Source organism: Tribolium castaneum, chromosome 8 (genome assembly GCF_031307605.1).
Source record: "Tribolium castaneum strain GA2 chromosome 8, icTriCast1.1, whole genome shotgun sequence".
In the NCBI taxonomy this organism is placed as follows: domain Eukaryota; kingdom Metazoa; phylum Arthropoda; class Insecta; order Coleoptera; family Tenebrionidae; genus Tribolium; species Tribolium castaneum.
The window spans coordinates 15,139,259-15,379,156 of NC_087401.1; the positions used below are offsets into that span (position 1 = coordinate 15,139,259).

Consider the following 239,898-nt stretch of genomic DNA (forward strand, 5'->3'; position numbering starts at 1 on the left):
ATGCGTCTAATCGATGATTAATTGGCGTCTTTGCATGCGAATTATCGAAAATCAGGGCACCACACGAGTGCATAATGGGGATGAGGAGCGGCGAAGGAAGGGCAGGCCGTCGAGAGGCGATGTTAATTAATATAGACACAATAAAACTAAGTGCGCTTTGTGTTGGAATGCTGCAGATTTCGTTTTTACCCGGTTATAATATCCAATATAATATACATCAACCGCAGAAGCCTGAAGATTAATATCGTACTAAGGCGCTCGCGAGGGCTGTGTGCCAAATCGCTGCAAAGCTGCACCAAAGAAAAAGCACATTTTTTACAAATTTGAGCGAAATTTCTTAAATTCAAGAGGCCAATAACACAAATTCTTCAAGTTTTAAACCTAATAATTCTAGATTCTGAAAACCTAGATCTCAAAACAATAAATTTGTCTTTTTTTATTTTTTGCAAAAATGCAATTCTCTGTTATGGGCGAATTAGCTCGGGAAAACATTTTTCTTTCACTATTTTTTTCAATTTATTTATTTATTTTCAATTTAATTCTCTAATTTTTCACCATATTCCGTCAAAAGATACCGGGCGTATAAGTTGAATTTACAATTTTAAAATTGTTTTTACCTTTTTTGTGACTTTCAGTACGTTTTTGGCCGAACATGGACATAATTTCTCCAAAAATCACCAAATTTTTGTATTTTCTAGTCAAAAATAGTGGACGTGCGCAAATCCTACCGGATTCGCAGTGGCCATGATTTTTATTAACAATGTTTTTCGAGACTTTACTAAACAAACTCAGTTAACTAAAAATTTTTAGACATAAATTATTTTTTTTTTATAATTTAAGAAGTAAGTCATCTAATGATTCAACGCTAAAGTTTAAAGTTATGTTTCACCTTTACGTTCATCTTTTTTTCTCTCAAAACAAAAGATATTTTCTACTTTTATTACAATGTGCTCGTACGTTTACAATTTGGCGCCTTTACGTACTTTTACTTTTGTCGCTTTATTTTCTTATTTCTGTCAGTTTTATGCTCCGCTTTACGTTTATACGTCTATGTGTTCTCTCAATCTCTGATTTTGCTTACGTTTTGTTTCACTTACCTTTTCTACACTTTTTTTCATAGAAAAATTGTTGCTCTGATCCGGGTTCGAACACCCGACCCCCCTGGTCGTAAGTGGCGCTTATACCACTGAGCCACCAGGTCCCAGGTACTGTCCGTCTTTTGCAGATATTTTAACACAAACTTTTTAAATAAATCAACATTACAAACTATATAATTGCAATAATTCACCTAAAACGTAAATACTTTCAGTTCAAAAGTCTGCGAATTAGCTAGAGAAAACATTTTCTTCCACTTTTTTTCAATTTAATTCTCTAATTTTTCACCAGATTCCATTAAAAGATACGGGCCGTATAAGTTAATTCTACAATTTTAAAATTGTTTTTACCTTTTTTGTGACGTTCAGCACGTTTCTGGCCGAACATGGACATAATTTCTCCAAAAATCACCAAATTTTTGTATTTTCTAGTCAAAAATAGTGGACGTGCGCAAATCCTACCGGATTTGCAGTGGCCATGATTTTTATTAACAATGTTTTTCGAGACTTTACTAAACAAACTCAGTTAACTAAAAATTTTTAGACATAAATTACATTTTTTTTATAATTTAAGAAGTAAGTCATCTAATGATTCAACGCTAAGGTTTGAAGTTATGTTTCACCTTTACGTTCATCTCTTTTTCTCTCAAAACAAAAGATATTTTCTACTTTTATTACAATGTGCTCGTACGTTTACAATTTGGCGCCTTTACGTACTTTTACTTTTGCCGCATTATTTTCTTATTTCTGTCAGTTTTATGCTCCGCTTTACGTTTATACGTCTATGTGTTCTCTCAATCTCTTATTTTGCTTACGTTTTGTTTCACTTACCTTTTCTACACTTTTTTTCATAGAAAAATTGTTGCTCTGATCCGGGTTCGAACACCCGACCCCCCTGGTTGTAAGTGGCGCTTATACCACTGGGCCACCAGGTCCCAGGTACTGACCGTCTTTTGCAGATATTTTAACACAAACTTTTTAAATAAATCAACATTACAAACTATATAATTGCAATAATTCACTTAAGACGCAAATACTTTCACTTCAAAAGTCGGCGAATTAGCTGGGGAAAACATTTTTTTTCACTTTTTCTAAATTTAATTCTCTAATTTTTCACCAGATTCCATCAAAAGATACCGGGCGTATAAGTTGATTCTACAATTTTAAAATTGTTTTTACATTTTTCTGTAACTTGCAGCATGTTTTTGACCGAAAATAGACATAATTTCTCCAAAAATCACCAAATTTGTGTATTTTCTAGTCAAAAATAATGAACATGCGTAAATCCTAACGGATTCGCAGTGGCCATGATTTTTATTAACAATATTTTTCGAGACTTTACTAAACAAAGTCAGTTAACTAAAAATTTTTAGAGATAAATTAAATATTTTTGTTCAATTTTTTTATAATGTAAGAAGTAACTCATCTAAGGATTCAACGCTAAAGTTTGAAGTTATGTTTCACCTTTTCGTTCATCTCTTTTTCTCTCAAAACAAAAGATATTTTCTACTTTTATTACAATGTGCTCTTACGCTTACAATTTGGCGCCTTTACGTACTTTTACCTTTTGCCGCATTATTTTCTTATTTCTGTCAGTTTTATGCTCCGCTTTACGTTTATACGTCTATGTGTTCTTTCAATCTCTTATTTTTGCTTACGTGTTGTTTCACTTACCTTTTCTACACTTTTTTTTATAGAAAAATTGTTACCCTGATCCGGGTTCGAACCCGCGACCTCCCCCGTTGTAAGTGGCGCTTATACCAGTGGGCCACCGGGCCCCAGGTACTGACCATGTTTTGCAGATATTTTAACACAAACTTTTTAAATAAATCAACATTACAAACTATATAATTGCAATAATTTACCTAAAACGCAAATACATTCAGTTCAAAAGTCGGCGAATTAGCTGGGGAAAACATTTTTTTTACTTTTTTTAAATTTAATTCTCTAATTTTTCACCAGATTCCATCAAAAGATACCAACCGTATAAGTTGATTCTACAATTTTAAAATTGTTTTTACATTTTTCTGTAACTTGCAGCACGTTTTTGACCGAAAATAAAAATTTTGAAATCATTCTTGTCGAGATTTTGTAATTAGATTAAAATGAAATGTAGCCAAGACATTGAAAAAGTTGTAGAGGCCAAAATACTCCCACGCAAAATCTCGTCATGATTGCACAGAATCCACCTCCACTCAAATCTGACATTCCGCTTTGTCAACTTATCCACATTATACCCTCCTCGCAAATTCATATATTCATGCGTTCATACAATAGAACCGTTCGCTTCAGCGGATTTTCCAATTATTTTTGTTTCCGTTTCGATTCAACTCCACCACGATTTCATTTAATTTTTTACCTATTGACAAAACAAGGCTAATCGCTCTCTTAACCGGCCCTCTTCAACCCCAACCCTAAGCCGGGACCACCCTAGTAGCATACCTATATCGGTTAAAAAAATAATAAATCGTCCCGCTTTGTGAGAAAACTATCAATAGGAAAAAGGCGAAATCGGGAACCACCGATGTTTGGTCTCGTGTATGCAAATCGGATGTAAATGTGTGTGACGGTTACCCTCACTTAAAATAATATTTACCCTTTGATGTTGTTTAACTTTTAATATTTGATTTGATTTGAATAAATTGGCCGGAATTGAATAAATAATAATTTGCATCGTTTGGTGGTTTTTTCCCGCTGAAATGAATCCAATTATATTTCCAGAGTTCCATCCAGTCGAATGGAACCATTATGACCTATGGCGTCCGTTTTTGTCTGCGCCATGTGCTCTCATAATCTTATATTAATAATTCAATGTTCCCTCTATTATAGTAATAAAGTAATATGTCATAAAGAAGCCGGAACTGCAACCAGATGGCGGAGATTTAATATCATGCCCGGAGTCGGGCCCGGAGTCGCGCATCTTCGACCATCATCGACTGATCAAATCTTATTATTAAAATTGTCCGTTTTTTGTTATTTTTATTGATTTGAAGCCGGGCCTGTGTTTTTCGCCTGTACTATGGCAAAAATCAATCAAGTCGCTACACGGCATTTACAAAAACGTGTTAATCGCATTACTAATGGACGCCGGGGGCGGCGGAGACGGGGAAAGGCCGGAATCTGGAAGTGACAGCTTTTATAAGGGTGTCGGCCGCCTGTGGAGCTCAGCGGCGTGCGTTACAGAGGGGCGAGAAACCGAGAGAAATGCAGAACAATGCCCGGAGCGAATTGTTATAGGTTTAAGTTAGACTTAAAGGCGACTTATTTAATATTTTTAGACCCATATTTCATATTATTTTAAGATCTAATGTTTCAGAAATTCTAGAACTCAATGATGGAAAGAAACATCTAGAAATCCACATTTCTATTACTAAAATAAAAACGAATTTAATATTTATTTACTCTACAAGATGATAAAGTTATTAAAACTTAAATTATTATCTGATCTAACCAACAAAAGGCAAATCATAGACCAAATGGTTGTTTGTTTATCTCCAAAAATCGAGGTATCGAGATTTCGAGATAAATTTTTTTCCTCCTATATTGTTTTATTTGGCAATTATTATGAAATAAACATAGATACCAATAAAAATAGATTAAATTCACAAAATACATAAATAAACATAAATTCGTAGTATATGTTTAAGTAGTTACAATAATTGTTCTGGTCAGATCGCCTATATGTGGCAATTGTCACAAAAAACGTATGTCTCGGTTAACATTACAAAACAATGACAGATGACAGCTGTCAGTGTCAGACCAAAAATGCGGCCAAAAATTCACACGTTCAGCTGAGCTTGCAGAGTAAATTCTTGAACGTCTGCATACAATTATTGTGATTTTTGACAGCAAACCACATGAACTTATCACGCAACCTACGTTCATGCTAGAAAAAAACCACAGCACACCACGACTAGAACAATTATTGAAGACTTGTTATTTTCTTGAAGACTTCGTAGAATATCTTGTGTAATTTTTACAAGTGATTGAATTTAAAGATTTCAAATAACTGGTGCGACCGTTTGAAGCAAGCAAAATGATTTTATGACTCCCGAGTGCCATAGATTTTTTTATTTTTGTCTTTGTGTGTCGTATAAAATGTCCAAAAGTGGGCGTTAAGAATCATAACGGCCACATGTCGTCGTTTCCGAAGGGTGAAAAAATAAATAATATTCCATTTTTCGCGCCATAAAAACACTGTATACAATCATTGCGTTTTTTCCCCTTTGTGCAAAATTTATTAGAATTCGTGGCTAAAAACCCGTCCGATTCCCCCTTTTTCCTCAATTTTCGTTCTCTCAAAGCGAGTGAAGATATAATCTGTCAGCATCTGGTGTTATTTGACAACGATAGCATCATCCAGCATCTCCATCGATCCGCTAACGGCCTGCACACACACATCTCGAAGAGTTCACGTGGTGGTGGTGGTGCAAAACATCCCCGGCTTTGGTAGGGATTTAAAAGCGACTCTCTCATAAAAAACGAAATAAAAGTATAAGAGAGCATTTGATAAAGGCGGGCCTTGCTTATAATCTATTTTCATTGGTTCTGGATTCACCCCCACTTAAGTTTACACACTAAATCAATGATTTTTTATATATCGGAATAATCCACTTGTTTTCCGGTACGATTCTTTTTCCTAATTTCATTTATTTATAATAACAAAAGAGGATAATTTTACCGTTTCGGGCGATTCCTTATTGCTCCAGATGTGATGGCGTAAGAAATCGAATAAAAAAATCACCGATAATTGATATTAGTTTAACAAGCGTATCATTATGGGCCCGATGATCGATCGCCTTTGTAAAATTTTATTGTCGCGAATTGTGCCCACAATGGTCTCGATGACAAATCATTTTCTATTGGGGTGATTGATGGAATATTTTGAATGGATGGAGCGAAATGCGCAATCTAACACAATCGTAATGGGGGTAGGTAAAAGGTAGGACCGTTTCTCTCTCGATGGGAAACAATATTTGCCAACATATGTTTCGCAAAGTCTCTAAGTATCTGCAAATATTTAGCACGAGCTTCACCAGATCCGGTTTCAATAATGGATCAACGGCGATACTCGCTGAGAGGAAATGGACGGATATCCGGTTACAGATAAAAATACCAAAAATAATTCTCAGGACTCAGCATAAAAACATAATTTTCTTCTAAAAAATTTAACGAAAGACTGAATTAAATAAGAAACTTTCTGTCGTTGTCAACGAACCGTATTTTTCAAAAATTCGAATTTAGATATTGAGGAAAAAGCAGCTTATTCTTCCCATTTTTCAAACTGTATGCAAAAAAACTTGTACAAAGTGAGCCTGCAAATATGTTATTTGAATTCTTAATTTTTGTTATTCTTTGCTTAATTTTTTTTAATTATTTAATTATTTTAATTTTAATTGCTTTGAAAGTTTGTCGAAATATTAAAATAAAATGAAAATTTAATTCGAAGATTTTGTCACTTTTATCTTATTGCTAATAAGCAACAGTTGGGTAAATAAATTTTGCCTTTCTACAGCAATTTATAACAGAGATTAACTGATCTACAAAAAAATATAGAATGAAAATAATTGAGTACACTAAGATTTAGAAAATTTGTCTTTAAAAAAGTCAAATTCTTTTGGAAACAGTAATTTTTCAACACTATTTTAGACAAAAGATTTTGTATTTTTGACAATGTAATTTCAAAATTCTGGTTTTCTAAATAAGTTTCAAATTGAGATGAAAACAATAAAGATCACACAAGAATATTAAGAATGTAATTGATTTCATTAAAAAAAGACGATAAAAAATTGTTAATTTTGACATAATGTCTTTAAAAAAGTTAAATTCTTTTGAAAACAATAAATTTACAACGTTGTTTTAGACAAAAGATTTTGTATTTTTGACAGTCATTTCAAAATTCTGGGTTTCTAATTAATTTAAAAAATTTGAAAGCACTACAGATCACACAGAAAAATTAAGAAAAAAACATTAAAAAAGAAGATAAAAAATTGATAATTCGGACAAAAAGTGTTAGAAAACAAACATTAAACATTGTGATAATATTTTCGTTTTTGATACTGTAATTTTAAAACTGGTTTTCTTAAGTTAATTTCAAATTGATGTGAAATTGATGTGAAAGCAATAAAGATCACACAAAAATATTTAAAAAAAAAACATTAAAAAAGAGGATAATAAATTAAAAATTCAAACAAAAAGGCTTTGAAAACAATGATTGTACAATGTTATTTTAGACATTATGATAATATTTTCACTTTTGACACTGTAATTTCAAAATGTTGTTTTTTTAGAGTAAGTTTCAAATTGATAAGAAAGCAATAACGGTCACACAAAAATTTGAGTTTCCAGCAGTTGCCAAGTAATAGTAACTAAATAATTACGAAAATAATAAATTATTGGAAAAAATAATTTGAGAATTTCATTTATTAAATAATAATTTTTTTCATTTAAAAATGTCAAAATGAATTTCAAAAATCGCAACTCAAAAATAATGATAATAATACTCAGATTATATTATTCTATGTTTAGTTTTTACAATTTTTTAAACTTAAAATCGAGCTAAATTCAAATTTAAAATTGCTGTAAAAATAAGGTTATTATCATCAGCAAGTAACCTTTGTCAAATTAATAAATTCACTTATTTGTTGTTACCTATCAACTAACATTATATAACTTTTAAGAGCAATTTGAAAAAGAGAATAAATAAAGAAAAAATTGAAAATAAAAATAAAAAATTATAAAATTACTTTATTATTTCGAAATATCATTATTTTTTAACGATAACAATAATTTTATTTTATGTTTCTGTAAGTTTCAAATTGCTGTAAAAGCATTCTCAAATAACATTTTTGTTCCCAGTAAATGGCAAACAATTTGTTGATTTATTAAATTTTAAAAAATTGAAATTTGCAAAAAAGTGACTCTTGTGTACCGAGTCGTGTTGGGGGTGTCGCCCCCCACCCGTGTACAAAAAATCGCTTGTCGGCAACTTTTAAATCAACAATTTTCCGTAATATTTTTTCCCCGAATGCTCGCATTGTTCTGGCGTTGACGGCTGTCGTTCATAATGATATGAGCAAAATTTCCCTCGGCTTTATTATATTATATTCAATGTCGTGTTGCGGAAATCGTCGAAAATAATATTTAGTTTCCGGTTCGCATTTGATTGCTCCGTCAATCATCACATTCCATTAATAAACCGAATTGTAAAAATCGCATTAAAAGCCCGCAATAAATAACGTTAATAGAGCTTATAAAACATGAATTTAAGGCTGGAAGTACAATAAAATAAAGATAAAGAAAGGCCCACCCCTCATCGCGTTAAGCACCTCCCCTTTTCGAACTTCAAGGGTGGTTTTCGTCAAATATATCAGTTATATTTAGCCCTCTGCGCAAAGAGAAACGTTTCCAGGCCTCTTTATACATTCATACATCGCGCGATTTTTTCCGGGACCATGGCCGCAGTGTAATGATGTTCAAGAAAATGCTCAAGAGTGTCAACAGCCCGTTCTCGATGGAAAACCTCCTTTCCACGCCGGAGCCCTTGGAAGAGGACCGAAAGTCGGAAAGTGAGCGCCTAACTCCGGAGAAAAGCGACGTTTTCTTGCGGCTGAAAAACCGGATTTGCTCGAATTGTGGCCGCCTCGAGTGCAATTTTTTCCAGTGCAGAATCACTAGTGATATTAAAGACACTAAACCCGTTTTGAAATTTAGTGTTAGTGCCATTCTGGGCGACGAGCACCAGCAACAAAGGAATAATCAGCAAAATGGTGAGTGCGTACCGCCAGCGGTACCAACCAACCCAATAAAACATTCCGGGATAATCCGGGGGGTAAATGTAGCAAGAGCTCAATACGGATTAGCTTTTGTGCGGATACAATGGGCCGGTTTGTTGGACATTATAAATAGATAGCTCTATAATGGGATGTTTTTACAAGGTGTTAGAAAAATCGGGGATGTTTTTCTTTGCCGTTTGCTTGACTTAATCGCTTAGAATAATATACGTGTGGTCGGTGATACAATAGGGGATGAGGGGTAAAAAACAGCGGGCAATTTGGAACAATATTTCGTGTTTGGGGAGGCCCAAGGGGCGGATTGAGATTTATTGTTCGAAAAAAAAAACATTTTGCTCAAAACAGTTTTAAAGGAATAACAAACAACTAAAAAATTAGAAAAAAATAACACAAATTATTTAAAAAAAATGTAAAGATCACAATTTCAATAAAAGTTAAAAAAATAATGAAATGATATTTTTAAATTTAAGTAATAAATTTAATAATTATAAATAAATATTTTGTGTTCAGTTCTCGAAATATTTTGTTTTGATTACAAGTCTCTTTGCAGAGAAATTTTATTAGAAAAACAAACGTAATAAATTAAGAATTACCAAAATATACTAAACTTAATATAAAAGAGAACAATTCGAAATAAAATAAGAATAAAATGTTAGAAAATAGACATCAGGTGTTGCTTTTTTCTAAACAAAAACAATGAATTATTGACAAATTTAATATAAGCAAATAGAGGGTGTTTCACATAATTTTACGAGGCCTGCGGTTGTAAAATGCCACCAACAATACATATTCCGATACAAACTCGATTACAAATTTTCTCTAATTTGTTCACCCCTTCAAAAAATTACAACATTTTTAGTTAATTAGTAATTAAGATAAATAGATTAGAATTATTAGAACACATAATAATTGTTTGTGGAAAACATAAATTTATGACTATTAATAAAACAGTCACTGTTATGGGTTTCCAAAAATTAAATAATTAAATGTGTATTAAATGTGAAACACGCTGTATATTATAAGACGATGAAAATGTAAAAAATAGTGTTTTAAAAACAAAAATTTTGAGTAGCTTTTGCATGTCTACTAAAATTCCAAGTCAAATTTCGAAAAACCATTTTGCTCAAAGTAGTTTTTAAGGTAAGGAATAACAAATAATAAAAAAATTAGAAGCAAGAAACTATGATTTAATTTAAGTTAATTTCAATTTCTATTTAATGTATTAACATAACTCTTAAATTGAAAAAATAATACTTAATAAAAATCTGTTTCTTTTTGATACTATTTTTAAATTTATTTATTTTTATAAACTTTTAGTAAAGATCTCTCATTTGTAATAAATCTTTTGGTATTCTCATTTTTTTTTTTTTGAAAATACGTACTTCGGATCCAATTTCTCAAGGAGTAATAGAATGGTCTTTATTGAATTTTATGAAAATTGTCGTATGTCTAGAGATCAGAATTTCAAAGCACAAAAGAGAATATAAGTTAAAAAAATGATAGGAGATAAGAACTCTCTTCAATATTTTTTAAATTGAATTTAAAGTTATTCGAATTAAAAGGAAAATAAAAAGTTACAAAAAAGACATCAGGTGTTGCTTTTTCTAAAAAAAACAGAGTATTATTGACAAATTTAATATAAGGAAATAACTATAATATAATAAGAATATTAAAAATGTGGAAAAACAAAAAATTATAAAATAGTAATTTGAAAACAAAAATTTTTGAATAACACTACTAAAATTTCAAGTCAAAATTTTGTGCTAAATTCGGAATTTATTTCGAAATTTTGAGTTCAAAATTGATTAAATAATTAAATAACTATTAAGTGGCTGCAAGAAATTATTTCTTACTGTCATTCTAAAACAAAAGATGCATAAATTGCATAAACGTTGTTTTAATTTTATTAATTTAAATTAGAAGACATTGTATAAAATTTCTGAAAAAATTCACATACATAGAAAAAAATATAAAGCATTTAACAGCAAAAGCAGACCTCTGTGCAATTATTAGCTTTTAAAAGACAGTAAAAAATACTTTTAACAGACTCATTTTGAATAAAATAATAAACGCTAAGCTTTGATCTCAGATCATTGTGGCATGTAATTTTGAAATCAAGTTGGCAAAGTTATCAATTTTCATAACTTCCTGTCTTTGCATTATTTTTTAGTCACAGACAATCATATTTAAAAACATTTAAATTTCTCACTGAAAAAAATTGATTTGTATTCCCTATGCGGCTAAAACCAGTCTCTTCATTCATTCCTTCAGAAAAAATTATTTTTAATTTTTCTCACAACTCATTAACGAACTTAAAAGTACCTACAGGAAACAGGGAAAAAGGATTATTGTAAATTTTTTTAAGTTCATTTTTATTTAATTAGGTACATGTTTATATAATTTTTTGTAAATTGTCCTGCGAAACAAAGCAAACCGAATTAAAAGGAGGAAACACCGAAGTGATACAAAACATACAGAGTGTCGTAATTTATCAGAAAGTTGAATGTTTACTCGTGAAATTCCAACATTTTCGTGCCCCGATTCGGTTAGAAACATTGTGTCCGCTCTCGCAAGACGCCGGTCCGCACTACAAGGGGTTGATTTGAGCAGCGTCATCTGGCACGGCACTTAGCTACCCTCTCTCCAACCGCCCTTATACCGAATATTCTTAAAGCCGAAAATCCACCACTCCGAAACTAAATCTTTTCCCTAGTCCTGTCGAAAAAACATGCCGCGCATTTACACGTATTAATTCAAACGGCGCGTTTCGAATGCTAAATCCGGGAATAAATTGACTCCGGAGGAATATTCCCGATTTTATTTCGTTCGCACTATTCAGATAGCATCACATAAATCTGGAGGAATGTTTAAGGGAATAATAACCGATCGCTGGAGGAATGCGGTCGCGACAATTTAAAAGTTATTCCAGAAAAAAAGGGTGCGAATATAAACGTCACCAAGGGGAAAATGGGATTTTCCGGACAAGGGAAATGAAAAGTGACAACGACATGGGGCACAATTAACACCTTTTGTGCTCCGACTGCCGCGTAATTGCAAACGCAACACGCATTTAAAATAACACAACAATGCATAACTTTTATTAGTCACAACTAAAAATTTATTCTTTTTATCAGTTAACTGAATTCAACAAAAAAAAATAACCAACTTGAACACAGACATTGGAGGTTTCTCTTACAGAAATAAATACATCAGAAACGATAAAATGATATTGTGTCTACTGTTTTCTACGTTAAAATGAAATTTTATCGTCAAAAGAAAAATTCTCCACAATCATAGTTCTTTTTCTGTTTTTGATATTCTCTTCATTGATATTTTTTTAATATTAACAATAATTATAAATAGTAATAATAATAATAACTAAAAAGTAAATACTCAGAAAAATAAATAAATGAGCAAATAAAATTTACAAAAATTGTGAAAATACAAATCGACAAACTTTTGCTCGTACTTAAATTCAAGCCAATACTTTTAGAAAATAAAAAAATTTCATTTAAATCTTGTATCATCTGCAAAGGCATAGATATTGACATAATTTTTTGACGTAATTATTAGAAAATAGTAACTATTTCTTTTAATTTTTTGTTCTTTCCTTGTTAAACTTCGTTGGCTTTAGTAAATTTTTAATCTAGTAGGTATTATATAACCAAATTATAAAATTATAAAATAACCCTGTATAATGCTTAAGCACATTTTTACGTTAAAGTCTCACTTCTCTCGCAAAATTTTACTCAAATAGGACCAAAATATAACCAATGAAGCTCAAAATTTTTGCTTTTTTGAAACGTAATTATTATAAAATAGCAACTATTTTTTAATTTTTTTGTTCTTTCTGTTTTAAATAGGCCCCGGATTTTCCACAAACTTCGTTGGTTTTAGAAATTTTTACTCAGTAGGTATTATATAGCAATTATAGACATTATCCACTCGTCATCGGCTCGTCCCGCAAACTTGATCACGTTACTGTACCGTTTTATTTCGCGAAATACCGAATGTTGATTTTTTGTGCACTTGGAATAATTTCAATAAATTGGTGGAGGCGCCGGGTCTAAGTTGCCACTTGAAGGCATCCCCCGTTGCTAGGGCAACTCCCGAAGGGCACACTTGCAAGGTGGTGAAGTGTATGACGTGGTTTCCTCTTCGGGTAGCGCCTCTAGTGACTTTTCACACCATCGGATTTTCACCGTTCTCTCGATGTAATAATTTTCTTCTTTGTTTGTAGAAAATCTACTACACGTGGCGCCTCCCAGTCTACTCGGACTCTCCTACCTCAGCAACCATTCGACGTCGATAGCCAAACCGGTGGCCAGTAGGCCGCATTTCAACCCCCATTTGCTTCTGGCGCACTGCAGGCCCCAACCCTATCTCACAGGTAAAAAGGGGATAAAAAATCCTGACTCGAATGGTCGAGAATTTATGATTTGTAGTTTTTTATTTCTTTCGAGAACTAAAAGTCGCAACTATTTATGTTTATGTTGTTTGAAAGCGCTTTAATTCCCCATTTAATGAAGGAAAAATTTTGTTTATGTGATGTTTAATCGCCGAGTAAATAATAATAAAATTACGAGAAAATCTGCTGATAATTTTGTAATGGCTAACGTTTTTATTTCTGTTTTTACTTTTATAATTTTAACGATTTTAAAACTAGTACGTGTAGTTTTGTTAACACTTATCAAAATAATAAGTTTATTGTTATAATTCAAAACATTGTAAGTGTTACCAGTAAAACTATTTGTCCTCAAAAAATGTAAAAAAAAACTCAGTTTGTTCAAAACTCGAAATCAAGAAGGCGTACAACATTTTGTATCAAATTTAAATATAAATCTTTACGAGAATTGTTACATAATTTTGTTAAAAACTCATTTTGGTATAAAATTCTTTTATTTCTAATAAACAAAAATTTTTTGCAAAATTTCTCTTAAAAGGTAAAAAACCACGCTGGCATTAGTACAAAATCATTTACATAAGTTATATTAAATTTTTAAGTAAAAATTGCACTTCTCCCGCTGAATTTTTCTCAAATATTCACTGAAAAATTATCAAGGAAAATCGAAAATTACTTTTTTCGAACATGTTATTACGTTTTTAAGCCAAAAATCCACTTATTTTCATTATAAGAGAAAATAAAGTCAAAAAAAGCCTTTTTGAGTAGAAAATTACACATATTTTGGGTAATTATCTTAAAAATCACAAGATACAAGCAAGTATACAAGTCATGGTCTGTTTAAAAGAATTCTTAGAAACTATATGAACAAGAAACTCACATTTTTCGTAAAATGTCATTTAAAAATTCCTTAATTTATCGCGAATCTATGTTATTTGTAGGAAAAAACTCGTTGATTTAACAGAACTGTGTAGACTTATTTTAATTTATTAATAAGAAATTTTATTATTTCGTAAAATTTCGTCAAAAATGCCCAAATTTGAGTAAAATTATCCGTTTTTTGAGCTGTTCGGAGTAGATTAGTTTGTTTTTTTCGAAATATTTTTGTAAAAAACGGTGAAAAATCATCTAATTAGTCCGAAAATTGTGTTATTTTTGAGTTAAGAACTTACTTATTTTCCAAAATTTCTTCTCTGTGGTCAAAAATTTTATTATTTTGACGTATTTTATTAGATTTAACAGAAAGTAAATATACAAAAAAATATTTTTTACTATATTTCGAAAACTAGAATAGTCGCACATATGAGATTTTTTTCAACATTTTCCTAATTAATTTAAAATTCTCTGACGTTTCAAAAACATTCTATGTTTGTATTAAAAATAAAAACAAGAATACACTTAGCTTTATAAAATGTATTGTGTAATAAAGTTTTTACCTAGTCAGGCGCGGCCCCACGTCTCATATGAGAATAACCCTATATAATACTGAAACACAATTTTAAGTTAAAACCTCACTTCTTTCGGAGAATTTTACTCGAATGGACCAAAATATTACCAATAAAGCTTGAAAATTACGTAATTTTTGCCTTTTTTTTTAATTTAAGATAGTTTTTTTAGCATTTATCGTTTACTACACTCGCTTATTTAAATTGTGAATGCCGTCAGATTGGTCAAAATAATGAAAAAACAAAAGAATACGCAACAACAAAAATATAAAATCAACATAAATCAAGACAAACCCTATACTTGAAAAAAGTGAGTAAAAAGTAATTCAAAGATTTGACAAAAAAACTACAATAGTCATATGAATATTAAATTTGAATTCCATAGTCGACTTGATGAACAACCATTTTTGACCACATTGTATAAATTCACATATATATATATCGTAAGCCAAAAAATGAGATAATCTATTTTTTTTTGTTAATTTTGTCTTGTTTTTAAACAAAAAACTCACTTATTTTGTAAAACTTTGGCAAAAATTACCAAAAATGTATAGATATTGACGCACTTTTGGCTTTTTAGTGTGTTTGTAATGTTTTTTGAGCGCGATTCACGCCAAAAAACCATACACTCACGTCAAAAATTACGATATTTTTAATAAGACGAGACTTTCCAATGATAGAATTAAAAATAAAGTTAAAATAATTAAATTAAATATTACAACAGTTTACTTCTATTAGATTCAAGCATATTATTCAATTTTATTAAGTTGGTACATTCCCAGTGTTGCAACCTAATTTTAAAGTAGATAACTAAGTAATTTAACGCAAAATTTAAATTTTAACCGATTTTTTGTCAACTTATTAGTGACGACACCGGTATCGGGCTCACAATCGGCTGTGTTTCCCCTCCCTGGCACTTTCCCATGGGCACACAGCGGCCGGGGGAAGCCCCGCCGCGGGATGATGCGTCGTGCCGTCTTCAGCGACCTCCAACGCAAAGGCCTGGAGCGCCGCTTCCAAATCCAGAAATACATCAGTAAACCGGACCGCAAGAAACTCGCCGAAAAGCTCGGCCTCAAAGACAGCCAAGTAAGTAATCCATTTTGTTGAGACAAAAAAAATAGAGAGAGCGTAAAAAGTGCGAGTCCGGCTCTGGGCACTTTTTAGGGCCGGTATTCGGCGGCGCGAGGAGGGGATGGGGCGATCGCCATTGGAGGGATTTCTTACGGAGTCTCGGGGACCGCCTTTCAAGTGCCACGCATTTTCGACCCTAAGGACTCGCGCACGGCGCTTCCCGATCAGAGATAAAGGACGCTTAAATGGGGTTTAATTGCGATAAGGGATGATTGTTTTATTATTGCAAAGGCGGGCGCCCAGGAGGGGGTTTACGGATTCTTATGTGACGGAATTATTGGGGTTTATGCGGGCGGGGTGGATTTAATTTGCCGTAAAGTGGACGTTAAGGGAGGTTTTAGGGAAAAGTGGCGGTTTATGGGCGGTTGTAAAAACAATTTTTATTAAGTCCACATGAGGGATGATTTTACAACAGGGGAATTACCTAAGCTTTTACCAATTTTTTAATTAAACGTGATTAAAAGTTAAAAAGTTATATTTTTTTATCTGACCGATAACAACTTTATCCTAGCATAACTTCAAAATGGGTTTCAGAAATCTATCGATCAATAAATTATTCGTCGTTTGAGTTGATTGTAGTTATTTATTTTTTAAATTATAAAGATTTACATTTGGGTCATTATAAGTCAGGTCAGGTCAGGTCAGGTCTGCCATTTCTAAATACTTTTACTTTTAAGTCGCTTTGTAGCTTGGAGTCAAAAAGCTCTGAAGGTTTCAAAATTTCCTATGAGTTAATTAATCGAATTGGTACAAATTAGCTAAAAATTTGGTAACAGTTTTTTGTTTTTCTCGTGATTTCAAAATGTTTTTTACAAATCATAGGACAGCCAAATGAACTTCTATTCTTTTCTAATCTTTTGTCATCAGCTTCTTTGTACACTGAGGTACAAACACTTTTTGTTAAAATATTTACGATATTGTTCTATTTTTAGTTCTATTTTTAGAAAACAGTCTTTTTCCATACTGATGAATCTAAAACCATTGACAAAAAACTAAAAATGAGCCGCTTTAAAGTGTAAAATGTGAAAAACAATGACAGAACCTATCAAAAAAATGTGGAAATAGCTAAATATTTTTAGAACGGTATAACAAAGTATCATGAAAATTGCGAAAACTTTGTCAATTTTCTATCGTCATTTGTTTTAGAAATACAAGGCAAAGTCGATTTTTTTAAATAGTACGTTTTAAATAGTGGGGTCAGGTCAAGTCAGGTCAGGTCAGGTCAAGCTAAGTTGATTTTCTTAAATAGTACGTGAAATCAAATTTCAGAATTTAAAAAAAGCATTTTTTTCTATGTTCAGTGATGTAATATAAACTTTATTTTTATTTAAGGGTGAAAAAAATTAAAACTCAAAAATTTAATTCCGGATTTCTGGCAAAGTAAAATTAAGTTAGCTTTGAAAATACCGTTATTAGCGAAATGTATATTTGCCAAAAATTAACCTTGTGTGCAATAATTAGTACACCAATGTTATATTTAGTGAAAATAATTTTGAATATTTTTTGTAGAATAAAAATAATGTATTACATGTTTAAACTTTTTTTATAAAACAAGATGTTCTTTTTCAGTTAAAAGTATTATTTTAACAATTTTTATTAACTTTAACTTATTTTTTGATCAATGTTCAAAAAGAGCTAACGATATTAGATACAAATTTCCAAGGCGATTAAAATTTTATATTTTTCAAAATTGTATTATTTCGAAACTGTTTTTTAAAGATTTGATTAAAATAAGGAATGGCATGTGTTACGCCAAAAACTCGAAAAAATGCAGTTTCTAAAAATACAAAGTGTTTTCGTCGCATTTTTCAAAAGGCTTAAGTCTAGTAATTTTTGCCTTTTAATATTTGCCCCGATTTCAATAACTTCTGGTAAAATATTCACAGAAAAACACTTTTTGTACTTTATTGGTAGTTTATCGAATCAATAACGTTATCGGACAGATCTCTATCGCTGGAATCAAAATTGTGTAGAGAGCGCCCTAATTAGGGCAAGCCCCCAGTTGAGGGTAACAAAGCCGAACAAAGCCCCCATTGAAGAGGTCCTGCATCAAATTAAATAAAATCTGCAGTGGATCGATTTTTGTTGCAGGTGAAAATCTGGTTCCAAAACCGCCGAATGAAGTGGAGAAACTCCAAGGAGAGGGAATTGTTGGCGGCCGGCGGGTCGCGCGAGCAAACGCTCCCCAACAAGAACAACCCCCATCCGGACCTGAGCGACGCCGACGGCGACAAGCCCAAACTGGATCTGACAGACGTGCAGGATATCTCTCCTGTAAACTCGCCGGAAAGGGAGGCGGGACTTCCCGTACAGACCTACCACTACGACGGGGTGGATTACGACAGTTCGAACGATAGCGACGAAGAGATTAACGTTACATGATCTGGTTTTTAGATTCATAAAACATAAGGGGGGGTTTGTATATAAATGGTGCACTTTCACGAGTGAGATGATTTATTATTGCACAATCATATTTTAACGACTCGATGTGTGTACATGGAGAGGGCGCGCCGAGAAGCACTTAAAGTATTGTAAATATTTACAAATATGTATGTAAAGAACATAAAGAAAGTAAAAAAACATATTATTTGTTTTATTTACTTATACATACGTCCAGAAAAGTAGAAGACGACAACAGAGACATTTGTCGAAAAGTAACCAAAGTTCAGGTTTTCTTAGAACAGTTAAATTCATTTTCAAATGTCGATTACGACGAATCTAAAAAAACTAGGCGAAAATGTTATATTCCATGGTTTACCATTTAGTCACAAATTCTTCGATTCTTATTCTTTTATTTACGGTAAAGCTAATTGAAAAAATGGCACTATTTTGGTAAAAAGGATATGTAAAATGAGCCGGGGAATCGATTGGCACCGAGAAAATTGCCAAATTCCCAATAGTTTTTTAGTTATGAATTTTTTAAAATTTTACCAATTTTTGCATTTGTCTCCAATTTGCTCGAAAACTATTAGTCGGGGAACAATTTTTTTTTTGAAAAAGATAGATAATTTAAAGAGCTTTCCAACGATAATACACTTCATGGGGTTATCTCTGGTAGTTCCGGAGCTATTGCTCGACAAAAGTTCCGGGTACCCAAAATCGACAAACACTGCGACGAAAATTGAAAAAATCAAACATCAAAAAATCGAACATATGAACTTTTTGTGGACTTTTAACAACTTTTGTGGGTTGTTAAGATATGAAGAAATCCATAATAATTTGCTGAAGTGAGTTTAAAAAAAATTTTTTTTTCATTACTTGGAAGGTAAGTGTATTTATTACTCAGGAAATTTGGGCAAAAAAATTGAAAATTTTAAATCTCGTGAAAAGATGGTGTAATACAGAAAAAAAGCCGCTGAATCCAATGGAACAAACCGCGTTGCTCTACGACTTTTAGTTTTCGAGTTATGAATTTTTTTATTGAATAAAATTTTCCACAATGACAAATGGCTACCCTAAATTTAGGCAAAAAATTTTAAATTTTTAATTCCTGTGAAAAATTGATATAATATGTAAAATGAGCCGTAGAATTCAATGGAACAAACCGCAGTGCTCTACGACTTTTAGTTTTTTTTATGAATTTTTTTAGTGAAAAACTTTGATCGCCTCTGTAGCCGGAACCGTTGCCCGGAGCGGCTCCGGGTTTGGTCGAAAAAATAGATAAAATTAAGCGCTATCAGATGGCTTTTTGTTCGTTGCTCTAAGTCTTACAGTTTCAGAGAAAAACGCAGAAAAAGGTTCCATTTTCACTTTTTTTCAATTTTCAACCGCCAATTACGGCGAAACTATTAGAGTTATCGAGAAACGGAAAAATGGAGGACAACCGGAATAAAAAACTCTACAAAATGGCATAGGACTCAAGGCGATATCTCGCAAAAAAAATTTCAATTTTCAAACCCCGATTACAGCCAAACTAAAAGAGTTAGGAGAAAACGCTTTTTTAGATCGGAAAGAGCACATCAAAATCTATAAGATAGAATAGGTTTCATTTGATTTAGAGACACTTTAAAAATTGACCGATTTTAAGGGGGGGGTGTTAACTTTTTTTAAATTTTTTTTATTTTCTCATTTATGGCTAAATTATTCGAAAAAGTGGAACTATTTTGATCCATACCTATGCAAAATGATCCGGGGAATCGATTGGCACCGAGAAAATTGCCAAATTACCAATAGTTTTTTAGTTATAAATTTTTTAAAATTTTACCAATTTTTGCATTTGTCAGCAATTTGCTCGAAAACTATTAGTCGGAGAACAATATCTTTTTCTGAAAAGGATAGATAATTTAAAGAGCTTTCCAACGATAATACACTTCATAGGGTTATCTCTAATAGTTCCGGAGCTATTGCTTGACAAAAGTTCCGGGTACCCAAAATCGACAAAATTTGCGACGAAAAATGAAAAAATCAAACATCATAAAATCGAACATATGGCCTTTTTTTGAACCTTTAACAACTCTAGAGGATTGTAAAAAAATATATAGGTCCGAAAAACTATGATAAAGCAAGTTTTAAAAAAAAAATTTTTTTCACTTTCTTGAAGGAAATTTCAGCAAAAAAAATCAAAATTTTATATCTCGTGAAAAGTTAGTAAAATACGGAAAATGAGCCGCTGAATTTACTGGAAGAAACCGTTTTGCTGTACGACTTGTAGTTTTTAAGTTATGAATTTTTTAAAAAATACCTCGGCGCATCCACCATTTTTTCAAATTAAAGTAATATAAATTACGGCAATACTATTCGGAAAAGTGGAACTATTTTCATCCACACCTATGCAAAATGATCCGGGAAATCGATTGGCATCGAGAAAATTGCCAAATTCCCAATAGTTTTTCAGTTATAATTTTTTTAAAATTTTACCTATTATTGCTTTTATTTGCAGTTTGCTCAAAAACTGTTAGTCGGAGAACAAAAGCCTTTTTTGAAAACAATTGATAATGAAAAGAGATATCCAACGATAATACACTTCATGGGGTTATCTCTAATAGTTCCGGAGCTATTGCTCGAGAAATGTTCCGGGCACCAAAAATTGACCAAAATCGCGACAAAAATGGGAAAAATCAAACACCAAAAAATTGATCAAATGGACTTTTTGTGGACTTTTAACAACTTTAGTGGGTTGTTAAGACATATAGAAGCCCATAAAAATTTGCTGGAGTGAGTTTAAAAAAATTTTTTTTTCATTACTTTGAAGGTAAAAGTGTATTTTACTCAGTAAATTTGAGCAAAAAAATTGAAAATATTAGATCTCGTAGAATAATGGTGCAATTCAGAAAATGAGCCGCTGAATTCACTGGAACAAACCGCATTGTTCTACGACTTTTAATTTTTGAGTTACGAATTTTTTTGTTGAATAAAATGGATACCCTAATTTTACGCAAAAAATGTTGAATCGTTAATTTTTTTAAATAATTTTATTACGCCCTTTCACATCTTTGGCACCAATAGTTATCATACATATTTAATGGCAAGACAATCACTCGGACTTGGTCGTACTTTCACTTTCCGTCGTTGCTTCCACTCGTTTTTCTTTATGCAATTCTAGCAATTTCAAAGTGGCGTCATCCGGAATTACCGATTTGGCATCAATTTCCCCGACTGCAATCCCGGGCTTCGCCCCCGGTGGCACATCCTGAACCTCATCTCCGACCGGTTTTTCGCGCACACTTTTACTCCAACTCTCTAACCATTTACCACCTTCGGTATCGGAGATTTCTTTCTGTTTTTCCTGTTTTTGTTGCTTTTCTTTCTGTCTCTGGGCGTACAAAGTGTCCGAAAGTGTGTTCAAAGTGTTCCGCTTATTGCTATTATTATCGCCCTGGTTGCCCAAAGGCTGCGTGTACGTCTGGGGCCCCAATTCAACAAGAACTTGAAAATCGGCCCTGTCACCCAACCGAAAACCCCATCCTAATCTCGAATCCGTCCCTGTAATTTTTTTTTCGAAAATTCCTCAAGTAACACCCAAATAATACTATTGTACCTTTCTTCAAAACTGGGATATTCGAGTAAATCACCGATAAAATAGTGGGGATTTCATCAGGAACAATCAACAGGTGGACACCTAAAAGGCAAAATCACCCCAAAATCACCAAAAACACAAAACTCACCAAAAACTTGTAAAACGAAAGTGAAAACAACCAAACACAACCTCATATTAGAAACACTTTCATTTATTCAAACTGAATTTTTTTTCACTTGACTCCTTTCTCACATGCTGGTTGTTCGTGGAATGAGAAGTCTATTATTTGGGTCACATTATATTTAAACTTTCACTTATATTTAAGAAAGTTTTGATACCAGCACTTCGTTTAAGGCAAGAAAATGCCACTTGAAGCATCAAAATTGACTTCTTTTGCATTATTGATAGCAAAATCATTAAGGTGGGTAGTTTCTTCATTTGATTGAAGAGAAGGGCAATAACAGAAATATTCCAAGGTTTCGCATTTTTTACAAGCATTATGCAAACTGACGATAATTACTTGTTTGTTGGTGAGAATTAAGAATTTATTAATCACGGATTAGTGAAAAAAAATAAAAAATAATTACTTTATTATTACAAAAACTGATGTAACACGCAATTTGAGTTACGTGGCTAAACATAAGTAACATACTTAGCCATAATAACAGCGCTAATAACGTATAATTTATTAAAAAAAACAATAAACATGTTTTGGGGCAGGCAACCAGTTATACGAGCACAACAATATTTGATAAAACTTACTTATTCCGATCAACAATTATGTGCAATCAATTTACAAACGTTTATTTGTGACCTTTGCCCCTTGTGGTTATGCAACCAACAATACGCCGTTTTAATTTTATAAAATAATAGCAAACGTTTGTATAAATTGGTGCAATTACCTGCGAAATGCGACTAAAACTTGCAAAAAAAACGTAATTATTTATGTTAATTATTTTGCGTCAAAATTGCAGTTGTAATAAAAAATAATGTCCGTCTTCGTCTAATGCACACATTTTTGTATTTACTGTTTCACTCGTGTGACACTCGCACCTCATTCCACATCTCTTGATAAAATTACGTTCTTATCAATTTATTTCTAGTACAGTTATCAGGACTTATCACTCGTACTGATAAGCGTAACAATGCCAGAAACGCGATAATGACGTCGCAGACAATAAAACGATTAAAATTCAAACAATAACTTGTGTATAGTTCGTAGCAAGAAACGTGTCATGAATTATAAGACAGTTTCCCAATATGGCGTCGTCTCTAATGTTCAGTAAAAAGTGTTTCTAATTTTAAAGTGTTTAATTCAAATTGAAGTTAGTAAGTGTTAAATTAAATTAGAAGTAGAATTACAAAGCTTGAAAAAATGCCCCCTTATCAGCTCATGTCATAATAGATAAGTCCGTTGACGTTGTTTTGTTTTTGCTAGGTTAGTTTTTTTTGACATTTATGTCATGTCCAACAAATATTGCCCTCTGGCATTTAGCAAGTTATTACTTTTAGGAGAAATTTGGACCCACCCCCGATTTTGCGTATTTTATCGTAATTAGGCCCTACCTAGTTCTTGCATGTTTTTGCACCCCTGAGGGTGTGTTTGTGTTGGGGTAAAAAAGTAAACACAATACCGTTCGTTTTGCGTTTTTTTGGTTGTCTTCCGGCGTTCAAAGTGTTCGGTCAAGCTAGACTTCTAAGAGTCTTGATGGTGGAATGGCCCGTTACGAAACGGGTTGACCGGTTTTTAGTCCTTGAGTAATTATGTTACAATGTATTTTTTTGATCAATATCAAGCTTGATTGTTATCTTGCCTAAACTTTGATAATTGTGTCAAAGTTTTAGTTAAGTGACACGGCAAATATTTTGACTTTCTCTCATTTATCAGCCTTTTGAGAGAAATTAATGCGCAATCGGAGACGTAAGGAGTGTTTACGAGTTGGAAAATTGTTGCTAACTAGGAAAATGTGCCAGGTCTAGGACAATAGGTGTTTTTTGTTGTTGTGGAAAATTTATTGGAGCAATATTTCTCTTTACAATAAAATACAAAATCAAAGCATTTCCCAGCATTGTCTGAATGAAGGTTATCGAGGCAACTTGAACTAGAATAGATTTTATAATTATTTTTGATTAAAATTAAAACAGCTTTCGTTTCAAGTGCATTTTTGTTAGCGGTTTAACGAACTGTTTGTTTAAATAATATGTAATACGGAAGTTGTGTGGTTACCTTCAGTTTAATAACAAAGAAATCTTTAAAGTTTATTTTTGTATCACTTTTAGAGCTATACAAAAATGTTCATATCTTGGGAACAAAAACTTAATAAATTTTTTCATAGATTTGTCCGGAATCAATTTGTAAAAGTGCTTACGAAACAATATTTTCTTATCGCGAAGAACAATGGGAAAGAAAACGAGAGAATTAAGTTTTGTTTTTCAATCAACCGTTAAGTTAAAAACAAGCAATAAATCATAAAATTGTCAATTGTCAGTTCGTGCAAATAATTCCTAAAAATTAAGTATAAATAAAAAACAGCTTTGTTGGTACGAATGTTATTACCGAAATTCTACAGATAAACCGTAAAAATGTAGTTTTTTGTGATTTTTTTAAAATAATTTTAAAAATTGTGAATGTAAGTTTATGAGGCATAAGCCGAGTGCTTAATTATATTTAATAAAAAATGGCTTTTTTGCTAAACTTGCTATTAGTTAGAAAAACTCTTTAAATAATGTCTTGTAAATTGTAATCATTGTAAGTTCAACAAGGCAGTTTTTATTACTCTTGTTATACTGTAACTATTGGCACGCTTTCATCTAAGAAAGAATGTCTTTTGGGAACAAAAAACTGATTAAATTTGTTCAGAATCGATTTGTAAAAGTGCTTACGCCTCGGTGTTTTTATGCGGAGGAACAATGGAAAAGAAAACGAGAGAATTAAATTTTTTCTGATTTTTAATCAAATGGAAAAATAACTTCTGCAAATTCAAAACTATCTGTCTAACATTTTTTCCAACTCTGTAAACATCAAAGTTGGCGCCACAATAAAAAATCAGGTTAATGTCAAACGAAACTTGAGATAAAAAGTAAAAGTTGGCTCTGATCGTCCAATTTTTTCACTAATTGTTTACATGTGATTTTTTTGGCTCAGAAATCTATTGACAAAAATCGACCTTAATTATTCAACTCGTGCAAACATTTGTTCAGTTCCTACGACAAACGCGCGCCAAAAAATCAGTCTTTGACCTCAATCCGCACAATAAAATTGCATTTCCGCTTCCGTTTATTACCAACTTTAGCTGTTTCTCAAGTAATCATGACCTCATGCTGATTGTTTTTTTGTTGACAGCTTCCCCTCGTGGAGGAGCGTGAATATGTGAAGAAAAAATTGTGTATGTGGTTGTGTGAAAGCTAACAAATGGAAGATTACGGGGTCAAAGGTACAGGACGAGTGATAAGGGCGCCGTCCCTCAAAAGGGGTAAAACGGAAGAGAGGATAACGAATAGGGTGAGTTTGGTATTACTGGTTGCCTATTTTTGTGTTAGTTATTTAAGCGTAAAAGTCAATACACTATAAACAAGATAAAGGTTTTATCAGTTTAACGGTTAGGTTTTGAATAGTGCCGTTAATTAACGCGGTTATTATCGCACGAAACGCTCTAATTGCGTGGAGTATACAGTGTGGACAACCCGAGTCACATACATTTTTTTTCTCCAGTCACGACATTGTATACATAAATGCTAATTATGTGAACATAATAGAACGCACCCACAGGATAATAACAAAAAAACTGCTTGTCGTTTCATTTACAAATTTATAATTGTATGATAATGAGAAAAAGTCTAGCAGAAAAAATGATCATTTTTAAAAGCGACGACGACGTCGTTTCATGCCACTTGTTACAAGTCGAATTATAAAATGCAACTGGTATTTATAATCATCGAGATTTATAACATCGCGTGTGCGTAGAAAATGCGAGAGGCGAGGTCGTAAATCATAATAATTAACAATAATAACGAAAATTTTTTCTTACTTTTATCTCGAGACACAAACGCATTTTTTACGTTTCCGCGAACCAATCACTTCATATTAATATTCCACAGGCCGCAAATGTATCACTGTCTCAAGTTCCGCCCATTCAGTTGCGCAAATACACAGTACAATGTAAAAATCGAGTTATTTTTTCGTACACACTTCATAAGTATGTGTAAAAATTCAGGAAAAAAGTATATATACGTCTTTAGAAACGTTGAAATTCTAAAAATGTGTCTATTTTGTATAAATATTTGGTACAGTCACGATCATAAAGAATGTGGGAAGGGGTGTTCCTCGTTATGATCGTGACTGTACATAAGTATCACTTTATTTGAATTTTTTGGAAAATTTTTTTCGAAATAAATTTACCTACTGTTCTAATTAAATCACTTTTGCCAAGCCAAATACTAGTTGAAAATAATTTGACGAGGCACAAGCCGAGTAATTCAGTACATGGCTTATTTTAAACCAAATGTCGAATAGAAAAAAGATTTTGACAAGTGGAGAAAAGAATGTGATGGGTTGGAAAAATAGCGAGACGAGGCTTTAGCCGAGTCGAGCAGTCAGGCAATTCTATATCAACTTTTTTGAAACACTGTATACTGTCGTGCTTTCGAATGTAATTTATTGCCACACCCTGTATGCGGCCTAATCGGCTTAAAACCCCTCATCGGAATCTCGTTAAGCCTTCGAATCGATCTTTAAAATTACGTATGCGTCGACGAAGACGTCCATCGATGACCAATTTGGTGTTTGGCGGCCGTCACAGGATGTACAATCCAAGTCCACCGCTATAACCATACTCGAATCGAATAGGAAAAACCTCTCTCATAGACTGACCGTATATGAAAGAGCGAGAGAGAGCAGAGAGAGGGATCCGCACTTGCACCTAGTGCTACACTCCTCAGTCCGCACCTCGACACCCGAAGAGACGTTTCTAACAGACGACGTCGGTTTCGTGTGTGAGTGTGTGCGTGCGAGTGTGTCAATGTGACCCAGAGATGAATCTGCAACAGGTACGGTGACGGCCTTGCCCCAGGTGTCTAAATGCGCCCATTATGTAAAAAACGCGGGGGTACCACAAGGGTCTGCTAAGGGACCAATGTTGTGTTTTCAGGTCGGTTTGTAAAAATCGGTTACGAAATGATGCCCAGGAATTCATCGCCGATTATAGAAAAGGAAATTATCTGTACTTATAAGGTAAAAAGAAAAATGGCCGCGCTAGTAGCAATAACACAAAACTAAAAATCGGCCAACTGTAGGTGTTTTAATAACGTAAATTATTTAATTAATTTTTTTTGCCCCTCTTCACAGATCGATATCTTGGGGAATTAACCTTCACTAATTTGATTTTTGGTGGGTTATAACACCGCGCCCATTAATGATAATTTTGAGCTTTTTGCAATTGAAATTTTAGGAGCCACTAAATCACCCCGATTTGGCTCCCGTTGAAATGTTTTGGAATCGATTTCGTATGTAAATGAATACATGAGACGTCGGTTATTATGCAGGAATGAGAATTGCACAATTATTTACAATTACAATCTCTAAAATAAGTGAAACAAGTCGAAAAAGAACATTCAAAGCGCTGTTACCTTGCACTTAACATTGATTACTTTTGCTTTTACTTGTTCTTATCGTAGTTTCACTTTTGGGACAATGGCTATTTTTTCCGTTTCCGCCAAATGGACTTTGTGCACTTTACGCGAGTCTTAATATACAGGGTGTTTCCTACAATAGGTCAAAATCATTTGTTTTAAAAGCTGCGTCCACAAATGAAAAATATAGGTGTTCCATTAAAAAAAACATAACTTTGTAGTGTAGCTAATTTCGGAAACACTCTGTATACTTAAAAATAATATTTGGAGAAACGGAGGATTTGGAAAAAAAAATAATTATTTTTTTAATATTTAGAGGTGAGTAATTGACTTTACATATTCGCTGGGACACCCTGTATACATATACCTGATTGATTGAAAGTGGTACACCTCCGGTATAATATTGACCGCCATTATTAATGTGTGATTAATGGCGTCGATCGTGATTTAATTTTGATTGATTGAGGAAAGATTGATTATACAGGGTGTTGCTCGTGACCTCTCCTAAATCTATATTATGAAATCACATTGATTAAATCATTTTTTGCGTAGTTGTAGGTCATTTTCGTCCCACAAAAAATGCAAATCCGTGTGTCTGACAAACACCTATACTTTCCCGAAAATTTTCAATTAATTTTGCGTCAATTAGAAAATTGCTATCAATTTGTGTTAATGTGTGGGTCTTTAATATCATAATATCGTTCTACGGTCACTTGATGGAACCACCCACATATTGCATTTCGGTGCGCGAGCGATAAATAACTATGGCGTCATAAATGCAGGTGTTTATGTAAATACGTGGCCAGGTGGTATTGTAAACACACTGTATATTAAAATTTTATAATTATTTAAATTATCAGTCCGTTGCATATTGGATCAAGAAGTGTAACATACGATTTGCATTAATTGATTTACTTTTAATAGAGAAAAATGAGTGCTTTAATGGCCATTACTTTATCGTTCGTTCGAATTTTTTGCCTAATTAACCAAAATTTCACTCGAGAAATTCAAAATTTCGATAATCGGTCGTATCAAAGATCGAAATCTTATCGCTAATTGATGCAAAAGTCATTTACATGCATTTTATTAGTGCGTAACGGCATTTAATGGCGTTGAGAGAATTTAAACGCGGTTAAGACGATATAAAAGTGTAACAATACCATAAATATAAAAAATAAGCACGTGTGATTTTTTTATTCGCCGATTGTTTCGTAAAGTTTTCACCCAAACGCCTGGATTACGTCAGATTATTAAATTTGTCTAGCCTTATGCATATTTCTGTGACAGATTTGACACGATATCACTTTCGAAAAAATTCAAAAGTGTTAAAAGTAAACAACGTGGGCACGTTATGGTGTAATTTACATTATCTGTGACCTTGACACGTCGCACAAGGTTCCAACCGAGATGTACCTTTACATACCGGTTATAAATTAATTAGACTTTCAAAACTGAACTGTTATTTAATTTTTCCAAATTCCGGTAAAATAACAACAGCTGTTACACAATTCGGATAAATTCAAATTCCCATCGTCTCACTAAAATAGGAGCAATTGCGAAACCGATTATTTTCACGTGTGCTCCTTTCATTTCGTTTTTATGTCGACTTGCACTTTAAACTTCCACGTTTTTACGCATTTGTTCCCAATTTGGTTGGAATCGGAAAAAAATGAGCGAGTTCTTGCCCAAACATATGGTCCTCCGAGCCGGATTCGGAGGTAGTTTTTCGCGCCAACTTGATATTTTTTTATTTCGGTTCGTGTTTTTCCGCCTCGCTTTGCAACCGTAAATCATTCGTTCGCAGCGTTGGCGCTATTTTTGCGAATTTTGATTTTTTAAATCATTGGTAAAACAAATAAACAAGGTCACGTCGAGAAATAAAATACTCTGAGATACGCAAGGCTGCCTTGTAAACCATACTCGCTGTGAATATACTTGTTAGCGGAATATAGGCAGTTCCTATGGCAATACCCAGGCGTACCCGACGCAGGCGCCTGCGAAGGCGTCGAATAGTACGAATACGCAGTAGTCGCATAGTACGCAGTTCAAATCTGTATCAAATAAAGTGGTGTTTTCCGAATAGTGTCTTTCTGGCGGTAAAAACCCCATTCACTCTTGTTTACCCCATTGGGACGCTAACATCAGAAGTGGGATTCGAAAATCCTACCGCGAAGTTCCCACTAGTGTCTGTTGTGAAATAGTTTAAGACAAAGGACAATGGCGGAGGAAAACAATCTTCCTGAAGACATCTCGAATCTTGAAGACGAGAATGTGACAGAAGAAGAACAACAAGACAATCATCCCCCCGCCCCAAAACGAGCCAAGGTTGTGTGGCAGGAAACGCTAATTGCGCTTGTAGCTGCTCAACAAAAACAGTTATCTGAGATGACCGAAATAACACGTCATTCCAAGATTGCAACTGGGCCAACGCCTAGCACGTCAGCAACCGGAGAAGGTTCTGCGCAAGCTTTAGCAAACACATCTTTCCGCTTGTCGGAATTTAATCCCGAAAATAGCGATTACGCAATCGAGGAATGGTTGGACATCGCAACTAAACTTAAGGCAGAATTACATATTGGGGATGTCCTCATGATTGCCAAAGCGGGCGAAGCTCTTAAGGGGAGTGCCCATCGATACTATTGTGACTGGAGACCAGTACATCGCACCTGGGATGAATTTTGCAAAGACCTTATAGTTGCGTTCCCAGATCGCGAAACACCAGGTGCCCGAGCATTTACTGCTGCTACTCTCCGCAGTCGCGATTGTGAGTCACTTAGCGACTACGGAATCCGAAAGCTTCGATCCATCAATCGATTCCATCGCGACTTGCCTTGGAACACCATCCTTAGTATGGTAGAGTATGGCTTGGACCACGGAGAAGCTCAGGCTACCATCCGCATGCATCAACCCACTGGTGATCGGGAGCTCCTGAAGATCTTGAGCGAGTTTGATGCTCGCCGCAGGAAACAGCGAGTCATGCAAAACCAGAGTTCTCGGTCGACTGATGTGTCTAGTATGCCGCGACGTCGTGAAAAATTTGTGAAAGGATCTTGCTTTAGATGTGGTCAAAGTGGACACCATAAAAACAATTGTAATGTGGACATTGACAAAGATACTGGTACTAAGGTGGCAGTAGAGACAAAAGATAGCCCACCAACGTGTACCCACTGTAAGAAGATGGGACACACGGAGCCAAATTGTTGGTTGAAACACGGCAGGCCGAAGAAAGCGTTTGTGGTGAAAAAGTGACGCCACTTAAATACAACGCCAATGGCTTCGTTGTTAACGAAAAACAATAAGTTTAGGTTCGTTTACTTAATTGATAGTGGTGCTGACGTTTCCATCATAAAACATTCTGTAGTTAAAGCGTTGGACGCTCGAATTCGTAACACTAGCGAATCGTGTGCTTTCGCTGGTGTTGGAACTCAAACCGTATACGCTGTGGGTGTTTCCGAACTAATTATCTTTTTGCCAAAAGTGACTCTCGAAGTAGCCTTTTTGGTTGTGCCCGATTCCGCAATTCCTGGTAATATTGACGTGATTATTGGCTGGGATGTGATAAGTCGACCTTGCTTACGCATCGAGAAAACAAGCGAGGGTCTCGAGTTACACCATGACCATCGCAATCTTCCGAAAGTATTAACAACGCATTGCCTAAAAATAAACCGAAGTGGTCTCACCGATGACATCAACCAACGATTAGAAACAATGTTGGAAACTTATCGAAATAATACACCGGATCATATTACTACCGGGAAAATGCAGATTCGTTTGAAAGACACTGCTCCAGTAGCGTACCATCCAAGGCGTTTAGCTTACGAGGAGAGGCGTCAAGTGAAACAAATAGTTAGTAAGCTTTTGCAAGACGGTATTATTCGTGAAAGTCACTCGGACTATGCTAGCCCGATCGTACTTGTGAAAAAGAAAAATGGTGAATTAAGAATGTGTGTGGATTACCGGGATGTTAATAAACGCGTCTTTAAGGAACGATACCCTTTGCCACACATTCAAGATCAAATTAACTCTTTGTGCTATGCCAAATTTTTCACAACACTAGATATGAAATCTGGTTTCTACCAAATGGAAATTGAGGAAGAGTCAAAACATATCACAGCGTTCATCACGCCTGATGGCCATTATGAATTTAATCGAATGCCTTTCGGCTACGTGAATGCTCCTTCGATTTATCAACGAGCCATAGACAAGGCTCTAGGAGATTTAAAAGGCAGCAAAGCTTTTGTTTACCTCGATGATGTTTTAGTTCCATCCACGACAATAGAAGAAGGACTAGACACTCTACAAGAAGTGCTTTGTGCGTTGACTGCTGGTGGTTTCTCCCTGAACTATGAAAAATGTGTGTTTTTCGCTACTGAGACTGAATATTTAGGTGTTGTTTTGAGTGAAGGTACCATTAAACCCAGTCCGCGAAAAGTTAAAGCTTTGACTGAAACACCCGTTCCATCAAACATTAAAAGTGTACGTCAGTTTATGGGACTTGCCGGATATTTTCGCCGCTTTATCCAAGGATTTTCGAAGATAACTGCTCCCATAACAGCATTGTTGCGTAAAGACCAAGTGTTCAACTGGACGCCAGAGTGTGAAAGTGCTAGACAACTAATCATCAGCAAATTAACTGAACCTCCAATTTTGCGAATTTATAATCCTGAGTTACCGTGTCAGTTACATACCGACGCTAGTTCTGTTGGAATTGGAGCAGCGCTTCTTCAAGTTGAAAATGGTGCGGCTTATCCAGTGGCGTACTATAGTCGTCGTACAACTGATTATGAGTCCAGATACCCCGCATATGATTTGGAAACACTGGCTATCGTCGAAGCGGTAGAACATTTCCGAGTTTATTTGTACGGTGTGCATTTCACAGTGTTTACAGACTGTAATTCGGTGCGAGCAACCGCTTTGAAAAAGAATCTTCATCGTCGTGTAGCCCACTGGTGGATGAAGTTACAAGATTTTGATTTTTCAATCGAGTATCGACCCGGTAAACAAATGGCCCACGTAGACTATTTAAGCCGAAATCCCGTCGACGAAGAAAGTGACTTAAAAGTGTGTGTGTTGAAAACGATAAGCGCAAATAAAATATCAGATGTCCAAACATTACGGGAATTCCAAAACAATGATTCGTTTTGCCGCGAAATACTGAATGACCCGGATTGTAGTCAAGACTTCACTGTAATAAACAATGTAGTTGTGACAAAAACAAAACCTCAGAAGTGCTTTGTACCTATTGCTGCTCGTTTATTGGCGATGAAATTGTATCACGATTATTCGTCACACATTGGCTGGGACAAATGCATACAGAAGATGAGAGAAGATTTATTCTGGCCAAAGATGGGACAATGTCTAAAAAAATACATCAAAAACTGCAGATCATGTGTCCTTGGTAAATCACATACTGGTCCTCGTTCAGGGTTATGGCAACATGGAGAGCAACCCAGTGACATCTTGGAGACCTGGCATATCGATCACGCTGGACCTATTATGAAATCCAACGGCTGTACACAAATTCTTGTAATAATTGATGCCTTTTCGAAATATTGCCGGCTGCAACCGATACCCAAGAAAACTTCCGAAGACTCTATATGTGCATTATTAGCAGTGTTTGAAGAATTGGGAAGGCCAAAACGCATCATTGCGGATCGAGGAACTGCTTTCACATCAACGATGTTCCAAAATTTTTTGAGTGAACAAGGTGTAAAACTGCATCACATTGCTACTGGTATTCCAAGAGGAAACGGGAAAGTTGAACGTCTTATGCGAACTGTTTTCAACCTTCTGCGAGCAACATTAACTGCCAAAAAAGAAAATACCTGGACCGTTGCAATAGCGGCAATTGAAGACAATTTAAATTCTACTGTTCATTCTGCAACTGGTTACGTACCCGCAGTACTACAATTGGGAATAAATCCGAGATTGGTCGCAACTCAACAATTTTTGGGAGACGCGCCGACAAGCGATCATTTCGTCGACCCTGACAAGGCCGTCGCCGATGCACGTGTCCGTATGCAGGAAAACACGAAAAAGCACGCTCAGCGATTCGATGCGACTCGATTTCGTTCAAGTTTATTTTTGGAAGGAGATAAGGTAGCCGTTGAAGATTCTCAACTAGCTGGTGGTGGAAAGTTAAAAGCGAAGTACAAAGGCCCTTATACTGTGTCAAAACGACTTCCGAACGAGAGATATCTGTTAACGAAAAAGGGACAGAGGACCACTGTAGCTGCACACGAACAGTTGAGATCTTGGCCCTCAACGGAGACTTCTGATTAAGTTACTAAGTAAGTAAAGTAAACAAAACGGATCGAATGCAAATAAAGTTGATTACAAACAATAAAAAGTGAATGGCTATATCACTCAAAGTGCAATTAATCGGCTAGTGGCAGTCCTACTAGGCCTGGAAGGTGGCAGTACCACCTGATGTGTGTAAATGTGAAGAGTGGCAGTACCACTGGCAAATTAGGGTGGCAGCACCACCTGGTATGTCTGGTATGTACTGGTATGTACAGAGTAGTGGCAGAACCACTAGGTAAAAAGGGAAGGATGGCAGTACCACCTGATGACAACAGTCCAAGTGAGTTGGTTAGTGGCAGTCCCACTTACCGTACAAAAAAAAAAAAAACAAACACATTAGTGGCGATCCCACAAATTGTAACAGAAATAAAGTTGTGACATTCCTTTCGTGAAATCAGAGACAAAACAGAGTAAGTCTGATAGTCCTGAACAAGGATATCAAAGACAAATCAAAGTAGTGAAGACAGGAGTACTGTCTTGTGATTTCTGTTTTCAGAATTTCCCTTGAGTTGCGTTGCGAGGACGCAACAGGAACAGGATGGCCGTGTTAGCGGAATATAGGCAGTTCCTATGGCAATACCCAGGCGTACCCGACGCAGGCGCCTGCGAAGGCGTCGAATAGTACGAATACGCAGTAGTCGCATAGTACGCAGTTCAAATCTGTATCAAATAAAGTGGTGTTTTCCGAATAGTGTCTTTCTGGCGGTAAAAACCCCATTCACTCTTGTTTACCCCATTGGGACGCTAACATACTTATATAGCGGAGCCGGAAATAATTTATTTGCAAAAATTGTTAGTTCTTTTAGGAAAATAGGTCCGTAGCCTTGTCGTGACAGTGAGAGTACAAGTCATGCAAAAAATCTCGAATGCGTCTCTTCTTTCTTTCACTAGAAAGTCGGGTCAATTTTCGTACATTATCATCGATTTCCGCTTTGTTTTCGTCCACCTGTAATCAGTGATTATCATCTCGTCCTTGATTAATTAAAACGCTTTCTATTGATATTAATCTCGGAGTGACTTGGTCACGGCCAATCTAACGCTTCGTGGGTGATATTTTAAAATGGGGGCAGTTTTTATTTTTGTGAAGGTGTGTTTCCACATGGAGTTATTTTGTTGCAGATTAAATTGGAGAAGGTGTTAGGAGTGACCGTTTCGAGCAATGCGGCTTTGGCCTCGGATAACGACGGAACTATTGCATATCCTGCAGGGTAAGTGGACTTTTCCTCCCGATAACCGGTTTCTAGTCGTCTGTGATGCTCGCTCTCTGTCTAACCAAGGAAGATTCGCATTTACATGTCTCTCTCTAACACTGAACTGTTGACGAAATAAGTAAATATTTTTCCGAGTTATCTTCATATTTAGTAGGCGAGTCAATATTTACGGAATTGTGACAAATTTTGGTGTATTTGTTTGTACTTGAAAGAATTTTTTTTAATAAAAATTGTCAATTAACATACAAAATAAACAATAAATCATAAACATCTATAAATAGTCGTTGTGTAATAAGTTATTGTTTTGCGAATAAAAACCGAAATGCTTCATCCTTGAAGGATTAAGAGGAGTCGTAAATGCTTTCGATTTTCACCGCAATTAGAAAGAAGGCCCATCCGTGGTAATTACGCACCGAGAATAATAAATCCCATTAGCGAAGTGAAATTAGATAAGGTCGCATCAATCTAGGCAACCACTATTTTTCTAAATACCTGCTGGGAGCTAACGAAGGCTTATTAAAGTCGGAAAGGTTTTCTGTGTCAATTATCAAGGGAATGAGGCGAGTTTCCTTGTTAGGAAATGGAAGGTTCTATCAATTTTGAATGAGTGAAACGTCATGTTTCGAGAGAAAAATTTCTAGCGAGCTAGCGGAACGTTTGAGACGTTTTCATAGAGTTTAAGTGAATTATTGAGACGAGTGGGAAAAAATACGAAATAAATGATATTCCAGAGTTGTTGCTCGTTACTCGAACATTTAAAATATTTAGTGAAAGTTTGACTCAACAATTTGCAAAATTGCACAAAACGCTCACTTTTCGATCAATTTGAATTCATTTACAAGAAGTGTGTTTAAAATTCGATTATTTTCACATCAATTGTTGCCTCAAGTCGTCGGGGAAACTTTCTTAAATTAAAGAGAAAAACAAAGAAAACTTTAGATTAAGAGGCACTTGAATGTTTTACGACACAATAAAATAACGAGTTTTCTCGTTATTTGTAACAATATCTCGGAGATAACAAAACTCAAGCCAAATATTGATTTTCCATCTGAAATATTACAATTCAACGCTCGCTGATTGAAAAATAAAGAAAAAATCGGGGAGCAAACAATGACATAAAATTGCAGTTACTTGCAAAAAATTCTGTGGTTTATTGTTCGTACGTGATTTGGGTCTTTTCGCGCAATTTTAAAGGCGGCCTTGACAATGTAGCAGGATGCGACGTCACAAAATATACAGTATGGTTTATACAGTATGTTTCAAAATTTAGTTGTACGGTGGTCCTCTTCAACACCAAAACCGAGGAGCAGCACCACATCATCAACACAAGTCGTAAAACTATCACATCATTGGCGTTTTCGTCATGTGGCCGTTACGTCGTGACAGGTGACAGATTAAATGTCATTTTTCCAACATCACGTGACAAATTTTAGGCGAATGTGGTCATCAACCAGCCGTCCGTGTCTGGGATCTTTATTCCGATCCGATTCCCAGTCATCCTGGTCTTTCGCCACAGCCTCAACAAGTGGCCGAATTTGTCGGCCATAAATATGGCGTTAATTGTGTTGCTTTTTCACCGTCGGGGAAGTACGTAGTTAGTGTCGGTACACAACATGATATGATTGTCAATGTATGGGATTGGAAAAATAACGTGAAAGTGGCCAGCAATAAAGTTAGTACGAAGGTAAAAGCGGTGGCGTTTGCCGAAAATGGCAGCTATTTCGTCACGGTGGGGAATAGACATGTCAAATTTTGGTTCCTGGAGTATGGCAAGTCCAAGGTGGGTGCCAAAAGGCAGTGGTAATTTTTTCCTACTAACCCTGTAGATTTTTTCAACAATTACGAGCGCCCGCTTTTGCTAAATTTTGTACATTGGTGGGTGCGAAATAATTGATTTTATGATTTTCGGCCCCAAAATCGACTAATATGGCGGTTATATTTTTTTTGACTAACCCTGTAGATTTTTTTTATAATGAAAAACGCCCGGTTTTGTCAAAATTTGTTACCCAAAACGTTGGTTTTTTAGAAATTTTGCCAAAAAAATTCTTTCTCGATCATTTTACCACCATACAGGGTGGGTCACATTTTAAAACCGGGGCTTTTCCAGAGAAACAATTTGCTTTTTACCAAAAATTTTGGTACAGATATTGTTTATTATGACTTAATAGACATGCAAAGTGGTTGATTTTATCATTTTCGGCGCAAAAATCGACTCATATGGCGGTGTTAATTTTTTCTGACTAACCCTGTAGATTTTTTAAAAATTAAGAGTACCCGGTTTTGCTAAATTTTGTAACGCAAAACGTTGGTTTTTCAGAAATTTTGCCAGAAAAATTCTGTTTTAATCATTTTAGCTTCGAAGTTACCATACAGGGTGATTCACTTTTTAAACCGGGACTCTCCCAACGAAATATTTTGCTTTTTACCAGTTTTTTTTGTTTTAATGACAGTCTTTTCACTGCACCCTAATTCATATATATTTTTTTGACTTAAATTTTGTCATACCGGGTGGAGCAAACTTTAAAACCGGGGCTTTTCCAGCCGAACGCTTCATTATTTCGCAAAACGGACTTCAAATAATTGAAACACTCGGAAAAACAATTTTTTTATTTTTAGTACAAGGAGGCGGTGCCTCTGATGGGTCGTTCGGCCATTTTGGGCGAACAACGAAACAATTATTTCTGTGATGTCGCTTGCGGCAAAGCCCAATCGGGCGATAGCACCTATGCTATCACCAGATCGGGCCTTTTGTGTGAATTCAACAATCGAAGACTTTTAGATAAATGGGTAGAATTAAGGGTATAACAATTATTCAAATTTAGGGCCAAATCTTTAAACTAAAAATTCCAGACAACACGTGCCAATTGTATAACTGTAGGTGAAAATTACATATTTGTCGGCTGTGCCGAAGGTATAATTCGATGTTTCGACCCTGCCACCCTCAGGTTTATCACGACGCTTCCGCGAACGCACTATTTAGGCGTCGACGTCAGTCAGGGTACGAGCATAAGGTGAGTGCCAAATGCTCTTCAATGATTGGTTCAAGTTTTGTTTTGTAGTCACATGGCGTCCCCGCCCCCCGACGCAAAATACCCCGATGCCGTAGCATTGACTTACAACGAAACTAACCACAAACTAACCAGTATTTATAACGATCACTCTATATACGTATGGGATGTGTTTAATATAAAAAGGGTGGGGAAATCGTATTCGTTCCTCTACCATTCGGCCTGTATCTGGGGCGTGGAGATGGCCCCGCCCAACAGTCCCCTCCCACCCGGCTCGTTCCTCACCTGCAGCTCCGACGACACAATCCGCGTGTGGTCATTGGACAAAATCACCGAACGGAACGCCCATGGGATGTACCGACCGAATGTCTATAGCAACGAACTCTTGAAAATCGTATATGTCGATAAAGACTTGTCGTACATCAAAGACCTAGATTTATCGGTTGGTAACAATGACAAACAACAAGAAACGAGTTATGACGGCCGGAACGGTGTCAGATGCATTCGGGTAAGTCCGGATGGGAAACACCTAGCTTCGGGCGACCGTTCGGGAAATATCCGAATTCACGAAACGACAAAAATGCGCGAAATGTTTAAAATTGAAGCACACGATGCCGAAGTCCTATGTCTGGAGTATTGTGGAGTCGAATCAGACTTAAATCTAATGGCTAGTGCTAGTCGGGACCGACTTTTGCACGTTTTTGACGTCAGACATGGTTACGAGTTTTTGCAAACACTAGACGATCATTCGTCCTCTATCACAGCCGTTCGGTTTTTAACCAATCAGAGGAACACACAAATGGTGTCATGTGGTGCGGACAAGTCGCTCATTTTTCGGTCCTTGGGCGAGTCCGGGGGAAAACCCCAATTCACACGTGACCATAACGCCACCGGTAAAACCACACTCTACGATATGGAGGTGGACGCCGGTCAGAAACACGTCCTGACGGCTTGCCAAGACCGAAATGTGCGAATCTATAGCGTAAACACGGGGAAACACACGAAAAGTTTCAAGGGAAGTACCGGAGATGATGGTACGCTGATCAAAGTGGTCTTGGACCGCTCTGGTATATATTTGGCCACGTCATGTACCGATAAGTCACTTTCGGTCTATGACTACTATTCGGGCGAATGCATGGCTACAATGTGTGGGCATTCGGAACTTGCGACCGGTTTACGATTCACGAACGACTGTCGTCGGCTTATTTCGGCCAGTGGTGACGGTTGTATTTTCGTATGGAAAGTCCCACATGACATGGTCGTGACCATGCACGCCCGTCTCAGCCAGCAGGCCATGAGACAAGGCAAAACCCTAGATAGCGATATTTTGAACGAGAGTGGGGATTTGTACGACAACGAATCGGATGCGAGGTACCGGTAAGTGGGTGTGGTTTAGTAGGAGGAGCCGAAATCACTCAATTGTCATAGGTTTAGCATAGGACAGTTGCCACAGTGGGCTAAGAAACAATTGAACGAGGAGGCAAGTCATGCACCGAGTGTACGTAACGTCGCCGTCCCCAAAGGCCGGTGGGCCCAAAGGGCGGAGCATCCGCTCGAAGCTACGAATTTCTATTCGTTGGAGAAGAAATTCGATTCGGACGTGTCATTGGAAGAGACACGAATCACGAAAAAGGTAACGCCCACTGGCCCCCGCCCACAATCACAATTGACCAATTACAGACCATGGAAAACATCACACTCACGCGAGGCGATACGGACACAGGGTTCGAATCGGCCGCCCATGATGGCGATATCGATTCGGACCATGAGTACCGACGGCCGTTGTATTACCCGAATCAAGTGGATTCGGCCAGCGGAAGCGAATTTACAGTCACAAATATCGATGCGGACGAACTCCGAAAATCACAACGTAAGAAAAAAGGTCCGAACCCCCAAATTGTGATTCAGGCGACTTCGTCGACCTATGGAAGTCAAGATTCGGACGATGATGACGATGAAGCGTCGACACCGAGTGGCGAAAATACGGACCGAAACCCCATGTCACTATTTTCAGTTAGTTCCGAATCGTTAGATCAGTTAGGGACGCGTGAAAAATACCTCCAAAGTACGTTTGAGAGTATGTCAGGGGCCGAGACCGAACTCACGCCTGGCAAAACTACGATTTCTAGCAAGTTTTTACGAAGTTCCGAAATCAATATGGCGGCCATTAATGCGGTTAAGTTGACGAAAAGTGATCCCGAAACGGCGCTGAAACGCCAACTACTCAATAAAAGAATCGCCGAGACGAAGAAAAAGTTAGAGAGTGTGAGTCGGACTTTTCGGTACTTTTGCCATTTGTTTATATATTTTTTCAGGTTGGTCATACTAGTCCCCTGAAGTACAGCCAATCGATTCACGACTTGAGTCACATTCCCGAACGTGATAAAAGTACGAAAAAGCAAGGTAATGACGTTTGTACGTGTCTAGAGCGCCATCTACTAACATCACGCGATAATAATACTAACCCAGATTTACAACTATGCGGTTGTTTTATGCAAGACGTGGCCAAAAACACGTCACAGCTTTCACACATCTTCAACACTGCCACTTTTCACGCTGCCAACTTAGAATTAGATAATGATAAGTTGATAAGACCGAGAAAGCTTCAATTAGATAAGACTTTGGTCAAGTACAAGTTGCATAAAAGTCTACCAGTGTCGCCGGTAAGTGAGGAACGAAGTTTTTCCGACTTTGTCCAACAACAACAAGTCGATGGTCCGACCCGAAAATCGTTCAGTTATTTCGTCGATTTTGAGAAAATCGACACTCGCGAAGGTTTTAAACAAGTCTGCAGCGAAATCGAGAAGTTTTCGCAAGATTTTAACCGACGGTACGACCAAATCGACGAGGACGGCAATTTTAGTTCCGACTCACTTGAGGAATATAGTTTTCGGTCCGTAGGACCGAAAAAAATCAAACCCGACGTACCGCCACGTCGGTGCGTCTCCTCGAACGAATTATCGAACTATCAGGACGAAGTCCCGAAAAGCGAAAGTTTCTACCTTAACCCGAACATTAAAACCAGTCAAGATAGTATATTAAGTGACGACCTTTCGGACTACCCGAAAAGCTACTGCAACAGCATGGAGAGTATCTTGAGTAATGATTCGGACTGTAAATCGGCTCCTTTGGAAGCCTTGTTCGCACCTCAGAAAAAACTCATGCAAACGTCACATTCGGTACCGAAAAATCTCGGGTCCGAACCACCCTCACCCCGAAAAATGCGAACATCGCAAACACAAACCGATTTTCCGACGCCACAAGACATAGTTTCGAAAAAAACAAACGCCAGTGCTGAGTTTCAAGAGAAGTTGTTACGGTTCGAAAACATTGCGAAAAAACCGGTCGCGTTTTTCGTCGATTCGGAACAAAAAGTCCGAACTAGTGATATGTACATCCCGACTCTTGCGACGAAAAATCAACAGTACAAGAGTAAATTTTGTAATGTTTTGAACAACAAGCCTGAATTTAACGTCGAGATTTATGAGAGTGGGGGTAATAAATTTGTGGCGGGAAGTTTGAAATTTGAGAAGAACACGAATCGGAATCAGGAAACGTCCAGTTTGGATCGGCATTTGTTTACGAAGAGTCTGATCACGGAGAAGATTTGCCACAAGCCGCCGAAGGCGGTCCGAAGACATAGCTCAAAAGTCCGAAAAACGAAGACGTACGAATACGTCCGAAAGGAGGACTATTATAGTAATAATAAGTTGAATAATCGTCACGTGACCGATGAGAATACCATCGAAGTGAGCTACAAGGAGAAGAATTTGGAGAAGGATTTAGAAACAAGTCCGAATATTTTGACCGAATTGTACGACAGTTTGGACAAGTCGGCCAAAGTTTCGGCCGAAGTCAATCTCAACGTGGCAGAGGCCGAATCAAGTTTGTACGATTCGGTCAATCTTTGTTCCGAAGATAAGTTCGATAAAACCAAAAGGTACGAAACTATACAATTCGCCCTCGAGAACATAAAAATACTGAACGAAATCCAGCGCAAAATTCACAAAATCAACAATTTGGTCGATATTTTCAAAAAGAACATGTGTTCGGGCAAAGTCCGAGCCTTGTCGAGCATGTACGAATCAATGACCAACTACTACAACGACTTAACCAAACTGCAAGCCACTCCGATTAAGTTCCGACGTCGGAACTTAAGTCTTCCGAGTTTCGTCGAACGACGTCTCGAAGGTGACTAACACGGCATGTTGGATGTGGAAAGCTTTAACCGTGACATGGGTGCTTCCCCTGCATGCTCCCCCATTTTTTTTTTTTTTTTGGGTGATTATTTTGCATGTTTTTACAGTCTATGTACACGAGAGCAGTCCCGATAGCAGTTTGCGTAGATCGTGCAGCTTGAGCGACTTAAGCATGCAAAAACCAGTGGTCAAAAAAATCGAAGGTAAGACGGTTGGTTTTGCATGCGCATGCGCCCGTAATTAGGCTCCGCCCCGTGTGTTAACCCCGCCCCAGTTTCAGGTAAGAAAGCCCCGCCCACACGATCCAATTCGCGATATTCGAAAAACAACGGCCCGCCCATGACGCGAAGTCGCTCGAGCGGTGTTCTCAACCAATCCGATTCCGAGAACGAAGACAAGAAAATGTCACGGCTGATGCGACCCACGATCAGTTCGCATAATAAAATTAATAATAAGTCGCTACAAAGTCGCAAAAAACAATCGTATTCCACGAGTAATTTGAATACGGTGGGCGTGGATAATGTATCGACTTCTGATGATGAGGAAGTGGTTCAAAAGCCGGCTGTGCCACCGAGGAATCGGATGAGTTATAACGGACCGCCGGCGGTTACACCGCGAAGGCATTTGAACAATAAAGAAAAAAGTAAAGGTATAGTACAAAGTTGTAGAAAAAATAATGTATGTTATGTATGAGTTGTGGTTGCAGGGGGGCGCCACACCTCACATTTTGAGAAGATTAACGTCGATTTGGATACTACTCTTATCAACGATGATGACAATTCGGATCTTTCAGTTGATACAGTTGAAAGTGAGTATATATATTTTTTTATATTTGCGAAATTTGAAGAAACAGTGTTTGATTCAGTTGAATTAAGACGAATTTAGAACATAATAAATAATTTAGGGCACGAGGCGAAACCGAGTGCCTTAATGTTTTCGAATATATAGCTATTTGACAATTTTTCTAGTTTCCCACCAACTGTGCAACGACGTGATCCAGCAGCTGACCAAAGCGGCCGATAACGTCGTCGGTCTGTATAACCGACTCAGCGATACCGAAACGGACACACAAAATAGTTCCGTCGCCAAAATGGACATGGTCAAGGACCTGGAAATGTCAATTTTGAACACACATAAAGTCCTCCATGAATGCATTTTTAAAAAACTGAAGCAAAGTAACGGCAATGTTGACGTTAACCAAACCGATACGGTTAAAAAACTGAACGATTTAGTATCGAAAGGTTCGTCAGGTGGTCCGAATTCGGCCGTTAGTATTATGGAACAATACTCGGACATTTTACTAGATATGGTACAACAAAAAATCCACAATTCAAATATTTGATAGTTGGTCGAGTTGAAAAATATACTGTGATTGTATTAGTCGGAGCGAAATCTCATGCGGAAGTTAGTTGATTGTTGAAACATTCCATTAGGTATTTTTTTTTCTTGAAATGAGGAATTGTCGGTGTGCTTCCCTTATGTAACTCCGGTTGTGTTTTTTTACACGAATGTTTATATTTTATGATTGGGTTTTAATAACACCATATTTTTATTTATGTAATGTACAATTTTTTAACTGTTAGCTAGCTGTCATGTCAATTCTGTATAGGCTCACCCAGATGTAACCTCAGACTGTAATTTTATAATAATTAAGTCTAAGTCCAATAAAATTATTAAATAACTACGATTTTTGTCTCATTCATTACCCCATATACTCAAAACTTAAAAATCAAGGTTGCGCTGGAATAGGGGCGGGGCGACTTTAGCTTTGAAGGTAAGTGTACATTTAAAAAAATTCAAATAATTTGATTATTCTACTAAAAAATTTTTGAGTCAGTAAGTACAGTAGACTTCAAAAGTATTGTCGGGTCAAGTCAGGTCAGGTGATTGGGGAATAATCAATGTTTTTCTTTTGGAAAAATTTATTTTTAACAGTCTTACACAATATTTGGCACTTTTTCACCCCCTGATTGCTTTTTACGGCAACCATTCGGCATTCGGGTTAATCGTGACTAATTTACTCTTCTCGTCCTTATCATCTCCGATATTTTCGGCAACTTTATTGTAGACTTTCTTCGCCCCTCCGGCCACATACTCAACGCCATCTCCGATTTTCTCGCCCGCTTTCTTTATAACCCCAGCCACCGAGTGCGCCGAAAAAGTTTCATCGTCGATGTTAATATTCGTCCCATTTTCGCCCTTTGGACAGTTTTTCTGACTAATAATTGACAAATCAAACGGGTCTATATTGGCCGCAGCCAACTTGGACCTGATCTTATCGATGTAAATTTGTTCCAAAGTCTTCTCCCGCGATAAAATCGTGGCTGATTGTCTGTGTGCAAAACCTAACTTTTGGCACGTGAAAATGCCAGCATATGTATCGTAGTCTGTCATGAAAACCGTATAACTGGCACTTCCGGCAACACTAAGCGGAAATCTGACTTTCATTCGGCCAGGAACGGCGTCGTCAGGGATGGACAAACGGCCAGTGTAGTGATATTCGTGTTTTAAGGGTGTCAGCCCTAGCACGAAGTGTTGGCTAGTCTGTTCAAGTAGGTACTCCCCCGGTTCTTCCGTTTCGGTGAAATTATAAGTTATGCAAGTGCTGGCGGTGCTGGTTTTTTGCACGACATACCAGATCCCCAACATCTATTAATAAAATATTCATTATTCTGCAGTAACCTTGCTACAATTTAATTATTTATCGAGGCATGACTTGAACACATTCTAGAAAACTAACTTCGTTTCAATAACAGTCGGCCATGAAAAAATACTTTCAGATTGGTGTGAAGAATTTTTGAGGTACAGTGAAGTTCAAAAGTAAGGTCGGCCCAGTGCGACATTTGCTTTGTAGGCCACTGTACACATCAGAACTTGAGAACCATCAGAATATATCTTTGATTTTCATTTTTATAAACCTTTCAATTTTGTTAATTTATCATCTACTATCAGTTACTAAAGAATAAAAAAAATGTGTGACAATGACTAGGTAGATATTATACAATAAACAATTACACTAAAATTAAAATATGAACAGTTCTGTCAACTTTTGATTATCTTTTTGTCCAACACAGACAATAAAAAATGTGTGGTAATCGCTGGTAAATAAAAACTAAAACAATTATTTTTAATTAATGTTTGAAGATTTTTTTTACAATGTAACTGACGCGCTCACTTGATCCCGCCGTCTAAACTAAAAAAATATTTGATTTTGAGATTCACAACAATAATAAATAGTCTGAGCCTTGATTAGACAATTGTTTGTACTGTAAATATTTATCTTGTGATGTGATAATAAAACTGACCTTTTTCATGCTGAAGGCGGGCATGGGTTCGATGTTTGGGCACCCGCCCAGATGGTACGTGTGCCCATCACAGCCCCAAAACCCAGCCAAAAGAGCCAAACCGGCCAGAAACACTCTCAACTCAAACATTTCTCTTCACTTGTTACTTCTTAACTGACTGGGAACCTTCACAGCTTTGCTTTTTAAATAATAAATGAGTGGACTACCGGTCAGTTGACCAATCTGTTAGAAAGCTAGATTTATGGTCATTTTGATTACAACGAATTGGTTTGGATGACGCGAGTATTTACAACTTGTACGATTTCACAGTCGATTAGTTGAGTTGTTTGAGTGTTGAGACAGTTGAAATGAGGAGGATTTGATTGGTTGATTACGTAGGTCTTGGAAGTGGTGAGTCATGGAGTTGTTTGAACCGATTCTTCTTAATCAGTTTATGGAATTATGCTAATGGTGAATAAGTTGTGATAGTTTTTGAGTCATGATTTGCGAAAAATTCCAGACGTTTTGGTGCAAAAGCAACTGTACTTTTAATAAATAGATCAGTTGGAATTTGGTCAGATTTTTATTTTCCCTCCCTTTCCAAAATAAAAATTATGAAACCAATTCTTAAGGAAACAATCTTAATTTAATCGTATTTTCAAGATTTTTTTTATGTCTGTACGATTTTTTTTTTCTGAAAATTGTGGTCCTTGTGTATTATCTTTAAATACTGATAAGCACAAGATCTTGGAGATGATTTTCACCGACTAATTACTCTATAATACTTTTTTATTTTCAAATAATCTTTAAACAGTATCTTAAAATTTGATTTTCCAAATTATTTTATTCTTCATTCTAATATCTTCATCTAATCTTCTAAATTAAAAAATTCGATTTTTATCGTTTTGTTTCATTCTTTATTTCAAAGTTTCTGCCTTGAATAATCTTTATAATAATTTATCTTAAAGACTCCAAAATATTTGGTAAAGATCGTAATTTTGAAGCCAATTACCTTTCATCGTTCTATATCTTAAAAAAATAACATTACCAGATTTTTAAATATTTGCATCAAAGTTTCTTTTAACATTTTGTTTAAAGTTTAAGTTTAAAAGTTACTCCTAAATATTTTAAAATGCAATGTGTTTTTAAATGATTCTCATCTAGTCATCTTTGAATTTCTTCAACCAATTTCAAAGTTAACTAGATGAGAATCATTTAAAAACACATTGTATGTACTACCTTTTTTAGTTAAAACTGCAATGTTTCTGTGAATTCTTTGTAAACAAATACATGGTTTATGTTTTTATCAATTCATGTAACTTCTGAAATAATCTTAATAAAATACATATTAATAAATCCAAAAAACAGTTTTTGTATAATTTCAAGACCGACACCTGAAAACCTTACGATTTTTAGAGCTCGTCTGACTACCACTTAATTGGCCCATAAATAACTCAAGAAAAATTTCCCCGATAAAAAATAACAATTACTTTAGAATTTTGTATTTATTCAGCTACACCTTTAGTCCAAACTCGTAAAGAAATGATAAGCTTTGACGTTTAGATAACTATTTAAAAAAATTATAAAAAAATATCGCTTAGTCGCCTCACCGTCTTTAGCACAGTTAACATGAAAATACTTCTCCTTATTTTCCTAACTTCCTTAATACAAAACTCGAGTCAAGTATGCCGCGTACGCCGACCCCGACCCCACATTATCGTGATAATGGGCGACGATATGGTAACACACCAATTAAATTAACCGTTCAATTAATGATTATTTCAGGGACATAACGATATTGGTCTTCGGACGAACCAAATCCCGACCCCTAACATCGACGCTTTGGGGTATAATGGGGTAGTTTTGGACCGGTACTACGTCCAGAATGCTTGTACCCCATCACGTGCCGCCTTCCTCACCGGAAACTACCCCATCCGGTCTGCAATGCAAGGTTTGCCCATAGTTGCAGGCGAAAACCGCTCACTACCCCTTAATATGCCCCTAATGCCCCAACATTTGAAAAATTTGGGGTACCGCACCCATATTGTCGGAAAATGGCATTTGGGGTCGGCGTACCGGAGTAGTACCCCAACTGAGAAGGGGTTTGATTCGCATTTTGGGTACTGGAACGGGTTTACGGGGTACTATGACTATTTTACGGATTTTAACAGCACGGTACCCCAATTATGCCTGATTTTAACGCGTTTTATGCCTTGTTTTTCAGGCGATTGAAGGGTTTGATTTACACGACCGGTTTGAGACTGAAAGGGGGTACCAAGGGCAATATGCCACTAGGGTTTTTACCGAAAGGGCATTAGATATTATAGAAGGGCATAATACCACCAGACCCCTTTTCCTACTTATGACCCATTTGGCGGCCCATGCTGGGCGTGATGGTACTGAGTTAGGGGTCCCCAATGAGGTTGAGGCCCAAAGGACGTACTCCTACATCCAGGACCCCCGACGAAGGCTTTACGCCGGTATTTCATTATTAATTATTTAAATAATTAATCAATAATTATTTTTTTAAAGAAATTGTAGCAGAGTTGGACCGATCGATCGGACAAGTTGTTAGAAAATTATCAGAACGTCAGATGCTTGAAAATTCAATTATTTTATTTTTCTCGGATAATGGGGCCCCCACTGTGGGGCCCTACACGAATTCAGGGTCGAATTGGCCCCTGAGAGGGGTAAAAAAAAATTAGTAAAATCACTCCTCAATTATTTAATTTTAGATCAAATTGACCAATTTTGAAGGGGGTATTAGGGGCACAGCCACTATTTTTAGCCCCTTGTTGAAAAAAAGGGGTTATGTTAATAAGGAATTGATACATGTTTCTGACTGGTTGCCCACTTTTTACGCAGCGGCAGGTAAATAAGGTTTTTATCGGTTAAAGGTTTTAATTATTTTTACTTTTAATTAGTACTTTTTAAATGTTTTTATCGCTTTTGCCATTGAACACAACGAAATTGACAGAAACAAAGGGTTTTTTATTATTTTTAAACAATTAAACTTTTACAAAAATTTAATTTTTTTCTTTTTGCTTTTTTTATAAGCCGATAATCCAAAAAAAAAGAGAGAAAATTTCTAATTTAATCAAAACAATCGGCAAAATTTATGGATTTTTAAAACAAAATGGTCGATTTTTTGCCAAAAAATGTCGTTATTTCTGCTTTTAACTAAGTTTTTTGAAAAATTGTTACCAAAATTAGCTAAAACTCACCGAATTAGATCGAAATTCACGTTATTTTTGCTTATTCCACTCGATTACATCTGAAAACCCTCAAAAAAGCACGTTTGTGTTTTTTTGAAATTGAATAGAAATGGCGGGAAATTTGAAAATAAAAATAAAAAAAAAATTTAGGTGGAAACTTGGCGGACTTGGGCCCCATTGACGGGGTCAACCAATGGCCCACCCTCTCCCTGGACACCCCCTCCCCCCGTTCGGAGATCCTCGTCAACATCAACGAACAAGACAACACCACGTCCATCATCACCGACAACGGCCGATTTAAACTCGTCACAGGTACATCAACTCACTAAACACAAAACTCCACTAACTTTTTTCAAAATAGGGGCTTTCGAAGGTGGCACATACGATGGATATTTCGGGGACAGTGGGCGCAGCCCTGATACACCCCCTTATGACCCTTTTGCCGTTCTCCAAAGTGAGACAAACATTGCCATTCAGGAACTAACACAAACACCAATCACGCGACAACAAATTCGGGTCACAAGGGCTCAGATCGACCTGTCTTGGTGTCGAAATGACTCTTTCAGACCCCCATTGAATTGCTCACAACCGTGTCTTTTTGATTTGGAAAATGACCCGTGCGAGACTACTAATATAATTGAGGAAAATCCCGAAATAGCAGAGAGGCTTTTGAGGCGAATTGCCGACTTTTTTGAGGTTTTGGTGCCTCAAGGAGACTCCACGATTGATCCGAATGCCAATCCGCAACGTTATAATAACACGTGGTGCACGTGGCTCGACGATGATTGGTGTGTCAAAACGCCAAACAACACCAGGTTGTTTTGAGGAAAATAAATTTTTGTGAACAAAATCGGTGTTTTTATTTTAATTTAAAAAACTACCACAGTCACCAAATTATTAAAAGAAGAGCATTCGAATTTCCCGCTATCAGACGTAGTGACGTCACTGGCGGGAAATTCAAATTCAAAAGTCGAAAAAAGTTAATTGTTTTGAACCTAAAATGCACTAATAGGAATAAAAATTATTTTTTTTTAAACGTCGACCTCCGATAACCCGGAGCAGCTTCGAATTAAATGAGCAAACAAATTAATTTCTCTTCCCTCCTCACCCACTTTCTCCCACATATTCCCCTTCCAAGTCATCACAAATCTAAAAAAATAATTTTTTTGCTAAACACACGTGACTTCCTCCTCTCTATGCCCTCCAATATAAGGCATAAATTCCAAGTTTGAGGCGAATTAAGTGTGAATGACCCTCAACTCTGACGATAATATTAACTTGGACAAGAATAAACCAAACGCAAATACTGTTTAAAACGCATTTATTTGAGTCTCAGCCAGACATATAAACCCTTATCTTATCTTGACGGAAACAAAATTCAAATTTGCAAAAATGAAACGGTTAAAAAAATCTCAAAATATCGTTATTGCCACAGTCATGGTTTGTGTCCTAGGACTACTCCTCTAGTAAGTATAATTTTTCCCTAACTTGTATATTTTTTCCGAAATTTTAGTTTCATTTTAACGTCTTCTAAACCAAGCACTGCTAAAAAACCCAACATTATTATAATAATAGCCGACGATTTGGTAATTTTGTTACTTATTAGCCCTTAAACCTAAACCTAAACCCTTTTTAGGGGTACAACGATGTCAGTTTTCACGGTTCGTCTCAAATCCCGACCCCTAATTTAGCAAAAATGGCCACAAGGGGCATAATCCTTGACCGGTTTTACACCCAATCAACTTGTACCCCTTCTCGGACTGCCCTCCTCACTGGCCAATACCCCATCAGGTCAGGCATGCAAGGCTACCCCCTTAAAGCGGGCGAAAACCGGTCGCTACCCCTAAACATGCCCACAATGCCCCTCCATTTCCAAAATTTGGGGTATAAGACACACCTTGTGGGTAAATGGCATTTAGGGGCAGCGTACAAAGAGGATACCCCTTTAGGGAAAGGTTTCGATAGTCATTTCGGGTACTGGAATGGGTTTGTGGGGTATTTTGACTATGTATCGTTCAGTAAAATGGATAATGGAACGGTGGGTGGTTTTGGTTCAAATTGTGGTTGTTTGAAGGGTTTTTAGCTAGTTAAAGGGTTGGATTTGCATGACCAGTTTGAGCCGGTTTGGGGTAGTCAAGGGAGGTACGCTACTGAGTTATTTACGGAGAGAAGTTTGGATGTTATTGAGGGGCATGATGTGAGGGTACCCCTTTTTTTGGTGGTGTCGCATTTGGCGGCACATACGGGACAAAACGGGTCGGAATTAGGGGTACCCGACGTTGACCAAACTAATCACGAATTCTCGTATATTCAAGACCCCAGACGCCGACTTTATGCCGGTAAAACGGAAACCGAGATTTGGTAAAATTCAAATTTGATTTTTTTTTAGGGGTTGTGAGTCATTTGGACGCGTCCATTGGCCGAATTATGGCCAAACTTGACGAAAAACAAATGCTTGATAATTCAATTGTTTTGTTTTTTTCCGATAATGGGGCACAAACTGTCGGAATGTATGAAAATTCCGGCTCGAATTGGCCTCTGAGAGGGGTACTCTACTTCCTATTTTTTTAATTGGAGTTACGTAAGTTATTTTAGGTCAAATTTTCCGATTTTGAAGGTGGGGTACGAGTGGCAGCGACCATCTATAGCCCACTTTTCCATAAAAAGGGCTACGTGAGTGAACATTTGATACACATAAGTGACTGGTTGCCCACTTTGTACTCAGCAGCCGGTGGAGATGTAGCCCATTTGGGCCAAATCGATGGAATTGACCAATGGGACGCTTTAACCAACAACAATCCATCAAATCGGACCGAAATTTTAATAAATATTGACGAAGTCGATGAAAATTTCGCCATAATTCGAGATAAATTCAAACTAATCCAAGGTACCCCTAATTATTATTACCAACAAACTTTGCTATTTAATTGTAAATCAGGAAGTTATCATGAGGGAACTTTCGATCAATATTATGGAGATAGTGGACGAGGTCCGGAAAATCCGACCCCAAATCCAAATCACACAACCACAGACTTATCCTGGTGTAGAGCTCCAGACCAGACCCCAATTTTAAACTGCACAAAAGGCTGTCTTTTCGATTTGGACAAAGATCCGTGCGAAACAACCAATATTATCGAATCAGAACCAGAAATAGCCAACCAATTGTACGAAAAAATTGCCCAATTTTGGAAGGAGTTGGTACCCCAAAGAAACAAAGACACCGACCCAAAATCGGACCCCATTTTTTACAACAACACGTGGTGCACGTGGCTTGAGGACGCCTCGTGCCACAAAACCACAAACATCGAGCGAATTAGTCGATAATTGTGCAAAACTTTTAGTACCAATAAAGTATAAGTAAATTCCGGATACGGTGTATTATTGGTTGCCTAACCCATTCAATTCCAATTAATTTAATAAAGTAGAAGTAAAACATAGATAATGACTGAAAGAAATGATAATGATATAAAAACTGTCAATTCCATGGGTAGATTTTTTATTTTTTCTGTCATTTTTTCAATTGGTGTTGGCGCCCTCTTGCGGGCCCAGTCTGGCGCCTGATTTAAAATCAACCTCAATTAAACAAAAATTTTTGGGTTTTTTCGCCGAAAAGTCACTGCTGGGTTCTTCCCTGCCTGACTTACCCCCCACAGAGTGCCCCCAACTCCCCCGTGGGTCATCCCCGACCCCTCCATCAAACAAAATCTAATTGGAGTAAAACCCAAGCCCCGATTTGTGCAAAGAAGACGCAAGATAAACGAAACAGTGCGTGCAAGCGAGACACTGCGATGTTGTGTATCCTAACCCCGGTCATCTGTTCTTTCATTTTTAGTAGCGCTTTCGCAGGCGCTTGGTGTGGTTGTGTTTGCGTTAAATTTGCAAAATAATTTACGAATCGTACGTAAAATCGCGAGTGAATTTCGTTGAAATGTCGCAGAATTCGTCTGCCGGCAAACGACACTCCTCCATACAGCTGGTGAGTGGCTTTTCTATGGATTTTATCGCTGTTTCAGTCGCCATAGTGTAACTTAGAAAACTCACGTAACTTGAAAAGTCGCCATGCCGTCACGTTACGATTTTCTACCGTTTTCCGGTCATTTTTCACGAGATTTTACCGGATTTTTGCATTTACAAGTGTCAGAATCGCAGGCGGCTGGATGAAATTGTAATAACAAAAGAACGTCGCCGAGTCGACACGGCCACTGGATGTATGTATGCTAGTGTAATATTAATCGACACGTTACAGTTTTGACGATTTTTTCAGTTCGGGGAATAGGCTATTTTGCGCTTGTTTTGGGGGCAACAATCTATGTTTGTACACCTGTTACAAAAGATTTGACAGTTTATTACTTATTCCCCTTATTTTGCAAACTTCCAAAAAATAAAATATATGGATATGACACAGTTATGACAGAATTTTGACAGTTTTGGTGTTTTAATAGTCACCTGACACTAAATCTGACAGTGTGTCAAATTAGAGGCTTTCAAGGTCGCCATGACCAACATTTGTCACTCAAAGAACGATGACTAGAGGATGAAAAGTTGTGAATAATTGACAACTGACAATTTCAAAAGACTTATTGAGCACTTATTTGATTATTTTTAAGTACAGTCAATATAAAATCCAAAAGCAATTTTAGTACAGTCACAAGTTTTTGAAAAAAATGACACTGACAGTGCATATGCCAATTGAATACATATTACGTCAATTATGTGGCCATGAACTGAAGTATCCCTCAGTTATGTAGTTGAAATTTTCGGCTAAAAAATTAGAAATTTTCGATTTTCTTTTGACAGTTCAGTTGGGGTTGTTTTTATAGTCACATGATACGAAATACTCCTAAGATAATTTTTAATTTTTTTTTTGATTTTGACGTTTAAAAATTTAATTCTTGCTTTACGGGCTTCTAAGTCCTAAAAACTTACAGTCACGATTAAAAAAGTGACACCCGTACCAACCGACTAAAACCTATTAAGTAATAAATTTCAACAAACAAGTTAGTTTACACAATATCTAGCTAGCCAAATGTACAGTTTGTCGGCATCTACAGCCTGGGTTATTAAGGCGTCATTTTCATTTTGTTCAACTGTACACATTGACCATATCATAAAAAAAATTGTGGCTGCAGTTTTAGGGGTGTCATTCTTTTCGATCGTGACTGTACCTCTTTCAAGTCAGCAAGTTAGTGTATATAAATTGCACTCCATTACTCAATTTTCATCGTTTTTCTTGAATTTAATTCCCAGTAAATTTTAATGACAGCTGACAAGTCGAAATCGAAGTCAAGGACAAAGACGAACTTGATTTTGATTTGGCATTTTTTTTTAACGGTCAACGAAAAAATATAACCAACTCACTATTAAAAGCACTCATGACCGTATCATAAAAAATGTGGCTGCTGTTTTAGGGGTGTCATTCTTTTTGATCGTGACTGTACGTCTTTCAAGTTAGCAAGTTAGTGTACATAAATTACTCAATTTCAAAATCAAAGACAAAGACGAAATTGGTTTTGTTTTTGCTTTTTTTTGTCAGCGGTCAACGAAAAAATTTTACTATTAAAATTATAATCAATATACAAAACTAACGATTTCAATTGAATTTTTCGAAATGAAAAGACAGCCCAACTGCGTTATTTGTTGAATCAAACTTTCGGGCTCGTCAACAGAAACTGAGAAAGACATGGATGAAGTAATCGGCTTAGAAACATGGCAAGGATGACAAGCACGAAAGTGGTATTTTCCGCCCTCGGTGACTCCAATCGATACACTGCAGTGCAGAAAAGTGACATCAGAAGCCGAAGACACTTAAAAAATTCGGAATCACGAAACGATCTGCTTTTTTCCGCTCCTTCACGTAACTTCGTTACTTTTTAACCGGAAGTTTTGATAATTCATTTGCTAGGATTTTGTTGACATTTTTTCGTCCCTTGACGCAACTGGTTCCCTAATCTAATATTAGATCGTCCGAATTTCCGCTCGATTTATCCCACGAACAAGGAATTAGGGATTAACGCAATAATGATTCAAACAAATTTTTGTGCTTGAGGATTTAAAAAAAAGGGCTTATTCCCGGCCCGTCATTGCATATTTAGCGCAAAATACTTTGGGTGCTGAAACCCAATTTTCGTTCATTGTCAACTTTGATGAAATTTCATCCTCGTCCCTCGGCCCGACGCATGCCCGCCGCCACTTTTCAGGCGTCGAGTCGGCAACTTTCAGGATTTCAGTACCACAAAATGGCGCACAGGGGTAAAAAGCTCCAGCGCTCCGACGATCGCCAAAGCTACATCTCACGTATGGTACGTGTGTGTCAAAAACCCGCCCAGCGACCCTTTGCCCGAATTCGGTATTGATTTCCGCGCGATATCGATTGATTCGAGTTTTTCCCGAACTCCACAGGTAACGGTAATTTAATGTTGCAGAGAGAACGCAAACAGAAGAAACTTTACTCGGAGGATTGGGCGCTCGGAGATGACGAGATCGAGGGCCGAAGGTCGTTCAATCTCCAGGAAAAACTGGAGAATCCGCTCTTCGCCACGCACAACATCGTCAAGGAAATGCACGGGAATGAGCTGAATGTGGCGTATTTTCAAAAACATGGGTTCAATACGCCCCTGCTCTTTAAAGAGAAGACCGGATTGGGTAAGAGGCGGTGATGAAATTCGAAAAATTTCTTTTTTATTTCGTTTCAAACGGACGATTACAGTGCTTGTGAGTTGTAACTGTCGTTCCGAGCCGGAATCACACTTCTTTATCGTTCGTCCGGAATACTAATTCGAAAAGGAGTTGGGATTAAAGGCTTTAATAAAAATGTTTCGATATTTTAACTTCCCGGAAATAAATTTCAATCTAAGCTGCACTTTGTTGTTTCAAATTATACTTAACCTTATTTAAAGCTGAACTTTCAAAGTTAGATTTATTCCGGTCGAAGACAGTTTTATCAAGCTTTTTGTTTGCTCTTTTGTGTGCTTTTTACGTAGGAGGGGACATCTGACCTCAGTGGAAATACCAAACGCGAGAAATGTAGCAAAAATCACGACACATTATTGCAATAAAAATTTAAATCGATGTTAGTGAAAATAGTGCTGTTTTAGACCGTTTTTGTGACAAAAAATGTGAAATAATCACCAATTTTGATCAAAAAGACTGTGTAATTAGATTTTTTTTAACAAAATCGGACTGAAAAACTACTAAACTAGGTCCAGTATAACATTATTTTAGAACGATTTAGTAAATTTTTTCAACCATAAACGCAATTATTTCATGACATAAGCCTGAATTTATGTTTTATTTTGGCTTTTTGGGCGCTTTAGCACGTTTTTCAGCGATTATTTTACGAAATTTTGTAAAATACTTTGTAAATGGTCTTATTTTTGCGTTTTTTAAACTACTAATAACATTTTTAAAGTAAACTGAGGCGGAAAGTCATCATAATGTGGTTAAAAATAACATAATTTTTTCTTTTTTCGAACATTTTACCACGTTTTCTTTGCCAGAGATGCAATTCTCAATGTTGTCAAAAATAAATAAATCACAATTTTGACCGAAATTAGTGTCGTTTTTTTCATTTTTTAATGTTTAAAAGTTTAAGTTTGAGCTAAAAACTAACAAAATATAAATTACCAAGTTTTTTTATCAAGTGGGTCCAAGCAGAAACCCAATTGTTTTATAAAATAAAAAAATTCATTGAGAAGTGTTATTCGCGAAATCTTTATAAATTGGAATGAAAAATCACCAAATTAGGTTCAGTGTGACTTTATTTTTACATTTTTTGAGTGATTTGTCAAGTTTTTCAGCGAGAAACGCAATTATTTTATGAAATATCGTAAAAAGTTACGTAAAAAGTACTAAATGACGTCGTAGAAACAAATTATTTTGCCTTTTTAAAATCATTAAGCGCGTTTTTAACCTAAGTTGGTCGTTTTTTTGAACATTTGTCTACGTTTTTTCAGCCAGAAACGTAATTAATAATTATCTTTCGCAAAATGATGTCTAAATAATTAACTATATACGCAGATTACGTAAGTATGCAAAATTTCAATACATTCGGACAACAGAATCCTTACAAATTTGCGTCGGAAAATATGAAACAGACGGACAGACAACAAAGTAAGTTAAGTAAAAGCTTTTAATAAATAAAAAAATCACTAATTAGGGTCGAAAACAGTGTCGCTTTTTCACTTTTCAAGTGTTTAACCACGTTTTGAGTTTAAAGTCCAGTATTTATTTTTGTGATTTTGGAACTTTTTTCTTTTAAAAATATAAATATTTCACAAAATAAGCCAAAAAATAAGTACACATAATTTGAATTTATGTTTGATTTTCGCAAATTTCGTAAAAAAAAGATAAAAATCACGAAATTACTTCGTAAGTGGTCTTTTTTTGTCTTTTACAAATCTTTAATCACATTTTTAAACCAACAACTCAAGTTATTTCGATATATTTCGCCAAATTGAGCCGAAAAATGAATACGTTAGGTCCAAAATACTAATAAAAATTTTGTCCGTTTTATAGCGTGTTACCAGTTTTTTGTTTTTCAACCAAAAATATAATTATTTTTCAAAATAGAGCACATTTATTACCAGAAACGCGATTGTTTCACAATTTCGAAAAAATAGGCCGAAAAAACACTAAGTAACTGCGAAAATGCTGAGATTTCTTTAGTTTTTAAACCGTTTTGTAACGTTTTGACGTAAAACTAAGTTTTTTCGCAACACTTTTTGCGAAATCGGACTGAAAAATTACCAAGTATAAGGTTCGGTATAATATTATTTTTGCTGTTTTTTGAGCGATTTAGCAAGTTTTTCAGCAAGAAACGCAATTATTTTTGTGTTTTTCAAATCATTAAGCGTGTTTCTAAACTAGTCGGTGTTTTCTTTGTAGGTTTTACTACGTTTTTTTAGCTAGAAACGCAATTCTTTCGCAAAATGACGTTAAAATAAATAAAAAAATCACGAATTAGTGTCGAAAACAGTGTCGGTTTTCCAGTTTTCAACTGTTTAAACACATTTTCATTGAAAAATCAAAGTATTTTTGAGACGTTTTACTAGATCGGACCAAATTAATTAAGTCCAGTATAACAATATTTTTGCGATTCAGGAATTTTTTCCCTGAAAACACAATTACTTCACAAAATAAGCCAAAAAATTGAATTTATTTCGAATTGAAGTCTTTCATTATTTGAATTAACCACTTTCGCAAAGTGATCTCAAAATAATTAACTATAAAAATTATGTAGGATTGCATTGTCACGCAGATTACGTAAGTATGCAACATTTCAGTTCATTCGGACAACAGGAACTCTTTCAAATTTGGCTCAGAAAATATGAAACAGACAACAAAGCAAATTAAATAAATATTTTAATAAATAAAAATCACTAATTATGGTCAAAAACGCACAGAAAAATTACCAAATAAGGTTCAGTATGATAATTTTTGCTTTTTTTTTTAGTATTATAAAATACGTAGCAGTTTTTTTAACACAAAAATTTCATTAAATTTGTACTGACTGTCTTGTAAAGATTATTGCACGTAAAAATCACATTTTCACACACCACATTAAACTTGGCGATAAGAGTAATTCAACCTTAAAGCTGAACTTTGAAATTTAGATTTATTCCGGTCGTAGACAGTTTGATCAAGCTTTCTGTTTAACCATTTGTGTAAACCCGACGGAAATAGCGTATTTTTTGCACTACCACCAAGTAATTATCCGAAAAACTCAAAGTTTGCAATGATTTTTGTAGGTTTGCGCGTCCCGACGTCGAACTTCACGATCAACGACGTCCGCATGTGCGTCGGTTCGCGTCGCATCCTCGACGTAATGGACGTCAACACGCAAAAAAACAGCGAAATGACAATGAAAGAATGGCAAAAGTACTACGAAGACCCCGCCAAAGACAAACTCCTCAACGTCATCTCGCTCGAATTCTCGCACACAAAACTCGAAAACTACGTCCAAAGCCCCACAGTCGTCCGTCAAGTCGACTGGGTGGACTGTGTTTGGCCACGCCACCTCAAAGAAAGCCAAACCGAGGCCACCAACCTCCTCGAAGACATGAAGTACCCCAAAGTGCAAAAGTACTGCCTCATGTCGGTCAAGGGCTGCTACACGGACTTCCACGTGGATTTTGGCGGGACCTCCGTCTGGTACCACATCCTCAAAGGCTCCAAGGTCTTCTGGCTCATCCCGCCTACTGAGCACAACCTGGCTCTGTACGAACGGTGGGTGCTTTCGGGCAAACAGTCGGATATTTTTTTCGGAGATACGGTGGATAAGTGCGCGAGGATTGTCCTCACGGAGGGTAACACGTTTTTTATACCGACTGGGTGGATACATGCGGTTTATACGCCGATGGATTCGCTGGTTTTCGGTGGGAATTTTTTACATTCGTATGGAATCGATAAACAGTTGAAGATCGCGCATGTTGAGGATACCACCAAAGTGCCGCAAAAGTTTAGATATCCGTTTTTTACCGAAATGTTGTGGTATGTGCTCGAACGGTACGTGCATTGTCTCTTAGGGAATTCACATCTGACGACGGGACACGATGTGGCGATACCGCCAGATCGGCCCCATGTGCATCTGACGCAGGCGGAGCTGCACGGACTGAAGGTGGGCAAAATACTATTTTTTTTTATTTTTTAGTTCGATATTTTTGTATCGCTTTTAAAGTCTCGTCTCTTGTCACACGAAAGTTCTATTTGTCATCCAACGTAAAAATATCCGCTTTATTAACAATTTAAATTATCTACGCAAGAGTTTCTTGTCTTGTCTTGTACATGTTTGTTGTTTTCTTTTTGTAAAAAGATAACTTTTCTAAATTCTCTGTTCTATACCACGAACACTAGTCATAAAGACATTATATTATTCCATTATGTCTTAAGATTAAATCGCTCGCGAAAGCTGTTAATTATTATTATTATCCGTACCTTGCATATTATTTACAATTTTTTTAGTAAAAACTCTATTACATCCTTTTGAGGAATTTCTTAAATGAATTATATGTTCACCTACATTGTTCTGTCATATAATGTGTTCAGAAATGGTTGTTCATCAAGTCACCTATGAAATTAGAACGTAATGTGCCCTTTAATTTAAATTATGAATGCTGTTAAAGTGACAAATGCGTCAAAATAATGGAAAAAGGCTGGGGATCAAAAAATTACGGAAATATAAAACAGAAATCAAGACACTTTGCCGAAAAATGCAAAATAATGAGTAAAAAACTAATACAAAGATTTGACAGAAATGACAGTATTCAGAAACTGCAATAGTCATTTAGATGAAGCGGAACATTGAATTTGATTTCCATAGTCGACTTGATGAACAATCATTTTTGAACACATTGTATAAGGCGAAAAACTACTAGTTCGTAAGTTTTTTTTCATTTTATTTCTAGTGTTTTTGTATGTTTTTCAGCCAGAAACACAATAATTGAAAAGATCAACAAATTAATTTAAAAATAGTGCTTTGTTATACACATATTTGAAATAAATACTGAAATTTCGCAAAATCAGACAAAAATTTCACCACATGTGGTTGAAAATGACGTTTTTATCTTTTTCTAGCATGTTTTTCAACCAGAAAGTTACATATATGCTGAAACATCATCAAATTATGGCCATAATAAAAATAAAAATAATAATAATAATACTAATATTGCATTTGAAAAATCAATAAATTAATTAGAAAGTGCACTTTATTTTGCCTGCTTCGAACATCTCAATATCTTTTTTAGTCTCAAACGCAATTTCCAGAATTTTCAGAAAAAAATCAAAATAAAAATATTTTAAGTAGGTTGAAAATGCTGTTATTTTTACCTGTCATAAACTTTTATTCTTGTTAATTCGCGCTGACATAAATACATTATTTGTTTTTTTTTCGAATGTTTGAGCATGTTTTTCAATTAAAAACTCAATTTCTTTGCGAAATTTTGGCGAAAATTAGCCAAAAACTCACTGACTTGGATCTAAACTGGTATTATTAAAAAAAAAAAATAAGTGTTTGTGGTGTAAAATCTTTATTTTTCCGAGAAATTTCGCTAAATCTGATCGAAAAATTACGAAATTACTTAAATTAGATCCATTATGACACTATTTTTATTAAAGTTTTTCAACCAGAAAGTATATTATTTCGCAAGATTTCTATAAAGATAAGGCGAAAAAAAATCACTAAATAGTTCGCAAGTTTTTTCCATTTTCTTTCTAGCATTTTTGTAAGTTTTTCAGTTAGAAATACAATTATTTTGCAATATTTTATGAAAAGTAAGCCGAAAGAATCGCCAAATTAGCCCAAAAAAGTGCTTTTGGATGGTAATCTTTAGACCGTATTTATTTTTCACGAAGGTTTTCCAAATTATTGTGTTTCTAGCTCAGAAAACACACAAAATGGCAAAAATTCTAAAACGTTTTTGAAATAAAAACTACATTATGTCGCGAAATTTCGCAAAATCAGGCAAAAAAATCAACACATGTGGTTGAAAATGACGTTTTTCAACCAGAAAGACAATTATTTCACCAAATTTTGTTAAAGATATGGTGAAAAATCATGAAATTAAGTCAGCGCCGTACTTGTAATATTGCAGTTGTAGAACAGTTTAGTGTGTTATTAAGCTAGAAATATTTCGGGGAAACACCAAAAAAATCAAGCAACTAGGTCCAAAGCGCACTTGATTTTTGCCTTGTCCGAACGTTTCCATATATTTTAAGTCCCAAGCGCAATTATTTCGCGAATTTTCAGCAAAAAAATGTCACATAATAAGTTGAAAACGCTGTAATATTTCGTACCTTCTTTAAACTTTTGTTCATGTTAATTTAGACCGCAGAAACTGTTTACGCACATTTTTCAGTCAGAATCGCAATTTCTCCGCGAAATTTTGTAGGAAATGAGCCAAAAATCGTTAATTTGGCTTAAACTGGTATTATTTTTATAATTTCTTAACCGTTTTATGGTAAAAATTTTTTTCGAAAAATTTCGCGTAAATCGGTTCGAGAAATGAAGAAATTTTTGTATTTCGCGTAATTATTACTTTGCGGTAAGAGGAAATAAAATTAAAATGGACTCACCCCAGGACATCACTTTCGTAAACGCACCCACTGGAATTAAAATAAACACATTTCAATGCCCATTCAAAATTTAGTATAAAAAATAATTTTGTGGAAATGTGGAAAAATATATTTCACTACTAACCCTTTAATCCGGATCCTTGTAGCACGACTGTTTCCTTAATTTGTCCTCGAAAATTCCCATGGGAACACAATAATCACTCGAAATTTTAAAAATCGCGCACTAATAAATCACTCGAAATTCAAAAATCACGCACTACTGAATGTCTCTTAATCACTCGAAATTTAAAAAATCGCGCACTCGAAATTTTAAAAATCGCGCACTCGAAAATTTACAACACGCACTTGATCACTGGAGGTATCTGAAACCAAAAGATGGAAAAATAAATAAGTGACAATTTTCGAAACAAAGCTGTGTTTAAGACACGTCCGTTCGGGACCACGACAAACGGCCAAACTGAATAAATTGTGTAAAAATATTGATAAATCGTCATTAACAAAAACATATCATCTTACGTAGGTGATTACTGTACGGACAAGGGAATTACGTAAATTCGGTAAGAAAAATGAAGATGGCACTGTGCGGAAAAATTGTAAATAATAATAGCTGTTTATATTTTATTTCGAATGTTATGAAGTTGTGACGCGCCAGTTGTGTGAAAACAAAAAATATAATCCGCTTAGCCCGGCGCATCCACCAAATTTCACCAAACTTTTGTTCTTTTAAATTTTAAATTGGAAACGTAAATCAAACGATTTCCACGCGTTTTTCATTTCACAACGAACATCTCCTTTGATTATTCACCGGCGAATAACTCATAATTAATTCTGTAACAGTATTACACAAGTCGTGAGATTTAGAAATGATTACTTTGGATTAAATTTAATTGAAAATGGTATATACCAAGTCGGTGTCTCTTTATACACCAAAGCAGAGATTATTACCCAACCACGCCCTAAATACATCATTATAATATGAGATAAACTATTAATTAGAGGCAACTTATTAGCAAACACAGCTAAATAAATCAACAGGTGGCGGCGGTTTTTCCCATTTGCTCGTATTTTATTTTGTTTACCACTTTGGAAAGTAAAATAAATAAAAAGTTGGTAAATATTCGAGAATTAGAAAATTATTTTTAAACAATTATTACACGTAACTATTGCAGCATTAATTAATACTCCTAATAATTTCGTTGAGTAAATGTATGCAACCAGTTATTCAAGCTAAAATTGTTAGTTTTTCAAGCGATATTTTTTCATGTAATTTTTTTCCAGAATTTTGTTAAATATAACACTGTTTGTATTATTTTTTGTGTATTTTAGCACTTTTTCCTGCCAGAAATAGAATTATTTCGCGAAATTGTGGGTTTTTTGCAAATGTTTTAGCAAGATTTTGAGTTTGAAGTTTAATTTGCCCTTTTGCAAGATTTCGGAAATCGGACCGAAAAATTATTAAAATAGATTAAATCAGCATGAAACCACACATTTTTCAGTTTTTATCAAACAAATTTTCAAAAAAATCCTCCGAAAAATATCGATTTTCGTTTTTTTAAATCTATATTCTTACAACACAGCAACATTTTAATTTTTTAATGACAGCTGACATTCTCTGTTACTGTTTTTGATTGATAGTAACTCCTTTAGCTTTCTCATACGTGTAAAAAAAATTGAAAAAAATTATAAATTGTTAAATAAAAAAATTCAAAACAAGACTAGAATAAAATGAAAAAATTGTGCTTTGTCTTACAGGGTGTGATATTTTTATGCTAATTTATTTTCTTTCATTGTTTGTTTCAATGTTTTTCGTTTTTATTGGTGTACAGTCACGACCAAAAAGAATGACACCCCCACCTATCGGCCCGGATAGCAAAAGTTCGACTAAAATCTTTTAAGTCATAAATTTCAACAGTTTAATTTACACATTATTCAGCTAGTTTATATAAACTAGCCAAATGAAAAGTGGTGTCATTCTTTTGATCGTGACTGTAGGTACTATGAAAAAAGTCGATTGTCATTAAAAATTGAAAATGACATTATTATGCAAATTAGATTAAATCAGATCCGAAGCACTTTTTTCAATATCACTGTTTGTGATAGTAACTCCTTTAGCTTTTTGGTAAGTGTAGAAGAAATCTAGGTAAAATTAGAAATTATTAAATAAAAAAAATAAAAACAATACTAGAATAAAATGAAAAGTATATAGAATTTATAGGTATATCGGATTTTATAGGTATATAGGATTTCCTTTTTGTTTGTGCCTTATCTTATAGGGTGCGATTTTTTATTAATTTTTATTTTTTATTAATTTTTTGTGTTTCAATTTCGTAATACTATTAGATACAGTGTTTAATGCTAATTTATTTTATTTATTATTTTTTTCAATGTTATTAGTTATAAAAACTCAGTCTTTAAAAAATACAAATTTTAATAAACATTTTAAAATATTTTTTTAAATGACAGCTGACATTCTTTTTTACTGTTTTTGGGAGTAACTTTTTATCTTCCTGATAAGTATAAAAAAATCAAGAAAACAATTATAAATTATTAAATAAAAAAATTATAAAAAGAATAAAATAAAATAAAAAGTTTATACGGCTTTTTATCTTTATCTTTTTGTTCGTGCCTTTTTTATAGGGTGTGATTCTTTTTTATTTATTTTTTAGTTGTTTTAGTTTATTTTTTAACGTTTTTAGTTTTTTATTATTATCAGAAAGGTTAAGAAATGTAGGTACAACCATGAAAAAACAAAAATTCACTGTCATCGAAAATAAAAATGACATTATTACGCAACAAACAATAACGTCATAGACGTTGCTATTGTCAAAATGTAGAATTTTCACAAATAAAATCGATCTTGTCGAAAGATTTAAAAAAAATAACCCATAATAATAAAGATATGAATTTTTGTGAGTATTACTTTGAATTTAGCTTTATATACAGGGTTATTCACATAAAACTCCGACCCTGACTTAGTAAAAACACAAAATACAGATTATTAACTTCACTGGACTTCCGTTACGATGTCATAATTAATTAATACCTACCTAAATAATTATTAATTATTTCGCGGAATCTTATGCGAATAATCCTGTATATCAGTATATCATATGTTTAAAGATATCTGTCTTTTTTCCGGAGGTTGTGGCGCTCTTTATTATTCAGGAACGCAATTATTTCGCAAAATAAGCCAGAAAATCGCCGAAATTTCGTCAAAAATTACGCTAGAGCCGTTTTTCAGTTAAAAATCCCGCTCTTGTTTAGGAAATCGTCATGTTCCTGCACATGCTCCCCGCCAACAAGAAGAACGTCCCCGACCTGATCCGCGACCCCGTGTCCCTCATCCAGGACGTGCGCACCCTCATCGGCCACCACCGGCAGGACAGCCGAGAGCTGGCCATCACCGGCCGTCCCGTCCTCTGGCTGCCCGACGACCACGATCGCAAGTCCCTCTACCCGCGTCCGTACGCAAAATCGAACGGCGTTCGGCCGCCGAAGCCGGCATTCAAGTCGAAGTCGGGCCTCGGCGGCGGCGCCGGCGACAAAGGCGGCCCGCGCCGCCGCCGCACCCGCTGCAAGAAGTGCGAAGCGTGCCAGAGGAGCGACTGCGGCGAGTGCAGTTTCTGTCTGGATATGGTCAAGTTCGGGGGGCCCGGAAGGGCCAAACAGACGTGCAATATGCGGCAGTGTCTGCAGCCGATGCTGCCGGTGACGGCCGCTTGTGTGCACTGCGGCTTGGACGGCTGGAATCAGACGCCGGTGACGCCGCTGCAGAAGGGGCCGCAGCGGTGCGAGAGTGCCAGCAATCTTATGGAGTGTTCGGTGGGTGGAATTTTTTTTAAATCAAATACTTTTTTAGTCCACGGATGGAATTATTCGGTTCGTAACGCAATTTCGAGTTGATTTCGTATGAATATTTCAGCAGGAATTTGCAGCGTTTTCCCTAAAGAACACATCACGACAGCGTTTCTCTAAGGGAAATGTAAATTGTTAAATTTGAGATGGTTTCTCTTATCCCGCCTAACTGAAATTTTGCACACATACGTAATATTTAATTTAAATAATAATTTCTAGCCAATTATCAATATCTCGGCACGTAATTCTTACAATACGAGGCTAAAACAAAAAAACACGAAAATATCGTCGGAAATAAGCCGAATAATAACGAAAGTATCATTGAAATTGTGCCTTTAAGTTTCGTTTTTTTTTCGTAAAATAGACCGAAAAAGCATCAAATTAGGTTTAAATGACATTGTTTCGGCTATTTTTCTAAACGTTGTACCAATTTTTTGAGTCACAAATATATTATTTCGAGAATTTTTGACAAAACTCAGGCCCAAGATTAGCAAATTATGTTAAAAATGTTGTTGTTTTTTCTTTTTCAAGTGTTTATTTACGTTCTTGTGTCAAAAAGTCAAGTTTTTTCGCGAAATTCAATCAAAATAAACAGAAAAATCACAAAGAAGGTTAAAATGGTATTAATTTTGAGCACGTTTTCCCGTCACAAGTAAAATTATTTCGCGATATATCGTGAAAAATGTCTGAATAAATAACTAAATTATTATGAAAATTGTGCCTTTTACAAGCGTTTAAGCCAGTTTTTGAGCTAAAAGTTTGTTTTTTTTCGCAAGATTTTTTTAAACTAGACCGGAAACCACATGTTATTATAGCATTTGTTTCCGTCAGAATTGCAATTATTTCACGAATTTTAAGCAAAATGATTGAAAATGATGTTGTTTGTGCCTTTTTTCAAGCGTTTATTCACGTACTTAAGCTAAAAAGTCGATTTTTTGGGAAGATTTCACTGAAAATTAGTAAATATGAGGTTTGAACCAACAAGATTTTATGCTTTTCTTGAGCGTTTCAACAATTATTTTACGACATTTCGTCAAAAATAGGGCCGAAAATTAGCAAATTAGGATAGTTTTTGTCTTTTTCAAACGTTTCTTTAACGTTCTTGAGCTAAGAAATGAGTTGTTGAGCGAAATTTCGCTAAATCATACATTTTTTTGTGAGTTATTTTGTGAAATTTAGGTATAAATAAGAAGAAAAATCCCAAAATGGGGTTAAAATTTGAAAAAAAAAATTATCATCAAAAGTGTGCGTTTTTGCCTTTTACAAACGATTATTTTAATTATTTTCGGCAAAAATCTGTTACCAGATCACAAAATTTATTTGAAAATGATGTTATATTTTGCTTTTTTTGAACTAAAAGTCATTTCTTTCCCGAGATTTCGTTAAATGTGACTGAAAAAAAAATAAATGTGGTTTAAACCTACAACATTTTGTGCTTTTTTCGAGCATTTTAACACTTTTTCCATAAAAAACCACATTGAATTCATGAAAACTGGTCAAAATAAACTGAAAAATCTGTCATAGTCAGAAATGAAATTATTTTGCAAAATAACAGCAGAAATAAGGCGATTAACCAAATTATTTTTATAGAAGTTGTGCGTTTTTTTTGGTTTTTTAAAAGCATTCAAGCACAATTTGAGTTAAAAGTTTAATTTTTTCGCAATATTTTCCTAAACTATATGGCGAAAAAACACCTTGTAGCACCTTTTTCTGTCAAAAACTTAAATATTTCACGAATATTTTTGCCTTTTTTGAAGTGTTCTTGAGCTAATTCATTTTTTCGCGAGATCAGTAAATATAAGGTTTAAATCAACAGTATTTTATGTCTTTTTTCAGCGTTTCAACACTTTTTCCATGAAAAAAAAACATGAAAAATTCACTAAATTTAATCATAATTAAATTGAAAAATCGCAAAATTACATCTACAATGCAAATTTTTTAAAATATTTCGCAAAATATCCGCATAAATACGCCGATTAACCGAATAATTATCATTGAAAATGTGTTTTTGCCTTTTTTCAAGCGTTTATTTGAGCTAAAAAGTCAATTTTTCCACAAAAAAACGCAATTAATTTACAAAATTTCGTCAAAAATAAACAGAAATATCAAAAAATTAGAATTACAATGCAAGTCTTTCAGTCAGAAATGAAATTATTTCGTTAATTATCCACAAAAAACCAATCATTTTCTAGGGTTTTTAAGCGATTTTGAGTTGTTTTTTTTGCAAGATTTGCCGGAGAAACAATAAATTTGATATAAATTTCCAAACATTTCCTCTTCCAGTCAGTAACGCAATATTACTGTCGTTTCTCAAGCATTTATTAACGTTGTTGAGACAACAAAAAGGTCAAAAAATGCGGTTTAAAACATAATTCTTGCCTTTTTAATATTTTTTTTACTACAGTGTTTTAATAAAATCTCAAAAATAGGCCGAAAAATCAAATAGTTAGCTTAAAATTTTTCAGTCAGAAATGTAATACCATGAAAATTATGTGTTTTTCACAAGATTTTCATCCTAAATTAGGTCAGGAAAACGCCAAATCGACATTGTTTCTTGTTTTCACTGAGAATCGTAATTATTTCGCGATATTTCGGCAAAAATAAGCGGAAAAAAACAGTCTTACGCAAATTATCTAACCCGGCGCATCCACCAAAATTGAATAATAATAATAATTTTCTAGGTTTGCTACGAAATCGCGCACCCCTCGTGCGTGCAACGCCTCTGCCCCGACTTCACCGGCTACATAAACGAGGACATGCCCAACTCGTGGGAATGCCCCATGTGTTGCAAACTGGGCAAGAACACCGACTACCGACCTCGCCACTTCCGCGCCCGCCAAAAATCCAGCGACATGCGTCGAATGTCCATAAGTTCGGACGCTTCCAGCGCATTCGACTCCAAGCTCCACCAGGAGCACTACTCGGACTCGGGCAGCGAAAACGACAACAAGGACAATAACAAGGATCTCCTCCCGATTAAGAAGCGCCGCAGCAGCGAGGGAACCCCCGAAATCGAGACGAGCAAAAGCCAAGCGAGCGATTTACCCCGAAAAACGGCGTTCCGCATGCAACTCGCCCACCAAATCGCGAGCAATTCGACGAAAATGTTGAAGAAGCCGATGGTGGTGGTGCGACCGGCGCCCATTTTGATGATGAATCCGCTGCCGGGGAATAACCTAGCGTTGGATAAACGCTGCGTTTTGAATATTTTCAAGTATTTGAGTCCGAAGGACTTGTTGAATTGTGCGCTGGTTTGTAAGACTTGGGCCACGTATTCCATTGATCCGACGCTGTGGCGGGTCATGGCCTTCAGTCGGAAGCACATTTCGTCCGATATTCTCAAAGGTACGAGTTCGGTGATGATAATAATAATGGTTACACAACATAATAGACAGAGATTGAAAATGCAGGAAAAAAAGTAAACGCTAAGATATGAAGAAATAAAGAGATAAAAATTACACCTAATAGTCATCATAAGTGGAAAAAGCATTTTTTGACAAATACTTCTTACTTCATTTAAAAACCGGAATTATTCTGAACACTAAAATTTTTATACATTAACGAAAATAATGAATTGCAAAATTTTGGCTCCACGTTGTATATTCGTGGTACCTATGATTTTAAAATATTAAATGAATCAAAATAATGTTTAATAAATTATTATTAATTACACAAAATCAGCATCTGTTTGTATATTTAAGTATTAATTAATCGAAATTTAATGTTTTTTAATGTCATTTTAAAGCAAAAAATGTCTAAATGTTGTTTAAATTGTCATTAAATGTGGAAAAATTCCGAAAAAATTTACATGCACAAAGAATAATGTAAAGTATTTTAAAGCAAAAGCTGAATTCGGTGTCTACATTGGACTACAAATAATGCTTCTGAATCGAAATATAATAAAAAAAATTATGTATCAAAGTTTTTTTGTAATGGAATTTTCATCATAAATCGTTGATTTTACTTAAACTATGACTGTAGATTTAATAAAGATGGAGAAAAAAATCTCAGTCAAATACCACAAAAATTTATTTCGAAAGTTTTTTTAAGGAGCGTGTTTCGAACCAATTGGTTCATCTTCAGTCGTTTTTTAAAACATAAAAAATTCAAAATCAATTAAATTTAAAGTCTTCACCACGGGCTGAAGATGAATCAATTGGTTCGAAACATGTTCCGTAATCTTTTGTCAGATTTAACTTTCGGACAATAAATTCTTGTGGTGTTTAATTTGGGATTTTTTCTTCATTTTTTGTAAAATAATATACCAGTTTGGATATATTGGATGTTTTCTACTAAGCAACGTAAATTTAATGATTGCGACAATAATTTACAACAAATGTTACAGACTAAAAAAAATAACTAGTACTAATTGTACATAATATCATTTTTCTTTGTAATTTTTTCCTTTTCATTTCATATTTTCTATTGAGGCTTCGGCCAAGAAAAGGTGCTATCATTGCTTCTCACGGTCTAGTATTTATTTCCCATTTATTTTCTCTAATCTATGTGTTTCGGTAAAGAAATCTAAGTGAGAGTAAAAAAATTAATGTTTTAAGGGACCTGTCGTATTTTTCAAACCTTTGTCATAAGAAAAAAAATTATTAAATGATTTCCTAACAGTTTTTAGTTTTTTACCTTCCCATCAATTCAAAGTACGATTCAAATGAAATAAAATAACACAACTGTACAACGAAACACAAGAAATACAAATATTGAATTTTGAGAAATTAGAAAAATCATTAAAAAAATCTAAAGGTAAATGTAGTTTCAGTACGTTTAAATATTTATATTTTTACTAATTTTATTCAAAGGAGGATTTCATTAAAGACCAGTGTTATTATTAGTTGTTGCGATATAAAATAAATACGAAATTCTTAACAACTGGAGCGGAGAAAGTTGATTTATTATCTATTAATATACCTAATAAAAAGTAAAGTAACAGATTCAGTGTTTGATATAAATAACTTAATATTTTTCCAAATGTTATTCCAAAACAAATGCTTTTATTAGATTATTATTATAAATATCTCTACTTTTTACTCTTTTTTACATCATTGAAATTATCCATTTTAATAGAGAACCTTGAAATTTGGGAAACACTTAAAAGTGTTTAAATCCTATCATCTGGGAGTTTTTATTGTCATTTATTTTGAAAATACAAGGCTAACTTGATTTTTTTAATGTCACGAAGGATCAAATTAATCATTTTTAAAAGAGCATTTTTCTGAATTCAGTGATGTAACGTAATAGCCACCTTTACTCTTATTAAAAGGTAAAAAAATAAGAATTGAAAAATTTTCTGGGATAGGAAAACTAAGTTAGCTTTGAAAATATCTGTCACTTGTATATTAGTCAAAAAAATGTTTATTTATTTATTTATTTATAAAAAAAATATCATATTGGTTTATCATAGACATATGAAAATATACATTTCATACACAAGTCAAGAAAAATATGTATATAAACATAGAAAATATATAAGCAATTACAGAAAATAAGTACTGTTTACATCAGTATAATTATAAAGGGCGTTTTGAATTAAAATGTTTTTTATTGTTTTTTTTTTAATGAATTTATATTTAGGTTATAAAATTTTGTAGAGTGGTGGAAATCATTTTGAATATCTTTTGTAGCATAAAAAACGTGTTCTTTTTCAGTTAAGAGTGTTATTTTAACAATTATTTTTAACTTTTAACTTATTTTTTGGACAATGTTTAAACAACAGAGAGCCAACTATAGATAAAGACATTTCCAAGGCTAACAAAATTTTGATTAAATTAAGGTATGCATGTGTTATACCATAGAACTCAGAAAAAAATGCTCTTCTCAAAAATAATAAATTTGACCCTTGTTGCTATTTAAAAAAAAATCAAGTTAGCCTTGTATCCGAAGAACTATAGTGATAGAAATTTAATAAACATCTGAAACGATAGTATTTATATACTCTTAAGCATACACCAAATTTCAATAAGTTTTGATATTTAACTGTAGACATACTTTTTAGCGACCCTGTATATGTTACATTTGTCTATCTCGTCTAGTTTTTTCAATATTTTCACTAAAAGTTTTAAAAATTCGTTTCTGGTATTTAATCTGGCATTCGTTGTTTCTGTTTCTGTGATAAACTAATTGTTAAACATTTTCTTTGTTTTAAAATATCGTCAAGTTAATGTAGATTAAGCCGAAACAACTTTTTCTAAGTATCAGACTTAGGGACAATTATTGTACCAATCTGTGGGTAAAAAGCATTGTAAACTAGTGTAATTTGAACATTTAATTTTGAATTATGAATCTTTAACGCTTTATTTTTAAAGGAATCGTCCGGAGGCAGCCAGAAGTGCTGAGACTGGACTGGTGCCACATCAACAAATTCCAGCTCCCGTGGCTCATCCAGCGCCTCAGCAACCTCAAAGAACTGTCCCTAGTGAGTGTCAACGTCAAGACAGCCATCTCCCTGCGCACCAACCACTCGGCCGTCTTACAACACTTAGATCTCAGTTTCATCTCAGATTTCAACGATGCCGCACTTAGAGAAATCCTCGGCCCGAACAACGACTCGCGGCGCGGTTTAGCCGACGAGAAAATACGCTTTCGCAACTTGCGGACGCTTAAACTCGCAGGAACCGACGTTACCGACATTGCCATGCGGTACGTGACTCAGTATTTGCCCAATTTGCAGCATCTCAGTCTGAGTCTGTGTCCGCGGATTAGCGATGCCGGGATTGCGCAATTAACGACTAAGCCGGCAACGACCGTTGGGAGTTTGGTTAGTCTTGATCTGAGCCACTCGAAACTGGTGACTGAGACGAGTTTGGAACATTTGGCCAAGTGTGAGAGTTTAGTGCGGTTGGACTGTAGACACTCGTTGCAGATTTCGACGCAAGCACTGATCAAGTTTGCCGCGAAAAGTGATAAGAACTTGCAAGTGAGGGACATTAAGTTGGTTGATAAGAGGTTGAAGGCGTGACTGATACGTAATTTATTTCAATAGGCTTGATGTGTGAGGATTGTGGATGTGTATATAGTATTATTCTTTGATATAAGTGATTTGTATGAGACATAGCGGAAAATACAATTTTTTATATTATTTTTGGCGCGTTTCATTCCACACTCAATCAATTAAATGTTCCGAATTTTACTGTGTTATAAATGATAGTTGTTAAGTGACAATGTTACGCAAAAACTTTGTGAAAATTTTACAAATTACCTAGAATATTAATAATTTATTATTATCTTTAAACAGGCACTTGGATGCAAATTTGCACAATGAAATCAAGGTGGCAGGCAGCATGACGCATTAAAATTTTTGTGTGGATTTTCGGAAAATTGCTAGTTTTAGAGAAATTATTGAAATAACTGTAAAAAACACGTTTCCCGAACTGTACTTTGTTATAATTTTGCTATTTTATACGATTTTCGGACCAAATTTACCGCTTGTTAGCGTCCCCACTAATGTAACGCAAAAGGTTGTAAAAACATGATAAAATAGTCAAAATACGAGTTCCTAATACTCTTCAGTTACTAATAACGACTTACTTACCTTTGGAATTGTTAATTTGCCCCAATTGTCTCGATTTTCAACAAACGACGCAACAGACGCACAATTTACAAAACGAAATCACGGTGGCAGGCAACAGGGCTGCCACACATTACGCACCAAAATCGGTTGTGCGAAATTTCGCAAAAACGCAAGTTTTTAATGCAATTAAATGAATAATAATCGTAATAAACCACTTTTCGGGCAGTTTACATAAAACTTTTATACGATTCTTGGAAGAAATTTGCCAAGAGCGCAGCCACTAATGTCATGCAAAAATTTGGTGAAAATTTGATAAATACAGGTTTCCACTGCACTACGACTATTGCTAATGTAATAATTACCTACGAATGGGCATTCCTGGAGGTTAATTCCTTGTAATTTTGTCATTTTTCAACAAATATCGCGGCGTAAACGCAACATTCACAGAAAAAGCGGTAAATCAAGGCGGCAGACAGCAGGGCTGCCACACATTGCGCAACAAAATCGCTTATGTCAAATTTCGTAAAATCGCAAGTTTTTAATGCAATTAAATGAATAATAAGTGAAATAAACCACTTTTCGAGCACTTTACACAAAACTTTTATACGATTCGTGGAAGAAATTTGCCAAGAGCGCAGCCACTAATGTCATGCAAAAATTTGGTGAAAATTTGGTAAATACAGGTTTCCACTGCACTACGACTATTGCTAATGTAATAATTACCTACGAATGGGCATTTCTGGAGGTTAATTTCTTGTAATTTTGTCATTTTTCAACAAATATCCCGACGAAAACACAACATTCACAAAAAAAGCGGTAAATCAAGGCGGCAGACAGCAGGGCTGCCACATATTGCGCATCAAAATCGCTTATGTCAAATTTCGTAAAATCGCAAGTTTTTAATGCAATTAAATGAATAATAAGTGAAATAAACCACTTTTCGAGCACTATACACAAAACTTTTATACGATTCGTGGAAGAAATTTGCCAAGAGCGCAGCCACTAATGTCATGTAAAAATTTTGTGAAAATTTGATAAATTACAGGTTTCTACTGCACTACAATTACTGCTAATGTAATAATTACCTACGAATGTGCATTTCCGGACGTTGATTTCTTTTAATTTTGCCATTTTTCAACAAATATCGCAACGAAAACACAACACACAAAAAAGCGGTAAATCAAGGCGGCAGCCAGCAGGGCTGCCACACAATGCGCATCAAAATCTCTTGCGGGAAATTTCGTAAAAACGAAGTTTTTAATGCAATTAAATGAATAAAAATTGTAATAAACGACTTTTCGAGCAATTTACACAAAACTTTTTATACGATTCTTGGAAGAAATTTGCACGGGCACCAATGTTATGTAAAAATTTGGTGAAAATTTGATAAAATACTTACTTACCTTTCGAATTGTTAATTTGTCCCAATTGTCTCAATTTTCAACAAACGACGCAACAGACGCACAATTTACAAAATGAAATCACGGTGGCAGGCAACAGGGCTGCCAAACATTACGCACCAGAATCCCTTGTGCGAAATTTCGTAAAATCGCAAGTTTTTAATGAATAATTAAATGAATAATAATTGAAATAAACCACTTTTAGAGCAGTTTACACAAAACTTTTACACGATTCTGGTAAGAAATTTGCCAAGAGCGCAGCCACTAATGTCATGCAAAAATTTGATAAATTACAGGTTTCTACTGCACTACAACTATTGTTAATGTAATAATTACCTACTTATGTGCATTTCCGGACGTTAATTTCTTGTAATTTTGCCATTTTTCAACAAATATCGCGGCGAAAACACAACACTCACAAAAAAGCGGTTCATCAAGGCGGCAGACAACAGAGCTGCCACACGTTGCGCAACAAAATCCCTTGTTTGAAATTTTAGAAAATCAAATTTTTATAAATTAAATTAAATAAAAAAACAACATTCTTCAGTAAAATTCTTTATTAAAATATATCACAAGGTCCAAAAATTGAGTATTTACAACCACGTTGTATCGCTTCATCAAACCACCTTCCATAAAATTAAAAAAGTAAAAAATCGCCGTATATGCTCATAATAAACAATATAAAAAAATAACTATCAATAAAATACCATCAATTCACACCATTCAGCTGACAGTCCTGTCCCTCTCCTGCCTCGCCAGCTGGTTCCGTCTGCAAACATCATCAAAACTATAGCCCCCAACCCTTTTCAACCTCTTAACCCTGCATACGCTTTTCTCGCTCAACAAACGCGTCAGAGCCGAATTCGGACTCGTTTCCCCAACTGGAGTTTGCGGTCTAGACGGCGGCTTCAACTTCACCTGCTTCAACATCTCCATCGAAATCATCGGCTGCGTGCTCCGCCTAAGTGGCGTCGGTCGCTCCTAAAACACCCAAATCACCTCAAAACACCCTCAAAAATCCCCACCCTCACCGTCGTCTTCTTCAACTTCACCTTGAGGATATCATCGAGTGAGATAATCGGGCGCGAATTCTCCTTATTACAACTCTTACTGTTCGTTTTTTTCGCCTTTGGGGCGATTTGTGTTTTGGGAGCCGGTGGCGGTGGAGGTGGAGGAGGCGGCGGTGGTGGTATTGGGGGTGTGCAAGGGGGCGGTTGTTTGAGGCGTTGTTTCAAATCGTCCAGTTCTGTTTTGAGGGCGCAAATTGAGGAGACTTCAGCTTTGAGTTGTGCGAGTTCAGAGTGGAGTTGAGTGATTTCCTGATCGTAGGTTTTATGGATGTCGACTTGACTACGGATTTGGACGAGGGCCGATTTTAAAAATTCAATCTCTGATGTGCAAATTTTTAACTCCGATTCGTAAATTTCGCATTTGCAGATTGTGGTCGATGAGGGGAGAGAGGAGGAGAGCTCTTCAGTGCGGTACACATTGAAAATTGAAGTAAAACTCTGGACAAAAATTAAACAATTTTATGTAACATAAACATTGATTAATGGAAATCAGACCGAAAAAAACACCAACTTTTTTAACATAAACGTGAAATTATTGCGTAAATGGTGATATTGTTTTATTCTTTCCGAATATTTAACAAGCATTTATTTGAGAAGTCGTCAAAAACAAGCCAAAACATTACAACATCCAGTCGAAAAATATTGTTATTTTTTTACTCCAACCATTTTAAAGCATTTAAGGCTTGTTTTTGAGTAAAAAATTCGCACATTTTACGAAATTTAGTCAAAAATTAACAGAAATTTTGCACATTTTTGGGTAAGATTTAGGTAAAATAAGGGGCGAAAAAATCGGATAAAAAAGTACAATATTTTGAATTTTTTTCGAGCGATTCCACAAAATCAGGTACCTACATGTGTGCCCCACGTTGGGCGCCAAAATATATATAGTTTTTTCTTCTTTTTTTTCTTTTAAGGGGTCGTTTTAGCTAAAAATTTGTGATTTTTTGTCCTTCTGTCATAGTCAAAAATAAACAAATTACCAAATGAACTCAATTTTCTGCTAAAAACAATGAAATTTTTTTCAACAATTAAGTTATTTTGCTGTTTTTGAGCGTTTAAGCACGTTTTTACACTAGAAATTTTATTGAAAAGCCTACAGGTTTCATTTTTTCTAAAACAAATCTAGAATAATCAGCGAATCAGATCAAAAACAAATTTATTTACTTGCTTTTTTCAGCTGTTAAACACATTTTTGACTTTAGAAACTTGCTAAACCATGTCAGAAATAACCAAATATAATTATGCTTTCATTATCGAATATGTTAACATGTTTTTCACGTTAAAAAAATACAATAAACATACGAAATTTCATCGAGAAATTAACACAATTTTTTACTTTCTCAAGCGTTTTATTACATTTTTCAACCAAAAATACAATTATTTCACAAAGTTTTGTGAAAACTTAATAAAAACCTTTTTTTTTAACGTTTATGCACATTTTTGTATTAAAAACTGAGCTTATTCGTGCAATCTTCTTATAAAACAAACCAAAAAATCACAAAATCAGTGCAAAAATAAGAAAATATTTGCTTTTTTCCAGCGATTTAACACATCATTGAGAAAAAACACAGTTTTATTCTATTTTTTTAGCTGAAAAATCCCAACTTTGATCCATATGTCATCAAAAATAAACTAAAAAATCACGAAATTTGCTCGAAAAATTATGTTATTTCAGCTATTTTTGAGCATTTTATCACCGTTTTCAGTCACAAATACAATGATTTCGCGCAATTTAACAAAAAAAAAAAACAAAAAAAAACACCAAATAAAGTCGAAAACATGGTTGTTTTTATTTTTTTACGTTTCTGAACTAAAAACTCTGTTTATTATTCGTGCAATCTTTTTCTAAAACTAACTAAACATTTACAAAATCAGGCCAAAAACAAGAAAATCTTGGCTTTTTTTCAGCATTTTAATACACCTTTGTGCAAAAAAACTCTGTTTATTTTGCTAAACCCGGCCAAAGCCACAAAATTAAGTCAAATTTATATTTTTTTAAGTGGAAAAATCTCAACTTTGAGGCAAATGTCGTCAAAAATAAACCAAAAAATCATCAAATTTGCTCGAAAAATGATATTAATTCTGCGATTTTCGAGCATTTTATCACCATTTTCACTCAAATACTCAATTATTTCACGAAATTTAGCCAAAAGTAAAGAGAAAAACATTAAATAAAGTCAAAATCATTGTTTTGATTTTTTAAATATTTATGAATGTTTCTGTAGTAAAAAGACAAAAAAATATTCGCTTTTTTGTAGCATTTTAAGACATCTTTGAGCAAAAAACAGCCAATTTTTTATAGCGTTAATAAATAAATAAAAAAATCACCAAATTAAGTCAAAATTATATTTTTAAGCAAAATCAAAATGTCATCACCTATGTCATCTATTTCACGAAATTCAAGGATAAACAGAAAAACACTAAATTAAGTCGAAATTATTGTTTTTCTTTTTTTTATGTAATTTTTTGACCTAAACACTCAGCTTACTTGAGCGATTTTTTTCTAAAAAAGACAAAAAATCACAAAACCAGACCAACTTTTGCTTTTTTCCATCGTTTTAACACATTGTTGAGCAAAAAAACTCCGTTTTTTATTAAACAATTGAAAAACTAAGTGGAAAATATTGTTTTTATTTTTAAGTGTTTACATTTTTGAACTGAATCACAGTTTATTATTGAGATTTTTTCTAAAACAAGCCAAAAATCACCGAATTAAATATTAAAAATATTAATTTACTGCTATTTTCCAGCGCTTAGACACGTTTTTGACTGGAAATCAAACGAAAAATCACTAAATTAAATCGAACAAAATCATATTTTTTTAACAAAGACTTCCAACTCAGACCGCATGTCATCAAATTACCTCGAAAATTAAATTATTTCAGCGTTTTTCGAGCATATTAGCATTGTTTTCACCCAAAAACACAATTATTTAACGAAATTTTCTCAATAACAAACAAAATAATTATAAGTCAAAAATGAAATAATAGACTGTTCTGAGAGATAAAGAAAAATACACCCTATGCGGATGATTTCTCTCGAAAACAAGCCGAAAATCACCGAATTAGATAAAAAATATTGATTTTTTCCCCCTTATTCCCATCCCAGCATTTTTTTTTTGCAAAGCAGGCCTGTCTTTGAGCAAGTTTTTACCAAAACAAGCTACAAATATCAAAAAAATTACACAAAAACACAAAAATCTTTGCAAAACAATAAAAAAATCGCTTTCTTTGCCCACCTTTTTCAAGGCCACCCCGATGTAGTTGCACAAATCGACGATTTTCCACGTCCACTTGATCGAGGTCCTGCTCAGCCTTTTCAGCCGCTGAAAAACGACTTCAATCCCGGCTTTATCTTCGCGATCTGCGACAAACGTCCGATAACCGGAATTAGATTTACGCGCGCGCGCCGACAAATTATGCACGATAGTGAAATTCTTCGGCCGATGAGTTTTAGGCGAAACTTTTCGACTCCGTTGCGGATTCAGAAGCTTTTGCTGATCCGTTTCGACGGCGGCGGCGATCACCGGAGTCGACGACTGACAACACATTAAATTCGAGATTTTATCGACTTTGACAACGTCAACGTCACTCTTGACGTTGTTCGGACTCTCCTTAATCGGGGAATCCTTCAGGATGGTGGCGATCGGCGTCGACGCCAAATGATTGTAAAGCCTCGGCGTGAAAAACGATATTTCGCCCAAACTCGGCTCCTTCACAAATTTCACCTCGGGGTTGCGCGCATACGGGTTTAAGTTTACGTTAGCGTCCAAATAGTGGATTTTACTTTTGGGCTCAGGGGGGCCGTGACTCGCTCGCGGCGTCTCGGTGATCGAGTGGAAGGAGTCGTGGGGGGCTGGGGGCGGCGTCCCCTGGTTTATGTAGCTCGAGTCGAACAGAATGTTCAAGTTCGTCACGTTCAGCGTGCGGTTGAGGCTGCGCCGCCGCTTGGCCATGGGGGTGCTCCGGATGGGGGGCTGTCGGGGCGTGCACTGGGGGGTTGTGGCGGGCGTGGGGCCCGACTTGTCGTCACTGGAGACCAAAGTCGCCTCCATGTCGTCGTTATCAACATTTTTACGAAAGTTTTTCTTACGACGAACCATCCTAACCGTCACTTCTGTCAAACTTGAATTTTCATGGTGGAAATTTCGGAATTTCACGGGGGAAACACTGCAATTTCGGCCGCTACGACATTATAAGCGCTGTAACATAGAATCGGTTAAACACACGCAAATTTACAGGACCCAAACTTTGATTCTCGAAAATTGTTATTTCAAATCTAGGGGATTTTCATTTCTCACTTTCACACCAGGTTATTTTACAATCGTTTTGGCAAAAAATAACACAATTAACGAATGAAACTTCGTTAATTTAATTAATTTCATACTCAAATGCTTAATTCAGTCAAACATATTGTTACACCGGACAATTTCTTGCATTTTATTGTACAGTGGAACAGCTGTAACACAGTCGCCCAGCTAAGTTACCAAAACCTAAAAAAATTATAAATAATGAGACTAGGGGAGCATTAGTGGTGATTTTAATTAATTATTTGGCATAATAAGCTCGAAAAACTCGATTGAAATCGTAATTGGAATTAATTATGGCGCCCCCGCGTGGCTGAACCCTCACTTAACTTGCCGCGAAATTCAAAATAGATGTTTCTTTTTATTAGCTAGCATAACGCAAACAGTTGAATAATTCAACAGACGTGGTGTGGGTCAAGCAGTTTTGATTCATCACCACTTCAAGAGGAAGTGCGTTTTTACGCCACGGTCTGTTCTTTCTGTCTTCAATTTGCATATACAAAAGCACTCTCATTGATTGTACACAAGCTTCATAGGCAGCCTCAGCTCTAAATGAGATTTCCCGACGCACATTTTCTTTTTTTGTCAATTCCCTGTATTCCTTTTCTGGCTTACAAGCGTTTTCAATGACGGAAACTAGGTCAGGTCTGGAAAAAACAAACTGAAAAAAGTAAATTGTAAAACTGTTAAGAAAATTTCCAGACTTACATAGGGTAAAGTAAGGATTACAGCGTACGTGAGAAGTTGCATCTTGTGATTTTACAAGGTGGTTTTTTATTTTTATTTTAAGCAAACAACAATAAGAAATTAATTGATGTGGTAACAATAACTGAGATAAAAACTCTAATTGGGGCTTGAAAATGGCAACAATTATTAATACAACGAAAAAATTACCCAGTTTTGCCGAAATTTACGTTTTCTAAGCGTTTATACAGCAAACGCTTTGTTCCATCAAATTTTAACAAATTTTTCAATTTTTTCATTTTATCAATTACGGCAAAACTATATAAAAAAGTGGAACTATTTTTATCCATACCAATGTAAAATGATCCGGAAAATCGGTTGGCATCGAGAAAATTCCAGAATTCCTCATAATTTTTTGGTTACGAATTTTTTTAAATTTTATCTATTTTCGCTTTATTTGCAATTTTCTTAAAAACTATCCGTCGGAGAACAATGATCTTTTTTGAAAAAAATATACAATGCAATGAGCTTTCGAACGATAATAAACTTTATGGGATTATCTTTAATAGTTCCGAAATTATTGCTCGATAAATGTTACGGGTACCGGAAATTGACCAAAATCGCGACAAAAATTGGAAAAATTAAACATAAGAAAATCGATCAAATGTACTTTTTGTAGACTTTTAAAAACTCTAGAGGCTTATATAAGTCCACAAAACTATGACAGAACGAGTTTTGAAAAAAATTAATTTTTTCATTTCTTGAAGGTAAGTGTACTCAGTAAATTTTAGCAAAAAAAATCAAAATTTTAAATTTCGTGAAAAGTTGGTATAATACAGAAAATGAGCCGCTGATTTCAATGGAACAAACCGCGTTGCTCTATGACTTTTAGTTTTTGAGTTATGAATTTTTTTGTTGAATATAATTTTCCACTATAGAAAATGCCTATCTTAATTTTTAGCAAAGAATTTTAAAATGTCAGATCTCATTGAAAGTTAATATATTACAGAAAATGAGCCGCTGAATTTAATGGAACAAACCGCATTGCTCTACGACTTTTAGTTTTTGAGTTATGAATTTTTTTAAAAATAATTTGGCGCATCCACCATTTTTCAAATTAAAATAAAATAAATTACTGCTAAACTATTAAAAAAAGTGAAACTATTTTGGTCCATATCTATGCAAAATAATCCGGGAAATCGATTGGCATTGAGAAAATTGCCAAATTCGCAATAGTTTTTTAGTTATGATTTTTTTATTTTATTTACCTAAATTTGCTCTTACGAACAATTTTTCGAAAACTATTGACTTGCTTAATTTTTTATTTAACAAATTATCAACACAATGCAAAATAAGATGTTTTTTTATTGTGAAACATAACGCAAACAGTCAAATAATTGCTTGGTCGTGCTTTGGGAGAAACAGTTTTGATTGATCACCATTTCAAGAGGGAGTCCACCTTTACGCCACGGTCTGTTCTTTCTATCTTCAATTTGAATATTCATCAACATTTTCATTGCTTGTACACAACCCTCATAAGCATGCTTAGCACCTTCGAATGCACTGGCAACAATGAGTCCATCTTCTTGATTCTCTGCTATGTTCTTTCTATAGCTTATTTCTGACTGGTCTTTGTAGTCCTTTTCTGGCTTACAAGCGTTTTCGATGACGGAAACCAGGTTAGGTTTGGAGAAAACAAACTGATGAAAAATAGTTAATTTAAAAACTGTATTAAGACCATTTTTACACTTACATAAGGCAAAGTAAAGGTTACAACGAACGTGAGAAGCTGCATCTTGTTACGATTTTACAAGTTGGTTTTTCATTTTTATATTAAACGAACAACAATAACAATAAATTAATGGCTGTGGTAACAATAACTGAGATAAAAGCACTAATTGGGACTCGAAACTATCAACAATTATTACGGTTGAACCTACGCATTACTTTGAAATTGAAAATGCAAGGGAAAAGCACAAATTTTTATTTTTTTTAATTTCTCAATTAAAAAGTGAAACTATTTTAATCCTTAGCTATGTAAAATTTTTTTAACAAAAAATTTTAAAATGTTAGGTCTCGTTAAAAGTTTGTATAATACAGAAAATGAGCCGCTGAATTTACTGGAACAAACCGTTTTGCTCTACGACTTTTAGTTTTTGAGTTATGAATTTTTTGAAAAATAACTCGGCGCATCCACCATTTTTCAAATTAAAGTAAAATAAATTACCACTAAACTATTCAAAAAAGAAAAACTATTTTGGTCCATATCTATGCAAAATGATCCGGGGAATCGATTGGCATCGAGAAAATTGCCAAATTCCCAACAGTTTTTTAGTTATGAATTTTTAAAAATTTTACCAATTTTTGCATTTATCAGCAATTTGCTCGAAAACTATTGGTCGGAGAACAATATTTTTTTCTTGAAAAAAATAGATAATTCAAAGAGCTTTCCAACGATAGTACACTTCATAGGGTTATCTATAACAGTTCCGGAGCTATTGCTCGATAAATGTTCCAAGTACCCAAAATCGACAAAAATTGCGACGAAAATTGAAAAACTCAGACATCAAAAAATCGATCAAATGGACTTTTTGTGGACTTTTAACAACTCTAGTGGGTTGTTAAGACATATAGAAGTCCATAAAAATTTGCTGGAGTGAGTTTAAAAAAATTTTTTTTCATCACTTTGAAGGTAAGTATATTTATTACTCAGGAAATTTGAGCAAAAAAATTGAAAATTTTAAATCGTGTGAAAAGTTGATATAATACAGAAAATGAGTCGCTGAATTCAATGGAATAAACCGCATTGGTCTACGACTTTTAGTTTTCGAGTTATGAATTTTTTGAAAAATAACTCGGCGCATCCACCATTTTTCAAATTAAAATAAAATAAATTACGGCTAAACTATTCAAAAAAGTGAAACTATTTTAGTTTATAGCTATGCAAAATGATTCGGGGAATCGATTGGCATCGAGAAAATTGCCAAATTCCCAATAGTTTTTTAGTTATGAATTTTTTTAAATTGTACCAATTTTTGCATTTATCAGCAATTTACTCGAAAACTATTAGTCGAATAACAATAATTTTTTTTGAAGCAAATAGATAATTTAAAGAGCTTTCCAACGATAATACACTTCATGGGGTTATCTCTAATAGTTCCGGAGCTATTGCTCGATAAATGTTCCGGGTACCCAAAATCGACAAAAATTGCGACGAAAATTGAAAAACTCAAACATCAAAAAATCGATCAAATGGACTTTTTGTGGACTTTTAACAACTTTAGTGGGTTGTTAAGACATATAGAAGTCCATAAAAATTTGCTGGAGTGAGTTTAAAAAAATTTTTTTTTCATCACTTTGAAGGTAAGTATTTACTACTCAGGAAATTTGAGCAAAAAAATTGAAAATTTTAAATCGTGTGAAAAGTTGATATAATACAGAAAATGAGCCGCTGAATTCAATGGAATAAACCGCATTGCTCTACGACTTTTAGTTTTCGAGTTATAAATTTTTTGAAAAATAACTCGGCGCTTCCACCATTTTTCAAATTAAAATAAAATAAATTACGGCTAAACTATTCAAAAAAGTGAAACTATTTTAGTTTATATCTATGCAAAATGATTCGGAGATTCGATTGACATCGAGAAAATTGACAAATTCCTAATAGTTTTTTAGTTATAAATTTTTTAATATTTTACCAATTTTTGCTTTTATTTGCAATTTGCTCGAAAACTATTAGTTGGAGAACAATAATCTTTTTTGAAAAAAATAGATAATTGAAAGAGCTTTCCAACGATAATACACTTCATGAGGTTATTTTTAATAGTTCCGGTGTTATTGCTCGATAAATATTCCGGGTAACGAAAATTGACCAAAATCGCGACAAAAATTGGAAAAATCAAACATCAAAAATTCAAACATATGGACTTTTTGTATACTTTTAACAACTCTAATGGCTTGTTAAGGCATATAAAAGTCCATAATTCTCTGCTAGGGTTTTTTATTTTTAACATTTAACATTTAACCAACTAAACTATTGACTTGTCTGAAACTTTATTTAACAAATTAGCAACAAAATTCAAAATCAGATGTTTCTTTATTCGCTAGAATAACGCAAACAGTCGAATAATTGCTTGGTCGTGGTTTTGGCTAAACAGTTTTGATTGATCACCACTTCAAGAGGAAGTGCGTCTTTACGCCACGGCCTGTTTTTTCTATCTTCAACTTGCATGTACATCGTAATTCTAACTGCCTGTATACAATCATCATAAGCACGAACAGCAGTTTTGTATGCATTGCCAACAATTCGTGCAGTGTCTAAACCCTTTAAAAAGCTCTTTCTGTAGCTCTCTTCTAACTGCTGCTTGTAGTCTTTTTCTGTCTTACAAGCATTTTGGATGACGGAAGCTAGGTCAGGTTTGGAAAAAACAAACTGATAGAAAACAGTAAATTAAAAAGCTGTATTAAGACCATTTCCATACTTACATAAGGCAAAGTAAGAATTACAACAAACGTGAGAAGCTGCATCTTGTTATGATTTCACAAATTGGTTTCCCATTTTTATATTAAGCGAACAACAATAACAATAAATTAATGGCTGCGAAACAATAACTGAGATAAAAACACTAATTGGGGCTCGAAAATATCAACAAGTAAAAATTTGAACAAGATTTTACGTAGAAAATTGTGGTGCGTTTTTAAACAAAAATTTCTTTCTTCGATGCTGCGAATACAGTTAAAGATACAAGAAAAATGTTAGGAACAAAGTTGTAGAAAATTAAATTTCCTTTAAAAAAGTTTAAAAAGCCATATCCCTAGCATCAACGGTTTAGGCCCTAAAGACGTTCAAAGATGCTGAAGCGACGGATTCGTTTCATTTTACCGGTGGTCAAGTAACACAAAATTAATTTACACCTAAACCATTGAAGACAGATATATGGTGTCGCGGACTATTTTATAGAAAATTTAATTCTCTACAACTTTGTTCTTTACACTTTTGTTGTATCTTTAACCGTATTCCCAGCGTTTTGATAAATATGCGACGGTGCGCAAGAATTATCGCTTGAATTATCAATTTGTGTACCAGCTTATATTTTTGCAAACGCTGCAAATACGGTTCAAGATACAAAAAAATTGTGCGGAACAAAGTTGTAGAGAATTAAATTTTCTACAAAAAAGTCTGCGACACCATATTCCGATCTTCAACGGTTTAGGTGCAAATTAACTTGCAATACTTGACCACCGGCAAAATGAATCAAATAAGTCGCTTGGGCGTCTTTGAACGACTTTGGGGCCTAAATGGTTGAAGATAACAATATAGTCTCGCGGACTTTTTTGTAGGAAATTTAATTCTCTACAACTTTTTTCCTAACATTTTTCTTGTATCTGTAACCGTATTCGCAGCGTTTTCAAAATATGGGGCAGAGTGCTAATTTGTAAAAGTTTGAAATTTTTTTAAATATAGTTCACGAGAAGATTTTTGCCTTATGTTTATGTCCTACTATTGAGAATTTAACGCTCTATCTGCCTGTATTTTTTTCGTTAGCTGGATGTTAACCGTTATACAAATACAACCATTTTTTTCAAAAACTTAGACGGTAGTGGAACAACTGCGCTCTCTAGCGACATTAGCGGAACTATCAAAGACGGGAACGTTTTATTTGTACATCCTTTCGTATCCTAACCTTTAGATATCCGTAGGTCTTTCAGAAAAAATAGTTTATTTGGCAACTTTTTGGCTTATCAAGTGTGCCATGCTTCTGTTCTTATCACACCTAATTAGGTGTTTAACGCCACGTAATAAAAAACAGTGTTAACAATCCAATACAAAATTTATTAGTCATTGAGTTACAGTTAAACCTCCATCTTTAGCGTCAAATTTAAATCCGCCAAAGTTTTCTCCACTCGCTTCACTAGCTCGTGCTTAAAATTCCACACTCGCGTATCCATAGCACTCTCACTCTTCATCACCCCGCAATTTTTAACCCCATAGGCACAATCAGCCCTATAATGCTGCAAATGCGCCAAACCCAAATCAATCTCAGTAAAATCACACTTTTTGTAACACAAGAACGGAAAATGATTATGTAATGCAATCACAAGTCTCGTATCATGAAACCCCTTCACGAAATACATCGGCTTTGTGTGCTTTCGCGCCCTGAAAACGTGCTGCAACATGTGCATGTGGCGGGGAATCCCCTCAAACCACTCGTGCTGATGCGAGGGGTTGTCCCAAAAGTACACATTTCTGGCCATGTAGGACGAACTATTTGGCAGAATATCTTGCAAGGTTTCTATTAATTCAAGCCAAGTGTTCTCGGCTGGAATAATGACTTCATCAGTATCTAACAAAACCACGTATTTGAACTCGTGGAGGTGGCGGTAGAGACAGTCGTTGTACGGGATCACCTCCTGGAGGCGCCTCTCCGTGTACTTCTCCCGAAGGAACCGCTCCACCGCCTGGGGGTTGTTTGAGACACTCCCAGCAACCGACAAAGGCGTGACTTCAATCCTCCCGTGATTTTCGTAATAACTGAGCAATTTTTTCGTGTTTGGGTGAACATTTAGCTCGAAAAAGTGGATTTTTTCCACCCCCAAGAGCCCCAAAAGTTCGATCCACTCCACCAAACGGTGCGTCTTGTCCTCAAACGGGTAAAACAGCCCCTTGACACACACAAGAAAATTTTTCCGACGTTTGGAAAAACTCTCAAAAATTCGCAAATTATTGCTCGCATTGTCACACGGTTTTTCGACCAAAGACACACTTGAGGGTTTCTGTCCTTTGATCAAATCCACCGGACATGTGATAAGATAAGGGTGCTTGTATGCCTTGTTATCAGCCCCCCAGTTATGCCGAAACAACCAATAGGGAACATCGCTCTCGACAATGAGCGGTCTGGGGGAATTGTCGTACCACAGTTGGCAGAAGTACGTGTTCTGGGGTTGGTACTCCTCATACAGCGCCAAGATGCGAACTACGGGGTCGTGGCGTTGGTCCAAATAGGCCCCAAAGAGGTAGAAATCCCCGAATGTGGTTTGTTGTAACTGCCAGTAGTTGTTGTTGAAGTGAAGATCGGATAGTTGGGGGAAGTTGGCACAACTGTGGTTGATTGATTTGGTGATTTTCGCGTCGGAGAGGTAGATTTCGGGGACGTTTCCGATATTTAGGGACTTTTTAGAGTCGGGGTTTGATTTTTTGGGTACCTTGTTCTGGTGGTAGAAAATTATCAACAAGATGGTGGGTACCAGAAGGACGAAGTAAATTTTTTTCAACATGGTGGGTGCTCATACTAAAATAAATTACTTGAGTTCGTGGTATTATTACAAAATCACTTGTTATTGTGTTAATAACACGGCGAAATGCACTATTTCAGTGTCATTTATTGTTTTTTTTAAGTACTGATAAAGTTTTAATGTAGTTCGATAGAATTGTTGAGACTGGACGATAAAATCAGGTAGGTACAAATATTTTTGTACGTATATTTAAAGCATAACTATTTACACAAACGTTATCTTATCTGGATGACACTCTATGGTTTTGGTTTTTAATTGTCATGTCAGGTGTTTTATCTCTTTGTCCAATTTTTGGTTCAGTTTTTCAATTTGTACGGACTTCTCTTTAGTTATATTAAAATTTTTTGTTAAAAAATAATACATAAATAAAATTTTTGTAAAATAAATAAAACTAAAATAAAATTTGTTGTTTATAAAATTTTTGGTAATTTGTTTTATTTATTTGATATCTCAAAAATACTATTTCGATTTTATTCCTTTAATGCCCACCAATATTTTTGGTTACTGTTTTTAATATTATATTTTTTATTTTTCTGGTAAGTATTAAATATTTGAAAAATTAAAAAAATGGAAATAAAATAAAAAAAGTTTAGAAACACATAAAGCCTGATTTGGCTATATTTTGAAAAAAAACATAAATATAAAAACTCCAAAAATATTTTTTGCTACGCCACTGCTCAATCCCTACACTTGATGCACTGGCTCCGCCTATGAGGTCTTTCTTGGAATTCCAGACCTCTACCTACCGATTTGGATTACACCCTTGTAGAATAAATAAATAATTAGCTCAGATGGCGTTGATTATTAAAGTTTAGGATCTTTTACAAATAAAGCTTAGTAAAGCTTTATGAGTTTATTTGAAGTATTGATCAATTTATTTGGAGATAATTTAAGGAAGCGAAATAATAACACAATTTCCTTCAAAATTCTTCAACACATTTACAAACAGGCGTAAATGTCATTTAAATCATCCAGAAAACCAAATGAGAAGCAAATAAAATTAAAAAATTGATTTTCTGCCACTTTAATAAAAACAACATGGCGGACCGTAGTTTAAAGCAATGCACTATTTTAACAGGACTTTTACAAAAATCTGTTACTCGGAATTTTGAAAAACATTATTCATACTTGCTTAGTTATTTACATTTATTAATATTATTTTCGGAAAAAGCTGGATTTTTTCTTGGACTGGAAAGTCCCATAATTTAAAAATAATCATAATCACAATCATCGACAAAACGTTTTAATTAAATTATAAAAAACAAATCAATTTTTTAGATTTATTTACGATTAATGCGATTATTTATTAGTTTAATTCACAAGATACTTTCTAAAACTTATTGTAGTGTCCAGGCAACACAAAATACGCTTGTGCTGGTACTGTATATTTAGTTGCATAACATTTATTCTTGATATGCAGTGAACATCAGTGATTTACTATAAGATGAAACTAAAAGTCTCCCCGACATTTAATGACCTTTTTTTTCATTGTGAAATAATTGCATTGCGCAGATCATCAAAAAAGTTGCCGAATTTTTGCATTTTTAAATTAAAAATTTGCGTTTTTTTCATGATTTCACGAAATCGCCACCAAATAATATTTTTCTTTACGAACTCATCCAGCTAATAACGCAAGAAATTGGAAAACAAATAATGCGAAATAATTGGCCCTCGACTTGGTTTTGGAGCCAAATTTCGAGAAAAATTAAGACAAAAAAACCTTTTAAATGGTGTTATTTTTGCATGTGTAACTTTTATTTGAAGAGGAAATTTCTTGGGAATGCTCAAAGGTTTAGTATTTTCATTGTACAGTATATCTCAATGATTAAGCAAAGTAATTTGTAAATAGACTTGATAGTAATAAAACAATTCTTAAAATGTTGTCTTTGTTCTTCCACGTCATACAATAAGACCTAAACTTTATCACCGAGATAATTACTATCATAAATTCTTAACAGTGTTACAACTAGTTCAGTCACATCACACATCCAAACATGTCGAAGAAACTGTGCTTGTTGTTCCTAATAACCCTTGGTATCATCTGCACTTTCGTCATCTCCAAGAACCTAACTTCGGACCAAACCCCCACCAAACACCACACCTTCCGCCAAATCCTCCAAGCCCCCAGCGACCCCCTTGACAAACCCTTCTCCCTCCCGCCCGCCAAAAACACCACCGGCAACATCCCCAGCGTGTTCTTCACCCCCAAGGCGCCAAAACCAACCAAACTCAACACAACGTGTGCGAAATTCCCCGACTTGTTCGACCTCCAATTCCGGAACGACCACTGGCAGCTCCAGAAAACATCCACCGGGTCGTTGTTCCTCTTCAACGCGTATTTTGACCGTCGTGGGGGCGACTTCGTGCGCATTATCACCATGTTCACCCAACACCCGCCAGAAACCCAATTCTGGTGCCAATTCTGGTACCAGAACTCCACAAAACCGGTGATTGTGGAAAGTGAGGCCCCTTTTTGGCTGTTTTCCCGCAAATGGGGGGCCGACCGGGGCCAGTTCGTGCACCCTTACTTGATCAAGTGTCCCGTGAAAGGGGCCCCTTTCGGGGTGTCCCTCGTGGAAAAACCGTGTGATAACGCGAGCAATGTTTTGCAAATTTTTGGCAAAGAAACAGTGGTGAAAAAAAATTTCGTGGTGTGTGTCAAAGGTTTGAATTTCCCGTTTGAAGACAAGTCGCTACGTTTGGTCGAATGGATCGAACTTTTGCAAATACTGGGGGTTGAAAAAATCAACTTTTACGAGTTTCGGGTGCACCCCAACACGAAACGGTTGCTGGATTATTACGAGGATCGGGGGCTGGTTGAGGTGACGCCCATTTCGCTGTTGGAGAACTTCTCCAATAATCCCCCCCTTCAATCACTGTTCCTGCACAAGAAGGTGATTGAGCGGCGCTTGCAGGAGGTGATCCCCTACAATGATTGTCTCTACAAGCACTTGGACGAGTTCAAGTTTGTCGTGCTTTTGGACACTGATGAGGTGATAATTCCGGTTGAAGAAACGTGGCTTCAGTTGATCCAGACTTTGGAGGAAAATCAACCGAATCGGAGCTCGTATATGGCGCGAAATGTCTATTTCCTGGACAATAACTTGCACCAACATGAGTGGTTTAAGGACGTGCCGCAGCACATGCACATGTTGCAACACGTCATACGTGCGAGAAATTACACCAAGCCGGGGCATTTCGTTAAGGGGTTTCATGATACGCGGAAAGTTGAGGCTTTGCATAACCATTTTCCGCTCAAGTGTTTGAAAGGTTGCGACCACGTTTCGATCAATGTCAGTCTGGCGCATCTTCAGCATTATCGGACTGGGTGTGCTAGGGGGGTTAGTTCAAAGACTTGTGACCAGATGAGGGATGATACAGTGATGGATACGAGAATTTGGAATTTTAAGCAAGAGTTGATAAGGAGGGTGGATAGGGTTAGCACGAATTTAGGGTTGTTGTGAAGTTACTGTGATAGTAGTTTAGTTATTTATTTTGTATGCAAATAAAGAAAAAGGACTGTGAATTGTGTTTGTAGATAAAAAATAATAATAATTACCCGCTTATTGTTAAAGAAAATTTTCAAAATTATTCATTTTGCTGAAAAACAGCGTACTAGAACGATCGGATAAATTTAAGATAATGCTTATTTTCTTCAGTCTCGTCACAAAAACTTTAAAATTTTAGTTCAAAAACGAAAAATTAACTTCGTAACTTACTGTCCACGAATTTTTATCAAAATAAGCTTAATTGAAGGAAACATCCAAAATAACAAAACTTTACTCGGAAAATGTCTAACATACCTAAATATGTGGTCACCACTTGAAAGAAATACTTTTGAAATTTTTTAAAATCTTTGGAAATTACGAAATACTTTTGAAATTTTTAAAAATCTACGAGTGTTTATACTGCATTGTGCTAGCAAAACAATAAAAAATATTTAAAAGTTCCCATTAATTAAAAGTTTTACCATAATTCCTTCAATAAAGGAAAATTCAATAAAAAAAATCTATAAAATTTTCTTGAGTAAACAAATTATTGAGCCTGTTTTTACGTTATTATTATTGCAAAAAATCCCGAGACAGTCCTGGTTTTCGCATTTTATTACAAAAAAAATTTCAGTCATCATGTGAAAAAATTAATCAGAAATCCTTTGATAACCATTGGAATATCTTTTGTTAAAAATATAAGTACTTCAAAATTGTTTTATGGCTTTTAAACCAAGTTATTAGGTGCTCAAAAGTTTCAACATATCATTTAAACTTTACCATTAAAATTTTTTTATAGATTCCAGAAATCATAAAAAAATTACCTTTATTTCTTCAATAAACGAATGATTTACTTAAAATGTCTTTATTTTATTACAAAAAAACACAAAAATGCCAGCAAATCCCAATAAATTACTTAGATATTTAATTAATTTCACAACTCATCTGAAGAAAAATCTGCAAAATTTGACATTATTATTACGTCTACAAGTTATAATGTTCTTAAAAATGGCACCGAGTTTTACATTATTGTAGAAGAAAATTCCCAAAAATGCACACAAATGCACTCAAACAATATTTCAAAAAAATTCTCTGATCGGTAATCTAACGACGAATTCCCCTTTTCACATACCAGTTTTTTTTTAAATAAGTTGATTCCCAACGATTTTTCGCTGAAAAAAAAACCAAATTTCTTTGGAACACAACTAACTTCATTAAATAAGTAAAACAATCAGCAGAAAAATTTTGACACATTTTTCAGACCTCAAAAAAATTGCCATAATTTCTTCAAATTCGAAAAAAAAAATATTTTTTCTGCTTGTTTTCACATTATTACAGAACAATATTCCCAAAAATGCCAACAAGTCTCAAAAAATCCTTCAGAAAATTACATAGATTTAATTAATTTCACATCATTTGAAATTTGAATCTTTTTTACCACATTTATTACGTAAAAAAGATTAAAAAAAACCTCAGAAATCCTTTGAAGTCCTTGGAATTTTTTAACGTTCTTCTGAAACTCCTAGAAACCCATCTATCTACCAAAATTGTTCCATGACTTCTAAAAAAGTCGTAACTTTTCGAAAGTTTTTCGAAAACTACATGAAAGACTTTAAAATCTTCAACTAATCCAAAGTTTGAAAACCTACTACGAGTATATAATTTGGTTAAAAAAATTAATCTGATCGAACCTCTTTTCACGTTCCACTTTCCCTGAAATAAATTAATTCCCAACGATTCCTCACTTAAAAAAAAGCCAAATTATTTTGGAGTGACTAGTTTTGTTGAAATACTTCAATTACACAATTATTTTTCTTTCCTTCCTTGTTCATAAACTAGCCCGGAAAGCATATCTGCTCTTGAGTATTTTAGATAAAAAAACGATTTTGATTCGTTTTCGAATTCGAATTCTGAAATTCTATGAAATTTTCTTGAGTAAACAAATTATTGAGCCTGTTTTTACATTATTATTATTGCGAAAAATCCCGAGACAGTCAGTTTTCGCATTTTATTACAGAAAAAATGTCAGTCATCGTGTGAAAAAAATAATCAGAAATCCTTTGATAACCATTGGAATATCTTTTGTTAAAAATATAAGTACTTCAAAATTGTTTTATGGCTTTTAAACCAAGTTATTAAGTGCTCAAAAGTTTCAACATATCCTTTAAACTCTACCATTAAAAATTTATGATAGATTCCAGAAATCATAAAAAAATTACCATTATTTCTTCAATAAACGAATGATTTACTTAGAATGTCTTTATTTTATTACAAAAAAACACAAAAATGCCAGCAAATCCCAATAAATTACTTGGATATTTAATTAATTTCACAACTCATCTGAAGAAAAATCTGCAAAATTTGACATTATTATTACGTCTACAAGTTATAATGTTCTTACAAATAGCACCGAGTTTTTACATTATTGTAGAAGAAAATTCCCAAAAATGCACACAAATGCATTCAAACAATATTTCAAAAAAATTCTCTGATCGGTAATCTAACGACGAATTTCCCTTTTCACATACCAGTTTTTTTAAAATAAGTTGATTCCCAACGATTTTTCGCTGAAAAAAAAAAATTTCTTTGGAACACAACTAACTTCATTAAATAAGTAAAACAATCAGCAGAAAATTTTTGACACATTTTTTAGACCTCAAAAAAATTGCCATAATTTCTTCAAATTCGAAAAAAAAATTATTTTTTCTGCTTGTTTTCACATTATTACAGAACAATATTCCTAAAAATGCCAACAAGTCTCAAAAAATCCTTCAGAAAATTACATAGATTTAATTAATTTCACATCATTTGAAATTTGAATCTTTTTTACAACATTTATTACGTAAAAAAGATTAAAAAAAACCTCAGGAATCCTTTGAAGTCCTTGAAATTTTTTAACGTTCTTCTGAAACTCCTAAAAACCTATCTATCTACCAAAATTGTTCCATGACTTCTAAAAAAGTCGTAACCTTTCGAAAGTTTTTCGAAAACTACATGAAAGACTTTAAAATCTTCAACTAATCCTAAGTTTGAAAACCTACTACGAGTATATAATTTGGTTAAAAAAAATAATCTGATCGAACCTCTTTTCACGTACCACTTTCCCTGAAATAAATTAGTTCCCAACGATTCCTCACTCAAAAAAAGCCAAATTATTTTGGAGTGACTAGTTTTGTTGTAATACTTCAATTACACAATAATTTTTCTTTCCTTCCTTGTTCATAAACTAGCCCGGAAAGCATATCTGCTCTTGAGTATTTTAGATAAAAAAACGATTTTGATTCGTTTTCGAATTCGAATTCGAATATACATAGATTTCTAGTTCTCTCAGAAAGATTTAAGCTGAGATTCTAAGAAAAACTCGCTAGGAAAGAAAAAACCAGTCAATAATTTAAAAATCGTTTTATTCCTCTTAATGCGTTTATAAATAACTTACATAGAATAAATAGTTAATCCTTACATCTACTACCTAAAGGCACAATGCAAACTCGCCTCATCTATATACACTCGAGCGATGCCTTAACCTACGCAAAACGCAACCAAATTGAGCAAAAAACCTCCATGGCATCCAACAATTTATCACAATTTTCTGGAACTTGTAAATTGAGCACGCAATCATCACCGCTTATTGTCCTTCTCCTGATTGGCAAAATATCCCAAAGTCCGCAAAGTGGCCGTCACGCGCCCCACCAACGGCTGCTTAAACTTCCAAATGGTGGTGTCCATCACACTCGTCTTCCTGTACTCCTCGCAGCTCTTCTTCAGCGTTTTGACGCAGTCGGCGCGGTAGTGGTGCAGTTGAGCGTCACTTGTCTCAATGGGATACGACGTACACCCACTTCCCAGACACGAGAGCGGGAAATGGTTGTGCAAAGTGAGCACTTTTTCCGTATTGTGGAAACACTTGACGTACTGCCCGGGCTTGGTGAAGTTCTTGGCCCGGTAGACGTGCTGCAGCATGTGCATGTACTTGGGGATCTCCTTGAACCAGCCGTGGTTGTGGAGTAGATCGTCCAGGAAGTAGACGTTGCGGACGTTGTAAGACGCCCTTTCCTCCTTGTTGATCTTGAGGGCCTTGGGCAGGACCTTGTCCATGAGGCCCTTCCAGGTGGTGCCCTCCAGCGGCATGATCACCTCGTCGATGTCCAAAAGGGCGATGTACTTGTATTCGTACATGTGCTTGTAAAAGCAGTCCTTGTAAGGGATCAGCTCGTCTACATATTACTTTGCTTAATCATTATGATATATTGTACAATGGAAAACCTTTGAGCATTCCCAAGAAATAAAAGGTAGAAATACACGACGCGTTTCTGAAATTCTATGAAATTTTCTTTAGTAAACAAATTATTGAGCTTGTTTTTACGTTATTATTATTTCAAAAAATCCCGAGACAGTCTGTTTTCGCATTGTATTACAGAAAAAATGTCAGTCATCATGTAAAAAAATTAATCAGAAATCCTTTGATAACCATTGAAATGTCTTTTGTTAAAAATATAAGTACTTCAAAATTGTTTTATGGCTTTTAAACCAAGTTATTAGGTGCTCAAAAGTTTCAACATATCATTTAAAGTTTACCATTAAAAATTTTTTATAGATTCCAGAAATCATAAAAAAATTACCATTATTTCTTCAATAAACGAATGATTTACAAGTTTTTGGGATGTCTTTATTTTATTACAAAAAAACACAAAAATGCCAGCAAATCCCAATAAATTACTTGGATATTTAATTAATTTCACAATCCATCTGAAGAAAAATCTGCAAAATTTGACATTATTATAACGTCTACAAGTTATAATGTTCTTAAAAATAGCACAGAGTTTTTATATTATTGCAGAAGAAAATTCCCAAAAATGCACTCAAAATATTTCAAAAAAATTCTCTGATCGGTAATCTAACGACGAATTCCCCTTTTCACATACCAGTTTTTTTTTTTAATAAGTTGATTCCCAACAATTTTTCGCTGAAAAAAAAGCCAAATTTCTTTGGAACACAACTAACTTTATTAAATAAGTAAAACAATCAGCAGAAAATTTTTGACACATTTTTCAGACCTCAAAAAAATTGCCATAATTCCTTAAAATTCGAAAAGAAAATATATTTTTTCTGCTTGTTTTCACATTATTACAAAACATAATTCCCAAAAATGCCAACAAGTCTCAAAAAATCCTTCAGAAAATTACATACATTTAATTAATTTCTGTATTGCAACATCATTTGATATTTGAATCTTTTTTACAACATTTATTACGTAAAAAAATACACAAAACCTCAGAAATCCTTTGAAGTCCTTGGAATTTTTTAATATTCTTCTGAAACTCCTAGAAACCTATCTATCTACCAAAATTGTTCCACGACTTCTAAAAAAGTCGTAACTTTTCGAAAGTTTTTCGAAAACTACATGAGAGACTTTAAAATCTTCAACTAATCCTAAGTTTCAAAACCTACTACGAGTATATAATTTGGATAAAAAAAATAATCTGATCGAATCTCTTTTCACGTACCACTTTCCCTGAAATAAATTAATTCCCAACGATTCCTCACTCAAAAAAGCCAAATTATTTTGGAGTGACTAGTTTTGTTGAAATACTTCAATTACACAATTATTTTTCTTTCCTTCCTTGTTCATAAACTAGCCCGGAAAGCATATCTGCTCTTGAGTATTTTAGATAAAAAACGATTTTGATTCGTTTTCGAATTCGAATTTAAATTCGTTTTACTTCACAAAACAAATAATAGCAAAATATAATACATCAAGCGTTGCTAAATCAATATGTTTATTTATTTCATTAATAAAGTTGACTGTGGCTTATCACCAATAACTTACCTTAAATCTCTTGCCACATGTTCGGGAAATTAACACACAAACAAAAAATGCTGACATACATAGATTTCTAGTTCTCTCAGAAAGATTTTTGCTGAGATTCTAAGAAAAACTAAAGAAAAAAAAACAGGCAATAATTCGAAAATCGTTTTATTCCTCTTAATGCGTTTATAAATAACTTACATAGAATAAATAGTTAATCCTTACATCTATTACCTAAAGGCACAATGCAAACTCGCCTCATCTATATACACTCGAGCGATGCCTTAACCTACGCAAAACGCAACCAAATTGAGCAAAAAACCTCCATGGCATCCAACAATTTATCACAATTTTCTGGAACTTGTAAATTGAGCACGCAATCATCACCGCTTACTGTCCTTCTCCTGATTGGCAAAATATCCCAAAGTCCGCAAAGTGGCCGTCACACGCCCCACCAACGGCTGCTTAAACTTCCAAATGGTGGTGTCCATCACACTCGTCTTCCTGTACTCCTCGCAGCTCTTCTTCAGCGTTTTGACGCAGTCGGCGCGGTAATGGTGCAGTTGAGCGTCACTTGTCTCAATGGGATACGACGTACACCCACTTCCCAGACACGAGAGCGGGAAATGGTTGTGCAAAGTTAGCACTTTTTCCGTATTGTGGAAACACTTGACGTACTGTCCGGGCTTGGTGAAGTTCTTGGCCCGGTAGACGTGCTGCAGCATGTGCATGTACTTGGGGATCTCCTTGAACCAGCCGTGGTTGTGGAGTAGATCGTCCAGGAAGTAGACGTTGCGGACGTTGTAAGACGCCCTTTCCTCCTTGTTGATCTTGAGGGCCTTGGGCAGGACCTTGTCCATGAGGCCCTTCCAGGTGGTGCCCTCCAGAGGCATGATCACCTCGTCGATGTCCAAAAGGGCGATGTACTTGTACTCGTACATGTGCTTGTAGAAGCAGTCGTTGTAAGGGATCAGCTCGTTCTGGCGCTTGTGGTTGGTCTTCTTGGTGAGGTACAAGTGCTGGAAGGAGGGGGCGTTGGGTTGCCCCCCGGCTAGGTTAATGGGGGTGACGTGCACTTTGCCCTCTTGCTCGTAATGTCGCAGCACTTTGCTAATGTTAGGGTGCACCTGGAGTTCGTAAAAGAACACTTTATCGGCACCTAGAAGGTTCAAAAGTTCGATCCATTCGATCAAACGCACGGACAAGTCCTCATGGAGGAAGTCCAAACCTTTGACACACACAGCAAAGTCTTTTTTCTGTGTTGGTTTTTCAAAAATCACTCTCAGATTATTAGTTGAGTTGTCACAAGCCTTCTCCACTAGTGATATACTTTGGGGGATTTTGTCCCTATAGTGTTGGGGGATGACACACGCTGTCAAATACGGCTGGTAAATCCCCTGCTTGTAGTTCCCCCACTTCTTGTACCAAATGTACTTGTACTCGAACGACTTCGCCACCACTGGTTCCTTTTTCCCGTCGAACCAAAACTGGCAATAGGTCACCACCGTGGGTTCGATCCTGTCGATCATGCCCAGGATGCGCACAGTGGGGCCCAGCCTATTGTTGGCCCTTTTGTCCAAATAGGCGCCGAAGAGCTGGAACGTGCCGTTGGAGGTGCGCAGCGTCTGCCAGTAGAGGTTGTTGAATTCCAGGTCGAACATGCTGGGGAAGCGGGCGCAGGAGTGGTTCATGCCCATCGGCTTGTTCTTGTTCTTGTTCCAGTAGACGATGGGGAGGTTGGGCATGCGCTTCTGGATGTCCTCGACCAGCTTGTCCTCGGACAGGGATGGGCTCTTGTCGACGAACGGCTCAAGGTCGTTGCTTTCGGTCGTGGAGTCGGCGTGGCGGGTGAGGGGGTCGAGCCGCTTCTGGAGGAGGAAGCGGCTGTTGAGGTGGGGGACGGTCATGTCGAGCTTGATGGGGCGGAATTGGATGATGGTGAAGATGATTATGCCGACGGCCATCAGCTGGATGAGGAGTTTCGTGATGAAGCGGCCTCCGCACTTCATGCTGGCGGCTGGAACAAGGAGAAATGAAAAAAAAGGGATTAGAACGCAGAATTCTACGTGAATTTTGGTCAAGGTTGAGCAAAATGGATGAGAACTTATGAAGCTTAAAATTTTATATAAAAATGTTCTACTGTTTTTTTAGAAATTTCTTTTTTTTTTGTAAAAAAATTCTCAATGAATGTAGATTCTATCCTAAACATGGTGATTCTTTCCGAACCTACCTTAGAAACCTTTTAACTTTTAATACAGCTAGAGCTTTAAAATTTTGTATGCGCTCTAAGTCGACCATTTTGAGTTCAGCTTAATTATTTTTAAAATGGCTGAGCTTCCAAAACTACAGAAAATTAATTAAATTAAGTTTGAAATTTTAAATAGTAACACACATTCAACTTCTCAAGCTGAGTAAAATTTACCCAAATTGTTAGTACTTATCTGTCATAGTTATTCACATAAGTCAATTTTTTTGATAAATTTTTATTTGCAAGGGTTTATCTAAGATATCACAGCTCTTGAACCCTTTGCAATAAGTGAAAATTTTTGTTTGCATTCGATAACCAAAGTTTTGAAGAGTTTGCTAGAATTTTCGAAGTTGGCAACTGTCAAAATACATGGCTAGTATGATTTTTTCAAAATGATTACCAAAAAACTATTTTTTCAGTTTTTTCAAATTTTCTTAACGGTAATCGAAAGAATATCGATTTTTATGGAGACTTTTATCCATACGTCCTATACCTATCTGTTATAGTTTTTGGAAAAAATTACAAAAAACGGATTTTACTTCGTAATTTTTATAGTTAATCAAGTAGACCTTGTAAAATGGTCAACAATTGTCAAACTTCAATATTTTGTTTAGTTTTTGGCTGGTTCACTATCGAATAAACAATAATGTTCAATTCTAATTTATTATAACTTAGTGAATTATGTAAAGTAACTCAGTCAGTCTGCCATCGAATTTTGAACTTCTTGAGTGAAAATCGTGAACAAATATGACATTTCTTTTAATTAATAGCACAATTTTATCGTATTTTTCTAAAGTTTACTTGATAAAAAATGAAAATAATGAGCCAAAATTCAGTTTTTTGCGATTATAATTTTATATAAAAATGTTCTTCTGTTTTCTTTTATTTCTTTTATTCGTTTATTTATTATTAAAGTATTATTTAAATTAACAGAGTTAGGGTGGTTGGAAGTAAAAAATATGTACCGCTTTAAACCATCATTGAATAAAACTGAAAAATTTTGTCTCTACAGTCTTATCTTCCGTTCAGATTAATCGAAAAACTTTTTTTCTGTAAAAGATTTCTCAATAAATGTAGAGATTCTATCCTATAACATACAAAAAAACTGCATTTTTTTAAGCGTGTCATGTTTGTGTTGTAAATTTTTTAACATTTTAAATAATAAACTCCTAAGCCATCGAGTTACAAATTGTAAATTGTGTTATCAGTGTTATCAGATAATGGAATTGGAAAAAGATAAAAATGGTCGGAAACTAGATGAACAATAGAAACTAGATTTTAGGAAATTTTCCAAAGACGAAATTTTTAAGAGATTTTCTTACCAGAATATTTCCATAAAAAAATTCCAAAACAATACCCGTTTTATTTTTCCTAAACATCCTACAGTTGTGTTGAACTTTTTTGTTCAATTTTTTTATTGGTCATCATAGTTTTTTATCATCACCAAATTTTTCAATTTCATAGTTATTTATTTTATTTTTCAGCTGGGAATTTTTTTCGCCAAATTCCAGTATTTAAGTTTTTTAGTTTCTTAATTTCCTCATATTTCATATTATTCATTTTCTCAATTTTTCATTTATACGTAATTTTACTATCTTATCTTATTAATGTTTTTAGTTTGCAGTTTCATAGTTTTTTAATTATCACTCTTTCAGTCGTTATGTTCTAAAGAATTTTAATCTTATACAATTTTTTAGTTTTCTTGTATTCCAGTTTAACATTTTAGTCTCTTAGTGCATTGGTTTTTTATTCAGAATCTAATGTTTCAATTTATTAGTGTTTCTCTTTTCCAGTTCTATAGTTTTTTCAGTTTTTCGCTTAGTTCTTCAGAATTCAGAACCATTTTATCGCACCTAAAGCGAAATCCAGTTCTATGAGAAAGACCGGCCCTTGGACCAGTTTAGCGTCTCATTTGTCCCAAGAATGAGTAATTGACCAATAAAAATACTGAGATTACCTCCACCTTGTTTATCTACCGCACAAAAAATTGCGCAGTGTTTGTCATTGGATATTGATGGGCTAATGCAGTCCACACGTTAAAACAGACCAATCAAGCGACTTTTAAAAACTGGTGTTTGATTATTTTAAATATCGGCTGATATTTGCCGGAATTAACTAGAATTTCGCTATTTAAACACTTTAATTGAAGAATTGCAAGACTTTAGACGTATCTAACGTATCTAGTCGACATAAAATACAAATTAGACATTCAAAATTTCGTAGAAAATAATGAAAACAGAATCATAATAATCGTCTTGGCAAAAATGTCACATCAGTTAGTTGTAGAGTAGCGTAGAACAAAAACTTTTTTATCAATTAGAAAAAAATAATGAAAAAATAATTATTGCAGAATGGTAGCAAGTTAGTTTTACTGCTGTAATTATTTACAAATCTTTGATTTTGATACGGTAATAGTAGAAAATTTTGTTTTTTATAGATTTAAAGTTTAATTAAAATTAAAACTAAAAAAAATAAGACGAATGCACGAGATATAGGTATAAAAAATTGGGCCGAGATTCAAAAAATGTCGTAGAAATATGCAGAAAATAAACATTCATGGACTGAAATTAAAGAAAACTGTATAATTAGGTAAGTATAGGCCGATTAATAAAAAACTTTAATACAAAAGTATTCAGGCTCGTATTCTTCCATGAAACACCCTGTAGATACGTGACCTTTAGTTTTAAGTCGTGACGATGCCAAATGTCAAAGAAATCGTGAATTTGTCGAATGTGAAGGCTATATTTATTGTACTGTTATTGTGAACAGGAAAAAATTTGAGAACACGTAAAAATTTGGGAACACGAAAAAATTCATTAAGGCCCTATCTGGTGATTGTTGGTCCCTCATTTTATTATGGTCAAAGACTCTTTTAATAAGCTTATAGTTTTTGCAAAAATCTGAAAAATAACTAAACGGAATGACACTTGAAAGAAATTTTATGAAGAAATTTTGAAAAAAACAAAAAAATTCATTATGACCTATCTGGCTCAGCAATATTTTTACAGTTGAAAGTCCACTGAATGTTTTGTTTTCTGTAAAAAATCAGAAAATACTTTACATATAATGAAATTAAAAAAAAATTGTGAAGTTTTTTGAGAAAAAAAAATTCATTAAGACCCTAACTAGTGATTGTCAGTTCACCATTTTTTACAGTCAAAAGCCGTTTGATAAAGCTTTGTTTTCGGCAAAAATCAATAAAAACGCTTGAAAAAAATATAGTTTGTATAGTAAAGCGAAATTTTGAGAAAACAAAAAACTTGATAAGATCCTAACTTCTAATAATTCGCCTTATTGTCATATTCAAGAACTCTTTCGTAAACCTTGTTTTCTTCAAACAAATAGAAAAATCGTTATATGGGATGACACCACTTGAAAAAATAATTGTCTAGCCAAGGAATTAAAAAAAATCAACAAAATTCGCTAAGAAGCTAATTAGTTTTTTATTATTTCTGAAAATATAACATGATAAAACAAAAAAATTCATTAGAGCTCTAAGAAAAAATGGTCAGTTTATCATTTTTCTCCAATAAAAAGCCCTTTTGAAATGCTTTGTTCTGCAAAAATCAGAAAAATCGCTACACCGGATGACAATTGAAAAAATATAACTTGCAGTATTTTGAAAATATTTTGAGAAAACAAGAAAATTTATTAAAACTACACTTTTTCCAACAATTGTAGTTAAGAAAGTATCTAATTAATTTCAGAAAAGATGAATTATGTTCACAAATGACTGAAATACAATTGGAAAAGGTGTACAATTGTGGGTTTGTCGAATAAAATTAAATCCCCTGACTCACAATTAAATAAAGTTGAGTTCTATTCAAACGCTTATTAATTTTATTAATTTTTTTCAACACCACTTGAAAAAATAATTGTCTTGCCAAGGAATTAAAAAAAAACAACAAAATTCGCTAAGAAGCTAATTAGTTCTTTATTATTTCTGAAAACATAACATGATAAAACAAAAAAATTCATTAGAACTCTAAGAAAAAATGGTCAGTTTACCATTTTTTTCCAATAAAAAGCCTTTGCGAAAAGCTTTGTTCTGCAAAAATCAGAAAAATCGCTACACCGGATAACAATTGAAAAAATATAGCTTGCAGTATTTTGAAAATATTTTGAAAAACAAGAAAATATATTAAAACTACACTTTTTCCAATAATTGTAGGTAAGAAAGTATCTAATTAATTTCAGAAAAGATGAATTATGTTCACAAATGACTGAAATACAGTTGGAAAAGGTGTTGTAATTGTCGGTTTGTCGCCTAAAATTAAATCCCCTGACTCACAATTAAATAAAGTTGAGTTCTATTCAAACGCTTATTAATTTTGTTCAAGCACAATACATTTGTCACGCCTATTGTCCGGCATTTGGCCCCTTTATTAGAAAATGAGGGTGAAAAATGATCGAAAAATCGTAGTTAAGAAGTCAACGAACGAACAATTGCCAGGTGGGGGGTAATTATATACCCCAGCATGGCTGTAATCTTGTAATTTATTTGTTTACGATGGAGATGAAGTAAGGATAACCTTGGCAAGGCCATCGGCGAGTTGCGTTCGCTCACCTGCAACTAGCTTATTTATAGTCTGGTTATAATTTTTCGCTCAAAAGGGATAAAACGATTTTAATTAAACCCTCCCGAAAATTCCACGGCGATTATTTCGTTCTGGAACGCCTTGCCTTGAGCAAGCCCCACTTATCCCTTGCGAAAAAACAGCACCGTACTTATATCCAATTAATTTCTTTAATAACGTATCCAAGTCTAGTGTTCCGATCAAATGACGGTAAAATTACGAAATCGACGTAATAATGATATCCTCGCAAGGTTAACGGATGCGGAATAAATTACAGAGACAATATCGTCATTATAGAATTAGCACTGCCTCCTGCTATGTAATTGCATTTTTTTACAATAAGGCTCGTTTTGCAGTTTCCTGCAGTGCCGACTCGCCAAATCCGGACGCTAATTGTGCTAAAACATGACCCGGATGGGCACCAAGTGACAGTGAGGATAGATTTTCATCGGTTAAAAGTCTCAAGGGAAGTGCGCTAATTGGGTCATTATCGCTTTCCTGTCATTTTAAACTGATAAAAAATGATTTACAATCAATTGCTGCTATCTACAAGGTATTAGAAACTACGAAACGGAAGCATTTTATTATGCACACGACGTGGAATTAGTGATATAATAATATTTGTTCGAAAAATTATTGCTTCCTTTGTGATACTTTAGAGCGTGAAATATTCCCACTTCACAGACTGTTATTATTTACAAAAATTAACTTTGGTTGATTCCAAGCCACTGGCGACCTTCGTACGCTCCTTTGATATCATCATGATATCATCTTTTCGGTTTTAATTTTGTATCAGATGGTTAAAGCGATTAGACAACTGAGAAGATTTTATGATGCGGAATTCTTGAAAGAGTCATAAAAATTGAATTGTTGGACTAATCTAGAAAGTTTTTGAAACTGCTATTTTATGTCAGGTCTGGACTACGGAGAACTATAACTTAGGATACAAAACCGCTGGATTTTCTGAACCCAAAACAAATAGTAGCGCTTGGTTTTAAATTAATTTAGTTAATTTAAATTAATTAATTCACTAATAACTTGGAAAAATATGCCGAAATGTTGGGTTCTGCACTCTCAAAAGACAGAAAAACTGAAATTTTCATAAAAAAACAAAAAAAAAATTTGAAATGTAAAATTTGCGCTTCGTCTCGTATTTTTCAAAACGCTGCGAATACGGTTAAAGATACAAGAAAAATGTTCGGAAGAAAGTTGTAGAGAATTAAATTTCCTTTAAAAAAGTCCGCGAGACCGTATCTCTATTGTCAACGGTTTAGGCCCTAAAGACATTCAAAGACGCTGAAACGACGAATTCGTTTCATTTTACGGTGGTCAAGTAACAGAAAGTTAATTTATGCCTAAACTGTAGAAGATAGAAATATGGTGTCGCGGACTTTTTTATAGGAAATTTAATTCTCTACAACTTTGTTCCTTACACTTTTTTTGTATCTTCAACCGTATTCTCAGCGTTTTGATAAATATGCGACGGTGCGCAAAGAATTATCAATTTGCGTTCCACCTTATATTTTTGCGAACGTAGCGAATACGGTTCAAGATACAAAAGAAGTGTAAGGAACAAAGTTGTAGAGAATTAAATTTCCTTTGAAAAAGTTCGCGAGAGTGTATTTCTATTGTCAACGGTTTAGGCCCTAAAGACATTCAAAGTCGCTGAAACGACGGATTCGTTTCATTTTACGGTGGTCAAGTAACAAAAAGTTAATTTAAGCCTAAACCGTTGAAGATAAAAATATGGTGTCGCGGACTTTTTTATAGGAAATTTAATTCTCTACAACTTTGTTCCTTACACTTTTTTTGTATCTTCAACCGTATTCCCAGCGTTTTGATAAATATGCGACAGTGCGCGAAAAACTATCGCTTGAATTATCAATTTGCGTTCCACCTTACATTTTTGCGAACGTAGCGAATACGGTTGAAGATACAAAAAAAGTGTAAGGAACAAAGTTGTAGAGAATTAAATTTCCTATAAAAAAGTCCGCGACACTATATTTCTATCTTCTACAGTTTAGGCATAAATTAACTTGTAATAACAAGACCACCGGCAAAGTGAAGCAAATCCGTCGCTTGAGCGTCTTTGAACGACTTTGGGGCCTTAATGGTTAAAGATAAAAATGTGGTCTCGCGGATTTTTTTGTAGCAAATTTAATTCTCTACAACTTTCTTCCTCACGTTTTTCTTGTATCTGTAACCGTATTCGCAGCGTTTTGAAAAATATGGGACAGAGTGCAAATTAGTAAAAGTGATTTTTTTTAAATATAGTTTACGATAAAATTTTTGCACTATGTTTATGTCTTACTAGTGAGAATTTAATGCTCTATCTGCCTGGATTTTTTCAGTTTGCTGTGTTTTAACCGTTATACAAATACAATCATTTTTTCTGAAAACTTAGAGAGTAATGGAACAACTGCGCTCTCTGCCGACATTAACGGAACTGTCAAGTACAAGAACGTTTTATTTGTACGTTTCGTAGCCTAACCTTCAGATATCCGTAGTCAGGACGGCATAATTTCAAATATTTTCCTAAAGTTTATTGTCAAATGGAGTTCACAATTATTTTTATGCGAAAAGTGTAATTAATTTCTTGTGTCGAAATAACTTACAACAGACACCTTTAAAATTAAAAAAAGTTGTTTATTTAGTTTAGTTTATTGAAAATTCCATTTATTTTATTTTATATTTTAAAATAAATCCTTTTTATATTATCTACAGTGTTATTATTTGTGCATTTTTGTTCAAAAAATTTCGAATCTTGAGCGTGAAACTCCCAAATCATTTCACAGATCACGCTAAAGTTGCTTATATCTCACATAAATTATAATAATTATTAATAAACGCTACTTGGAATTTGCTCATTCACATGAAGATTCCCAGCTATAGACGTCCTTCATTTTTGTACCTTTAATCATCATGATCTCATCATTCTTTTTTCAAATAATTTTTTACCAACAAAATATTTTTGCGTAAACGAGTGAGTAAGGAAACTTAATAGTTGTGTTTAAACAACAAGTAACATATTGACATCGAGCCATCAAGGTCAGGAACAGCCGATTAATTATGGAAAAATATGATAACAAGCCAAGAAAACAAGTTAGAAAATGGTTGTCGCTTCAGTAAAAGCTGATTTATGTAAAACTTTCCTTCAATTCCTGCGCTACCTTGAGATAGATACCATATGGGTGCAGATTCTCCCATTCCGTGCATATTAAGGCCAGTGCTTGGAATATGCAATCTTCTTACAAAATAACCAAACTGAGTGCGACTTTTACTCGCGCACTAAATGGAGTAAAACCGAAAAAACTGCAGAGAGAGACATTTTCTCTTTGATTTTACAAGAAAAAACTAGGTCGTAATGAGAGTAAATATAAATCGACAAACCCCACACTGGCGGAAGCCCGCCATCGTCTGCTGTTCTATTTGGAGGAAAATAAATTCCTAAATATATTATTCATCTCTCGAACGCAGCCTCTGGTCATTCAACACGTTCTTCCAAGTACTAATTTAAAATGTATTGGAACCTGCTTGCAGCCATAACAGGATGGGTTTGTCCACTGGTTGCGGGAAAAATCGTTCGAAAATATGGAAGTGCTTAACGGTTAGAATTAGCATTCGTGCATCAATTAATAACGCAAATATTGCTAAACAGCATGGTCGTAATAAGAAACTGATACAGGTATTGCATGTTGGCATAATTTGATCGTAATCATGTTCGAAGTTATTAATTTCGTTCGTGATGGGGTTTTGACGTGATTAGGATTGCGGTAAATCGATGAATAAAGTGGGAATTTTGAGCGAAATTTCTCCAAAAACATGTGTTATTTTTACATTTTTCAAGCAAGTAAACACGTGTTTGAAGTTATATTCTGAGTTTTTTGCGAGAAACAAAAAAAATCGCTAAATTTAGTCGAATAAAGCATCCTTTTTTCCTTTTCATAGGCTTTACAGCCAGTAAGGAAATTATCTGTCAAAACTTTTTAAAAAATTACTTTTTTTGAAAAATTTCGCTAAAGGCAGGTGAAAATTAGATTATTTTAAACAGCTGTCAACCAAATAAACTTTTGGACAAAAGCAATGTTATAATTTTTGCCATTTTAAAACATTTTTCAACCAAAAACGCATTTTTTCCAAAAATTTTCTTTAGAAACAGACAGTAATTATACTAAAGTAGTACTTATTGAGTTAAAAACTAATGTTTTTCAAAAAATTTACATGAAATATGGAAAAAAATTGCCTAATTGAATCGAAATTAATGTTATTTATCTTTTTTAGGTTGAGACTAATTTATTTTGCAAGAACTTATCAAAAAAATCACTGAATAAATAAAAATTAATATTATTTTCTCTCCATTTAGCTCGTTTTTGAGCAAAATGTCGTCAAAATAAGCCAAAAATCTACAACATTTGGTCAAAAACTATGTCCAAATTGGATCGAAAACTACACAACTTTTGCCTTTTTTGAGTATTTAACACGTTTTTCAGCCAGAAACAAGAATATCAATAAAATCTAGGTAGTTGGCTTTTCTTGAGCATTTTTAAGCACGTTTTATAGCTAGAATCTTATTATTTTCTCGAGATTTTGCTAAAAAAGACCGAAAATTGTCAATTTAAATCAAAATTAACTTATTTTTGCTTTTTTTAACCACGTTTTTCAGCCAAAAACACACTTATTTCGCAAAATTTCTTTAGAAGAGAACCGAAAATTCATTTAATTATAGTAATTACACTCAAAAGGGTGTTATTTTAGCCTTCTTAGGGTCTTAAGGAGTTAAAGACTAGGTTTTTTTTCGAAAAAAATTACATAAAATAAGGTAAAAAATTGCCGAACTTGAATCGAAATTATGTTATTTTATTTTTCTTAGGTTGAGTCTAATCTATTTTGTAAGAACTTGTCAAAAAAAACTCCAGAAATCACACATTAAGTGAAAATTGAAGCCATTTTTTCTCGATTTAGCTCATTTTTGAACAAAAGTTCGTCAAAATAAGCTAAAAGCCCACAACATTTGTTCAAAAATTTGTCCTGTTTTTGAGTTAAGATTTTACCAATTTAAATCAAAAATTACCTTTTTTTCTGATTTTTTTAAACATGTTTTTCACCCAGAAATGAAATTATTTCGCAAAATTTCTTTAGAAAGAGACTGAAAATTCACTCAATTATACTAAAAGGGGCGTAATTTTTGCCTTCTTTGAGTCTTAATGAGGTAAAAACTAAATTTTTTTTCGAAACATTTATGTAAAATAGGGTAAAAAATTGCCAAACTAGAATCGAAATTAATGTTATTTTACCGTTTTTAAGTTGAGTCTAATTTATTGTGCAAAAACTTGTCAAAAAAACTCTAAAAATCACACAATAAGTCAAAATTGAGGCTATTTTTCCTCGCTTTAGCTCATTTTTGAGCAAAATTTCTTCCAAATAAGCCAAAAAGCCACAACATTTGATCAAAAATCATGTCCTGTTTTAGAGTTAAATTATTAAGTTTAGAGATATCGACAAAACAGGCTAAAAAAATCACCAAATTAAATCAAAAAATATACAAATTTTGCCTTTTTTGACTATTTAACACGTTTTAAATTCAAAAACAGAAACAGAAATATCGTAATTTTTGCTTTTTTGACTTGTTCTAACACATAAAGTTGTTTTTTTTTTGGTAAAATTTCACTAAAACTGGTCGAAAAAACACCAAATTTGATCATATTTTAGTCAATTTATTTTGTTTTTGAGCAAAATTTCGCCAAAAACAAACTAAAAAATGCCAAAATTTGGACAAAAGAAGAGTTAATCCCACATTTTCAAGCTTTCAAACACTTTTCTGAGTTTCTTGGTTAAATAAACCGACCTGAAAAATCACCTTATTAAGTCAAAATTCATAACATTTTCAATTTTTGTGTCGTATTAGCAAGATTTTAATGCAAAAACATAATATAAATATAAAACATAATATAACATAAAAACATAAACATGTCGTATCAAGTATAATTTTTTCTTTTTGAGATATTTTTATAAAAGAAACGTAAAAGTTAAACAAGTCGGAAAAAATATTTTTCAACTAGTTTTTAAATAAAGAAACGAGCTGAGATGGCTCTGATTCATTAATTAACGCTTGCCGGAGACAGGCATCGAATTTTCCGCAAATTGTTTTCCTTTGTGAACGTGCTTAGGGCCCGTTCACACGGCGCAGTAGCATCCTGTCGTGTAAGTGCATCATTAGCAGCGCGTTAGATCCCCTTTTTCCACGTTGGCGCTCTATGAAGCGTGTTATTCAACACATAACCGATTTTTTTCCCTTCTTTTATTATGTATTGAACCATAATTGTGCAGCGGACGCGAAACTAATCCGAGTTCGGTCATTGGTCTCTCTTTTTAAGCAGCACTTCTTATTAGATTGTTATTTAATAGAGCGAATTTAATTCGTATTATCCACGATTGTTGCTAAAGACGCACAGGATGAACAAGACGCTCGAGGTGAGGAGAGGTTCTCGACCGGTAAATTATTATCACAGCCAACGCTGGAATTTTCATTCGATTTTTTCCGACGTGAATTTTTGATTAAACTTTATGGAGAAGTTTTTCTAGTTCTGGTAATTGGAAATTGAAAATACGGCCCACAAACTTGTTTCCAGACCATGTATTATTCAAATGACTAAAATTTTTGGCAAAATGTCAATTTGATTGGATGAAATCGATTCGTTCCCTGAAATCGATTTCTGCCAAATGACACGTTTAAATCGGCGACCTTGACGTTCGTTTATCACATCTCTATCCGGCAAAATGATTTTACCTTGTTCTGTGATTGGCTTCAATTAAGAATCTGCATAACATCAACTGGTGACGTGTGTCCAAGTCCGCGCTAACATCTGTAAAAAATGCAAAAAAATGTTAATGGTTGTACGGAAGCGTGATACTTAATTAGAGATGTGTGAAAGAATTGAATGAAGTTTCTAATTTGTAAAGTCGATGGATTTCTGTGTCAATTTAAATGTTTCGAAGGTGGATTAAGAAACGTTGTGCAAATAAAAGTCCAGATATTTCCCAAATTCTGGCACCATATTGAAGTAAAATACTTTATTATTATAAGTTTAAAAAATTTTTTTTTAATACAACTCGTCACTTTTGAAAAATATGTAAGCATAATAATTGAGAAAAATTCAAAACAAATTAAAGAAGAGTTATTTTTCGTTGCTTTTTTCCTAGAAAAATCCTCCAGATCTATGAAAACAATCACACACTGCAGCAGTTTTGACAATTTTCTACTTGGCCAAAATTTTTAAAATTTTGTAAGTTTGTCTATTTTTTTTTCTAAATTCACAGAAAATAAAACATTTTGGGCCTGACATAACGATTTTACATTTTTTTTATTCAAAACTTTTGCTCCAATTTCATACTTTTTTTCTTTTTTTGCTTTAATTTTCCATCAAAAACACGCTAGATCGCTCAAAACAAGCTTAAAACAAATAAAAAGTAGGTATTTTTATTTTTTTAGGTTAAATCTAATTTATTTTGCAAAAATTTGTCAAAAAAAAAACTCTAAAAATTACACAATAAGTGAAAATTGAAACTATTTTTTATCGATTTAGCTCGTTTTTAAGCAAAATTTCGTCAAAATCTGCCGAAAAACCACAACATTTGGTCAAAAATCATATTCTGATTTCGAGTTAAATTATTAAGTTTAGAGATATCAATAAAATAGACTAAAAAAATCACCAAACTAAATAAAAAAATTATACAACTTTAGCCTTTTTTGAGTATTTAACACATATTTACAGTCAGAAACAGAAATATAAAAAAAATGATTGAAATATCGCAATTTTTGCTTTTTTGAGTTGTTCTAACACACAAAGTTGTTTTTTTTTTGGCGCAATTTCGCTAAAACTGGTTGGAAAACCACCAAATTTGATCATATTTTTGCTTTAATTTCCCGCCAAAAACACGCTAGATCGCTCAAAACATGCTGAACACAAATAAAAGTTGGTATTTTTCGTAAAAAATCTTCCTAAATTCATAAAATAAGAATGCATTCGATTTGCTGCTTTGCTTCAGGAAAATACAATGTGTTCTTAAATGATTGTCATCCAGTCGTCTGTGAATTTTTCCCATGTAAAATCAGAAATGAATTAGAATTAATGACAAGCATTTAGACACCGAATATTACTATTCTCCAGAGCGGCACAATTTTTTTACATGTAAATCAATTTCAAAGTTAACTAGATGACAATCATTTAAAAACACATTGTACTTCTGATCTTGTGAATTACTATAAATTTACCAAAGATTTTCTCGTAAATAAATGAGATCCTAAATTAATAAAATTTATTTCATATATTTTTAAGATTTTCAGGAGATTGTAGACAAAGCAAATCTTTATAAGTACTGGAATTTCTACAAATTTTTCAAGATTTTATAGACATTTTATTTATTACATTTTTAACAATTTTCGTACACTATTCTGTTTTTTTGACCTTTTTTATAAAAACTTTCAATTATGCAAAAAAGCTAATATTTTTTTTTAATTCTAGAGTAGGTAGAAATACTTTATGTATTTTTTTTTAATTCAGAAACTCTCTAAGTCTAATTTTGCTAGTCCAGAGTAGATCAAGATCTTAGAATTTTACCATTTCCAAAAATTTTTCTAATACACGTTAATAAATTTTGTTACACTGATTTCACTCCTAAGAGGCTTTGTCAACAGTTTTGGAAAAATTTTCAAGAATTAATAATCTTAAAAGTAATTTGAGACTATTTGAGAACAATTAGAATTATTAAGGTTTTTTTAATTTTTCTCTAGATTTTTCTCTAGAAACGTTTGTAATTTTTGTATTTACTACACTTGTAGGTTTTAATAAGTCCCTAAAATGTTTTTTTTAAGTTTATGAAACAATTTTCGTAATTTTGTTTTTATTAAAGGCAACTTTTTCGAAAGTAAAACAATCAAGTTATTTTTACTTCTCCTATAACGATCTTCATTTTTCAAGAATTTTTAGACGAGGATTTGTAGGGATTACCAAGGACTTTTGGGAGATTTTTAAGGATTAATCTCTGGATAAATAAAGACTCTGATTTTGATCTGCACAACCTTGGATTATTTTTTATTATTCTGAATTTAACAGAAGTTAAAAAAAAGTTTATGAGACATTTTAGGATAGTTTTGAACTTTAAGTATTTTCTTTACAGATTTTCGGACTGAATTTATTTTTTAAAATCCCAGTAGATACGGACATTTTTGATAATTTTTGGCGCAAAATGAATTTTTAGGATTCATCAAAATAATAATTATTAGTGAAAAATTTCAATGCACTGCTAAGGTCACTAAATTATTTAAAAATTCAAATGTTATCAGTCATGCAACAGTCACATAACAAAAAAGTTATTACTTCTTTCATCGATCCGAATTTATAAGCAACTTAAACACGAAATACAAAATAAAAGAGAACTGAATCGAAACGAGATGATTTTTCGACACCCTTGGGAAGCGGGAATTATGCTTTCAATCTTCTGATATCGATTTTACCTCATACATAATCAACCGCAATAATAACAACAATACAATAGGAGTGAACGTAGAACAAAGCTAGAAAGGCAGAGGACACACTCGGGTGCCACATCGGCCATTCACTTTGATCTGAAAATATGTATCAACACGTGGGTTGATTGTTTTCGGAAACAATCGGTTCAATTTACACAGCTTCCTATAGCATTATCAAAAACAATGAATAGTGAAAGCATCTCCTTTGCTTCCTCTTGCGCAAATATGCTGACAATTGGCACAGTTTTACTAACTGTGACATTTAAGGAGGAATTTATGGTAATGGCAAACCTCTTCACTTGTTGCTGGTATGCATCAGAGGCGCCTACGCATCCCCTTTCACTTGTTAATGCACGCCTGCTTGATTGCATCAATCAAAAAGCGATTACGAATATTGATAACATCACACTTGTGCGATAATACTTGAGATAAGGCTAATATCCACTTGAAAAATTATACCATTTGACAAATTCCGTCTCAAAAATAATCAAGACATCACCACTTTACTGTTGGTAGCAGTAACCGGTAAAATCTAGGTTGTAGTTGGCGTTGGTCATCAAATTATTCCAAAAATGACATTTCTAACTTTAGACAAAGATGTAGTAATACCAGATCTCCTTGGGTAAACAAAGAGAGCGACAACTGTCGTATATGTTAATTATTAAGCATTATTTAAAATGAATGAGGTGTTAAAACATGAAAATATAAAACAAAAGAAAAAAAATGACACTTCAAAACATAATTGCCAAGATTAAAGATTTATTTGAAGATTTATGACTAGACCTTTAGTACACCATAAAGTGATAAATGGATGAGGTATTTTACGACCAAGATAAAAAAATATTGTCTATAAAAAAAATAATAATCAAAAAAACATAACTTTGTATTGTGGCAAATTTCGGAAACACTCTGTATACTTGAAAATAATTTTAGGTGAGGCAGGAGGTTAGTATCTACGGCTTAGAGACAAAAAATATTACTTTTTTAACATTTTTTTTGTTGGGACACCCTGTATAATTTCTACAAATTCTTCTGTTAAAAAGAATTTGATCGTTCTGTGTTTTTTGACAGAAAATGCCCTGAATTCGAGATTTTTCCAAAAAAAAAAAAAAATGAAATCAAAATACTAAAATGTGTTATTTTCAGTAAATTTAGGAACATTTTTAAATAAAAAACTGGTATTCGAATGAAAATACGTCGCAAAAATGTAAAAAAGGGCAAAATTACGTCACTTTCTATCTATTTAGGAACATATTTCAACGACAAATTTGCAAAATTTGATAGATTTTACCAAAAAAAAAATTTTCGAATTAAAATTTTTCGAAAGTGAAATAATAAATTTTTGGATTTCGGTTGAAATGTAATGATTTATTCGAAAAATCGCGCATATCATTGCTTGTTTTGCTATTTTTGTAGTTATTACAAGCAATCAAAAAATAAACGTTTAGCGTAAAACAAACAAAATGCCACTTCAAAACGTAATTGCCGAAATAACAGATTTATTTGCCAAGTTATCACAACCGTAAAATGATAAGCACACGGTATATTTCATGACCACCGTCATTGTAAATAAAAATAATCATAGCACAAAGAACAATTAAGCAACACGCTGAATTAATCACCTAACTATTTTGGAAAAATATTATACAATAAAAGTAAAAGGATAGAAAGTAAAGAAAGGACTATAGGAGACCCAATTCCAGTTTACAACACAACTTATTTCAAAATAAATTATAAAAAAAAATCAACCAATTAGTGTGTCTGGAACAAATTAACTCGAGACTCATCCCAGAATAAGCTGCATCTGCTTTCTTTAAACTCAAGATGCATTTTAATTAAAAACCAGCTGGCTATACAGGGTGTCCATTGTTATTATTGGTTAAACCTGCTTTTTCCAAGGCGTTCTTGATCGTTTTCGCAAAGCGTGCTTTGGATTGTTGACGTTTTTTCCAAAGCACTCTTCGCAAAAAACTATTTTTCTCCATTTTGATCAGAAAGTAAGCTTCGACCATATCATGTGATACATCGTTGTAATCAGGATTAAAAACACGTTTCAAAAATACAAAAAGCAAATATGGCCCCCATAAGAAAAACCAAAGTTGAGTGTTGTAACTCGGACATCAAGAACGCCTTGGACAATACGATAACAGACTTAGATTCCTTGCAAAAAAGTGCCTCAAGAAAGTTTTAGTTAAAAACGTCTAGTTCTTTTGCTATTCGCTTGAAAAAATAAATTACAAATTTTAGTTTTTTTTTAATTATTCACAAACTAAAAATGGAACATCAAATTTTCTTTCGGATAATTGTTCAGCATAAAAATGCGCAACTTTGCCCAACTTTAACCGACCTTATCTCTTATGATAACCGAGATCGCCAAAAAATGGACACCCTGTATAATTACGAAATTTCTTAACCCGGCATTGACAGTTACCTCATTCGCTCAATTCTTGCACTCGTATCGTTTACTAAACCACCTTGCAATAATTTTAACCGTGTCACTGCACCGCCTCTCCATTTCACTTGAAAAAAAACCAATCCACCCCTGTATCAAATTGCAGAGGCGTTGAGAGCGAGCAGATGCAGCGTCCAAAACAATGCAAGTCTTGTTCGTGTTCGCTTTTTTCGGTGCCATTTCCGGAAAAGAGCGCATTTGGCGTTTTGTCAGTGATATATCGAGTCCGGAGAACTGGCAGGGCGGGGGATTGGCGACAGGGTGCAAAGGGGTGCATTTTTCGGCGGTTAACACAGCTCCGGTGTATCTAAGAGAATTAACAACACCGGAAATTGTGTTACCGGAGGATGGGGAGGTGGATTTGCTCGAAGGGGGCGCGATTGAATTCAAGGATAATAAGAAATGTGAGTTTGAAGTATCGATTTTTTTGGGTGAATTATTGAAGTGGCTATTTTTGCCCAGTAATCAATTTCTTGTGCTAGATTGTCTTCACGTTCCGGTGCTGTAGATATCTGTATTATTTATAAATTGACTGACCCGGATAACACCGTTTTGTTGGCTTATCTACTTTACAATTCACTGGTTTGTTTTAGAATTTTTAAAAGTTGTAACAAAAAAAAAATCAGGTGACAACTTTTACGACTGTTTTTATTTTGACCCAAAGAGTAAAAGTACTATTTTTGGCGCCTAAGCATTTTACTTTATCAATTCACCAATTTTTTTTATTAAAAAGTATTCTATGAGAAGAATATTAGACCTGACCTGACCTGACCTGACCGGAAGATTTTGGAGAAAACTGTACATTGTTGTTTATTATCCAATTCGAGGGTTTTTTGGTTTGTTTTTATCAAAATTTTGCAAAATATTTGCCCTTTTGGACGAAAAAAACATCCAATTTTGTGAATTTTCAAGCTGTCAAACTGAGTTTTTGACTCAAAAATGATACTTTTTTGACACGATTTGGTAATTTTTTGGCTAATTTTTGATAAAATCTTGCTCAATAATTGCGTGTTTGGTTGAAAAAAATTATGGATTTTTCAAAATTTTGCAAAAAATTGCATTTTTGTCTCAATAGTGTAGCTAAGTGTTCCCTATTTTTGAATTAATTTCGAAAATTTTCGGTTAAGTTTTGGCGAAATTTCACTAATAAACAATATATCTGACTGAAAATGTGTTAAAAATAATGTAAATACATAAGTGCCTACTTTTCGATCAAAGTTAGTGATTTTTCAGCTGATTTTGAGAATAAACTGTAAAGGTTATTAACAACTTTTCGGCTTATTTTGAACGAAATTGTTCCAAATAATCGCGTTTTTGGTTTAAAATAGTGGAAAAAGAAAGAAAAAATTAAAAAAATTGAAAATAAGCATAAAAATATAAATACAAATATAAAAATACAGCACATTTTTAAAATTATTGAAAAAAATTTCGATTAATTATTTAAAGAAAACAAGGTAGAAAACCATTATTAAAAATATTATTCAGGCATAAAAAACATAAAATAGACTAAATAAGAAAAAAATCTAAAAAAACTATTTTCTGATAAAAATGGAATTACAAACAAAATAAAATAAAAATGAAAAAAAAAAAAAGACAAAAATAACATATCTTAGGATCAAAGTTAGTGATTTTTCAGCTAACTTTTAAGAAAACGGCGAAACTGTAGCGTGATAAATGACTTTTCGGTTTATTTTGAACAAAATTTTTCAAAATAATCACAATTTTGGTTTAACAACATGCAAAAAAATAATCAGAACGTTAAAATAATAACATTTGCGAAACAATTATTAGAAAAAATTCAATTAATTATTTAAAATAAACCGGATGGAAAAACATTATTTAAGCACAAAAAAAACACAAAAGTGACTAAATAAGAAGGAAAAATCAAAAAAAGTCTCAAAAATTTTGATATAAACTTGGGGTAAAAACACTATTCAGACAGAAACATAAAACATAAAATTGACTAAATAACAAAAAAATCTAAAAAAATCTCCATTTTCACATAATAATGTTAAAAAAAATCGATATAAACTTGATGTAAACATTAGAATAATTCAAGTACAAACAAAATAATGTAATAGTCTGTCATAAAATTTTGAAAAAAAAATAAATAAAAATATTTATTTTGTTCTAAATATGAAAAAAAGCGAAATAATATTTTTTATGAAATAAATTTTATAATTTTTTTAGTTAACTTTTGGGGACACGGCAAAACTGTAACGTGATAAATGACTTTTCAGCTTAATTTGAACAAAATTATTCAAAATAATCGCGTTTCTAGTTTAACAACGTGCAAAAACTACAAAAAAATATAGAATAATAATAATAAAAATAATAAGAATAATAATAATATTGTTTCCAACAGGCAAAAAAACATTCACTGTAGTAAATAAATTGTACAAAATATAGCACAAAAAAACGAACACAATATAATATAAGGCAATTAAAATGCTTAAAAGTTAACAGTAAATTTTCAAATTTTTTTACAAACCTCGCATATAAAATTAGAAAAAAAATAACATCATTATTGGCAATATAATTCAACATTCTTTCGTCGTATTTTTGATTAAATTTGGCAAATTGTCAAGTCTAGCTGAAAAACTTCTTAAGAAAAAAGGAGAAATAATATTATAACATATAATTGTTTATCTACTTTGAAAATTTAAAATAATTTTGGCAAAAAACTGAGTTTAGTTTGTTTAATTAAAGCACCATTTTTCGGTCGAATTTGACGATTTTTTGAACAATTTTCACGAAAAGTACAAAAAGTACACAGTACTTTACAATGTTTGTAATTTTTATAATTTTCAGAAATTGTCAATTAAAATCGTAACAAAAAATTCTCGCGTTTAGAATAGATAACAACCAAAAAACAAAAAAATTCCAGGTATAAAATTAAAGCCCATCGACTACCATTCATGGTACGATTCCGACAGCTGGACCACCCCCACAACCAACCCCGCCATCCCCCACAAACAGCGCATCCCCTGCCTCCAAGACGCCGTCACCTTCCCCAACATCGAACACGCCCGAATTATCGAAGACCTCGGAACCACAATTCAAATAAGTTCCCTCAAATTCTCCAACAAAATCATCGACAACTCCTTCCTCGAAAACTTCATCGACTCGAAAATAGGCCACGACGTTTTTTACAACCCTTTAGGGCCCTTTAGCCTCATCATAGACAAAACACAATGCGACGACCCTTACGGCTGTCTGTGTCACAACGAATTCGTCCCTTGCCCACTCAAAAAAACCCAAAAAAAAGTGCAATGTCGGGAACCAATCGAACCGGAAGAATTTTGCGAAGCAATCTGTGGAGCTTATGTTACTTATGAGCCAGGAAGTGGGCCAGATTTGAAACAATTGAGAGAGAAATTAAGGGAGTTTGAAGTCAATACGTGGGCGAGTCGAGTCAAGAATTATTTGGGAAATCAAGTCATTCAGATTGTTTTCACTGAGAGGGAATTTACAGGAGAAAGTCACAAAGAAGCCGAAGTTTTGTACGAATTTTTGAAAATTCGGGACACAAAAAAATTGCAAATTCTCAAATCTGGGGAGTTTTATATTGAAGGTGGGGGTTCCCCGACTTGGTCCATTGTTTTAGGGAGTTTGTTAACAGTTGTGGGTTTTTTCGCATTATTGTTGTACCTCCAGAGTGACAATAATGCGGTTATGGTCGTCATAAACAGGTGAATTAATTTTGCCAATTTTTTATTTTTTGTTTTTTTTTTTGCTTTTTCTATGGATAACTAAAGGTTAGGATACGAAACGACGTACAAAAAAAAACGTTCCCGTCCTCGATAGTTACGTTAATGTCGCCAGAGAGCGCAGTTGTTCTATTACCGTCTAAGTTTTCAAAAAATGGTTGTATTTCTATAACGGTTAAAACATCGCAAACCAAAAAAATACAGGCACATGGAGCATTAAATTCTCAATAGAATGACATAAACATGATGCAAAAATTTTATCGTAAACTGTATTTAAAAAAATTTCAAACTTTTACCAATTTGCAGTCTGCCCCATATTTTTCGAAACGCTGCGAATACGGTTACAGATGCACGAAAAATGTTGGGAAGAAAGTTGTAGAGAATTAAATTTCCTACAAAAAAGTCCGCGAGACCATATTTTTATCTTCAACCATTTAGGCCCCAAAGTCGTTCAAAACGCTCAAGCGACTGATTTGCTTCATTTTGCCGGTGGTCAAGCCTTGCAAGTTAATTTACACCTAAACCGTTGAAGATAGTAATATGGTGTCGTGGACTTTTTTGTTGAAAATTTAATTCTCTACAACTTTCTTTCTAACATTTTTTTTGAATCTTGAACCATATTCGCAGCGTTCGCAAAAATATAAAGTGGAACGCAAGTTAATAATTCAAGCGATAATTCTTGTGCACCGTCGCATATTTATCAAAACGCTGCGAATACGGTTGAAGATACAACAAAAGTGTAAAGAACAAAGTTGTAGAGAATTAAATTTTCTATAAAAAACTCCGCGACACCATATTTCTATCTCCTACAGTTTAGGTATAAATTGACTTTGTGTTACTTGACCACCGGTAAAATAAAACAAATCCGTCGCTTAGCGTTTTTGAATGTCTTTTGGGCCTAAACCGTTGACGATAGAAATATAATGTCGCGGACTTTTTTGTGCAAAATTTAATTCTCTACAACTTTCTTCCAAACATTTTTCTTGTATCTTTAACCGTTTTCGCAGCGTCTTGAAAAATACGAGACGAAGCGCAAATTTTGAATTATAAATGATTTTTTTCATATATTTCTTATAAAAATTTTAGTTGGTAGTTTTTCTCACTCTGTTAAGAGTGCAAACCTAACTTTTATGCATTTTTTTCCAAATATATAAGTAACTTCATTAGGCGAAAAAAAAAATTGTATTATACACGATGCTAAAAATTGCTGAAACAATATCTTTATCGTCTTGTATAATAAATAATTTTTTAGGTATCACAAGCGAGGTTCGATCTTTAGTGTCCCATTTTTCGCCCGTTTTGACAACACTGACGAAAATTTGATTATCGATGGCCAATCAGAGACCGGATCGATTCTGGACATTGCTAAATCTTTCGATAACCCAATGTATGGGCAAAGTACCAGCACCCAGCACGAAAACCCAGTGTATGAGGACGATGGGCAAAGCCCTAGACCTAGCACTGAAGTTACAGAACACGAAAACCCATTGTATGAAGTTGAAGAATAATAAATATTCCCGTCTATTATTTTTTTCTTCAATTAATTTAATTACTCACCAAAACCTTGGTGGTGACGTTATCACGTATAACGTCTTCGTTTTTGAGCAGAATCAAGGCTTTTGTTCGCTCATTTGGGTTAACACGAGGTTGCAATTATCATGAAAATTTGACCGAAACTGTGGTTGGTTTTCTTTGTAAGGGATACTTTATCTTCTTTATCGAAGAGTCAATAAAGCAACTATTTGAAGGTTGTCCTGAAATCGTGAAAGCGCAACGGATTTGTCGTTATTGCTCATTTTCCACGTGCTGGGAGTTTGCTAATTGGCGTGACGGATTGTTATTGTTTTTTGCCAACTGTGTGATCGATTTTTTTTCAAACAAACTACTTATTCGTAATAATATTTATTGTAGAAAAGGTTACAAAAATACATAAGGACAAGATACATTCTAGAAATAATTGAAATAACTGACACATTATCGCGTCTAAAAGAACAAAAGAACAAGACAATTAGTTTTGATCAATGTTTAATTTAAAAGTAGGAAGTTGATTAATTTTCTTTCTATCTTTTCTTTTTTTTTTAAATTTTTGGTAAAATGAAAATTTTTTAAACGACTTATTTCGTCCAATATCTTTAAAACTATAAGTCTTATAACAAAAATGAGAACAGATTTGGAATCCTTAGACAATTTTACGTCAAATAGGCGAACTTTTGACTTAAATTTATGGTTATTGTAACCTTGATAATTTTTTCTATTGGTGGATAAGTAAATACAAATTTTGACCAAGTTGTTTTATTCGAATTATTTGCCCAAATTTGACTTGATTCCCACAAAATTTTGCTGAGAAATAGATAATTAAATCAACTAGTAAAAAAGTGTTACGAGTTGATTTAAACAGATCGGTTTCTATTTTTTTTTTTCATTTTGGTAAAATAGAAAATTTTTCCTAAACCATTATTTTCACTTTTTCAAATGTTAAGCACATTTTCTTAAGTCAAAACCTCAGTTTTCTCGCTCAAATAGTCCGAAAATTTTAGAGTATTGTGCAATATTTTTCAGTTTTTCGTTTTTTTTTCTCGTTTTTTTTTGTAGAATGAAACAAATTAAATCGACCTTATTTCGGATGTTATCTCTAAAACTATAAACCTCAGAAGAAAAATGAGGACAGATTCAGATTCCTCAAAGAATTTTACATGAGATAGACATATTTCTGCAAACAAATTTTAGTTAATGACATTATGATAATTTTTTATATTGACAGATAGTAAATAATAATTTTGACGAACTTGTTTTATTCGAATTATTTCCACAACTGTGACTCGACTGTCACAAAATTTTTGCTCAGAAATGGATAATCAACTAGTAAAAAGTGGTACAAGTTGTTTTAAATATAAATCAATTTCAATTTTTTTTTATTTTTGGTAGAATGAAATTTTTTAAAATTGTCCGTATTTCTCAAAATATCTCCAAAAGTACGAATTCTAGAACAAAAATGACGACAGATTTGGAATCCTCAGACAATTTTAGATCAAATAGGTATAGTTTTGATAAAAATGATTAATTATTGCGATCTTGATAATTTTTTATATTGGCAGATACGTAAATAAAAATTTCACCAAGTTGTTTTATTCGAATTATTTACACAATTTTGACCTAACTGCCACAAAATTTGCTCAAAAATAAATAATTAACTATATTAGAAGGTACTACAAGTCTTTTTAAATAAATCAGTTTCAATTTTTTTTTTAATTTTTGGTATAAAAGAAAATTTTAAATCGACCAAATTTCGTCTAACATCTTAAAAACTAGAAATCGTAGTATAAAAATGGACACAGATTTGGAATCTTTAGATTATTTTACGTTAAATTACTCTTAATTTCCTATAATAAAACAAAAATTTTCCAAAGAATAAGTGACAAAATTTTTTTTGTAAAAATTTTCCCAAAACATATTTTTGCTTTTATCAAATATTAAGCACATTTTCAAACTAAAACCTCACTTTTTTCCTCTCAATTCTGACCACAAAATCAGTGGAACCAAAATAAAATAAAAAAATCCCCTTTTCATTGATGATTTTACCACGAGCGCAAATGTCGCAACATTCAAGTGAAAATAAATGAAAAAGCCTGACTGACATTTGGTGTCGTTTGTGTAAAATGTCACGTTGGATTAATTGACGCAACGTATTACTTTACACAGACAAATAAAACAACACTCCAACACTCAAATCCTGTTTTTTTTTCATCACCAAACCACTAAACCAAGCCCAATTTATAACAGCTTACTTTTTGCGACTTTAAAGCACCTCTAATTAAATGTTGTTGCGGTTTGTAATTTGCTATTTGTAGCAAAAAACATGCATTAGACCACACCATGTACTTTCACACATGCTTGAAAAATCTATTAAAACAATAAATTGTTAGGACACGCACTTTTATTGCCTGAAATTATAGTCACAATGATAAGATTTCGAACTAGTTTTCTTAATTATTATACACGGGGAGATGAGTATACAATTGAGAGCGCAACCAATCGGGGAGCGACCGCGAGGTCACGTGACCCCACCACTGTCTCTTCAGCGGTCGCTGTATAACACAAATATTTCCATAGTAATTACACTACTTACATTATTACGTTTACGTTGCATACGCCACCCGTGATATCACCCACATAATACGCACTTCACCTGCGAATGAGAAAAAATTCGATAAATACAAAGATAAATACGTTATGATAAGATCATCTCATCAAACTATATTTAGACCATAAATATTTACCACCGACAGCTTAATGTGCCAATAAATAAGCGACTTTTCGGTCTGCTATCTCAATTAAACTTCTGGTTTTATTCCGAGTGCAACTGCAAGTCTTTTAATAAACCTGGCAAACAACCACAAACAAGTTTAAGAAATGCTTGAATTCTCTAGGTAGCATTTAAATTGGGAAATAGGTTGATTGGCTTTCAGCTCATTGTGCAATCGTAAGATTGAATATTAGGGTTAAACCGTAATCTTCATTACAAAACCATCAAGTTTTACCTTAGACTTAATTAAATTAAATGGCTTTGAATTGTAAAATTGTTAATTGTCTCAAAATTGTCCACCTTGACATTTGCAGGCTGGTTTTTGGGCTTGGGCGCGCAAAAACTACCGCGTTTGAAAAATCTTGAACAGTTATCTGAAGAAATACGCGAGGAAATTGGCTGACCTTACGGTATCCAATATTGAAATTGTGTTCTTATTTCACAAACGAGGATTTCAACCTAAAAACACTGAAGCTTGTTAAATCGGCGGTAATGTCGACGCATTAATAGGATTAGCGGTTTTCGTGTGTTCGTTAAATCGGGAAATAATGCATTTTTGCGTGAAAGTTGAAAGTAAGAAGAAGCGGCGAAAAAACGCAGTGATTTTGACGCGAGATGAGGGAACAAACCGTGACAGTAATATTTCAATCTGGGAATTGATTAGGAAAGAAAGCAAAACTGTGTTGACCACAGTTTCGGAATAATCGCAATTATTTGACTTGGTCTCGGATTGTTTTAAGTGGCGGCGTAAATCCGGTGATAAGGACACACGAAAAGTGCATTAGTGTAAAAATGGGCATTTTTTTGGAATTCAGGACACGGTTGCACCTTTTGTACTTTGCTCCAAGGGGCAAAGATCAAGCGAGATTTAGTGGCACGACTTGGCATCACATCGTGTTTGAGTTTTTTACATTCTTATTGATTAATTAAAGGAGTGAGATGTTTCAGTTATATTAGACAATGGAGTTGTAAAAATGTGATTACGATGGGATCGTAAAAAGTCACATGAAAGTCGTAATTTAATTATTATATGGTTATTATAAATTATAATTGTGTTGCTGTAAACATTGGATTATTCAAGCACAAACAAAAACGTATAAGTTTGTCATAAAATTAACTAAAATATTTGGTTTTATCAAAAAAAATCCACAGGAAGTCATAAAGAACTGCAGAACCGAAATAAAATTGATTAGAATTAAATAACTTAACACAAAAATACAAAAATGCCATAAAAAATTATTGAAATAACAAAGTCAAACCCGAAAAATTTTGACTTTTCTTAAAAATGCCCAAAAAATCGTAAAGAAAACAAATACCAAAAAGTTTTCGAGAATTATTAAAAAATGTTCGACTAGTGGCTTGGTCCCAAATAAAATGCTCAAAAGTTCGTAAAAAAAATATCGAAATACGGAAACATTGATATAAATACGAAAAACATTGAAAAAGCTTCAGTGAAGACAAAAAAAAATACAAAAATGTAATAGAAATTCTAAAAAAATTACTTCTAAAAAAATCTTGTAATGAAATTGTTCAGGAAATAAAGAACTACAGAAGTTCTTAAAAACACCGAAGTATTTTAAAGGAATTTTGAAAAAAGCTTTAATTAACTTTTAAAAGAAACCTGGTGTACAACAAATATGTAAAAATCTGCTGAAAAATTGACTAAATCACAGAGCAAACTTCAATAAAAATGCTCAGAAAATTGAAAAGAACAACAAAATTTTTAAGAAATACCACAAAAGTTTTGGAATATCTTAAAAAAACTTTGATTGGTTTTTTAAAGAAAACCTGGTACAAACATTGAAATCTCCTAAAAAATCTTAATTTTGTCATAAAAATGCTCAGGAAATAAAGAACTGCAAAAATTCCTAAAAACATCGAAGTATTTTGGACGAATTTCGAAAAAAGTTTCAATTAATTTAAAAAAAAAATTAGTGTAAACAAAAAATATGTAAAAATCTACTAAAAAATTCACTAAATAACGAAGCAAACTCAATAAAAATGCTCAGAAAATTGCAAAGAACAACAAAATTCCTAAGAAATACCACAAAAGTTCCTGAATATATTGAAAAAGCATTGATTAGTCGTTTTAATAATTTTTTTAATAATGAAATTGTTTAAGCTCAAACAAAATGTAAAAATCCGCTGAAAATTGACTAAACAACAAAGAAAACTCTTAAAAAATTCTTGACTTTATATAAAAAATCCTCAAAAAATCATAACAAAGTACAGAAGTTCTTAGAAACATTGACATAAATTCGAGAAACATTGAGGATAAATGTGTAAAAAAACCCGATAAAAAACTACTAAGTAATAGTAAAAAATAGTAAAAAATACTAAGTAATAAGTAAAAAAATGCTCAGAAAATAAGGAACTACAGAAGCTTTTAAAAAGAGCGAAATATTTTGGAGGAAAAAATTCTCAAAAAATCATACAAATACAAAAGTTCTTAAAAACGTTGACCTAAATTAGAGAAATATTAATTAAAGAGAAAAATTAAAATTGTTTCAGCATGAACAAAAATGTAAAAAAATGCTAAAAAATTACTAAGTAATAAAAAAAACTCCTAAAAAACTACTAAAATAACACTGAGATATTTTGGAAAAAAAGGAAACCTGATGTAAACAACAAAAATGTAAAAACCTGCTAAAAATTGACCAAATAACAGTGTAAACTACTACTAAAAATTATGAAATCAGAAGAAACTACAAAAATTCCTAAAAAACTTGGATCAATTTGTTAAAGAAAACTTATTAAACACTGGGATTATTTAGAAACGAACAAAAATGTAGGTAAAAGTTCGCCATAAAATAAAAAATAGCTACTCCTAAAAAATTAATTTTTTATTAAGATGCCTTGGAAATCATAAAGAACAAGAGAAATGCTCAGAAATCGTTATAAAAACCCAAAAATTTTCGAAAACCCAAAGGAAAAAAGCAATAGAATTTGTTAAAAACTAGTAGAACTCATAAAAAAATAAAAAAAAACTAAATAATTCATGATGTTACGATTTGACAATTGGTTAATTAAATTACAAAAAATTCAAAGAAAATCACCAAAAATAATTACTGTTTTCAAGACAATACGGCAGAAAATAACTTTGTGAATTCTTTGTAACATAAAACCAAAAAATAATATTAATTCCAATCCAATAAAAGTACTAATTGTTATAAATTATTCATGCACTTTTACATTTTTATCAACGTTATTTAAGGAAAAAAAATGGTATTTTTATTGAGTTGGAATTTTCAGCTGTCTTCGTAAATCCTAAAAAATATTGTCTAAATGTGAAACCACGATAAAACGAATAATCTTTGCGGTATTATGACGTTTCGTTCTAGATAAAACTGTTCAACAATACAGGTTGTTTGCGTCACTTAATTATTCGGGTTAACAAAACCCCGAAATTTCACGAAAACTTCGCAAAATTCCAAAAAAAATAATTTTTTTTTCAATTTTTTACGGTCTCTAAATCCAAAATTGACACCAAATCTCAAAAAAATACCTAAAATTGATTTTATTTTTACAGGAATCTTCAATTTTGCGTTATTGCCAAAAAATCCACCAAAAAAATAATGAATCAGGGATAACACAAAGTAATTATTGTGACGTCTCATTCTAGATAAAACAGTGCTCCACGTCAGTAGCGACACGCTAATGTCACTTAATTGCTTGTCAAACAAGTCAATCAAAATGAGAATGAATCTGAATTATGTGTAATTCTCGAATGGTCGTAATAATTTATTACCAAACAAGAGAAACATTTTGCAAATAGTACTACATTTTTCGCAGCTCCCCAGCAAGGAAACGAAGATCTTGACGCAAAGTTCGTCGACTCAAGAACTTGACCTTAGAGACAATAATCATCAAACAAGTCACTAATTGTGCAAACAATACTTGAAATGTTTCCACTTGACCAACTATTAAAAAACCCTATGGTTACTAGATTACACAACTGTCCCAAATCAGGCCCAGCTTTCATAATTTCCCCCAAACTGGGAGCAGATGCTGTGGTTTTTGCGCCAATAACCGGAAACTCTGGAATTCATATGCAGCAAGTCTAGCAGCCTTTCCAAATAAGGAAGAGACACATTCAGGGGAATAAGGACATCGGCGACGTCACGATTTATTTACAATCGAAAATTTCCTTCCGATCGTCGAAAAAATCAGTTATGTAAATCGTAGCGAGAGTTAGAAAGTCCTGCATCTTCAGCACGATGCACTTTCGAAGCAGGAATGAGCATCTTGCCGTTAGGTTTATGTAAATAAAATTTCGCGTGTCGGTTAACTGTTTACTTGAATAATTAACAATAGTGACATTCTTGTGAAAAATCGCCACGCCTTTAAAAATTATTTAGAGCGAGGTCTTGCCTACCCACAGACGTCCGGCAAATTTTTTTCCAACGACCAATTTTTTTCCATCTTTATTATTTAAATTATTTAATTATTTAAAAAAATTGACGGTTCAAACGGATGATACTTGACCGGAATTTCGCGCTCTGGGTTACGCCACAGACATGAGGGTATTTATAATTGGTGACCTTTATTTTTATTCAATAGCTGTTTGCTCACTATGCTAATCGCCAAAGTGTTTATTATTTAAGACTACAGAAGCGAGTTGCTTTTACTTGGAGTTTTTTCGGTTTAGTTACTTTTACTTTGCTCAATTTGTGACTTACCTAACGATTTGAGACAGTGGCTCACGTTTCTAATAGCATCTTTAAAATTGCTACATCGTTTCATAAACGATATAATTTTCTTCAGTTGCGAGATTAATTTGAAAGGAATGAAGAAGCTTGATCTACAAATCGTACAATCGGATGGTTTTGTTGCATTTGATGGATGATTGCAATTAACACATGAATAGAGTTTTACATCCTGATTTATTTTCTCTTTGCTGCAATTAACCCGACTTTCTTGCTTTCAGCCAAATTGTTAGCACATAACGTTCAAGCATCATCAGTTCCTTATTAGAAGCCACTTACTTTGATTTTTTACAAACTACTCCATCGTAATCGACGTCCGAAAATATACTAAAAACTATTTTCAAACCCGATTACAACGAAGTTATAAGAGCAACATCACAAATAGATAAGAAATGTTTCTTTCAAACGCCGATTACGGCGGAATTATTGTATCTAGCGTAAAAAGTTCGGCTCCATCGTAATCGGCCTCAGAAAATCTACACAATAGCTAAGTTTTAAAATGTTAATATGTAGAAATCAATTTTTTAAAGCCGATTACGGCGAAACTAGAACAACTAAAACAAAAAGTCTGGCACCACCGTAATCAACCCGTCAAAATTTATCATTGGATGTGGTCCAAAAACGTTTTTATTTTGAGTTTATTACACTTTTCAAAGGCCTATTACGGACCAACTATTGGAGCTAGCACACCGTCGTAATCGGCGTAATCAGAAAATCAATTTTAAATGCCGATTACGACGAAGTTTGGAGAACTAATAGAATAAGTCAGCCACCATCGTAATTAGCACGTCAAAATCTATCAGAAACAATAAATAACTTTTCGAAAATATACTAGAATTTGCAGTTTTCTGCACTTTTCCAACCCCGATTACGTCGGAACTAAACAAGCTAAGACAAAATGCTCGACACCAACGTAATCGCCATCAGAAAATCTACAAAAAAATTCAAGTTTCAAGACAATATCTCGCAAAAATCGATTTTTAAACGCCGATTACGTCGGAGTTAGAAGAGTTAACAAAAAACAACCACCACCGTAATCAACCCGTCAAAATTTATCATTAGATGTGGTTCAAAAACGTTTTAAATTTGAGTTTATTACACTTTTCAAGGGCCTATTACAGACCAACTATTGGAGCTAGCACACCGTCGTAATCGGCGTAATCAGAAAATCGATTTTAAATGCCGATTACGACGAAGTTTGAAGAACTAATAGAATAAGTCAGCCACCATCGTAATTAGCACGTCAAAATCTATCAAAAACAATCAATAACGTTTCAAAAATATACTAGAATTTGCAGTTTTCTGCACTTTTCCAACCCCGATTACGGCGGAACTAATCGAGCTAACACAAAACGCCCGACACCGACGTAATCGCCATCAGAAAATCTACAAAAAAATTCAAGTTTCAAGACAATATCTCGCAAAAATCGATTTTCAAACACCGATTACGGCGGAGTTAGAGAAGAATCAACAAAAAAACAACCACCACCGTAATCAACCCGTCAAAATTTATCATTAGATGTGGTTCAAAAACGTTTTTAATTTGAGTTTATTACACTTTTCAAAGGCCTATTACGGACCAACTACTGGAGCGAGCACACCGCCGTAATCGGCGTAATCAGAAAATCGATTTTAAATGCCGATTACGACGAAGTTTGAAGAACTAATAGAATAAGTCAGCCACCATCGTAATTAGTACATCAAAATCTATCAGAAACAATCAATAACGTTTCAGAATATACTAGAATTTGCAGTTTTCTGCACTTTTCCAACCCCGATTACGGCGAAACTAATCGAGCTAACACAAAACGCCCGACACCGACGTAATCGCCATCAAAAAATCTACAAAAAGATTCAAGTTTCAAGACAATATCTCGCAAAAATCGATTTTCAAACGCCGATTACGTCGGAATTAGAAGAGTTAACAAAAAAACAACCACCACCGTAATCAACCCGTCAAAATTTATCATTAGATGTGGTTCAAAAACGTTTTAAATTTGAGTTTATTACACTTTTCAAGGGCCTATTACAGACCAACTATTGGAGCTAGCACACCGTCGTAATCGGCGTAATCAGAAAATCAATTTTAAATGCCGATTAAAGCACATCAAAATCTATCAGAAACAATAAATAACGTTTCGAAAATATACTAGAATTTGCAGTTTTCTGCACTTTTCCAACCCCGATTACGGCGGAACTAATCGAGCTAACACAAAACGCCCGACACCGACGTAATCGCCATCAGAAAATCTACAAAAAGATTCAAGTTTCAAGACAATATCTTGCAAAAATCGACTTTCAAACACCGATTACAGCGGAGTTAGAAGAATTAACGAGAAAAACAGCCACCGACGTAATCAACGCGTCAGAATCTAACACAAACGATACATAAAGTTTCAAAAACAGTTTTCAATTTGAACTTTCTTGCACTTTGCCAAAGCCGATTACGGCGAAACTATTGAAACTAATGCAAAATGACCAACTCCAACGTAATCGGCATCAGAAAATCTATAAAATGATATAAGTCTCAAGACTATCTATTTCGTAAAAATCGAATTTTAAACGCCGATTACGGAGGAATTGAAAGAATTTGGCCAAAAAATCTGAGACCGTTGTAATCAACTCGATAAGTTTCTAAAATGTTTTGTAATTTCAAAGGCCGATTACAGCGTAACTATTGGAGCCCCAACACCGTTGTAATCGGCGTCAGAAACTCTATAAAATGGCCATATTAAAGAACACGGCACCTTCGTAATCGGCCTTTTTCTTGGCTAATGTGATAATATCGGGATCAGATTTTCATAGAGCCATAAACATCCGCCTTTGATATTTACATTTGAAACTTTATTAAGTCTGCGTAATCGTATGCATAAAGGTCATCTATTCGGGAATTAGAATTTTGCAAGCGTGTGTAATTACTCACTAATTAACTTGCTAGTCACCAATCAGACGTCTAATGAAAATTAACTCAAGTGATTAAAAACTGCGCAATTAATCAGATTTATACGACGATGAAGCAGTTGGTTTGTGTCCAGAAATCACTCAATAATGAAACGAAGACATAAACTTTCTACTTTACAGAATTATTGATGATAATTTCAGGAAAGTTCAAAGAAAGCAGTTGTAACTTGTCTTTATTTTCATTGACTACATTACCAACTGAAAGTTATTTCGGTTTGCATTAATCACAACTATTTGAAACCGATCCGACCTACTTAAATTAATAACTCGACCAGTGTTTATATTCATGTATTACAAATATTTGCATACATTTAATAAATTAAACGTCCGTCATGATCTAAGCACAATGTAAATAAAATATAAAATACAGTCGTGGCTTAGTGATAATCTGACTTGTTGCAAATTTCAGTAATTTAGGTTAGCACCTCGCCTGCAATAACACCGTTTTAAATATGTTTAAATAAATAAATTAACCTTTAGTTTTAAGCAAATTAGCTTTACTTAGTCGGAGCGTAACGAAAAACCAATTAAGACAAAGTCAAGGCCAGCGATTCAACAGTTACAAAAATGTGGAACTGGAACGGAATAACTTTTCCAAATTTTTCAAATTGTTTACGGAAACGCGTAAAAATCGTCTAGCGCCAATTCGTATAAATAGGCGAGGGTCAACGAAACGCAATTCTATTTATAAGTTGGCCAAACGTCTACATTACATGAACAAGTGAATGGAAACATAAAAATAAAAAAAAACAATCATCAACAAAATCTCGTCAAAATAGTAGAATAAAAAAAACTTTCGAAAACGTTTTACAATTTGGTCTTTCTTACACTTTTCCAATGCCGATTACGGCGAAATTGTACGAGCTAGCGCAAAAAGCCCGACGTAAGCGTAATCGGCATCAGAAAATCTATAAAATACTACATTTTCAAAACAATATCTCGTAAAAATCGATTTTCAAACGCCGATTACAGCGGAATTCGAAGAGCTAACGAGAACACACACCAAAGTAATCAACGCCTCAAAATCTAACAGGTGAGGTAAATAACGATTTTACGATTTGGTCTTTCGTACACTTTTCCAATGCCGATTACGGCGAAACTGTTCAAGCTAGCACAAAACGCCCGACATCAGTGTAATCGGCATCAAAAAATCTATAAAATACTCCATTTTGAAAGCAATATCTCGTAAAATTCAATTTTCAGACGCCGATTACGGCGGAATTAGAAAAGCTAACGAGAAAAAAACACCCACCAAAGTAATCAACGCCTCAAAATTTAACAGATGCGGTAAATAAGAATTCTTAAACATTTTACAATTTGAAATTTCTTACACTTTTCCAATGCCGATTACGGCGAAGTTGTTCAAGCTAACGCAAAAAGCCCGAAGTCAGCGTAATCGACATCAAAAAATATATAAAATACTACATTTTCAAAGCAATATCTCGTAAAAATCGATTTTCAAACGCCGATTACGGCGGAATTAAAAGGGCTAACGAGAAAAAAACACCCACCAAAGTAATCAACGCCTCAAAATCTAACAGATGAGGTAAATAACGATTCATAAACATTTTACAATTTGGTCTTTCTTACACTTTTCCAATGCCGATTACGGCGAAATTGTTCGAGCTAACGCAAAACGCCCAAAATCAGCGTAATCGGCATCAGAAAATGTATATAATACCACATTTTCAAAGCAATATCTCGTAAAAATCGATTTTCAAACGCCGATTACGGCGGAATTAAAAGGGCTAACGAGAAAAAAACACTCACCAAAGTAATCAACGCCTTAAAATATAACAGTTGCGGTAAATAACGATTAATAAACATTTTTCAATTTGGTCTTTCGTACACTTTTCCAATGCCGATTACGGCGAAATTGTTCAAGCTAACGCAAAACGCCCGATGTCAGCGTAATCGACATCAAAAAATATATAAAACACTATATTTTCAAAGCAATATCTCGTAAAAATCGATTTTCAAACGCCGATTACGGCGGAATTAAAAGGGCTAACGAGAAAAAAACACCCACCAAAGTAATCAACGCCTTAAAATATAACAGTTGCGGTAAATAACGATTAATAAACATTTTTCAATTTGGTCTTTCTTACACTTTTCCAATGCCGATTACGGCGAAGTTGTTCGAGCTAACGCAAAAAGCCCGACATCAGCGTAATCGGCATCAAAAAATATAGAAAATACTACATTTTCAAGAAAATATCTCGTAAAAGTCGATTTTCAAACGCCGATTACAGCGGAATTCGAAGAGCTAACAAGAAAAAAATACCCACCAGAGTAATCAACGCCTCAAAATCTAACAGGTGCGGTAAATAACGATTCATAAACATTTTACAATTTGAAATTTTTTACACTTTTCCAATGCCGATTACGGCGAGATTGTTCGAGCTAACGCAAAACGCCCGACATCAGCGTAATCGGCATCAAAAAATCTATAAAATACTACATTTTCAAAGCAATATCTCGTAAAAATCGATTTTCAAACGCCGATTACGGCGGAATTAAAAGGGCTAACGAGAAAAAAACACCCACCAAAGTAATCGACGCCTCAAAATCTAACAGGTGCGGTAAATAACGATTCATAAACATTTTACAATTTGAATTTTTTTACACTTTTCCAATGCCGATTACGGCGAAATTGTTCGAGCTAACGCAAAAAGCCCGACCTCAGCGTAATCGGCATCAAAAAATATATAAAATACTACATTTTCAAAACAATATCTCGTAAAAATCGATTTTCAAAGGCCGATTACAGCGGAATTCGAAGAGCTAACAAGAAAAAAATACCCACCAGAGTAATCAACGCCTCAAAATCTAACAGGTGCGGTAAATAACGATTCATAAACATTTTACAATTTGAAATTTTTTACACTTTTCCAATGCCGATTACGGCGAAGTTGTTCGAGCTAACGCAAAACGCCCGACATCAGCGTAATCGGCATCAAAAAATCTATAAAATACTACATTTTCAAAGCAATATCTCGTAAAAATCGATTTTCAAACGCCGATTACGGCGGAATTAAAAGGGCTAACGAGAAAAAAACACCCACCAAAGTAATCGACGCCTCAAAATCTAACAGGTGCGGTAAATAACGATTCATAAACATTTTACAATTTGAATTTTTTTACACTTTTCCAATGCCGATTACGGCGAAATTGTTCGAGCTAACGCAAAAAGCCCGACCTCAGCGTAATCGGCATCAAAAAATATATAAAATACTACATTTTCAAAACAATATCTCGTAAAAATCGATTTTCAAAGGCCGATTACAGCGGAATTCGAAGAGCTAACAAGAAAAAAATACCCACCAGAGTAATCAACGCCTCAAAATCTAACAGGTGCGGTAAATAACGATTCATAAACATTTTACAATTTGAAATTTTTTACACTTTTCCAATGCCGATTACGGCGAAGTTGTTCGAGCTAACGCAAAACGCCAGACATCAGCGTAATCGGCATCAAAAAATATAGAAAATACTACATTTTCAAGAAAATATCTCGTAAAAGTCGATTTTCAAACGCCGATTACGGCGGAATTAAAAGCGCTAACAAGAAAAAAATACCCACCAGAGTAATCAACGCCTCAAAATCTAACAGGTGCGGTAAATAACGATTCATAAACATTTTACAATTTGAAATTTTTTACACTTTTCCAATGCCGATTACGGCGAGATTGTTCGAGCTAACGCAAAACGCCCGACATCAGCGTAATCGGCATCAAAAAATCTATAAAATACTACATTTTCAAAGCAATATCTCGTAAAAATCGATTTTCAAACGCCGATTACGGCGGAATTAAAAGGGCTAACGAGAAAAAAACACCCACCAAAGTAATCGACGCCTCAAAATCTAACAGGTGCGGTAAATAACGATTCATAAACATTTTACAATTTGAATTTTTTTACACTTTTCCAATGCCGATTACGGCGAAATTGTTCGAGCTAACGCAAAAAGCCCGACATCAGCGTAATCGGCATCAAAAAATATATAAAATACTACATTTTCAAAACAATATCTCGTAAAAATCGATTTTCAAAGGCCGATTACAGCGGAATTCGAAGAGCTAACAAGAAAAAAATACCCACCAGAGTAATCAACGCCTCAAAATCTAACAGGTGCGGTAAATAACGATTCATAAACATTTTACAATTTGAAATTTTTTACACTTTTCCAATGCCGATTACGGCGAAGTTGTTCGAGCTAACGCAAAACGCCAGACATCAGCGTAATCGGCATCAAAAAATATAGAAAATACTACATTTTCAAGAAAATATCTCGTAAAAGTCGATTTTCAAACGCCGATTACGGCGGAATTAAAAGCGCTAACGAGAAAAAAACACCCACCAAAGTAATCAACGCCTCAAAATTTTTACAATTTGGAGTTTCTTACAGTTTTCTTACGCCGATTACGGCGAAACTATTCAAGCTAAAGCAGAACGCCCGACACCAACGTAATCGGCATCAGAAAATCAATAACATGAATTAAAAGAGCTAAACCGAAAAATCTGATACCGTTGTAATCAACTCGATAAGTTTCAAAAAGATTTTGTAATTTGGCATTTGTTTCACTTTTCAAAGGTCGATTACAACGAAACTATTGGAGCTACTGCACCGTCGTAATCGGCGTTTGAACATTTCACAAAAAAATTACTTGAAGCCACTTAAAAATAGTGAAAAAACGAAATATCAAGAGAATCAAAAATTTTAATTTTTTCCTTGTAACTGTGTGTTGTGTTACTCATAGGCGGAAATCCGGAGGCTATAAGCCAAAGGTCCTCACAGGCCATCAAAGCTGACAAACACAACACCGGTTAGAGTTCAAGAATTGATAAATTAACCACTGTAACCTTTCACCTGGAAAGAGTAAAAAGTGGTCCAAAAATTTTTGCTCCGACCTTTAAAACTGGTAATTTTGATGACTGGACCCGTTCCGTGAGTCATTTTGGGCGGCAAAACCGAAAGTAATTTCTTTTCTCGCCCAATAAAGTCAACCGTTTTGTTTTCATGTCCACATAAATAAATTTTTATTTGTTTCGTAACCGCTGCGATTGGCAAAGAACACAATAAACGGGTGTTTATTTAATCTATGTCACGTATCATAATGGTGTTGCCATCTTTACGATTTCGTAATTCGCTTACTTGAGTGGGCGGTGGTTTTGAAATTTCCACAAAACCATAAGCGGAAAATTGATGCATAATTGAATTAGCTTTTTGCTGCCTCAATTAATTCGCACAATTTTCGAGTTTAATGTCTACTGCAATTTGCTCGGATTAGTATTATTGCCAAGGCTGTCCACTTCCAGCATTTCGCACAATACCATAAGAAAGTGCAACGACTCGAAAAGTCACTTGAACCTGATTTTGTGCAAATTTCCAAAGAAATTACCGAAACTGCTCAAATTATTGCGCAATTTCTGAGAATTTTTTAAAGTCTAAGACGTTTCCTTGTGATTTTGTGCCTATTTTGTAGAAATTCTATTTTTTTTTGAGTTTGCCACTGAAGGCTATACTTTTTAGAGCACGAACGAGCGACAGAGAGTGAGTGTCTTAAATAGTAAAATTATTAACAAATGTAATGATTACTTATATATAAATCAATAAATATATATATATATATATTTAGATTTTATATATATTATTATATTATATATATATAATATATAATAATATATATAAAATCTAAATATATATATATATATAAAATATATATATTTTAATATTTAATATAAAATATAAATATAAATATAATTAAAATTTCATTAAAATTTACTGTAAAAAAATGCACAAAAATGGTAAAAGTACCAAAAATGGTAACTTTTGTAATAATAGCCATTGTTCAGTTGTGGGCGATTCAAAAAAAAATTTTTTTGCTTTATTGCACTAGGAGGTTATTTGTAATTTTCAACTGCCGATTACGGCGAAACTATCGAAGTTGGCGCAAAAAAATCAAAAAGTGCCGAAAAATGCAAAAATAGCACAATTTTTGGGAGTTTTTTGGGTTTGTTGCTGGCGGAAATGTATATTTTTAGTTTGACCAAAAAATCGAAAATCAGGCGTTCAACGACTGAATTGCGTGCCGTTCCTTATCTTAATCTTAAATTAGTTCACAACCGAAAAGGGCATCAAGCTTTATCTTTCGTGAAGTTATTTCATCGCTAAAAAAATTGTTATTGATTTGAAAAATCTTCCACTTCGTTCTGTAGCCCCGAAGCTGCCATTCACTTTTTTCGGTAAACACTCTAATTGTAGGTACCGCTAATTAAAAAATTATTAATTTATGCTGATTAGCCACGATGACCTTATTTAATTGGATTTTGGTCTGTTGGTAATTTTCGTATACAGCGTCGTCACTCTACATATTCATCAAAGACAGTGTCAGCGCCATTGTTTCGCCTTCTTTGATGACCTTTAAGTATTAAGCATTGCGGTACGAAATGTCAACTTTTACTTTCTACATCCATCAAGAAATGTTATGAGGAACTTATTGGATTAGATCAGTGTTCGGGAATTGGCTGACGAAACGAACATCAACCAAATACTGGATTTTGTGCACTGTGTGTTGTGTATAAATAACGTTTTGCGGTATTTGAGGCCTGCAGCGATAGAAAATAGTTTGAGGAACTCCAAGGTCAAGGAGTGCACTGGAATAGCGGCACCAAAATGGCCGCTGATTACAGCTTACGAAATTGGAGTGCTGCAAGCGCCCGCATTTAATAAAAAAAAGGGAAAATTTGGCGGTTTTCACTGACTTTCCCCCAAATTTCATCAACGTGCTTGTCAGTGTTATGACACAATTACCAGCCAACTACCAATCTGTTCTAGTGTTTGAAAAATCTTTAAACGTTTTATAGTAAAAGTAAATTTTCTCGAATGTCATTTTATAGATTTTATTGATCTTTGACGTAGTCGGCGTTTGCAAATAAAATTGTTTTTTTTATAAGATATCGTTTTGAAACTTCTGCCACTTTATGAATTTTCTACGCCGATTAAGATGGTCCTACCAATAGTTTCGCCGTAATCGGCAATCAAATGGCGATTACGGCGAAACTATATACGTAATCCGCGTAAAAAAATCACAAACTGACCAAAGTTTCAACGAATATGTCGCAAAAAAACAACTTTCAAGTGCCGATTACGGCGAAGCTAGAGGAGCTCATTTATGGCGATTACGGCGAAACTATTAGAGCTAGGACAGAAGATCCGGCACTATCTTCATTGGCGTAGAAAATTCATAAACTGAATGAAGTTTCATAAGCTAGTTTGCAATTTTCAAATGGCGATTACGGCGAAACTATTAAAGTTAGCGCACAAAATCGCTCGTAATCGGCATAAAAATACATAAATTGACAAAACTTTAAACTAGATATGTCGTAAAATCAACTTTCAAAAGCTGATTACACCGAAGGTAGAAGATCATTTGCAATTTTCAAATTCCGATTACGGCGAAACTATTAGAACTAGGACAGAAGATCCGACAGTATCTTAATTGGTGTCGAACATTCATAAACTGACAGAACTTTCATAAACTTGAAGAACTTTTTTGCAATTTTCAAATGCCGATTACGGCGAAACTATTGAAGTTAGCGCACAATTCGCTCGAAATAGGCGGAAAAAATTAATAAACTGACAAAAGTTTCAACTAGATATGTCCTAAAAAACAACTTTCAAGTGCCGATTACACCGAAGCTAGAAGATTATTTGCAATTTTCAAATGCCGATTACGGCGAAACTATTAGAACTAGGACAGAAGATCCGACTCTATCTTAATTCGCGTAAAACATTCATAAAATGACAGAACTTTCATAAGCGTGAAGAACTTTTTTGCAATTTTCACATGCCGATTACGGCGAAACTATTGAAGTTAGCGCACAATTCGCTCGTAATAGGCAAAAAAAATTAATAAACTGACAAAAGTTTCAACTAGATATGTCCTGAAAAACAACTTTCAAGTGCCGATTACGGCGAAGCTAGAAGATTATTTGCAATTTTCAAATGCCGATTACGGCGAAACTATTAGAACTAGGACAGAAGATCCGACTATATCTTAATTGGCGTAGAAAATTCATAAACTGACAAAAGTTTCATAAGCTAGAAGAGCTTCTTTGCAATTTTCAAATGGCGATTACGGCGAAACTATTGAATTTAGCGCACAAGTCGCTCGTAATCGGCGTAAAAATTCACAAACTGACAAAAGTTTCAACTAGATATGTCCTAAAAAACAACTTTCAAGTGCCGATTACGGCAAAGCTAGAAGATTATTTGCAATTTTCAAATGCCGATTACGGCGAAACTATTAGAAGTTGAACAGAAGATCCGACACTATCTTAATTGGCGTAGCCAGAATTGTCATAAGCTTGAAGAACTTTTTTGCAATTTTCACATGTCGATTACGGCGAAACTATTGAAGTTAGCGCACAATTCGCTCGTAATAGGCGGAAAAAATTCATAAACTGACAAAAGTTTCAACTAGATATGTCCTTAAAAACAACTTTCAAGTGCCGATTACGGCGAAGCTAGAAGCTTGTTTGCAATTTTCAAATGCCGATTACAGCGAAACTATTAGAACTAGGACCGAAGATCCGACACTATCTTAATTCGCGTAGAACATTCATAAACTGACAGAACTTTCATAAGCTTGAAGAACTTTTTTGCAATTTTCAAATGCCGATTACGGCGAAACTATTGAAGTTAGCGCACAATTCACTCGTAATAGGCGTAAAAATTCACAAACTGACAAAAGTTTCACAGAATATTTCGCAAAAACGACTTTCAAGTACCGATTACGCCGAAACTAGAAAAGCGTATATGCAATTTTCAAATGCCGATTACGGCGAAACTATTGGAGCTAGGAGAGAATATCCGACACTATTTTAATTGGTGTAGAAAAAATTAATAAACTGACAGAAGTTTGATAAGCTAAAAGAGCTTATTTGCAGCTTTCTCGAGTTTTTTCTCATACTATTGTCAAAACAGACCAAACTGGGATGAATAATATTGTTTTTGAAGACGTTATTCAGCCAAATCTTGGTCCAAAATAAACCAAAAAATTTTTTCGGTCAAAAACGCGAAATTTTAGCATAAAAAGACCACAAAAACAAAAAAATATAAATCAAAAACTGTGTTTTCTTTGACTTTTACGTACAGTCACGATCAAAAAGAAAGACACCTTTCTTGACTGCGATTTTAGGAGGTCATTCTTTTTGATCGTGACTGTACGTATTTGAGTCAAGTTAAATAACGTTGGAAATGATAATATTGTTCCGTTGTCAACGACTTTTCCCAAAAAAAAATTACCAAATTCGGTCAAAAATCATGTAATAGTGCTTTTTCTCAAATTTTATTTTCAATCTAAGAACCAAAAACGCAAAACCTTGTCCATAATAATCAGAATATCGTATTACTTGCTACATTTCAACATATTTTTACAAAACTTTTGCTACAGACAGAAAAATCCAAAAAAAATCATTCAAAATAAGACAAAAAATGTGATTATTTTCGTGCATTTTAGCATATTTTTGCTTCAAGAATTCACTTTTAGGAAAGCTTGTGCAAAAGACGTTTATCTCTTTACCGATCAGAGCATAATTGCAATACTTTAGCAGACATTTTCATCCTCATAACTGTTAAAATCAGACGAACTATAAACCGAATAACAAAATAAGTAAATTAAAGCGGTAGCGTGGTGAGAAGTTAATGATTATTTTATGAACGCTGGTAAGTAATCACCAATTTAAATTTTATGACTAAATGTAATTCAAGCATGTAATTGCAGATTAGAAGCTTTAATTTCGTCTTTCTTCCGATTTGGTCACAATTATTTCGACGTAACAGCAATTTTCCTTTATAGAAAAATTCCTTGCATTCACTGGAATCGATTTCTGACTTTAAATAAATAATTGGGAAAGATAATAACAAGGCAGACAGCAGATCATTAAAAAATCGATCCGAATAAAAGATGAAACGTTTAAATGTAGTTAATTGAAGATTGCCGGCTTTAAATCCTAATTATTACATCAGCAGCTCTAATAAACAATACCGTAAATTCTCATAACAGTCTTATTAGCGTTAATAATGGGTATGCAAAACAGCTAGTACCTCCCTAATTAACAATTTTTTCAGCATAAATGCCGCCAATTAGCATTAAAAATAACAACAAGAAAATTTTCGAAGGACGATTTTTTCGACCCGACTTTCTTTGTTTCCAACAGTTTGTGAAACTCAAGCGAAGAAGAAAAATGAAAGAACCATCTGTTCGTGGGGTGCATCTGGCAACCAGGGCCGGCCTAGTATCCAACAATTGACCACAATAATTCAAAATAATGATTAGAAAGTCCAATCAAGTCATAATCATTCCACCCCAAGTAGTACACACCGGTACCATCGCGATACTATCGACTCAACAAATGCGAATCGCCCACGTGACGTCACGTGCCCATCAACCCTTCAACTCCTCACCTTCATCCCTTGTTCAAATGCGGGAAATTGTGAATTCACACCATTTTTTCGCACTTTTAATTCAATTTTTGGTGAAACTACGACACTAGAGAGCTGGGAACGCGCACGTACACTCCTGCCAACCTCGTGTGGACTTAGCAACTGACCATTGTTGCCATTCAACTTGAAGACTTCTTGGAATTGGAAGTGATAGGGGGAGGGCGCATGCGTGCGAAAGTTTGAGGGCTTTTGAATGAAAGGGGTGCGTTTCAAAGCTGAACTGGCCTTGAGAATTGAAATAAGATTGTTTTGTTTGATAAATAAAAGGTATTTGAAGCAAAATGTTCCAATTCAGTTTGAAAAAATGTATAACTTACCTATAAAAATATACCCGATTTTTTTTTTAATTTAAAATACCGTATACCATAATAAAAACTTAACTATTTAAGAAAAGCCATGTTTAAACTATAGAAAAATATAAAAATTTGGCATGTAAATGCTAACATATTCCATTTTTTTTGCAACCAACTGTAATTCAGAAATAAAAAAATTTTTTTTTGCATTTTATTATTTTTTTTATTCTCAAAACAATAGCTTGACCGAAAAAAACGCACAAAATTTATATCTTTGTTATTATGTTATTAATAATTTTTTAAAAAAGTTCTCGAATAAGTCGATTTTATTTTTTTAAATGCTACATTTTGACATTTAGGATGACATTCTTATTTTTTTCTTTTGACATTTATGTTCACTGTTTTAAAAAGTACACATTTTTATATTTCTGGTAATAAAAACAATAAATAACAAATTTAAAAAATAAATATAATATGAATAAAAAATATTGACAATTAAACGGAATAAATTTTATGTTTTATTATATTTATTGACGTATTTTGTATAAAAAACAATTGTTATTTTTTATTTATTTATTTATTGTACAATTAGCGTGAAAACATTCAATACAACACCTAAACACAAAAAATATAAAAAAACGTTACTTATAAAATAAAGCCTCAACGAAAGAAAGACGCCTTTTGTGTATAATATTCTCAATAACTCTTCTTACGTTTTTATATTATTTCCTTTTTTATTTTTTTTTCTTTTATTCATTTAATTTTTTTATATTTACTACAAATATAAAAATTAATACTACTTAAAACATAAATAAAACATGTCAGATTTCATTTAAAAAAATTAACAATGGCGTTATTATCCAGAAAAATCTTTCTTGTAAAATGAAATATATTTTCAATTTTCACAAAAAGGCTCGTTTCTAAAGACTACTAAGTGGGCCCCTTGAGGACACTTTTTAAGGTAAATCACCCCGATTTTCAAGGGTCAACAAAAAAGCAGAAAAAATCGTGAAAACACCCCCGATTTTAAGATATATTTTAAAATTAACGACTTTAAGAGAAAAACGGTATTTATTATATAATTAGGATATAATTAGGATTATAGAAAATTAATTCCTTTACGAATATAGTAGAATAGATCTAAAAATGTTATGGGTTGATTAAAATTATTTTTAAACTTAAAAGTAACTCCATTTTTCATTGGATAATTAAATTTAATGTCTATTTCATCATTGTGACTAACTTTACAGTTCAATATTTTCTCATTTTTGTCTAAACGTCTAAGACAGTCTAAAGTAATAAATCCTAAAAAATTTGTTGACGATCTTTGCTGGAAATAAGTTCGTCTAAATCCTTTTCTAATTCTTGTATAAATTCTCGTGATAATTTTTGATAACATAATACAATGAATAAATTAAGTTTGTTTTTAAATTCTCTAATAAATTCTTTAGACAATTTTTGATATCTCGATATATCATCCCAATCAACTTTATCTGCAAAATCTTTTATAAGATCTTCGGATAATTTTTTTTTGTTCCAATCGAGTACATCATGAAATTCTCTGATAAGTTCCTCAGATAATTTTTGCGAAAATGATATATTTCCCTAATCAACTTTTGGTCTAAATTCTCTAATAAAATCTTCAGATAATTTTTTATTAGCAATCATCAATTTCATTACTGTTCTTTCTCATATCATCTTCTGTCATTGAATCAAGTTTTGTCCATTTTTTTTCCACAACACTTAAATAAGAGTTATCATCTGAGTCGCTTGAGTCAGAGTTTTCATGATTACAGTTAATTATATCCATAATTTATTGGAAAAAAATATATGAAAATTCGTAGACATAGTTATAGTTCTTAAGGTTAAGCAGAAAAGCAGAAAAAATTGTGAAAACAAAATGAGGTGTTGACCATATCGGTCAACAACTACTTTAAACAAATTTTAAGAATTCATACATGTGTTTATGTGCTACTTCTGGAGCTAATTTTGTGAGTATAATACCATTAATTTTTAGATGTAGTTCAAGTTCTTCGTTTTCTGTTAGATCAATTTTAGTTTCTTTGCCGTTTACTTGACAACAAAGATAAGGTTTAAAGTTATTTTGTTATCCATTTATATTGAAAATTATTTAAGTTTATTTAGTAAAATCATAATTTTATCTACAATACTACATTTAATTCCAAAAATAGATAAATCACATTTATACGATTTTGTCGTTTGCAAAAATTAATTATTGTCTTTAAAGAAATAAATTTTTCCATTAATATATCTAAATGCTTAGTCAACATTAGAAGGAATATGTGGACTGAAGTTCCAAGATATGTGAAAGCGTTTATGAAAATTAAATTAGAATCAAGTCCTTGGCAGGATGATTTTGAATCAGAAGAAGAATATTTTGTTTGTTTATGATAAGAGGGTTATTCTAGAAACCTTTGATACAATACCATTTGGATATTAATTATTTTATAATAAATTAAGTTCTTTAGTTTTGAAACACATTAAACACAAAAAAAAATGCTGAGGAAGTGAGGAACTATTTTATCGTTCCTGTTTTATTGTTTCCCCCAAATTGCACGCATGCGCTTGTGCAACAGCTGTGGCTGACACTGCTTTTTTTCCTATATGACAAAAAATGGAAGATAAAACGTATGGAATAAAAACACATCTCGTTGAGGAATTTAACGAGTTGCAAATTAGTAGACAGAAGAGCACCAGGATGTTTGTGGGTAATTGCAGTTTGTTTATTAATTCCGTCCCTATAAGGACCACAGTGGAAGCAGGGAACGGTTTTTTGTTGCACCCTGCATTAACAATACACCTAGTATTTGATACAGACGACCAGAAAAGGGAGTTTGTAGGACAACTAAATCTGTAAGTTAGATAATTGTTTAGAGTCCGCAAAATGACAGATCGTCCACGGTGGTAGGAGTGCGCAGAGACGAAAACTCGTCACGGACGAGTCCAATCTTTAAATTAGGGGTGTTGGCAGAAAACAGTGGCGTGGCGTGTATTTACATCTGTAGGGAATTCGTCTTAAAGTTTAACATTTCAATATTACATTTTTTGCAATAAACGCGTTTTTACTCGTTACTCATTGTGTATTTTTATTTATTCGACCTCTCTGCTTTGTATTTCTAGGAAATCAACGTGTATTAGCATTAGATATGATTTTTACTATTTCATCTTGCTATTATTGAATAGAGAAAATCGTAACTACAACAAATTATAAATCTCAAACCCTTCTTGATCATAGAATAGTTTTTTGCTACGCCACTGCTCAGTCTCCCCACTCGATGAAGTACGCATTGGCTCCGCCTATCGTGGTCGTTTACAGAGTTTCCGAGCTCTACTTTATATTGGTTGTTTTGTTTTTTCAGAGCTGAAAATGAAAGTTCCGAGGGAAGTGCAAGTGCCTCGTCTAGCAGCCCGCCCTCCACAAATTTAACACAAAATATGTGTAAAAATTAATAAAAAGAGATTTTAGCGAATTTTAAGTGTTTCTTTTTAAACGGTGAATTTTCTTGCCTGAAAACGTATCCATTTTTGCGCTCAAGTGGCCCAATAGAAAACATGCCAAAATTCTCTAAAAAAATGTTAATTTTAAAATATACCTTAAAATCTGGAATGTTTTCACGATTTTTTCTGCTTTTCTGTTGACCCTTGAAAATCGAAGTGTTTTACCTTCAAATTTTAGACTTTTTGATCTACCTTGAAAATCGGGCTGTGTCCTCAAGGGGCCCACTTAGTAGTCTTTAGAAACGAGCATTTTTGTGAAAATTGAAAATATATTTTATTTTTCAAGAAAGATTTTTCTGGATAATAACGCCATTGTTAATTTTTTTAAATGAAATCTGACATGTTTTATTTATGTTTTAAGTAGTATTAATTTTTATATTTGTAGTAAATATTAAAAATTTAAATAAATAAAACAAAAAAAAAATAAAAAAAAGAAAATAATATAAAAACGTAAAAAGAGTTATTGAGAACATTATACACAAAAAGCTTCTTTCTTTCGTTGAGGCTTTATTTTATAAGTAACGTTTTTTTATATTTTTTGTGTTTAGGTGTTGTATTGAATGTTTTCACGCTAATTGTACAAAAAATAAATAAATAAATAAAAAATAACAATTGTTTTTTATACAAAATACATGAATAAATATAATAAAACATAAAATTTATTACGTTGAATTGTCAATATTTTTTATTCATATTATATTTATTTTTTAAATTTGTTATTTATTGTTTTTATTACCAGAAATATAAAAATGTGTATTTTGATCTACCTTGAAAATCGGGGTGTTTAACCTTAAAAAGTGCTGTGTCCTCAACGGGCCCACTTAATAGTCTAAAGAAACATACAAATTAATTTAACAGCAAACACAATTTTTGCTTAATCATTAATTATTAATTAATTATTTTTTTTAAATTTACTTTTAGATTATTTATAATTAATTAAAAATATTTCTTTATAGTGTCTGGTATTGATTTCGGTTTCAGAACTTTAAACAAGTTGTAAAGGAGTGCATTTTTATGAAAAAAAAAATTAAATGAGTGGAAAAAAGCTGTGGAGGCGCCGGGTATCGATCCCGGTACCTCTCGCATGCTAAGCGAGCGCTCTACCATCTGAGCTACGCCCCCTGACAAATACTGTTTTGTTCATCTACAATTTACCGTTAACACTTAAATGTATAATTGTATTGTTAGTTGCCTATGCTCAGTAATTTTTTTTTATAAATTATTTAATACGAAACTGCAGAGTAAATTAATTGCATTTTATTTCCAAACCAATTTTTTTAGATAAAAATAACTAAACTTACTACTAATACTGTGTTAATTTTTTTAAATAATTAAATAATTATTATTTAAATTATTATATTTTTATTATTATTTATATTATTTTAAATAATTTAAATTAAACAATATATTTTTTATTTTTTTATAATAACAATAGTAAGTAACTTATAAAAAAAATTAACAAAACAATACCTAAAAAAATATTTTTACAAAGAAAAGTTTCTTTAAGGTTTAGATGAATCAGCAAATTAAATCGCCAATTAATTATTTTTTAATTAATTGTTACACAATGGGAAGAAGCGCAGTCAAGGGCGACTCAAATTTACTCTTGACATAGATTTTAGATTTAATTAAATTTAAATTTTGATGTTATCACAGTCTAAAAACAAACTTGTTACGATTTTTTACTTTTTAATAAAAATGAATAACTTTTTTTCATCTGTAAAAAAAATGTAAAACATGTAATTGAATTACAAATCCAGTATTGTATTAAATTTAATGCGTTGTTGTTCTCTGTTGGTTATTTTAGTCACAGCCACAATATTTTTGTGTACATTCTGGTGATAACGTTTCTTGCTACGTGCTTGTAAAAGTAATTATTTTAGCGAAACGGTCGCAAATTGGAGAAATACTAACCAAAAACTTTATTCCCAATATTTTCCATTTTCAGTTGATTTTTAAAAATTCTACCTTTACATGTAAAAAAATTAAATTTTATTTATTTTTTACGTAATTTATTAAACAAGTTATAAAATTTGTCTTTAAGTACAAAATTATTTTTTCGGTTGAAAAAATAAGTTGGAACTAAGTAACAATTTTGCGTTATTTACAGTCAAAAATAATTAAAAAAAATTTGAATAAAAACTTAGAAAAAAAAAATTACGTACTTTAACAGAATTTTAAATACCACCAGTTTTATTTTCGCAGTGAATTGTTGGTTGCTTACATAAGAGAACAAATTTGTGATTTAAGTGCTTGTAATTCGTCACAGGAAAAATGTTTCTGTTTTCTTCACCAAGGTATGTCTATTATAGACTTTATTATATATTAGTTGAGCATAAAGTTGTGTGAAAACTTAATATTTAGCGAAATAAAATCCACAAAAATGTTTGAACTTATATTTTGTTATAAAAATACAAAATTAATTATCCTAAGTATAAAACTTAACGTATAAAGCTTTCTCATAAGTTACATTTAAAAAAACTATGTACACACGCATTGCAACAATGTATCTAAAAAAATACAACAAAAAATACATTTGCACCCTTCTTATACAAAATAATGCTTCATATTAATCACATTAACTAGTATCCAAAAGAGCATCAAATTATCTGGCATCGTAGTAATTCCCCTGAATTTAGTATCCACCTGATCCACCAGATGGCGCTCCGTATTCGCTAGAGGGGGCACTGGGAATAGAGGGGGCCCCGTATTGAGACTCGGGGACTCCGCTTGGGGGGTACCCGCCACTTTCTTGCTTCTAAAACAAATAAAAAAATAGTTAATTATTATACAAGGTGATAAAATTTAATTTTATCTTCGAGAATTCTTGAGAAGATGAAGGTGAATTTGATTCCATCCTCCATTATTTCGAGTGAATTATTGAGTCAAAAAATTTTTAGACGATAAAATTTTATTTTTATTGACGTAAACAGTAGATAAAATAACGCTTTATCGTATATAATAATAATTTTTATAATAATAATAATTTTAAAAGTTTCTAACCTGGGTCTTGTATCTGATGAAGTAGACTTCCGGTTTGCTAGGCTGGGTGGGGGCAGGGGTGGGGATGTGAATTTCGGGCGCTTCTTCCGGTTTCTTGACCAAGACGTAGACCAGAGTCTTTTCTTCGTTTTGTGGTTGGACGGGAATAACGGGGGCGGTGGGGGTTGGGGGAGTTGGGGCTTTGATGAAGATGATTTTGTAGTGTTTCTGGGGGGCGGCGACATGGATGGGTTTTTGGGGGGCGTGCACTTCGGGTTCTGGGGGCGGCACGTGGACGTAGACGTGTTTATGGACGACGGGTTGTTGGGCAGGGGCGCCGTATTGGGGGGCGGGGGCACCGTAGCTGCTGCTGGGGGCGCTGGGGGCGCTGTAGCTGTAGCCGGCTTCGGGGCGGGCGTACGCCGCCGCCAACACAGCGGAGATTACCTAGAAATTAAAAATTTATTACGTGTAATTTTTTTATTTATCAACAATTTCTTATAATAAACAATAATAATTATCAAATAATCAAAAATTATTTATTAATATTAATAAAATTACAAAATATTGGAATATTCGTAAAAAGAATTTGTGCAAAACTTCTGAAAAAAGCATTAAGAAAAAATGAAGTATTTAACAACAAAAGCTGGCCCTGTATGATAATTAGTTTTTAACAGACTAACCCTGTATGCACAAGGTGACGATTATACAAAAGTATAAAATTTGTAAAAATGTTATTGTAATCCGATTTAAAAAAAATATTTTTTTATTTTTAAAATTCTACAGAGCCTGACGTTTTTTTTAAATCACCCTGTATATGAAACCGTTTTCGTTGTACTAAAACGTATTTAACTAGAATTCTGAATTTTTAAAATGACTGAGAACTCAATAAAAATCAAAAATTATTTTTTGTATCCATATTTTTTTAATACAGGGTGTTTAAAGTTTTGGTACCAGACAAAAAACTAATACTTCTAGTTGACTAAAAAAAAAATTAAATTGCAAACTAAAAGACTATTTTATTCCGGATTATATGGATGATAATAAGTTCTGACCTATTTGAAAAAAATTAAGCTGTTTAAAAAAAAGAATACAAGAATATAAATATAAAATTAAATTAAATCCGTCAAGTTTTGAAGCAAAAGTCAACAATTAAGGCATTTGCTAAAGAAAAAAAAATGAAAATAAAATATTTTTTGTTGCGTGAAAATTTTTTTTTTATATTTCTTGACTGAAAAGTTAGTTCAACACTTTTGAATCACTCTGTACGTTGTTATTGTTGTGTCATAATCATAAATCTTTGCCTTTCACGAATTTTCAACCCTTTTTGTAAATAATAAAAGCCACTTTATATTTTTTATTTTTTTTATTTTTTTTATCATTGAAAATTTTCGCAAAAAGGGGAATTTTCCTCAACGTTTCGTAAGGTGAAAGTGATGATTGTTGTGGTTTGCGTAATTGCTCGTGACGGATGCGAGGATGGCAATGTAGAGCGGATTATTAATAATTTGGGTTTATTACAAAGGTTGGCGATTTTAATAAGAAGCTTTCACAGGGTGATTAATGGAGGTTTAATGGGGTTATTAATCTTGTTTGGTAATTGTTGGACATTCTCTCGACTCTTTAATTGTAGGAAATTTTTTCGAATTTTTTTAAACCACAAAAAAATGTTATGTTGTCATTGTATAATCGTAAATCTCAATTTAAATATAGAACAGAAAATAAAAAAATAAACGTAGATCTGAAAGTAAACATTCATTAGTTTTGCACCAATAATAATTATTTATTTGACTGTGTCTACTATATAAATCTATGTACAGTAAAACCTCCCTTAACGGACACCTCTTCACAACGGACATTTAATGATTTTCTATCGGTGTCCGTTGTTAGGAGGTTTTACTGTACTTATCTCACTTCTCACTTTTTTTATCTTCATTGTTTATATTTTTTTAGTTTTCAACTTTTGATGTCGTAATTTTGAAGTCAAAATTTTTTGAAAAAAAGTTTTTTTTTAAAACTACCTTTTGTTTTATTATACTTGCAATTTCAATAAAGCGAAAACTCTTTTACTTCCCTCTTCGAAACCTTCACATTTTGAAAACTAAATTGTCACTAAAATAACTATTTTTGTGTTTTTATAGAATTATAGCCAACTTTGATTCAGTATATTTTTTCAATGGTTTCAAAAAATTGTACATTTAAAATTTGTTACCTCAACATTTTTTATTGTATTATCTTCAAATCTTACTAAATTGTTGAAATATATTTTTTATTAATTTTAAAAAACTAAACTGTCTTTATTTCATAATTGTTTTCACATTTTGTGAGCTGTTAAAAATTGATTTTATTTTAATTACTTTTTGTAATTTAATTTTTAATTAATCTAAATTAATTTTAAAATTAAAAATCCCGATTTCAATAAAATAGAAGCAACCTTAAAACCGTTAAAAAAACCTTTTTTTAATTTTTTTAAATATTATAATTATTTCCAAAAAAATTGTCAATTTAATTGTTAATAATTTTTTTTTAATTTTTCAATGAGTGTCTCTGATTTTCACTGATTTTTTAAATTTGCCCTAATTTTTGGAGATTTTTTATGGTTTCTCCAATTTTACATAAATATAATAATAATAATAATAATAATAATAATAATAATAATAATAATAATAATAATAATACACTTAAAAGAAAAAAAAAATTAATTAGTTTAAACAAATTATACTACATTAATCAATCATTTCCATTCGACTGATTAAGTTGTAATTTTTAAATTAAATTAAATCCAAATTAATTTAGGAAAAAACCCACCAATAGATCATTCACAAAAAGTGTGTCAGGGGGCGGTAATATTACGACATTAATTTTGCCAGTGGCTGTACTTATCGTAATCGATTGACAATTCAATTAACTAGCCTGATTCAACAAAAAATTTCTTTGATTAAAAAAAATGTGCTAAATTGGTGCTCACTCAGGTCACGGTTAGTTAAATCCAAAAATGACAAAATAGAGTCATTTTTCACATAATATAGAAATTTCCAAGACAATTGCACGGAAAAACCAAGCCCACTTTCTCATTTTTTTTTTCAAATAAAAAGTGTGCAATTAAATAATTAATGATCGATGCTTTAAAGACAATAGCCGATGAGTGAGCTTCCGTGTAATAAAAAAAAATCGTGTCAATTAACTCCACTTTACTTTCGCTATTGATACCACCAGTAAAGAAAAGTGAAAAAATTAGTCCTCAAATCCTGCACTAGTCCACAGTCGCACACACAATACCTACCACGAGAAATTTCATCGTTGCACCACGTCTTGCAATCAGCACAGAACTAGAAACCTCCATCAGCCGCCACCTATTTATACACGCCACCCTAAAGCCACCTCCGAGGATGCGTTTGTCGAAAAATCCCCTCTCAGGCCACTTTCTTGCACTCATCATAGATGGAAGGTAGATGATGAAAGGTAAAAGTACGGTCAACATTCTTGGGTAATAAAGTGACGCCCTTGCCTGTCGTAATGTGCTTTTGAAAATTCGGTGATTTATGTAAGAGATGTAGATCTCGACTTCTTTTCCGCTGACCTGTTTCCACAAGCGTTACGGAAAAATTATCTAGAGCTTAGACGGAAGTTGGGATTGTTTCGAGTGTTCCGGTACTTGAAGCGAATTTCTTCGCATTCAAATCGATGAACATTTTGTAATAATTACCATTGTTTGGACGGATTGGGCAAACAAAGTCTAATTTTTGCTCTTATGCAAATTTTTTCACAAAACGAGTTTTGAAAAAGTCACGCCAAGTTGTTTAATTATTGAACAAATAGCAATGTTTGTGGTAAAGTATTTAGGTTGAGCGCCTCAACGTATGCAAATTTTGTAATTTGGAGAGCTGGACAGAATAAACTCGAAGTGAATTGGTAAATAATTGTATCATTACGTTACTGAAGAGGTTTCACTTAAATAAATTTACAATGACTTCGGAAAATAAGCCCAAAAAATTACTGTGGTTGCACTGCATTTTTTTATCAATTATTATACGGTGCCGTTCAGAAAGTCTTTAGATCAACTCTTGCTGTGGAATTTAGATTGACAGATTTTTATTGTCATTGACAGATTGTTGAAATGTCAAACGCGCTACTTGCGATTTTTTCCAACGTCAGTATTTTCCTATGTAGTAATCGTAAGAAATCAACATACCTTCAAAATTTCACAGCAAGAGTTGATCTTAAGACTTTTTGAAAGCACTGTATATTATAACACATCGAATAAAATGTAATTTAATTCAGTTTCACAATAAAGTACTATTTTTTAGATCTCTAAAAATAAGAAGAAATATTTTTATAAATCAGATTTTAAAGAAGTGTTTTTTTTTGTTTTTAATTATAATCGGACCACTTACTAAACGAACAAAAGTTAGAAATAATAATAATTTTGCGAAAACACAAAAAACAATTTCAAGCACAAAATTGTTAATAATATTACAGTAAAACCTTCCTCCCTAAACCTCCGAATAACGGACACCTCTTCACAACGGACACTTTTGTAAAAACGTAACAAAATCTATATTCAAATTTACATCTCCCATTAGTGGACATCTTCCCACAACAGACAATTATAGATTTTTTGTTGGTGTCCGTTGTTGAGAGGTTTTACTGTACTTATCTCACTTTTTACTTCTTTGTATCTTTATTTTTTATATTTTTTAGTTTTCATCTTTTGATGTTGTAATGTGAGGTGTCCACTCTCCACAACGGACAATTATCGGTGTCCGTTGTTGAGAGATTTTACTGTGCCTATTACACTACTTACCCATTTGTATCTTAATTTTTTATATTTTTTTAGTTTTCAACTTTTGATGTTGTAATGTGAGGTATCCACTCCCCACAACGGACAATTATCGGTGTCCGTTGTTGTGAGATTTTACTGTACCTACTATACTACTTACTCATTTGTATCTTCATTTTTTACATTTTTTTAGTTTTCAACTTTTGATGTCGTAATGTGAGGTGTCCACTCCCCACAACGGACAATTATCGGTGTCCGTTGTTGAGAGATTTTACTGTATCTATCTTACTACTCACTCATTTGTATCTTCATTTTTAATATTTTTTTAGTTTTCAACTTTTGATGTCGTAATGTGAGGTGTCCACTCTCCACAACGGACATTTATCGGTGTCCGTTGTTGAGAGATTTTACTGTACCTATTACACTACTCACTCATTTGTATCTTCATTTTTTATATTTTTTTAGTTTTCAACTTTTGATGTCGTAATGTGAGGTGTCCACTCTCCACAACGGACAATTATCGGTGTCCGTTGTTGAGAGGTTTTGCTATATTTTTTTTAAAACGTAAGATAAAACAAAAACAAATAATTGTTTTCTGAATAGAGTTTATTAACACTTTTTAAAATATATTTTAAAGCTACTTGCAGTGTACAAACAGAAAAAAATATCAAAAAAATAAAAACAAAAATTCTGTTTGTTTAAAAAAATAACTTATATTTTAGCAACAATAACAACAGATTTGTGAGGTTTTCTGAATGGGATTTACATTTTAAAAGTGATTTATTAAGCGTAATAACAATAAAAAAATTCAATAAAAGAAGACAATCTTATTTCAAAATAATTTGTTTTCAGTCTTTAACACTTATTAAAAAATAGGTTAAAATTGGATTAACAGTGACTGTGATTTAATTGTGAGTTTAATTTTAATTTTCTATAAAAAATGTGAATAATGTAATTTTTTCCATGAGAATGTTGTCGAAGTTTTCATGTATCCACCTTGGAAAGGATTTTCTCATTACACAAACGCGTTCCTACTTTATCATCTGTCTTATTGTTGTCTAAGATCGCCGGAACAAGCAACAATTAACATAAAAATTCCCATAAACAGCTGACTGGTTGTAATTTTTTATGACGGAAATCTGGTTAAGAAATAGTGTGACATAATTGATGAAAAACGTGGAATGATGAGCATTTCTCGATTTTAATGAAATGGATTCAAATTTATTCAGAAAGATTTAGTCACGACGAAAGCTTCTAATTGGATGTTTTGTCTATCTGAGCGTTTTAACAGCTTCACGGAAATATTAGAACAATAAAGAATCCTGAATCCCAAATGATGTAATGTTTATATTTTACATGCTGGCAGATTGTTGAAAAGAAGAAACTTTCATCATTATAAAGACAGTGATTATTATTATCGACATTTTCAGGTTTCGGTCAATCACTTGATCTAATAACATTTAACAATAGCCTTTCAAGAATCGCAGACGAAATTTGCTCGTTATGAAATCGAGTGGATCTCCAGACAATGCCAACTTCCTATCGTTTGAAAAAAATCCATTCCAAAGCAATGAAAATTTTACTCGTAAATCACGACCGAGAAAAACAAGCCAAGTAAGGAAAGAAATGCTGTTTTTGCTGCGGGAAAGCTGATCAGTGTGATTTTTAAACTACAACTTTTGATTGTTTTAAATCGTGGGTTTCATTGAGTCATAAATATTTTCTGACAACTATTGACCTCCTTAATTATTTGCGAATGGAGCTTACTATAATTTACGCTTTGCCTTGATCTTTCACCTCAGTCGACACTTGACCTCATGAAGTAACTTTGTAGTAAATGCACACCTATTATTACGAGTTATCAGAACACAAGATGCAAATAAAAAAAATGTAAAGGGTAAAAAAATTTAATTTCTGGCCCACTTGATGATTTTTTTGTTAGTTTATTTTATAAAAAAAAATAAATAAATAAGTAACCGTCAGTATTTTTCAATGTTGCTAACTTAATTTCTGATGAATGATCAGAAATTTATTCGAACGTATATTTTTTATAGAGTGAAAGTTCTTTCATTATTTAATTCAAATTGCATTCGTTTTATTACACATAAGCATTGTTATCTTTTTAAAGTCTGTGGATCAAGTATAGACTATAAAATTTTAACGAGCCGCCTGTAGGTAGAAGGTACAGTCACCCAAAATGAAAATGTTCCCTTAAACGTAATCACCCCTCTTATAAATTATTAAAAATTGACTGAAATAAGACAAAATAAATAGTATTTTTGATCAAATTTGGCAATTCTACCAAAAATTTTCGAAAAAAAAAACAAAAAAACAAAACATGTAATTTGGTGATTTTTCAGTTTGTTTTAGTGAAATTTCTAAACTTAAAATTGTATACCTCGAAAACAGAACACGATTTTCGAAAGCAGAAATAATAACTTTTGACCAAAATTTATTGCTGAAAATACAAAATCTGAAAACGAAAAGTTTAATAAATTTCTGGTTAAAAGCTGGACAAAATAATATGTTTTTATACTTACTACTTCTGCGAAATTATGAAGAAAACTTAATTTTTATCTCAAAAGAGCGATTAAAATTTCTGAAAACGTAAAATTCACTCGATTTTTGGTCTAATTTTGTAAAATTGTTTTTTAAAAGATAACTTTTTTACTGGCTGTAAACAGTGTAAACGTAAACAGAATATTAAAAAAAAGAATGTATTCTTTAATCAAAGTTAATGATTTTTCAGTTTGTTTTAAAAAAAAATGGTTAAAAAACGTGCTCAAAAAAAACAAAAATAAGATAATTTTGGATTAAAATTTGTTTTTTGGTTTTTCTTAAAAAAAATTGAGAAAAAACGGGATTTTAACTCTTAAACTCTAAAAATTGATTGTTGTAAAAAGTTTTTGTGCAATAAATTTAATAAATCATTGGTTAGAATCTAGTTAAAATAATCCAAAATTTACTTACTTTTAGCGAAAATAAAAAAAAAACTTTAATTTTTATCTAAAAAACTTGTTGGAAAAATAGAACAAGCGCAGAATTCACACAATTTTCAGTCTAATTTGGAGAAATTTTGTTTTTTTACAAGATTTAAAAAATAACTGTAAACTGTAAACCATATAAAAAAATCGGAAAAAAATGTTTTATTTAATTAAATTTAGTGATTTTTCCGTCTATTTCTTACAAGAATCTGGAAATATTAGTTAACAATTTTTCGACAAAATTTTATAATTTTTTGGCTTATTTTTAAAGAAAGTTTTGTTTTAATTTTCGCAAACAGGACAAAAATAATACAATTTACGACTCATAATAAATAATAATACGCCCAGCAATTTGGAACAGCTGGCTTGAATAACACTTGTAAAAAATTTTTCATTGGTGTTATTATCGATTACCAAATTTTTCCTCAAGTAATGAGAACTCGTAGATTTCAGGCATTTTCCATAGACCTCACCGTTACGCAACTTTCGGAATTTTTCTACTCGAATTCTTTCACTTTCATCTTGCTGGAAAATGAAAAATGCCTGATACCAATGCTAATTTATGTAATCTCCAATTAATTTCTTAATCCTAAAACCATATGCGTGTTTCGGTCATTCGTTGCATCACCGTCTCAATATCAATGCCACCATCCTCAATTTACCAAATTAAGAGAAGACCTCAGCAAGAGGGTCAAGAACAAAAAAAAAATGAGCGAAAAAAACCGTAACATTTCTACTCTCTTCGCATAAATTAATGCAAATTATCGGAATACTTAACATTGTTGACAACTTCACGCTTGTGCCTACTTTCACGCGTTACACTATTGTTAGAGCTAATTATAATGTTCTACCATCGCCGATAACCGGAAACCCACACAAGGAAATTTCTAAGTCCGGACCTGGCCGAAATCCCACCCCAGTCAAGGCAAGCCTTAAGCGCACTTTAATGACCCCTAACCATTAAAAATGACTTAGGCCAAATTTTTGGCCAGTTCCCGTCCACAAGTGACCGTAAACATGAAAATTTTTGTGATAGTAAGCCCCAAAAATTTTTTTTGATTTTTTTTGGAAATTTTTAATTTTAGTTTTTGGGCCTTTTGGTGGCCGTTACGGCCCAGACAGAGTTCCCGGACTTTGACGAGGCGCCCCCTGGCAATTTCGACGTCGGTACGGCCCTGCTCACCTCAATTTTGGGCTCAGAACCGGTCCAGAACAAGCTGAAAATTATTTTCGAAATTTTCGATTTAAAAATTCGCTTTATCAAGTTGGCGGCGCAAGTCCTGACGAGGCACAACCTCGTCCTGTTCCGAAACTTTCTCGATTTCGTGTCGCGCTTGTGCACTTTCCTTATGAAGTTTTTGCCGGAAAGCGAGGGAGAGACCGGAGCCACGTTCCTGGAGGCGTTGTTTCCGGTGGTTGGGTTGGCGAGTCCGGAGAATCCGGTTAATAGGGTGGACCGGCAAGCGGGTAATTTGACGTCGTTTGACGAGGAGTTGTTGGAAAAGCATAAGGATGAGGTTGATTTGGTGACTAAGTTGATTTATAATGTGCCATAGTTATTGTCACTTTCTTTCGTTGAATAAATAATTAGTGGTAACGTGTGCGATTATTTCCCGGTGTCACGTGACACACTTTCGATTTTTTTTTATTGTTCAAGGTTGTTCAAAGTGCATTCAGTTTTGCTTGCAATGGCAAGCCGACCGTTTAATTTCAATTGTTTGGATTATTACGGCTAGTTTAACACTTTCTGTTCCTGCACAATAAAGTTTTATGGTAGCGATTTGTTATCAATTTATGTGGCTATTTTAAACGTTTTATTCTTATCAGATAGAATGGATTTTGATTGATTTTGAAACACTGGTAAAACAGGCAATCCGGAGAATCGACTGGCCTCGAAAAAATTGCCAAATTCTCAATAGTATTTTAGTTATAAATTTTTTAAAATTTTACCAATTTTTACATTTATTTGCAATTTGTTCGAAAACTATAAGTCGGAGAACAAAAATCTTTCTTGAAAAAAATTGATAATTGAAGGAGCTTTCCAACGATAATACACTTCATGGGGTTATCTCTAATAGTTCTGGAGCTATTGCTCGATAAACGTTCTGGGTACCGAAAATTTACCAAAATCGTGACAAAAATTGAAAAAATCAAACAAAAAAAATCGAACAAATGGACTTTTTGTGGACTTTTAAACAGCTTTAGTGGGTTGTTAAGACATATAGATGTCCATAAAAAATTGCTGGAGTGAGTTTGAAACTTTTTTTTTATCACTTTGAAGGTAAGTGTTATTCAGAAAAGAGCAAAAAAATTGAAAATTTTAAATCTCGAGAAAAATTGATATAATATGTAAAATGAGCCGTAGAATTCAATCGAACAAACCGCAATGCTCTACGACTTTTAGTTTTTTTTTATGAATTTTTTTAGTGAAAAACTTTGATCGCCTCTGTAGCCGGAACCGTTACCCGGAGCGGCTTCGGGTTTAGTCGAAAAAATAGATAAAATTAAGCGCTATCAGATGGTTTTTTGTTCGTTGCTCTAAGTCTTACAGTTTCCGAGAAAAACGCAAAAAAAGGTTTCCATTTTCGCTTTTTTACAATTTTCAACCGCCAATTACAGCGAAACTATTAGAGTTATCGAGAAACGGAAAAATGGAGGATAACCGGAATAAAAAACTCTACAAAATGGCATAGAACTCAAGGCGATATCTCGCAAAAAAATTTTCAATTTACAAACGCCGATTACGGCCAAACTAAAAGAGCTAGGAGAAAACGTTTTTTTCCATCGTAAAGAGCACATCAAAATTTATAAGATAGAATAGGTTTCATTTGATTTAGAGACACTTTAAAAATTGACCGATTTTAAGGGGGGGGTGTTAACTTTTTTTTAATATTTTTTATTTTCTCATTTACGGCTAAACTATTTGAAAAAGTGGAACTGTTTTGATCCACACCTATGCAAAATGATCCGGGGAATCGATTGCCATCGAAAAAATTGCCAAATTCCCAAAAGTTTTTTATTTATGAATTTTTCAAAATTTTACCAATTTTTGCATTTATCTGCAATTTGCTCAAAAATTATTAGTCGGAGAACACTAATTTTTTTTGGAAAAAATAAATAATTCAAAGAGCTTTCCAACGATAATAAACTTCAAGGGGTTATCTTTGATAGTTCCGAAGCTATTTCTCGACAAATGTCCCGGGTACCCAAAATCGACAAAAATTGCGACGAAAATTGAAAAAGTCAAACATCAAAAAATCGAACATATGGACTTTTTTTGGACTTTTAACAACTCTAGAGAGTTGTAAAGGCATATATAAATACGAAAAAGTATGATAAAACGAATTTAAAAAAAAATAATTTTTTCACTTTTTTGAAGGTAAGTGTTATTTACTCAGGAAATTTTAACAAAAAAAATCAAATTTTTAATTTTCATGAAAAGTTCGCATAATACAGAAAATGAGCCGCTCAATTCAATGGAACAAACCGCATTGCTCTACGACTTTTAGTTTTTGAGTTATGAATTTTTTTGTTGGATAAAATTTTTCACTATGAAAAATGGCTACCCTAAATTTAGGCAAAAAATTTAAAATTTTTAATTCTTGTGAAAAATTGATATAATATGTAAAATGAGCCGTAGAATTCAATGGAACAAACCGCAGTGCTCTACGACTTTTAGTTTTTAAGTTATGAATTTTTTTATTGAATAAAATTTTCCACTATGACACTATGGCTACCCTAAATGTAGGCAAAAAATGTTAAATTTTTAATTCCTGTGAATAATTGATATAATATGTAAAATGAGCCGTAGAATTCAATGGAACAAACCGCAGTGCTCTCCGACTTTTAGTTTTTTTTTTATGAATTTTTTTAGTGAAAAACTTTGATCGCCTCTGTAGCCGGAACCGTTGCTCGGAGCGGCTCCGGGTTTAATCGAAAAAATAGAGAAAAATAAGCGCTATCAGACGGTTTTTTGTTCGTTGCTCTAAGACTTACAGTTTTCGAGAAAAACGCAAAAAAAGTTTCCATTTTCACTTTTTTACAATTTTCAACCGCCAATTACAGCGAAACTATTAGAGTTATCGAGAAACGGAAAAATCGAGGACAACCGGAATAAAAAACTCTACAAAATGGCATATACCTCAAGGCGATATCTCGCAAAAAAATTTTAATTTTCAATCGCCGATTACGGCCAAACTAAAAGAGCTAGGAAAAAACTCTTTTTTTCATCGTAGAGAGCACATCAAAATCTATAAGATAAGATAAGTTTTATACGATTCTGAGACACTTTTAAAATTGACCATTTTGTAGGGGGGGGTGTTAACTTTTTTTAAATTTTTTTAATTTTCTTAATTACGACTAAACTATTCAAAAAAGTGGAACTATTTTGATCCTTACCTATGCAACATGATCCGGAAAATCGATTGGCATCGAGAAAATTGCCAAATTCCGAATAGTTTTTTAGTTATGAATTTTTTAAAATTTTACCAATTTTTGCATTTTTCTCCAATTTGCTCGAAAACTATTAGTCGGAGAACAATATTTTTTTTTGAAAAAAATAGATATTTTATAGAGCTTTCCAACGATAATGCACTTCATGGGGTTATCTCTGATAGTTCCGGAGCTAATGCTCGACAAATGTTCCGGGTACCCAAAATCGACAAAAACTGTGACGAAAATTGAAAAAATCAAACATCTAAAAATCGAACATATGGACTTTTTGTGGACTAAAAACAACTTTAGTGGGTTGTTAAGACATATAAAAGTCCATAAAAATTTGCTGGAGTGAGTTTAAAAAAAATTTTTTTTTCGTCACTTTGAAGGTAAGTCAGGAAATTTGAGCAAAAAAATTGAAAATTTTAAATCTGATAAAAAGTTCGTAGAATACAGAAAATGAGCCGCTGAATTCAATGGAACAAACCGCACTGCTCTACGACTTTTAGTTTTTGAGTTATGAATTTTTTTGTTGAATAAAATTTTTCACTACAGAAAATGCCTATCTTAATTTTTAGCAACAAATTTTAAAATGTTAGATCTCGTTCAAAGTTGGTATAATGCAGACAATGAGCCGCTGAATTCAACGGAACAAACCGCATTGCTCTACGACTTTTAGTTTTCGAATTATGAATTTTTTTTAATCATTTAAATCATTAAATAAAAACTCCCCATGTTTCTAATGTAGGCATTAAACACAACAGTACAAAATATTTCTTTGTGGGCCTTCATTAGCTTAAGCTTGCTAATATTTTATTTGTTTGTTCAGTAAATGACAAGTTTAGTGTTTCCATTACGACTCCCTTTTAAATTTCTAATGCATCCTTAATCATATTATTGCATTTGACTTTCTATTTGCCAATTTTTCAGAGTGGTAATTGTATTAAATCGTTACATCATATTCAGAAAAGAAAAGACAAAAATTGATATTTTTTATTCATTAAACGACGCCTCTAATTGGCCCACATTTCAGCGCCTTATCTCCCAATCAACCCATCACGTCCAAACCCAATTTCTCCTCCATTCCATTGAAAACCCATCGTCCTTGATCATGGTCGGGTCACTTAATCGTCTTTCGCAACCCAGGAATTTTTCCCACGTGATGAGCCCTCGACAAGCAATTAAATCAGAGCAAGCGGCGTCCACAAAACAAGTGAAAGTCGTCCGGCGATTTCGAAACAATCCATAACAATTGAATCACGACCAAGGCTTTCTTCTTGCACAATCGGCCAAAACGGCACTTGGCCACTTTTCGAAAATCGCTGTTTGCCCAGCTTTTGTAACAAAACCAACTATTGCTTATATAACTTTCACTTAATTGCACACTTGGCTACCTTCACTGGCTATAATATTTTTTCTTCATTGAAGAAGATGAAGCATTCACGATGACATAACGTCGCTAATCAACGCTCAAATTTCGAGCCTATCGCGGTTGGGAAACAGGCCTTGGATCATTATTGCGACAATAAATTACAACAAACACTAGTTTTATTTACTTAAATTATTGTTACAACGAATTTTGCATTGAAGAAAAATCCTCAATGCGAGGTCGGAGCCTTTGCCCAAATTCCACTTTTTTCTTCTTCACTACTCTAACTAGTCTTCTTCTTGCGAAACGAGCGGCGTCAAAGTGAGGCAAAATGCGAAAATTAGCCCCAAGTTCTTCATTTCTGGCCACCACGGTGCGGAAAACGTGTGAGCTTTCAAAGTGTGGCAAACTGTTGAAATAATAAGTCACTGCTATTTGGTTGGCACGACTTGTTATTTTTGGTTCAATTTTTCGAAAAACTTGAGTTTTTTCGTACAGTGGCAGGATTTTAAAAATTGGTATGACTGGTTCCGTGTTGTCACTAACTTCTTCACTGCTTTCTTCACTATTGAAGACAGTTGGCTCGAACGTGTTTTCTTCCTGATCTGTTTCTTCATTGTCGTTTGAAGAGAGCGGAATTTCTACAGTAGGCAAAATAAAAACTTAATTTATATTGTTTCTAATTTTGTTATGTTATTTATTAAAATTTTTTTACAAAGAAATTACAATCATTAAATTAGAATTATTTAAATTTGTTTAGAATTATTTGTAATTATCACAATTATTTGTAGGAATTAGAGAACTACAAGAACCAATAACTGTAAATCACTGTTTTTTTTTAAATAACTGGTTTTATTTTGGTTTTATCCGAGGTTACAAAGTGTAAAATTCACGGTAATTTCTCATAATTTGAAATAATTAAAGAAATTATTTTAGAATTACGAAAATTATTTTAGAATTATTTAAATTATTTTTGAATTACTGTAGATTGTATCTATGCATTTTTAAAATATAATTAGAATTGCTTAGAATTATTTGTAATTATTAAAATTATTTTTAGAAATTAGGGAATTAAAAAGACTAATAATTGTAAATCAGTGTTTTTTTGAATAACTGTTTTTTTTTTGGTTTTATCCGAGATTACGTAGTGTAAAAATTACGTTAAATTTCTCATAATTTGAAATAATTAAAAGAATATTTTAGAATTACGAAAATTACTTTAGAATTATTTAAATTATTTTTGAATTACTGTAGATTACTGGATTTTTTTCTAATTAAAATTAGTTGTATCTATGCATTTTTAATATATAATTAGAATTGCTTAGAATTATTTGTAATTATTAAAATTATTTTTAGAAATTAGGGAATTAAAAAGACTAATAATTGTAAATCACTGTTTTTTTTTGAATAACTGGATTTTTTTTGGTTTTATCCAAAATTACGTAGTGTAAAAATTACGTTAAATTTCTCATAATTTGAAATAATTAAAAGAATATTTTAGAATTACGAAAATTACTTTAGAATTATTTAAATTATTTTTGAATTACTGTAGATTACTGGATTTTTTTCCTAATTAAAATTAGTTGTATCTATGCATTTTTAATATATAATTAGAATTGCTTAGAATTATTTGTAATTATTAAAATTATTTTTAGAAATTAAGGAATTAAAAAGACTAATAATTGTAAATCAGTGTTTTTTTGGATAACTGTTTTTTTTGGTTTTATCCAAAATTACGTAGTGTAAAAATTACGTTAAATTTCTCATAATTTGAAATAATTAAAAGAATATTTTAGAATTACGAAAATTACTTTAGAATTATTTAAATTATTTTTGAATTACTGTAGATTACTGGATTTTTTCCTAATTAAAATTAGTTGTATCTATGCATTTTTAATATATAATTAGAATTGCTTAGAATTATTTGTAATTATTAAAATTATTTTTAGAAATTAGGGAATTAAAAAGACTAATAATTGTAAATCACTGTTTTTTTTTGAATAACTGGATTTTTTTTGGTTTTATCCAAAATTACGTAGTGTAAAAATTACGTTAAATTTCTCATAATTTGTAATAATTAAAAGAATATTTTAGAATTACGAAAATTACTTTAGAATTATTTAAATTATTTTTGAATTACTGTAGATAACTGGATTTTTTTCCTAATTAAAATTAGTTGTATCTATGCATTTTTAATATATAATTAGAATTGCTTAGAATTATTTGTAATTATTAAAATTATTTTTAGAAATTAGGGAATTAAAAAGACTAATAATTGTAAATCACTGTTTTTTTTGAATAACTGGATTTTTTTTGGTTTTATCCAAAATTACGTAGTGTAAAAATTACGTTAAATTTCTCATAATTTGAAATAATTAAAAAAATTATTTTAGAATTACGAAAATTACATTGGAATTTTTTAAATTATTTTTGAAGTACTGTAGATTATTGAATTTTTTTAATTAAAATTAGTTGCATTTATGCATTTTTGAAATATAATCGAAATTGCTTAGAATTATTTGTAATTATTAAAATTATCTTATTAGGAAATTACAAAAATTATTTCCGAATCACTGTTTTTTTGGATTGGTGGAATAATTTTGATGTTACCCGAGGTTAGGTGGTATAAAAATTACGTTAAATTTTCTAAAATTTCGAATAATTAAAGAGATTATTTTAGAATTACGAAAATTAAATTAGAATTATTTAGATTACTTTAGAATTACTGTAAATTATTGAAGATTTTTTTTGAATTGATATAATAATTAGTTGTACTTTTACATTTTTTAAATTTAATTTGGATTGCCTAAAATTATTTGTAATTATTACAATTATTTTTAGAAATTAAAAATTTACAGGAAATATTTGTAAATCACCGTTTTTTTTGAATTGCAGAAATTTTGTTGGTTTTATCCGAGTTTAAATGGTATAAAAATTACGTAGAATTTGTTATAATTTTAAATAATTAAAGAAATTATTTTGGAATTACGATAATTAAGTTGGAATTTTAGTAATTAAGTTAGAATTACAGAAATTAATTCCTAATTAAAATTGTTATTTTGGAATGTCTAAAATTTCGGTGAAATTTTTCTAGAATTAGTTGTGCACATAATGCGAATTATTGGGAATTATTTGAAATTATTAACTTTTTCTAATTTTTTTTTTAAATTACTGAAATAAAAATGCAACTTGAACACTAAGAAATTAAAACGCTGAAACACGAAAAACGAAAAAAAAAAAGAAACACTTATAAATTAAGCATTAAATTCTAGAAAAAAAAATGTAAAACTTGAAAACTGATATAAAAAATTACTGAAAAGACAGCGACTTTGTGATTTTGAAGAACTAATAAGTGACTAAAAAATAATTAGAAAACTATAGAATGCAAAGTAAAAACTATAAAATGATAAAATCGTAAAACTTTGAAAAACAGAAAAATTTAGAAAATTAATACGAAATATAGAGAAACTTAGAATGTAAAAGCTGAAAATTAAAAAAAATAACAAACTACCAAATTGTATTGTTCTTAAACTAAATATTAAACTAACATAAAGAAAGAAAAATTGAGTCAAATATTTTCATTTTAACAAAACCAAAAAATTTTTGAGTGTGAAAAAATCCCAAAAAATTATGAGTCAAACATTTCCTAAGATCTCTAGTCATCTGAAACAAACTGTGATATAACCCAAAGTGATAGTTCCACTTTTTTGATTTTTCTTCTCCAAATAATTACAAAATTGTTACACGCAATGTGGTAACCGTTAATGTTTATTCGCAATTAGCGATTTCGTGTTTGAAGGCTGTGATACATTTTCAGCAATTGCACAATCGCTGAAAAAGCCGGTAGCTCCATTATTCAGATGATAATACTTCATTTAGGCTCGTTATTCATGATGAGTTATTAATTATGTAGAAAGTAGCGAGTGAACAAATTACTAGAGATGTTTCTAGAAATTGTAATAATTCCTTACGCAATCAAAATTACCTGAATTTGACAAAATTGGCACATATGCTGGCCTCTCATAAACCCCGCTGAAATGGCGCAGGAAAAACGGATTGGACGTGAACCTCGCAACCAGCGAGCTCTCCGCCAGCGCGACCATAAACAGAACGAAAAGGAAATTCTGAAAGACAAATTATCTGGTTTTTGTTGCGTCACTTTTGAAAACTTACGAAACGACTCATCGCGTCTGCACTTCGAACGACAATAACTCAAATTTTCACCGCGGGAAATCAAAAACCCGTTCAGTTTGTGCATTTTTAATTACCAAGGAATTCCGAGCTTTCGGGCAATTAATTTTCTATTAAGTAATTGTGTACGTCCATAAACACCCGTTTCACTTTTGCGACCTAGAGATGAGCCTTTCAAATTTGGACGAAAGTAATAGTTGTGTAAAAAGTGTTTGTTCTGCGGTGTGTTTACTCGGAGGCTGAAATTCCTGTCGATGATGAGTCGTCGGCCACTGGTTGGAAGCAATCAGATTTCTCTAATTAATTGTTCGATTTGTGGGTTATTTCCTACATTTGAGACGATCTGTATGAAAGTGAAGGAGCTGCCTTCACTGTGTTGTACTAAATTTCGTTTAACAATGTTTACGCACAATTAAAATGTAAATTGGTTTATTAATTTTGTTGTAAGGAAGTCATCAGTGTATAACTACATATGTGTATCTTAATAATATCCTTTTAATTCAATAAAAAAAGAAAAAAATGTATTTTTTCCTTGGAAGCGTTTTGAAACGATTTTTTAAACGTATTTTTCTTCACACTTTTCCGAGGGAATGTTATAATTCTAGAATAACTTGCACAAATTTTTAGGAATTTAATTAGAAGTGCTACAATTTATTTAAAAATAATAAAAATATGTTTGGAATTTATGGAATTATTTGTAAATTATTAGAATTCCTGTTAGATTAACTAATTTTTTTCATAGCTGTCTTTGAATTTCTAGAGGAATTTCTTAAAAACATGTGAATTAGTTAGAATTATTAGAATAGTAAATTAGAGAATTATTGGAATTATTTCTTGGAATTCTTAAAATTACAATAAGAATTACCGTAAAATATTAAAATTATCTTAATTTTAGAACCAAAAAAATTGCTTCAAGTTATTAAAACTAAGTATAAAAATTATCTTTGGAATTTATTACATTATGTTTGTAAATTACTAGAATTCTCGATGGATTAACAATTTTTTTTTTCCTAATTATCGTGGAATTTCTAAAGAAACATTTGAAATCATAAAGAATTATTAGAATTATTTTGGAATTACAAAAATAAAGTTATAATTATTAATTACAGTAAGAATAACCGTGGAATATTAGAATTATTTTTGTAAATTACTAAAAAAAATTTTAACTAATTTTTTTTATAATTAATTATTGCTAAATTTCATAAAAACATAAAAATGAATAACGACAATTAAATTGAAATTATTGAAACGACAGTAAGGATTATCATGTAATATTTGAATTATTGAAATTAAAAAAAAAATAAATAACGTTTACAATTTTTTTTAATTTAATTGAAATTGATTGAAGTTATTAAAATTATTGAAATTATCTTTAGAATTTATGGAATTATATTTGTAAATTACAAGAATTGAATTAACTATTTTTTATAATTATCGCGTTAAAAACATGACCATTATTTAGAATTAGAGAATTATGGTATTACTATGGAATTACGAAAATTAAGTTGGAATTTTTGAAATTACACTAAGAATTACTGTGAATTATTTAAATTACTAGGATTTTAAAAAACAAGTTTAAAATAAAAACAAATTTGAAATTCTTTTGAAATTTAATTGTAATTGCTTTAAGTTGCTAAAACTATTAAAATTATCTCTGAAATTTTTGGAATTATATTTGTAAATTACTAGAATTCTTGTTGCATTTACTGATTTTTTTATAATTACATCGTTAAATTACTTAAAAACATGAAAATTTATTAGAATTAAAGAATCATTGGAATTGCGAAAATTAAGTTGGAATTTTTGAAATTACAGTAAGAATTATCGTGGAATATTACAATCATTTTGGAAAACAAGTTTCAAATTTAAACTAATTTGAAATTTTTTTGAAATTTATGAATTTATATTTGTAAATTACTAGAATTTTGTTGGTTTTACTGATTTTTTTATATCATTAAATTTCTTTAAAACACAAAAAATAATTAGAATTAAAAAATTATTACAAAAATTAAGTTAATTTTTTTTAAATTACAGTCAGAATTACCGTGGAATATTAGAACTATTAGAATTTTAGAAAACAAGTTTAAATTTTGTACTAATTTGAAATATTTTTGAAATTTTATTGAAATTGCTTCAAGTTGGTAAAACTATTAAAATTATCTTTAAAATTTATGGAATTATATTTGTAAATTACTAGAACTCTCGTTAGATCTGCTAATTTTTTTATAATTACATCGTTAAATTGCCTTAAAAACATGACAATTAATTAGAATTAAAAGAATTATTCAAATTACGAAAATTAAAGTTGGAATTCTCGAAATTACAGTAAAAATTACCGTGAAATATTAGAATTATTGAAATTTAAATAAAATTAAATTTAAATTAGTTTTCCAAATTTTTAAAATTCAATTGAAATTGCTTCAAGTTATTAATAGTTATTTATTTAATGAGTTTGAGTGTAAATCGGACGCTTTATTTCACGAGTGGATTTTTAAACCACGAGTGAAAACGAGTGGTTTATCATCCACGAGGCGAAATAAATGAACCGATTTACACAAAAACGAGTTGAATACAACATTTTATTCTTCGAAATAGACTCAGCAAGGCTTAAAATTGCTTTAAATTTGTTAAAAATAATTTGACGTTTCGTACTGAGAAATGCCAAACAGTTGTCAAAACTTCCTTACACAGGAGAAAAACCGTAAATTTTGACAGTGTCGAAGAATAAAACTGTTTGTCTTTAAAATTTATAAAGTTATTAGAACTAGAATTTTTTGAGATTATTAAAATTAGTTGTATTACACATTTTTGGAATGCAGTAGAATGTAATAGCTGAGAATTATTCAATAAATTCAGTTAGTTACTGAAATTATTTGTGTTTTTTTTTTTGGAATTATTATTGTAGACTTTTAAATTAACGGAAATGGAATTACTTGCATGTATTTTTTTTAAACTTTTTAACTAATCCACCTGATCCTCGTACTTTTTTTAACACTAAACAAAAAACACATGTGTTTTATTTAACAAGTTATTAACAAAGACAAATAGTCTGAATTAAAACAATTAATTGTACTTATGTAAACACGAAACAAGTTCTGTTTGATTTTAATCTTTTTTACAATAAATACGATTTAAAAAAAATGAAATTTTGATATATCTGTTCACAGAAATGTTCAGACAGGTTGTATCACAAGTACAAGTGTTGTACTATCTATAATTAAATATAATTTTATTTATTTCCATCTGGACTCTAACCCATCAACAAGCACAAACATAAAAATAAATTAAGTTTGCAGGCAATTATGTATTTACCACTTCATACAAATGTTCAAATAATAATAATAATTGTCACAAACGACGCAAATCAAACCACTGCATAAATATTTCACCGAACTGGTTCATAACCAGTATTTACCACCAAGATGAAGCTTTTATACACCACACTAATATTTCATTCGCTCATTTCAACATTTTGCACTAAACTACGTAAGTGTCCAATAAAATATCAAAACCCGAAATGATTTTTTTCCAGCTTCAAGTTTCAAAAAATGTGATTATAAAAACCCAAACTTTAACCAGTGTTTAACTGAAGCCATTCAAACCGCTCTGGTCCAGCTTAACCATCCGATGGTTGGACTACCATCACTGGACCCTCTGATGGTTGAAAAGTTCTCAATAGGCGCAGGGACGGGCCCAGTGGGCGTCCAGGAAAATTTCCAAAATGCAAAACTTTATGGATTTACGAAAGGAATTGTGCAAAATGCAGAGTAAGTATAAGAATTAAACCAAAAAAAAATTATAACCAAAAACAGTTTGAGCTTAAACCCAAGTCAAATGCACTTGAATTTTACGATAACGATGCCCCAGTTTAAAATTTTGGCCCAGTACCAGCTCGAGGGCCAATTGCTACTGATTCCGGTCCATGGCAAGGGCGACGCCACCCTTTTGTTAAGTAAGAAAGTTAACAATTAAAGTGTTTTTTTCTATAAATTTGCAAATTCCAAAATATTAATTTAAAGGGTTTGAAAAAAAATTGTCTTATACACGACGGTATAGATTTTAGATGAACAATGTTTTTATCGTCTTGTATAATAGAGGCGACTTTTTTTTTCTATAAATTTACAAATTTCAAATAATAATTTGAAGGGTTTAAAAAAATTGTCTTATACACGACGGTATAGATTGTAGATGAACAAAGTCTTTATCGTCTTGTATAATAAAAGCGACATTTTTTTTCTATAAATTTACAAATTTCAAATATTAATTTGAAGGGTTTGAAAAGAAATTGTCTTATACACGACGGTATAGATTGTAGATGAACAATATCTTCATTGTCTTGTATACTATTTTTGTCCAGAGAACGTGACAGGTGTGGCCTTCCTCCCGCTGGAAAAATACACGAAAAAAGGGCTCACTCATTTGAGAATTGTGGACGGAAAAGTGACACTTCCCAAAACTGATCTACTTTACATGAATTTCCAAAATCGGGAAAATCGTAGCCAGGAATTTTCCGATATGATTAATAAGGTGCTTAACGACATCTGGCAAGCGATTTTCAATGATGTGAAAAGTGGTTACGAGAGTTTTTTCACGGAAATTACCGTCAGTTTAGCTGGAAAATTTTTCGACAAAGTGCCACTCAGTGAAATGCTCGATAATGTAGAATGAGTTAATAAATAAAAAAGAAAAGTTGTGATGGTTTTTATTTGTTACTTAGTACATTTCCCCAACTGGTTTGATGGTCAATTCGTGGACCTAAAAAAAAATGGGTAAGTACAGTCACCCAAAATTAAAATGACGCGTCTATAAACGAACGCCTACTTTGATCACTCGACAATTTTTAATGAACAAATTTGAAGATTACCTAAGAACGATTTTTTTGGTAATTGTTGGCAGTTTTTCCGAAATAATTACGTAAAGTTTTGTAAGTTTTTAACAAAATTTTGCAAAATATTTAATTTTCTAGCTGAAAAAAAAAACAGATTTTGGAACAAAAATTTTGAACAGGAATCGTTTATGGAGGCGTCATTTTCATTTTTGGTGACTGTACCTGGACGTGTTCAGGGGTGCCCAAAGCGTAGATAACGCCATCTGCGATATCTTCAGTCTCCAGAGCTGGAAACTTATCAACAATTGCCTTCTTCTCAGGATCTAGGTTTTTATTGAGAGTTGTCATTTCAGTGGTTACTAGACCAGGACTAACGCTCTAAAAAATAATAATTATTAAATTAATTTTTTTGTTTTGAAAATTTTTATTACCGTGATTTTAATTTTGGAGCCAACAAAATTCAATTCTTGTCTTAAAGTTTCTGTAAGTGCAGTGACTGCGTGTTTAGAAGCTGGGTAAATATTCATGCCTGGAAAATTGGGCACTCTATGCCCACACAGGCTGTTAATGTGAACGATATGCCCTTTTATATCATGTTTTTTCATGCTTTTGATTGCCTCTCTTGTTGCAATACATAAACCAAGGACGTTTACGTCAAGGACGTTTCTCCAAGCTTCGGTATCGCCATCTACTAGAGTTGTTTCTTTAGCAACTCCTGCATTGTTTATTAGTATGTGTACGGGGCCCAAATTTTCCTCAATCCATTTGAAGGCCTTGAGGATGTCGTCTTCTTTCGAAACGTCGGCTTTATACGCGTGGAGTTTACCTAAAGTGAACAATTATGAGTGAAAAGTTATAAAAAAATGTACAGTTTTAAGCTCAAAAAATAAAAATTGCTACCGAAACAATTACAAAAATATTTGTATAAAGCCATGAAATCTCTTATCAAAAAAATAAATTGGATGAAAGACTGCTTTTTTCGAAGGTTTATTGAAGGACAATTCAATAGACTTTAATATTTTGTTTTTAAATTTCAAAAAGATAAATTATGGGCGTCAACATAATTTAAGGCAAATAAAATTTTCGGAAAAAAAGTAATTATTAAAAAACGAAAAACCAAATGAGTTTTAAATTTGGACCTAAAATGAACAAGAAATTAATGATTAATTAATAATTAATTTAACTCTTAAAGACACAATTTCTGAAAAAATCTTCCATTATTAAAAAACTCAAAAATTCTTAATCCGTCCTAAAGTAAAGTTATTTCGGCTTTTATAGGATAAAAAAATTATAAAAAAGACATTTGAAAAACTTCAGTCGAATTTTTTTTTGTTATAACATTATTTATGTAAATTTAAATTTTATTACTTTTTTCTAATACCTACTATTAGAAAGTAAGGTATAAATTACATGGTACAATTTTTATCATAGCTTGAAAACACCTAATAACACTCTAGACAGATCAGATTTTCAAAATATCATAATAGAAAAAATTAATTATATAAGAAACTAAAACAAAGAGAAACAAATCAGTTTCAAATAAAAAAAAATTGCCTTGAAATTTAGTAATTTAATGCTAAAATAATTTTTAAAAAATCAAAAAATTAATATAAATTGTCAATTTATTTCAAAAAAAAAATATTTTTCAACATACATTTTTTTATAAAAAACAGTAAAAATTAAAAATCTACATATAAAATGTTTCCGCCTGCTCTCAGAGATTCTAGAGCCTTATTAAAGCCCTAAAAAGTGTTCGTTGGTTTACAGTTTTTTCTGTAGAAGAATTTATAATAAGCTTTTTTGGAAAAATATTTTGAGAAAATTCAAAAATATATTAAACGTCTAAAAAGTGATTTCTAGAGTTTATTTTTTTTTTTATCAAAAGCTTGTGATAAACTTTATTTTCTGTAAAAATTAGTAAACGATTACGAATATAATTTGCCTTAAAACAAACCATAGCAAAAATTTTACTTGTTATTCCAAAAAAATATAAATAATACTTGAGAGTATATTCCTTAAAGTCGGAGAACTTCTACAAGATTGTTCTTCATTACCAAGGTGACTTAGACCAATAAACCGAAACGACTTTCAGATTTAAATTTAGCACAAAAAAATCTATAAACTTTTGTACTGTTGTCAAAAAAATACTCAAAAATTTTCAAAAAATCTTTAATAACACGATTTTTCTACGATTGTTATAAAAAGTAAGTATGTTACTTAGAAAAGAACCAAACAACTAGAACCAGAAAACACCAAAAAACACTAAAAAACCAAAACGGTTCTCCACTTTTTACCTTTCCTGTCGCCCAGTTCCTGCGCCAGCTCTTGGACGAGTTCAACTCTCCGAGCAATGCCAACGACCTGAAGAACAATTTAAAGAATCTAAACAATTTTTTCACCACTTCCTTACAATAATCCCATTGGAAACGAGCTGTTTGGCAATCGCCGCCCCAATTCCCGTACTAGCGCCCGTCACCACAGCCACCTTGCCCACCCATCTATCCATAGACACGACCATTGCGCCCAGAGACTGCCACCAAACTAAAAGCCACTGGTGCGCAAAGTGAAGGCTGCGACCTCTAATTTTCGGTTTTGAAAAAACCGCATCCATTCAAACTTGACCTCAGTTGCAATGAACCGTTGGTGCGGTAAAGTGGCTTTCGTAACCGGAGCCAGTGCCGGGATCGGCGCCGCCATCGCGGCAAAACTCGTCGAAGACGGGCTCCAGGTGGTGGGGGTGGCGCGCCGGTTGGACAAACTCCAAGAGCTCGCCTCCAAACTGCAAAATTTTCCCGGGAAGTTTCACCCACTTCAAGCCGACGTTACGGCCGAAGAAGACATTATCAAGGCCTTTGAGTGGGTCAGGGGGCACCTGGGGACCGTCCACGTGCTGGTCAATAACGCAGGAATTGCCAAACCGGCAAGTTTGATTGATGGGCCAAGTGAAATTTTTCGGAAAATTTTGGATACTAATGTTCTGGCTCTTACTATTACGACGAAAGAGGCGCTTAAATTAATGAGGGAGAATGGAGATGAGGGACATGTTATTCATGTTAATAGTGTGGCAGGTCATCGAGTAACGGATGTTCCACTTATGAATGTTTATTTTGCGTCTAAACATGCCGTTACGGCCCTGGCGGAAACTTTGAGGCTGGATTTGAGGAGAGAGGGGAGCAAAATTAGAGTCACTGTAAGTCAAATTTTTATTTTTACAAAAATTATATTGTAATTTTTCGAAAAAATATAAAATATAAAAAATATATAAAAATATATAATAAAATAAAAAAAATATAGAAATATAAAAAAGTTATCGCTAATTACTCAAAAGACTAAAGACTTTTTTTTTCTATAAATTTACAAATTTTAAATATTAATTTAAAGGGTTTGAAAAAAAAATGTATTATACACGACAGTATAGATTATAGATGGACAATGTCTTCATCGTCTTGTATAATAAAAGCGACATTTTTTTTCTATAAATTTACAAATTTCAAATATTAATTTGAAAGGTTTAAAAAAAATGTATTATACACGACAGTATAGATTGTAGATGGACAATGTCTTCATCGTCTTGTATAATAAAAGCGACATTTTTTTTCTATAAATTTACAAATTTCAAATATTAATTTGAAAGGTTTAAAAAAATGTATTATACACGACAGTATAGATTATAGATGGACAATGTCTTCATCGTCTTGTATAATAAAAGCGACATTTTTTTTCTATAAATTTACAAATTTCAAATATTAATTTGAAAGGTTTAAAAAAATGTATTATACACGACAGTATAGATTGTAGATGGACAATGTCTTCATCGTCTTGTATAATAAAAGCGACATTTTTTTTCTATAAATTTACAAATTTCAAATATTAATTTGAAGGGTTTAAAAAAAATGTATTATACACGACAGTATAGATTATAGATGGACAATGTCTTCATCGTCTTGTATAATAAAAGCGACATTTTTTTTATAAATTTACAAATTTCAAATATTAATTTGAAGGGTTTAAAAAAATGTATTATACACGACAGTATAGATTGTAGATGAACAATGTCTTCATCGTCTTGTATACTATTTTTGTCCAGAGAATGTGACAGGTGTAGCCTTCTTCCCGCTGGAAAAATACACGAAAAAAGGGGTCACTTATTTGAGAATTATAGACGGAAAAGTGACACTTCAAAAAACTGCTCTACTTTACATGAATTTCCAAAATCGGGAAAATCGTAGTCAGGAATTTTCCGATATGTTTAATAAGGTGCTTAACGACAACTGGCAAGCGATTTTCAATTATGTGAAAAGTGGTTACGAGAGTTTTTTCACGGAAATTACCGTCAGTTTAGCTGGAAAATTTTTCGACAAAGTGCCACTCAGTGAAATGCTCGATAATGTAGAATGAGTTAATAAATAAAAAAAAAAGTTGTGATAGTTTTTATTTGTTACTTAGTACATTTCCCCAACTGGTTTGATGGTCAATTCGTGGACCTAAAAAAAAAAATAGGTAAGTACAGTCACCCAAAATTAAAATGACGCGTCTATAAACGAACGCCTACTTTGATCACTCGACATTTTTTAATAAACAAATTTGAAGGTTAGGTAAGTTTTTAGACGATTTTTTTGGTAATCTATTGTAATTCTTTGTTTTTCGAAAAATATAAAATATATAAAAATACATAAAAATATAGAAAAATATAGAAATATAAAAAAGTTATCGCTAATTACTCAAACGACTAAAGAAAAAAAAAGAAAAAAACAGGAAGACTGAAAGAACAATAAATTAAAAAACTATAGACTGCAAATAAAAAGAAAGTGAAAAACTAAAATTATAGAACAGTAAAATAACGAAAAACTGAAAAATCTAGAAAATTAATATGAAAAATAAAAAATAAAGAAATTAGAAAGCTGAAACTCTGAGAACATAAAAAATTGTTGAAAGTTGAATAACTTGAAAATGTTAAATGGTTCACCAAATTTTTTATTTTTGCTTCTCAAAGATTAATAAATTTTAAATGCCTAAGTTAATGTCTAAAAAGAATAAAGATTTTTGACCTAATTTGGTACAAGTTTGCGTTTTGTGAAGAAACCTTGCAAAATAATTTAGTTATTGCTAAAAAACTTGCGAAATGTTTGAGTTTAAACATGAATTAATTGCGAGAATCAATTTTTTTTTTGATTTTTGAATCCAAGTGTAATAGAAAACTTGTAATTTCATAAGAAAACAACGAAATTCCAGGTGGTTTGGCCGACATTTATAAAATAATCAAATCACAATTTTTTGTTCAGTTGTGAACGTCTTGTGATTGGCCTGTTTTACAGTTGGGAGTGGAATATCTCTCCGATGTCCAATGACAAAGGCTTTAATCGTCTTGCAATTTTTTGTGCACCAATTAAATAGTAGTAGGTGATTTTTATATTTTTATTGGTCAATTACTCATTCTTAGAACAAATAAAACACCAGTGAACCGGTTTAAGGGCTGGTCTTTCTCACAGAGCAGGATTTCGCCTTAAATGCGAATAAAATGGTCGATTCTGCTTAGTTTGTAAAATAATTTGATTTATTTTTGACGAAAACACACTTTTTTTAATATATTACACAAAAACTACGAATCCTAAGAAAGTAGAAGTTTCACACAACTAATTAAAATCTACACTGTCGGTATGGAAAAGTTTTAACTGAGATCGTTTTTCAACTCTAAATTATTTTAGTAATTGCTTCAGAAAGTTTAAAAAGGTCACACTTTTAATAATTGGGGCGCTTTTTCACCCTCCAGACATGAATCCAATTGAAAACATTTGGAGAATCCAAAACATGGAGTAAAACGAGTGTTTTTTTGTAGAGTTTAAGCCCAGGTTTGGTCGAAACTGACATTATCCGATGCTTTGACGCAGACGAACAACTGGCTAAAGTGATAGAATTGGCCCCGAAACTGCACCCTGAGGACATCGCCAATGCTGTTGCCTACGTCTTGGGGACGCCTCCACACGTCCAAGTAAATTTATGCACTAAATAACAATTTCTCCGTAATTTTGGTTTCAGGTCACTGAACTTACAATCCGACCTACAGGTTCCCTCTAATAAAACACGAAAAAAAAAATACACAAGGAAAAAATTTTTATTGATGACAAGACCATTTCAGTTACTTATAAATATTATAAGCGTTATAAGAAAAAACATTATTTCTTTTTGTTTTTTTTTAACTTGAAATCCTTTCACAATCCAGCCAAATCCCTCCTTGGACATCAAACAACAAACTTTTAGGATTCGGTTCAAACGGAACCCTAGTTTTAGAGCTGACACTAAACTTGTAGTTTTTCAAGGCCACAGCTAGAGCTGTCTTGACTTCCATGTGTCCGAACCGCAACCCTGTATAACCCAATAAACAACAATTAAAAAACATCATTTGTATTATTATTATTACTAACCGATACAAATTCGCGGTCCTTCCCCGAACGGTAGATAACTATACGGTTCAATATTTTGTCTATTATCGGGATGGAAGCGTTCCGGCTTGAATTTCTCCGGTTCTGGGTAAAATTCGGGATCACTGTGAATCCCCCGAATCGGGATCAAAACCTGGAAACCTTTCTTTAGCACGATATTGGTTTCCGGGACGTGATAGTCCTGTGTACAAGTCCTTGAGACGGCATAAGCCGGCGAGTGAATCCTTAAAGTTTCTAAAACCAAAAATACAAAGTCCAATTAGTATAAATTATCATGTGGTAAAAAAATTGTAAACTATCTTTATCTGGCGATTTAAAAACCAGATTACTACAAAATTTCGACAATTTCTAGCTTAAAAACAACAAAACTACGATCTAATTTCCAGTTTTGTTAAAATCAATTAATTTTGGACAATTATTTGCCTAAAAATAAAGAAACTGGCTAAAGAAAGCTTATTAACGCTTTATCTAGCTTCAAAAACGACGATTTAAGAACCAATTTACTAAGAAGACTAGATTTTTGGACAATTTCTTGCTTAAAAGCAACTAAACTCGCTGTAGAAAAAGTGAAATTGCTTTAGTTTATTTGAAAACGAAAATTTAATTACCGGTTTTGTTGAAATCAATTTATTTTAGACAAATTTTTGCTCAAAATTAAAGAAACTTGCTGAATACAGCTTGAAATTACTACATTTTGGACGATTTTTTGCTTAAAAACAATACAATTTGCTGTAAAAAAAAATTAAATGACTTTAGTTTATTTGAAAACGACTGTTTAATTGCCAGTTGTGTTAAAAACAACTAATTTTAAGCAATTCTTTCTTCAACAACAAAAAAGCTTACTAAATAAAGCTTAAAATCGCTTTAGATGGCTTTAAAAACGCCGGTTTAAGAACCAGTTTAGTAAAAACACTAGATTTTGGACGATTTTTTGCTCAAAAACAACAAAACTCGCTGTAGAAAAGGTGAAATTGCTTTAGCTTAGTCGAAAACAACGATTTATTTTCCAGTTCTGTTAAAAACAATTAAGTTTGAAGAATTTTTTGCTCAAAAACAAAGAAACTTGCTATATAAAGCTTAAAATCGCTTTATCTGGTGTCAAAAAGACCGGTTTAAGAACCAGCTTAGTAAAAACACTAAATTTTGGACGATTTTTTGCTCAAAAACAACAAAACTCGCTGTAGAAAAGGTGAAATTGCTTTAGCTTAGTCGAAAACAACGATTTATTTTCCAGTTCTGTTAAAAACAATTAAGTTTGAAGAATTTTTTGCTAAAAACAAAGAAATTTGCTGAATAATCGCTTTACCTGGCATCAAAAATGACGGTTTAAAAACCAGTTTAGTAAAAACACTAGATTTTGGACGATTTTTTGCTCAAAAACAACAAAACTCGCTGTAGAAAAGGTGAAATTGCTTTAGCTTAGTCGAAAACAACAATTTATTTTCCAGTTCTCTTAAAAACAATTAATTTTGAAAAATTTTTTGCTAAAAACAAAGAAACTTGCTATATAAAGCTTGAAATCGCTTTACCTGGCAGCAAAAAGACCGGTTTAAGAACCAGTTTAGTAAAAACACTAGATTTTGGACGATTTTTTTCTCAAAAACAACAAAAATCACTGTAAAAAAGGTGAAATTGCTTTAGCTTAGTCGAAAACAACAATTTATTTTCCAGTTCTGTTAAAAACAATTAATTTTGAAGAATTTTTTGCTCAAAAACAAAGAAACTTGCTATATAAAGCTTAAAATCGCTTTATCTGGTGTCAAAAAGACCGGTTTAAGAACCGGTTTAGTAAAAACACTAGATTTTGGACGATTTTTTGCTCAAAAACAACAAAACTCGCTGTAGAAAAGGTGAAATTGCTTTAGCTTAGTCGAAAACAACGATTTATTTTCCAGTTCTGTTAAAAACAATTAATTTTGAAGAATTTTTTGCTCAAAAACAAAGAAACTTGCTATATAAAGCTTAAAATCGCTTTATCTGGTGTCAAAAAGACCGGTTTAAGAACCGGTTTAGTAAAAACACTAGATTTTAGACGATTTTTTGCTCAAAAACAACAAAACTCGCTGTAGAAAAGGTGAAATTGCTTTAGCTTAGTCGAAAACAACGATTTATTTTCCAGTTCTGTTAAAAACAATTAATTTTGAAGAATTTTTTGCTCAAAAACAAAGAAACTTGCTATATAAAGCTTAAAATCGCTTTATCTGGTGTCAAAAAGACCGGTTTAAGAACCGGTTTAGTAAAAACACTAGATTTTAGACGATTTTTTGCTCAAAAACAACAAAACTCGCTGTAGAAAAGGTGAAATTGCTTTAGCTTAGTCGAAAACAACGATTTATTTTCCAGTTCTGTTAAAAACAATTAATTTTGAAGAATCTTTTGCTCAAAAACAAAGAAACTTGCTATATAAAGCTTAAAATCGCTTTATCTGGTGTCAAAAAGACCGGTTTAAGAACCGGTTTAGTAAAAACACTAGATTTTAGACGATTTTTTGCTCAAAAACAACAAAACTCGCTGTAGAAAAGGTGAAATTGCTTTAGCTTAGTCGAAAACAACGATTTATTTTCCAGTTCTGTTAAAAACAATTAAGTTTGAAGAATTTTTTGCTAAAAACAAAGAAATTTGCTGAATAATCGCTTTACCTGGCATCAAAAATGACGGTTTAAAAACCAGTTTAGTAAAAACACTAGATTTTGGACGATTTTTTGCTCAAAAACAACAAAACTCGCTGTAGAAAAGGTGAAATTGCTTTAGCTTAGTCGAAAACAACAATTTATTTTCCAGTTCTCTTAAAAACAATTAATTTTGAAAAATTTTTTGCTAAAAACAAAGAAACTTGCTATATAAAGCTTGAAATCGCTTTACCTGGCAGCAAAAAGACCGGTTTAAGAACCAGTTTAGTAAAAACACTAGATTTTGGACGATTTTTTTCTCAAAAACAACAAAAATCACTGTAAAAAAGGTGAAATTGCTTTAGCTTAGTCGAAAACAACAATTTATTTTCCAGTTCTGTTAAAAACAATTAATTTTGAAGAATTTTTTGCTCAAAAACAAAGAAACTTGCTATATAAAGCTTAAAATCGCTTTATCTGGTGTCAAAAAGACCGGTTTAAGAACCGGTTTAGTAAAAACACTAGATTTTAGACGATTTTTTGCTCAAAAACAACAAAACTCGCTGTAGAAAAGGTGAAATTGCTTTAGCTTAGTCGAAAACAACGATTTATTTTCCAGTTCTGTTAAAAACAATTAATTTTGAAGAATTTTTTGCTCAAAAACAAAGAAACTTGCTATATAAAGCTTAAAATCGCTTTATCTGGTGTCAAAAAGACCGGTTTAAGAACCGGTTTAGTAAAAACACTAGATTTTAGACGATTTTTTGCTCAAAAACAACAAAACTCGCTGTAGAAAAGGTGAAATTGCTTTAGCTTAGTCGAAAACAACGATTTATTTTCCAGTTCTGTTAAAAACAATTAATTTTGAAGAATTTTTTGCTCAAAAACAAAGAAACTTGCTATATAAAGCTTAAAATCGCTTTATCTGGTGTCAAAAAGACCGGTTTAAGAACCGGTTTAGTAAAAACACTAGATTTTAGACGATTTTTTGCTCAAAAACAACAAAACTCGCTGTAGAAAAGGTGAAATTGCTTTAGCTTAGTCGAAAACAACGATTTATTTTCCAGTTCTGTTAAAAACAATTAATTTTGAAGAATTTTTTGCTCAAAAACAAAGAAACTTGCTATATAAAGCTTAAAATCGCTTTATCTGGTGTCAAAAAGACCGGTTTAAGAACCGGTTTAGTAAAAACACTAGATTTTAGACGATTTTTTGCTCAAAAACAACAAAACTCGCTGTAGAAAAGGTGAAATTGCTTTAGCTTAGTCGAAAACAACGATTTATTTTCCAGTTCTGTTAAAAACAATTAATTTTGAAGAATTTTTTGCTCAAAAACAAAGAAACTTGCTATATAAAGCTTAAAATCGCTTTATCTGGTGTCAAAAAGACCGGTTTAAGAACCGGTTTAGTAAAAACACTAGATTTTAGACGATTTTTTGCTCAAAAACAACAAAACTCGCTGTAGAAAAGGTGAAATTGCTTTAGCTTAGTCGAAAACAACGATTTATTTTCCAGTTCTGTTAAAAACAATTAATTTTGAAGAATCTTTTGCTCAAAAACAAAGAAACTTGCTATATAAAGCTTAAAATCGCTTTATCTGGTGTCAAAAAGACCGGTTTAAGAACCGGTTTAGTAAAAACACTAGATTTTAGACGATTTTTTGCTCAAAAACAACAAAACTCGCTGTAGAAAAGGTGAAATTGCTTTAGCTTAGTCGAAAACAACGATTTATTTTCCAGTTCTGTTAAAAACAATTAAGTTTGAAGAATTTTTTGCTAAAAACAAAGAAATTTGCTGAATAATCGCTTTACCTGGCATCAAAAATGACGGTTTAAAAACCAGTTTAGTAAAAACACTAGATTTTGGACGATTTTTTGCTCAAAAACAACAAAACTCGCTGTAGAAAAGGTGAAATTGCTTTAGCTTAGTCGAAAACAACAATTTATTTTCCAGTTCTCTTAAAAACAATTAATTTTGAAAAATTTTTTGCTAAAAACAAAGAAACTTGCTATATAAAGCTTGAAATCGCTTTACCTGGCAGCAAAAAGACCGGTTTAAGAACCAGTTTAGTAAAAACACTAGATTTTGGACGATTTTTTTCTCAAAAACAACAAAAATCACTGTAAAAAAGGTGAAATTGCTTTAGCTTAGTCGAAAACAACAATTTATTTTCCAGTTCTGTTAAAAACAATTAATTTTGAAGAATTTTTTGCTCAAAAACAAAGAAACTTGCTATATAAAGCTTAAAATCGCTTTATCTGGTGTCAAAAAGACCGGTTTAAGAACCGGTTTAGTAAAAACACTAGATTTTGGACGATTTTTTGCTCAAAAACAACAAAACTCGCTGTAGAAAAGGTGAAATTGCTTTAGCTTAGTCGAAAACAACGATTTATTTTCCAGTTCTGTTAAAAACAATTAATTTTGAAGAATTTTTTGCTCAAAAACAAAGAAACTTGCTATATAAAGCTTAAAATCGCTTTATCTGGTGTCAAAAAGACCGGTTTAAGAACCGGTTTAGTAAAAACACTAGATTTTAGACGATTTTTTGCTCAAAAACAACAAAACTCGCTGTAGAAAAGGTGAAATTGCTTTAGCTTAGTCGAAAACAACGATTTATTTTCCAGTTCTGTTAAAAACAATTAATTTTGAAGAATCTTTTGCTCAAAAACAAAGAAACTTGCTATATAAAGCTTAAAATCGCTTTATCTGGTGTCAAAAAGACCGGTTTAAGAACCGGTTTAGTAAAAACACTAGATTTTAGACGATTTTTTGCTCAAAAACAACAAAACTCGCTGTAGAAAAGGTGAAATTGCTTTAGCTTAGTCGAAAACAACGATTTATTTTCCAGTTCTGTTAAAAACAATTAATTTTGAAGAATCTTTTGCTCAAAAACAAAGAAACTTGCTATATAAAGCTTGAAATCGCTTTACCTGGCATCAAAAAGACCGGTTTAAGAACCAATTTAGTAAAAACAGTAGATTTTGGACGATGTTTTGCTCAAAAACAAAAAAACTTGCTGAATAAAACTTGAAATTACTTTATCTGGCGTCAAAAAGAACGGTTTAAGAACCAGTTTAGTAAAAACACTAGATTTTGGACGATTTTTTGCTGAAAAACAACAAAATCTCGCTGTAGAAAAGGTGAAATCGCTTTAGCTTAGTCGAAAACAACGATTTATTTTCCAGTTCTGTTAAAATCAATTGATTTTGAAAAATTTTTTGCTCAAAAACAAAGAAACTTGCTGAAGAAAACTTGAAATCGCTCTATCAGGCGTCAAAAAAAAAGTTTTGTTGAAATTCATTGATTTTGAACAATTCTTTGCTCAAAAACGAAAAAAATTGTTGGATTAACCTTGAAATCGCTTTATCTGGCTTCAAAAAAAGGACGATTTAAGAACCATTTAACTAAAAACACTGAAATTTGAACGATTTTTTGCTTAAAAACAACAAAACTCGTTGTAGAAAAAGTGAAAACGCTTTAGTTTGACCGAAAACGGCTACTCAGTCACTAGTTTTCTTGAAAACAAATTAAATTAAAAAAATTATTTGAAAAAAAAATTACCATCAACAACTTGTCCAAGATATGTCATTTCCTTGATGGCGTCATGACACATCTCACCATTATATTTATCCAAAACTCTCCTCATTTCGTCCATAATTTGCTCATAAACGTGCGGATTAGCTGCAATTTCGTACAAAGCGAACGACATCGTCGTAGCTGAAGTTTCAAAACCAGCCAAGAAGAAAATAAAACATTGAGCCGCCACTTCTTCGATACTAAACTGTCCCCAATCATCACTCTCATCATTCTTAAGATTGATCAAAAGTTGGAGAAAATCGTTCCGAATCGTGTTGGTTTTTTCGCGAAACTCAACCGTGTTACGGACTATGTTAATAAAAAAATCCCCCGCTGACTTTGCAATTTGGCGAAAGCCCAGCTTGCGGCACAATTTGGGAAAAACCGCCCCCAAGTACATGACAATGCACCTGCGCGTGTTGAAATCCAGCGCCTTCTGCGAGTAGTTTTTAAACTCGGTTTTCTTCAACCGGTCAACTTCAACTCCAAACGCGCAGTTGACAATGACATCGGTGCTGTAGCTCGAGAACATCTCCTTGACATCGAAGGAGGTCCTGTTCTGGGCGTGGTGTTCCAAAGTGTGCTCGATTATTTTCCCGCACTCTACGAAGATTTTGAACACCATTTTGATCTTCCCGGCTGTGAAAGTCGGCGTTAGTTTGCTGCGCAACCGCTTCCACTTTTCCCCATTCAGCGACAGCAAGTGGGCGCTGATTGGATCGTCCTTCTCGTTGTAGTAGAAGTTGCGGAAGTTGAAGTGCTGGAAGTCTTTGGCTAGAATAAGTTTGATGAATTTAGGGTCAGTTGGGACGAAGCAAGGCTGGAAAAATAAGTAAATTCCGAAGTATTTGTGGCCTTGTTTCTTCATCTGGTGGTACATTCGGACCACCAACTCGCCGAAGTTGTCTTGGCGCTTGAGGGCGCTGGGGTAGTTGCCCCAGGGGATGCTGGGCTGGATGAACGGGACATTTTGGCGCTTCCAGTACTGGAAGGAGAATTTGTAGTAGGCGATGAGGAGGAGCACTAGGGTTATCAAGGATTCGGCCAGGAGCAACATTGCAACTAAAACTATGAAGTGTTGGTGCTTGAATGGGCGTTTTTGGGCACGTTTTGGCCAGCGGACGTGGTTTATCTTAATCGGGGGATTTTGGTTTAGTTATGGATATTGTCGTATCGAGACTATTAGGAAAAAATTACGTGAGATAAGTGGTATCAGTGGTGGGGATTCCAAAATTGTGGAACAAATGGGGCTATTTTGAGGTGGAAATTGATTGGCGGTTAAAAAGTAGCAAATTTTTAATAGTTTTTTAGTTATCTATAAGTTTTAGTCACATATTTTTGTTTATATGTTAGCAATTTTTTCAAAAAAAACTCATTCAAACAAAATATTGATAAAAATAGAAAAAAAAATTTTAAAATCAAGGCAGTTGACGTCATTTTGTCTCAAGGCTCTAGATAGTTTTAGAAATATAGAAAAGGGCATAAAATTGCTAAATAAAACATGAAATTGCTTTATCTGGCTTCGAAAACGATAATTTAAACATCAGTTTAGTTAAAAACACTTGACTTGAAATGATTTTTTACTTAAAAACAACAAAGCTTGTTGTAGGAAAGCTGAAATCGCCTTAGCTTTGTTGAAAACGACGATTTAATCACCAATTTTGTAGATATCAGTAGGTTTTAAGCAATTAAAATATTAAAAATTTGTTGACTAAAGCCTGGAATGGTTTTATTTGGTTTCGAAAACGCCGATTTAACCATCAGTATAATTAAAAACACTTGATTTGAGATGATTTTTTGCTTAAAAAAAAGCAAAACTCGTTGTAGAAAAGGTAAAATCGCCTTAACTTTCTTGAAAACGACGATGTAATTTATCAATTTTGTTGAAATTATTTGATTTCGGGCGATTTCTTGTGCAAAAAAGGCAAAAACTGGCTAAATAAGCCTTAAAATCGCTTTATCTGGCTTCGAAAATAACGCTTTAAAAGCTAGTTTGGTAAAAACAGTAGATTTGAAATATTATTCTGCTTAAAAACAGCAAAACTCGCTGTAGAAATGATGAAATCGCTTTAGTTTTGTCGAAAACGACGATTGAATCTACATTTTGGTTAAAGTTTGTTGATTTTTGACGATTTCTGGTGCAAATTTGACAAAAAATTGCTAAATAAAGCTTAAAATCGCTTTATTTGGCTTTGAAAATAAGGATTTTTTTGCTTAAAAACAGCAAAGCTTTCTGTAGAAATAATGATTTTATTTGGTTAAAACTATTTTAGTTAAAAAGTAGTTGATTTTTGACGATTTCCTGTGAAAAATGGGAAAAAATTTGCTAAATAAAGACTGAAATCGCTTTATTTGGCTTTAAAAATAACGATTTTTTTGCTTAAAAACAGCAAATCTTTCCGTAGAAATAATGATTTCATTTGGTTAAAACTATTTTGGTTAAAAAGCAGTTAATTTTTGACGATTTTTAGTGCAAAAATGGCAAAAATTTGCTAAATAGAGCCTAAAATCGCTCGATTTGACTTTAGAAATAACGATTTTTTTACTTAAAAACTGCAAATATTTCTGTGGAAATAATTATTTCATTTGGTTAAAACTATTTTAGTTAAAAAGTTGTAGATTTTTGACGATTTCCTGTGAAAAATGGGAAAAAAATTGCTAAATAAAGACTGAAATCGCTTTATTTGGCTTTAAAAATAACGATTTTTTTGCTTAAAAACTGCAAATCTTTCTGTAGAAATAATTATTTCATTTGGTTAAAACTATTTTAGTTAAAAAGTTGTAGATTTTTGACGATTTCCTGTGAAAAATGGGAAAAAAATTGCTAAATAAAGACTGAAATCGCTTTATTTGGCTTTAAAAATAACGATTTTTTTGCTTAAAAACAGCAAATCTTTCCGTAGAAATAATGATTTCATTTGGTTAAAACCATTTTGGTTAAAAAGTAGTTGATTTTTGACGATTTTTGGTGCAAAAATGGTAAAAATTTGCTAAATAAAGACTGAAATCGCTTTATTTGACTTTAAAAATAACGATTTTTTTGCTTAAAAACAGCAAATCTCTCCGTAGAAATAATGATTTCAATTGGTTAGAACTATTTTGGTAAAAAGTAATTGATTTTTGACGATTTCTTGTGCAAAAATGTCAAAAATGTCAAAATTTTGCTAAATAAAACTTGATATCGCTTTATCTGGCTTCGAAAACAACGTTTTAAAAGCTAGTTTGGTAAAAACAGTAGATTTATTGCTTAAAAGCAGCAAAACTAGCTGTAGAAATAATAAAAACGATTATTTAATCTCCATTTTGATAGAAATTAGTTGATTTTGGGCGATTTCTGGTGCAAAAATGGCAAAAATTTGCTAAAGATAGCCTGGAATCGCTTTTTCTGGCTTCGAAAATAGCGATTTAAAAACCAAAGTTTAGTAAAAACATTAGATTTTAGACGATTTTTTGCTAAAAAACACCAAAACTTGTCGTAGAAATGATGAAATCGCTTTAGCTATGTCGAGAATGACGATTTAGTTAACATTTTGGTTAAAAGTAGTTGATTTTGAGCGATTTCTTGTGAAAAAATATTAAAAATTTGCAAAAGAAAGCCTGAAATCGCTTTTTTCTGCCTTCGAAAACAACAATTTTGTTAACCAGTTTAGTAAAAACAGTAGATTTTGGACGACTTCTTGCTTAAAAACAGCAAAACTTGCCGTAGAATTGATAAAATCGTTTTAGCCTCGTCGGAAACAACGATTTAATTACCAGTTTGGTTAAAATTTGTTAATTTTGGGCTATTTATTGTAAAAAAAATAACAAAAATATTCTAAATAAAGCCTGAAATCGCTATATCTGGCTTCAAAAATGACGATTTAAAAATCAGTTTAGTTAAAACAGTAGATTTCGGACGACTTTTTGCATGAAAACTGCAAAACTCACTGTTGAAAAAGTAAAATCGTTTTAGTTTCGTAGAAAATAACGATTTCATTGTTAAAATCAAAAAATCAAAAATGACAAAAATTTGCTGAACAAAGACTGAAAGCGTTTTTTCTGGATTTTGAAAACGTCGATTTAAACATCATTTGTATGAGAAACCACTTTAATTTTACACGATTTTGTCTTAAAAACAACAAAACTTGCTTTAGCAGAAATTAATTTAGATTGAGCAAAAACGGCGATTAAGCCAAATTTTGTCGAAATCAGTTATTGTTGCCTGTGTGTACGTTTTCATTAATTTTTTTGATATGAATTCGAAAAATATACGTTTTTATTCGTCAAAAAAAATAAAGAAAGATCAAAATTTTTGGCATACAATTCGTATTAACCCGTGTATTTTTCCAAACAACACGCTTTGACCTAGTTTCCGTTCCATAAATAACAAAATGTGTTTCAGCTCGTCCCTTTATTAAAAATGAATTTATTGATTTATTATGAAATTACCCTCAAACATCAATAGTAAACGCTGGACTGGTCATTTCCAGAATGGTCCTCTCAATTGAACGTTTCGTGGGAAAAGTAGCTGTAGTAACAGGTGCTAGTGCTGGAATCGGTGCTGCTATCGCCACCCAACTTGTGGAAAATGGCCTAATTGTACCTTTCCCACCCAATTATCCCCAAATTTTCACACGATTTATGATTCAAGGTTATTGGAATCGCACGTCGTATCGAACTCATCGAGCAAAAAGTTGCAGAGCTTTGCGAGCACAAAGGCAAACTCTACGCTTACAAGGCCGATCTGAGCAAGGAGGAGGAAATTGTGGAGGCGTTCAAATGGATTGAGGAAAATGTAGGTCCTGTCCATATCCTGGTGAACAACGCTGGCTCCTCGAAAGACACCACCTTATACGATGGAGACACAAACGCCTGGAGAAGTGTCCTGGACTTGAACATCCTGACTCTTTGTATCGCCACCAGAGAGGCGATCAAAAGCATGAGAAATAACGACATCAACGGCCACATTATTCACATCAACAGCATTTTCGGGCACAGAGTCCCAACTCTAGTCGGTTTAAACATTTATTCAGCTTCGAAATTTGCAGTTACGGCCTTAACCGAGACTTTGAGACAAGAATTAAACTCGATTGGGTCCAAAATCAAAGTTACGGTAAGTATTAAAAATACAACGTGTTTTTAAATGATTGTCATCTATGAAGTTAGCTTTGACTTGACTTCTCTGTCAATAAATGTAAGAACTGTCAGTTGTCAATAATTCACAGACGACTAGATGAGAATCATTTCAAAACACATTGTACTATTTTTTTAAGAGTGTTAGTCCCGGATTGGTCCAAAGCGAGCTCACTACCCAAAATCCGGACCCGGATAAAAGGGCCTATTACGAGTCGGCTCCCATTTTGCGTCCGGAGGATATAGCAGATGGGGTTGTTTACGCACTGTCAACACCGGAGGATGTCCAGGTGTGTTAATATTTTTCCAAATTTATTTTTACAAAGTTTTTTAGGTTCACGAGTTGACTATTAAGCCTATGGGAGAAGTGAACTGAACAGTTTGGTTTCACATAGTTTGGCATAGAATATTTATTGTAGAATGTGTGGTAAAAAGCAATTACAGATTATAATATAAACGGGTGTTTTATTTAAAATGGGTTTAAAATATTTAAAAATCATCAAAAATTGTTATAGTCCTTAAAACATCAATTTTGGTTTATAATAGAAGAAATAATTAGAATTTAAAAATAAAAGAATTAACAATTAAAGAGCAAAATAAAAATTTTCAAAAAACTTTAAATATTTTGAAAATAAACATAAAAATAGGGTTAGTTAATACAGATCGATTCTATTCAATAAAAAACCAAAAATAATTCACTTTATTTGGAAAAATTGATTGCGAAGCCTTAAATTTGAGGTTTATTAACATTTTTCTAATTTAAAAAAAAACAAAAGAATTACTAAAATGTTTTTTTAATTCAAAATATTTAATAATATATAACATAGTTTCACCAGTTTTTGACGAAACCTTAAATAAGTATTTCGAAAACGAAATAAAAACGAATGTAAAAATTATCTTCTCTTTTATTTAATAATCAACACAATGAGATACTTTATGTGAAAAAATTAATTTACAAGTATTAAAAGTGCGCCAAACGAAGTCTCCAAAATTTAAGAATTAATTATTAATATTTTTTAACTTTGAAATAACAAAAAAAAGACTTAGGACCGGTTTATAAAAGCGTCATTAGTTTAATCTGCAATTAAAGACGTGATTAACTGACCACGTGACCAAAGTGAACAAATTTGATTGGTCCACTTACGTTGTTAATTTTTAACAACGAATTAAATTTTAACAAAGCTTTAAGAAGCGTCATTAGTTTAATTCGCAATTAAATGCGTGATTAACTGATCACGTGACCAAACTGAACAAATTCGATTGGTCTATTTGCGTTGTTAACTTTTAACAACGAATTAAATTTTAACAAAGCTTTAAGAAGCGATATTAATTTAATGCGCCACTAACTGCGTGATTAACTGATCACGTGACTAAATTGAAGCAATTCCGTTGGTCCATTTGCTTTGTTAACTTTTAACAACGAATTAAATTTTAACAAAGCTTTCTATACACAGGCCCTTACTGTTTAAAAAACTTCCATATTATTTCAAAATATTTAAAATTTGTGAGGCTTTAAAATTGTGGAATTTATTAACATTTTTCTAATTTTAAAAACACTCTTTACTCTTTAAAAAATTCAAAAACGGTTTGAAGAACAACGTAAGCATTCGAGAATTTTCAAAAATTATAAGTATTTTGAAAATAAATAAACGAATGTTAAAATTAAATTTTTCTTTATTTAAGAAAGAATACAGAAATACTTTATTTTGAAAGAACAATTTTCAAGTATTTAATGCCCGATAAACGTATCTTAAATAATTTTTCACATTTTTTCAATTTTGAAAACACTGAAGAGAAGATTCCGAGTTTTAAACTTACCGGTAAAGAAACTCAAGTCTGATTTAAAAATATTTTGAAAAGGGCAAATTTATTAATTTTCGAAGAGAAAGATGAAAGAGCCCAAAAACTTTTTAAATAACTGGAAAATAGTCAAACTTAGGAATAATAATACACACAGATAAAATAGTAATTTTTGTATTAAGTGCGCGAAATGAGTGTTTTTTTAATGGCGCCTGAGAATGTTATTTTAGTCGAGACCGCCAGGTCGAGACCTAAAAGACATTCGAAGGCGCCATTAAAACATGAATTTCGCCACGAAATACAAACAACGTTTTTTCTACAGCCTCCAGATGAAGAAAAAAGTAACAGAAATTAGTTGGAACAAAATGGTCTGATAAATCGAGTTGCTTGCATGGTTACGATGATAAATAAAAGTGATAGTTGCGAAAAATTTGTCACAATAGGTATTTTTGTTGAAGAAGTGTGATGGATTTTAGCAGCGAAAACGAAATAGATGCAATTGCAAGCGCGGCAGTGTCGAATCTTTTGCCTGCTAAATCAAGACCGCAGTACGAAAAAACGTATCTTCAGTTTCGGCAGTGGTGTTCTATGAAAAAGATTGATCAAGTAACGGAAAATGTTTTGTTGGCGTATTTGGAAGAAAAGTCTACCACCTTAAAGCCACCAACACTCTGGGCCCTTTATGCGATGTTGAAAGCCACCTTAAACGTTAAAGAGAATATCGATACACGTAAGTTTCCGAAGTTAGTGCCCTACCTGAAAAGCAAAAGCGTAGGTTACAGAAGCAAGAAGTCGCAAATTTTAGACAAAGAAGACATTAGCAAGTTTATTAATGAAGCAGATGACAAGATATATTTACTGATGAAGGTAAACTTATCATATTAGTGTAATACAAATCAAAACAACTCGTTTTATTTATAGACTGTGCTAATTTTGGGTATATCGGGAGCCCTTCGACGTGAAGAATTAGTTAAAATGAAGCTAACTGACATAGAAGATAAACAGTCTGTCTTAATTGTGAAGGTGCCTGATACAAAAACCCACTGCGAACGAATATTTACTGTTTCAAATTTAGAAAATATAGAAATTGTCAGAAAATATAGAGCTTTGCGGCCTCCACGGGCGACTAGTGACCGTTTATTTTTAAAGTATACCAACGGAAAATGTGTGAATCAAAATGTTGGAATTAACAAAATCGGAGAGATACCAAGTTTGATTGCAAAGTGGCTTAACAAAGACGAACCTAAAAAATATACTGGTCACTGCTTCAGAAGAAGCTCTGCCACTCTTTTGGCGAATGCTGGAGGTGATCTAATTTCAATTAAACGTCATGGGGGCTGGAGAAGCAGCACAGTGGCAGAAAGTTACATCGAGGACTCTTTGAATAATAAAATTGAAATTGCCAATAAAATTCAACCTTCTTCCTCCACAGAAGAAAACAAAATCACTCAACCTTCTACATCGGCTTCTTTTAATGGCGAAAATAACTTTCATTTACAAGCGTCTTCACTCAGGCCTCTGGGGATAAACGGGGGCACGTTTTCGTCATGCACATTTAATTTTCATATGTCAAAGTAAATATCTATTATTATTGTTTTGTAATATTGTTCTGTATAATTATAAAACCTTTAAAACTACCTCTCATTATCGATCCGTCTCTTCATTTCGGTTGCTGTTGATGTCTTTTCGTGTTACTAAAATTGTAACAGAAATAAGTTGGAACAAAATGATCTGAAAAATCGAGTTGCCTGCACAGTTAAAAAATATTATTTTTTCACTGTGAAACCGTGAAAAAATAATATTTTTTCACAGTGAAAAAACGTCAAACTTCGCGCATAGGTAACCATGCATAAATGTCACGATTTTTTGACGGCTGTAGAAAAATTGAATTTTTTTATTTAATAAAAAGAATGTGGCATCACGTAGATAATAAAATTTCGTAAAATTTTTGTTTTACAGAGTTAAAGTTAAGTTGGAATTGCAAATTTTATCTTATTTCATCAAGAATTTCTAACTTGGTACAAAATGAAGGCATTAGACACCGTTTTGTAAAAAACCTGGAAAAAAATTATTAGTAAAAAATATAACAATAAAAACTAACCGTAATTAGAAAACTACGATTGAGGGTAATTCCAGCGTATGAAATACAGTTAGGCCTCACACAATGAGTCAAACAAATTAAATAAATTTTACGATTCCTGACATTCCAAATATGCCAAGGACACTTGACCAACGTATCAAAAATTTTACCTGTCTGAAAAAACAAAATCAAAATTTTTTGCGAATTAAAATTTTACAACAAACCTCATCAATAAGCAATTGTCCAGAAACTGAAAAAATCAAAGCCACGAAAACAAGACAGATAAAAAAGGCTGAAACACGCAGCCACAAAACCAAACTCATGGTACACATATACTGAAAATCAAAGTTTGATTAAGTTTCAACCACTTTCACTTACATTCAAAAGAAAAAAAATAACACTTATGCCACAAAGTCCTGAAACGGGCAGAAAAAACGGCAAACCCAACTGCACCGTTTCGTTCAACTTAACAATAAACCTCTTCAGCGCAATATCTTGCCTGATACATTGACACAGCAACTGCGATATCGCACTTTGGTAAACCACACTGTGCAATTTTTTCCAATCACTTAGAAGCTCAAACGACGCGCCCATTTCGCAAATGTGGTGATTGATCAGATTGATTTGCACATGCAAGTGCAGAATCGCGTACAAAAACATGAAACACAACTGCACGGAAAAGTAAATCAAAAAGGGGAACCCGATAAAGTACAAGTTGTAGAAAATAAAAGCCCTGTCGCCAAAATATTCATCAAAGACTTGAATGCAGAGAAAAAGGTTTTCTTCGTCGCCGAAAATCGGCAAGAAAATTACAATCATGAAGGCGAGAAAGCCCAGGAAATATAAATTAAGACTGTTGATCCTTCGGGACTTTTGTCTCAAGTCTTGTTGATCCTTTTTGCTCGCTTTATCCAAAGGCCAGGCAATTTCGGTTAGGATTTTGTACAACTCGTGAATGTCTTCTTCCAAATAAAACGACAGAATTAAACCGAAAAGTGCCTAAATAATTGATTTACTTAATTTTCGTTAAATTGGTTACTTACAACTTACAACAGTCGTGATCATCATTATGGTGCTATATCTGGCCAACAATTCCAAACTGAAGCGAGACAAGAGGAAATGGATTTGGATCAAGTAGAAAAATAACTGGGAAATGACCAAGAGAAAATTACAAGTTTTGGTGATTTTGTGGTAGCAAAAATCAATGTATACTCTTTTGAGTATTAAAAAGGAATCATTCGAGTCTGTAAAACAAAATTTTATAAAATCGGGGTGTTTTTCTTTACCATTTAAAGTTTTTTTTGTGTTTTGTATTGACATGGCGATTGGTTACTAAACAAAAGGCGAATTAGTCGAATTAATTATTTATTTGGTAACAAGATAAGTGGTTAAGTGAGTTAAATACAATGTTTTTTTTTTAATGTCAAGGTCCATGGATTAGGCGGTGGGTTCCCCTAGTGGTTTAATGGTCAGTTCGTGCACCTAAAATAATAATAAAGAAATGGCGAAAAAAAAAGTACAATAAATATTAAAAAATTGAATAAAAATTAATGCAACAATAAAAATATTTAGAATTTTTTTTTATTTAAACCAAAATAATTTTGCCGAGGTTTTGTTTATAATATCTAATTATTTTACAATAAAGTTTCTCTGACATTAAAAAATTCTAAAATAATACAAAATGTTTCTCATAAAATGATTCATATGTTTTTCTTATTTTCTTATTTTTTTTTCTCTATAATTTTGTTAAACAGAATTAGATGTTTTTCTATTATATTTTTATATTTTTTTTCTATCACATTGTTTAGTTTTATTTTTTTATTATATCTCATTTATTGTTTGGGCCAAAACTTTGATCAATTTGGCTGTCTTTTGGTCCAATTTGAAGAAAAGTTTAATTTTGTTATCGTATTTATTTACGTGTAACTGATTATATTGTTACTATTTTTCAGTTCTAATAAGTGTATTTTTATTGTGATTTTAGCTGATCTAAGTCGTTGAGAGTTTTAATTACAAGGTCCTATATCTATATTTACACCAATTAACTATTAATTTTTTTTAATCGAAAAATTCATAATTTTTAAAAATATTTGCAATCGTATTTTCAAGCATTTGAAAAAAAAATTAGATCTTTGGTGTTTTTTAAGAAAAGCTAACAAATAATGTGTTTTTAATGTTTAAAAAAATTAAATACCACAAGCTTTTTTTTTCAAGTAAAATGCCTCATTTTTTACTAAATAGAGTAGAATTTATTCCTACATCGCTATCTATTTGTAATAGTTTTCAGATTAAGTTTTCTTCAATCGTAAAAAATTTTGTTATACAGTGAAACCTTCTATAATGGACATTTCCGAATAACGGACACCTCTTTACAACGGACATTTTTGTAGAAATGTTCACCTCTTATTAGAGGACACCTCTCCACATCGAACATTTATTAAAAAATGTTAGAAATTTTCTTCGGTGTCCGTTGTTAGGAGGTTTTACTGTACCTACCTACTTTTTGTTAATACAATAAAAAATTTGGTTTTCCACATTATAAAGCTTTCCATACGTAACTTTAAAAATTTAGGGTTTTCTAATCTTTTTCTCGCCTAAATACGATTTCCACATAGTTTTTTTTCTTTTTCTTCCGTTATTTGTTTTATTTTTCGTAATATTTTTTTATATATTTTTCTATATATTTCCCATACATTTTTCTTTTATACAAAAATTAAATATATGTAAATTTAAGTCAAAATTTTGTGAAACTAAACAGTCCTTTTACTAGCAAACATATAATTTTTTAATCAAAAACCAAAAACTAAAAACATGTGAAAAAACAAAATTATTAAAACTGATAAAAATGTTATTTGTATATTTTTTTATTCTTCTCACTACCGTTATTTTTAATTGCTCTGTATTCACTTTTAAAAGACGCTAAATTTCAATTAAAAAAACTGTACAAAAATCGACCAGTTACCAAGAAATAATATATTTTCAAAAAATCCCACAAGAAAAAAACCAGATGTATTAAGCGACTTAATTTTTTTTGTAACTTTTTGTAAGATGTTTAACATCTGGACTCCAATTTAAAATTGGTTGTATACAAAAAACATAAATTTCATCATTTCAAAGACTGTCTTTTGCAATTTTTTTAGACGATTTATGTCACATTTTACAAAAATATATCAACCCAGGAAGTAAAGTATCAGCTATCACATGCTCATTTCAAATAATCATTTAATTCCGTCAAACCTAAGTCTTATCGGATTAATTAAACGTGTGTATTTAACATTTACCGTAAAGATAATTTTTAGTAGCAATAAAAAAAATAAAAATGTATTAAAAAAAAGAAACAAAAATTAATGAAGCGATAAAGATTGACGTTATAGAAAAAATAAGTAGGTATTTAGGTACGGTCACGATCAAAAAGAATGACAAAGGGGGTGTCATTTTTTTGATCGTGACTGTACCTATATCTATATTCAAAAAAAAAATTAAAGTTTGCCAAATTATTTACCTTGACACTTACTTGAACATGCTCAGGGGTCGAAAGGGCATAAACCACCCCATCGGCGATATCTTCAGGGTTCAGCAACGGTCGGCTCCCAAACAATTTTTTCCTTTCCTCACTCAAATCTTTCCTCAGAGAAGTCATTTCAGTGGCAACCAAACCCGGACTAATACTCTACAATTTTTTATAATTTGTATTCAAAAATTATATTTTTTTTTGCATTACTGTGACTTTAATTTTGCTCTCAAGACTTATCAACTCCTGCCTCAAGGTCTCAGTAAGGGCCGTAACGCCAAATTTCGTCGCTGGATACACGTTAACTTTCAACATATTAATCGAATGCCCCAGAATGCTATTAATGTGGATAACATGCCCGTTTATCCCATTAGTTTTCATGATTTTCACAGCCTCCCTTGTGGCAATACACAGACCCAGGACGTTAATTTCGAGGATTTTCCGCCAGATTTCCGTCTCGCCCTCGGTCAGAAGCCCCTCTTTGGCAAACCCGGCATTGTTTATTAAAACATGGACCGGGCCCAAATTTTCCGAAACCCATTTGAAAGCGTCCAGAATGTCTTTTTCCACGGTCATGTCGGCTTTAACAGCGTACAGTTTGCCGTTTTTGAGCTGTTTGGCCCGATTTTCGATCAGGTCTGTGCGGCGGGCAAGGCCAGCAACCTCAAAAAAAAACTTTTGATAACAAATTTAGGGGAAAAACTTACAATGAGGCCTTTGGAGACTAAAGCGTCGGCGATGGCGGCGCCGATTCCAGAGCTGGCGCCCGTGACGATGGCCACTTTGCCCACCCATCTGTCCATGGAGAGAACCATTTTTGAGTGAAGCTGTTTTTTTTTTAAATATTTATTGTGGCGGAATTTCCATAGAATAGGCTAGTTTGTAGTTAACATACAATAAAAGGTATTTTTATTTTGTGTTAGCACTTTTATCAGTTGGCAACTTCACTAGCAATGAGCCTTGAATAAATCACTGGTTTGCATTTTCAATTTGATTGTAATTTATTAAGTTATTAAATTTTTAGTAATGATTAAATGCCGATAAATTTTGTAATTATTAATTATTTTTATACTGTTTGGACACGAGTTATTGGCTAAATGCATATTTATTATAATTATGAAAAAAAAGTTGTAAATGCATTAAAATATAAATTGGAAAAATAACTTTTAGTGCCCGAAATAATTAACATTTAGTCCTGGACACCATTTTGAGACCGGTTTGCGATAACCGACCAATCGACACGCCTTGGAATTTTTTGTCTTTCATTATCTGACTTTTTATTGGTTGAACTTATTGGTTGTCGGGCTGGCGCCACCCAATCGGGTTCTTTTAAACCAATCGGAAATTTTGTAATTTTATTTTTATTGTATCGAATGGTTTTTTTCCACGAAATAATTTTTTTTAACCAAGTTCAAACGTTTTTTTTTCATGAATAATAATAATTAAATTTTAATGTGATTACTTTTTATAAATAAATATGATACTGACTCAAAAGCTATAGAAAATGTCAATTTTTTAATATCGAATGCGTTTCAAAAAGCAAATAAATGTCCTAATGTCCTATACATGACAGAACGTGTTTTTTTTTTTCGTAAAAAGAGAATAAGGAAGGAAATAACATGATCTTATGACATATTTGAATGGTAGAGAAACGATATTTTCTGATGAAACCTTCGAAAAAATGTTTCATTTAGCACAAGTTTTTTATTATCTTTCACAAATTTATTCTTTTACAATTTTTTATTCCTGAGAATGACCACTTTGTGGTTGAAACGCGTTATGTTTTAAATAAACATTTGGTGTGTCGGGTATTTAAACTTTGGTTTAGTTCATTCTTTATTGTTTTTTTACTTTTTTTATTATCTCAGTTTATCTACATTTCTTCTTCTTATACTTCTCAACACTATAATTTCTGTCGGCTTCCCTTTCTTCATTAATTTGTATGCTCATTGTATTATTAAATTTTTAATTGTTTTAGTTCATACCTATTTTTTTTTATTATTTTTTTACTTCTTTTTTATTATTTCTTCATCTTATTCTTTTCAATGCAATAATTTCTGTCGGCTTTCCTTTCTTCATTAATTCGTATGCTCATTATATTATCACATTTTTGTTGTTGTTGTTGTTGTTGTTACTTTACTTTTTCTCTATTGTTTTAGTTTATTCCTTATTTCTTTTATTATTTTATTTACTTCTCTTTCTATTATTTTAGTTTATCTACATTTCTTCTCCTTATTAATATATGTTATTTTGTTAATAATCATTAGGCAAATTGACCACAGAAGGTAGATGTGTTATTTATTAATTTTTTCTTTATTATTATTATTTTTATCAATTTTTTTGTCACATTTTTTTTCTAGATTTTTGGTATACAATTTTTCATTTATTTCGACATAGTTCATGAAACAAAAATATTCATTTTTCGCCCAAACAGTCTTTTAGTCCTTCCGTTGTAAGAGATAAATTTATATGAAATTATGGTATTTTAAAAAATTTTATTCTTCGCGTCCGCTATACAGATAGTCTGTTATAAAAAGTTTTTTTTTACATTATTTTTCAATGCATTTATTACGTTCCTACAAAAATGTCCGTTGTAAAGAATGTTCCTTATCTGGAGATGTCCACTAAGAGAGGTTACTTCCGTCAATACTGAAGGATCTTTTTCGACCTTTTCTAAACAGCTAATGACACTACTGTCTACGCAACTTAATAAGCACATCATTGTCAATTATCTTGATTCAGTAAAACCTCCCTTAATGGACATCTCCGAATAACGGACACTTCTTCACAACGGACTTTTGTAAAAACGTATCGAAATCCACATTAAAATTTCCATCTTTCCATTAATGGACACCTCTGCAAAACGGACAATAAAAATTTTTCATCACTGTCCGTTGTTGAGAGATTTTAAATTTGTCTAAAGTTTACGCAATTTTTTAGTCCCAAAGCAAGTAGTTTTCAGTGTCTAGTCCGGAATTAGAAAAAAATACAATTTATTTTTATGTTTTATTTAAAACACTACAAAATATTAGCACACTTTTTGGGCATTGAGCCAAATATCGCCCTCCGCAGCCAAAATAAAACCCCTCACATCAAACTTGATTGGTTCTTTCGTCCTCCCATTCACTGTAAACTTGAATTTTCGCAACAACGAAACCAACCCGACTTTAGTTTGCATCATTCCGAACCTTAAACCTGCAAAAATTACATTTATTTTTTTTTAATAATTTTACCAAAAATCCATACCCATACAAATTCGGGGACCTTCCCCAAAGGGAATATAGGCATACTGGTGTCTTGAGACAACATTACCTTCCGAAAAACGCCCAGGATCGAATGTCTCAGGATCAGGATAAAATTCCTGGTCCCTGTGCATCCCCAAAATTGAAATTACGACTTTTGTTCCCTTTTCTATGATCACATCCTGGTCCGGGATTTTATAATCCTGGACACATTCCCGCGTCAGGAAAGACAGTGGCGGGTACTTCCTTAAAGTTTCTGCCAAAAAATACAAAAATACGTCCAAACTCTCAACTTACCATTTATAACAAGTGCCAAGTATTTCATTTTTTGGAGCGCTTCATACGTGATTTTTTCTTCACCCAGAATTGAAAAAATCTCGTCTCTCACCCGCTCCTGTATTTTCTCGTTTTTGGCAAGTTCGTAAAGTGCAAAAGTCATGGTAGTGGACGAGGTTTCAAAACCCGCCAAAAAGAAAATCAAACTTTGGGCCGTAATTTCGTTCAAGGTCAGTCCAGAGTTGCAATTTTTCAAATCAATCAAAAGTTGCATAAAATCCTTGCGCTTGTAATTATTTCTCTCCCGGAACTCGACCGTGTCTTTCACCACTTTTGTGAAAAAATCGGCCACGTCTTTGGAAAAGTGGCGCACTTTTAGGGCCCGTGCCATTGACGGGAAATGAGTGAAGAAAAAAATTTGGAGCCTTCTTGTGAGATTTGAGGCGAAAACTTTTTTCCCGTATTTACGGAAGGGCGAATTTTCGTCCTCAAAAGTGTTAAAATCGAGGCCAAAACCACAAGAACCGATTATATCAGTTGTAAAACAGCCCAAAATATCTTTAATATCGATCGCACTTTTGTGTTCCTTTTCGAAGCGTTTTAGCAAATTAGCTTCGCATTCTAGTAACGTCTGGAACATCATTTTCATTTTCCCGGAGGTGAAAGTTGGGGTTAGTTTAGTTCTCAAGTTTCGCCATTTTTGGCCGCCGACTGCGAAAACGTGGGCACTTATCGGATCGTCCTTTTCGTTGAAATAAAATCCCCGATCGACGAAATGGTGGAAATCTTTAGTTAGGATATTTTTCACGTACTCTAAGTCGACCACCATGTATACAGGACGTGCCAAAAAATACAAACCGGCGTGTTTCCAGCCTTTGCCTTTGATTTGGTCATAGAGACGTTTGATGTGAACACCCGTGGCTTCCGCTTGTTTCAAAGGGTTGGGGAGGTCGCCGAAGGGGATTTTTGGGGCCAAAGTTGGGATTTTTTTGCATTGCCAGTAAGTAAATTTCCATTTGTAATAGAAATAATTCAAGGCTAGGATTAGGATTATTGCACTGAAAAGCATCTATTTTTTCGAAATTAAGGAAGTGTAAGTAAGTTGGACTTACCGTGTAAATGTAAATAAGTGTGTGATTTGTGTTGGTTTAGTGGTTTTAATGTCATTTCTTTGTGGGTCATAATGCACGTAATAATTATCGGAAAAATTAAAATCTGCTATTTAACAAACTTCGTTAATCAAAAACTATCCAATTAAATAAAGCATTGTTGATAATAGACATCTACAATAAAAATATCAAAATATACGAAAAGCAAAATAAAAAATACAGGTAATAGTATGTATCAACAAAAGTAGAGAAATTATTTGATGACAAAACAAGAAAACAGATGATGGGATGAGATGCATGTATGAATAATAAAATTTTTATATAACTTTAACCTTATCCATAGTCAAAATTTTAACTCCGATCGTTTTCTGATTTTAACTGTTTGATAGAAAAGAAAACGTAGATTTTGAAAATGTTTTTAGTTTTTTTGTTGAGCCCATAATTTTGGAGTTATTGGCCGATAAACTTCCAGCAATTAATTTTCCAATTTTTCAAAACTGTGTTAACTTTAACCTCATCTGCTGCCAAAACTCTAACTTCGATCGTTTTCTGGTTTTTACTGTTTGATAGACAAGGAAACGTAGATTTTGAAAATGTTTTTAGTTTTTTTGTTGGGTTTATAATTTCTGAGTTATTAGCCGATAAACTTCCAGCAATTAATTTTTCAATTTTTCAAAACTGTGTTAACTTTAACCTCATCTGTAGCCAAAACTCTAACTACGATCGTTTTCTAGTTTTAACGGTTTGATAGACAAGAAAACGTAGATTTTTAAAGTGTTTTTAGTTTTTTTGTTGGCCCCATAATTTCGGAGTTATTAGCCGATAAACATCCAGCAATTAATTTTTCAATTTTTCAAAACTCTGTTAACTTTAACCTCATCTGTAGCCAAAACTCTAACTACGATCGTTTTCAAGTTTTAACTGTTCGATAGACAGGAAAACATAGATTTTTAAAGTGTTTTTAGTTTTTTTGTTGGCCCCATAATTTCGGAGTTATTGGCCGATAAACTTCCAGCAATTAATTTTTCAATTTTTCAAAACTGTGTTAACTTTAACCTCATCTGTAGCCAAAACTGTAACTACGATCGTTTTCTAGTTTTAACTGTTTGATAGACAAGAAAACGTAGATTTTGAAAATGTATTTAGTTTTTTTGTTGGCCCCATAATTTCGGAGTTATTAGCCGATAAACATCCAGCAATTAATTTTTCAATTTTTCAAAACTGTGTTAACTTTAACCTCATCTGTAGCCAAAACTGTAACTACGATCGTTTTCTAGTTTTAACGGTTTGATAGACAAGAAAACGTAGATTTTGAAAATGTATTTAGTTTTTTTGTTGGCCCCATAATTTCGGAGTTATTGGCCGATAAACTTCCAGCAATTAATTTTTCAATTTTTCAAAACGGTGTTAACTTTAACCTCATCTGTAGCCAAAACTGTAACTACGATCGTTTTCTAGTTTTAACTGTTTGATAGACAAGAAAACGTAGATTTTGAAAATGTATTTAGTTTTTTTGTTGGCCCCATAATTTCGGAGTTATTAGCCGATAAACATCCAGCAATTAATTTTTCAATTTTTCAAAACTGTGTTAACTTTAACCTCATCTGTAGCCAAAACTGTAACTACGATCGTTTTCTAGTTTTAACTGTTTGATAGACAAGAAAACGTAGATTTTGAAAATGTTTTTAGTTTTATTGTTGGCCCCATAATTTCGGAGTTATTGGCCGATAAACTTCCAGCAATTAATTTTTCAATTTTTCAAAACGGTGTTAACTTTAACCTCATCTGTAGCCAAAACTCTAACTACGATCGTTTTTTGGTCTTAACTGTTTGATAGACATGAAAACGTAGATTTTGAAAGTGTTTTTGGTTTTTTTGTTGGCCCCATAATTTCGGAGTTATTGACCGACAAACTTCCTGTATTTTTCATTTTAAAAAAAGTGAGTCAACTTTAATCGCACTGAAACCAAAACAATAACTCCTATCGAATTCAAATCAAACTTAGATTTTTCCGCAGTTTAAAAGTAATTTCAAATTGCGAAAAAATAAACTTGGGTACCAAAAATATCAATCTCCAGTAACTGAAATTCTGTTCCTAGTAAATAGATTTTTATCTGTTTGGAGAACTGAATTACCTCCATTGTTATCAAATTGCTAAAAACTGCACAGTCATTTCCCAAATTTGAATCATCTATTTCTAATAATAACGTCATCTTCCATGACGTTGACCTTGCGATTCCCGTTCTCTTCTCACTGCTCTTCAAACATAACCAGTGCTTATACCGTAAGGTTCCGCCAACTCGTAGCAAACGATACAAAATTGCGATAAGATACGAAACAGTAAATAATTTTATCATTTGATGTAGTGTTTTGCATTCCACCAACGGTAAGTCACAGTCACTCCACAAACATTTGCCAAATATTTAACCCAAATTCTAGATGTTTTCCTGTTTCTTGACCAACATTATCGGCATATTTGTGGCCTTCTTTGCCGTAATTATCGCGTTTTACAAATGGAGTTTCGGGTATTGGAAACAGAAAAACGTCCCCTACTTGCCCCCAAAAATCCCCTTCGGCAACTTGGCCAATCCCCTAAGACCTGCCGAAAACATGGGCGTCCAAGTGCAGCACTTCTACGCGCAAATGCGGGCCAAAAAGTGGAAACACGGCGGTTTGTTCTTTCTGGCAAACCCCACGTACATGGTCGTTGACTTGGAATACGTCAAAAATATCCTAACGAAAGATTTCCAACACTTTGTCGACCGTGGGGTTTACTATAACGAAGACGTTGACCCCATTGGGGCCCATTTGTTCGCTTTGGGGGGCACAAAGTGGCGCAATTTGCGCACGAAACTAACCCCCACTTTCACCTCCGGGAAAATGAAGATGATGTTCCAGACTTTAATCGATTGCGAAAGCAACCTCCACAAGAAAATTCAAGCACAGAAGAACAAACCTATCGATATCAAGGACGTTCTAGGCTGTTTTACCACAGATATAATCGGTTCTTGCGCCTTTGGGCTCGACTGCAACACTTTTGAAGATGAAGATTCACCCTTTCGCAAATACGGGAAGAAAGTCTTCGTTGCCACGCCACTGGAACGGCTCAAAATCGCGATTTTTATGAACTTCCCCAAAGTTGGGCGATTTTTCAAAATGCGACAAGTCTCAAAAGACATTTCCGATTTTTACTCCAAAGTGGTGAAAGACACGGTCGAGTACCGCGAAAAACACAATTACAGTCGTAAGGATTTTATGCAATTGTTGATCGATTTGAAAAATGATGGAAATGCCTTGACTTTGGACGAAATTACGGCGCAAAGTTTCATCTTTTTTTTGGCTGGTTTTGAAACCTCTTCGACCACAATGACGTTCGCGCTGTACGAACTTGCGAAAAACTCTGAAGTTCAGGAAAAAGTGAGGGAGGAGGTTTTGGCAGTTTTGGGCAAACATGGCGGGAAAATCACTTATGAGGCCATCCAGGACATGAAGTACATGAATCAAGTGTTGAATGGTAAATTATTTTTTCCATTTTTTTGAGTTCAAAAATCGATAACTTTGCCATTTTTTAAAAATTTTTTAAGCACCCATAACTCATTTTTTTCACGAAATGCCACAAGTTTTATTTCGTTAAATCGTAGAGAATTTAATTCTGCATCGAACTGTATTAACATTCCCTATACTTACGTTTGATAGTTTTCAAGTTATAATAATTTTTTGTTGGAATTGAGTAATGCTTTTTCACATAGGTGGCCATGGAAATAAAGTTTTTTAAACCAACATTCAATGAATTTATTTTGTTTTTACAGAACGGACAACAATTGAACAGAGTTTGTCGTTTGTTTAATCAGAAATGTTTTCATGGCAAACTATACAAAAATAGCTTTTTTAAAATTTCAAAAAAACCAACATAACTTGAAAATTATTACAGATAGGTATAGGGAATACTAATACAGACCGATGCAGAACAAAATTCTCCTCCATCGAGTAAAAGAAAAATTGGGACATCCCATTTGAAAAAATTAAGTTATGGGTACTTGAAATTGCCCAGACTTAACCTTAATTTTTTTGGGTTTATTAACTTTTTTTTCAATTTTGAACACACCGGGGAACAGATACAGGCCTTATCTTTTAATTCTCCAAATATGATTTCGAAATTTCTAAAACTAAGCGAGTTACTGATTTTTTAAGTGACAGGTGCAAATCCAAAAATTTTCAAAAAATCTTAAATATCTCGAAAACGGTTAAACTTAGGTATAGGGACAGCTGATAAAAACTTTCTTAAAATAACTCAGCTAATCCAAAAACGCAGTAAAAAACATAAGTTTCCATTTAAAATAAGAAAGTTAATAGCGACTTCCGGTATAACCGGAAGTGCCACCATCTTGAAGATATTTTCATTGCGGAGAACTCAACTGATTATGACCGAGTACCAACTTTCAGATAAATATCTTTACAAGAACTTTCTAATTTAGACAGAACACTCTGTACATTATTTAGTATTATTAATAATTAATTGCAGAAACTCTCCGAAAATATCCTCCAGTGCCCTTCATTACGAGACAATGCATCAAAGAGTACAAAATCCCAGACCAGGAAATAATCATCGAAACGGGCACAAGAGTCATAATCCCAATCCTTGGAATCCACTACGATCCCGAGTATTATCCCGATCCCCAAAAATTTGATCCTGAGAGGTTTAGTGAGGAAAATGTCAACAAGCGGCACCATTATGCCCATTTGCCGTTCGGGGAAGGTCCCAGGATTTGCATAGGTTTGGGTTTTGGGTTTTTATGAGAGAAATTTTACTAATGGTTTTGGTTTTTGCAGGTTTACGATTTGGTTTGATGCAGTCAAAAGTTGGGTTAGCGTCACTGCTTAGCAAATACAGGTTTAAATTGAACGAAAGGACCAAACAACCAATGAAATTTCAAGTAAAATCGTTCGTTTTGGCAGCTGAGGGAGAAGTTTGGTTGGACGCTGAATCCTTATAAAAAATAAAGAAAAAAATGCTATTTGTAGTTTTTATTTTCTGTGACTGTTTTTGTGTATTTTTAGTTCTTCTTTATGAAACTTGGATGTTTATTGAATTAATTAAATAAATGGCCTTAAATCGTCAATTTTTTAAAATAAAGTTACGTAGTATTATTTGTAATAACTCTTAATTTCTTTATTTAAAATACTGAATACACTTCCGAGGAGTGTATATATATTAAATAAAATATTAAATTAAATTAAATTAAATTAAATATATTAATATTTAATTATTTACTCGTACTTCAACATAAAAATTACATTTTTATAAAAACATTTCACACTGTAGCAGACCAGAAAGTAGAAGAACAGCTGGCATTTCTGTATTTTTAGTTGTCTAGCTTACTACACGTAAATTTATAAATATAAAATAAACGCAATTTTTAAATAACTTCGTGTTGACCGTTTAATTTTTATATATAAAAAAATATGGAACAGATATTATACTTTTCACAGCAATAGCAGGTAACGTAAGGTTGCAACAATGAATAAAATAAAGAAAGAAGAAACAAAATATTATTATATTATCTCCAGACACGAATTTATGTAAATAAAACAAAAAAAATTAAAAAAATTTTTTTTTAATTCTATTATAAAAAATTATCATTTCAGTTTCATTGTTGGCAATAAGATTAAAATTTTTGTAAATTGTTCTCTGATTTTTTTCTTAAAGCCATAATTTTAATTTTTTTAAATTTTATATTTGTATTAACCGTTCATATATTATCTACTTTTTTCTTCATTTTTTTTGATGTTGTGGGTGTGTGAAAAAATAAAACGATAAGTTTTAACAAAACTGTAATTTATTTATTTTTGACAACAATAGAATTGCATCTTTGGTTAAAAAAACGTGGTAAAATGTTCGAAAAAAGGAAAAATTATGTTGTTTTCAACCACATTATGGTTACTTCCCGCCACAGTTTAATTTAAAAATGTTATTAGTAGTTTAAAAAACGCAAAAATAAGACCATTTACAAAGTAGTTTAAGTTATTTTAACGAAATTTCGTAAAATAATCACTGAAAAACGTGCTTAAGCGCCCAAAAACCCAAAATAAAACATAAATTCAGGCCCATGTTTGAAATAATTGCGTTTAGGGTTGAAAAAATTTACTAAATCGCTCTAAAATAGTGTTATTTGATCAAAATTGGTAATTATTTCACATTTTCTGCCACAAATTTCCGTTTCTAGTTCAAAAACTGTCTAAAATAGCACTATTTTCACTAACATCGACTTAAATTTTTATTGTAATAATTGTAATGTGTCGCGATTTTTTCTACATTTTTGGAAAACCTGGAAAGGTTTTATCTAGTAGTAAAAAACCATGTACAGTCACGATCATAAAGAATGACCCTATAAACCAGTGGTGTCATTCTTAATGATCGTGACTGTACGCAAGTGAATTAAAATCAAAAAGCAATTAATAAAATAATTCGTACCGTTCAGGACCTGGTTCATGTAATGCATTTCTTGGATCGCTTCATACGTCACTTTCCCATCAAATTTTGCCAAAACTGTCTCAATTTCCTCTCTAACTTTTTGTTGGATGTCTTGGTGTTTGGCGAGTTCGTAAAGTGCGAACGTTACAGTAGTGGAAGAAGTTTCAAAACCGGCCGCAAAAAAGAGAAAACTTTGTGCCGTAATTTCATCCATGGTCAAGCTTTTCCCATCCTGTTTTCCTTCACCCTTTAAATCGATCAAAAGTTGCATAAAGTCTTTCCTTGTGTAATTATTTTTTTGTCGGTACTCGACCGTGTCCTTGACCACTTTGGTGAAAAAGTCTGATACATCTTTGGGCATCACAGAAATTCCAAATTGTTGGGCAAGTTTCGGAAAACTGTTAGAAAACGAGGACTTGAGCTGTCTTATGGGAGTGTTTGTAAAGACTTTTTTTCCGTATTTTCGAAACGGCGAATCGGCTTCTTTAAAAGTGTTACAGTCGAGTCCAAAAGCACAAGAGCCGATGACATCAGTGGTGAAACACCCGAACACGTCTTTAATGTCAATCGCTTGATTTTTTCCCAATTCTGCTGCAACTTTTTCCTGGAGATTGCTTTCGCAGTCGAGCAACGTCTGGAACATTGCTTTCATCTTCCCGGAGGTAAAAGTGGGAGTTAGTTTCGTTCGCAAATTGCGCCATTTTGGGCCTCCAATGGCGAACAAATGGGCACTAATCGGATCGTCTTTCTCGTTGTAATACAACCCACGGTCGACGAAATTTTGGAAATTTTTGGTCAAAATGTCCTTAACATATTCGAGATCAGTGACGAGGTAAACAGGCGACGCCATGAAAAAAACACCCCCGTGTTTCCAGTTCTGGCGCCTCATTGAATCGTACATTTTTTTCACGTCGACTCCGATTGTGTCCTTGCGGTTTAAAGGGTTGCTTAAGTTACCCCACGGGATCTTGGGGGTCAGGGAGGGGACTCCCCGACGCCTCCAGTAGGTGTAACTCCATTTGTAGTAAGTTACTAGGATGACAGTTAGGGTTACAACAAGAGTTGTTACGTCGGTTAGGAGAGATTGGGTGAAAAACATCTGAAATTTTGTGAATGATTTTAAAAAATTCTGAGTTGGCTGTGCTTACCTTGGTGACTTGATTGTCAAGACTTGGGGAACGTGCCTATTTATTACTTAATTTCGCCGTCTCATTGTAAGATTTGTTATCACAAATCTGATAATGTGTGTGGGTGAAAATTTATGAATTAAAAATCTATTTTTAGAACTTGAATTTTTTTCATTGAAATGTGTAGTCAACTATGATTGCGTTATTTTATCTTGTTATTTTGTGGTTTTTGAAATTTTTTTTTGACTTTTTCTTTTTCCTTTTTCTTTTTTTTTTGCGGGCGAAATTGTGGTCTGAGGATACAAAGTCTAGGAGATATGGGTGCGTAAGAGATGACTTACTATTTTTTATCAGCGTTGCAGTGTCTAGAACTTAATCTGACAAACATGGCAGGTGTTTACTACGAAAAATGATAATTTATTTACTTAATTTAATTTAAGTACTTTAAAAAAATAATAAAAAAATTTGAGTAAAAAATCAATTATTGAAATAAATTTTTATGAATTATATGTTCACTGACTGATGATTTAACTTAAACTTAAATATTCTTGAATGGATTTTTATTTGCATTAAAAAATTTAACAGAACATAAATTTAATCATAATTTTCTCTAATCTTTTTATTTGCCTTAATTTTTTGCGATTTTTCTAAGATTTTTTCTGTGGTTTACCCTTTTGTAGTAATTAACACTATCAGAGAAATATTAACTTTCATATTCAAAATTTAATAAAAAAATAACGTTTGTTGATTTGCTTACAAATTATTAATAAATAGTAAAAAGTATTTAAAAAGCGAGCCTAGTTTGATCAATTTTTACAAATATTATAAGTATATAACAAACCAAGAAAAAACAATAGTACGTAATACAGTAAAACCTTTCAACAACAGGTACCGATGGAAAACCTTTAATGTCCGTTGTGGAAAGGTGTCCGCTTATAGGAGGTGGAAATTCTAATATATTAGCTGTTTCAAAACAATAAAAACATAAATATATAAATACAAATATAAATATAAATATAAATATAAATATAAATATAAATATAAATATAAATATAAATATAAATATAAATATATATATAAATATAAATATAAATATAAATATAAATATAAATATAAATATAAATATAAATATAAATATAAATATAAATATAAATATAAATATAAATATAAATATAAATATAAATATAAATATAAATATAAATATAAATATAAATATAAATATAAATATAAAATATTCATGCACTTTGAGAATATAATAGCTAATGTAATATATATTTTGACTGAGAGATCTAATCATTAAGAACTGTTTTATATTTTTATCAATCTTATTTAAAAAAATGATTTGTTTTAATGCGACGCTGACGTTTTTATAGTTTTGAAACAGCTAATAGGTTTTGTTGCGTTTTTACAAAAATGTTCGTTCTGAAGAGTTGTCCGTTAAAGGAGGTTTTACTGTACAAAGTGTTTCACTGTAGGTGTCCGCAGATAGGAGATAGAAATTTTAATATAGGTTTTGTTGCGTTCCTACAAAAAAACTTTGCTCATCAACTGAATTGCTGACTTGTTGATAATAAGTCGTGCTAAAGATTTTTTTTCTATATATTTTTTATTTTTTATTTTTTCTATTTCTTGTTTTTTTAAAAAATTAGTAATAGTTTTTCTTTTTAGTTCTTAAGTAACTTCTAAGTATATTTTTTTTTACATTGTTTGTAATTTTGTTTTTAATTTTTTATTCTTTATAATTCTTATTTTTTTTATTATTAGTATTATTATTATTATTATTATTATTATTATTATTATTATTATTATTATTATTATTATTATTATTATTATTATTATTATTATTATTATTATTATTATTATTATTATTATTATTATTATTATTATTATTATTATTATTATTATTATTATTATTATTATTATTATTATTATTATTATTATTATTATTATTATTATTATTATTATTATTATTATTATTATTATTATTATTATTATTATTATTATTATTATTATTATTATTATTATTATTATTATTATTATTATTATTATTATTATTATTATTATTATTATTATTATTATTATTATTATTATTATTATTATTATTATTATTATTATTATTATTATTGGAACTAATTTAAATCACTAGCTAAAGTTTACGAAAAAAAGTCCAAAAACGGGTTCCAACCCGTGTAATAAAATTCTAATTCTGATTGTCGGAAAAAAGTCCGAAATCTACAAATAAAAATAAATTTTTCATAGTTTTATGTTTCATTTTTTTTAGTGTTATTTTAATTCCAATTTGTTTATTATTTTTTTTATTATGACCGCTTGGATTTAGAAAAAATAGTGTATACTCTTAGTCAATACCTAATTAAATACAGTAAAACCTCTCAACTACGAACACCAATAGGGAATTTCACTATAATAGGAAGGTTTCACTATAATATCAAATAAAAAGGCAGTTTCATGAACAGATTACGCTCCTTTCGTAAAAATATTCCACTTGATTGATTTGAAAGGAAGTATTTTATTACACCCATTTTTACGTTTAGAGGTTTATTAGAAGTAAAGTAGGTGTTAGAGTAATAAAATATTCAGTACAAGTACAACATCACTTGTAGGTGAGTCAAGATGACGACCTTCCATGTCGGAATGTATCAATTCTACGTTAGATACTTTTGATTTTCATTATTTCTAGAATCCATAAAAACAAACAATTGTAAACAAAGCTGACTCAATAACACAGAAAATATTTAGAGAAATGTCTAGTGACACAAAACCAATTAACTAAAATGTGTCACCAATGACTGGCGACTTTTCTTTCATAATTCAACAGTAGTTTTCAATTTAGAAAATGCTAATCAACATCCGTAAATTAGCAACAGCGACAGCTACACAACAAGATAAAAATAACGCAGTAAAACTAATTGTTACAGCCTTGGAAAGCGACCACTTTGTTGCATTCATCTCATTTTTTTCGATTAAAACACGATTTTTCACCTAAATTTGGTTCCCCAGTAGGTCCTGAAAAAACAAGCGCGAACTTTTGACACCGTATCGCAAGTCATGAGCGCCTTGATAACTCCGTCTAAATCGTAAATAATTAAGGAAATGACTAATTGGCAGATAAATGCAAGCCATAAAGCCACAAGGTTAGCTTTGATATTTATAAACGCACAAACTGTGCACAAGTGCAGTTGCATCGAGTCTGCAAACATGGTACTTTCAATGAGTCGTTTCGCCGGAAAAGTGGCCGTCGTGACCGGAGCCAGCTCCGGGATTGGTGCCGCCATTGTGGAAAAGCTCGTGGAAAACGGCCTTATTGTAACCCCAACTATCTTTATTAATTTTTTTCCTGAAAAAAATAATTTTCTTTAGGTCGCCGGAGTCGCCAGACGGTCGGAAATCATCGAAGAATGTGCCAAAAAATACGCCGGGAAAAAGGGGAAACTTCACGCTGTTAAGGCCGATATGAGCAAGGAGGAGGACGTGATAAGGGCCTTCAAGTGGATTGAGAGCAATCTGGGGCCCATCCATGTCCTGGTGAACAATGCTGGGTACGCTACCATGGGTGGGTTAACCGATGGGAAGACAGAAGAGTGGCGGAAAACCCTGGATTTGAATATTATTTCCCTGTGTGTTGCCACAAGGGAGGCTGTGAGGCTGATGAGGGCCAATAAAGTCAATGGGCATATTATCCACATTAACAGTATTTTTGGGCACCAGGTGACCACTCACACTTGGAATATTTACCCAGCGTCCAAATACGCCGTCACGGCGCTCACTGAGACGCTGAGGCAGGAGCTGAACGCTCTGGGGTGCAAGATTAAGATTACGGTGAGTTTTTTTTATAAATAGTTATTTATAATTTAATTTTTAATTATTTATTTGTTTTTTTTTAAATTAATAATATGTACTTTTGGTTCACTTTGTAAAAACCATTGTGGTGCAAATGACTAAGCCGTTACCATGACAACTCATATACAAGTCAGAGTCAAAAGTAGGCTGTTTGCACCACAACGGTTTTTATGAAAGTGAACCGAAAGTACATTATGTTAAAACCAAAATTGTTGACGTCCGTCGATATTTTGAGATTTTTCGAAAAATTATTTTATTTAAAAAAATTTACGATGCAAAAATATATATTTTTTAAATAAAACACTGTATATTTAGCATTTTTAAATGGTTCTACGGTTGTTAATTATGATAAGAGTTGGAAGTTTTTAGCAGAAAAATGACGAAAATAAATATACTAAAAAATATACTCAAAATTTTTTTCAAGAAAAGATCAGCGGTTCAAAACAATTTTTTTATGGAATGTTTAGCAAAAACAAATCTGTATAAAAAAAATTAAGTAATACATCCCTCAAATAATTAAAAAAAAATCAAGAATAATTTTTTTCGAAACTTTATTTATTTTTCGAGTTTGTTATTAGAACATGTTTTTAATGCCACATTATTTTGGCAGTTTTTTTGGTAAAAATGACTTTTAATTTAATAATATTGCTTTTGAACCAATTTTTTTTTAATTAAATTATAGTTGCCTTGTAAGCTCATTACTAAGATTTTCGGAATATTTTAGCAATATGTTTAAAGTTATACTCAAAACTTTTTTCAAGAAAATTTCACCGCTATTTCATACAAAATTTATTTATCAAATGTTTAGCAAAAACAAATCTTTATAAAAAAAACTTAGTACATTCTCAAGTGATTTAAAAAAAATTGAAGAATTTTTTTTTGAAATTCTAATTATTTTTCAAGTTAGTTATTAAAACATTACTTCTTTGGTAAAAATTTTTCTACAAAAGTGACTTCTAATTCAGTAATATTGCTTTTAAACCAGTGCTTTTTTTAATTAAATTATTGAAGTTACGTTCTGAGCACAAATTATTACTAAGATTTTCGGAATATTTTAGTAATATGTCTAAAATTATATCAAATTTTTCAAACAAAATTTATTTATCAAATGTTTAACAAAAACATACCCTTATGAAGAAAAAACTTAGTACATTCTCAAGTAATTTAAAAAAAATAAGAACTTTCTTTCGAAATTCTAATTATTTTTTCAGTTAGTTGTTAAAACATTACTTTGATAATTTTTTTGGTAAATTTTTTTTCTACAAAATGACTTCTAACTCAATAATATTGCTTTTAAACCAGTGTTTTTTTTAATTAAATTATTAAAGTTACGTTCGGAGCACATGTTATTACTAAGATTTTCAGAATATTTTAGGAACATGTCTAAAATTATACTCAAAATTTTTTTCAAGAAAACTTCAACGCTATTTCAAACAAAATTTATTTTTCAAATGTTTAACAAAAACAAACCTTTATCAAGAAAAAAATAAGTACATTCTCAAGTCATTTAAAATTTTTTTTTTTTCAAAATTGTAATTATTTTTCGAGTTAGTTATTAAAACATTACTTTGTCAATTTTTTGGTAAACATTTTACTCTTAAAATGACTTTATATTCAAAAATATTGCTTTTAAATTAGTGTTTTTTTAAATTAAATTTCTAAGCTAATTATCTTACTTTTTTTGGTGTAATAATTTTTTAAACAGCGTATTTTCGTCAAGAAAATCTAATTATTTTAAAAACTAAACAAAATCGACCATCAGAATTAAAACTACATTCAAAAATGCAATCATTATTTTTATTTATTTTGTAGAAACAGCGAAGAATTTATTACATTTTTTTCTCGATTTTTACTAGATATTTTGTACCATCATTGCTTTTAAATCGCCACACGCACAAGAGAGCTTATGGCAACATAATTAACATTAACAAATGATTACATAATTGCAACAATGCATTGCATTTTCCATGAAAGGCATGTGTTTAATAAAATTGTTTTGATTGCGTAATTTCCAGATGCGCAGTTGCAATAAATGAGCTTTGAGGAAAATTAACGAAAGAAATATCCGAAAAATTCACTAATATGTGGATAGTTGCTATTTTGCGTATTTGGTTTTTCAGTAGTTTTAATTTATTTGCGTAGATGCAAATAAGTGCACTGATTGAACGTAAACACGAATGTTTGTGTAATTGCCGCGACCTTCCGCTCTAATAATAGGATTGTATCTAGTGGCAATTTTTTTCCACAGAGTGTAAGCCCAGGTTTGGTCGCCACTGAGATGACCACCAAAAACAAAAATGCGCCTCCGGACACCAAAGCCTTCCTCGCAAAATTGCCGATTTTGCAACCGGAGGATATTGCTGATGGGATTTGCTACGCACTGTCCACTCCAGAGCATGTCCAAGTCCATGAACTGACCATTCAACCTTTGTAATTTTTTCCAGAGTTTTCACATAACATATTCTGTGTCTTTTCCAAATGTAATAACACTTACTACGTAGACTAGCTTTTATATAATTTACATGAGGTTGTGTGTTGGAGGTAATAAAATAAATAAACAAAACAAATAATTGCATTTTTATTTATTTTCATTTTTTTTTTTTGATTTTTTGATTGAGATAATAATCCCATTATACAGAATCCCAAAAAAACGCAAAAGATCAGTAGTCCTCAATAGACAGAATCATTAAACTTGGTCGTAAAAATCAAGTAAACTGGTGATTTTTTGATTTTTTATTGTTGATAAAAATGGCTATGTTTATTTTTTCTTGTTTTTGTATAAAAGAAAAATAAAAACGCTTGTAGTAATAGAAAAAAATGAACAATAGTGGCAAAAAATTGCCGGTTTTTTAAAATTTTAACCTAATTTTCTAACCACTGACTCATATTTTCATCATTTGCTTTGTGGGAATCATTGTTACGACTTTGTTTACCAGACTTTGAGCAGACGCTTTATTTATCTTTTATTACTTGTGACAAGCGTTAAAATTACACTGTAAGCAATAGATTACAACAGAAAAAAACAGAAAATACACGAAATTAAACCACCAAATAATATAATAATTGTAATTCCACGCTAACGTGGAATTTTTAAAATATTTTTTTTCAATAGATTCGGAAAAAACAACTAAATAGTATAATATTTGTTAAATAGAATTTATATTATAATTTATAACTGTAAGATAGTAAAAGATCTCTCAAAAGTTATACACTTTTACCATACTGCTGTAAAACTAGTTGCATAGATTAAAATTAATGCTTTACGATAAAAAGTTTAAAATCATTGTAAAACTGTGACTTGGAGGTGAAACTTTTAGCCACAAAAATACAATAAAAAATACAGTAAAACCTCTCAATAACGGACACCGATAAAGAACTGTCCGTTGTAGAGAAGTGTCCATTATTGAGAGAGAAATTTTAATATAGGTTTGTTTTTTAATTAATTTTTAATTGTCCGTTATTTGGAGGTGTCCATTAAAAGAGGTTTTACTGTAGTATATTGAAAAAAATGTGTAATAGGTTAAATAATCCGTAGAATTCGTCTGAAGAACAATTTTGCTCTAACTTTTAAGTTATAAATTCAAATAATATGCCACTGGAACTTGACCACTTTAATTTTAAGCAAAAATTGAAAAACTCAAATGTTGTAAAAATTAGTATAATAATACGTTAAATAAATTAGAATTTGGTGGAACAGACTTTTGGTTTGTGTTTTTGTCATAGTTTATATTTTTTTCTTCTTCCAATTATTATTTATGTTGTTATTTTTTGTTTTGTCAAATTTGAGTAAAATATGGGAAAAACATGAAGTGTAAAAAAAGAGAATATAAGATTCGATAAATTAACATTTTGGCAATGAGACGATTAAAAAATTAAAATGATTAAAATGCTTTGTATTTTGAAGAACTGGGACTAGTGTGTGAGATTTTAGACAAAAATAAAATAAAAACAAATTTTCTTATAAAAACCTGAGATTTTTAGTTGTTAAGTTATGAATTTTTTAGTAAAGTATTAAATCTGCCAAGACCTGACCACTTTAATTTTAATCAAAAATTTAAAAAAAATAAAAAATAAATCGCAAGTTTTGCTGAAACAAACCGTAATATTCTAGGGCTTTTGGTTTTAAAGTTATGATAAAAATTATAATTTCAAAAACGCTTTTCAAAGGTTTTTTTTATTTTTTATTTTTTTCCACACCTTAAGTGATCTTTCACCTTTCCCACCTCAAAAAGAAATATTTTTTAAAACAAAATAAACTATGTATTTTTGTTTTTGTAACCTGTAATACAGTTAATACAATTTTTTTTTATTTATCTTTTTTGTCATTGTTTACCTTTCTTCTTTCTCTAATTATTTATGCTTTTTTATTTTGTCAAATTCGATTAAAGTATGAGAAAAAATATATGAAAATAAAAAAAATTATCGAAAAATTACATACAATTTTTATTAGGTAATGAAATAATTAAAAAAAATTCCTAAAAATAGATTCCACATTTCTGAACGTCTTTGTAAATATACAATGCTTGTTCAAGTTTTTTTTGTCAAAACTCTGAGTTAGCTTTTTATTATTATTATTATTATTATTATTATTATTATTATTATTATTATTATTATTATTATTATTATTATTATTATTATTATTATTATTATTATTATTATTATTATTATTATTATTATTATTATTATTATTATTATTATTATTATTATTATTATTATTATTATTATTATTATTATTATTATTATTATTATTATTATTATTATTATTATTATTATTATTATTATTATTATTATTATTATTATTATTACTCACTTTTTGTATTTTTCGGCAAAGTTGTTTCAAGTGTAGGGTTTGTCTTGATTTGTGTTTTATTATATTTTTTCGTTTTTAAATTCAAAACATTTTTGCAATATTTTGACGAATCTGTCACTTTGACAGCAATCACAATTAAATTAAGCAGCACATAACGTTCAAATTTCATAGGTGACTTGATGACAACCATTTTTGAACACAATGTATTCCCATCTACAATTTATTACTTATCAAACTTTCATTCAAACGCCAGTAAATAACAAAAAGCAACTAAATAAACTATTAGATACTTTACTGTAACTATGGGACGACTTATTGCTGAAAAACATCCAATTTGATGCCACTTTAATCACCATATAAATTATCATGTAATGAACTTTCCCTTTCTAATAATAATTACAAGAACAATAAATCGCAAAATCTTGTTAATTTCGTTGCTGTGCACTTAAATAATAATTTTGCATAATGGCCGAACGACAGGATTATACATAATTTCCTGTGGGCCGTCGAGAAACGACGAAATTAAATACGATTTCCGGTGAAACCGCAAACTGTTCTTTTCTTATTCGGCATTCACATATTCATCCTTATGTAACAATCAAGCCCATTATCTCTAACATTTTCATTTATTACCAGAATCAAACTTTCAAGCAATTTTTTTCGTGTCGTTTTCTCTTGACATTTGACACGTCTTCTCTCTAACGTAACTTTCCAGGAAGCGAAGAACGAAATAAAAGCCAACAAGTTAAAAAAATACATTTATTTGTCACCGTATTCAAATAATTACAATACAAAAATATAAAATAACACATTGCACGATATTTACACGAAATACGGAAGTATCGAATGAACCGTTCAAACTCCCCCAGTGATGAAAAATCAGAAAAATACGGCGAACTAAGTCTTAAAACGGAGAATTTGAAAAACTTCACCGGCACTTCCGCATCACAATCATTGAACCCCAAAAGGGGGCGCCGAGGTAACTGAGTATCTTAGTATGGACCGCCAGTTTTGCCAGGAGGGCCGTAGCTAGAGGAGACACCGCCGCCGGCGCCGCCGCCAATGCCGCCCCCATGGCCGCCGCCAATGCCGCCGCCGATGCCGCCGCCGTGGCCGCCGTCTCCGAGACCTAGACACACTCATAAAACTCTGAAATGTGGGAAATGATTTGTACCTCCGCCGATTCCTCCGCCGATTCCTCCGCCGATTCCGCCGCCGATGCCGCCGCCGATGCCGCCACCGATGCCGCCGCCGAAGCCGCCTCCGAAGCCGCCGCCGCCTCCGGCCGCCTTCTGCGAAAAATCGAAAGGTTAGAGGTTCACTTTCGCAGCAGTATCTCACAAGAAAGTCGCCGCATGTGCATTGTACTTTCACCAGTTAACAGATGATTAGAGAAATTACCTCCCGAAGAAGATCTCCAATAAGAAAGTGCACTAAACCTAATTGTATTCCGATCATGACATCACTATTCTTTCACTCGACCCCGTTAAAAACTCCTTCAGAAGTGATAATTTTATGTGCTTCACAAAATACGAAAGCCAAATTTTACTGTACAGTTAGTAGATTTTTGAAGTTATCTGGACATCAGAGCAAAAGTGTAAAAAATCACAAAACAAGTACGAAATAAATCACATGGAAAATTCAAAAATTTTTTTTTCTTCGTCAGAAATATTTTTACTTTAATTAAAAAAATGTTAGTAAATAGACGGGTTATTTTTTTTTAAATCAAGTGATCAGATTTTCAGTTTTCGTCAATTTTTTTTACTTTTCAAGTTCTTAGTTGTTTAGTTAATAAGCTATAACAAGTTTTTAATAGTTTTAACTCACTATGAGTTAATGTAGAAAAACCTAAGTTATACACAATCCATAAACATGTCTTTGAAAAAAGTCATATTTTTAGTTTTCGTCATATTTTTTCCATCTCAAATTTTTAATAACTTATTTAATGAGTTTTATAATAAGTTTTTAATAGTTTTAATTCATTTTATAGAAAATTCGTGATAAGTTAATGGTAGAAAAAGCCTAAGTTATACACAATAAAAAAAATTATAAAAGTATAAGAATGTATAAAAAAGTGTAAAAATGACAAGTAAATAAAAATTGTATTTTTCAAAGTTTGCAAATTTTTCCTTGTTTTCTCAATTAACAAACACTAAGAGTCGGTTTATAGAAGCGTCATTAAGTTATATAAGACTTAACTGTGGCACTCATTTTAGAGCACTCCTTCGTCGTGCTCCAAAACTATTCGTGCCACAACAGAACGTCTTATAAAACTGGAACAATAATATACTATCACAAAATGTAACAAAAACAGTTCAACCCTGAAGATAGTGAAAGTAAGTTTGTATCTTTAATTAATTTATAGTACTTTATACGACTTATACTTTTAAACTGTGTCTTCGTAAATTGATAAAATATCTTAACCAACGCAATATGTTTATCAATTTTTGTTTTGTATTCCTGTATTTTTACTTCAAATAAATATTTACCGTACTATTTTGTTTTTCATTTATCCATTTTTTTGTTCAATTGGCTTTACAAATATGCCGTAATAACCAAAACGTAATATATAATGTATCATTGACTTTCAAAAAAAAGTATGACGTTAAATAAATATAAAAAAATTAAAAAATAAATAAATAAACAAACAAATAATTTTGGAAAAATAAAATTGTCAAAAGCACTAAAGAATGATTATTTTCGGACTTTAGGGAAACTGATCTCTTATAAATTACAATGTAAGACAAAAAAAATTGTAATTTGGGCAAAAATTGGCAAAAAATCCAAAAATTTTATTATTTTCCTGTAAAAAATCCTTTTTTCCGACTTACTTGAGTCTTGTATCTGATGAAGTAGACTTCCGGTTTGCTGGGCTGTGTGGGGGCAGGAGTGGGGATGTTGATTTCGGGCGCTTCTTCCGGTTTCTTGACCAAAACGTAGACCAAAGTCTTCTCCTCGTTCTGAGGCTGGACAGGAATAACGGGAGCAGTGGGAGCTGGTGCACTTGGTGCCTTAATGAAGATGATTTTGTAGTGTTTCTGGGCTTGCCCGACCTGGATGGGCCTCTGGGGACGGAACTCTTCGGGCTCTGGTGGTGGCACGTGGACGTAGATGTGCTTCTGGACGGTGGTACCGCCCCCGAAGCCGCCGCCGAATCCACCGCCGAATCCGCCACCGCCGCCGCCGCCAATTCCTATAACCATCAATCAAAAAAAAACCGGGGCGAGTGGCGTTAAACGTACCGCCTCCGAAACCGCCTCCGAAGCCGCCTCCGGCACCGCCGCCGAAACCGCCTCCGAAGCCGCCACCTATTAAAGAAAATTAGTTTGTGCTGTGGGGGGTTTAAGGGGGGGGTTACCGCCGCCGCCTCCGTGGCCGCCTCCGAAGCCGCCGCCGATTCCGGTGGCTCCGAAGCCGCCGCCGCCGCCGCCGCCTCCAGATGGAGCTCCGTAGGAGCTAGATGGGGGGCTGTAGCTGTAGCCGGCTTCGGGTCTGGCGTTGCCCAAGGCAACCAGAGTTGTCAACAGCTGAAACAATCACAGGAGATGCTTTCAAAACTTGACCCAGACCGAGACCTTTACAGAATTTTTATTTAGAAAGTCGGGCGTTTTTATAATATTAGTGTGAAAAAAAGCAACTTTAGACGGGTTACACAGTTTTCACTTACTTTGCGAAAAGCCGAAAAGAACGCCATTTAAACTAATCTAATTTAAATCTGGAAGAAGTAATTCAATTAATGACAAACTAAAGCCACGTTCACACGCTTCCTTGCGTGATGTCATTACATGCACTCTTCTGTACACAATTAGAACAATTAAGGTGCTTAGAAATCGTGCGAAAATACACAAATCAAGCGCCAACTATTTGAAAGTCAACATTTTTCATGATTTTTTCGTAGTCAAAATTATGAAAATATATACAGAGAGACCATAAAAAATTCCTAATTATTTTTGTATCAAGTTATAATGTCGTAGTCGGTTTGTGTGTCATAGTCTTAAACTTTTCACAGCACACTATGATTAAAACCGAATTGAAAAATTTGTCCGTCAAAACTTTTGGACCGAACAGTACATTCAAAAAATGATATTTTCGTTTTAAACAAAGTAATAAGCAAATAAGTGAAGCTTATTTGTCATAAATTTGCCACTTTTTATATGGTAAAAGTCAAAATAAACATTTTTTACTTGTCCGTGAAAATTCGTAGTCAAAATTCGAAAAAAAAAAATGTACAGTGATACCATAAAAATCCTAATTATTTTTGTATTAAGTAATGATGTGTGTCATAGACTTAAACTTCTCACGGCACTCTATGATTAAAACTGAAATGAAAAACTAGAACAATTGTCCGTCAAAACTTTTGGACCAAACAGTACATTAAAAAAAATAATTATATTTTCGTTTTAAACGACGTAATAAGCTAAGAAGTAAAACTTGTTTGTCATAAATCTATCACTTTATATGATAAAAGTCAAAATAAAAAATTTACTATTTGTCCGTCAAAAATCGTAATCAAAATTCAAAAAAAAATATAGTGAGACCATAGATAAAATTCGTCAATATTTTTGTATTAAGTAATGTTGTAATTGGTTTGTGTGTGATACTCTTAAACTTCTCACGGCACTCTATGATTAAAACCGAAATGAAAAATTAGAACATTTGTCCGTCAAAACTTTTGGACCAAACAGTACATTCAAAAAATTGATTATATTATTGTTTCAAACAAAGTAATAAACAAATAAGTAAAGCTTTTTGTCATAAATCTATCACTTTATGATTGATGATATCACTTTATGATAAAAGTCAAAATAAAAAATTAACTATTTGTCCGTCAAAAATCGTACGCAAAATTAAAAAAGTTATATAGTGAGACCATAAATAAAATTCCTTAATATTTTTGTATTAAGTAATGTTGTAGTCGGTTTGTGTGTCATAGTCTTAATCTTCTCACAGCACTCTATGATTAAAACCAAAATAAAAAATTTGAACATTTGTCGGTTAAAACTTTTGGATCCAACAGTACATTCAAAAAACGATTATAATTTCGTTTCAAACAAAGTAATAAGCAAATAAATAAAGGTTGAACTTTATTTTTATTATTTTTTTAATTAAAAAACTAAAAAATTAAAGATTTGAACCAAATCCACTCAATAAAGTCAAAAAAAAACTAATAGTTTTTATATTAGCCAACCTGGCAAGCAATTAAATGAAGGCAAATAAATAAAAGTGCGCTTTAAATTTGTCACACTAGTCGATAATTATAATTAAGATCATGCAAAATAAGAAATTATATCACTTATTCGTTAAAAAATTTAAATAAAATGCAATTTGATAAAAAAATTGGTTATAAACAATCTAGTAGGCCAGAAATTTGTCACGGCACTCCATGATTAAAACCAAAAGCTACGAAATTATGAAACAATTTATGTCAAAAAGGCCCTATAATGTCTTTTTAACATTGCACTATTAAGTTATTATTAGAAAAATTACTGTAATAGTAATAGTTATTTACTGGACAAGGCTTAAAATTGCTTTAAATCTGCAAAAATAATCTGAAAAAATCGTAATTTTTGACAGTGTAAAAATAAATATTTTTGTGCAAATTACTAGAAATATGACACAGCACCGTCTAAATAATTTAAAAAAAAACACAAAATTATGACTGTTGCACAAAAATTTGGAAAAAATCCAGTGCGCTAAAAATCCGCACTGGCACTAGAGACGCACGTAATCACTGGGGTATGAAAAATGGTACGTACCACGAATGGTTTCATCTTCTTAAACCACTAAACTATGATCAAATGATGAATACGATTTATCCCACATAGTTTAAATAGATAGCGCCCCCACTGCCACTGAAGATTCACGCTGTACGCCGTCATAGGAGCTTTTACATTCACTTTATAAAGAAAAATTACTTTTACTATGTTTCAATAAGGTCTAATTTAGAGTTAAAAAGTCAAAAGTACACGTGAATTATTTAATCTTCGCTCACACTCGTCGCTTCGTTTCGCGTGCAATAATTAATTGAAGACGCGCGATTTGTCCCCGATTTAATTGCGCTCGGTGATCTCAATTTTTCGGAAGGAGAAGGCGCGAGTTATTAAATCTTGCAAATCAATCGCTAATTATTTACATAATTTGACATTAAAATTCGGTGCTATTATTGCGCCAGATGGTCAAGCGAAAAGTATTACACGTTACAAAAAACATGGCGGGCTTGGAGATCTTCCATATAAGATAAGCGGAAGGTTCTTAAAAATTGTTATGTCATTGTGAGAGGGCTCCGACTATTTTGTTGTAAAGAAAAGGCTCGAATTAATGAGCATATTTCACACAAGTTTTTTCCGGATTGACCGGAAATGCTTTGTCTTTATTTTTTTTTTTAGTCGAAAATTTTGCCACTTGTGCAAGTGGTGTAGAGAGAATGCAGTTTAAGTGCTAATTGATTGATTTTCTTATCTAGGTAATAGTCAATAACGGTTTGTTGACCACGCATTAGTTGGGTAATATTTGTGATGAAATGTGTGCAGAGCTACTCCACTATAATAAATCTTTTCGAAATTTACGTGAGGTGGGTGCTACTGTTTGTTCAAATAAAACAACGAACAATTGAACTGGAAAAAAAACCGGCCGTATCAGGGAGCGAACCCACGATTTTTGAAAACCTTATTTACATTCTCATTGTGTGAAATTTCATAAACAGCAAATCAAAAAAACTAAATCGAATTTGATTAATTTAGCTTATATTAGCGATTTAGTTAGTTTTTGAATAAAAAATTTATTATTAACAAAATTTTTTAAACAATTTTTTTAAATGAATGACTTACCTCTTAATTAAATAATTAAACGTAAACTTCTTTTAAAAAAACCGTGTTTTTTAAAAAAAAATCACTACATCAAAACGCGAAACCCGAAATTTTGAGTTGTCTGCTTGTGAGAAATTACGGAAAAAATAAACCAAAAAAATTCAATCAAAATAGATTAATTTTGCTTATTTTGGCGATTTAGTTAGTTTTTGAATAAAAAATTCATTGTTAATAAATTTTTCATAACAAACAATTGAAAAAAAAAACAGCCGCGTCAGGGCGCGAACCCAGGATTTTTGGAACACATTTACACATTCTCTTTGTATAAAATTTCATAAAAAGCAAATCAAAAAAACTAAATCGAATTTGATTAATTTAGCTTATTTTGGCGACTTAGTTTTTGAATAAGAAATTCATTATGAACAAATTTTTCAAAATATTGTTTTTTGAAAATGAATGACTTATCTCTTAATTAGATAATTAAACGTAGGCTTGTTTTAAATAACTGTTTTCTTTTTTTAATCGCTACATCGAAATTTTGGGTCGTCTGCTTGTGAAAAATTACATAAAAAATAAACCAAAAGGAATCCATCAAAATTGATTAATTTAGCTTAATTTGGCGATCTAACTAGTTTTCGAATACAAAATTCATTGTTAACAAAATTTTCATAACAAAGAATTGAAAAAAAAACGGCTGCATCGGGGTGCGAACCTCGAATTTTTGAATCATCTTACCATACACATTTATTTCAACAAACATTTTTTTTTAAATGAATGACTTATCTCTTTATTAAATAACTAAACGTGGGCTTGTTTTAAAAAACTGTATATTTTTCGAAAAAAAACGCTACATCTGGAGGCGAATACAAAATTACATAAAAAACAAACAAAAAAATTTAATCGAATTTGATTAATTTAGCTTATTATGAGATCTTAGCTAGTTTTTGAACAAGAAATTCATTGCTAACAAATTTTTATAACAAAGTTGAACTGAAAAAAAATGGCCGCATCGGGAATCGAACCCCAAATTTTTGAATCTCATCACTAAACACATTTAATTTAAACAATTGTTTTTTTCAAAATAAATGACTTATTTCTTAATTAAATAATTAAACGTGAGTTTGTTTAAAAAAACTTTGCATTCATTTTCCAAAATTTATTTCTTAAGAGGCTCTTTCGAGCAGAGCTATATTTTTTTGTCCATTGTCCCACTTAATCTCCAGTGATTAAGTAACGTCTTTATCTTGATAATAAAAGAATTAAAGTGAAAATGCACCGCTCAATTATCGTGAAGTGAGAAAAGGAAAATTCGCAAAAGGAGTGCCAATCTTGTCCACACGTGTTCGACAAGTGTCAATTAATAGCTCCTTATGCAGGTGCAGAATTTCGCTTGTAATGAATGAATCATTTCGGCCAAAATTTAAGAAAGCGCAATAATTTTCGTCGGACGTGAATTACGACCAAGTCTCGATTTATTCTTTTGCAAAATTGGAATTTATTTGTATGCAAGTCCGGGTCTCACTACCGCACATCCTGAATAAGAAAGTTGTGATTTGTGCTTTATTGTAACCTTGTAATAAGCCATTTTTATTAACGATCAGTCATCTCGTCAGACTTTCACGAAATCAAATATTTCATCCACCTACAAACACATCGAACGTTTTGCAACAAACCCACTCAATAAAAAAACTATCCCGAATTCACGCAAGAAGCAATTTGAATTGCTTCAAATTCTCATCTTTGTTTTGCGAAATCGAGTCCAACTATTGTTCCGAAGGCGTGTTCTCATCCCGATTTCGAACAATTTCGATTGAAATTCGGTGCTAATGTGCGAAATTCGATTTCGGTTTGACACACTTCGGACAGACAAGGTCATTGGCGAACTGGCATTTGAAAAATTTGATGGATTATTGTAATTTGTGACAAACCATTGTGCAAAAATTACAACTGTTGACTGAGCAATTTCTATTGACATTTTTTACCTGTTTGCTCATTTAAATAAATTATGAAAAGTGAGAAGATGTGAGCAAAAAATTATGCTAATGTTTGCGCGTACGTTCCACAAGAATGCTAATTTCTCCAATTAGGCGGAAGCACACAGGGTGTTTGAGTTTTGCCACGCGAAAAATTTTCTTTGTTACATTGGTGGTATGCAAATCAGCAAGATTTGGCCCAAAATAAAAAATAGAAAGTTGTTTATTAAAATAATATTTGAAGAATTTCTGATAAATAAACCACAACCAACCATTGAAAAATTATTCTGAGAATTTAGAAAAGAAAAATTTTTGTTGATAACTTAAAAACTATAACGAATTTTGCTCTTTTCTGGATGCCAATCGATTCCCCGGATCATTTTACATAAGTCTGGTAGCTCTATTTTATCGAAAGATTGGATATATTTAAAAAAATAAGAAAAAAAAAAGAAAAATTTTAAAGTTTCGCTGTAATCGGCGGTTGAAAAATTAAAATTTCAACTTGTTTTTTGCGATTTTCTAGAGCAAAAAAGCATCAAAATGCGCTTTAAGTTACCTATGAAGTGGTTAGGTCAGGTCAGGTCAAGTCAAATAAACAATACATATTAAAAATTTTTGTTGATAACTTGAAAATTCTTACGAATTTTGCTGTTTTTTCGATGCCACTCGATTCCCCTGAACATTTTAGATACGCCTAGTGTCTTTATTTATCAAAAAGTTAAAGATCTTTCAAAAAATATAAAAACAAAAGAAAAATTTCAAAGTTTCGTTGTAATCGGCGCTTGAAAAATTAAAATTTCAACTTGTTTTTTGTAAATTTCTGGAGCAAAAAAGCATCAAAATGCGCTTTAAATTACCTATAAAGTGGTTAGGTCAGGTCAAGTCAAGTCAAAGAAAAAAATGTATATATAAAACAATTTTCCGCTGATAACTTGAAAACTATTACGAATTTTAGTGTTCTCTTTATGCCAATCGATTTCCTGGATCATCTTACATACGTCTAGTGCCTCCATTTTATTGAAAAGTTGAATATATAACAATATATTATATAATATAATATAATAATATATAATTCAAAAAATAAGAAAAAAAAAGCAAATTCAAAGTTTCGTTGTAAACGGCGCTTAAAAACCAAAAATTTCAGTTTGTTTTTTTGTAATTTACTGAAACAAAAACCAAATAAAAACATCAAAATGCACTTTAAGTTACCTATGAAATGGTCAGTCTGGTCAGGTCAGATCAAAAAAACAATACATATTAAACATTTTTGTTGATAACTTGGAAACCCTTACAAATTTTGCTGTTTTTTCGATGCCAATCGATTTCCCAGAACATTTTACATAAGTCTAGTATTTTTATTTATCAAAAAGTTTGAGATATTTCAAGAAAAAGTAAACAAAAGAAAAGTTTCAAAGTTTCGCTGTAATCGGCAATTGAAAAATAAAAATTTTAACTTGTTTTTGGCAATTTTCTAGAACAAAAACCAAAAAAAACATTGAAATACGCTTTTCAGATTCCTATGAAATAGTTGGATCAGGTCAGGTCAGGTCAAAAAAAAATTCCGAGTTCCAATGTAATCGGCGCTTGAAAAGTAAAAAAATCAAAAAACGATAAATGGAGCGACTTTAGCCAGTTATTTGTTGTTATTTTTTTAACATTAAAATAAAAAAAAAACTAAAAAAACAGAGGCAAAGCCAAAAAAATTCCTTTTTAACCAACAATCTTTTCACAATAATGTGTGGTTTGTAATTCTAGACCCGGAAAAGTGAACTATTTTTAAACCTTGCAACTACAAACAAGTTATCTAATCGAATTCGCCTAAAGACCGCTCAATTTAAATCAGATAATACCGGTCAGTTATTCAAACGTTCGAAGTTTTTCCATTCATTCAGACTGGAAAATTTTATTTTTTTGCCCACTTGATATGAAAGCCGACCGAAAAAGCGTTCTAATTTTGCCACTTTCTGCCCGACTACCCTACAGCTACAATGTCATAATAACAATATCAATCTCAGTCACAGTTGTGTCACAGGAAACAATATTTTTAATATTTTTTTTCGAAATTTCATAATTAAATATGTTTAGTCGTACAATACAATACTGGAACGGACTTTTCTCTACTAATTACACCAATTAGGTTGGCTGTAAGTAGATTTTCTTCTGGTGAGTAATTACAGTTTTATTGATGTTGATGAGACTGAAAGTGCAGACATTAAATTGTCTAAAGAAAAATGTAACCATAGGTACAACCGGTGATTATGCAAATGAGCTGTCTTCGGGTAAAAATGGAATTATTTTAGACGTTTATTTAATGATAGATTTTTGCAACTTTTACTCCTCGTCTCGATTTGATAATAAAATATGAGCTTGACTTTGTCCTAAATAAAATATTGTAAGCACATTAAAGAGTGCATCTGCGTAATAAATTCCGGCTTTCTACACTGTTACCGCCGCCCTGCTGACTTATCCAGGTTAAGACGATGATATCATTCCGATTTTTTTATCATGGGTGGCAGAGCGATCTATGTCAGTGCATCACTTACTATTTCCACAAATGACAATAAAAAATGGAAAATTTAGAGAAAGCGGTAAATTTCCAGCCAAAATTGATGTGCCTTCAGTCTTATCTATAGCGGAACTCCCACCGAGTTGTAATTAAAACTATGGTAATTAGCTTTCTTTTGTTATCTTGCAATTGTACGAAAATTTGAATGTCTGAGGTAGTGTTACGAAAGTGACCTTGCACCGATCATTATTTCAAGATTAATCTCATTTTAATAATATTACGCTCGCTCGCTGCCCCCCATTCATGATTTCCGACCGAGGCTGACTCATACTTTCATCTTGAGGTAACTAAACACAGTTTTACTTTAATTAGATTGCAGCCCTCGTGTTTTCACAATTACCAATTTAATTCATTTTACGGTAAAACTATGAGAAAAAGTGGAACTATTTTGATGGATGCATTTGTAAAATGATCTGGAGAAGCGACTGGCGTCGAGAAAATTGCCAAATTCCTAATAGTTTTTTAGTTTAGATCTTTTTTGAAAAAGATAGATAATTTAAAAAGCTTTCCAACGATAATACACTTCATGGGGCTATCTCTAACGGTTCCGGAGCTATTGCTCAATAAATGTTTCGGATACCCGAGATCGACCAAAATCGTGACAAAAATTGAAAAAATCAAGCATCAAAAAATCGAACATATGGACTTTTTGTAAACTTTTAACAACTTTAGTGGGTTGTTAAGACATATAAAAGTGCATAAAAATTTGCTGGAGTGAATTAAAAAAAAATTTTTTTCATCACTTTGATTTATTACTTTGTGTTTATTTCTCAGAAAATTTGAGCAAAAAAATTGAAAATTTTAAATCTCGTGAAAAGTTGGTATAATACAGAGAAAAAGCCGCTGAATCCAATGGAACAAACCGCGTTGCTCTACGACTTTTAGTTTTCGAGTTATGAATTTTTTTATTGAATAAAATTTTCCACTATGACAAATGGCTACCCTAAATTTAGGCAAAAAATTTTAAATTTTTAATTTCTGTAAAAAATTGACATAATATGTAAAATGAGCCGTAGAATTCAATGGAACAAACCGCAGTGCTCTACGACTGTTAGTTTTTTTTTTATGAATTTTTTTAGTGAAAAATTTTGATCGCCTCTGTAGCCAGAACCGTTGCCCGGAGCGGCTCCGGGTTTGGTTAAAAAAATAGATAAAATTAAGCGCTATTAGATGATTTTTTTGTTCGTTGCTCTAAGTCTTACAGTTTCCGAGAAAAACGCAAAAAAAGGTTTCCATTTTCACTTTTTTTCAATTTTCAACCGCCAATTACGGCTAAACTATTAGAGTTATCGAGAAACGGAAAAATGGAAGACAACCGAAATAAAAAACTCTACAAAATGGCATAGGACTCAAGGCGATATCTCGCAAAAAATTTTTCAATTTTCAAACGCCGATTACGGCCAAACTAAAAGAGTTAGGAGAAAACGGTTTTTTCCATCGTAAAGAGCACATCAAAATCTATAAGATAGAATATGTTTCATTTGATTTAGAGACACTTTAAAAATTGACCGATTTTAAGGGGGGGGGGGTGTTAACTTTTTTTTAATTTTTTTTAATTTCTCATTTATGGCTAAACTATTCGAAAAAGTTGAACTATTTTGATCCATACCTATGCAAAATGATCCGGGGAATCGTTTGGCTTCGAGAAAATTGCCAAATTCCCAATAGTTTTTTAGTTATGAATTTTTTAAAATTTTACCAATTTTTGCATTTGTCTCCAATTTGCTCGAAAACTATTAGTCGGAGAACAATAATTTTTTTTGAAGAAGATAGATAATTTAAAGAGCTTTCCAACGATAATACACGTCATGGGGTTATCTCTGATAGTTCCGGAGCTATTGCTTGACAAAAGTTCCGGGTACCCAAAATCGACAAAAACTGCGACAAAAATTGAAAAAATTAAACATCTAAAAATCGAACATATGGACTTTTTGTGGACTTTTAACAACTTTTGTGGGTTGTTAAGACATAAAGAAGTCCATAAAAATTTGCTGAAGTGAGTTTAAAAAAAAATTTTTTTCCATCACTTTCTAGGTAAGTGAATATTACTCAGGAAATTTGAGCAAAAAAATTGAAAATTTTAAATCTCGTAAAAAGTTGGTATTACACAGAAAAAAAGCCGCTGAATCCAATGGAACAAACCGCGTTGCTCTACGACTTTTAGTTTTCGAGTTATGAATTTTTTTATTGAATAAAATTTTCCACTATGACAAATGGCTACCCTAAATTTAGACAAAAAAATTTAAATTTTTAATTCCTGTGAAAAATTGATATAATATGTAAAATGAGCCGTAGAATTCAATGGAACAAACCGCAGTGCTCTACGACTTTTAATTTTTTTTTATGAATTTTTTTAGTGAAAAACTTTGATCGCCTCTGTAGCCGGAACCGTTGCCCGGAGCGGCTCCGGGTTTGGTCGAAAAAATAGATAAAATTAAGCGCTATCAGATGGTTTTTTGTTCGTTGCTCTAAGTCTTACAGTTTCCGAGAAAAACGCAAAAAAAGGTTTCCATTTTCACTTTTTTTCAATTTTCAACCGCCAATTACGGCTAAACTATTAGAGTTATCGAGAAACGGAAAAATGGAGGATAACCGGAATAAAAAACTCTACAAAATGGCATAGGACTCAAGGCGATATCGATATCAAAAAATTTTTCAATTTTCAAACGCCGATTACGGCCAAACTAAGAGAGCTAGGAGAAAACGCTTTTTTCTATCGCAAAGAGCACATCAAAATCTATAAGATAGAATCGGTTTTATTTGATTTTGAGACACTTTAAAAACTAACCGATTTTAAGGGGGGGGTGTTAACTTTTTTTTAATTTTTTTATTTTCTCATTTATGGCTAAACTATTCGAAAAAGTGGAACTATTTTGATCCATACCAATGCAAAATGATCCGGGAAATCGATTGGCATTGAGAAAATTGACAAATTCCCAATAGTTTTTTAGTTATGAATTTTTTAAAATTTTACCAATTTTTGCATTTGTCTCCAATTTGCTCGAAAACTATTAGGCGGAGAACAATAATTTTTTTTTGAAGAAGATAGATAATTTAAAGAGCTTTCCAACGATAATACACGTCATGGGGTTATCTCTGATAGTTCCGGAGCTATTGCTTGACAAAAGTTCCGGGTACCCAAAATCGACAAAAACTGCGACAAAAATTGAAAAAATTAAACATCTAAAAATCGAACATATGGACTTTTTGTGGACTTTTAACAACTTTTGTGGGTTGTTAAGACATAAAGAAGTCCATAAAAATTTGCTGAAGTGAGTTTAAAAAAAAATTTTTTTCCATCACTTTCTAGGTAAGTGAATATTACTCAGGAAATTTGAGCAAAAAAATTGAAAATTTTAAATCTCGTAAAAAGTTGGTATTACATAGAAAAAAAGCCGCTGAATCCAATGGAACAAACCGCGTTACTCTACGACTTTTAGTTTTCGAGTTATGAATTTTTTTATTGAAAAAAATTTTCCAATATGACAAATGGCTACCCTAAATTTAGGCAAAAACTTTAAAATTTTTAATTCCTGTAAAAAATTGATATAATATGTAAAATGAGCCGTAGAATTCAATGGAACAAACCGCAGTGCTCTACGACTTTTAGTTTTTTTTTTATGAATTTTTTTAGTGAAAAACTTTGATCGCCTCTGTAGCCGGAACCGTTGCCCGGAGCGGCTCCGGGTTTGGTCGAAAAAATAGATAAAATTAAGCGCTATCAGATGGTTTTTTGTTCGTTGCTCTAACTCTTACAGTTTCCGAGAAAAACGCAAAAAAAATTTCCATTTTCACTTTTTTTCAATTTTCAACCGCCAATTACGGCGAAACTATTAGAGTTATCGAGAAACGGAAAAATGAAGGGCAACCGGAATAAAAAACTCTACAAAATGGCATAAGACTCAAGGCGATATCTCGCAAAAAAAATTTCAATTTTCAAACGCCGATTACGGCCAAACTAAAAGAGTTAGGAAAAAACGGTTTTTTCCATCGTAAAGAGCACATCAAAATCTATAAAATAGAATATGTTTCATTTGATTTAGAGACACTCTAAAAATTGACCGATTTTAAGGGGGGGGTGTTAACTTTTTTTTAATTTTTTTTATTTTCTCATTTATGGCTAAACTATTCGAAAAAGTGGAACTATTTTGATCCATACCTATGCAAAATGATCCGGGGAATCGATTGGCACCGAGAAAATTGCCAAATTCCCAATAGTTTTTTAGTTATGAATTTTTTAAAATTTTACCAATTTTTGCATTTGTCACCAATTTGCTCGAAAACTATTAGTCGGAGAACAATAATTTTTTTTGAAAAAGATAGATAATTTAAAGAGCTTTCCAACGATAATTCACTTCATGGGGTTATCTGTGATAGTTCCGGAGCTATTGCTCGACAAAAGTTCCGGGTACCCAAAATCGACAAAAACTGCGACAAAAATTGAAAAAATCAAACATCAAAAAATCGAACATATGGACTTTTTGTGAACTTTTAACAACTTTAGTGGGTTGTTAAGACATAAAGAAGTCCATAAAAATTTGCTGAAGTGAGTTTAAAAAATATTTTTTTTTCATCACTTTGAAGGTAAGTAAGTATATTACTCAGGAAATTTGAGCAAAAAAATTGAAAATTTTAAATCTCGTGAAAAATTGATATAATATGTAAAATGAGCCGTAGAATTCAATGCAACAAACCGCATTGCTCTACGACTTTTACTTTTCGAGTTATAAATTTTTTGTTGAAGAATATGAAATGACCTTAATTTATTTTTTTTAATTTTCTTTGTTAAAACAATAAGCAATCCTTGACGATCATTATTAAATGTTCATACCTACCTGAAAAATAAATTTATTCTCATCCTTCCTAATACCCGAAGTATTAGAGAGAAAAAAAAAAAGAAAAAGTCGGATTATTGTAACTTAAACGGCGTTTAGAGAGTGAATCGCTAATTAATACAACACATGCATCAAACCTGTGATTATCCTTTTACGCAATCCGCGAAATTATAATTAGAAAGGTCACAAAATAATAATTATTATTAATTGTGGGAACGACAAATAAAACCATCAATTAATACGAACACATTTGAACTTTTAGTGTACTTAAATAAAAACGAATTAAATACGAACACGACACAGTTAAACCAGAACTAGATAAGATAATTAACAGGACACGGATTATCACCTACTAAACCGGTTATTTTATTACTGACATTACAAAGCATCAAGCCAATTATTAATAACAATAATAAAAATAATAATAATTAATTGATCCCTTTTTCCACAGATCCTTAAAAGCTCTCGTAAGCTCGTGTACTTTCACCATTATCCAACAACTGTTACACTTAAGCCGTGCCAACCAAACGGTAAAAATCTCCCATTCAGCAATAAATCAAAGTCAGACACCAGCATTTAATTATTTGCAATAAATATGCCATTATCCACACATCTCCACTGTCACCAGTGATTCATTCGAGTGTTTGAGCAAACAAACCGCTCAATCACTCATATTCCACTTCACCTATGACTTTTCGGCCGCCGAAACCATTACGCAAACTCAGCCAATCGTAATAATAATTCTTCTCATTGAAAGCAAATCTGGAATCGCAAACTCTTCAAATCTGCGTGAAAGTACGAAAGCCTCGAATATCTGACCTATTGCCTTCAGCTTTTGTGTGGTTTACCGTTTACTAACACACGCGGCATATTTATTAAATTTTCTACTCTCTTGCATATTTGGTTAATAGAAATTTCGTCGCGTGAGCCACATCTTTACCTATTCAAATTGCGACAAATTCTACACACTTTTGACGAAATCGGCGTTATACAACCACTTGCGTGCCTTCAAACCGGCGCTTTTTATTGTTATTCTGCTAGAAATCCAAGCGAAAGCGACCAAAACCAATGGATTATGACGTCATACGTGTGGCTAATGATAAAATAATACAAGCACGTCTGACGACGGGTTCAATGGTTCTTCTGGCCATTTACGGGATGGTTTCTAGCACACGATGGGACAATTATAAGTTTGATAAAATTATTACATCATTCTAATAACATTCAATTTCGATTGGTTTTTTTTGTACACGGAGTGATTTATTAAGTGTCGGAGATACTGACGTCTTAATTAAAGAAAGTTGCTAATTTGAAAATATGGTGAAAATAAGGCGTTAATCGGGCAACAAAAGAATGAGGCAAATAAACACCGCGGGTTTTTAGTGTGTGATTTTTTGAGGGTTGGCAACGGAGTCAATGACCTAGTTATGTCAAAATGTCAAGCTTTCGGTGTAAGAATAAGACTCATGATTATTCTAACCTTATACTTGAATTAATTGATTTGAAGCAATTTCTAGTCTGTAATTCAAGCAGGCGTGAGCTAGTTTTTATTTAAACTGTCACTTGTTTTAATTTCGGACGTAAAAATTAATAAAGAATTGGCGTTTTGTTACGTATTAGAGATGATTAATATCTTTTGTATTATATTTTTTTAATAAAGTTCTGTTATTATTTTGAGGTTCCACTTTTTTTTAAATTCGTTTATAGTTTTGTTTAAAATTTTTACACATTATATTTTTTTATCTATACCTCTGCAAAATGATCCGGGGAATCGACTGGCATCGAGAAAATTGCCAATTTCCCAATAGTTTTTTAATTATTTTTTTTTTTAATTTTACCTATTTTTGCTTTTATTTGCAATTTTCTCGAAAACTATAAGTCGGAGAACGATATTCTTTTTTGCAAATGATAGATAATTTAAAGAGCTTTCCAACGATAATACACTTCATGAGGTTATCTATAATAGTTAGGGAACTATTGCTCGATAAATGTTCCGACTACCGGAAATCGACACAAATTGCGACAAAAATTTGAAAAATCAAACATCGAAAAATCGAACATATGAACTTTTTGTGGACTTTTAACAACTTTTGTGGGTTGTTAAGACATAAAGAAGTCCATAAAAATTTGCTGAAGTGAGTTTAAAAAAAATTATTTTTCATCACTTTGAAGGTAAGTGTATTTATTACTCAGGAAATTTGAGCAAAAAAATTGAAAATTTTAAATCTCGTGAAAAGTTGGTATAATAGAGTAAATGAGCCGCTGAATCCAATGGAACAAACCGCATTGCTCTGCGACTTTTAGTTTTTGAGTTATGAATTTTTTTATTGAATAAAATTTTCCACTATGACAAATGGCTACCCTAAATTTAGGCAAAAAATGTAAAATTTTTAATTCATGTGAAAAATTGATATAATATGTAAAATGAGCCGTAGAATTCAATGGAAGAAACCGCAGTGCTCTACGACTTTTAGTTTTTTTTTATGAATTTTTTTAGTGAAAACCTTTGATCGCCTCTGTAGCCGGAACCGTTGCCCGGAGCGGCTCCGGGTTTAGTCGAAAAAATAGATAAAATTAAGCGCTATCAGATGATTTTTTGTTCGTTGCTCTAAGTCTTACAGTTTCCGAGAAAAATGCAAAAAAAGGTTTTCATTTTCACTTTTTTTCAATTTTCAACCGCCAATTACGGCTAAACTATTAGAGTTATCGAGAAACTGAAAAATGGAGGACAACCGGAATAAAAAACTCTACAAAATGGCATAGGACTTAAGGAGATATCTCGCAAAAAAATTTTTCAATTTTCAAACGCCGATTACGGCCAAACTACAAGAGTTAGGAGAAAACGCTTTTTTAGATCGGAAAGAGCACATCAAAATCTATAAAATAGAATCGGTTTCATTTGTTATAGAGAAACTTTAAAAATTGACCGATTTAAGGGGGGGGTGTTAACTTTTTTTTAATTTTTTTTATTTTCTCATTTACGCCTAAACTATTCGAAAAAGTAAAACTGTTTTGATACATAGCTATGCAAAATGATCCGGGGAATCAATTGGCATCGAGAAAATTGCCAAATTCCGAATAGTTTTTTAGTTATGAATTTTTTAAAATTTTACCAATTTTTGCATTTGTCTCCAATTTGCTCGAAAACTATTAGTCGGAGAAGAATAATTTTTTTTGAAAAAGCTAGGTAATTTAAGGAGCTTTCCAACGATAATACACTTCATGGGGTTATCTCTAATAGTTCCGGAGTTATTGCTCGATAAATGTTCCGGGTACCCAAAATCGACAAAAATTGCGATAAAAATTGAAAAAATCAAACATCAAAAAATCGAACATATGGACTTTTTGTGGACTTTTAACAACTTTTATGGGTTGTTAAGACATGTAGAAGTCCATACAAATTTACTGGAGTAAGTTTAAAAAAAAAAAATTTTCACCTCTTTGAAGGTAAGTAAGTATTTTACTCAGGAAATTTTAGCAAAAAAATTGAAACTTTTAAATCTCGTGAAAAGTTGGTATAATACAGTAAATGAGCCGCTGAATCCAATGGAACAAACCGCATTGCTTTGTGACTTTTAGTTTTTGAGTTATAAATTTTTTGAAAAATAATTCGGCGCATCCACCATTTTTCAAATTAAAATAAAATAAATTACGGCAATACTATTCGAAAAAGTGGAACTATTTGGATCCATACCTATGCAAAATGATCCGAGGAATTGATTGGCATCAAGAAAATTGCCAAATTCCCGATAGTTTTTTAGTTGTGAATTTTTTAAAATTTTACCTATTTTTGCTTTTATTTGCAATTTTCTCTAAAACTATTAGTCGGAGAACAATGATCTTTCCTGAAAAAGATAGATAATTTAAAGAGCTTTCCAACGATAATACACTTCATAGGGTTATCTTTAATAGTTCCGAAGTTATTTCTCGATAAATGTTCCGGGTACCGAAAATTGACTAAAATCGCGACAAAAATTGGAAATATCAAACAACAAAAAATCGATCAAATGGATTTTTTGTAAACTTTTAACAACTTTAGTGAAAAGAATAGAAGTTAAAAAATTTAGAATTCTTCCAGATTATTTTTTAACATTGTTTCCATACTATTTTCTAGATTTTAAAAACTTCTGTAAATCGGAAATCTTTATTAGATCTAGATTGACTCAAGATTATGTTCTAAACACTTCTAAATTTTTTTTACATTTTCCAAATTTTCTTTCAAGTTCTAATCTGCGTTTTTTCAAAATTCTGTTATTGTTCTATTTTCCAGATCATTTTTTATCAACACTGTTTCTACAATATTTTCGTAATTTTTTAGACCACTCTTTAGCACAGTTTCTGCACAAAACTTCTAAAACAAAGTTGCCTACTTCTAAAAAAAACTTTCTCTCACAGTATCTTTATAATTTATCGACAAAATATTTGGAATAATATTTCCTAAAAATTCTTTGCATGATCAAAAAAAGTCTAAAACTTCTCCAAATATTTTTAGAATTCGCCAAACTGGCAACACTGTTTCCTTTTCCTTTATCCAACTTTATGACCTGAATGCCTCTAAACAAGCGTAATTAAAACAAAAACAAAAACACTAAAACAATTTCCAACACTTCTCTAATGGGTAATAAAAGTGCAACAAAAGAATATACAGTATTTAAGTGCATGAAAGTCAATTGAAACAGAATTCCAGCATTGTAAACGACTCTCATAACAATAATTTCAATTATAAGCGTCCTAAATACGTCTGTCAGGACACTAAATCATGCAGTTGGCAAAACTGTGTTGTTGCCACTTGTTTTTTTTTTAATAAAGTATAAGAAAATTGCCACATCTAGTGTGCAGGGCCGAGCGCCTATCACTTTTAATGACCGTCGGCGGAATATTGTTCGCCTGTGTAATGTCCTAGGAAGCGTATGCTGTTCATGTCGTTTTTTATGGCGTTTGATGGTTCAGATTTACTTTCACATAGTTTAGTGACCGGCGATTTCCGATACAGCACTTTGCGGAAGCTCTATAGTCTCCTCGTGGACACATCTAACCTCAAAATTCAAATGTCGAAAATGGCGCAACCGCTCGGACATTGTGAAATTACAACAAGATGCAAGCTATTTAGAGCGTAACCGTAATGAGAATCTATATAATAAATATTGTGTAATGGACTTGTACTGGTTTGCAACTAATCAGATGCGTAATTGGTGTATTCCTTCAAATTTATTACCATACACCACTTACTGGTAGATAAGTCAACACTTGTAAAAATTTAAGTGACATCATATTATCTAATAATTTGCACAATCAATGCTAAACCACGTCCCACTTTTTGTACTCTTGTTACAAAGATAACATCTTTGCCCACAGATTAAATCTGGATTGTTTGCACAGATTAATTAACTTGAGTAATATTAAGTAAGAAGGAATCGTCGTTTTTATGACATTTTAGATTGCCTAAAGTGGTGTTATTGCGCTCTTAAGTCGCAAATTTATTGGCAATAAATGTGGGTTAAAAAAATTTCAAAGTCCGCGCTTTAACACATTGGCACCAACATAAAGAAAAAATGTCCCAAAATTGGTGACAAAACAGCATATGCGTAATCGTATATCTTGGTACTTATGATGTTATTAAATTTAACTTATTAACACTTTCGGTTTCGTTCAACGTAACAAATTTATGGTAAATGGAGTGGAGCGAAGTGTTTTATTACGTTGGTGCGATTATCTATTCGAGTGAGCTACTCATCGCCTATTTATTGTGTAAATTGCAAATAAGTAGTCATGTAATCGAGCTTTTCCATAAATTCCGACTGTTTTTTACAATTATGTCACCTTAATTTTTATATAGTAACTTTGACAGTGACATTAGTTGTGTCACACGATTAATTGGGCTACGGATATCTAAAGGTTAGGAACGAAACGTCGTACAAATAAAACGTTCCCGTCGCCAGAGAGCGCAGTTGTTCCATTACCGTCTAAGTTTTGCAAAAAAATGGTTGTATCTGTATAACTTATAAAAAACATACAGGCAGATAAAACATTAAATTCTAGTAGTAAGACATAAACATGATGCAAAAATTTTATCGTAAACTATATTAAAAAAAAATTTCAAACTTTTACCAACTTGCACTCTGCCCCATATTTTTCAAAACGCTGCGAATACGGTTATAG

The 239,898-nt window shown here is 32.7% G+C and overlaps 27 protein-coding genes, 1 long non-coding RNA gene and 3 other non-coding genes across 49 annotated transcripts; 14 read left to right on the forward strand and 17 right to left on the reverse strand.

Annotated features, from left to right (window-relative positions):
• Positions 1–8,478: 8,478 nt before the first annotated feature.
• Dbx lies at positions 8,479–18,438 on the forward strand. The gene is made up of 4 exons (XM_008192484.3): positions 8,479–8,863; positions 13,128–13,277; positions 15,600–15,823; positions 17,960–18,438. Exons 1-4 carry the CDS (start codon positions 8,563–8,565, stop codon positions 18,248–18,250), a joined length of 966 nt encoding a protein of 321 aa, XP_008190706.2. The 5' UTR covers positions 8,479–8,562; the 3' UTR covers positions 18,251–18,438.
• A 2,822-nt stretch (positions 18,439–21,260) lies between these two features.
• Positions 21,261–22,130, reverse strand: snsl (snustorr snarlik). The gene is made up of 3 exons (XM_966309.4): positions 21,973–22,130; positions 21,846–21,926; positions 21,261–21,790 (listed from the first exon to the last, which is right to left on the reverse strand). Exons 1-3 carry the CDS (start codon positions 22,016–22,018, stop codon positions 21,342–21,344), a joined length of 576 nt encoding a protein of 191 aa, XP_971402.1. The 5' UTR covers positions 22,019–22,130; the 3' UTR covers positions 21,261–21,341.
• An 861-nt stretch (positions 22,131–22,991) lies between these two features.
• Wdr62 (WD repeat domain 62) lies at positions 22,992–43,857 on the forward strand. Of its 7 annotated transcripts, none has more exons than XM_008192296.3 (15): positions 22,992–23,153; positions 25,168–25,326; positions 34,875–34,963; positions 36,237–36,352; positions 36,400–36,746; positions 37,583–37,765; positions 37,817–37,977; positions 38,026–39,351; positions 39,403–39,607; positions 39,655–40,239; positions 40,290–40,377; positions 42,281–42,376; positions 42,448–42,822; positions 42,880–42,981; positions 43,142–43,857. In XM_008192296.3, the coding sequence occupies exons 2-15, from the start codon at positions 25,237–25,239 to the stop codon at positions 43,513–43,515; spliced, it is 4,137 nt and encodes a 1,378-aa protein (XP_008190518.1). In that variant the 5' UTR covers positions 22,992–23,153; positions 25,168–25,236; the 3' UTR covers positions 43,516–43,857. The 7 variants fall into 7 exon arrangements, with proteins under 7 accessions (XP_008190518.1, XP_008190528.1, XP_015836283.1 ...); XM_008192306.3 differs by having other exon boundaries at positions 22,992–23,149; XM_015980797.2 differs by lacking the exon at positions 22,992–23,153 and adding an exon at positions 26,972–27,054 and having other exon boundaries at positions 25,186–25,326.
• Positions 43,858–44,077: 220 nt separating this feature from the next.
• LOC659652 (apolipoprotein D) lies at positions 44,078–45,651 on the reverse strand. The gene is made up of 2 exons (XM_965938.5): positions 45,479–45,651; positions 44,078–44,822 (listed from the first exon to the last, which is right to left on the reverse strand). Exons 1-2 carry the CDS (start codon positions 45,605–45,607, stop codon positions 44,151–44,153), a joined length of 801 nt encoding a protein of 266 aa, XP_971031.1. The 5' UTR covers positions 45,608–45,651; the 3' UTR covers positions 44,078–44,150.
• A 1,417-nt stretch (positions 45,652–47,068) lies between these two features.
• On the forward strand, positions 47,069–49,522 carry LOC659587 (arylsulfatase B). Its single transcript, NM_001293597.1, is given in 7 exon segments — positions 47,069–47,197; positions 47,243–47,632; positions 47,682–47,937; positions 47,990–48,147; positions 48,193–48,328; positions 48,823–48,984; positions 49,034–49,522. Coding segments are annotated over 7 exon segments (1,677 nt in total). The 5' UTR covers positions 47,069–47,086; the 3' UTR covers positions 49,498–49,522.
• A 358-nt stretch (positions 49,523–49,880) lies between these two features.
• Positions 49,881–52,041, forward strand: LOC659525 (arylsulfatase B). Of its 2 annotated transcripts, XM_965824.4 has the most exons (7): positions 49,881–50,138; positions 50,186–50,258; positions 50,309–50,710; positions 50,756–51,011; positions 51,062–51,219; positions 51,268–51,559; positions 51,611–52,041. In XM_965824.4, exons 1-7 carry the CDS (start codon positions 50,065–50,067, stop codon positions 51,994–51,996), a joined length of 1,641 nt encoding a protein of 546 aa, XP_970917.2. In that variant the 5' UTR covers positions 49,881–50,064; the 3' UTR covers positions 51,997–52,041. The 2 variants fall into 2 exon arrangements, with proteins under 2 accessions (XP_970917.2, XP_064214439.1); XM_064358369.1 differs by lacking the exon at positions 50,186–50,258.
• Positions 52,042–52,490: 449 nt separating this feature from the next.
• Kdm2 (Lysine demethylase 2) lies at positions 52,491–72,684 on the forward strand. 3 transcript variants are annotated; one of them, XM_064358344.1, is made up of 7 exons: positions 54,214–54,526; positions 54,575–54,971; positions 55,095–55,314; positions 58,419–59,287; positions 65,005–65,562; positions 68,277–68,940; positions 71,910–72,684. In XM_064358344.1, exons 2-7 carry the CDS (start codon positions 54,816–54,818, stop codon positions 72,560–72,562), a joined length of 3,120 nt encoding a protein of 1,039 aa, XP_064214414.1. In that variant the 5' UTR covers positions 54,214–54,526; positions 54,575–54,815; the 3' UTR covers positions 72,563–72,684. The 3 variants fall into 3 exon arrangements, with proteins under 3 accessions (XP_970863.2, XP_064214414.1, XP_008190490.1); XM_965770.5 differs by lacking the exons at positions 54,214–54,526; positions 54,575–54,971 and adding an exon at positions 52,491–52,648; XM_008192268.3 differs by having other exon boundaries at positions 54,214–54,971.
• Positions 72,685–75,053: 2,369 nt separating this feature from the next.
• Positions 75,054–80,019, reverse strand: LOC103312202 (hypothetical protein). Of its 3 annotated transcripts, none has more exons than XM_064358428.1 (4): positions 79,371–80,015; positions 78,823–78,947; positions 75,546–76,022; positions 75,054–75,495 (listed from the first exon to the last, which is right to left on the reverse strand). In XM_064358428.1, exons 1-4 carry the CDS (start codon positions 79,684–79,686, stop codon positions 75,238–75,240), a joined length of 1,176 nt encoding a protein of 391 aa, XP_064214498.1. In that variant the 5' UTR covers positions 79,687–80,015; the 3' UTR covers positions 75,054–75,237. The 3 variants fall into 3 exon arrangements, with proteins under 3 accessions (XP_064214498.1, XP_008190481.1, XP_008190476.1); XM_008192259.3 differs by having other exon boundaries at positions 75,054–75,283; positions 75,343–75,495; positions 78,823–80,015; XM_008192254.3 differs by having other exon boundaries at positions 78,823–80,019.
• Positions 80,020–81,921: 1,902 nt separating this feature from the next.
• LOC107398062 (uncharacterized) lies at positions 81,922–82,433 on the reverse strand. Its single transcript, XR_010335189.1, has 2 exons — positions 82,328–82,433; positions 81,922–82,274 (listed from the first exon to the last, which is right to left on the reverse strand). It is a non-coding gene; the product is annotated as an uncharacterized LOC107398062 (transcript).
• Positions 82,434–86,386: 3,953 nt separating this feature from the next.
• Positions 86,387–88,044, reverse strand: LOC659249 (uncharacterized). The gene has a single exon (XM_965574.3). It carries the CDS (start codon positions 87,847–87,849, stop codon positions 86,428–86,430), a length of 1,422 nt encoding a protein of 473 aa, XP_970667.1. The 5' UTR covers positions 87,850–88,044; the 3' UTR covers positions 86,387–86,427.
• A 1,772-nt stretch (positions 88,045–89,816) lies between these two features.
• LOC659180 (uncharacterized) lies at positions 89,817–91,445 on the forward strand. Its single transcript, XM_064358451.1, has one exon. It carries the CDS (start codon positions 89,862–89,864, stop codon positions 91,329–91,331), a length of 1,470 nt encoding a protein of 489 aa, XP_064214521.1. The 5' UTR covers positions 89,817–89,861; the 3' UTR covers positions 91,332–91,445.
• Positions 91,446–94,742: 3,297 nt separating this feature from the next.
• On the reverse strand, positions 94,743–95,591 carry LOC103312262 (hypothetical protein). The gene has a single exon (XM_015980781.2). The coding sequence runs from the start codon at positions 95,529–95,531 to the stop codon at positions 94,974–94,976; it is 558 nt and encodes a 185-aa protein (XP_015836267.2). The 5' UTR covers positions 95,532–95,591; the 3' UTR covers positions 94,743–94,973.
• Positions 95,592–97,313: 1,722 nt separating this feature from the next.
• LOC659018 (uncharacterized) lies at positions 97,314–142,283 on the reverse strand. Of its 4 annotated transcripts, none has more exons than XM_008192231.3 (4): positions 142,119–142,283; positions 123,804–123,863; positions 110,774–110,849; positions 97,314–99,178 (listed from the first exon to the last, which is right to left on the reverse strand). In XM_008192231.3, exon 4 carries the CDS (start codon positions 99,168–99,170, stop codon positions 97,545–97,547), a length of 1,626 nt encoding a protein of 541 aa, XP_008190453.1. In that variant the 5' UTR covers positions 99,171–99,178; positions 110,774–110,849; positions 123,804–123,863; positions 142,119–142,283; the 3' UTR covers positions 97,314–97,544. The 4 variants fall into 4 exon arrangements, with proteins under 4 accessions (XP_008190453.1, XP_064214326.1, XP_970450.1 ...); XM_064358256.1 differs by lacking the exon at positions 142,119–142,283 and adding an exon at positions 123,955–123,977; XM_965357.4 differs by lacking the exon at positions 123,804–123,863.
• On the forward strand, positions 116,071–121,204 carry LOC103312193 (hypothetical protein). The gene is made up of 3 exons (XM_008192220.3): positions 116,071–116,371; positions 118,855–119,659; positions 120,930–121,204. The coding sequence occupies exons 1-3, from the start codon at positions 116,110–116,112 to the stop codon at positions 121,183–121,185; spliced, it is 1,323 nt and encodes a 440-aa protein (XP_008190442.1). The 5' UTR covers positions 116,071–116,109; the 3' UTR covers positions 121,186–121,204.
• A 4,735-nt stretch (positions 142,284–147,018) lies between the features above and the next one.
• On the reverse strand, positions 147,019–147,091 carry TRNAA-AGC (transfer RNA alanine (anticodon AGC)). Its single transcript has one exon. It is a non-coding gene; the product is annotated as a tRNA-Ala (tRNA).
• Positions 147,092–148,351: 1,260 nt separating this feature from the next.
• On the reverse strand, positions 148,352–152,440 carry TwdlE (TweedleE). Its single transcript, XM_965227.4, has 3 exons — positions 152,235–152,440; positions 148,973–149,398; positions 148,352–148,727 (listed from the first exon to the last, which is right to left on the reverse strand). The coding sequence occupies exons 1-3, from the start codon at positions 152,430–152,432 to the stop codon at positions 148,605–148,607; spliced, it is 747 nt and encodes a 248-aa protein (XP_970320.1). The 5' UTR covers positions 152,433–152,440; the 3' UTR covers positions 148,352–148,604.
• Positions 152,441–157,629: 5,189 nt separating this feature from the next.
• On the forward strand, positions 157,630–158,312 carry LOC658802 (uncharacterized). Its single transcript, XM_971202.3, has 2 exons — positions 157,630–157,750; positions 157,801–158,312. The coding sequence occupies exons 1-2, from the start codon at positions 157,733–157,735 to the stop codon at positions 158,269–158,271; spliced, it is 489 nt and encodes a 162-aa protein (XP_976295.1). The 5' UTR covers positions 157,630–157,732; the 3' UTR covers positions 158,272–158,312.
• A 4,388-nt stretch (positions 158,313–162,700) lies between these two features.
• Positions 162,701–167,344, reverse strand: LOC103312185 (uncharacterized). The gene is made up of 3 exons (XR_010335160.1): positions 166,692–167,344; positions 166,504–166,642; positions 162,701–163,159 (listed from the first exon to the last, which is right to left on the reverse strand). It is a non-coding gene; the product is annotated as an uncharacterized LOC103312185 (transcript).
• A 2,705-nt stretch (positions 167,345–170,049) lies between these two features.
• Positions 170,050–171,403, forward strand: LOC103312190 (uncharacterized). The gene is made up of 4 exons (XM_008192204.3): positions 170,050–170,195; positions 170,242–170,476; positions 170,522–170,661; positions 171,067–171,403. The coding sequence occupies exons 1-4, from the start codon at positions 170,132–170,134 to the stop codon at positions 171,375–171,377; spliced, it is 750 nt and encodes a 249-aa protein (XP_008190426.2). The 5' UTR covers positions 170,050–170,131; the 3' UTR covers positions 171,378–171,403.
• LOC658671 (farnesol dehydrogenase) lies at positions 171,396–174,106 on the reverse strand. Its single transcript, XM_965035.5, has 5 exons — positions 173,948–174,106; positions 173,832–173,898; positions 171,969–172,363; positions 171,760–171,915; positions 171,396–171,464 (listed from the first exon to the last, which is right to left on the reverse strand). Exons 1-5 carry the CDS (start codon positions 174,053–174,055, stop codon positions 171,423–171,425), a joined length of 768 nt encoding a protein of 255 aa, XP_970128.4. The 5' UTR covers positions 174,056–174,106; the 3' UTR covers positions 171,396–171,422.
• Positions 174,107–174,146: 40 nt separating this feature from the next.
• LOC658587 (farnesol dehydrogenase) lies at positions 174,147–177,719 on the forward strand. The gene is made up of 3 exons (XM_064358383.1): positions 174,147–174,727; positions 177,374–177,526; positions 177,574–177,719. The coding sequence occupies exons 1-3, from the start codon at positions 174,170–174,172 to the stop codon at positions 177,610–177,612; spliced, it is 750 nt and encodes a 249-aa protein (XP_064214453.1). The 5' UTR covers positions 174,147–174,169; the 3' UTR covers positions 177,613–177,719.
• On the reverse strand, positions 177,635–185,429 carry LOC658506 (cytochrome P450 6BT1). The gene is made up of 3 exons (XM_064358382.1): positions 184,148–185,429; positions 177,960–178,211; positions 177,635–177,900 (listed from the first exon to the last, which is right to left on the reverse strand). Exons 1-3 carry the CDS (start codon positions 185,217–185,219, stop codon positions 177,731–177,733), a joined length of 1,494 nt encoding a protein of 497 aa, XP_064214452.1. The 5' UTR covers positions 185,220–185,429; the 3' UTR covers positions 177,635–177,730.
• Positions 185,430–188,586: 3,157 nt separating this feature from the next.
• On the forward strand, positions 188,587–189,721 carry LOC658434 (farnesol dehydrogenase). Its single transcript, XM_964822.3, has 4 exons — positions 188,587–188,740; positions 188,793–189,254; positions 189,415–189,564; positions 189,609–189,721. Exons 1-4 carry the CDS (start codon positions 188,633–188,635, stop codon positions 189,648–189,650), a joined length of 762 nt encoding a protein of 253 aa, XP_969915.1. The 5' UTR covers positions 188,587–188,632; the 3' UTR covers positions 189,651–189,721.
• Positions 189,722–191,216: 1,495 nt separating this feature from the next.
• LOC103315142 (hypothetical protein) lies at positions 191,217–192,711 on the forward strand. 3 transcript variants are annotated; one of them, XR_010335221.1, is made up of 3 exons: positions 191,217–191,804; positions 191,857–191,941; positions 191,996–192,711. XR_010335221.1 is itself a non-coding variant. In XM_064358497.1 (3 exons), the coding sequence occupies exons 1-3, from the start codon at positions 191,540–191,542 to the stop codon at positions 192,650–192,652; spliced, it is 1,014 nt and encodes a 337-aa protein (XP_064214567.1). In that variant the 3' UTR covers positions 192,653–192,711. The 3 variants fall into 3 exon arrangements, 2 of the variants coding, with proteins under 2 accessions (XP_064214567.1, XP_064214566.1); XM_064358497.1 differs by having other exon boundaries at positions 191,540–191,804; positions 191,850–191,941; XM_064358496.1 differs by having other exon boundaries at positions 191,540–191,941.
• Positions 192,712–192,849: 138 nt separating this feature from the next.
• Positions 192,850–193,711, reverse strand: LOC107398071 (uncharacterized). Its single transcript, XR_010335222.1, has 4 exons — positions 193,533–193,711; positions 193,379–193,489; positions 193,176–193,328; positions 192,850–193,131 (listed from the first exon to the last, which is right to left on the reverse strand). It is a non-coding gene; the product is annotated as an uncharacterized LOC107398071 (long non-coding RNA).
• A 797-nt stretch (positions 193,712–194,508) lies between these two features.
• LOC658287 (farnesol dehydrogenase-like) lies at positions 194,509–197,575 on the reverse strand. Of its 2 annotated transcripts, none has more exons than XM_015980911.2 (4): positions 197,373–197,575; positions 196,876–197,328; positions 196,657–196,824; positions 194,509–194,636 (listed from the first exon to the last, which is right to left on the reverse strand). In XM_015980911.2, exons 1-4 carry the CDS (start codon positions 197,478–197,480, stop codon positions 194,592–194,594), a joined length of 774 nt encoding a protein of 257 aa, XP_015836397.1. In that variant the 5' UTR covers positions 197,481–197,575; the 3' UTR covers positions 194,509–194,591. The 2 variants fall into 2 exon arrangements, with proteins under 2 accessions (XP_015836397.1, XP_969782.3); XM_964689.5 differs by having other exon boundaries at positions 196,669–196,824; positions 197,373–197,562.
• Positions 197,576–199,674: 2,099 nt separating this feature from the next.
• On the reverse strand, positions 199,675–201,442 carry LOC658048 (probable cytochrome P450 6a14). The gene is made up of 4 exons (XM_064358341.1): positions 201,296–201,442; positions 200,205–201,252; positions 199,912–200,163; positions 199,675–199,860 (listed from the first exon to the last, which is right to left on the reverse strand). Exons 2-4 carry the CDS (start codon positions 201,250–201,252, stop codon positions 199,694–199,696), a joined length of 1,467 nt encoding a protein of 488 aa, XP_064214411.1. The 5' UTR covers positions 201,296–201,442; the 3' UTR covers positions 199,675–199,693.
• A 2,078-nt stretch (positions 201,443–203,520) lies between these two features.
• LOC658130 (cytochrome P450 6BK13) lies at positions 203,521–206,412 on the forward strand. The gene is made up of 4 exons (XM_964540.5): positions 203,521–203,678; positions 203,732–204,806; positions 205,815–206,066; positions 206,123–206,412. Exons 2-4 carry the CDS (start codon positions 203,732–203,734, stop codon positions 206,284–206,286), a joined length of 1,491 nt encoding a protein of 496 aa, XP_969633.1. The 5' UTR covers positions 203,521–203,678; the 3' UTR covers positions 206,287–206,412.
• Positions 206,413–207,124: 712 nt separating this feature from the next.
• LOC135266900 (cytochrome P450 6a2-like) lies at positions 207,125–209,074 on the reverse strand. Of its 2 annotated transcripts, none has more exons than XM_064358343.1 (3): positions 208,913–209,072; positions 207,765–208,863; positions 207,125–207,618 (listed from the first exon to the last, which is right to left on the reverse strand). In XM_064358343.1, exons 2-3 carry the CDS (start codon positions 208,861–208,863, stop codon positions 207,602–207,604), a joined length of 1,116 nt encoding a protein of 371 aa, XP_064214413.1. In that variant the 5' UTR covers positions 208,913–209,072; the 3' UTR covers positions 207,125–207,601. The 2 variants fall into 2 exon arrangements, with proteins under 2 accessions (XP_064214413.1, XP_064214412.1); XM_064358342.1 differs by lacking the exon at positions 207,125–207,618 and adding an exon at positions 207,664–207,713 and having other exon boundaries at positions 208,913–209,074.
• A 2,977-nt stretch (positions 209,075–212,051) lies between these two features.
• LOC657969 (farnesol dehydrogenase) lies at positions 212,052–215,324 on the forward strand. The gene is made up of 3 exons (XM_964388.5): positions 212,052–212,215; positions 212,270–212,728; positions 214,998–215,324. The coding sequence occupies exons 1-3, from the start codon at positions 212,108–212,110 to the stop codon at positions 215,181–215,183; spliced, it is 753 nt and encodes a 250-aa protein (XP_969481.3). The 5' UTR covers positions 212,052–212,107; the 3' UTR covers positions 215,184–215,324.
• Positions 215,325–218,304: 2,980 nt separating this feature from the next.
• Positions 218,305–221,268, reverse strand: LOC657888 (uncharacterized). Its single transcript, XM_008192149.2, has 6 exons — positions 221,227–221,268; positions 220,918–221,086; positions 220,802–220,867; positions 220,391–220,752; positions 218,734–218,851; positions 218,305–218,688 (listed from the first exon to the last, which is right to left on the reverse strand). Exons 1-6 carry the CDS (start codon positions 221,251–221,253, stop codon positions 218,552–218,554), a joined length of 879 nt encoding a protein of 292 aa, XP_008190371.1. The 5' UTR covers positions 221,254–221,268; the 3' UTR covers positions 218,305–218,551.
• Positions 221,269–239,898: the final 18,630 nt, after the last annotated feature.

Bases quoted from the DNA above. Each gene is read 5' to 3' on its own strand.
- Dbx (XM_008192484.3), top strand. From the start codon at position 8,563: ATGATGTTCAAGAAAATGCTCAAGAGTGTCAACAGCCCGTTCTCGATG. The intron at 8,864-13,127 runs GTGAGTGCGTAC...CTTTGTTTGTAG, and splicing joins AAGGAATAATCAGCAAAATG to AAAATCTACTACACGTGGCG. The intron at 15,824-17,959 runs GTAAGTAATCCA...TTTTTGTTGCAG, and splicing joins TCGGCCTCAAAGACAGCCAA to GTGAAAATCTGGTTCCAAAA.
- snsl (XM_966309.4), bottom strand. From the start codon at position 22,018: ATGAGGTTGTGTTTGGTTGTTTTCACTTTCGTTTTACAAGTTTTTG. The intron at 21,927-21,972 runs GTGAGTTTTGTG...TTTGCCTTTTAG, and splicing joins TTTCGTTTTACAAGTTTTTG to GTGTCCACCTGTTGATTGTT. The intron at 21,791-21,845 runs GTACAATAGTAT...AAAAAATTACAG, and splicing joins TATCCCAGTTTTGAAGAAAG to GGACGGATTCGAGATTAGGA.
- Wdr62 (XM_064358575.1), top strand. From the start codon at position 34,326: ATGGCAATACCCAGGCGTACCCGACGCAGGCGCCTGCGAAGGCGTCGA. The intron at 34,964-36,236 runs GTAAGTGGACTT...TTCAAAATTTAG, and splicing joins ACTATTGCATATCCTGCAGG to TTGTACGGTGGTCCTCTTCA. The intron at 40,378-42,280 runs GTAATGACGTTT...ATGTTTTTACAG, and splicing joins TAAAAGTACGAAAAAGCAAG to TCTATGTACACGAGAGCAGT.
- LOC659652 (XM_965938.5), bottom strand. From the start codon at position 45,607: ATGTTTGAGTTGAGAGTGTTTCTGGCCGGTTTGGCTCTTTTGGCTGGG. The intron at 44,823-45,478 runs GTCAGTTTTATT...TTTTATTAATAG, and splicing joins CCGCCTTCAGCATGAAAAAG to ATGTTGGGGATCTGGTATGT.
- LOC659525 (XM_965824.4), top strand. From the start codon at position 50,065: ATGAAACGGTTAAAAAAATCTCAAAATATCGTTATTGCCACAGTCATG. The intron at 51,220-51,267 runs GTACTCTACTTC...AAGTTATTTTAG, and splicing joins CGAATTGGCCTCTGAGAGGG to GTCAAATTTTCCGATTTTGA. The intron at 51,560-51,610 runs GTACCCCTAATT...ATTGTAAATCAG, and splicing joins TAAATTCAAACTAATCCAAG to GAAGTTATCATGAGGGAACT.
- Kdm2 (XM_008192268.3), top strand. From the start codon at position 54,816: ATGAAATTTCATCCTCGTCCCTCGGCCCGACGCATGCCCGCCGCCACT. The intron at 54,972-55,094 runs GTACGTGTGTGT...TTAATGTTGCAG, and splicing joins AAAGCTACATCTCACGTATG to AGAGAACGCAAACAGAAGAA. The intron at 59,288-65,004 runs GTGGGCAAAATA...GCTCTTGTTTAG, and splicing joins CGGAGCTGCACGGACTGAAG to GAAATCGTCATGTTCCTGCA.
- LOC103312202 (XM_008192254.3), bottom strand. From the start codon at position 79,686: ATGGTTCGTCGTAAGAAAAACTTTCGTAAAAATGTTGATAACGACGAC. The intron at 76,023-78,822 runs GTGGGCAAAGAA...ATTTTTGTCCAG, and splicing joins TCGGGGTGGCCTTGAAAAAG to AGTTTTACTTCAATTTTCAA. The intron at 75,496-75,545 runs GTGAGGGTGGGG...TGGGTGTTTTAG, and splicing joins TGAAGTTGAAGAAGACGACG to GAGCGACCGACGCCACTTAG.
- LOC659249 (XM_965574.3), bottom strand. From the start codon at position 87,849: ATGTTGAAAAAAATTTACTTCGTCCTTCTGGTACCCACCATCTTGTTG.
- LOC659180 (XM_064358451.1), top strand. From the start codon at position 89,862: ATGTCGAAGAAACTGTGCTTGTTGTTCCTAATAACCCTTGGTATCATC.
- LOC103312262 (XM_015980781.2), bottom strand. From the start codon at position 95,531: ATGTACGAATACAAGTACATCGCCCTTTTGGACATCGACGAGGTGATC.
- LOC659018 (XM_965357.4), bottom strand. From the start codon at position 99,170: ATGAAGTGCGGAGGCCGCTTCATCACGAAACTCCTCATCCAGCTGATG.
- LOC103312193 (XM_008192220.3), top strand. From the start codon at position 116,110: ATGCAAGTCTTGTTCGTGTTCGCTTTTTTCGGTGCCATTTCCGGAAAA. The intron at 116,372-118,854 runs GTGAGTTTGAAG...AAAAAATTCCAG, and splicing joins ATTCAAGGATAATAAGAAAT to GTATAAAATTAAAGCCCATC. The intron at 119,660-120,929 runs GTGAATTAATTT...ATAATTTTTTAG, and splicing joins GTTATGGTCGTCATAAACAG to GTATCACAAGCGAGGTTCGA.
- TwdlE (XM_965227.4), bottom strand. From the start codon at position 152,432: ATGTTGACCGTACTTTTACCTTTCATCATCTACCTTCCATCTATGATG. The intron at 149,399-152,234 runs GTAGGTATTGTG...TTTAATTTCTAG, and splicing joins CAACGATGAAATTTCTCGTG to GTAATCTCCGCTGTGTTGGC. The intron at 148,728-148,972 runs GTTAGAAACTTT...TATTTGTTTTAG, and splicing joins TCATCAGATACAAGACCCAG to AAGCAAGAAAGTGGCGGGTA.
- LOC103312190 (XM_008192204.3), top strand. From the start codon at position 170,132: ATGAAGCTTTTATACACCACACTAATATTTCATTCGCTCATTTCAACA. The intron at 170,196-170,241 runs GTAAGTGTCCAA...ATTTTTTTCCAG, and splicing joins AACATTTTGCACTAAACTAC to CTTCAAGTTTCAAAAAATGT. The intron at 170,477-170,521 runs GTAAGTATAAGA...AACCAAAAACAG, and splicing joins GGAATTGTGCAAAATGCAGA to TTTGAGCTTAAACCCAAGTC.
- LOC658671 (XM_965035.5), bottom strand. From the start codon at position 174,055: ATGGTCGTGTCTATGGATAGATGGGTGGGCAAGGTGGCTGTGGTGACG. The intron at 172,364-173,831 runs GTAAAAAGTGGA...TGTTCACTTTAG, and splicing joins GGAACTGGGCGACAGGAAAG to GTAAACTCCACGCGTATAAA. The intron at 171,916-171,968 runs GTAATAAAAATT...ATTATTTTTTAG, and splicing joins GCTCCAAAATTAAAATCACG to AGCGTTAGTCCTGGTCTAGT.
- LOC658587 (XM_064358383.1), top strand. From the start codon at position 174,170: ATGAACCGTTGGTGCGGTAAAGTGGCTTTCGTAACCGGAGCCAGTGCC. The intron at 174,728-177,373 runs GTAAGTCAAATT...GTTTTTTTGTAG, and splicing joins GGAGCAAAATTAGAGTCACT to AGTTTAAGCCCAGGTTTGGT. The intron at 177,527-177,573 runs GTAAATTTATGC...TTTTGGTTTCAG, and splicing joins GGACGCCTCCACACGTCCAA to GTCACTGAACTTACAATCCG.
- LOC658506 (XM_064358382.1), bottom strand. From the start codon at position 185,219: ATGTTGCTCCTGGCCGAATCCTTGATAACCCTAGTGCTCCTCCTCATC. The intron at 178,212-184,147 runs GTAATTTTTTTT...TTTTGGTTTTAG, and splicing joins TCTTGGACAAGTTGTTGATG to AAACTTTAAGGATTCACTCG. The intron at 177,901-177,959 runs GTTAGTAATAAT...TGGGTTATACAG, and splicing joins AGGACCGCGAATTTGTATCG to GGTTGCGGTTCGGACACATG.
- LOC658434 (XM_964822.3), top strand. From the start codon at position 188,633: ATGGTCCTCTCAATTGAACGTTTCGTGGGAAAAGTAGCTGTAGTAACA. The intron at 189,255-189,414 runs GTAAGTATTAAA...TATTTTTTTAAG, and splicing joins GGTCCAAAATCAAAGTTACG to AGTGTTAGTCCCGGATTGGT. The intron at 189,565-189,608 runs GTGTGTTAATAT...AAAGTTTTTTAG, and splicing joins CAACACCGGAGGATGTCCAG to GTTCACGAGTTGACTATTAA.
- LOC103315142 (XM_064358496.1), top strand. From the start codon at position 191,540: ATGGATTTTAGCAGCGAAAACGAAATAGATGCAATTGCAAGCGCGGCA. The intron at 191,942-191,995 runs GTAAACTTATCA...TTTTATTTATAG, and splicing joins AGATATATTTACTGATGAAG to ACTGTGCTAATTTTGGGTAT.
- LOC658287 (XM_015980911.2), bottom strand. From the start codon at position 197,480: ATGGTTCTCTCCATGGACAGATGGGTGGGCAAAGTGGCCATCGTCACG. The intron at 197,329-197,372 runs GTAAGTTTTTCC...TTTTTTTTTGAG, and splicing joins TAGTCTCCAAAGGCCTCATT to GTTGCTGGCCTTGCCCGCCG. The intron at 196,825-196,875 runs GTAATGCAAAAA...AAAAAATTGTAG, and splicing joins AGAGCAAAATTAAAGTCACA to AGTATTAGTCCGGGTTTGGT.
- LOC658048 (XM_064358341.1), bottom strand. From the start codon at position 201,252: ATGCTTTTCAGTGCAATAATCCTAATCCTAGCCTTGAATTATTTCTAT. The intron at 200,164-200,204 runs GTAAGTTGAGAG...ATTTTTTGGCAG, and splicing joins CTTGGCACTTGTTATAAATG to AAACTTTAAGGAAGTACCCG. The intron at 199,861-199,911 runs GTATGGATTTTT...TAATTTTTGCAG, and splicing joins AGGTCCCCGAATTTGTATGG to GTTTAAGGTTCGGAATGATG.
- LOC658130 (XM_964540.5), top strand. From the start codon at position 203,732: ATGTTTTCCTGTTTCTTGACCAACATTATCGGCATATTTGTGGCCTTC. The intron at 204,807-205,814 runs GTAAATTATTTT...AATTAATTGCAG, and splicing joins CATGAATCAAGTGTTGAATG to AAACTCTCCGAAAATATCCT. The intron at 206,067-206,122 runs GTTTGGGTTTTG...TGGTTTTTGCAG, and splicing joins AGGTCCCAGGATTTGCATAG to GTTTACGATTTGGTTTGATG.
- LOC135266900 (XM_064358342.1), bottom strand. From the start codon at position 208,863: ATGTTTTTCACCCAATCTCTCCTAACCGACGTAACAACTCTTGTTGTA. The intron at 207,714-207,764 runs GTACGAATTATT...ACTTGCGTACAG, and splicing joins CATGAACCAGGTCCTGAACG to TCACGATCATTAAGAATGAC.
- LOC657969 (XM_964388.5), top strand. From the start codon at position 212,108: ATGGTACTTTCAATGAGTCGTTTCGCCGGAAAAGTGGCCGTCGTGACC. The intron at 212,216-212,269 runs GTAACCCCAACT...AATTTTCTTTAG, and splicing joins TCGTGGAAAACGGCCTTATT to GTCGCCGGAGTCGCCAGACG. The intron at 212,729-214,997 runs GTGAGTTTTTTT...TTTTTTCCACAG, and splicing joins GGTGCAAGATTAAGATTACG to AGTGTAAGCCCAGGTTTGGT.
- LOC657888 (XM_008192149.2), bottom strand. From the start codon at position 221,253: ATGGCGTTCTTTTCGGCTTTTCGCAAA. The intron at 221,087-221,226 runs GTAAGTGAAAAC...TGATTGTTTCAG, and splicing joins TCTTTTCGGCTTTTCGCAAA to CTGTTGACAACTCTGGTTGC. The intron at 220,868-220,917 runs GTAACCCCCCCC...TTTCTTTAATAG, and splicing joins CGGCCACGGAGGCGGCGGCG to GTGGCGGCTTCGGAGGCGGT.